The 288,358-nt window shown below is 43.2% G+C and overlaps 3 protein-coding genes across 12 annotated transcripts in view; 2 read left to right on the top strand and 1 right to left on the bottom strand.

Moving 5' to 3' along the window:
• The first annotated feature begins 42,277 nt into the window (after positions 1–42,277).
• LOC134555512 (uncharacterized) lies at positions 42,278–168,474 on the top strand. 7 transcript variants are annotated; one of them, XM_063407167.1, is made up of 4 exons: positions 42,278–42,364; positions 42,730–42,908; positions 46,539–46,691; positions 168,115–168,474. In XM_063407167.1, exons 2-4 carry the CDS (start codon positions 42,740–42,742, stop codon positions 168,282–168,284), a joined length of 492 nt encoding a protein of 163 aa, XP_063263237.1. In that variant the 5' UTR covers positions 42,278–42,364; positions 42,730–42,739; the 3' UTR covers positions 168,285–168,474. The 7 variants fall into 7 exon arrangements, 4 of the variants coding, with proteins under 4 accessions (XP_063263237.1, XP_063263211.1, XP_063263219.1 ...); XR_010081444.1 differs by lacking the exons at positions 42,278–42,364; positions 168,115–168,474 and adding an exon at positions 104,964–107,408 and having other exon boundaries at positions 42,375–42,908; XR_010081445.1 differs by lacking the exons at positions 42,278–42,364; positions 168,115–168,474 and adding an exon at positions 58,089–61,196 and having other exon boundaries at positions 42,375–42,908.
• Positions 168,475–228,960: 60,486 nt separating this feature from the next.
• Positions 228,961–250,677, top strand: CTNNB1 (catenin beta 1). Its single transcript, XM_063407231.1, has 16 exons — positions 228,961–229,179; positions 242,292–242,352; positions 242,741–242,968; positions 243,108–243,361; positions 243,451–243,689; positions 243,774–243,975; positions 244,306–244,450; positions 244,930–245,033; positions 245,119–245,457; positions 245,715–245,873; positions 246,772–246,891; positions 247,043–247,193; positions 247,283–247,404; positions 248,573–248,633; positions 249,393–249,613; positions 249,904–250,677. The coding sequence occupies exons 2-15, from the start codon at positions 242,340–242,342 to the stop codon at positions 249,599–249,601; spliced, it is 2,346 nt and encodes a 781-aa protein (XP_063263301.1). The 5' UTR covers positions 228,961–229,179; positions 242,292–242,339; the 3' UTR covers positions 249,602–249,613; positions 249,904–250,677.
• ULK4 (unc-51 like kinase 4) overlaps positions 250,038–288,358 on the bottom strand; it is a 218,633-nt gene continuing 180,312 nt past the window's right edge. For all 4 annotated transcript variants that reach the window (XM_063407199.1, XM_063407208.1, XM_063407217.1 and 1 more), the window contains 2 exons: positions 255,439–255,527; positions 250,038–252,539 (listed from right to left, as the gene is read on the bottom strand). In XM_063407199.1, the coding sequence (XP_063263269.1) occupies positions 252,455–252,539; positions 255,439–255,527 (174 nt within the window). In that variant the 3' untranslated portion in view covers positions 250,038–252,454. The remainder of the gene's footprint in view (positions 252,540–255,438; positions 255,528–288,358) is intronic.

The following is a 288,358-nucleotide window of genomic DNA, read 5'->3' on the forward strand; positions in this document are numbered from 1 at the left end:
CCCATTCCCAGTCCTTTTCCCCTCCTCTAGTAGAGAATGTATATGCATTTATTTTCTCATAGAGTTTGCCCAGTTAAAAGTGAGAGCAGTGCTGGAGGAGCAAAGTGAGAGTAGCTGAGGCTTGCTACCTGATACAGGGATCTTGGTCAGATGTGGCTTGTTATCTCATATGGGAATCTTGTACAATTTCTGTTTAGAAAATACTGGAAAATTCCCAGTTCATTAAGATGAAAACATTTCTTGGTGGTGTTAGCTGAGCAGTGAGGTGAGGTGCTACAGTTCTGGTGAACTGTTGTAGCATTGCAGCCACAGATGTTCATAATAAGGCCTTTTACACTGCAAAGATGGCTTGGATGCCAGTAGGAGAGGTGAAATTCTCTGTCACCCTAATTTCTTTAAAGAACCAGGATCTTTCTCTAAATGATAGGAATCACGGTGAATCATCAAGAATGCTGCATAGAATGAGCAAGAAAATGCACATGTGGGCAGGTGGCCCAGGAGTTCATACCTTTGGTTGTATTTCTGAAATAGAAGCAAGTTTGTTGTACTACAAAAGTTCATTTCATTAGCCTAAAGAGGAAGGGATGAGTCAAACTTTTATTCTGATAGGGTTTTTTTTCCAGCTTTTTCTAGAAATATCATTTGGAGGATCAAAGCTTTTATTTTGCAGACACTGAGGACACGAAGCCTGTACTTAGCAGTTTTAATTATACATTTTTTAAGTTTCGTCACAGGACTTAATGCCCTTTTGTACAGTGCTTCAGTATATAATCCTGTTAGGAAGGTGCAGATTTAAAATGAAGCAAGAAGCAGCAATGTCATCGTTTCAGCTGATTGTTTCCCTTATGCTGTAGTGTATTAACTAAGTAATGCTTCACTTGGCTGTGCAGAGCCAACTGTGTTCTCAAGGACATCAGGCTTGCCTGCAGATGAGTCATTACCTTTTGTGCAGCTCAAGAGGTATGATGTGCAGCCTCAGCAAGTGTTTGTCCATTGAAGTTGGTTAATAACCTATAGGCCTCTCCTGTGGCAAGATGCCATAAATCAATCCTTTGTGCATTTAGCAAACAGAAAGGCTGGTGTATCAGCCGCCTCTTCAGTATCATCCCTTTATTCCCATTCCTAGAACAAGGTACTCATCTGCAAAGACATTTTTCATGTTGTAGACCTTCCCTTCTACCCCACCTCCTTGAGAGCATTTCACAGGCAGCAGTCACAAAGATAGCCATTAAAACCAGGGGAGACACACCATAGGGTTATATGTGACTGCAACCTCCTGTAGACTTCCTCAAGATACTGAGAAGCTACAAAATCTCAGAGCCAGCCTCTGGGAAGTAACTTCCTCCTGGGGGAAATGAATGAGAACAGCCAGGAAAATTACACAAAATTGAGTTTTACTGTTATTTATTTCACTGTTAATATTTTTTTTTATTGAAGGTAAAGCAACAGCTGGTAAAGCAGTTTTTTCCCTCTTATCAGAAGTGGCTTTGGTGCTATTCCAATCCATATGGCAAAGGATTCCTTTTCCTTGACTCCGGTGGCAGTCCTCAGTGCCATGCCTGATTAGTTAAGGCCGTGGGCAAGAGGGAGCTGCCTTGTAAGAGGCAGAAGTTATTAGAGGAAGGTGTTTTCAAGCCTCTGTAGGATAACGGTGATCACGGCACACTTTTAGTTTTGATATCATGAAAGAGTTGTTCCCTTAGGGACACCACAGCAACAACGAACTTTAAAAGGGCAGATTATAAAACTATGAGGAAAATGGTTAACAGCAGGCTGAAGGGCAAAGAGAAGTACTTAAAAACCATAGAGATCTGCCTGGAGGCTATTTAAGAACATTGTATTAGAGGCACAGATGGTTTGTATACCTCTGAGCAAAAACAGCCTATGAGGAAGGATGAAACTCACAGGGTTACGTGGGAGAGAAGCACGAGTATAGAAAGGTTGAAATTCATCCCTTAAAGATGATGACTGTCTGAATGACAGACAAGGGAATGTTACCAGGAGAGTGGAGAGAGCTGTAAAGTCAGTACTTAAGGAAAGACTATAGCAGCTGCTGACTCTGGATCCCCAGGATGAAACACAAAAAAGAATGAGTCTAATAAAGTCCAGACCACTCTGCCTCTGAAGACTGGGCTGCTTCAGATGAGACTTAACGAGAAAAAGCAGCATACTGTTAATCTGAGACAGTTACCACAAGCCAAAATCCTCATAAAGCAGTCTGCATTCTTAATATGTTACCAGGCCAAATTTAAGAGTAAAGGAGTCCATTCAATCATAGTTACTCTATGCTAGGACTTTATTTTGACCTTGCGTTGGATATAGTTCCAAAAATGCTTTCAATCTTTCCTGAAGAAGGCAAGAGATTAAAAAAATGAACAGTCCTAAAAACTCTGATTTTAGTAGAAGAAAAAGCCCTACATAAACCCCTAGTAAATGAAGAAAACCCTACCTGTTCTGACACAGCTTTGGGCTGAGACAGAGAGACTATCTGATAAGGATGAGGTGAGGTTTGCCCAGCATTTTTACACCGATGTGTGATTGGACAGATGCGGAATTTTTTTTGTTGTATATCAGAGCAAGAACACACTTATTATAAATTACACAGGGAACATCTCAGATATCACAAACCTGATGATGTGTGCAAAAGGAGTCCGTGTGAAATCAATGAAAGCTATTTTCTGGTTTAAAACCAAGGAAAGGCAGGGGAAGGTTAGAACAACTTTTTTTTTTTTTTTTTTTTTTTTTTTTTTTTTTTCCAATAAAACCTTGATGCACACAGTCTTACTGGAACTAGAGCCCTGGCATCTAGGCTGTTTTATTCTGCCCTGTTAATTGAAACAAACAATTCAGCTGCCTAAGTCCCTTCTTTTCTCCTCTAACATGCCACCTATCTTGAGAGAAAATATTAAGCATCATTCTGATGAGTGCTGCAGCAGCAGCAGCTTTATAATTTAAGGGCGACATAAAATTTATGGAGCACTGAGAAGATCTTAAATCAATTTTATGATTTTCATAAATTATTTCAGGCAGATGAACTTTGTGCAAAAAGCCAGTGATGTTTGAGCTGTTTGTCCAATGGACAACAACATTGAAAATAGATTTTCAAAGACACCTGTGGGAATTACGTATCCGAGTTTGATGCCAGTTAGAAGACTTGCTCCTTTGAGCTACTTAGTGTTCCAGTGTAAATTTTTAATCATTCCAAATTGCTTAAAATACTTGGTAAAAATCAAAATTAGAGGAGAGTCAAATTTAGAGCAATCTTGAAATTTCATTTAAATGTTTCATATGCCTTTAAACAGTGGATTGATAGCCTGTAATTCTACTTCAAGTGACAAACCAGCTCTTGTAGAGTTAAGCCTTTTCTTAAGACAGTGTATTTTTGGGTTGTTGTTTAGGTCCCATTTACTGAGGAACCTTGTTCTGTCTGCTTCACACGGTATCTGCAAATTACTCCAGCTGCTAAAGAGAAGGATCTGCCTGTAGAGCAGAAAGAGAAACTGTAGCTCGCTCCTTATAGCACATTTCAAGATTATGTAATAGAACAAATATAATTCCATACACTACAGATATAAATAGAGATTGAACTTCCCTTCTGGGAAAGCAACTAAAGAGCTGATAGGATGTAATTCCCATTTCATCCCAATTTTGGGTGTTACTGGTGATTGAAAGAGCTTTCCTCTCCCTGGGCATTATGGTCATTAGGATACAGGTAAGTTGGAGACCTTTCATCTAATTGAGATCTCTCTGAGCTATAATTTTCATGCATAATTTTCTGTATTTTAAGCTGCTCCAACTCCTCTAAACTGACATAATTGTACTTCAGATTATTTCACACTTAACATACTAAACATGGTACTAATAGGAAGAACCACTGCTGAATTCCTCTACACTGGATGGGCAACTTGGGATATATTTGTATTTATATATTTATTTGGGATATATTTACTGATATTACTGCATTGCTTTCAATGAAATGGCACTGATAGATACTGAGCTCCTTGCTAAACCTGAACAAGGTAATCTGAGGCACGTGGGCTTAAATTCAAAGAAGTGTGGGACACTCCAGGATCTTGCCACTGAATTTCTATAAACAACAATATACATAAATAAAGGGAACTTCTTACTCAGTGGTCATTATTCTGCAGGAGGGGATTTGTGACTGCTGTGAATTAAACACTGAACACAGTCCACGGTGTGAGGAAAGCTAATGCAATTTCAGCTCTATAAATTAATGTGTCATGGAGAAACGGGAAATAATCTTACCCAGTTATTCTCTGCTTCAGACCTTAGCTGCAGTGATGTGTCTACTTTTGTGCACATTACTTCAAAAAAGAAAGATACAGTCCAACGGGAAATTCCAGCAGAAAGTAGTGGTATTGATCAGGAGTCTAGAAAATGTGAACTGTAAGACTGAAAGAAGTGGGTAGTACATCTAGAGAAAGGAGATGCAGGGAAAGGAATAGGAATGTGATACGAGTGTTCAGACATATAAAACTTGCTGCAAAGATGGAAGTTGTAAATTGTTCTCTGTGTCCACTGGGAATACAAAAAGAACTAATGGATTTAAATTGTAGCCAAGGAGATTTAAGGAAGACATTAGGACAGGCTTTCCATCTGTAACAGTAGTGAAATATTCAAACAGATTGCCTGGGGAGGTTGTGGGATCTTCATTGCCAGACAATTTTAAGAACAGGTTAGACAAACTTCTGTCAGGAATGATTTGGGTATAATTGATCCTGCCTTAGGGCAGAGGGCTGGACTAGATGACCTTGCGAGGTCCCTTCCAGCTCTACTTTCGATGGTTCTCTTATTAGAAAGGCTGATGTCATATTCCTAGGACCTCACTGTTCCTCTCAAAAGCAAAAACATACTATAGTGATGGCAAGAGTCAGATTTAAACTGACAGTATCTGGGAAAAGGTATCAGCTCAGGGCTGATATCCCACCTTTAATTACTAATACTTGAATATGTGTAACGCAGATGGACTTGCTAAATACTTGTGGCTTATGCTGCTATGAGTTTTTTGTGATCAGACTATGATCTCTTTAATGTCATGAGAATTTGTTTCTTGTAAATGTATTAATCTTATATATTGCAACTTCCTTTTTAGTCACTTGAGTAAGTAGCAGGCAGTGCTGTTCGGCATCTAACATGTTCCAGGTGGGTCACTCTCATTCCACATGCCATCACACATTTGGCCACTTGCTATGTTTCCACTCACTTACTCACTCACTCACTCACTCACTCACTCACTCACTCACTCACTCACTCACTCACTCACTCACTCACTCACTCTTCCAAAGCTCATTCCTCTGCTCCAATTTACCATGAAGCTGATGCTCAGCTTCATTATGTGGCTGTGTTTAAATAAACTAATGCCACTGCTAATCTGCTTGGTCTCCTCCTTTCCATCCTCAGACACTGGATATCCCTCCTGCTGCTTTCTGCTCACATGTTCTTTTATTCCTGTTGATAAATTTCATTTTCATCTCTTTTGCTGCTTTCCCTTCAAGATGTGTTTGCATTACAAACTGCAGTTCAGCAGTTTAGCAGTTGGATTTCATCCAAATATTACCAAATGCCACATCTTTTAATATCAGGCAGAGCAGCTTGAATTTTCTTCCTTGGAGTGCTGTAAAAGACACACTGACATGTTTTCTGTGCAAATGCCAAAAATAAAAAAAATGCTTAACAAAAGATGGAGGGGTGTGAAGCAAGCTGAAAAGTCTGCATTCCCAGGATTTTCTGTTTTCTCTGATTTCTGGATTTAGTTCATGACCCAGCTGCTGATCTCTGAAACTCTATGGAGTTATGCCAATTCCTAGCAGCCAAGAATTTGTTGCCGTCACTTTTGTGACTGGTAGTACCTTTGTGTTCAGCTAAATAACCATATGTGTTTTTATCCCCAAAGGCCGTGCCTGGCCATTGATGATCACAGTATTGCCAGGCCCTCAGATTCTAAAAAATTCATTGTCAAACCATGAAGTAGTATGTATACACGAGTGTGTGTTTGTGTATGATGTATATGTATGCATATAATATATATTTGAGTTTGAATCTGGCCTTTCAGCATTCATGACTTTTGAGTTTTTCTCTACAGCTACATGGAAAATAAAAACTGAAGTCAAAATGAAAACAAAACCAGAATAAAGCTGGGCTTTTTGCACACTCACATAATGCTTTAAGAAGCTCAGACGTGAAAAAATTCAGCTTATACCATGAAATCTGATAGTGCTATTCCTGGATATTTGGCCATTAAATTGTTTTATTGCATCCTTCAGAGAGAAAGATGGTATCAGTTGTTTTTCATAATGGTGAAATGCTTGTCAGGATGCTTTAAGACACCCATTACTCTATGTATCTTTGCTATTTCATTTTAAAGATGTTCATATGCACTGTAGCTATGGGTACTGCATGTGGTTTGACCTAGAGAACTTCTCCTGATTGCCCTGGGCTTTGGGTCAGAGTCCAGAGTCACTTTTGCTGTATTTGTTCATCTCTTTTGCTCAAGATTTGTCCTTCACATATTTTGGAGGTAGACGGACAAACAACACAGATACTCTGGTGCATCCAGATCACATGGCTATGTTCCTTGTCAGTGTTGTGCATCCTGTGTGTGTATTCTCCAGCTTTTGCTGTGGTTGTCTATGGGGAGGGGGATAAAGTGCACCTCCAGGTCACTGCTCCAGAACCCATGTGCCCCCAGAGTTTCAACTTGAGGTGCACTGGCTCAGCAAAGGCTTTTGCCTGAGGGCAGATTTCCCCCACATCACTTGCTTCTACTTTGTGCTTTGCATTGCTCAACGCACTCCTTTTCCCTGTGGGTACTGGCTGTGGCAAGGGATCCCTTGACCCTGGAATGCACTTTCATTCATTTTGCACACTAGATAATACTAATATTGAAAGGAAGGTAAATCTTGTTATTGAGACACAGCAACTGTGATTGTTTCCTGCTCCTATCAGATGTTTCCTGTGCAACAGTGATTCTTAATGTCTTATTTTTCCATATTGGCACTTTTTGGTGGCAATGTGTTTGAATTCCGAGTGCCCCAATGTATTTTTTCATGTACCTCTTGGGCTGTTTGCTCTTTAGTTCTTCTTACCTCCTACAGCCCCAGCACAGAGGCTAATACATCCAGCAAATCTGCCTCGCAAGGAGTGAAGGGGCCTGTTCACTACACCTCCTGAGCAGAACCAGTGTGAGTGAGCATTTGCAATATGAGACTGCTTCTCAAACTCACCAGTCTAAGGTGTTTACAACCTGTTGTACCTCTGCAAACCTCCTGTGTTGCCCTCTTTGCCCTCAGCTTTGGGCCGGCACAGACAGAGTCCAATCATGCCTGTGAATTGCACTCTATCAATTTCCCCAGCTTCTCCGCACCTCTAGGGAGTTCAGAGAGTCCATGATGACTGCTACGGTTTGAGTGAGACAGAGACTTTTATGTGTGCATGCAAGTTTTTTTAAGGCACCTTTCAGTGCTTAAGAGCCTAGGTAGGTTCTAATAAATAAATGCTTTTGTCTCAGGTGCTGACTTTAGTGCAGTCATTCAGTACTGCTTGCACAAATACATGCCCATGAATCTTGTTGAACTGTGAGGTTTAGAAAGCCATTTTCTCAGTCTTGCATCACAAGCTTGCATGGCACCTACCCTGGAGGAGCCCTAATCTGAGCCACAGACTCTGGGGTGCTACTTTAGTACAAAAATATAATAGTAATTTGTAAATGAATCAGGGAGATTTTAAAATCAATTGTCTTCAGCAAACAGTGATTATTGAAATGGTTGCAGTTATCGCTAAGGACTGAATGTATGAAGTGCTTCAAGAGAGAGAATTGGATTCTCTAAACATATAATTCTTTTATCAATAATTCTTATGAGCAGTCTTCTTTCTACCTTCTCCCTTTTGCCAAAACTCTCCCCTCTATTATCTGCTGAGCTCATTTGCCTCCCGGATAGCTGTGGATTTGTTGGTATACAAATTAATTTTGTTATTGACTAGAATGAACATTTGGAGGACAAGAATGCCATTGCTATTCATACCTAAAGGTAATCAATGCCAGTACAGAGGAATAAATATTTTCTAACCAAGTAAGCACCCTCTCCAGCCTTACTTCGTTTTTCTAAACCCCACAGGACTGTATCCTGGCTCCTGTACATGTGAACAAAGCAGTGAGGGCAATATCATTTACATTTTGTTACCAAAGGAGGATCAGGAGAGAGAGAAACTTCTCTCCTGGTCTTGGCTCTTTCCATACTCCAGCTGATCAGTCACTCTGTCATAACAGCCTCCGTCTATTCTTTGACTGCAATGGTGATAATTATTTGTCTGTCATCAATTTATTACCTCCAGCACAGAAGAAAGAAATCCCTTCTTGAAGAGCCTTGATGTCTCCTTGGGAATGGCAGAGTAGTCTGCAACTACAGCATTTAAGAGAGAGCATGTGATGGGACATTACAGTGATGTGGTGTTATTTGCTTCAGCCTGTGATCTGTTCTGTGGAACGAGCATTATTAGCATGTAAAGAGCAAAGGAAAGGGGAAAGAGTAGCAAAAACTGGCGGAGTTTGCCACTGTTCCTGGCCTATCCCACAGATCGGTTCCAGCTGCTTGTGACCAGTTGTTGGTGCCCTTTGGGTGTTTGAGATGTTTCAGGTTTTCCTTGCCCAGAGACACGCAGGAGCTTTGGGTTCGCTTGTAACCAGATTCTGCCTTCATTTAAACCTGAAATGGCTCGGGGGCCAACAGAGCATCAGAGACGGATTTTGCAAACCCTTCCCGAGGGCTCGCCAAGGCCACGCTCGCCATGAGAGGCAGGAGGGCGCGCAGCCGCCCCGGGCGACCCCGGCTTGCCGCACGGCCGGGCCGGGCCGGGCCGGGCCGCTCCTTGCCGGCGCTGCCTCCGGCCGGCAGCAGGTGGCGGCCGCGCCTCAGGCTCGGCGGCGGGGCCGGGCCGGTCCCGCGGGGCTGTGGCGGCTCCGGGAGCGCTCGGCGGCGCTGCCCGCCCGCGGTACCGCGCCCGCCGCGCTGCCCGGGCCTGGCCCGGCCCGCACTGCCCTGTCCTGCCCTGCCCTGCCCTGCCAGCACGCGGCGCGGGGCTGCGGTTGGCAGAGTTATTCTCTTTGGGTTTCTCTATTTCCCCCCGTTTTCCTTTTTTCTCCTTCCCTCCTCTCCTGCATATCTAGGGTAACACCTGCTGCTTGTGTTTGTATTTGATTTGGAATGAGTGAGGAGCAAAGTGCTGCGAGGGCCAAGTTAGAGCGATGCTCTCCTGTGTTGAGGAAGCTGTGTTCTTGGGTTCACAAAATCACTGCAGCACAGAACATTCTGAGTTGGAGGGATCATCGAGTCCAGCTCCTGGCCCTGCACAATCACACCACGTGCCCAAGAGCACTGTCCAAGTGTTTCTTGAACTCTGCCTGGTTTGGTGCTGTGACCTCTTCCCTGGGTAGCCTGTTCCAGCCCCCAACCATCCTCTGAGTGAAGAACCTTTCTCTAATATCCAACCTAAACCTCTCCTGACAGCTTCAGGCTGTTTGCTCATGTCTTGTCCCAGGTCGCCAGCAGTGGCTGCCTGTTGAGGGCTGCACTGTTGGGGCACTGGCGGCACTCCCGGCTCCCAGGGTTCTACCTTGTCGGCTCTGGCTGTGCACTGTGCCACCGTGGGTTGGTGCCATTAGGAGCTGCAGCCCAGGGTGCCAGGGCCTCAAGGCTGGCGAGCCCCAGGGTGAGGATGGGGACGGGGATGAGGCACACCAGGGCTTGCACACTGCTCTGGCCGCTGACCACCATGACTCAGGATTAGTGACCTCACTGATGGGTAAGGCAAAGTCAGGCCCTTCGTGTTGGTTAGGGATGGGTGGGAGATGAACTGCAAAGAGTATGGGGGACTGTCTGTGGAGCACCGAGTAAAAAGACCAAAAATGGAGCTTAGTGAGGCAGCCTTAAAATTCAGTGAAGAGAAGCCGTAATGGAAATGAGACTCCTTTCTGATGTAGGTACTGATTATGGGCCGTATCTTGCAATTATTATACGCACAGTTGGAAATTTAGTCAAGTGAAAAGTCTCCATTGGCTTCAGTGGGAGCCTTCGTAACAGCCTCACGGGTGTGAGGGAGCCATAGCACAATTCTGTGTGCTACTGTTGAAATTTGAGTATCATCAATAGCTGAATCTTGCAAGTTCTCTTTGATTTAGCTGGCTCTGTTTGCAGTGCCTTGACCTGTTATCTGTACACATTATTTATCACTTATCTCTCGGCACAGATGTGCCCAGAATTTTATTCAGCAGAACAAACTAGTTGAATATTTAAGCTGAAGTGCAATTGGTAATGCAAAAGCATTGGCCCTAGCAAGGTGTGATTTCTAATATGCTATAAAGTGCAGAAGAGCTCAGGTCAATTAATCAATATTTGTGGAATTGCATTGTAAAATTTCCAACTACTGGATGTTTGATACCCGGATATTTAATCATTAGACCGTGTATACTTACTGAGCCTGCATGCATAGGCTCTGTCTTAAAAAGGCAGTATGTGCTGGAGACATAAAATCCTGCTGGAGACATAAAGTCATGCTGGAGACATAAAATCATTCCGGAGGTGATAAGATTTTCTGATATCTCTGAATCTTACCTCTTATGGGAATAGGATCCATGCACACATCAGGTGATGAAACTTGCACATGACATAGAATAGCTCATTTAAATGAATCTGCCATTTGGTGGCTGCCTGACTATCACAGCTTCTCTTGAGTGCCAGTCCAGTCCTTTTGAAATGAGAACAGTAAGATAGCTGTCCTTAGCAAAACATGATGAAACTTGCCAATGAGCATTTTCACATGCTGTTTTTTCTTTGTTTTGTAATTGTATTTTTAAATAGAAGTGAGCAGCCACTGAGATTTTGAGCCAAACAATTAGGAATGTAAACATAGATGGAAAGCCAGTCCTATGTCCACAAGGTCCACCTTTCCTCCTTACAATATCCATCCCATAACCTTGAATGCTTTTTGGAGAAATCTGTAGACATAAATGAATGAAAGCAAGGGATGAACAAGCCATTTTGTTTCTCAAGCAAATAAATGTATCTGCATTATTAAACATGGATGTCTGAACTTAAGCATCAATTTTTTTTTGATATCTCAGTATCTGTTCTCTGTACTCTCATTAGTTTTTTAAGTGCTAGCTTTTTATCTTTCCATGGCAAAGACCAGTCCTTTCTCCATGACAACCTCCTCTTGCTTCAGCAGAGCACTTTCTTTAAACACCACGTCTCTTGAGCATTTTGAGGCATTGAGCACAGCTTCCCCACCCCCACGGTTGGCTGCTACAGTCCTGCTGATGGGGTTTCATCCAGACAACAGTGAGACACATACCAAAGAGCAGGAGAGAGGAGGAAGAAACATGATCTTGTCTCTAGACACCTTTATTCTGTTCCACCTTTATTTCCCTACCACTGAGAAGCATAATTTCTGCATAGGCTGTCTGTCTTCATCTATGAAGGAGACAGTAGTAAGCCAGACACTACGACAGCAGATCCATCACTGCTCCACACAGCTCACAAGGATTCGAACCTGTGGGAACAGCTATGCTTTGCCACTGAACCACTGCAGGCCAGGGATGATGCCACAGCCATCGAGGTGAGATCTCACTTAAAGCTGGAATTTTACCACTCTGCTTTCTCTGCCAAGGTGACTGCTTCTCCTTGGACGACTGCTCACCTCGCATATTCCTCTGATTTGCCCTCTTTATGCTCCCAGTGATGACAAGGTACTCCTAAGTGCATATTATTGCAAATAAATGGGCATAAATATCTATTGAGTTACAGAAAGTAATGCTACTGATAATTAAATTGGCAACCCCATCTGCTGTGCAGCTGACCAGGGTTAGCTTCGCTTTACTTCAGCAGCTGTGTCCACACTGTCTTGAGGTGAAATTTAAGTTCCTCTTTGCCTGTCTGGCAGGCAGTGATCCTGTAAATTGTAACTCTTTGAAGGCAGGCCTCTTTACATGGCTAAGCACGTCCAACATGCTCCATGGCCACCCTGTACACACAGGGAGCTGGGCCCCAAACTATCTGTGGGGGCAGCAGAGCTCCCAGTAACTAAAGCCACTCTTTCAGAGAGTTGCTCTTTCAGAGAGCTCCAGATGAAACCAGAGAGTCTGTTTACTTCATGTGAAATAGAGGTCTAAAGGCTCAGGCATCCTTTCTAATCTAGAGCAAGGGGGGCTCTGTTGGTTGTATCATGGGTATAGTGCTCTATTTCAGGAAGTCTGGGTGTGGGGCAGTTGTCCCCCTCCCAGTGGGGGACTACAAACAGGTGGCAGAGTTTTATGACTATCTGGGCCTTCTCAGGTTGCTGAATGGGTGAGGGAATCCCTTCTAGATCCTGCCCAGCTGAGAAGGGGATTCCAGGGGGTTCCAACTGCGGAAAAGGCTGACAACCCAGCTCTGCTCTAACTGCAGCATCAGAAGGGGGGAATACTAGAGATGCAAATGATGAAGGGTATTTACTACCTCCCCCCCACTACTTTCTCCAAGAAGCCATTTCTGTTCTTTGAACCCAGTTTTAGCAACTCAGGAGTACTGAAATATCAAGAGCTCTTGGTGCTTAAACCAAAAATGAAACAAAGAATGAGAGAAGGTTGATTCAGTTTCTTGCATAACAATCTCCATCCTTCAGACTCTGGGATAAATGTTGGCAGAATGAGACCCTTCAGCGAAACACCCGCTTTGAATTTCAAGCCCAAATTTCTCCCACCATATGCAAAGACTTTGTCATCACACAGATCCTTGTCATCACATCTGTTTGATCAAAGCATTCCTGGACAGAAAGTGGGGGTTGTGACTGCCAAACAGAAAAAAAAAAATAGTAGCTGTGTACCTTATCCAAGCCTGTCATTGCTCTCATGGCTGCACTCACAAAAGCTGCCGCCTTTGCCTGCAGAGCCAGTGTTTAACACCTTTGTTTACTAGAGCTCCAGATAACCAAAGCTCCAGTTCTTTTTAGGAGGTGCTACGGATAAGCAAGAGTCTCTCCTAGCTTATTCAGAGTCCCAGGGTTTCTGAAGAATGTACAGGAAGGCCTGTTTAGGAATTAACATTCTTACTACCCTTGCCTATTTTTCAAAACTTAATTTTATTTAATGGGGTTTTAAAATCTGGGTAGTCTTTCCCACATCCCTTCTCCTCCACACTATGGTAGTTCATTTCTGGACTATAAGCGTTTGCACCAACCAAACATATCAGCAGGTTTAAAAAAATGAAACAGGTACTTTACATGTAATTAATTTAGTGATTTGCTCAGTTGCTGATTCACGTACATAACCTCAATTACCATTAATAAGAGTTATGTAGGCATGTCAAGGGCAGAATAGACCCCTAATAATCTAACATGGAATGTTATTACATTACTGCTGTAATTATATCCTGCACACACATCATTTCTACTTTGCTTCATGAACTGCTCTTCAAATGTGGTGGCTACTCATCTATTATGCTGCATATGTTAATGCTAAGGTTACACTAAGTATTATCTTTTCCTCTTCATTGTTCTGCTGCCTGTCCACGAGAGATACATGGAGCTAAAGAAGTAACCTGCCAGTTGGTGTTTTTGCAAGGCTACAAGTTTGGGATTTTTTGAAGGTGATAATGGCAGCCAGAAACTATCATAAAACAACAAACCTCAGCAGAACAGTATGTCATCTCTCCTTCAACATTTTATTTTTATTTATTTTTAATTAGAATCTGAGCAAGCATTGCTGAGACACCTTTAGCCTCATGGTCAAAGAAAGTCACATGAACATGAATCATACCTCTGAAGGAGATGTTGAAACAATTCTGCTCTTCCAGAGGATTTTTAGTCTTTGTTAAATAATTTTTCTTTTGGGAGAGAGAAGGAGGAGGGATGGTCCTATCCTGGTGCACCGATGGGATGTTGCTGGAAACTAAGGAAATTGAGAAAACTGAATGTTATCTAATTGGTGTAAATAGCAATTTTCAGGCGATAAAGCTTAACACAGCTGGCTCGGTCTGCTCTGTCTCTTGTTTTGCCCAGTGAAGTTGCTGTATATGGACAACTGCTTTTGGGTTTTGGCTGTGGGACATATTCTGCCTCTGTGTTTGTGCCACTGCTCTCTTAACAGTCACATCCATTTCGGTATCTTTGTCTCGAGACTCCCTCCTGCACTTCTGCAGAAGATAAGGCCTAATACATTTCTGAGCATGTGGGCTACTACTGTTCCAACCTGCGTATTTGTAGCAGTATAGTACATCCCTGCAACTAATCACCGGCTCCCTGCGGCCGTCTTGCCGTGACAATCGTGCCCAGTGCCTTGGATATTATACGGCTGTGGAATCAGAGGTACATACAGTATGCCTGCACCTTTACAGGATCACACAGCTAAGCCAAGTAGTTCAGATTAGCTTGGCAATTAAGGGATAGTGAGAAGCAGGGAATCCTTAATGCTGACTGACAACATGGCACTAGTCGATGGGAAGGGAAAAGGAGCACTTGCAAAAACTTGAAGATTGTGAAGCAGCCAAAGCCCCTGAGTTAATGCTTTCTTTATACAATCACCATCAGGCAAGTGGCATGTTTTAGGCTCGAGGTAAATACTGATACCAACATCCAGCAATCTTTTACTGAGGAATTTGGTTTTACTACTTCTTTTTGTGTAGGACCTAATGTTAGTTAAAGTGTTTGCTAAAAGAGAGCTCTGTTTCCAAGGTAACAGCTACCTAACTTTATTACTAAAACTGCACTAATTCAAACAGGGATTTGAACAAACAAGTTCATGTTAATTTCAAGCTCCATTAGAAACACAAGGAAAAAAATCAATGTTCAAATGGAAAAAGAAAAAAAATCGATGAAGAAATTTTATTTTCAGCCTTTTAAGTGAGTTTTTGTAAAGAGTAGAGGTTAAAAAAGTGAAACTACTTGAGAGTGATACACACATCCTTGTAAGCTGTACTGTAAACAGGAGAACAAAAAGATTCAGTGATAATCTACACATAATTATTAGAGCTGTAAAAGCTTGAAAAATAGAAGCACAGAAGTGGAATGACCTGTCTGAAGCCAGGTGCAGCCAGGTCTCCCAACATGTTGTCCAGTGGCCCTGGGCTGTGACTCAAGAGCAATGGCCAGAAGCCTCAGAGGAGAGCACAGGTGTGTTTGTGTCATGGCCTACATTACTCTGAGCGGTGTGGGCGACAGCAGCTGTGCCTGTGTCACTGCTGGCGCGCAAACATTTGCTAGCAACCAACACACAAACACTCCCGAGATCCTGGTTATGTGGTTTGACTCCTGCCATGAGCCAAAGCCCCTGCTGCCCCCGTTTTCCCTGCTGTGGTGTCCCTTGCTGGCAGAGGGGCAGGTACAGTGGCACAACTGGTGGCACGCTGGCACGGTGACAGCTGGTACTGTCAGGTGGCACGTGCCATCCAGGGGTCTCAGAGGTGGGGTTTTGCTCATGGTTGAGATACCAACTTAGCACTTGGGAGATCTGCATCCATCTCCTCCCTGCTTCCAGCATTTGTGCTGCCCCCACAGCTGTCAAATGGGGGTCACAGCTCTCTGGTACCATTTTAAGGCTAAACCCAGTATTAGGAGCAGCGACTCAGAAGGCAGCAGGGTTTGGAGGGCACCAAGTGAGCCATTCTGAAATCAGGCCTTTGCATGGTAACTCGGCTCTTCATGCTTTACAGGACATTTATCTGATTCCAGAAGCTGCAGTTCCTTTCCTTTCAAATTAAGGCTGTCTTGGCAGGTCCATGAGTTTTAAAACCATTCAGAAAAGATTTTTGCAAGGAGTAGCTATGGCTTTTCCCCTTCACCGGGCCGCATCTTTTCCAATTTGCCACTGTAAATAAATATTCTCATTTCCAAAATCAGGATGGAGAAAGAAGGGGGCTATAAAGAGATAACTTTCTGAATTCTCCACAATACTGTGTTTCCCAGACAAAATATAGTTTTATTATTTAAAAGAGTGAAAATAGTTGGCTGTAGCCTTGAAGTGCCCAAAATGCACTTCGTGACAATTCCTGATAGAAGCCAGCTCTTCAAGATGAAAATAATTTCAATGTTTTTTGGAATGGGTTATCTCATTCCTTTCCCTAAAATTTTTCCTACTGAGCACTCTCTTCAAATAATGAATTTTTAAATATGTGTGTAATGGTAGGATTTGCCTACCTGGCTGGAAAACAGTGAAGGTTATGTCACATGCCTGCCCCTGGTGAATAACAAATGGTCCTACTACGGCTCTCCAAAATAAGGCCACAGAGTAAGCAGCCAGTGCTTATACACCAAGCTTATACACCAAACATCTAGTTTTCAGTCTTTACGCTCCTTGTACCTATAAAGAAAAAATCTGGAAGGATGAAAAGCAAATCTCAAGGTCATGCACTGTTTAGGCCTATCTGGTAAAGAGACAAAGCAAGTGGAACAAAAAATAAATCTACGGCACAATGCAGTAGTTTATTTTCGTAATTCTCCTAAGGAAAACTAATGATTGGAAAGTCTTTCAGAACACTGTAAAAGATGTAACCAAATAAAACCTGAGTGCAGCAGTCCTTTGAAAGGAGAGACTGATGACAACAGCATTCTCTGGCAACATTTGTGATGATTTTTGTCAGGACAGCTGGTTTCTCTCAGCATTAGTCTTTTGTAATAGCACATTATATTCTTTTTCACCTCTTCTCTCCTCCTTCCCTAGCCACCTCACTAGTATTACACTGTTTGCCCCAAATTCTAAATGGTATTTACTTTAAATCTTCTTTGATTCAGTTAGTTCACCTTGGCATCCCATCAGCTGGCAAACACAAGTAATGAAATGAAGGGAACACAGTTAAGTTGATATCTTAAATGCACACAAATCCCACATGCTGTGGCAACAACAAAATGAATAACAAACACGCTTCATGAAAATCCTCTTAAGTTCCTTTTTTTTTTCAATTCCAGCCTTGCATACAGGAGGAGGAACATCTTAAAAAATAATCCCGTAATATTCCTGAACTAACAGCATTGGCATGAGGCACAGGATGGTCTTGTGCTTTTCTGCATATCTCAGACAATCACAGCTGCTGCTAGTAAATTAATGGTTGCAAGAGGGTTGGAAGAAGAAGAAGGAGGAGAAAAAAGGGAGAAAATTGAAAGCCTCATAGGTGGCCTTGTCTCTGCCAAAATGAAATATTTTCATTGGAGCTTTTTCCATTCAACGATTGGCAGCTTTACCCAGAGGCCTTAAACAGAAAAATTCTTACTGTTTTGACTGCTAATGGGATGCAGCACTATCTGCTAATGTACATGAATCAATATCTATTTAACAATAGAATTGTTTTCTCTTTACGGTGCCTTTCTTCTTTCTTTTTCTTTAAATTCTTGCCTACCAGGTCTGCCTGCTTCCCTTTGCCCGGGAAGTTAAACCTTGGTACTTTGTGCAAGATTTATGCTGGAGACATTGGCTGGTATTTCACTGTCAGTCAGGGTGTGATTCTGCTGTGACATTTTCAGCTACATTTTATAGTAGCTGCAGTTAAACCAGCATGAAGCATATAAACAAACACTTTTTTTTTTTCCCCTGACAGAGTTCATTTGTGTCAGTGAACCAGACTAAAAGGTGCACTACCCAAAGCACTTTCAGCCGGTTTTACTTACATCTGCCCCAGAGGGCTTTGCTAGGCTGGGCATAGCTGTGCTGCCAGGAGCTCAGATGGAGAGTGGGGATGTGGGGTGTCTGTGCATGTGTGCAGGGAGAGTAGCTGAAGTGCCGAGTAAATAGTGATAGAAAAAAATAGGTCTAGTTATTCAGGTGTTTGGGTGAAAACCCCCAAAGTGCTGAATTTAGGAGAAAAATTAGCAGGGCATCCTGACATGTCCAAAACCCACTGGCTTCTGCTTTCTGTTGGATTCAGTGGAGTTGTCTGAAGAGGTTGCTGACTTCTGCCTGCTCACCTCACCTCAGCCAGAGCTTACTGCTCTCCAAGGCAGGCTATGTTGGAACAACTGACCTGGTTGTTCCTTCAGCTGCCCCATGTAATAACCAACCATATTTGATTCACAGAAATTGTTCTCAACAAATGCTTTATTTGTAAAAGTCCTGTAAAAGATCTGATTTTCAGTGTCAAAGCTTCCTGCCTGCCCTGGACTGCTTCAGTTGTATTAGAAGGGTGGACAGAGCACACAGGAAGAATTCTATTAAGGTAGAAAGTGATTTGATGGCCACAGTGAGCACTTTAATCAGCAAGGACAGTTATCCTTGGGGCTGAAGTCCTTAGCAGCAATAATCAATGGCCAATGGCTCTTTTCTTACTCCTGCCTTAATAAAGCACAACCCACAAAATCAGTGATGAAAGGGCATAGGAGGAAAGGAAAAAAACCCCAAAAGGACATGCCAGGTAGCCCCTGTGGTGGTGGGAGGGTCAAAGGGACAACAGTGGGAATGGAGGCATGCAGAGCCTCAGGAGACTAGGAAGATGCTGAGCAAGGAGGGAAGGGGAACCTGTGATCAATGGGCTCACACTGTTATGAAACCATAATCTCAGAATATAGAGTAGAATGGCACTCCTTCATTCACTCACTTAAACCTATGTTTTCCCCTTCAGTTCAGAACCATTCAGCTGCAATGCCTTTTTTACTGGAAACTTTTCCCAGTTTTATTGGAGTGTCCTTTGTCTCCCTTTTCCCTTTCTGGCACGTAGTCTTTGCACTGTTAAATATTGATGCATGCTCATTCCACAGAGTTGTCTGCCACTTGAGTTTCTTTGGCCTTGTATGTTGTTTTCTCTTCAGTGCTTGCTTTCAACCTCTCTGGACCCAGAGAGAAAGAGGAGTGGGGGCAGACTGAGGTGAATTGATCATCTACAGTAAGTCAATGTAATTCCACTGACTAAATGAACTGAATTACTGTAGCTGAGAACTGGCTTTGTCATGTCTCCTTCTTCTGTGTATTTTGTATTGCCTGTTGTGAAAAAAACCCAAAACCACAAAACAACAGAAAACCCCCACTCCACCGAAACCCTGGTTCCTTCTGGTTTTGCTCTCCTAAGAGGTGCAGCTGTATGCTAATAATCTACTTCTCTAGTGGGAAATAGAAAGGGCTATAGCATGCTTTGATAAACCAGGAAGCAGACTCTGACACTAGTGTGCAGTGAGAGAAACATATGGAGCTTTTTTCCCCACTTTCTTTCCCTCACATCAATTTCACAGTCTTTTAGTTCTGTTGACCTCAATAGAGTTCCTCCTAATTTACAGTGCCATAAACAAAGTTGGAACAATGCCCCCTAAAATGTGCAGAATTGTTTTTGGCTTGCACTGAGGAGCATGGCCTATTCCAGGGTTTTGCAAAGGCATCTTTCTGCTTGGTGAGTTTCTTGCATTATAGACCTTCTCCCATGCTTCTGCTGCTATTACTGGCATATTTTATTTGGATGGGTAAGAGAGATATAAACAGCAATGCAATCACACAGTCTGCTGCTTTGGAAGAATCGGAGAAACTCAGTTTCTGCCATGTTTTCTTTTAAACTCCTGGAAGTTGCATGGTCAAGGCTGGAGCAACAGTTGAGCCCTTGACTACGACAATACCCTGAGGATGTCTTTGGGTTTACTGTTCTGCTGATTGATTTCATGCCACAAGTGGACTGGAAGCCCTTTATTTTGCCCTGTGCCTTCCTGTGTCCTGGTGCATGTCCTGGGTGTGCCATTAATCAGACTATATGGGCTGCTCCATCTTATTGCTTAATTAAGACTTGACAGTAATTTACATGAGATTAATACCTATTTATACGGAGTTGGAGTTTCATCTGTTTGGGGGATGAGTTATTGGACTGCATTATATGAAGTAAATCAATAAAGTATTACTGTGAATGAGAATGACGTTCTCTCCCTTACACTTCAGTCCTTTCACCAAGCTCAGAGAAGGAAACTCACTCAAGGGAGACATTCATGTGTGCAGTCAGCTTTCCATCTTCCAGCTAGATGTGATGTCTATTAATATCTCTGATCACCTTCCTCTCATGACCTGAATCATAAAGTTGAGACCTGAGGGAGTGCTGCCAAGAATGAGAGGTGCTTTTCACCAATTACAGCATAGTGACCCTGTTACGATGTGACTCAGAGCCCAATCTTTCCAGGGGTGACTACAAAACCAACACCTTCAAACTGGTCCGAAGATGCTATTAAATGAGTTCTTTATATGACCAGATGAACTCATTATTCATGAGAAACAGCAGACAAGTCATCACTGGGTGATGTCCGGAACATTTAGCCTAATTGCAGGGGTTTGTTACACTAATACAACCTGTTTACCAAATGCAAATAGCTTTCCCTTAATATCATGTCTTGATTGTGTTCCAGTGCTGATGAAGATTTTTTTCCTGACCACATTTCCTGCCTGTGGTGACTTCCCTTGAATGGGCCTGAGCAGGACATTTCTCTCATAAGAGACACTCTTCCAGGAAAGCTCCAGATGCTCTTGAAAAATAGAGCTAGTCTTTCTGCCTTGTCTTGCATATTTCTTTTCTTTCTCTCCCAGGTTTGACCTCTGGGATGGATCTGACACATGCTCTCTCTGCACAAAGACATAGTTTCCCCTTGGTGGGCTGGTTACTTTCCAGTGCCAGTTTTCTTGCTCTTCCACCCAGCCCTATCCCAAATAAGAAAGTGTAGAGGCTTTGTCCTTTTTTCCCTTTCTGTAAAAAACATTTACTTCTGATGCCATTTGATTTACAACCTGTCATAGAAGAGGGTTTCCAAGAAACTGAAAGCTTATTTTCTTTCTAATAGTTGTTCCTATCTTTGTAATAATCTATTCTAACACATGACCAGAGTCGGGCCCAGAGATGGGAAATGGTCTAACATTCACTGACTTAAGTGGCTGCTGTAACAAGTGCAATGAGAAGAGAAAATGCTAATGTGGAGTGAGGGATGGACTTCAGTTCACAGGTGTTTGCTGAGATGGCAGAGTTCATCTCTAGCCTGGAGCTTCTGTTGGTTTGAAAAAACAGCTCATCTCCTTCTAAAGTTTTGGCAGAACAAGAGGGCTTTTCTCTTACTTGTAAATAATTCAGAAGAGTCTTTTGAATAGATGATAAAACAACGACAACATTCACTTCTAACCAGCTTCTCAACTGTCCCTCTTTCTCTTCATTGCTTGTTTTAGCTTCGCTGCCATTATCACTGAAAAGTCTCCTCGAATGCTTGCACCATAGGAAAGGGTTCACAGAGCTAAGAAATGAGATGCTGCCTTGCCAGCAGGCACTGCTTAAAGCAGGGGTTAATGTGCTTTTCTGGCCTCAAATGAACCTGATTTCAGGGCACTCCTGTGTTACAGCTGTCCTTTTTCTTTCCTGCTAAACATCATCTCTGCTTTGTATCTGCCACCATAACTGCAGGTTGGAGGTGCTCCCTAACCTAGTTCTGTCACAGTAATCTGGGTCAGCCTCAACACTTCCAGTACTATGTTTATTTTTGTAACTCTCATCACTTCAGCAGTTGGGTTAGAGAGCCCTTTCATGTGCAGTTATGCTGACAAAATTGAGAGGAAGTGAGCTCCAGAGGGGACTGAGCGGAACAGGACAGGGGTGCCAGTGGCCATGACAGCAGGCTGACCGTCCCCTAAAGCACACAGTAAACAAAACCTGGGGAGGAGGGACAGCCCACATCAGCTTTTTAGCATCTTGAGGCTTTTGTTGTCTCCTGATAACAAGAGCAGGTGGGAAGTACACCGATTTAGAAGTTCATTCCTAAGATCATTGTGTGCTTGCATATTAACCAGGGCTAACTTGTTAGCTAAACTCCTGTCACCTTGCCATGGCCGAAGTCACTTCTCTAGCTGAAGTGACTGATTCCAGACTCAGCATTGCAACGGGCCTTGTAGGGTGCAGGTACCAAGCTACAAAAGATTTTCTGGAGAGGGTCACTAGAGTTTCTTGGGTGTGCCTTCAAGTTGCTGAAAACATGCATGGGCATCAAAATAATGCAAGAGCTGATGAGCTCAACCTCCATGGAAACAGCACAACAGCAGATGGATTTGCTGAGGAATGTAACTGCTGGCAAATGCTAGGATTTTTTATTTAATATCAAAAAGGAGAAAGCTGCAAAATTTGGATCTGAACTTCCCTGAACTTTAGTAGAGGAGCAGGGAGGAACTCTTTGTATCAGAAGTTTTGGTCTATCTCCTTTTTTGATATTTAACTGTTGTCAAAAGGCATCAGTGAAAGAAAGAAAATAAATCATCCGGACACTTTGCTTTATTATTAGCTACGCTTGATATTTTCCTGTCTGCTCTTCTCCTAACCCTTCTCGCCTCTATTTCCATCCTTCATTTCACTGAGATTATTCTACATGCTAGAGCCTTTTCTCTATTAAAAAACCTAACTACAAAATCTTTAGACATTTGGCCCTGGAAAAGCAGTACAGTGTAAATAATATACAGGAGTAAGAGCCTCATGAGGATCTGAATCCAAGCAGATGTCAATAACTTGGAACTGAGCAAAACAGCCCTACTACCTCTGAAAGCAAACCAGCCCTGCAGTCCCAGCCCCTGTCACTTCTTCAATAATACCTGATCACTGGAGCAGGCTTGGCAATTCAAGGAAAGCTCTCCTTTGCCTCTTGTGAAACTGGCACACAGGCATATACTGCCAGCTCAGTGTCAAATTGTTATGACACCAGAGTCGCTAAACATTTTACACACAGTTGGAAGCGGCTTTTACATGACTTCCATCTCCTCAGGCTTTTCAACCTCTTTTTTCAGCTTCTTCCTTTAGCCAACAGAATGAAAATGTCAAGAGTGTTCTCAGACCCACTCTCCTGGGCACATTCACCTGAATGAAAACGAGTTTGTGGCTGTGAGTGCAATACACGTTTATTGAGCTATCTCCAGAGATACCTGTGGTCACTTTTTCAATTCAGCCCTAACTAACTCCACATCATGGTGGAAATGAAGCAGCCAGTGTAAATAAATAGATGTTTTGTGCCTGCGGTTTAGATCACTTAAACTGTCTTTTAGAGTTGGGGCAGAGAGTTAAGAAATTACTGTGGCAGAAAAATCTTAGCAGCTACTTACACTGCAGTACACAGCCATCCCCCGAGCAAGGATATCCACAGAGGACAGTGGCTGAGTGCTTGGAAGTGTTTAGATTCACACTTAGGTTTAAAGCAGTGTAGTTTTCCTTTTAAATGTTAAATTGAATTGATTGTCAGATTTATATGGATATTTGATATGCACACATGCACATATTTATACCCTCATATGCCCATGTGCTTAATCTAACCTTTGATCACCTCAGTCCTTGGCCCTGGTTGCTTGAGAAGACTTTTCTTCGAGAACAACTTTTTGGTTGTGAAATTCCCTGGGATTACGTGGCTGGAAATCTCAACTCTAATTAGAACACATTTATTTACTTGTAAATGTGAACATATAGCTGAGATTTCATACCTCAGACAATTTCCTTTAAGCTTCTGTACATTGGCCAGGAGCAAAAATTTCTTTTTCAAAAAAATTTTTCTTTTGCAAAATCCTGCTTCCACTCAAAAATCAACCATCCAGTCAATCAACTAGTTTGTTTGCTGGTTTTGCTGTATGTACAATATTAAATCCCCTGAAAAGTGACATTTGTAAGAAACAATTATCAATATATATCATTATGAGTGCTTGAAAAAAAGGCTTTCTTCTACTAGGTGGCTGAGGATTTCCAGAGGAACACAGCAAGGGTTTCCAATTGTAGCAGGTTGGAAAAAACAAGATTTTAAAGTCAAAATGGCTGACAGAACTGCTGTTTGAGGGAGTTGCTTAGACATTCTAAAATGTACCATTTGTATTTATTTTCCTTTCCAGGTCTCTGCTAAGACAAATTATCAGTATAGATCAAGACATTAAAAAAGAACACTGTAATAAAGTCTCAGATTTAGGGTTTGTGCCTGTAAATTCCTTGGCATAAACAAGAGGCAGTGATACGGCACAGTAAAAATCCAAGTGTCAGTCATGCCAGGGTGACTAATATAACTCACTTGTGGCCTCATTAATCATGAGTGGAGCAGGCATCCCAAATTCATGCCAATAACAGCTTTATGCCACCTTGACAAATAAGAAATACTCTACAGATATCCTCAGATAGACTGAGAAACCCTGGTCCTTTCTGGTGTAAACCACCTGAGCTCTGCAAAGGGCTGACAAGCAATGATCATTTTTCTTAGCTGAGCATCTGACCTACATTTGCTATTCATTATTACTGTATTATTTTTTGGGAGTTCTTCTTCTGGCTCTGAACAAAGTGTTTGTCTTGTAATCTAACTAGACTGGGGATGTCTCCAAATACTCTTTGGGAATTTTATAAAAAATATAACCTCTGCCTTAGCTATAGAAAATAAATTGAAGATTTGTTTCCCCTCAGGTGAAACTGATACCATCTTAGGACACTTTTGATCCCTAGGCAAGGGGATCACACAAGCAATCCTAAGAAACATTTACCACTTGGGTTGTTAGAGTGTGAAAGGGTGGTAACTAAAAAAGGAAATATTTGGATAATATTTGGAGCTAGATTTCTTTAAAAGCTCTTTGCTTCTCCTTCTTCCAAGCTGTGCACATGGAAGATTCTTCTTGCCTCTCCTTGTCTCTATGCCTCTACAGCAACATTCATTTGGGATGAGGGAGATGTGTTGCTGTCAGGAGGGACTTGCTTGAAAAGTCATCACTACTTTTTGGTAGGAGTAGTGTCCAGGTGGACTAGGTCCTTGCTCTGTGTGACCTCACTGCCACATGTACAGGCAGAAGGGAGGCAATACAGATGCTGGGATAAGGGCAGAACCCTCCACCTCTTTGGGGGGCTCTCTGCATGTGAGTCAGCTTAGTCTAAGAGCCAAAAAACTCTATGAGGAGAGGGAAAGAAAACCCCTTGTTCTCCTGCATCCCCTCTAAGTATATCTCTATATATTTGCTTCAAAATTCAAACTTTCATCAAAAAGCTCATTGTAGAGTGGTGCTGATCAGGAGCCCTTCTGACTGCTGTCCAAGACCTCCATGTGGCCCTTAAAGGCAAGACAGATTGCCTTTCCAGCTCATCTGTGCCCAGCCCACTCCCTGGCCCCAGAGGGTGAGCTGCAGTTTGGGTCTGCCAGCCTGGAGCCTGCAGGATGGCTGTGGGGCTGTGCCAGCCTCCTTGGCCACATGCACCACGCCTGCCTCAGCAGCAGCAGTGCAGCATCTGGAGGAAACGTGAGGTTCAGATTTCATGAAGCGTTCTCAGCCCAAAGAAAATGGCACAGCTCACTGTTCCTTTCAACACGAGCTGCCCTGCAGGGTGACAGAAGTGCAGCTGACGGGCGACATGCAGCTCCTGCATCTGCTGCTGCTGCTCGTGGTGCTTGGTGAAAACCCCAGTGGGGTTGAAGTGTGGCAGCCACACGTGTCCTCACCTCGTCTCCTCTCCATGTGGCATCACTGGCGCAGGAGGAAGAGCCAAAAGCAGCAGAGAACATATTGCCAAGCACCCTGATTCTCCTCCCTGCTGGAAAAACAGAGCTTCGTATAGGCAGAAAAGTGGTGCTGCAATATTCCTCCCAAATCCCATCATGTTTAATGTGCTCTCAAGATAATTGAGTATCCAGCTGATGATATGTAAATGCCTGTCATCGAGAAGGTCAGATATTTTCAGCTGAAGTTGATAGGCTGCTAATGTGGATGAATAGAGACTGAAAAAGAAAGACCTGGACCAAAATAGTTTTCTAGGTGTTTGTTGAGAAGGTAAAAGTCATTCCCTCTCCCTAGGGCAGGGCAACTCATGGGTGTGATTAGCAGTGGTGAGTGCATGGCAGTGTGTGAGCCTAGTCTGGGCAACATGGGAGAGCACCAGGATGCTGGCAGGCCTGCAGGTTACATCCCAGGATGCACAAGAAACCAATGACTTGTCTGGTGGAGCAGTCACCCATGTGCTGACATGACATGAGGGCGATGTCACTTGGTGTGTACTCGCCTCCATCTGAAAATAGTAGCCAAGAGGAATAAAAATAATAGGAAAAAAAAGGAAAATTGAAAATGTGAGGAGAATTCTGGTTAGTCTAGCCCAGTGATGAATTCAAAACCATAGTGAAATATTCATTATTTGTTGGCAGTAATATTTATATCATGTATTAACAGAGAGGAGAGGGAAAAAGGTATTTTTGGACACTCAAAAACAGACTAGCATGGTGTTGTCTGTGTGTTCTGTATCCCCTGGGTGCTTTTGGTCCACAGAAGCTGCAGTGTTTCCATGGAGCTGTCATGAGACCTTTGGTGCCAGGCCAATTTATATCGTGTTTTTCATACTGCTTATGTAACTTGCAGGTCTAAGGCTTCATTTATGATAAACTGACCATGTGAAAAACAGCATGTCCATGGTGGTGGTTGTTCTTTTGGCTCCAATGGTGATGATTGCTTTGCTACCAGGGAAATTAATGGGCAGCTGCTCTTGCACACCCTGAGCTGACTCAGGGCAGACCCACTTCACACCTCTGAAGTTACAGTAGGTGCTTCTTGCCCTGGAGTTCATTCATGTGCTGAAAAAAGGCCATTCCCAATCTCTTGATAATCGACTTTGGTGCACCTGTTGCAATCCCAGAGAATAACTCCATCTTGGTGGTTGGTGTGGTTCTTCCCCATGCCTCAGTTGTGGGGAGAGATGAAATATTTAGGGTCATACCATGAATTAACATCGAGACACATCCTGGTGTTGGACCAAAGTGGAGAGACACTCAGAGGTTGAGCTAGCTAAATGACTGCCCTTCTGCTGAACATCCTCGATTAAGGTCAGTGTGTGGTTACAAGCACTCCCAAGGTTGAGCGCTGACCTGGTGGTAATTGGATCTCACTAGACTAGTCAAAAGGGAGTTCTACTTCCCAGCAAGTATTGCCTGGGAGAAGGGAGGGGAGGGGAATGGAAGAAACAAACCCCCAGACCTGTAGGCAGGGAATTAGAGTAAGCGCTGATGAGTTGGCAGATGCTGCCAGATCAATGGCTGTATCATGGCAGGGAAAACAACGACAGCCCTCTCAGAGCCATCAGTCACTGTTGTTTTGGGTAAATGCCAGCAAACAGAGTGAGAGGAGAGAGAGGAAAGATGGGGGAGGGAGGCACCAGCCTGCTGGGCCACTTTTAATTACTTTGGGTCACATCAGACAGAGAACTGCCCACCATGACAGATCAGTCCTGCTCAGAGGACGCACGCAATCCAGGGTAGCAACCAGGATTTATGTTTGTGGAGCTCCTTTTATCCAGAAAAAAACCCTGCAAAACTCAAAGCACACCACAGCCAAGTGACAGGCAGAAGCATATTGTGCACATCCACACATCCCCATGCCATGCAGGGCTTCCCTGGGCTGGAGCAGCAAGGGGCATCTGTCTGACAGCACGTGCAGCAGCACTACACAACTTTCTGGGCAAGAGGGAGGGCAGGGGAGGCTTGGTGGTTCCATAGTTTCCCTGGATGGGAGCCAGAACATTAGCACATCTGAGGTAGGGCTCGTGTCTCCACATGGCTCAAGTTGTTGCCACAGCCTCCAGAAGGGGATCTTGTCATTTTCTCACTCTTTTTCTCCTTCAAAGCCTTCAGCGGGGCTTGTGGCATCACAAGTGCTCTGCAAAGTCTTGTTTATGAGTGTTTTTTGCACCAGCAGCAAGGTGTTGTCATAGGAATGGTCACTGACTTTCTGTATTTGATTGCCATCACAAATTCCTCAGAAGCTTTTAAAAAAAGAAAAGAAAGAAATATCTCCATCCTATAAATATTTTTATGGCAGAATCCATCACTGCCACATATCAGGCTCATATACGATCCTTGTTTTCTTCACACACAACAATTTAGTGCTGACTTCACTGGGATCTGCATTTGCATTCAGGTTGCATGATCAGGTTGTTAATTATGCAAACTCACCTGGTCCTCCTGAGCTCAGCACAAATTCAAATGGACATACCCTCATGAAAATAAGTCCTGCATTGCCCTGCCACAGATTTTAAAATACCAGTTTCCCCAGTGTAAACAGTATTTGGTGATTCTAGAACACTCTGATGATGTGTGGCTCCTCCTACTTTCTTCTCAGTCCCTGTTTAAGTGCTGTTTAGTTTCAGGCCTTCTGTCCCTGCACCTGTGCTTCTCCTTCAGCTTGATAGCTTGTGGTGCTGGGCTTTTGACTATGTTAATGACCTGATCCAAGTTTAAATAATAAAAAAGGCAGGTTAGTTTTACAGTGCAAACAATTTTACCCATAGATAATGCAGGGATGGAAAAAAGCAAAAGAGAGGTAAAAATGACAGACTGAAATTTGCTGCCACAGTAATAAATTGCAGTGGGAGCCGAAATTAAACTGCTTGTCAGCTACACCAGTGCAGATAGGAGCATTAGGCATTGTTTCTGTTTCAAATCAAGTGGGTGTACAGTCCAAGGGTGCCAGTTTAGCTCGTATAAAGGAGAAACCTTCATTATAAATCTGAGAGGCCAGTTTAATGAGCTGTTTTAATCTGACATAGTTGAACTGATTGTGGTGGCTTTGGCATAGGCGCTGCTGTGCTGTGTGGGGGATGAGATCTGCTGTGTGCCCCTGCCCCCAGCACAACCCTGGTGCCACTGGTGCTGATGCCATGTGTGGGTGTTACAAGCACACCTGCCTGGTGGGTTCTCACTTCCCCCATTTGGTTTGGTATTTTTCTCTGCTCTTTGCACTCTCCCCATTTTCTTCAGCTGGTGAGGTCTGGCTAACAGCTTTGGCTGGGGGATTTCAGGTGTGGGCAGCTTTTGTTTCCTGAAACATGGCAGCTGAAATTACTGCCAGCCTGGATTTTTTGTCGTGGGTTTTCCCTCCTATGATGTTCATGGTAGTGTCTTTCTTCTTGTGCTACTATGTCATTTAGGGGGACAGTCTTTCTGCTCTAAACACACTGCTTCCTTCTTTCCCCAAACACCTTTTAACTCCAACAAGGTTAAAGCCTGGCATTCATATTCTTAAGTCTGTCAGGCTGCTGCAAGCAGAGCAATAGAAAAAGAAATTGTAGTGCCATCCTAGACTTTCTGTGTGATTTCAGAATGGTTATTGTAATGGCAGAGTTGATCAAATACAGTAGAAATGTTGTTTTTAAATATTTATTGTTATTCCAACTGATGACTACTCAACAACAACTCATACTTTATTTACTTATTTGTTTGCTATTTGAACATCTACCCAAATAGAACTTTTCTTGCACAAATACTAGGGGAATGGATGTTCTTTGTACCACTGCCCTTGTTCAGCTTCAAGGAAAAGTATTTGAAAAAAGACAAGAAATGCCTATTTCTCATTGCTTTCCAAGTGCTCTTCTTCATCAATTATTGCTATTACTCCTATTGCTACAGAGTCAGAGGTCTTGGATTGGGTACAATTACTGTGTGACCTGAGTGAGAGCTGTTCTGGCTTGCTGAGTTAGGTCATCCAGCTCTATAGGTCAGCAGCAGGATCTACAAGGGAATTCCCTATGGGAGTGAGGATCTGCTGTGAAGGTCTCCCAGGTGAGAACTCTCCTGCTTTTACATCATTTGGTGACAGAAATACTTGGTACAGGAAGAAGAGCATGTACAAGCAACCACAGATTCAAAGGTTAAAATCAAGTTGATAAGTCTCAATGGGGATAACAAATCAGCGATTAATGTAATCAGTGCTGGGGGTAAAAGAGGCTTGGAGGAGGAGAGAAGTTGACATATTGAGACAGAAGGTTAGTGGATGGAAGTACATTCAGAAGGTGACAGGAGATTTTCCAGTGGGATAGAAATATTTTTCACTTGGAGATTGACGGTTCAGATACCTACTGAAATCTGCAGGGTGTTCACTGGTTGTTGTCCTACTTTCTGGAGGTAAATTTATGCCACAAAAAAAACCCCCAAAATATTCATCTTCCTTCTTTCTCACAGTCTCTGCCACATTCAGATGGAGAGGGAGGATGGACTTCTTCGTGTTTTTTCCCTCTGTCACCTCTCCTTTTCACTACGAATGTCTGTCCAGGTGAAAGCATCCTAAGATGCACATCTCTCTTCCTGCTGGACATGGGACAGGCATTGTGGTCCTTGTGCTCTGGGCTGCCAGAGTAGTAATATTTTTCCCAAGAGTGCTAAATTCTTGCCAGAACAATTTAAAACAAATAAACAAACAATTTCTTTTTGCCAAGCTTTTACTGTATTACACAGACTCAGTAGCAACTTTTTAATGACAAATATTTCCTGATGTTTCTGTTCATGCTTGGACACAGCAATTGCTTACAGAAGCCACATTATGCACACATTGGACCAAGCGTAACAGCACCTGCTGCTGCTCCTGCTGCTACTAAAGAGAGAGCAACTAATCTCTTTAATTATTGGAAAAAAAATTAAGCCTTTGATTTTTCTTATTGCAGAAACATAGGTATTTTTCCCCCCTGCAGGCTGGGAAAAAGATGCTCTTTGCCTTCCTGTGCTGCTGCATGAGTGACAGAAAACCACTGGGTGGATGGCCTCCACCAGCAGCACCCAAAGGAAGAGTAGGATTGTATGGACACCCAGCACTCCATTACCTATGTGAGGATTGGCATCATGGGTTTTGTCCCACAATGTCAGCACTGCCTGCAAGACAGAGGGGCCAATTTGCTCCCTGGAACCATGGCAGAGGTGAATTTCTTTGGGTCCCATGGGCAGCAAAGGAGACAGGCTGAGGGCAGGTTTGGGCTCTCTCTAGGAGCAAGGCGAATGCACATGGCAGCAGGATTGTCTGGGCACCTCTGGAGCCCACTTGTCTGCAGGCATGCTGCATGTTCTGGGTGTGCCAGGGAACCACGGGGCCACTGGCACACCGGCTGTCTCCAGCGGAGAGGTGGGCTGGTCATGCAGGCAGTACATCTGCTTCTTCTGCCTGGGAGGAAGAGGTGGGGAAGCCAAAGTAGAAAAATAATCATGGGGAAGCTGTTTTCTTGGTAACAATTTTGTAGGTTGTTTTTAGGAAGACTTTCCTGGCCACATGCTGCGAAGTCACACTCTGAGGGGCATCGGGTGTTGAAGGAGCTCTTGAAGGGCTAGGGAGGGTCTGTATCAATCGTTCCCCACACTCAAAGCTGGACCAGACTGGGCTGTAGTGGTGTTCTCTCAAACATTACCAACATTTCATTAGTCTCCTTGTCTCAACTCCCCTCCCAGTCCATTTTTCTCTGCTTCCAGACCCTTATCTCCTTATCAATGTTAAAGCAAGAGGAGTGGAAAAGAGCATGGAAAAGAGCAAAAAAGATCCTTTCCCTCCTTTCAGCTTCCCGCTGCCCTCCCCCCGACCCCCTTCGCACAAAGGAGCTGCAAGTATTCCTCTGCACCACAAAAAGGACCTGCCAATGGGTCTAGGACAGAAAGAGTTAAACTCAGACGAGCGCTAGCTCCAACACAGTTAATCCATATAAAGCTCATGGATTTCTCTGCAGTGATCTTTGTGGTTGTCATTTGCATTTTTTTCCTTTTGTGAAATCTTTTCTTCTTTCCTTTTACACTCGTATGCATGCAGAAATTAGCATATTGTACCGAGAGTGGGAGATGTAAGAAGCCGACCCCCTGCTGTTCAGCGGATTGTGCAATCTGCAGGCGGCATCAATTTTTCAGCAGTTTTCTCATTTCTCATTACGGTCAGGGCACCGCACAGCTCCCGATTCAACACAATCCCTAGTGGTTCTACAGACAAGCATATGGGCTGTCGAATAGCCACACTGCAACTTTCATAGCATTAATATCCTTGTTTATGCTTCCACCGTAATTAATCCTGGTATTAATATAGTTTGGGCTTAGCTTTACTAATTATGTATGGGCTAGCAGGATAATTATGTCAGCAGACTCCGGCGCTAATACTTGACAGCAGTTTGCTAACCTTAGGAGCTGCACATAAACACTTTGGCCGATCCTGCCGTGGAAACAAGGAAGGCAAAGAGATGAGGAGGAGGCTGTATATGGTGACTCGATGTCTGATACCTATAAATACTGTTTTTAAAATAAGGAAATTTCATAAGCACAATAAAGTTGTCCTCAGGTATCAAACTCTGTGGTTGTCATAGTGATGTGTGCATTATTAAGAGGGTGTTGTTCACTCTGGCATCTAAGCTTATAATGAGGACAGCTCATTATCGGCCCAAGGAGAGTTCCTTTCCCCACTGACCACATTGCAGCTTGACAGTGCTTGGGGCTGAGGGGAACTTTTTTCCCCTGTATTCTTTCCCTGCCCTCCATCCCACTCCACCCCGAATAACCTCAGCAAGCGCTTGGTACAGCATACTGCTGCGCAGGGCTAATGAATGGTTAGTGCTAGGAAAGCCATTCCCCACTTTTCCTCTGGTTTTGAGCCTGCCTGTGACTTTAATGGATAAGAAAAATCATTCTTTGGCCACTTTAGACTCTTTAGCTGTCCCTGGCCTGCACGTTCATTAACATTGCAGATTGGGGAGTTTAAAACAAGCCATTAGTTTGCTTTTATTTCTGCACCTGTTTCTGCTGCCTGACTGTTCCCAGCAAATATCCTTTGCGGGGTCAATGATGCCCCTTTGTGCCAGGCACATGGCTTAATGGAACTTCCTTTGCTTATCATTAACCACTTTGCATTTTTATGGAGCACTATTAACTGGGATGCAGACTTGCTTTTAATTCCCTTCTGAGGTTTGTACACAGCGGTCACATCCCTCCCCCGCTCCTCAAACAATCCAATTATCACAGTTTGTCACACAGACGTGGATGACCCACACACCACCTGCTCCGCTGGCGAGCCCGATCCTCCGGGATGGCAGCCCAGCATGGCAGTTCCAGTTTGCCTCAGAGGGGCCCTTTAAATGGCTTTAAATATAATATATTTGCTTTTGTTGGCAAAAATAAAACCAGAACCCAAAATCGCCTGTGAAATTACATTATTTTGAAGATGTGAAAGGGATGTGAAAATCACTTTAAAGAATTTCATTTTTCCCTCTCTCCCTTTTGTTCCCCTCTCTTTTTTTAATTATTATTATTATTTATTTTTTTATTATTTATGGAATAGATTTATGTCTAAACAGGCAACCTGTCTATTGTTCAGCCCCAATAGGCATTCCTGGAGATGTAAAGATCTGATCATCTGGAAAGTTTGTAAATGAAAGTTAGTGAGAATGCTGCTGGTGGACTCCTATAAAAGTATGTATATAAGTTTGAGGTCAGAATTAAAGATGTGATTAAATGTCATCAACTTCAATTGGATTATTATGTGCTGATGCATTTTCCTGAAATGTCTCCCAAATCTTAACCCAAAGACATTGGTAGAAATATTCCCTGTGTCTTCAGTTCATTTTCGAGCAGACCCATTAAATTCCCAGGGTCAGACTTTCCCTTCCTCAGCCCTCCCTGTGTGATTTCAGCACCTTTCTAGCAGCATCTGGCTTTTGGCCTGTGATAACCCGGAGACATCTGGTGCTTGCTCAGAAGTGGCTGTACCATTGTGGAGCACAGCACCTTGGGTCCTGCTCCAGTACCTATTCTTTTAAATTAAAGAGTCACTTGTTAAAACAGAGAACCAGTCCTAACACAAGAAGCTTTATCCCATCACATGCAGAGATGGTAACTGGGGAGGCCAGAGCTGTGTGCTCTCTTTGGCCCTGAACCCTGAAATTTTCTTTGCCCAAAAGCAGGGTTTCAGGAAGGGTAGAACCTGGTCTGAGTGGCCAGTGGGTGAGCTCACGAGCAGAGGTGCTGAATCCATGGCCTGGGTGATCTTCCTGTAGCCAGCCAAGGGTGAGCTGTGAGTTTCCCAAAGAAGAGGCAATTCCTCTGAATTCTCTGCAAAGCATTTGTGAGAGATCTCTTCTAACAGAGACTTTTGCATGTTTACAATTGCACCAGGGGTTTTCCACAGCTTCCTTCCAGTTTGATTTTATTTTTTTATTTTGGCCATTATATTTCAACTGAAAGTAATGAGGTCCCTCCAGTAAGAATTTCATGCTGCATATTCTCTTTGTCACACAAAAATCAAAGGGAATTTCACACGTGAATAAAATAGGAAGCCCTCAATAGCTAGAAGGTCCTGGATTACTCCATCAGTCTACAGGAGAAATCCTCCTGCCCTGAAGCAGTCATCTCCAAGGAAATCCTCTCTGTCTGTGTTTTTAGACTCTGGAGGGAATTTGGATACACTGTGGAACTGCATCTAAGTGTTTACCTTTCCACCAAATCCCAGATTTCCAGATCTTGAGATGCAGATCATCTGAAAGTTATGTGTTTTTTAAATGCTGGATATTCCTCTTACTTCTGTGTCATTTGAAGGCTGGGAGTCGGTAGCAGTGAGCCAAGTAAGCCAAATGTTTCAAATATGTGTGACTAGTAAATGGATTGGCATTTTGTCTTGTATTTCAAAGGGCTTTTTCTACTGGGAAATTAGTCTCTACTCATAGCATTGGGATAATCTGCTTGTAGTCCAGTTCATCAATATCTTAAGTACCCACATGCTTTATGTGTGCAACAAAGTAACTGATATTTACATGCTGGTTGTTAACCATCTCAAGTAAATTTCCTAGCAGAATATGGGTGAGTTTTAGACAGCCGTGCACACTTTATTAGCACAGAATAAAGATGCCTATCTAGTAGTTAACATTTTCCAGATACCAGAAGCTTGTTAGACCCTCAGACTACATTTCTCCCTATGCTCAGGGCCTTGCAGGCTGACACAAGATGCTGTAGGGGAAGAGAAGGGCCTGGAGGAACATGAGACTGCGGGTGCTCAGCAAAGGTCCCCTGGCAGAATGGAGAGATAACAAATTGACAGGATAAGTAGAAAGTACCTTTTGCTTGGCTCATTGATCAGCTACTTCAGCCTTCAGCCTGTAAACTTGGTCGTTTTGGATTCCCTGAAATGGTGGAATATAGTCCTCAGTTTGACTTTCCAGTACTCAGTGACAGCAGAAATGGCTTGTTGAGCTACAGTCAGCGATTGCTGTGGCAGCCCTGGGTGTATATGGTTTTAGCAAAATTCAGCGTAGACGTGGGGATGAGGGATCTACTGGTACCTAAAATACAACCTGAGACCCAGAGAGTGCCTAAACTGATTATAAGCAGAAGCTGTGAGGGTATATAAGGGAAAGATCTTTGTACACAAAATGTGCTTCTGTTCTTTTTAAACATCTGCTTGACCACTGTCAGAGAGAGGCTGATGGGCTAAGCAAACCCTTGTTTTGATGCAATATGGCCTTTCTTAATCTGTTTTAGGGTGTACTGTTGCATAGCCAGTGCTTCTGGCTCTGTGGCATTCCCTCTATTGCAGGTAGCATTACAGACACCTGGGCAGAGATCAAGGCCCTTGCTCTCCATCTCCATGAGTCAAGACAATGGAAAGTCACTTTCATCCCACATGGGGGACAGAAATATTAATGCAGAGGGCAGCCAAGAATTGCCCTGTTGCTCTGGGATCTTGAAAAGGCAATCTTCGCAAATTGGGGCAGGTGTTAGTTTGCCATCTCTGCCCTGAGTTACCATAAAGGAGATACATTGGGCCAGAAACATAAATGGAGTACAGGATTTTTTATTAGTGTGTGAACACTGAAACTGCTACTCATGGTGTACAGTTTGCAGTTTTAGGTTATTTACTGTGTGTATATTCACCAAACATAACTATCGGGCAGCAATTACACTTAGTGTTACTGTTGGAAACCAGAGTCATATCTCCTTTATGAATTCATGAAAAGGCCCTTTCAACTTTAACATGCCAAGGTAGCAAGCCAGTTACACAGATGTGTTATTTTAAGCATGAGCTTTCATCTAGGGCCAGTCCTCTAGACACACATCAGGCTGAGCAAGCAGGGGAGTCCTTTGTTCAACCACACCTAGGTGTATTTTCCAATCACTCTTAGGATTTAAAAAACTGGAATTATTTTAGTATTTCTGAGTCTTGTCTTTGTAAGGAAGCCATACTCTGATAAAGCATTGGTTCATTTAAGCAAGTTGGAGGAGGAAAATTGCAGTTTTGGAGAAGCTTCTGTTTTGCCAGTTGTTTTTATTCTTTCCATCCAACATGGTGGTGGTGGTGGATGAGGATGTGCCCAGGTGAAGTGCCAAAGGACAGCTGGGTTATTGAGTTATTGATTTCTGTCCAGAGCTGTGTGGGTGACCCTGGCTTTTCCTTCCCAAGGGCATAGCTGAAGGTAAGCAGTGCTGTTCCAAACTTGATTTGGACAATATTGAATGTGCTCTCTTTTGAGAGACACTGAACAGCTGAGCTCACACACTTGTTTTTATTCACCACTACATGCAATCTTTCTTGCACTCAAGGACTTAATCTAGTCTATGACAGCTCCCAAGTATTTTGTCTCTCATTTAACTGTTCTCATGGAAGGTAATTTGCCTTAAAGCACTTGGGCTTCCCCAAAGCATAGAAATCACTAAAAATGTCCCTACAGCAATTTCTGTTCTCAGGATCTACCCTCTTTCCTGGTGATGTCAGTAAGGGCAGCAAGGCCCAGGTACCACTTTATCCTTTGGTCCATGTAATGCTGAAGGCTTGGTGATGGTGTTCTGCTCCTGCACAAGCCCCAGGTATGCCAGTGGTGAGCTGAGAGATCTGGTCTTCATTGTAAATAAAAGAGGTCAGGACAGAAGGAGCGAGTCTCTGATGAATTGCATGCTAAAGCAGATCCACATTCTGCCAGTTGCGTGATTATACACTGGGACATGATTTTTTAATGGAGATGGAAAACAGACATTTTGACAGGACTGAATTTTGCTCAGGGCTATCTATGTGCTACTCTCACTGAAGAGTCTTGGCCGAATTTGTTCCTGGATAGAGAAGACACAACTCTGCTGAGGCGTGATAAGAGCTGAGTTTGATACTGAGGTGCAGCCGAAGACAAGTATTCCATGCTGTCTCCTGTCAGGGCAGAGAGAGGAGCCCTGGGAGATGCTAGATATGAACTTCTACTGCTGCCCTGTGCTTGTTTGTCTAGCAAGCATGCAGATTTAAATAAAAATGTTTTGGTTCTCTAACTAATCTTTAATTTCAACTCTTTTAAGCCTCTCTTGTTGAACATACTCCCTGTGAACGAACTGTTGTTGGGGCTTAACCTGTTCTGAGATTTTAGAAAATTCTTAAAGAATTTCTAACTTTAATGGGCATAGAATTGGGTTGAAATATAGATAAATGAAAAGGAAAAATATAGATAAATGAAAAGGAAGGAAGGAAGGAAGGAAGGAAGGAAGGAAGGAAGGAAGGAAGGAAGGAAGGAAGGAAGGAAGGAAGGAAGGAAGGAAGGAAGGAAGGAAGGAAGGAAGGAAGGAAGGAAGGAAGGAAGGAAGGAAGGAAGGAAGGAAGGAAGGAAGGAAGGAAGGAAGGAAGGAAGGAAGGAAGGAAGGAAGGAAGGAAGGAAGGAAGGAAGGAAGGAAGGAAGGAAGGAAGGAAGGAAGGAAGGAAGGAAGGAAGGAAGGAAGGAAGGAAGGAAGGAAGGAAGGAAGGAAGGAAGGAAGGAAGGAAGGAAGGAAGGAAGGAAGGAAGGAAGGAAGGAAGGAAGGAAGGAAGGAAGGAAGGAAGGAAGGAAGGAAGGAAGGAAGGAAGGAAGGAAGGAAGGAAGGAAGGAAGGAAGGAAGGAAGGAAGGAAGGAAGGAAGGAAGGAAGGAAGGAAGGAAGGAAGGAAGGAAGGAAGGAAGGAAGGAAGGAAGGAAGGAAGGAAGGAAGGAAGGAAGGAAGGAAGAAGTAATTGCATTTCAGCTCCTGTAATACAAGAGGAGAAAAACTTTTCAAAGTCCTTGAACGTGCATCTTTCCAGAAGGGATCATGTCAGAGCAAGGTGACAATTTTTTTCCCTTTGGTGATATGTTAGCAGGGCTTTGGAAAGCACTGGCACTGTAAGTATGGCAGCATTATCATGCTTTAGTTGTGGATGGAATTTCTTTCCCCTATTAAAACGGTACTTTATTTGAGATGCCACATTGGTACTGAACCATCTCTCTGGAAGACTCCAGGGCAAGGCTGAGACTATGTTGAAGGGGAACTGTAGTCAGATACAGGTAAGCTTGGCGGAACTGCAGAAGGGGAAATGTATCAAGCATATTGTTCCTTGGCCCATATTAGAAAGGAAGTTAGATTAGGTGATTTGATAATCAAGCCTAAACCAGCCACTGCTGAACTAACAGGACACAGCAAACGTCTAAGTTAATGCCAAGATATCAACAATGATGTGTTCATCAGAGGACTTCAAGAAATACTATAAAGAGGTTTTAGTCTGGCAAACTAGAGTTGACATACTCCGTGCACGTTTGGCAATCCCACTGAAGGTGTAACATTTACTCTTGGCTTCTGGCTGAGCCATGTTTAGCTATCTTGGTGGACTGTCAGCTTAACATTCCTACTAGGAATAAAATAGGGCCAAGTCCCTTGTGGGCTCAGGGATGGGAAAGGGAATGGTTTGGGTGTATTATTGGGCACTTCCCTGTAAAAAGACTGTATAATGGTGCTAGAGATGGATCTCACCAGCTTCTGTTGGCAGTCCTGGTATTCCATAGATAACCCCACCTTACTCACCTGTTCTAAAAGATCCTGCCAATAAGGGTACTGGAGAATAGCACCCTTCATTTATTTATCCATTGAGCTCACTGGATGCTGCCTACTTCACCTTGCCCAGTATAGCTGTGGTACCCTGTAGAGCTGTGTGGGAAGCTTGTATGATAGCTTTCGTAGGAAGCTTTCATATGATAGCTCATAGGAGCTCGTGTCAAGTCCATTTGGGTTACCTTCTGAGAGGTTCAAAAGGCCACCTCTGGGTGGTGACTAATGGTTATCTGCCAGGTGTGATAGCTGACTCTATCTCTTGCACCAAAACTGAATTTACCACCTAATCCCTTCCATCACTGAGCAGTCAACCACTGAAAATTAATTTAAGTCTTTTCTGTCTCTGCAGGGCCCAAAATGAAGGTGCAGAAGGCAAAGCTCTGTCCTGCTACTATTGTGTGTAGCAGCCTGTTTACTCCTTATTTGTGGAAGAATGTTTCTTTGGAGTCTTTTTAGGAAAAGTCAAATATGACAAAGGGGTGTAAAAAAAAAGGAGGAAATCAAGCTGCTCACAATGAGAGGGGAAATAATTCTGAGAAACACAGCAATGTAGACATTAAAGTCTTCTTTCTCCATGATAGAAACCCCCATCCATTAAAACAGTCATAAAACCCCTTAAATCAGGCTCAGGTACCTTTTAGGAAGATGATTGCCAGCTCAGGATCTGTTCAATGTGGAGAAGTACAAATGTACCAGTATTAATCATGATAAATAACTTCTCTTTTATCAAATCATCTCTGCTGGAAATAGTTTCGCTCTGTGCAGTAATGATAATTTGCGCACTTATCATTCGGTACCTTCCCAAGACAAGCAGCCAGCCATGGGATGTAATTTAACGACTTATCAGCCACAGTTTCATCCAGCCCTTTTCAGCCAGAAGGGCATTTCACACTATTTAAGTGACTTCACCATATATTGCCATCAATTTAAGATTTTACCAGACCCTAGTCATTAAAATTTTCCACTGAGCACTTCACTTTATAACCTGGGGATGTGGCTGCTGAACGTCACCAGCAGGCCCACAGAATTATCTGCGCTGTGCAGGTGATGGGATAATTAACAAAATAATGCAAATCACTTGTTGGCTATGGAAGGATGCAGTCATGATTAGCTGTCTGTGTCGTGTACAGAGGCTGGAAATGCGGGGGGGAAAGAGAAGAGGGGTATCTGTGGCATGCTCATGCCCTTCCTTGTGTGTTTTCCAATGGAGGTGTCTCTCCAGAGTGGAGCTCTCAGAGGGTGGGATCGGGCACCCTAGTCAGTGGGTTGCACATCATCTCCAGTGCAGCAGAGAGGAAAGGCATGTTGGACAGGTCCCACAGTTCACTCCCCTGCAATCCTTTGTGTTAGGTCCAAGTCTGGAAGAGCCCTGGCTTCAAAGTCAGGGTGTGCAAAGGTGCAAAGGCATTACTGAATTCCTGTTAAAGTCAGGCACGCATGAGTTGTGTTCAGGGGTGATTACTCATTTTGGTCCTAGTGAGGAACTGGCTGGTGGTAGACACAGGACAGCACTTCTCTGTACTTTCTGGGATCCCCTCTCTGCTGAAAGCACCTGCTTGGTGGTGTATCATTTCTTTTTGGATGACAGGTTCAAATGAAAAGAGCTTAGAGGGACTTACCCACCCAGAGAAGGTTTTCTTCATCCTAAATTTCTACAACAGTGACCCTAGTCTTCCATTATAGTCAGGATATACAAAACCACCAGTCTTGGATCTTCCCCTTCTTGTCCTCAATCCTAAACTGTGTTGTTCTTCCCCTTTTTCATAGAGATGGGATGAGCAGCTTAGCAACTGGCTTTTGCATTGCAATGTGAGTCCTGTTTGCTCCCACTGGGATAGGTTTTTATGAGACTGGGGCCATCCCTGCCCTTTGTAGCAGCCTTCCTCTGACAGTCCTACCAGCACTTACTGGCCCTGCTATTACTGTCTGAAAAAGAAACACAAGTACAGTGCTTTCTGGCCTCCTGACAGACAGAATCAGGCCCTGTGCTCTCCAACTGGCTGTTAAAGCTGTAGCAAATTTCCCCAAGGCCTCACTGCAGCATCCTCAAATTCCTAACTGCACCCCTTCCTCCTCCTGGGAACCACACTGCTCACTGTTCTTTGCTCTTCCTTCCCACACACATCTCTGTTTGGATGGGGAGACTGGAGAAATAGTGACAGCCTTTATAATTGTCAGCACAGTGGATGACCTAACGTGAGCCTTTTCTCCTCTTATGGCCACCTCAAAGCTCACAAGAATCTGAAGTGCCTGCCCATTTGGCAAACCTGGCTGAGCCTGACCAGCCAATCCAGAAGCTGTTTGGGGAATTGGTCTGCAAATCTTGTTTCCTCAGGAAACCATCCTTTATTTAAAACTTTTCTTCATCTGAACAGAAATCTTTCCTCTCCTTTGGCTACTTCTTGGTTTTAAAAGGTCCTTTGGACTGGAAGAAAAAGCATATAATGCCATCCTTAAAGGGTTTAACATCTGTTTAAAACCCCCAAAACTTGAAAAAGTCATCTGCTTCTACTCCTCTTGCTGCTCTCATGTGGGGATGTCAACATGAGACATCCAGCACAGGAACCAGAAGTCAAAGACCCAGAGCCTTTTACAGTCTGTGTTGGCATAAAATGAGAGAGAAGGGATAGAAAAAGGTGGAGAGGGGAGAGGGGAGATGAGGAGGAGGAGGGGAGGAGAGGAGAGGAGAGGAGAGGAGAGGAGAGGAGAGGAGAGGAGAGGAGAGGAGAGGAGAGGAGAGGAGAGGAGAGGAGAGGAGAGGAGAGGAGAGGAGAGGAGAGGAGAGGAGAGGAGAGGAGAGGAGAGGAGAGGAGAGGAGAGGAGAGGAGAGGAGAGGAGAGGAGAGGAGAGGAGAGGAGAGGAGAGGAGAGGAGAGGAGAGGAGAGGAGAGGAGAGGAGAGGAGAGGAGAGGAGAGGAGAGGAGAGGAGAGGAGAGGAGAGGAGAGGAGAGGAGAGGAGAGGAGAGGAGAGGAGAGGAGAGGAGAGGAGAGGGAGAAAATATACTCACGTTAAGAGGAATTCTAGGTGTATTTTTCCAGTCATTTTTCATGCTGAGGTGGCTTCTGAGCAGGTCGTTGTGCATGGTAACTCAGCCAGACCTGTTATAGCAAAAGCTCACTGTGCAGCACGATTTAATTACAAAAAAAAACCATTGTAGGGTTCCTGAGCCTCCCACCACCTCTGCAGTGTGGGAAGTTGTGCAAAACTGGGGGCTGAACTGTCTGCTGTCACACAGTACCCCCATCCCTGGAGTCCACGGTGTCTCTTTTAGTCATCACATAATTTTTCTCTGCTGTGCACCTCACCTCTCTTAAGGCTATGTTGCCTCATGTGTAGGCAGTGCCTGGTGTTTTTGTGGTTGGATACAAGCTGTAGGAATCAGGGAGGGGATGAGTGAGAGGGCTGGGCCCACTCCAGCTGTTTGCCCCTGGCACCACATTCATGTGCTGCTTTGGACTATCTGGCCATGTGCTGCTGTTTCCTAACAGTGGCATTTAGTGCTGGAAGATGTGTGGGCCAAAGCACAATCTCACATTGTTCTGAGAGAACCTTTTAATTTTTTTTTGCCAGCTGACAAAGTGACCTTGCCATCGAGTTGGTAAAATGCCACTCCACTGTTTGAGAACGGAGGAAAATTCTCATTACCAGCTGTAATGAATTTATTCCTGGGTTTACACCTGTGTAAACATGAGGACAAAGAGGCCGGGCTTGGCATGACAGAGGCAGGAGATTTATAGCTGAGAGAAAACTTTAAAAAGATGGTGTTGAGAATAGTATTCTACCTCTGCCTTTGCAGCCAGGATCATTATCTCTTATTGCCATAACTTTGAGGTAGGCTGCTTGTATCTGTGTAGCTGTTTACCTTCCAGATGGCCTACAGGTTCTATACAGAATCAGCATTAAAGTCTGCTAGCATAAGGTATTAGGCAGGGAACATTTGCTTGAAAAAAACCCCCAGCTTCTCAAAATGCATAAATATTCTGTTATGTCATGTTATTAAAATGCAGAGATTGGTCAGTGGATGTTTTTGAGCCACAATCCAGATCGTCAAATGCTTTTTTGCTTAAAAAGGGGGATAGGCTTTTAGAAGATGCCCCTTCTTGCCTAGTTGGTAACATCAGGGCAGGGTCTGCACCAATACCAGATGTTTGGCATCATGCAGGGAGCTGCTCAGGGCTAGAATTTCCGTTTTGCAGAAGCCAGTGGATGGTTTTGACATCTGATATCTTCTGGAAATACCTGGGTTGTTCTTCAGTGAGGGACAAAGACCTGAGGATGACAATGGAACGCCTGGGGGAAGGCTCTTGCCTCAGCCCAGCTTCCCCTCTCTGGGCTGCAACTTTGAAGGCTCTCCCCATGCTTTTTCTCCACCCAGGTAAGTGAGGATATTTTTGCCAGGCCCTCAGTCTTGGGCTGTATTTTGGATTTCTGGAGTGGATTTCTGCTGACTGCCCTGCAGTGTTGATCTTCCGTGTTTAAGACTTTGCTGGGGGGTATGTATTTTTTTTCCAGAAGTCCTGGCAAAACCATTTTATTGTATCTGTCAGCCTCTTGAGAGTGTGGTTAGGATGCATGCACCTGCTCTGTTTCTGAGTGAGCACAGCACAGGATGTGTCCTTCCACCTCTTCTGGCTTTAGTGATCACTGAACACATTTGAACCCAATGGATGAGAGGCCCTGCCCTGGCAGCCAGCAGCACTCATCCACATAGGCTGGGATAACTCAGCAGAGCATTTCACTTCCTGACAAAGCCACTGGGCTTCACCTTGTTTCTTCAAAGAGGGCTCTGATCTCTGATGCAGCACCATAAATCATCATGGCCAGGAAATACCCTTTTGAATCCCACAGTATGATTTTAAAGCTCTGGACTGTATGTGGTCTTTTGGCAAATACCAATTGTACACTTAGAAATGTACACTTACACTGAAGGGCACTTTTCCCCCCAAAAGTGGTCTGGAAAGGAGCAGATTGTCCTTGGACTGTTTGCAGAAGTTGGAGTTCAGCAGCTGTCATTAGTTTGGCTTTTCCCAGCCTCCAGGACTAATGATATCATGGAAGGCAGGAGGGTGATGTGGTTTGGAGGGGCTGGGGCAAGCGGAACAAGGTTTTGAAATTGCTGGCAGTTTAATACTTTCACATCCAAAATATTTCTCTTCTCTCATTTCTTGAATGTATTGTGCTCATTTATTATTTTCTTTGACCAGAAGCCAATAAGCAGCAAGCAACACATATATATTTTGCAGAACAAAATTAAGAAGTGGTTTCTGGTAATAAGACTTGAAGAATTATTAAGGTGCCTGTGTTCACTCTGCATGATAGAAGGAGAGGAATCAATGATGCAATTGCTACTCATAAACAATCCCAAAAAAGCACAAAACTTCCACCCTATAAAAACGAAGTGAAAATTTAAATTTGGTAAACATCTTTGAAGATCTGAAACAAATTACCACAGGAAGCTCAGAATGGAGCAAACTTTGGTTCACTGTCCAGAGATTTTTCTAAAAGACTGAAATTAATGAACTTTGTGCTCCTGAATGTGTTAAAAGATTAGGAACCCTTATCATATGCTACTTGAAGACAATGGAGCTTTTGACTTGGTCAAACAAGGGTCAGACCTAAATAAAGGATTTAGGCTTTCAACGAAGCAGATGTAATGCCCTGCAGATTGTGGGCAAAACACCTCTCTCTAATCAAGCAGATCCTGTTGTCCTGGCAAGAAGCCAAAGCTCATTTCTTCAGGGAATGCATTTTTCTTGCCTTAGGAGAGCAGTCTCCAACTGCAGCTGCCCAGGAGAATATCCAGTTGCAGAAGGCAGAAGAGTCAGTGCCTACTGCAACCATCCCACCACAGTGAATCCACATTCTGTTTCTACCCAATTCATCTGCTGCACACCCTTTTAAACCAGTGCAGGGGGCTACAAAATTTGTCCTTGCACAGACAGGGTACAGCACCACGAGAAGCTCAGAGAATCTGGGCAGGGAATATCCTGGCTGTCTGCCTTTTCCAAAAAGGAGCAAATTCCTTTGCTCTGATACTCCATGCTGGACCCTGATAGTAGTGGGTTATTAATAGCAGCAGGTCACTCTAGGAGAATGTATGAGGAGGGCAATAGGTGTAGCACACATGTTTGCTTGTTGAGGGATGGACAGTTAGTTCACTTCATCTGGGTCTGTCTTTCTGCTTTCACAAGATTTGTCCTCATGAATCTATACACTTGGAACAGGCTGTACCAGCAGTTTCAGTCACTGGGGCTTCAACCTCAAGTTGTGCAAAACTGCAGACATGAACAGTCCAAAACTGTTGTTAGTTATTTGTTAAACCAGCAGAAGAAAAAGCAAGATATGTCACCATCCTGACATCTAGCCTAGTACCTGAGTTTGTCCTGAAGGCAGCCATATATATGTGTGTCTCTGTATCAGAGAATCTAAGTTAATTTAGTTGTTGGGGTGTTTCTTATGCCAAGGATAATAAGCCAAAGGGCTCCACACCCGGCAGTGATTTCATAGAGTATGTAATGGATGTGGATCAAGTTTACAGAAACAGATTTTTATTGTGCTTATCCCTCCTCTGTAATATAATACAGGCCATAAAATCCGTAAAAGGCAAATTCTACATCACCATAGTCTCACCAAAATGAAATTCCCCTGTATAATGGTAGAGTAGCATAGACATGTATTAAAAGTGAATATATCTTTCTGACAGTTAAAAAACAAAGCCCTCCCTCACCTCTCTTTTAATAGCAGTGGCTCTGAAAAAGGCATTAGTTTTACTGCTGTCCTTAAGGCTAAAAGGAGAGCACATGTGACTCTTTGGTCTTTCAAATAAAATGAACTTTATGGCAAAATGTTCTTTCATTGTCTTGCCAGTTGAGTGGCTTCAAGAGTTTGCATAATACATGGAAAGCATAGTACAATAATTGTTCCCCATCCTCAAAAATTCACAGGTTATGAATTAATAGATTTTTTTATGCAGCTGACTGTGGCTATGAGTTTCTCCATGGCTAGGAAAGACTGAAACCAGTGCAGACTGCATGTGTACAGCTTCATTGAATCCAGATTTCCTATTTATCCTTAGCCACAGTTAGTGAAAAATACATCAACCTCAAGTCTAGCACAAAGGGTACCTCAGGGTGGCAGGGTGTAAAGCCCAGATTTATTCTGGGTACCCTTAAATAAAGGGAAATCTAATTGAGATGCCTGGTTCAGGAATATCACCAGAGCTACAATACCTACAGCCAGTATAAGTAAGACCATTCCAGAGGGCAGAGATGGGGATGCATGACCCTACAGGACCTCTTTACCATCTAGGGAGAAGTGAAATAGAGCTCTTAGGTGACCAGTCAGTAAAACAAAGTGCAGGTAATGTGTTGAGTTGACATGTACCAAGGCCTGTGTGTCTGAAAGTGTTTGGGTCATGCCAGAGAGGACTGTGGGGGCAGTGAAGTGTCAGAGTATCTGCTGTTGTATTCCTAGGACTTCTGGGATCTAGGCAGAAGAATGACCTCGCAGCTGGAGGTGGGAAGGAAAAGGGAAAACAGTGAGATAAAGACAGAGGAGCAATTAGGAATAAGAAATGTGAGTAAAGGAGGGAGAAAATTCAAGGAAAGCTAGAACAAAGAAGCTGAAAAGGACTCAACACCATGGTAAGAGGACTTTATAGTGGAGTATATGTCTGCAAACCTGCTCTGAGCAGTGTGTTTGTTCCTCTCTCAGCAGAATGCAGGGGTGCTTCAGTTCCTCACCACTGAGCATCTCTAATGAAGGCTCTTTTGTAGCCTCCCGAACACCTCCCATGGCTAATGCAGGGTACACTAATGTATTCGTAAAGGTTTGCTTAGCAATGAATAGATCTGCCCTAACTTCAAAATACTTCAGTGGCATGTAGCCTCAGGACCCCCTGTATCTTCAACACATCCCTGGTGGCAAGCCAGATTTAACTGCACACAAAGCAATGATGCTTTTCTTCTTTAGGGCACCGCCTCCACACTCTGCTTTCCTTCTCTAGGGCACTGCCTCCACACTCAGCCAGAGGAGCTGCAGCCATCCACAGCACACTGCCCTGATGTGAGCCCACAGCGAGCAGAGGTGTTCTCTTCCCAAGTGAATTTGTCCCCGTGCACCACAGCGTGGGCCAGGTGTCAGCTTCTGCACGGGAAAGGTTTGTATCTGACTGCTCTTCTTTTAAAAGAATGTCACTCTCAGAGAGAATTTCAGAGCCTGGGGGCAAAAGGAAAGGGTTGTTTTGGTTGTTTTGAATTGAGTGTTGGCTCTTTGCATGCAGGGTACTCCACTTAGGTTTCCCACTTGTGGGTTCTCTGCATGCATGCTGGAGTCTTTCAGCAGAGCTCCTGGTAGCAGTGCTACCAGGTAGTAGCACTGTAGTAGCACCTGTACTACCAGGTAGTAGTGGAGTGGGTTAGTGACAACTTTCAGAGGGTTTGAAACTTGACAGAGTATTTCTGTCTCTGAAACAATGAAGTTATGCCTGAAGGGAGGTCCTGAAGACCTGGCAGGTATTCTTGGTACAAAAATTGGACAGAGGTCTCAATTCTACATCTCATCCCGCCATATAAACACAAGTGCTCCATGGAGGATTCCTTTAGGATGGACGCTGTACATGAAGAAGTCGATTTTGCAGGGTGAGATTGACCTCTGCTGCCTCTGAGCACTGTGCATGAATGAGGTGGGAGAGGGAATGGCACTGGGGAAGCTGCAGCCTGTCTGTCCTGGTTGCTGCCCTTGGAGTATAGTTTGGAGCAACCCTATGTAATATCTTGAGCAAGGGGACATGGGAATCTCCTCTTCAGTTCCTTCATTTCTCTGGTGCTGAGATCTGAATCCCAGAGGTCTGAGTATTTGAAGAAACCATTGCCCATTCCCAGCTTCATAAATCCACAAGGTTATTGAACTTGGAAAAACTGCTGATGAGTATCTCTAAAAGGAGGTAGTGGCTCTAGAGTGAGGATTTGCTTAAGCAGAGTGGCTGAGAAAAATCTGAATTTAATCTGAATTAACAAAATATGTGAGTTGAAAGTGGATTATCAATGCCATATAAATGGATGAATTCCTTAAATTCTTCTCTTCAGAATTAAAATTATCCTAATTTGTTTCAGTATAATTATGAAAGGGAATGTTATACAACTCTTTAATGAGATATAACTTACTGACTGTAAAACTTAGCCTGGGTTAATTTTTTTGTGTCTCTCAGTAGGAGTGAGATTGGAATACAGTCTTGGATTCTTTTTTTTTGGCAGGAAGCTAGTATTGTCTTTACTGGGGATTTCAGTAACTGATTCTGGTAATGTAAAAATCATTTTTTATTATGATTGTACTATTTATACATTAGGATATTAAATCTCTGAAAGACCAATTAATTAATCCTCACCATGCCCCTGTGAGGTTGGTAAAGGCTTTGTAGCAGCTTCTCTGTTCATTGCTGTGCCATGTCTGCTTTTTAGCATGGAATACAGCAAGGCAAAGCAGTGCTACGAGATATGGCAGCGAAGATGAGAATCAAATCTTGTTGGACACGTGGGAGGAATTAAGCAAGAAAAAATGTTACTGCCCATCTTAGAATTTGGTCAAGTCACTGTGAGACAATGTCAGGATAGTTTTAGCAGTCAGGGAGTCTGCTTTATGTCTAACCAAATCCACACATGAGGGTGTCACACACACAGTGCACTGTGGTGAGGACCAGCTTAATAGCAGGGTGTAAATATTGTAAAAATAATTGCAAAGATGTAAAAATAATTTATCTCATCTCCCTCTGTTCGACAAGAGTATTTAAATTAAATTCCTTTAAAAAATAAAATAAAGAGGTAAAACCCCTCTGCTGAAAAGATGACTGCTCTCTGGAGGCTTATTCTCCATTGTCATAGCTCGCTCCGTTGGTGTTGCAGTACAAAGTTGTACTCCTCACAGTCACTTCTGTGTACAGGCAGCTTCTTCTCTTCCTCAGAAGACAGTTTATTTTCTACCCAGTGCTAAATCTCATGTTTGTCTTACTTCTCTGAATGAGAACAAGCACTGTGCTTTTGTTCTTCTCATTTTCCAGTGTGTATTTGCTGATCTTCTCTGCATGTATCTGAAAGGTCAGGAAAACAAATCAATATGGAAAAGGACCTCCTGCCCCTTTTAACCTAAACTGTAGGAGGGAGGGAAGGGAAATTGCCGCTTACGTGAAAGGGAGCTTTAAATACACTTGAAAAGAGCACTGTGGGAGTGAGAGTTTGGACAGGTGTTGACAAGACCATTCTCTGCAGTTCACAGGGTGCCTTTATGAACTCACGGTCTCCTCCTGCACAACAGTGCATTCAGACAGATCCAGTGCATTCAGACAGATCCAGATCTCTCAGACATTCAGAGAGCTGAAGCATGTCCCAAGAAAGAGGTACTCAAACAGGGAATGGCCCTCTCATTTCAGCATCACTGACCATGAAGGTCAGGCACAGGGAGCTGGACTGAGACTCACCACATAGTTTGGGGGCTACCAAATGCTGACCTCTGTCTTATACTGCCTGGGTTTTCTTCAGTACCTTCTGGTTATCGCTCTCTTATTTCCATTCCTCAAGGTGACTGGCTCCTTCTTCTGCACGTGACTCCCCATGGACATTCCAGAGCATCAGAGAGAGCCTCCACATCTGCATAGCAACTAGATTCCTGCTGCACCATCACTGGTGCAGTGAGGCCTGTAATTGAGTTCTTGTCTAATGTCTAGCTTGAATACAACAGACAAATTTGCTAATCATGGCCTCTGTCGCCAACTTGCAGCCTTAAACATTCTGCTCAGTGTGTTCCATTAGAAGGGCTCTCCTGGACCCTCCTTGGCAGTCAGTGGAGAGGAGGGGATCTCTCCCTTTACTTTCCAGTGATGAATACTTCTTGATTGCTCATATATGATCTTCATACAAATGCCTTATGATAGGTGCTAACAATTCAGGCCCTAATCTCTGAAATTATTTTAGTGTTTAGTCTAAATACCAGTCTTTGAATCTGGCCTTTATTGATCTATCAGATGCAAGACCCTGCTAAGGTACCTTCTTTTCCTTCCAGCCCCATCCCAGGTGCTTTTTTAAAGAACAGCTGTTCACTTGCTGCTTATTTGGCTTGCTTATTTTGACAAGTACTGGTGCGGAAAAGTAGGTAATTGCTCTACTCTCCTTCCAGCATCAAGGTCAGAAAACAGAGAAATGCAGAGAGCAAAGTGAACCCCCCTTTTAAGGCATGGAATTGGAGTTTCAAAGTGCAGCCATCCAGTCTGGATAAACAGCAACATTTTGCACAGGTATCAGCAGGGTTCTGCAGCCCACACTCCCTGTCTGCTTCGTTCGTGGCCTCTCTATGGTGTTACATTTGCCTTACCGAGTCAGCAGCACCAAACCAACCCTTCCTTTTTGCATTTATCTACATGTATAATCCTCTTGCAGGGGAAAACAACAGTGCCTGTGTGTCTCAAAAAGCTCAGCGTTTGTGCTGCTGAGTGCAGGATGGTCGTGCTCCTTCTGGAGCTGGTAGTGACAGAGCAGAGATACAGAAGCAGGGGACAGAAACAGTGACATAAATGTATTTTACCTCTTCCTGGCGTCATCTGTTGTGCTGCTGAAACTGCTTCATTAAAAGCTTTTTAAGAATACCTTTGCAGCAAAAGCCTTTTGCACAAAAACAGCTGTTGGAAAAAGAACACTCTTTTGCAGATGATAAAAGCAGAAGCTCACATGGTAGATGTTTTTCAGTCTTCACTTTCCTTCCTTGTTTGTGTCCTGCACCAAGCCAAGCCACTTTGGGCCCATTCTGGCTCTTCAATTGACTGCACAATTCCAAAGGCAGAGGCAGGTTGAAGACAGGTGATGCTGGTGTGTTGCACCTTCCATTTTGAAATGTCTTCTGTGGGTAAGCTGCTGACATCTGCTCTAAGTTTGCTGTGCCTCTTGAGACACTGATTTCACACTAAAATCAAACTCTAGGACTGCAGAAGAAGAAACCAAGTGAGGAAACTATTCAGGGTCTTGCGTTTGTTGGGTGAAATTTCCTACACTGAACTACCCAGTGTTGTCAGAAAAGGGAGCCTAAGATTTATTCCCTCAGAAATGAAAACTGAAACTGGTCCATTAGACTGAGCAGAGAGCAATTTACCTGCAGATGCCTTTACTCTGAATGAGAACACAGACACTTCACTAGGCAGAAGCAATAGACTTTGAGATAAAATGGGACCGTGAATTTGGCTTCCTGTGCAGCTCCAGGCAGCTCTGGTCTTCTTTCAGGTCTCTGGAATACTTCAAAAAGCTGATACTAGAGAATTATTAACACAAAGGCCTCTTACATTGCTGGGTCACAGACACCTTAATGAGCCCTCCCTATGGAGGGGGGCCAGATTTTGATCCCAGTGGTGTAAACCTGGAGTAGTGGATTTTAGTGAATTTCAGTGGAAGTCCTCTAGAATAATCCATGTATAATGAAAATGAAACATTTTTAAAGCAATACATTTTTATACTGCTTAGCTGCCCCATCCTTCAGCCTTAACATTTTCTTTTGGTTTCTCATGTTGATTTGATATTGCAGGGCAAGGAGATATCTAATTAATCACTATTCACACTCTTACAGGAGTTTCCTTCTTGCAGTCCAATGTACCTCAGAAAATGACATGGAGCAGCTCAGAATCCCTCTGAGGTGACAGTATGGTCACCCATCTGTACCTTGCCTGGAAGCATTTTGCAGACCTTTTGAGTCTTAGCTGCTCAAAACATCATAAAATTGTGTTTTGCCTGAGCTTCTGATCATCTTTATCTCTCAGTGGAGTCGGCAGTAGCAAAGCAGCAATCTCCCCTGGGACTCCTTACCTAATGCACGCTCTAAGTGATCAAGACACGCTGCCTACCTTCTCATCCACAAAAAGAGAAGTATGTGGCTAACCAAGACTTAGCGATGAAAGGCAGAGCAAAAGGCTGTAGTGAAGCGGACTGAGGACAGTAAAAACAGATAATTAACATGTGAAAGTTAATTGTTGAAGGCATTACTTGGGGACAGAGCTGTTTCATGCAGATACAAGCTTGGCTGTTTGCTGGGATGTAGCAGGGTACACCAAGCACCATGGTCTCACAGTCTTCACACCACAGCTACGCGTTTATTCTGACAATCAGATAACTCTGCTGGCAGTTACTGCCACCACTCCATGAAGTTTATCTTGTACCATGTGCTGAAGTGCCTGTGCTGTGGCACAGCCCTGAGGCCAGCACCTCAAATCTTGTGTTCAGTTCTGGGCCCCTCACTACAAGAAAGACACTGAGGTGCTGCAGTGTGTCCAGAGATGGGCAATGGAGCTGGAGAAGGGTCTGGAGCACTGGTCTGATGAGGAGTGGCTGAGGGAGCTGGGATTGTTCAGCCTGGAGAAAAGGAAGCTCAAGGGAGGCCTTGTCATGCTCTACAACTTCCTGAAAGGAGGGTGTAGTCAGGAGGGAGTTGGCCTCTTGTCCCAAGTACCAAGCAACGGGAAAAGAGAAAATAGCATCAAGTTGCACCAGGGAATGTTTAAATTGGATATTTGGAAAAATTTCTTCATTGAAAGAGTTGTAAAGCTTTGGAACAGGCTGCCCAGGGAAGTGGATGAGTCATCACCCCTGCAGGTATTTAAAAGATGCGTAGATGGGGACATGATGGACCTGACAGTGTTAGGTTAACGGCTGGACTCAATCTTAGAGGTCTTTTCTAAATAAAATGATCCTGTGATTCATCTTTCCTCTCCTGCTATTTTAACTCGGACTCTGCTGAAAATTTGGCACCATGTTCCAGAAGCTAATCAAGCCCTTGTCTACTCTACTTTGCTCATTATTTTCCTTTAGAGAAATGCAATGAAGAGCAACCCACCAGGGAAAATGTTGTAAAATTATGGTGAAATCTCATGCAATGTGAGCCTGCAGAATTGAGATTTTGATACCTGCAATGGTTTTGATTTTAAGGCTTTACCTTAAATCACGAACAGTATATTCTGTGTGTATGCATAACACAATAGGGTTTTTTCTGCACACAGATTCATACATATAATGAGACAGAGCAAGCTGTCTGTAAATTTGGATTCAGGAAACAGATGTGCCTGTATCTTGCAGTGTCTTCGGCTCTCTAAAGGAAACAAACTGCACAGATCAAGAAGATAAATTACTTTAAAAGTGGATCTCCATTACTCCTGAAGAAGGCAGGAACCTATAGTAGACATTTGCTCTGAAATTCTACATGGTGGTTTCTAATCTGCAATATAATTGCACTTGCTTATGTCATAACAGAGAATCCTGAAAATTTTACAGGTGGCCAATAGACCTCATAAGTGAACCTCAGCCTTCTCCTGTGAAATCCTTGAAATGGTGAGACCCATGCAGCACCACCATGCCTTGGGGTCAGACTCCTTCACAGAGCAGAACTGACAAAGCTCTGGGTAGCCTCTTGGAGAGTATGGAAAAGGCCTTTCATGGTTGACTGGACTTTTAAATTCCTGAAACCATCAGAGGTTTCTGAAACAAATCTAACCATTGTTGGTACACTTGTCCATGTATTTGCTTACATTGGAGAGGTAAACTAGGACCTTTTTGAGAGAGAGCATCTATAACCATATGACTCCTGTAGTGCTGGGTGATCTTGTGGGTCAGTCCTTCATCCAGCAGTAGGGATAGATAGCAGGGGAAGGGCACAGGCTAGAGCAGCAGATAGATCCATCAACTCTGATGCTAAATTTTCATTTTGGCTGAGCTAGTGCCCTTGGAAAACACTAAAATCTCAAAAAGTAATACAGAACAGCACTTAGCTTCTTTAATATGTGAGTTATGTTGGGTACCACCTTCATTCTCACTCTGCATTAATAGTAGTAGTAATAATAAGAGCAACAATAACAGTAACAACAACAATAATAACAATAGTAATAATACTCTGAAAACCTAGTTGGTGTCCTTCATTGTGAGTTAGAACAACAATAGGTGACATCTGTTTTTTGTTTTTTTCCTTTTCCTGTTCCAAGAGCTGTTTGTAAATCTTACTAGGGGAGTAGCCTGAACCCTTGAGAGGAGAAATTGTCTTTGCCTGTTCTTAAGCAACCTCTCTGACTAATCCAAGGCCTCACCTAAAGTAGCCCTTGGGGTGTCTTCTGGATGGTGGAGAGTTAGTAAAAGGTAGTGAGAAGTGGAGGAGCCTCTGAAAAACTAACATGCTTCAGACCCAACACTATGAGTGGTTTCATGTGGTCTAGGGGTTTATCCCTCTGTCAGGTGCAGAGCCTGACAGTGGAGAGAGAGGTTGTGTCACTACAAATTACACCATGGATGTCTTTGCTGTCATTACTGCCTATAATTTATGTCACAGCACAGCCTTATAGCTAATTTTTCCTCCTCCTTCTATTATATAGGCCCGTTTCTGTCTGCAGGCTAGTCAGGCAGTGAGCTTTTCAGTGATGACAGGAGGCCACAGAATTACTGAAGGCAGCAGAGTTTTTGGCTTGGGGACGCGTCTGAAGGCTAAAGGGAAAATGAGGCCGGTGCCACTCTCTGCCTCAGCTTCACTCAGGCTGGAGTCTTGGCGGTCTGAGTGTGTCCCAGGGACTCTGAAGAAAGCAGGCATGAAGAAACCTGGAAGGGATTATAAAGTAAGTCTGTGTATGGTCACTCAGCAGTATTAGGATCTGTCTCACTCCAGGTACTGAGGTCAAATGCATGGGAATGAAGTGCTAGTGTGATTGAGCTTGGGTTGGCAAAAGCTAGCCAGCACTGACAGGAACAGCCATAGAAACAACCAGCAGGGTCCTGCTGCACAAGGTGTCTGTGGCAGGGCAGCCTAGCACCTCTGCCATCAAGAGGTGATGGAGCCAGAGCGTGTCACCAGCAGAGCTGTCACCCAGCACAGCCTGATCCCTAGAGGAGAGTCCACTGCCACTGAGGAGCGCTCAGTCAGTGGCTGTGTCTGCTGGGAGCTGTGAAGGATCAGGAGCTGGGTACACGTGGAGCAATTTGAAGCATCTGGAATGCTGCTCTGGGCTCTTCAGAAGAGAAAACACCACTGCTAATGTCGGTGTTGGGGCTACACATAACCTAGCTTTGGAAGAAATCCCAGCAGTTTTGCTGGTCGATCATTTCTTCGGGACTGGGAGAAAAGCATGAATTAGACTTAGAGGTTTCATTTTCTAGCTATAGCTTTGATTTGCTCTGACTTCATGTGGACAACAAAATCTGTTAAGTGTCACATCTTGTAACCTACTTACTTGGTCAGACAAACAGTGCCATACAAACTTTGAGGATAGAAAAGCTTGATTTTTTAATGAAACTGCTTTGATGGCCTGATTATTACACACTTTACTTGATTTGGGTATCCCACTCCTTGAAACCTGAACATGTGCTTCGAAATGATGGCGGAGATTCTGTCTTTTAAAACATCTGCTCTGAACTTTACTGACAACACAAATTCCCCCATCCCAGTCTAATTCAGACTGCGGCAGTTGCTTTTCAATCACACCAGCAAATGCAGAAGCAGAATGGGATCCTGATAATTAAATCTCTGTAAGGCATTCCTTACCCTCCACGACTTAAGGGAAGAGGCTGTAAACACTGCATGCTAAACTCCTTGTTATGCTGGCTCAGAAAGTGTGGGCTGTGAAACCAATAATTTTCTTCTGTGGCACTGAGGACTAAATTTTACTCTGACACTGGAAAAACAGTGCAGCTCTAGATTTACATGAGTGAGGTTATGTTCTGTCTGAGACCTTTGTAGTTGCATAAATTGGGTAAGATGTGGGAAGAACTACTTTTGAGTGGAAGGGGATCAGCTTACCTTAATTCTGAATGTGGGCTGAGGCTAAAAGGTACAGTGATCAATTCCTAGTACTGCAGAATAAGCTAAGAAGAGGAGATGTCCTCCTCATTTCTGTACTACATAGGAAAGAAACAAATAAAGGCAGCTCCCAAGAAAATGACTTTTTGCCTAAACTTTACCAATCCCTTAATAAAAGAAAAGCATATGGTGAGTTGATAAATACAAAGCAAAAATTCTTTGGGAAAGAGGAAAGAACTGGAGTTATTGACACTGTTTTCCAGCTTCTGGATGTACTCAGGCTGAGGTTCCTGGAACACTTGTGTTATGGTATTTCAGCAGTCAAGTAATATCATCCCAATGACGTGGTGTGACAGGCCTCTTATCACACACAAGCTATGTGTGTTGTCTGCAGAACTGTGCTTATCGAGTGTCTCACAATAGATGCTGGCACAGGGGTGCCAGGTTCTCTGTCCTTAGGAGTAAAGCAATATTAATCCCACAAAAGGCCTTACACGAACCCTACAAGTTGGTCAAAACTGGTTTGCTTGGAGTAGCTGCTACTTGTTTTGACTTGCTTGGGTTTTGTTTTTAATTCCTATTCCTGTTCCAACATGACTTGCAGAAGTTGCCTAGAAACCATCTCACGTCAGCTCACTCATCCAGGACACACAGCTCCCCATATGCAGGCAAAGAGATAAGCTTAACTTCCTTATTTTTTAAAGAAATGCAATTAACCCCCCTTTTCCTCCTCCCATGGATGTGATATCTGAGAACTTGGTAACAAAAACCCAACATCACCGAGGCAGAGAAGTCTGGCACATATTACATGGGAAAGTGTGAATGGAGGAGGTTGTCTTGAGGTGCTGGCAGAGTCAGAGCCACGTTTGTCCCCACTAGAAGGTCCAGCAGCTTCTAGGGGACCCTTCACTGCTTCTGGTGACACAAAACAGCCGTGGACTTTGACACTTTTGCCTCCTGGCATGTAAAAATGCCAGTTATTTCCACTGCTCTGTGTTCTGTCCAAAATATCCTCTTGGCTCTCCCTGCATCAGTTGTGACCCACTGCTCTTGTGAAGCCAGTACATGTTAGGGAGCCAGAAGATTGATGGAGTTTCTTGTGTTATCCAGAATAAAATACTTTGCATGTGATAAATCCAGAGAAGCTGATAGCACTAAGCACAAATCTGGTGGTGAAAACATCCTGTGCAAATAGAGCCTGGAAAATAAAGGGCTTGTCTAGGCACCAGCTAGCCTGAAAGAATTTGGGTCTTGAATCAAATCCCAAAGGTTTTATTAGGCTCTCTGGGAAAATACAAAACCAAAAAAATAATTTTGGGTTGACCCGTAGCACTTTATTTGGAAAATATTTATTTTGGGGTGCCTAGCCTTTCCTTATACTTTAACTTGGGATGCTTTTCAAATGAAAAATGCCATTTCAGACAGAAATGTTGAAAGGAATTAAATACTTCTCAAGTTGAAAATTAATGTTTCAACACTGGGGGGAAAAAAGGCACATTTTGTGGGACTTGAAACAATTAAATTTTAATTGAATTTCCTAATGCTTCTTGTCTTCCCGAAACTGCACTTTCTGGTAAGATTTGCTATGAGTTGGCTGCGTTTAATGTGTATGCAGGTAGAAGCAGAGGTTTTAAGGACAAGTGTGAACATCTGCAGAACAGGAGGGCCTGTATTGCAACTTCCAAACAGAATTCACTGCCAATTTTAACCTGTACCCCCTCACTCCTTCCTCTCTCCCTTACTGCCTCTCTCCTGCTGTTCTTGCTTTTTTGATGAAGTGTTTTAACCTGTTCCCCATGCAATGAGCTTTCCCAGGAGCACCTCCTGGGGCTGATGGATGTGGCTTGTGCTCCCACACCATTCAGCTCCGGGGGCCACACCCAGATATGGTTTGTATAAAGGAGACTAGCACAGAAAATACTAAAATTGTGCTGCACTTGTGGTGTTGTGGAGAGGGGTGGGGATGGAGGCCTGAGCTCCCCAGGGTCAGAGCCTGCTATGCCTGGGGAAAACAAGGAGAGAGCCCCTCACTCACCATTCAGGCAGTGGAGGCAGGACCCTCCAAGCTGACAGAAGCTGGACAACATGTTCAAAGTAGCAAATGGTTAAAAAAGTGTGAATGGCTATTGACCAACTAATTGACTGGCCTTCAGGTTTTAAGCCATCTTCTCTGCTTGCCAGGCAGTAGTCTGGATCTATTAGCACCAGGATGGTATGCAAAGCTTTCATTTAGAGATGCTGGCTAAGATGGCATGGCTGGGGATTTCTGAAAGCCTTGGCAGCTTGAGTGGTCTGCAGTAGTAAGGGTGAGTAGAAAGGTGAGTGCTTGGATATGGTGTGGATTGTTTATCTGAGTTCTGATCCTATTTCCCCAAGAATTTTATCAGGTGTTAGGGTCAGGAGGAATGGGGACTAAGACAGCTTTGTTAGATCTTAGTGTTTATCTGTGACTCAGAAACCATGGGTAGAGTTTAATCGCTGCAGGGTAACAGTGTTCACTTGGTTCTCCAGGTGCACCCAAAATGCAAAAGGCTGGTTCTCACCAGTCCCAGAGCTCGTGGGCAGCCCTTTATGAGGACGGTAGAGAAGGTCTTTCTCGATGAATGCTTTAGGGAGCACGTTGTACTGGACTCTGAAATGTGAGAGATCATCTGTTTATACCCTCCTCTCCTCTCAGAGTGATAATGAGCTATATGAGTACCTGACTGAGGCCTCTGAGCTTTCATTTGTGGCTAATGATTGTTCCCACCTTTCACAGGGTAACGTGAGCTCTGGAGAGACACATGGGATTTACAGGCATGGTAGAGGTCAGCCAGGAAGACACTGCTGTTTGGAAGAGGGATGCTAAATCCCCTTACAGATTTAAATGCACACATTGCTCCTGGAAAGCCATTTTGTAAGTCTTGAATATTGAACTAAGGAAATATTTATAATAAAACAAATAATTTCCTGGAAATTAGGGCAAATTGTGGACCTTTATCTGAAATTATGCAGAATATCATTGTTCTGATGATCTAATAGACTGAAGACAACTTCTAACTGCAGTGCTAATGGCACTGCTACCACTGAATAACAGCTCAGCTCCTCTGAGCTCAATGAATCTAGAGTTGTTTAAGATGAAGTGTTTATTTCAGCAATTCAAGGATGAAAAGCATTCTAGGGAACACTTGAAAGAAATCTTTGTATGTTGCTGCAAAAATTATACAGATTAAACCTATTGAAAAAATCCTAACTTTGCCCCGAAAAAAAACCAAACCAAACCAAACCAAACCAAACCAAACCAAACCAAACCAAACCAAACAAAAAAACCAACAAAACAAACAAACAAACAAACAACAAAAAAAAAGGCAAAAAACAAAAAACAAAACAAAACAAACCCCCAAAAAACAAAAAAACCAAAAAAAACCCCAAAAAAACCCAAAAAAAACCCAGATCTGGAGCAATAGGTGATCAAGTCCCCTCTTGTATGGTTGTGTGGCTCCAACATAAACATGTGGTGTCCTGTTCTCCCTCTATTGCCACTGGAGAAAACTTGGGAAGCTAATTTAGACTTGGTGCAAGTGAAGCTAATAATCCTCAGGGACTCAGAGTGCTCTCGGGTTGCCACAGTGCTCTGACCACGGGCCATGGCACACTACCGTCCAGTTGCCAACACAGCATTGCTGCTGGGAGCTGGGCACAAACTCTCAGGCAGCTGTGGAAATGACTGATCTGATGGGTGGATCCTGCCAGTAATCTATAACCTTATATAGATTTATGTAAACCTTTATAAATCATTACCAGCTTATCTTAGTTACAAGCTGATGTCTTCAAATACAGTTTGGGAACATGAGGGTTTCCTTTCTAACTGTACAGGAATGTTGAACAGAGGACTGGGAGAAGGTTAAGCATCGTAGAGACCAAGACTTTACTTTTAACACAAAGCATTGTCGTAAATCTCCTGAAAATTCACTTGACACTCAACGTGCCGCAGGTTTTTGGAAATGTGAATGCATTAATCATAGGTAAGGAGATGGAGCTGCAGTGTGCAGCAGAAAGAGGGAACTGGTATCTGAAGATCAAGGCGTGGCTGGTTCTTCCTCAGTACAAACAGCAGTCCCTTATGGCTGTGTTCTCTGTGGTTTCAGTTCCCTTCCAGTTATGTCCCCCTATCTTGGTTATGCATGCTACATAAAGAGTCTCCAATAGAAATTAATCAAGTTTACAAGACAGAGTTGAACCCTGGATGAACAAGTTCTCCTTGACAACAGCCAATAAATGGAAGAGCCACAAAACTAAGATGGGAAGCTAATTGCAGTCCCTGGAATCTGCCACTCTGCTTTTTTAGAAGGAAAATGCATTATATTCCAGAAATGTAGTAAAACGAGTACTGTTTTGGTTTGATAGAGCTGTGGTATATTTGTATATCCAAACCAGACCTTTGCTACTGAATCTCTGAATGCTGGGGCTATTAGGTCATGCTGTTATCATTTCTAAATAAGCAATCAGCTAATTAAGTTCTTTGGTAAAAATTCACATGCGCCTTTTGCTGTGTCTCACAGCTTCCCCTACAGCAGTAGTTAAAAGTTGTAGTTGCTTTTTTGTCTTGTTTTGCTTGGATGGAGCACTCTGGTTGCTATCAAAGGAGCAAAGTTCAGAGCAATCACAATGCAAAACTCAAGAGCTAAAAATAAAGAACAGGTTAAATGCTCAACACAAAATTGGGCACAATAACCACTGAAGTCAAATGCAGCTCAGCTCCAGTTCTTGCCCGTGTCTGTCTGCAGGAACTCTTGTATCAGGCTTAGTGGCCATAAACTGTACAGTCAGATTTGAATTTAATAAACCTTCAGCAATATGTTTCACAAAACTCTGACTAAACATATCCTCCCATGCTGTTGCAGCAGCTGTTTCCTGTGTCTCCCAACCCTACAAAAGCAACCTGAGTAAGGTGTCTGGTTTCTTGGACTCAGCAACCTAGCCATAAATCCTTAGCTGTCATTCCTGTGCTGAAAGCTGTCAAGGGGCTGCTAGAGGAAAAAAATTATCCATAGCTTCAGCCTTGCCTTCAGTCTAGACATATTCTCCTTACCTGGCATGTTGTGGAAGTGAGAAGGTATTCTGGAGTATTCACTGATGCTCCATCTGGGAATGATGATAAATAGAAAATATTTGAGAACTGAAACTCAGCTCACAGCCCCTAAGTGCACCAGAGCAGCTCAGCACCTGCAGCCTCAGAAGCTGGGCTGGAAGATAAGTCAATTTTTTCATACACTCTGTAAGGTTGTTAGCAGCCTCCTCATTATGGGAGATAGTTTAGGTAGTGAAATAAAATGCAGGAATCCAGGCTCTAATGAACAGTGCGACAGATCCGTGGACGGGATAAACTAGGGTGGATAAATTGTAGCTACAGCATCTGGGAGCAGAGGAGGAAATAACAAATGTACGGCCGTGGACTGAAGTGAGGTCTGTACTTAGATGAAACATATTCCTTAGCAATATCAGGGCTGCTGTTGTGGACTCTAAATGGGTTCCTGTGATGAGCCCGATCTTTGATGGTATTGGATTAACATCACTGCTCATTCCAGCTTATTATGTGTCCTGCAGTACCTGTCATGTCTCTGCCATCTACTGCAAGTAATGACTCCAGCAATTATGAAGGCTTTGTACGCCTGCAGATCAGAAATACTACCTCACACAGGGCAGACTTTCCTCCTCTCAGCACTGCAGATTCTTACTCCACATAGTGATTTGGCTCTTTTTGTCTCCCTTTTCCTCTGCACCCGCTAGTTTGTGAAACAGCAGAAGCTTTACAGAAAAGAAAAGAAAAGGAAAAAAAAAAAAAAAAAAAAAAAAAAAAAAAAAAAAAAAAAAAAAAAAAAAACAACTTTCTCTCCTATACTTCCCATTTTTCTACCCAACCCTTCTCTTTCTCTCTGGAGACAGAGGAGTTTGGTATCAAACATGCAAGTTCTGCCTCGCCAAGGGTCTGATCAAAAATGCACTAAAATCAATGGAAAAATTCCTGTGGATTTGGCTGTCCTCTAGATTATTTCCAGCCCCCCTCTGGCTACGGCCCTTTGACTGTACGGGCATGCGGGGTGGCTGTGGGAGCTCAAAGGGGAGGATTTTCAGCAAAGCAGCCCACAAAAGGGAGTCTTGTCTCCTTTTGCAAAGCATGAGGCTCTTGAGGTTTCCACTTGGTCCAAATCTGCAATTCATCTGCTTTCTCATGCTCCACTCACACTGTAACACGCCACCAGCCAGGCACTGTGCTGAGTGCGAGGCAGTCGAGGAGAAGTTTTTCCTTGCTGCCCCTTTTTCCTCTCATTTTTGGTTATTGCTCCCTTGTCCCCCTCAACCCTCCTTTCCTCAAGCCTGCCCATCCCAGAGCAGGAGTGATCCACTGCCCCACCTCCAGCACATCCTCCATCTCTGCTGACACCCAGGATGGATGCTGGGTTACTGCTCCCTAACGTGACTGTGAATTCCAAATCAGAGCTTGCTTTGCCATCCTGTCCAGCTGCACCTCCCATTGTCCCTGAAGCAGTGCCACTTTTTTGGACTGCATCTTCACAAAATGATCTTGAAACCAGACAAGGAAACAGAACAACAGGGTCACATGGGAATGGTCTGCTCAGAAAGAAAGTATTGGAGGTAATGCTTTGCATTTGACACAGATGGCTTCAGCATGGGAGCTTTGGTTTGGCAAAAATATGGAAATAATAATAGCATTTTTGATCTTCAAAGGGTTCTTCATTCACTAACTAAGGAGTGTAATGTTAGTTTTTAAAAATTGGTCATACTCTGAAAATACATTTGGTAGCAAGGACAAAGGGTCAAGCTTTCTGCTACTGTAATGTCTTTGAAATGTCAGTGCCAATTTCTTGGTGTGAAAATTAAGGACCAAAGTCCGTTGTAAGGGTACAACGTCCTGTTTAGTCAATGGGAATTTCATGCCTGATAATAAGAGCAGAATCAGATTCTAATTAATTTCAGGCTTGACACATATATTCTTCCATTTTAATACACGATTACTGGCAACATCTGCCCTCACATGTGAGCAGACTTGAGCTTTGAAAAATATGAATTGGATATTGGTCCTAATATGAGACTTAATATTTCTCACGGTTTTGCTGGCCGTGTCTCCACTCATTCCAGCCAGGATTATAAGAGGAAGGGCCCCACCCCAAACACAGTGGGGAAAGGGCAGGGGCTTCCTCCAGGAGCAAGACCTGAGTCCCAACATTGCAAGATAAATATGAAGCAATGTAGTTTTAAAGTCAAAAAATTATTCAGGATTGAATAATTCAGTTCTGCAAAGCTCAAGTTCCCTGCTTGGAATCATCAGAGCAAGGTAAAGGCTGGCTCATGGCAAGCAGGCCCTAGATTGGCTGCATTTAAAAGCTGCAGACACTGATTCCCAATTCTCTTGGGTGAGAGACAGATCAGCGTTTTGTTTGTGTTTTCAAGATTAAATATCTCAAATCATAAATGTCAATAGAATTATGAAGTACCTTGAAAGCTTCCAAGTTCTTTAAAATTAAATAACAACCCTGTAATGCAGCCAAGCCGAGTATTGCTCAGATCCATTCGACCCTTACAGGAGGCAATGGAGGCTTTCAATTTCTTTGTTCAATCACTTCATTAAATTCCAATTCCTCTTAAAAGCTTGGCAGTCTTAATTCTCTCCCACTTACTTCTGATACAAGTCCCCTTTGTCTGTGCTCAGATTTCTCATGCTTTCTATGCATATCCACCTTCCTGTATACCCAAGCCTCACCGAGCCTCGAGGCAGTGCTCTGGTAAGGACAGTTAAAGGCATTTTTGCTAGAAATTTACTTGTCCTGTGTAACCACTGCATTAGACTGTGGTGTGTCTATGTGCAAGCAAGAGAAATGCTGCTCCAGTTTTTGTGGGATTTGTGATGGGAAGTGTGCTGCATCCCCCAGCGATGCCTTTGGGGGAGATGGAAGTGTATTGGCCAGCCCTCATCCTCAGCAATATGCCTCCCTAAATGTGGAAAGAACCCGAACTGAGGGTCAGGGCAGTCATGTCAGTGGAGTTACATGAAAAAGACAAAAGTTCTGACCTCAAGAACATCATTATTGCACAAGAGGCAAAGCAGGGCTGAGCCAAGAAATGGCCTGTAAAATCCCAGCACTGCTACCTGACAAATGTCCCTGCCCCCCTGGTCAGGCACCTATAGTGTGGTTTTAGCCTGTGAGAAACACCATGGCAAGGGTCTGTGTACCAGGATGTGGCTCTAGCCCATGGCAGGTACATTTTTGCCTGTGTTTCCCTCTGAGGAGAGGATTGGTATTACCATACTCATTGGTAATGGGGAAATACAATCAACAGGCTGCAGCTCAGCCTGAGCTTGCACTTTCATGCGTGGTGTTCATTAGCTTTCCTCTCCCAGGTACTCAGGGACAGGCAACAGCAGAAGAGGCTGTAGGATAGAACCACAAGAAATAAACCACAAGTCCCAAAGGATGCCATTTTTCTCTTTTTAAAAGAAGTTCTATTCACAGCTGAAGTTGCTTTATACTTTGACTTGGAGTTATAGCAGCCTGAAGAAGTAATGGGCTTTACAGCCTCTGATGTTTTCTCATTTCTGCTGGGCCATCCCACCGTCACAACTGCGGTGCCTGGGCTTATTTTCTTTTATAATCTTTTTCTAGGCTCTTGCTGAGATTTCCTGTCTTGGGGGATCTTGCTTAGGCTGGATGGGTTACTCAAATGTTCTTGGTCCAGCTCCAATTACGGCTTTAATTTATCTCTAGCTGTTAGGGCTTCTGACTGGAAAAAGCTACCCTATAGATTAGTGAATTCTTAGGGAATGAGGCCCAGGAGCTGACATGCAGCAAATGAGTTGGGATCCCTATGGGCAAGGCTCACCATTCATACTGTTGCAGAAAGAGCTTGCCCACAGCATCTGCGTGAAGGGCTCTTGCCACCAGCAGGGATGGTCCTCCCAGGAACAAAGAGACCCATTCAGCCCATTCCCTGAAGCAAGTGAGAGGGTCTAAATTGTACAGCTCTCTCCCCATGGGCTTCCACACCACCATACCCCATCTCCTTGAGGGAGAAAGGGTCAGTGTTGCACCTTGCTTTGCATACTGTTAATGAAGAAAAATCAGATGTGGAGAGAGGGAGTTTTCAGCATGCAAGGTGAGGGAAGATCTTATGTCTGCAGTGCAAGGGAGTTTTCAGACCTGGTGCTGGGTGCACACATCCTTTGCTATGCCAATCCTTGTTGATTCAGCTCTGGGTACAATTCCTAGGCAATTCCATACATGAAGGGTCTGTAGAAACTGGCCTGGGAGGATACGTACTATTCTCCTACAGAAATCACAACACAATTGTGATTCGTGATTTTGTGATTTGTGCTGAGCTTACAGGTCTCTCAGTTAAGACAGGCATTACTAATGGCTTAGGACAGCAGTTTTGCAATGGCCAGTGAACTCAGATACCTTGGTAAGGCTGGACATGAGGCTGACTTGGCAAACTGCTCCCAGGACCAGAACTTGAGGCGTGGGCTTTGTTCAGTTTGCATCTCGACGTGGTACCTGGCTTTCAGTAGTTCAGTGCAAGACGCAGATCACTCAAAGTTCGTCTGCACAAATCCCAAATGTTTTTTGAAAACTAAAGCTTCATGACTTGCACACATACTGAGATGAACCTGCGGTTCCTACAAAACCTTTCAGCTCTCCTCATATGCACTCACATCTGTGATAATGGAGTTTAAAGGTTTGCCAGTGCCAGACAAAAGTTAAATAGGACATCAAGTGTTTAATGTACTCCTGATACTCTTAAAACTCTATTCCACCATGCCACAGGAAAATATATTTTGTTTATTTTGTGTGGCCAACACACATTTCAGTAGCCTAAATTTACCAGGGACCAATAATGTATGTAAATCTACCTGAGTCACCACAGGATTTCTGAGAGGTGGTGCTTTAGTTCTCTTAGCACGTCTAGAAAAAGACCTTGTGATTCCCCTACAGGGAGATTGTGTACAAGCCATACTAACTGCTGAAAGAAGTGGTCCCAGGACTGTTCCAACTGGCTGATCTAGTGATATGAAAGTGTTGTCGTTTACACACTCTGGAGAAATTCAGGATGCAGGGAAGATGGATGGTTATTCTTCCTGTGCCCGCCTAATATATTTGATCCTGTCACTTGCCCTGTGTGAACTGCCTTCTTTAGAAGTCAGTATTAATGATGCAGATCAAATCTAGATGCTGTCACTTATCCCACTTGCTTCAACAGCCTTTGTTAAAAGAAAAAACTAGTCTTTTTGACCTTAAAAAGTGGAGGCAATGTTACTTTTGTAAAACTGTTAGGAGAGGTTGTAAGGACTAGAAAAGTACTTCTTTGGAAGCATGCATTAGCAAATGCTACTTGATCACAGGGACACTTGTATCCTTGGGAGGAGACGTAGAAAACAGACTTGTCATGAGCTTGTATTCCTAACACATTGGCATCACTTGTTCTCACAGTGAACCTTGCTCTGTGGTCTTTAAAGACCCTTTAAAAAGCACTGCTTGACTATGCAATGAATATATACATAACGGGTAGTGCTCAAAGTCTATTACCACCTTCCCCCTCTTCATCCCACAGTCTAGCCCTGCATCATTACTACCCAAACGAATCGTCTCTTCATCAGACTTTCTCAGCTGGAAGTAACATAGGGATTTGAACGAAGCATCCAGCTCCTCAGGTATGTAGGCTGCCCACCACATCTGCTTAGCCAGGTGTCAAGTATCTCTCTAGTGCCAGACCAAGAAGCTGCTCAGTGCTGCGTCCTGCTTCCAGCAGGGGCCAGATGTGGGTGCCTGAGGAAGCCTTTGAGCATGTCAAGCATGCATTTCCTGAGAGTGCTCCTGGCCTTCAACTATCTTCAGGGATTTCCTCAGTCAAACATGCTTTCTATGTATTAGTAACACCCAAGGCATTTCTCTTCCACGAACTTGCCTGCTCTCTTCTTAAATCTGTTTCAGCTGTTGACCTTGATGACTTATTTCAGCTGTTGCTCCAAATTTTTTCTCCTCTCCTCTCCTCTCCTCTCCTCTCCTCTCCTCTCCTCTCCTCTCCTCTCCTCTCCTCTCCTCTCCTCTCCTCTCCTCTCCTCTCCTCTCCTCTCCTCTCCTCTCCTCTCCTCTCCTCTCCTCTCCTCTCCTCTCCTCTCCTCTCCTCTCCTCTCCTCTCCTCTCCTCTCCTCTCCTCTCCTCTCCTCTCCAAACCTCTCCTCTCCAAACCTCTCCTCTCCTCTCCTCTCCAAACCTCTCCTCTCCGAACCTCTCCTCTCCGAACCTCTCCCCCTACATCCTTGTTATCAGTTTTTATTACTGTGTAACTTTACAATACCTGTGTAATTTTGAATTGTGCAGTGGTTGAAGGTCCAAGAACTTTTTGATAGTAGTATGTTCTCTCTCTCTCTCTCTCTCTCTCTCTCTCTTTTTTTTTTCTTTCTTTCTTTTTTTTTTTTTTTTTTTTTTTTTTTTTTTTTTTTTTTTTTAATTTATTATTAAGCAGGAGAGTTTACAGGTTTGAGTTTGGAAGTAATCAAGCAATCTGTTTAAAGTGGATAGAAAAGGTCAATGTGACAACTTCCCTTAGGGTGGGGAAATGCTGCGACAGTGAATTGTGCTTAGGAGTGGTAACCTTTTCATCTCAGCAGCAACTGGAAGAGTTTGCTGTCAGTCGGCTTGGCTTGCTAAATGTTCAAATACTCCATGAAGAGTGGAGTTGCCTGAATTTACAAATAGTTTTGGCTACCCTGAAACAGCAGGTTTTATTTATTTATTTTTTAATATTCAGCAAATAAAGTATTCATTTGCCAAAAATACCATAAGTATCTATCACAACACAACCAGTGTCTCCTGAGTGTCTTGGAGTTTGCAGCAGACCTGATAATCTTACAGTGGAGGAGGTGGTGGATAAGTACATTTGTCCAGGTGTGGTGTGCTTCCTACCAGGGCACTGCTGATCAAGGCTGGGCTGCGTCCTTCTGCTTAGAGAAGAGGGAATGTACTCTTCCTTTTCATCAGGAACTTGGAGTCCACCACTCTCCACAGAACTAATAATAGCAAATGGACACAGCGTGCAAACAATTGGGAGGCTGAAATTTGTTTGCCTGGAGTACTTGGTAGGAGAGGTTAGCTAAGAATAGAGAAGAGGTCTGTGTAAAAAAAGGGCCTTGCTTGCAAACAAATTGTCAATGTTGAAGGCTGAAATATCTAAAATTATTTACAACAAATAACTTTGTCAGTTGTATGAGCCTCTGTCTAACTCTTGCACAGAGGGGAGTCACTCCTTTCCGGAGTAAACAGAGCAGCCCAGTGCACTCTGGGGTTGCCAGGCTGGAAGAATGCAGTACGTTTTCTGTGAGTATATGCTCTGGCTCAAAAACATGCCTGTCTTATCTGTGCTGATACCTCTCCTGCGTTCATGAGCTGTGAAGACTCAAAACAGTCAAGATCTACTCCCCTGAATATCTATCGAAAGCAAAATTAAACTTTATTATTTGCAAATGGAATAATAGTTCTAAACATGGGATCCTGTTTTTAGGAAACCCTGCCAGGTCTCTGGAACAAAGGCTATGAAGTGAGCCAGACATGGGCGTGCCAGTCTTTTGTAAATAAAAACATGCATGTACATAAGTGCGTCTAACAAGTACTCAGACAGAATTAACTGTAAGATCCATATCTTGCCAAGAAATCTGTTGAGCAGATTAAGTTAGGCTTTTTTTTTTTTCTTCTTTTTAAAGTAGCAATGCCTCGGGCAAAAGTCTGTGTGGCCCAGAGAGGAAAATCTGAAAATGGTCTATGCAAAACTTGTAGTCAGGCTTATCCCTGTTCCTAAGCAGTGAAAGCCACCAAAGGCGTTTCGCAAAACCTTCTCCTGATTGTTAAATTTGTGCTCATCCAGGCAGGAAACTAACGTTGCCATGGGACTTAGGTGGCCTGTTGCTACCAGAGAGGACATTTGCAAAAAAACCTGTTGGCAGTCCTTCCCTAAAAGCAGAAAAAATACCTGTAGCTTCATATAAATCTGGGAGGCTGCAATCTACCAGAGGCTGATGCATGATGAGTGCCACCCAGTCCTGCCAGGTAACATGGTACTGGGCAATGTTACCCTCTCTTTAAGCATGCAGAGCAGGGGGGGAAGCTCATTCCTTCACTGCTAACTCAGTGAATTGATTGAAAGGACACATCTACTGGTTGGTGGAGAGAAAACTCACCTAAACCATTTGGAAAGGTTTAGGAAGATGGCAGCAGTAACTATTGCTGCATACTTGTGTCCAGCATAACTCTGCTACCTCTTCCCAAAACTCCCAGAAGCCTCACCAGAGCAAAACCATTGATATTGTTGCTTGGGTACACTGCCTCCATGACTCAGATGATGGGTGTAGTGCTGTTCTACCAGGGAGGTGTCTTATCTCTCTGCTCTGTAGTTTGCTGTCTGGCTTGCACAAGCTATGTGGCTTCCCTGCTCCCAACAGTGCTCTGCATACTGGTGGTGGCTGAAACCCTACCTTGTGTGTGTCTGTGTACATGTCTGAATCAGCCTCCTGACACATCCAAACTGGAAAGGAAGGCTCCTGTAGCTGTGGAGTCCATTGGTCAGAAGTTAGGAAGTGCTGTAAGTGGCTGTTCACATTTAGGTTCTGCTCCCATTTACCTCCATCTTGGGCTAAAGATCAGGCAGGGCTACTGTGGAAAAACACAGCATTTCATTGCATGTGTGTATGTGGAAGAAAAAGTGTTTGGAAAAGTTGGTATTTCTCAAGTCCCAAGTGTTCATAACCTTCTTGACATTCCTGCAAGTGAAGTTTTTTTGTATGCAGTTTCCCAACGGCAAACAACATCCCTCAAGCCAGGCCCAAGAATAGCTGCCATGACAAAGTCCTTGTTCCTAAGCTTCTGTCCTTCACTTTTGATTTCCTCTCCCTGGCTCTCCTCTTCCCTCAGTCCCCAGCTTCTGCAGTGCAGTATGCAGCACCGGTGTTCAAGCAACACCGGTGGGATTCCAGCGTCTCTAAAAGAGGGCACTGGTTTGCTGTGGGGTGTTTTGGCTCAGTGCTAGAAGGTTTCTGTGGCAAACTCCAGTGAGCAGGGGGAAGAGAAGTAGGGAAAGGAATGAGGGGGAGCCAAAGTTATTCATTTTTAATGCTTTATCTACAGACAAAATTGGGATAGCTGTTCGCAGGTCTAGGAAAAGACATGGCTTTAGCCTGAGGGCTCTTACCTGCTGCACTTGAAATCTGCTGCAAATAATAGTCATCTGAAGCTTTTCAGGAAACTTTCAGCATTTGTTTATCATGCAAAATGATAGGCAGGCAAAACACAGGAGTAACAGCCTGAATGATCGTGCCTCAAATTGCTTTTCATGCCTGTTTCTGAACCAATGTTTATGTGCTCCGAGCAAGTGCTGTCCTCCCCCGCTTCACTTTGGCTGGTTTATCAGCACTTGGGATCCTACCTGCTACTTGCACACCACACAAGATTTCTGATTTGGTGGTCCCACTGATATGTGTCCGTGTTTCCTGTTCCATGGAATGGCAGGGTAAGACAGCTGTCAGGACAGGAAGTTTTTTGAAAGTCAGTGCTGTCTTGGCGTGACTGAGCATCATGGTGGTAATGGAAACCTGCTGACTAGAACAGACCTTGGGTGGCCCTGCCTGTCTCCAGCTGGGTAAGGTGAGTTGGAAAGGTCAGCACTGGTGATGATCTGTGAATCACCTCAAGGAGATGGGAGGACGCATAAAATAGGGTGGTGGGCCTGTGCAGGAGGGTTGGGAAGCTGTTCTGGAGGAGCTTGGGAGCCGGACAAATTCCTTTCCGTTTAGTGGAAGACAGTATCATTAAAAAGTGTCTGCAGAATCTAAAACGGAGCCTGGGGACACAGAGAGGTGAAGTAAACAAAGCACATGGGTGGCTGTTCCAAGCCAGACCAGCATCTGGACCTTCTCCTTCCCTCATTCCATCTCATCTCGCAGCTTCCACTGCTCCTTGTCTGTAAATTGTGTCCTTTCCCACTGAGTGGTCCACAGCAGGCTCCATTAGCACCCAAATGCATCCTTTTGATTGTAGTTCTTTTAAAGGCTGTACCCAGGAAAGCCTGTGAAAATGCCTTATCACAAGGATGCAGGTAGCACATATCTGTGCAGAAAGGGGATATGGGTGAGAAGAAACTCCATGGTGAGACATCAGAAGATCAAGGCTGTCAGAAAAAATAGTAGCATTGAAATTACTGTATTAAAGAAGTCCGGTGTCCTCTCCAGTCCAGTGTTTTATTTGATGTGAAATGCTCGTGGAAACAAGTGAAAAGCCCTGGAAAAATGTAAACAGGCATTATTCTACATGTCCACTATTTACATCAGTGTAATCATGGGACATGGGGCTTTTATTGCACCTGAAACTCTCTTGGTCTTTAGCTGTGCATATGAAGATTTTGTGATATGAGCCAGGAATATTTCCCACCCTACTGTTTCTTCAGGAAAAAAAGACCCAAAGACATTCAACATTTCCCAGTATTTCATAGAATCATTGACTCATTTAGGTAGGAAAGACCTCCGAGATCATAGAGTGCATACATTTCTGAGGGGTTTTGCATAGATGGAAATGAATGCTGCTCAGGAAGCTAGATTGCCACACTGTCCTGATACTCTGTGCCATTGTTTACACGATCCCTAGGAGGAGTTAGTCCTCACAACTAAGCATTCTGTGAGGTGACAGGCACTGGATCCCTTCACCTGAATACTTGCCATTATACTGCTGACTCAGCTAAACCATGGATTCGGCTCCAAGTTTCCAACTTCCAAAAGCTGACTTTGGGATTACTGCAGTCAAGTGAGTCTGTAGCACAATCACACCCATTCCTCCAGATCCTAGGACGAAGAATGTGGGCCTGGGCAAGTGCAGTGAGCATACCTGTGTGCATATGGGACTTCAGGCATCAAATGGAAATAGCGAGCCTGGAGCTGAAAAGATGCTCAGGGTGAGTCCAGGTGTACACTGTGCACAGATGCATGCAACACACAGGATCTAGGACAGAGCAACAAACCTTTATTTCCACACTTATTCTGTCTGCCAAGTCCCCCTAGAAGCAGACCTTAACTCTTGTGTTATTGCTCCATAGCCTGTGAACCACAGTAAACCCCTCCTTGCTCTTCTCAGGACATGGTTCATGTCCATTTTGAGCCATGTGGGATTTCAGCTTATTTCCAGACATATGGTCTCATCATATTATATCCATTTTCTTCCATCCTTTCACTGACAGTCCCCACTTTTATGTCTTGAATTCCAGCTGCCTGGAAAACAATCAGCAAATGAACCTTGGAGGAAATATTAAGGGAAAAAAAAACCCAACCTGTGTCTAGCAATTGGGCTTGCTGCCTCCAGACAGGTGCAGGCTGCATGTGAACAGCAGCAATTCACTCAGCAGTGCTTTTGAAAGCAAGGAGCTGATGGCACTGGGAAGGCTGAGTGATGTGACGGGTCTGGGGCCAGGGAAGCATTGTGTGTGTATGCCAAGTAGATGGCTGAATTTTAGATGCTGCTAATTTTAGTTCAGTGGGATTTGCTTCATTGAGCTTTCCTGGTGCTCTGAATGCTGTCATTCAGGCTAATCATAATTCTTTACAAGGCTTAGAACTCCTTAGAATACCCAAAAATCTGATCTGAGGTTTTCTTTTTCCTTAAGATGCGGTTTCCCTGTGTGTTTTGACTTTATCAGGAATGTATGTTAGACCAATACCAGCAATCATGAACCTGCTGTTCCATATTCTCTCCTCATGGCATTCTTTAACCTATTTTACATGTAAAACATTTCATAATATGCAGCCAAGTGTTTAAGCATTCAATTTCTTTCCTTCACCGGCCCCTCCTGTTCCTGCAGTTGGTTGCAGATCACTGCCTGGAAGTGAGCAGAGAGAGCAGGCAGCAAGGTGAGTTTTGTTCCTGTGAGAATAACCTCTTTCAAGGAATTCTTTTTCCAAGGTGACCAGTGTGCACTGATACCATATCTCAGTGGAAAGCATGGCAATTTCTGACAGCGCAGACATCTGACCCTACCCTCAAGCAAAGCTGGGCTCTGGTCCCCAGGCAGGATTTCTGCAGAGAGAGAGGGACAGGCACAAATCCTCTTTAAATCTTGTAACTTTTCCCTGTGATAGTCTGCTGGGCTCATCTTCCCATGTGTTTGCAGCAGGGAGATGGTCTGCATGAAAATTGCTCAGGTGTAAAAATGAGAGGATAGTTAAAATGTGATTCAAAAATAGACCCAGCTAATAGAGTTTCATTTAATCACCCGGTTGCCATTCAAGATCAAGTTTGTGTAGGTTATGATGAAATGTGGTTTCCAACAGACAAGTTTTCAGTGCTTTGCATAATGAAAATTGGCACTTTGCAGCAATTTCTAAACAGGCGCAACTGCAGCTGCCCTGGGAAGGCTGAGACCATCTGTTCCTCCCAGAGGATGCTGTCCCCTTCCCACGGCCCTCCTCATGCCCAGCCCCACTGAGTGCACCTGGAAGCATCCACGGGCAGAGGGCAGGCAGTGAGGAAGTTCAATACACTGCAATGGCCAGAGGCAGATATGGTGCTGGGAACCTGGCGCCGTGTTTGCGTGATTCCCATGTATTCCTGGGATCTCTTACTTAAAAATCGTATGTTTTAAGTAGGAGTTGATGTACAACAGTGGCAGGAAATCTGTGTCCTTACCAGTCTTCTCTGCTTGCCCTGTGTCCATTCAAAGCTGACTACTTGGCCTTGTGTTTCTGGATTCAGACTATCAGGCTCCACAAGCTTTCCTCCATTCAGATTTACATCAGAGCCATACCTAGACAAGGCCATGTCCTATTCATTTTTTGTTTACTTCTAGCAATCCCTGCTCAGCATAGTGGAACCAGGGTGTCAGGAATGCTGGACCCCTCAGGATAGGACAGACTTGGACGTGTTGGAACAAATCCAGAAGAGAGCCATGGGAAGGATCAGAGGGCTGGAGCACATCTCCTGTGAGGACAGGCTGACAGAGTTGGGATTGTTCAGCCTGGACAAGAGAAGGACCTGGAGAGACCTTACAGCAGCCCTCCAGTGCATGAAGGGGTGCTTTCCTATAGGAAAGATGGGGATAAACTTTTTCACTTGGGCCAGCAGCAATAGAACAAGGGGTAATGGTTTTAATCCAAAGGAAGGTAGGTTCAGACTAGATATAAGGAAGAGTTTATTACAATGAGGGTGGTAAAACAGTGGCACAGATGGCCCAGAGAAGTGGGGGATGCCCTACCCCTGGAAGCAAGCAAGGTCAGATTGAACAGGATTTGATTCTCCTCATAGATATATCCTTAGAATTTATTAACATCCAAGTTTTAAGAAAAATTTCCTCCGGATAGGTGCACAAAGCTGGTACAATTTTCATGCAAACATGAGCTGTAGCCATCAAACATTAACAACTAAAATTTCAAGACTGGCTCATTTATTAAAAAAAAAAAAAAAAAAAAAAAAAAAAGCGCTTTGTGGTAGAGTTCTCCATTTTTTTATTAATCTCCACATGATGCAAAATTGTCCTTCTACCTGCACAAAATCATTGCTTGTGTCAGCTGGGCTCCTGCCCATGTGGGGGTAGAGAGAGAGGAAGGTGAGGAACCACCATGCAGTGCAGCAAGTAGAGGTTTTGTGCAATGCCTTTGGTAATGGTGTTTCTGGGAGCTGGTCCAGGGCTGTTTCACAGCATCAGTATAATTTTACTGTTTTTTCTCAGGTTGAATTTTTGATCCATGGGGCTTTATCTTTGGAAACAACCATCTCCCAGAGCAGTGTCCTCATCCTCATGATGAAAGGCTCTGCAGCACATCCTTTGGTTCTCTAAAACACGACACTCTTCACACCTAAAGCATTTCCTAGCTGATTGATGGCAGCTCATTTAATGCAGCGTGTAGGTGTAAAACGATGAATATATCAAGCTGTGGAACAATATCTTTTGTTTCTCCTTGGGTGTGCTTATTGTGCATCGTTTTTACCTAAAATGGAGAGTGCAAACACATTTTATCACCTGTTTGCAAAAACTCATTACTAGAGGCTAAAAAATTTACAGGCAGAAGACCCAAAATCTGATGTCTTGACACACAGCATTTTTATTGTTTGCTTTATAGCCCTGACAGAGGCACCGGGAAAGCAGAGTTCTCTCTGGCCAGGCAAAGGTGTACTGTCAAGGTGTGGACAGAAAATAAATCAGTGCGAACTGCGGGTAGGTTGGCAGCTCCAGAGCACCTGCCTGTCTGCATCCCACCACCAGTGCTACACAGGAGGCTGGTGATCATTTTTTAATGAAAGGATGGGTACAAGAAGATGGTCAGAGACAGGCTGCATGATCCAAAGACGACTGTGGCAGACAGTACATGGGAAAAGATGCCAGGGGAGATGTGAGTGTGCATGCAGGGGAGGTATGGCTTTAGTGCTGACCGTGGCTCTGTCCAAGGATGGATCGTCTGTCTTGCAAGCTAGGAAAATAGCTGCTTGTTTGCTTTTCAGCAGTTTATGGGCCAAATGTATATCTGGTATAATCAGCTTTGGCTTCTTGGGCATAAATTTGAAAGAGGATTCCAGCAATTTGTCTCTTCTGTCATACTACTTGTAAGAACAAACACAGATTTGGATCCTCATGATTGTGGAGTCTGAAGGAAATAAGTTAGTGTTGTCTGGCTAATCCAGGGCTCCTTTTAAACAGCACACATATCAAAAGTTGAATTTTATTTATGTTTGCAGGGCCTGGACTGGCCTCAGCTTGCAACCTTCTGGGTTAAGTGTCAGTATTTCTGATAAAAACTTGACTGAGTAGCTGAGAGCTTTTTAACTTGTCAGGATTTACAACAAATAAATTACAAATAGACTCATATATAACAGGGGGTGGATCCTTCAAATTGCATAATGCATGCATAGCTAACAGCTTAGTTTATACACAACACATATTGCATTGTTAGGAAATAGCAATGATCTACACAGTGACTAAAAGGTTCTGTGCATCTGAGGATATTGCATGTTCCTACCAGAGTTTAGGAAATGGAAATAAGCACACAGAAGAACAATGTGTAGTTTTTAAGCAGCCATCCCCCAGAAATTACTATCCCAACAGATTAGGCTTCAACACTGTGCTTGGGTTATATTTTGAAAGAGATCCCCGAGCCTTATAGCTGCTGCCTGTGTTAAATACACACCACTCTCATGCACAGAGGCACAGTTCCAGCTCCTGTGGCCACTCTGCTGAATGTTTGCATTTCCTTTGCTCTCTGTGACCGTAACCATAGAACTACTACAACACTTGGAAAAATATAATCTTTGGCATTTTGTACAATTTCTCCACCCATATGCATGTGCACTTTTGAAGAAAACAGAAAATCCACGTAACTCTGGTGTCTATGGCCAAGAAAAGTTATGACTGGGGAGAATAAAAAAAAGAAGTACTATTTATCGAGGGGAAAGGCATTAATTTGGAGAGTTACAGCCCCAGCTCCAGAGCTGTGCTCTGCCAAGTTGTGTTGTGCCATTCTGGCAGCACAGAAAGGCTGCTCTAGCACAAATGGTTCAGGGGGTTGTGCCCTGCATCAAGGTGCTCAAACAGCAGCCAAGTGGGGTTTTGACACTGCACAGGGCTTGTACTGGCCATTATGGAAGAGATGAGTTTTAATGGAAAGGAACACAAATAGCTACTATGAATGGCCCCAGGCTAAATGGCTCTCCCAGGTTATTTTGGCAAATACTTAGGAATGAAAAATATATTCGCCCACCAGGGCTGGCTCAGCAAATAGGCTAGATTAATGATAATGATTTCAGTGAATAATTCAGGTGGATCTACTGGACTGAGAATGAATTGCAGAGACAGAGAAAATAAGGAAAATCAGATGGATTTCTTGGGTGCTGGATGGCAGGTAAAGAAAAAGAAGGCAGCAAGAAACGCAGAAAAAGTATCGAACGGCTGGGGCACTCAGCTGGGGTGCAAGACACAGACCAATCACATTCCTGTTGCAGCTGGGCAGAGCAGTGTTCAAACTGTGATGGTCCTCTGCTGTTCTTCCTGGTGAAACAATGCAGAGGAGAACAAGAAAGACAAGTCAGTCGAGACCAGGTCCAGGCAAGGACCTTCGGAAATTTTCTAGACACAGATGCATTTCCAAGGGGAATCCCAGTTTCTTTGAGACAAGGTTTTCAAAAGTCAGGCTATTTTGTCCAAAGGCACTTGCCCAGCAGTTCAACTCCATTGCTTTTGCATTTCATTTAGTCCCTACAGCTGATACCCTTATGCCATCTGAATGGGCACGGCCTCAGCTGCACTTTACCCAAATATTTCCACTCGTATTTCCCCTTCTTTTCCCTTCCCAGCCTCTCTGTCTCTTCTGATCATGACCTGTTCCCTGACCAGCCCCAGGAGGGCCACTGAGATCAAATGGGTTTTGCCTGGGAGTGGTGATCTGCTCACGCAGAGAATGTTGAAGGATTTAGGGCTGAGCTTGTTAACACAGTCCTGGAGTGAGAATAAGGGGTCAAAGCTGCCAGTGTGCTCCTAAAACTGCTCTTTGCAACAGATTTAGCATTGGTAGTACATCCCTTTTCACTCCATCCCTCTCTCCAGGCTATAGGGCTAATTCATGCACCAGTCTGGAAAAAGTCCTGCTTTCAGCTTTATCTTTTACTGTGCCACAGTAGCTTTTATATTCATTTTGGTTAATCAGGCCCTTGTGCTGCTGCTTCTAGAGGACTAAAATGAAAAAGACATGTAGGTCATCACCCATGGTTTCTACTCTTTCTTCTGGAATCACATTTTGGGGATCCCCACGTTGTGTGGCTGTGTAGGGCCTCTTTGAAAGGTCTTTTCGCCTGGAGAGGAGTGGCTCTCTTTTGCTTACAGACACCTTCCTGGTGGGACCTGCCAGCTAATTGGCACACGTAATGAGGCTGGCAGAATGGATTTATAAATAGCCGGGTTACTGGTAAGGTTACTTTACCCACAGATCCTAGCCTTGTGGGGAGAATGGGAGCTTAACTCTTCAGTGTGGGCTACTGCAGGCTCTGAAGATGAAGTGGGCAAACCATGGTCATTCCCAGGAGAGAAACAGGAATGGGAATGGGCTGGGGCACCAAGCTGCTCTTCTCCAAGCACTGCTGCAGGTCCTGTATCTGCTGATGCTCTCCACCGGGATGCTGGTTCTGGATGGGAGAGGTTGGGGTGCTCTGACTCTTTCCCTGAAACATCAGGGACCAGAATGCTGCTCAGACCAACTTTTGAAGGAATGCTCCCCTAAAATTTCTGTACCAGGATGTTGCCCAGGATGCTTCAATTTTTCTCCAGTGGCACCCAGGAGAGGCAGTTCAGAGATCCTGGAGGGCATATGGTTTTCCTTTTCTCTTCTTGCTAGGGGTGCAGCTTTGTTGGGTTAGGGGTCCAACTCTGGGACATGTAGTCTGAGTGCTGGAAAGGGCTGAGCAGTCCTGGCAGAGGGACAGCCAGTGCACAGAGCAATGCCTGTGTGCAGCTTAGGGGAACTGTGGATGAACTCTTGCGCTAATAAAAATAAAAATAATAATAATAAAAATAAAAATAAAATAGCTAGGCCTGTATTTCACATTTCTCTCTGCCCTTCCAGCAACCCTTCCTTGAAAAGTTTATGTCTGTATTACAAGAAGCAGTTGCATTTTGAGGCAGCCAAGTCCTCTCCCTGATGTTTTCCCTAGCTGAGCTGGCCTTTGCGCAGCCCCAGCAGCCGGGTGCCTCTCGCGGACAGAGCCGTGTTTGTCTCGGAGGCGTGTTGAACTTGGCAGGTGCCGTAAGTCCAAGTCCAATTCAAACTACCATCTTCCCAAAGAAAAAGGCTCTGCAGTGTGCAACAGCAGACGCCACCAGGAAAATCTGCTAGCCCGGCTGGAAAACACAAGCAGGGTCATAAACAGCAGCTTCTCTATCTTTTCACACAAATTTGCTCCACAGTCTCATAGACACTGAGCTAGCTCTGCCTTTTGCTTCCAAGTGAAAGAGGCTAAACCGGGGCAGCTTGATTGCCATCAACACAAACAGACTAATATTTGCTAAACCAGGCAGAAATACAACCTTAAAAAACACAGACCAGGCTGGTCCCTTCCTCCTGAAAATATCTGTGGTGCGTGCAGATCTAAGAGCAAGCCCACAGCGCTCCTTAGCAGCCCTAATTCATTCCTGTGGGTTGATCACTTCCCCTGAGCCACAGCAGAGTCAATGGTGTATTTCTTTGGAGCTTGGCCTGGGTGATCTTTCCCTCTTTCTCCAGGAGAAATCACAACCTTCTTGCAGTCTGGAAAAAGGATGATGATGGGTCTCCAGAGGTGGCAGGTCCTGTCCCAGTTAGCTTGCTGGTGGAAAAAGGGAAAGCTGGCCACCCTGCACAGGAAAGAAACATTTCTCCTTGGAGGAGCAGCTTTCACGAGGAACAGCCCTGCTCAGAAATCTCCTTGGGACACACACCATGTCTGGGACAGAGAGGAAGACGACTGAGTCTGAGCACTGAAGGCTGCATGTGCCCCACTGAGGAGTGTGATTGTTTTCCATCGCTGCTCCCGCCTCCTCATTAAGTTTGCCATCAATAATACAGCGTTTCTTATGCAGCTGAGAGTGGAGAGGGCTGTCTCACGGGAGCTGACTCACTCTGACTCACATCTCCCGGGAACACGGGGTCATTTGGGTTAATCCCAGCCTGCTGCTCGCCCGGAGACCCCCCGGGACAGCGAGGGCATCCCCCCTCTGCTCCCCGCCTGCGTGTCTTAGCGTGACCCGCAAAGCCAGCTTCTCCTGGAGAAAGGAAACCTCCCTTCTGGGGACGGGGATGAAGAAACGGACCAGGGAGCCTGTCTGTGACACGTTTTCCCAGTCCTCCTCCACCAGTTCCCTCCATCAGGAGTGCTGGGAGCAGCACTGAGATGGGAGTGCTGTGGACACTCCGGGTCAGGCAGCCTGCCCTGGGGACTCAGGTCTCCCTGGGCACCCGGGGGCAGCAGCATCTGCACCAGGGAAATGCAGCTGAGCTCACTGTGCTGCTGCTTCTACGTCTTTGAACTTGCCCTTTTGGGAACAGCAGAGAGACAGGGCAGAACAAGCTCCCAGGGAATAAAGTTTAATTTCCTACACTTTATCATTTAATGGTGTGAATCCCGAGGTTGATCTCTGCTCAGACAGAGCAGAAATTTATTATTCTGAATTTCTTAGCAAAGGAAGGTTTGGGGGAAGGGAGAGCACAGGACAGCCTGCCTGGCTGCTGGTAAGGGTGCTGTAGAGCTGCTGTATGCCCAGGCTCTGGACTCCAGGTGCAGCCTGGGCTGAGGGCAGCAGTCACAGAAATTCAGTGTGGATCTTCCTGTGACTCCTGAGATAGCACTTCAGGTCTTAGGGATCTTCATGTTCATTTTTCTTTCTACTTTTGTTTCTCTCCACTTTTGTTTCTCTCCCAGAACCAGAGGGCTGATTGAGCAGAAATGTAAAAGATCAAACCTTACCTCTATTACCATCTTTCTGGCTGGTGCCATGATGCAGAGCCCATCAGGTAGGCAGAGATGGGGTTAGGGAAGCATCAGGGAGGAAAAAGGAGTGCTTTCTGAAATGCTTGTCTCCAGGCAGTCTAGACCAAAATCCAAATTTTCTAGTTAAAAAAACCCTGGCAGTCTGCCTAAACATGTTTTCTTTTACAGGAACTGCTAAGTTTTGGAACAGGACAGCAACTGTGATGGTGCAATAAAAAAATTTGAAGTAAATGAGAATGATTGAGGTTGTGGTTGTACAGTGGTGATGCTTTCCAGATCTGGTTACATTTTCCTGTTAGTGGCATGATCCTCCCTCACCCTCTCCCTCTCCCTTTTTTTTTGCCTACCCACTTCCTATTTTCTATTTGCCCTCTTTCCAATCTATTCCTTCTCCCACTGCTTTGAACCTTCATCCATACGAACTTTTCATGTAGCCCAAAGGTCGTGGTAGTTCAACCAGTGCAAATACTGCTTTTTTGAGCCTCAAAGAGGTTTTCATGCCCTGCTCTGAGGCTGTGGGTTTTTTTCCCTCAATTCACTCTGGAGACAGGAGATCACCACAATCCCAAAGCACAACTAGATCCAGCAAACGAGGTCCAGTCTAGGTTTAGCAGAGCTCAGGTGCCATCACTGGCAATGTGGTCATTGTAAGTCAGAGCTCAAGGAGGGCTGCAGCCTGTTAGCAATGTGAGCTAGCTCTTTGACAGGTTAAGGTGATTGCAGCCTGCCAGAGCCCTTTGGCTCTCAGCACACTGCCCAAAAGATTACCAGGCTGCACCTCTGGGTTGATAGGAATAGTTTTATCAGCTGCCCCCCTCATTATTTAGTGAATGTTTGGTTAATACTCTCTGTTGTCCCATCCCACTAAATTCAAGCGGCAGTGCTGAGCCTAGGGCAAGGAGGGGCAACAAACCCACATGGCAGAGCCGTAGCACAGCACAGCAGCTCTCCAGTGAGAGCAGTGAAGCCTCTGTCTCCCTCAGCTCATCAGGGTGCCTTGCATGGCACCCAGGAGAAACGTTGCTCACACCAGCCTTTGTTGCCTTGGATGTGTAGCAAGACCCTGTTATAAAGATCTCCTCTTCTAGATGGTAATGAGGGCTCTGATGCACAAAATTAAAAATCCAGTGGCAGTTGACTTCTCATTAGGGGAAAAAGCCACAAAACCAATACATCCTTTGAATTAGCCTGTTATGTTAATAATAATATGTGACTTGTCCTCTCTCTCATCCCTGTCTCAGTCTGTCTTGATGCTGTTTCCCTGCACTTTTGATTTCACAAGCCTCAGCTGAAAATCATGTGCTACTTTTTTCCCTCACGTGCAGCCCGTGCCAAAGTGCTATGGCAAAGCTTCTGCAGGGAGGGAGGCAGGATGTCCCAGAAGCCAGGCTCCTCTCACTGCAGGGATGAGGCTGGGCAGTGTGAGGAGTCCAGTTCTCCTGAAGTGATGAGCTCTTCCATGTGTGAGAGTGTTGAAAGTCAGAGTCACACTCAGCTTCGAAGATTAACACTGAATGATCTACCTACTATACACCTTCAAAACCAAGGTGATTAATCATGTTTTTTTTACTTTCTACCTCTTGAGCTTTTTGTCTCAGCACTTTTAAACCTTTCTCTGAAACTGAGAAGAAAAAGCGTAATTTTCTCAATAGAGAGCTGAGCGTGTTCTGTAAAGGTCTGTGGAGTCAGGACTTTGAGAGAAACACAAGTGTTGTCATACTTGCAGTGTAGTTGTGGCACCTTGCAACATTTGTCTCATTTCTCTCCTGGCTTTCTCAGCAGCCTCTTCCAAACTCAGGGAGACAGATGAGAGTTCAGCTTTTAAAAAGAAGCAATATTTATTTCAGCTAGAAACTGTAAAACTTAAGCATCCAAGCTACTTAGTTAAGTTTTCACAGCAGACGCTGGATTCAGTATCAACTGAATCGTTCCTTAAAAGTCATGCCTCTGCCATAGCATATAGGTGTATTTCTGCTTTCAGAGAGTAAATATTGCACCATAGTGCTGCATTCTGTGCTCCTGGGGAGGCTGGCACTCATGCAAATATGCTGTGAAGCTCTGTGCTTCCTGCTCACTCTGAGTATCAAATTATTCCCACCTTGAAAAAGCTGGATTTGCTGTTATTTACAGAGCTGATCTCATCAGCAATGTACTTCCCTGGAAACAAAGTTTCTCCCAAGAGTTAAAAATATGCATAACCCCATAAAGGGTTTTAAATATATCCTAGTACCATTCAGTGAAAGTGCTAATTGGTACTCCCACACAGTGCTGTGCAATTAATCGTGATGCTGCTGTTTAGAAAAAATAGGGGAGAGTCTCAAAGTCAGAATACAAAAGACAATAACATGCTGTCTGAAAAGATGGCACACAGCTACAGACACTATCAGATATCTTTCATCACTGTGTCTCCTGATCACAGTAAGACCCACTCTTCTCCCAGCCTACTCTGTGTGGGGGGTGCCCTGTTCTACAGGGGAGTCTGGGGGCTGTACACATGAACTGCAGCATGTGTTCCTCTTCCCTTTGGTCTTCCAGGTCTTCCTTGCTGTACCGTTTCAATACTGGATTCACTGGGCAACTGCTCAAAGGCTCCTGAAACTGAAGATGCTGCTTTGGGCAGAGGGGGGAGAGGACTGGCTGATGCAGAATCCCTGAGTCATGTCCCAAATTCCCCTCTGCAGCAAGGCTGCAGGCTAACCTTGAGCTGTGCTCCTCTCAGCACTGAAGGTACAGCAGGATGCAGCCCTGAACTTCTGCATGGGAACACCTGCATCCTCCAGTGCTCCCCAGCTCAGGGCTGATGAAAAGCCAGCTTCATAATGCATTAAGAAAGAGCATCCTTCATTAAATCAGAGGAACTCTGCTGTACAGAAGGACCTATCCTGTAGGCAATGAGGGCTTTCTCCCTCCCTAGTCCTCTAGATTTCTCTTATGTTCAGGCCTCCTTCTCCTCACTTACCTTTGTGAAGTTTGCTTGGGATACAGATATTGAGGGTCAGTGCAAGTGAGAGGTAATAGCACCTTTATTTGTCTTCTTCACGCATAACTGGTTGATGAATGAGATGAAAAACAAAGATCACAGTCATATAGAGTTATTAGAGATTATGAAGGGAGGGGACATTTGACACCAGTCATGCTATCCAGCAACCGTGTGATCTGAGGCTCCAGTGCTGCTATTTTGCAGGGCATATGGGAGGAGAAAGCCCGGGGGCACCCTGGGCCTTGCCTTGTTTGCCCCAAACCCTCCCCAGGATTAGAAACGCAAAGAACCCCCAAGAATTCCAACAGGAACATCCTTGTTGTCTAGATCAGACTGTCTGAGCAGTGCCCCGGGGCTTTCAGGAGGCTAACCACAAATTTACTCTGGAGCCTCGCCCTTCTGAGAGCAGCACGGGTAGAAACTGCTCCTCTCTTGTGCTGGACCTTGAATGCATTTTGTTTTCAGTGTATCTGTCCTCGTTGCCATGGTTGTTGCGGCTTGCAAAGGTGAAGTGGTGAGTTAGTGCCAGGAGAGGCTGGAAGCAGCCCTGTTTCTTCCTCCTGCCTCCTGCAGCTGCACCCACCCACAGCCTGTCCTCACCGAGGTCTGGCCATGGGGACATAGTTGCATTTATTTTGCACCAGAGCATCCCCCCACATGCAGCCGTGCATGGCCCCCATAGCCAGGGCTCGGGGACAGCCTGTGTCCCCCCCACCTGTCCCTGCAAGCCTGGTGAGGGTCTCAGAAGCCGGCCAAGCCCTTTGTGCAGCCAGGGCGGCTCTCGGGAAGGCAGCGTGTGCAGGGCTGGCGAGGATCAAAGGCCGCCGTGAGTCATTTCAGATGCAGCGGGTGATCATGGGCTGGGGTAAGAGGTAATTAGGCTGGCTTCACTATCTTGCTGTTATGCTCTGGAGAGTAACGGGGTGGTGTGGCTGCCCTTGAAAGAGCTTTATTTGTTCGGAGTGACTCATGGCATATGAATCACAGATTATACATGGGAAAAGCTGCCCGTGCTCCCTGCCGGGAGCTGAAAGTCCGGTGCAAGGCGCTCCTAGGATTCTGGCAGCTGACTGATAGCGATGGCATCACCTGGCCAGCGCTCCCTGCCTTTCATCTCTCCCTGGGAGAATCTGTCAAGGCCAGGCCTGCTCTCGCTGCCTGGGCTGTGCACCTGCCCCACTGCAGAAGCTGAGGGGGAAATGACTTTCGACAAAACCAGCAGAGAACCACAAGGACCAGTGCAGACCCCTGGTATCCCAGGCTGCCAAGAGGCCTCAAGGACTTTGTAGTCCTTGAAAAGAATTTAACCTGCTGGTCCAGGTCAAAACTTTGTGACTGCTCTGTTATGGCAATAAGACACAGTGAACTTTGACTGCAAAAATAACACATTTACAACATCCAAAATCTGTCCTCAGATCTGAATTTTGCAGTAGAAGTGGGCCATCATTTGTTTTAAGAAAAGATTGGATCAACTTTTATTCTGATTTTACTGATTTTTATTGCAGAGACTTGCAATCTTCAGTTGAACCATGTCTTCTTAATAAACTCAATAAGCTTTTAAAATATATAATTCCTGTTATTTCTGCTTCCAGAACAACCTGAGGTTTGGAAAGACAGAGGCAATCAACAATAAATTAGATAAAATAATTGCTTGGAACCTTTTTTTTCACTTTAAAACCTAATTTTAGATCTCAGCTGAGGCTTAAGGTTTGTTCTTAATTTGTCCAGACTGTTTTTCTTTCTTCCAGTAGAACAAACCCAGTCAAATTGTGTTTGCCCTTCAAAATTTAGGTCTGAGAAGTGCCCAGTGCAGAGTTGATCAATGTAATGAATGCAAACACTGGGAAGATTACTTATTTCCTTTGTACGTGTTCTTTTGAGCTGGAATTTGATTGCACCACTTGAAGAATATCCTCTCACTGTATAAAAACACAATTATGGAAATCTGATCCTCAGCCTCGCTTCAGTGGATGAGCGCTGCAAAGGTGTGCAGCTGTAAAGCAAGCATGTCATGTCCTCTGTGGGGATGCTGTGCTCTTTTGGGATCACTCTGTGGTGTCTGCTTAGAGATGGTGGACCCCAGTCCAGATATTTCTGTATTTTCACGAAAACAGCCTTTGCATAATCTCAGACACCCTGAGAGGCTGTTGAAGGGCTTGGCCCTGAAAAGGTGCAGCTGCAGCACAGCCAGAGGGTGGATGAACATCTCTGCTGCCCACCCCAGTGACTCCAAAGCAGAACCCCTTTTTCTGTGATGGCGCTCATCACCTCCAGCTCTGTCCTTGCCCCCTGCCTAGCCTGCAGCCGTTGTTTTCCTGTGCAGGGACACCCAGAGGGGACCTGCAGGTGTCTGCACTGGCACTGAGGCAGCATCCAGCCCAGCAATACCCAGCTGGTCCCCTGCAGATGTGTTGCTGGAAGCCATTCACATCCACTGCAGCTGTCGGGAGCGCCTGGCAATTGCAGCCTCTGCCATGATTGATATGGAAATAGGTGAATTGAAGCTATCTGTTTGCTGAACACACGCAAACACATCTCTCTCTCAAACACACTCCCACATGCAAAGCCAGAAAAGAAGGGGCCAGAAGTGCAGAGTGTCATGTCCTGAAAATCCACTGGGGAAAGCTCAATACCTGATCTGCCAAAATTATTCCATTCTCATCTCAATGTCCAAGAAAGAGACTGGTGAAACCAGGCTTTCATTTTTCCATGAGGCTTGGGAAGAAGAGAGGTGATGCCTTGGTTGCAGACTGGTAAGACACTTGGGAAAAACATGGCATGCCCTGCAAGATATGTGCTGTGTTTTGGTAAACCCTGTTATATTTTCCAACCTCGAAGCTTCTCTGGGTTTAAATAGTATCTTACTGAAGCACAGACCCCACTCCCAGCTACTCCAGAAGCTGCAGCCCATAGGGTGTGCCTTTTCCAGGCTGGAGTAGCTGTTGGTAAGCTCTCCAGGGCACCGACAGCCTTGCAGCAGGGACTGGGCACTGTGCAGACACACCATGGCTCTGATCTCTTCTGGTCAGAGCCTCTGGGCATTTTCATAACTCACTGGGGAACCCTGTTCTGTTTTCTATCTATTTCCAGAGTAATAGTTCATTTTGCTTGCCCTTCCCCCAGCAGCATGGGTGGCTTTGTTTGGAAGGAATTATACAACCAAATAAGAGCCAGTATGAAAGGCCAGATCTTGAATGGATCCATGGGCACGCAGTACCGTGATGTGAGGACAGCCATATCTCCAGGAAGCTGATCTCCTGAGCAAGGAAAACAATAGGAGGGCAGATGTAGCCGTGAGGCCACAGAGTGAGCTGTCAGAGGGACACCCAGATCCAGGGATACATGCTGTGTTTTCCAGCTGGTGGGAAGTTCATGCTGTGCTGCTGGTATCTCTGCTGATGAAGCCATGTCTCGGCCAGATGTCCCTTATTTTGCTGTGAAGATCTCTCTCTTGTGGAAGAAACTCTCCTCTCCCCTCCTGTTTCTTGCACTGCTTTCATTCCCAATTCACTAAACCACCCCTGTTGGTCATGTTGCTCCTTTGTGAATCCACACCAACAGCAAATCAGGATGGATGGAAGCTAATTCTAAGTAAGGAGGAGCATTCACATCTGCACCATCAAAGCAGAGGTGTGCAGGCACATACCCAGAGCTTGCACTGGCTGCTGCTCCTGTGGGGCCACTGCTGCCAAGGGCAGGATTGCCCTGGTCACTGTCCTGCATGGGATACAGAGCAAAGGCTGCCTCTTGGGTGGAAGGGGAGGGAAGGAGAGATCAGATGCTGCCGTGAGTTTTTTTGTTAACATCTTGCTGAAAGCTGCAGCAGATGTTAGAGTTTGAACTGCATCTTCCCACCCTTTCATTTTTGTGGCCAGTTTTGCCAGAATTTTTGTGAAGCCTCAAAAGGCAATTAAGAAAGGCAGAGCCAGATCCTGAGCTGGGTATGGCTGTTACACCAGATTGCCCTCACCGATTTTCTGGCACGCAGTTTTCAGTCATGCTAAAAGTACAGCAGACACAAAGTCTGAATATGCAGAGGGGGATGTCGTAGATCCCCAGCAAAATCAGTGTAAATCTTCCTGTTAGAACCAGGAACAGGATTTCTCTAAACTTAGTCAAAAGACAAAAGATGATAGGGAGAAGAGAAATTGTGTTAACCTATATCTTGAATTTTCAAGGCTGAAAATTTAGTCTTTCTCTAATCCTTTCTGAAGATTTTTTATTCAGTGTTTCTTTTGCCCTGCCACTAAGCTGCTGCTGCCATCTGCCAAGGGACTGTCAGTCTGTCCCACACATTAGCCAGGCCTTATGCCGTTCCTCTGTCAAGGAGAAAGGGATGGTGATGGGCAGCAGCCTGATAACAAGTGCTCCATGATCCCTTGCTATTGGTGGTCCACAGCATACTCACTGGCAGACACACACTTCATCTTTGGGATCTCCTGAAGCCTCAGTGAGCCAGGGTTAAACATCCCCTCTCCCTGCTTCTTTATTCTCCCCAGAAGGGAGAAGCAAGTCGGGTCCAGTCTGCCTTGAAATCTTAAAAGTTTCGGGTGGACTTTGGGAAAAGAGGAGGTCCACAGCAGAGTTGGGCCTCACAGAGATACAGGATATTTATTGTGATCCAATTTTCTTCCCTTGCCAACTGCAGACTTTTGCACTGATACAAAATGAAAACAATAAAAAAAGCCTGGTAAAATTTACACCACTTATTATACCATTATCGTCATGCTAAGAGATTCTAAAGTACATAAAGGATCTAGAAAATTGGGTTTTATTTTTTATCAACTTAGGTTTTTTTAATAGAGTTTATTTGATGCTAGCTAGGCACTGCCTGACATACCACATTATTTTTAATAAGTCAAAAATCTTCTCCAGAATTGTTGTGGCTGAAGAATTAATAAGATAACGTTTCCATTTTAGGAAATTCCCTGAAAACAAAATATAAAAAAGCATGAAAGCCACTAGTCTGATTTTCAAGGATCCTTATTGCCCAGGGCTCCCATCAGTCTCTGAGGCTGGAGACAGCACAGCTTCTCCCAGATGTCAAATCTACAGTGCTGAAAGGTTTTACTGGTGTGGGTAGAATGAGAGACTGGCTGATAAAATGAGGCAGAGTTTACCCCAGAATTTCCCGTTTCTGTATTAGTTCTGCCCTGGTGAGATGGCTCTCAGGCTGCCTGGCTCCCTGGTGGTGGAATGCCCATGGGGTGTATAAATGAGCCTCTCCAGTTGTTTTGCCTAGACCTGGTGCTGGAAAAGCCAATTATTTTCTTCTCTGAAGAGGCAGCAGTGGAGACCTGAACCTTCAGTGAATAGGAGGGGAATTTATTAAAAACAAAGGAAGACTGCAGGTGTAAAATGTTTGTCATACTAACACCTGAACAAACACATCGCTGCGCCCTTGCTTATCTCCTTCCCACTCACTGCCTTTACTGAGTCTTGTGTCCTGCTAACTGCAGAGATATTAATCAGGTGGCTAGATCAGAGCACTGCCTCTGGATTGTCTTATCTAGACCATATAAATGTGTCATTATACAGATCAGGGCCAGGTCAGAGTGTTTTTTTATACCTTTGTGATGACCGAGCTGCTCACTGTTTCCTGTTTATGTGAATTCGCTGCTCCTCAGAGGGAAAGCCAGCCTTCGCAGGGACTGCAGCAAAGTCCTCTGTTGGCCCATCTCTACAAAAATATATACAAATACATGGTATTTTTCTCACATTTCACCTTTGTTTCATCATTTGCTTTCCTTTCCCCACAAATGTCCATTTTCTTTTCCAAAAAACAGTTTGATGAAGCAAGGTCTGCTTTTGACCCCATACATTTTGCAGCCCGTAGTTCCATTGGTATTTTGCAAACATCTCTCAGTGATTTCTGCTGTCCTGCACTTGTTAGACCTTGATTTGCTCCTGGCTGTCCCTTTCTTTCCCCACTCCCCAGCTGTGCTATGGAGAGGTTCATGTACCAGAATGAAGCTGCCCCAGCTGCACAGGGAATGGTTTGCCCAAGGTGGCATCAGGACAGGGTGGAGGAGGAAATAAATGGAAGGCAGCTGGTGCAGGCAGCACCACACTACCCTCACCATGGGACTGCGTGGTGTGAAGGCCTCCTTTCTGCTTGTCTTCCCTTCTCTGCCACTGCAGGCAGAAGCCTGGTGGCTGTCACCTCAGTTTGTTCCTTCTCTCTGATCCTGGGCTTACTCTCTAGGGCAAGGTTGGACTAGATGGTCTTGGAGGCCTTTTCCAACAATAATGATTCTATGATTCTATCCACTGGATTTTGTCTATCTAGCCCACAGCCCTGGAAGTTGTGTCGGTTTCTCCCTTCATGAACAAAGCATAAAACTGATTTTGCACACTGAAATCCCCAAATCTCTTCCTTTTCCTGTCCCCTTTTTACATTTTTGATGACAGTAGATGAAAACAGTATGCATACAAGCGCTTTGAGAGTGTCACTGTCTGCCTCATGTGCTAAAGGCACATCCAAAACGGGTATTTGACACACAAGATGCTTCTGTGCTAAAATGAGTTTTCTGTGCTAAAATGAGTTGCAGGCACCACAGCAGCAGCATACTACTATGCTCTAGCTGGGCTTCCTAGTCCCCAGCCATCAGAGAACCTCTGGAGAAGCTGACCTGATTTTCAATCACCTTTTTCTGTTCCTTGTTCCGTTTCTGGTTCATTAAAATTAGAGGTGGATTAAAGGTATATCCTGGGAACTGAGAGTCCTCATGCTTTGGAAATCTCTGAGTCACAGCTGAATGCAGGAGATGAGTAAAGGGGTCATGGCTGAGTAAAGGGAATGAGGTCACAAATCAATGAAGCAATTTTCTTATTTTTTATAAACAGCCAAGAAAAACACAGCAAAATCCTCACAGTTTAATGCATGGATTAGCACTCGTGTACAACATACATGCTTATGATATTCATAATCAAAATAAATATGTTTACCAGTTCTGTAAATCCCCATAAATTCTTCTTCCTCTTCTGCATGTAACATAATTCTCCAAAGACTTGAAAATGTGCATGGTGAGTCTCTAATGCACATTTTATTTGCTGATTTCCCGTGGCTCCGTACAGACATTTTAACTTCAACGGAACATCTCAGCAGGAACTTTCTTATCAGGATTTCTGAGACTCACAACTGTATTCAGAACATCCAGTAAAAAGATTCCTCTGTCTCTGGAGACATCGCCGCTTAAAACCATATTTGCTTTCCTGGCAGTTTCCTCTGAGAGCCTTTGAATGCGGGGAACAGTGCCATGAGTGTTAAGCTTTTCTCTCCCCATTGCTACAACTCCAGCAGGCGTCGAGTCTCATGCGCTTGTACTCGCCACGCTGCCGGGGAATCTGGTGTGTTGCGAAAATGACTGAGATTATCATGACAAAAGGTTCCCTCCACCTTTTGTACCAGGAACCTCTTTTGCCCTAGGAAATGTCTGTGTTTCTGAAAAAGGCTTAGCAGTAATCTTGCTGCAAATTGTTCTCTTAAAGGAGCCTCTCCTGTTCGCGGCACCCTGCGCTGTCAGAGGGAGTGCGCGGAAACAGATGCATGGTTCCTGGTGAATTTTGTGGTGCTGGTTTCTACCACAACAGTGGTTTTCTTTAAGGGCTTTTCTGGGATAAAAGGGAATGAAAATATCCGACATAAGCTGCTACCTATAAGGGTAGATCTGTCCTTTGTGCAGATGCGATGTGGTCTCCTCGCTCCTTTCTGCCACTTCATTCTCCATTCGTGGAAGTCTGATGGCCCCTCACTGTTGTGAGTGACATTGCAGACAGTCCACGGAGGCTACAGGTGTACACAGGACCTTGCATTGTAGGTATTTCATATAGCTCCCAAAGGAGTGGAGAGCCAAAACGTGCTTGGGACCTGCTAATGGCTCCATAAACTTTGAGAACATAACTTTGAGTGGCTGTTAAGTGACAGGGAGGTCCCCAGAGTGATTTTGGTCATGTATTCGTTCCAAGCCAATGTGTGCATCAGCTATTTTTGGCTTGTTTGCATAATAAACCTCTCTCACAGGTTTTTACCTTCTGATTTTCCCACCCCGTGGCATTTATGAAGATTGAGATTGTCACTGTCCCTGAGAAGCCTGTGAAGGGGCGATGCTGTCACTGCTTCAATAATGGTTGTGCACTGAAGGCAGGTTTTAATGCCTTCAGAGAGAAGTTCTTTTCGTAAGCAGGACACCATGTAGCCTCCATGATACCAAGGCAGGCAAGTCTTAGTTTTCTCTGCAGTGGAGGCAGGAGGGTAGAGGGAAATCCTACATCAGTTTCAGGTCAGAGTCAAGCACCAACACCCAGCCCTTGCAGGTATCTCTGAAGCAGAACTTGGGTTTCTGAACCCAAAGCATCCATCTCTCAGGTAGGAAATCATTCCTTTCAGATACTTGTCATCTTGAGCTTTCAGCTCTGCTATTTGCATTAAATGATCTCATCTGCCGTCAAAACAGCCAAGTCCTCACAATTTGTACTTCATCACAAACTAGTAAATATGAAATGTATTGAAATGCAGAAGGCATTCTGTTACCTCCTTGCAGAAGCTGATCAATATCTTCTCTCTCAGCTAAACTGCTGCTTCAGTTAGCAGCAGACAAGCTGTTGGATTTAGGCTTCCTGGGCTGACTTTATTTTTAGCTGGGAGTGGCATTTTTCCTCTGGAAGCTTTCCCTGCCTCACATCACGCAGTGAAAGCTGCTTGCTGGCATGACAGTTTCCCCTCCTTGCTACGACATTCCCTCTGCTGACGTTGTAGCCTTCAAAACATCAGTTTGCTTATTAGATTACCATGCTGCCTGCAGTGAGGGAGAAAAAAGCCCTGGTGCACAGCTTGGGCTGAGCATCATGCTGGGCACCTGCCTGCCAAGGGGCTGACAGGCACTGAGGACATGGCAGGATGAGGTGGGCACTGGGGACAGGCAGGACAGCAGCTGCAAGGGGTTGGCAGGGCAGCCTGGCAATGCTCTTGACCCTACCAGCACCCAGAACCCTGCTCTGTGCTGGGTCAGAAATCTTCCAGTTCAGGTCTGCTGGAGGGAGGTGATGGTGTGCTATGCATGGGTGCAGACAAATTATTTTTTGTTGAAATTCACAGGGGAAAAAAGTTTTGCCACTCATCTAAGGATTTTGAGGGGCAACACAGGCAGCTCTGATGAGAACTCAGGCTGGTCCTGACAAAAGCAATATGAGGATGGGCTGTGAGAGACCCCCCACAGCAGCTACGGCGTGTCTGGGATTTTGGCCAAAGTCCTCAGTGGGAGGAGCAGACCCCACAGCCTGAGCTGATGGAGACAGGAGAGAATAATGGTACTGACTCCTGTGGTTTGCTCTCCATGTTGAGACCACGTGCACTCCCCAGCAGGGCACATGCTGGTTTCTGTCACTCCTCTGATAGAGTTTCCACTAGCTCCACCTCTTACAATGAGTCATAGTTCAAAAAGCACACTTCTGTGAAAGAAAAAACCAAAAAACTATCAGGGAAAACAAGAAGTTATCACAGCTACAAAGAAATATTTAACTCCATTTCAACATCAAATGAATCTTTAGAGAGCACTGAATATCTGTGGGAGGTGGGTAAAGTCACTTCCATCTCTTAAATCTAGTGACAGTTTATGGTGAAATGATTTGTGCACTGATCTATCTGTTCCAAAGTATCTGTCCTTCAATCTCAAATCTCCTCTCTGCCCATAGGAGCTGTGTCTCCAAACATTCCCTGCACGGCTGCTGGTGTGTCCATTGTCCACTGCTGTGATACAATTATGCACAGTAAATATTGGCACTAAGGAGTAGTGTTATAGTAGTGAATATCTGGGCAGAATTAATGCAGTTCATGCCTCCTCTGTAGTCCAGGCATGCTTCCTAAGAGAGCAATGATACCCTGAGCAGGCAGGTAATAGCAGGCTTTGTGCTGAAAAGATGCACAGATGATCCTTTGTCCCCACCTCTAAACCCCACCAAATCAGATGCACAAAACTGATTGCTGCTGCCTTCTGGAGGAGCATGCTGCAAGAGCGAGAGTCTTGGCAAGCAGAGCATAAATCATCTGTGATATTCGAGCCTGTTTGAACTTTGCACTTTCTTTTCCTCACTAGATAACATTAGTGAAATCCTAGTGTTAAAGACGCGCAAGGTCATAATGCAAAACTGAAAGGAAATAATTCTGCACATCCCTGACAGTCTCTTCTTCCCAAAGGATCTCCAGCTTGGGTCTGTGAACACAAGAGCCTGTGTGCCTGTGTGTTTTACAATCTCTGCATTGTTGTGGCCAGATATGCCTCTAGGTCCATATAGTTTTCTGCTCCCACCATAGTGCATGCATGCAAACTGGGGGTTTTCTTTATTATTTGCTTATGTGAAACAAGCCCCCTTGAGCCTGAGCTTTCTTTCCAGCTCAGCTCTTCCAAAAGGAGTCTTTGCTTCTGTTATTTCTCCTTAATACTCATATCCTTTAGTATTTAGAGCAGTAAGAACTGCCTTCTCTGTCACATGGGATGAACTGAGATAATGGTTCTTCATCTCTGTGTAGGGGGCCAGTACCCACCCCCGGTGGTCAAATGGCAGCCACCACACGTGTGACACATGTGTTTCTAACACGTGACATGTTTAGCCACGACTGTATTGTAGCATCTGTGAAAAAAAATGCTGCAGGTCAACAAACTCTGTGGCTTGGACATTTGACTCAGGAAGGACCATTAGAGTGGCAAATATATTTCCTTTCGTGGTTTTCACCAGCTCACAGTTAATTTGTCTTTGTCCCAGTGTCCCTGATACTCTTGTCACTTCCCATGTCACTGATATTCCCAGAGTATTCTGAGAAACACATGATATTGTGCAAGCACATGCTCCTGCATACATAGAGACAGCCATGCTGATTAGCCAGACTGTGGGCAGCACAAAATATCCAGCCTGCTGCTGTTTGCTGTATTGCTTCAGAGGGGAGAAAAAAAGCCCTGCTAAACATCATTCTGCCCCGACTCCCCCCAAAAATAAATTAAATTATATTAATTAATTTAACAGTACACTCCATTAGGAGTAAATTTAGGTTCTTAGAGGGCTCCATGATGAAGTATAAATGCCTCATGAATATTGGATATATAAACCTGGGAGCAGAAGAAAATTCAGAGAGAACAGTGACTGGCAATACAATGAGTCCACCGGACCCCACGCAGGGACGTTTCCTTTCGCTGCTCAGCTTGCATTCAGATACAGCCTGCTCTCCAAAGACACCATCTGTGCAGGTTTTCAGCACCTGGGCTGTACCTCTGCAGCACAGCCCTGGCTGGATTCCTTGGGCTTTTCAGGGCTTTTTGAACAGGGGAAGAAGTTGTGGGCAGGCTGAGTACAAGCCAGACCCCAGCTGACCTTGACGCTGTGTCCCACAAGCTATAAATACTGCTTTCTTCTTAGTATGCTGTGGGAAGGGTCGTCCTGTAAGAAACTGCAATTCCTTGGTCTTCTCAGCTCTCCAGCCCTTCTGATCTCCAGAAGTAACTGCTGGGAAATCTGTAATACCATGCTCTGAGCCAAGCCTGGCAAGTGGACTGTGAGGCTTCAGGCTCTTTCATCCCCGCACAGAGCTGAGTAACTCACCCATCTCAGTGCTGCTGTTTAATGGAACCTTTTCCAAAGAAAAGTAGGAGCTTCTGGAGAGGCAGAGGTGGATGAAGGTCTCAAACTGGGGATGGCTCCAGTGAGCAGTGAGAGGGGGACAAACTCATGGAGGGAGCAGAGGGGGATAGATCTTACAAGAACAATCCTTGCTCCCTTCTGGTTCTTCCTGGGTTGTGGGGAGCAGAGAATTTCTTTGTCTTCTCCAGGGGTTGTCTACTGGAGGTGAGTTTACCTGGTGTTTCTTTGGAAGGACTCAGGTGGTGGCAATGGAGGAAATACCCAGATATTAGCTACTGCTTTCAAAAGCTCTTTCCTTCTAACACTTGGAGAAAGACTTCACACAAGTAATATTTCTTTCTTGGGCTCAATCCAAACTTGTGCACTTCAGCTTCCTCTGCCCTTGGATCTCTGAGTTCCTTAGAGTGCTCTGTGCTGAATGAAGTATCTGGGACCACTTAATTCTGTTTCTCTCTACACACCTGGATCCTTCAGGAGGAAGAATTAGTGGGAATCTCCTTCCTTATGGATAAATGATGATGCATCTTCACTGAGTTGTTCCTGCCCTTAGACAGGGCACAGACACATGTGCCCTGTCTAAGAGACACACAGCATGCTCAAGGGTACCCATGCTAAGTTTGGGACATCTGGCCCACACCTGTGATCAACTCCCATACACATGGTGATGGTTTATGTGTGTGTTCACAGAGCCTGGGTGTCACTACTGTCAGCAGGGCTTTCCCAGTGGTGTGGGGGGTCTGTCCTGCCCAAGCTGTGGGCAGTCCTGTTTTCTGCCACAGGTGAGCTCTTCCTGGGCATTTCCACTGCACTTGGCCATGTCCTCCCCTGTATAAAGCCCTTGTGGCAAGGCCTCTGAGGAGGAATCTCTATTCCTTGCAAGATTAACCCCTTATGAATATGTAACAGGTTACATTACCTTCTTGAATCTGATATGCCTAGCATAAGTAAGCTTCTGTTGTATTAAATGGGAAAGTTTCAGCAGAAAATAGCATTGCTGATGTCTCACATCCTTCTCTAATTAACAAAGATAATTTTCTGCAATGTATGTGCACCTAATTACCATTCTGCATGATCATTAAGATGTACATGCAGTTAGCAGGAGCCTTGCTGCTCACTCATTTGGAGAAACCTTATACCCCAGAGAGGGAAGCAGGGGAGAGAAAAGTGCCTGAAGTCCACTATTGTGCTCTGAACATGCTCCCATCCTCAAATGAGGTGCAGGATGCTGCTTTGCCCTACCAAGGGGGATACAGCCATGAGTGGTCTTGGGGCTCATCTAATAAACCAAGGTACACATTACCAAGTCAGTGATGACTGTGAGCATTCTCAGTGTTTTTTGCTGAGGTGTTCAGGTACCTCTCACTCTCTTTTCTCTGGGGCTTAGCATGATGTCCATCCTCTCCAACATTTCTCGTGAAGCTGGAAACTTCTATCATCAGGCACACAACGACTCAGGCACAGTCTGTTCCTTCCTCTGCTGAGCTGACTGCTATCTGACTGTCTTGCAATCTCCCCTCTTATTAATTCAGCTCTGGCAGGCAACTGAGTGCTTCTTGCTCTGGCTGAGGTGCTAAGTCTGGGAAAGGGAATGCATCATGTTAATCCTTGCCATATCTGACCCGTGTCTGGTTTCAGTAAGGTGACGGGGTGCACGAGAAGGTGACTGCTATGCTCAGAAATGTGGGAAGCATTTGCAGGGAGGAGTGAAACCACGCCAAGATAATAACCGGGAATGGCTTCATTTCCAGAAGCTTGTAGAGGGTCACAGCACAAATCTATAAGGTTAGGTTTTTCCAGGTATGCTGCGTTGGAGCGTGACAGCACCTTGTAAACTCTGAGTGACGTAACACCACAGCCTCAGTGGGAGGAGAGATTTTAAGGTGCCAGCCAGCACCACGTCTGAGTGGGACTCTGAGACCACACACGGCACCTCAATCCCTGGCCTGCAGAGCAGCTGGCAGCTCACTCGTGCCTCATTCATCATTTTTTTACTAGATCTCTGCCATGAGTTGGGCAGGATGAGCTGTGTGGGTTAAAGATGAGGAACACATTTATTCAGATTCCCATGAAGCAAAATTTTTCACTTTTGCAGAAGACTTATTATGGCAAGCATCTTTTTTGCTGGAGGGGGAGAGTGAGCTAAGTCAAGGAAGGAGATGTTTGTGCCATACTCATTAGTTCAGAAACTCTGGAGGACTGAGAGTAACTCCAATAACACATGGGAAAAGAAGATTCGCTGACAAGTAAAGATCAGATGCCATTAGTTATTTTCCAAAGCAAAAGAGACAAATGAACATTCAAGCTTGTTCCAAACCATGGTGACATCCAAAAGAGTATTTTCTCTAGAGTCAGTGGGTACTGGAGCAGGTTGCCTGTAGAGTCCAAGAATGTGCTGATCTCAGTTCCCCTTTGTTAGCTTATTTATTTACTTTTGCTCAGGAGATGCAGAGGACTTTCTGCTGGTAACGAGTGCACAGTTGACACATCTCACACTGTGCTTGAGAGCCACAGTGAGTGACTTGTGAGGGTTTGCAGCCACCTCCGCCGCCATGAACGCCGCTGCAAATCCCTCAGGGAGCTGCTGGAAGAGGCGCTCGTTTCACCGCTGTCTCTCCCTCCTCTTCAGCAGCACACAGACTGAAAATCCCACCCTCAGTGATTCAGATCAACAGACGGCTCTGTGATTTCTCAGACTGAGAACTCCTAACATTTCCTGCTGACAACTATTTTGGGAATATTAAGCCTGAATGTTTTGGTGGAAAGAGAATTCAAAGGGCCACAAGAGCAGGGGAATGAGTGAATGAACCCAAGCAACTCAACAACACAAAAAATTTTGTAACGCTTTTTTTTAAACACAGAGGGAGCTTTGATAGCTCACATGGCAACAAAGACTTTTGTCATGCAGGCTTCTTGGAGTTAATATGAAAGCATCTCCATTGTGCCAGCATTCCATTGCAGGAAGCAAAGCTTGTAGTGGAGCGTGAGATAAAAATATTTGTAAGGCTCATCACTTTCTGACATCTCCATTCCAACACTTCCTCCCCAAAGCAGTGTGTGCAGACAGCTCCGCCGTCACTGCCACTTCTGATCTTCAGCCTCACCCAGCAAACACGCTTGGAGCACATGTGCTGATGCAGACCCTGTCAGGAGGTGGAGGAACTTACAGTGACAGCCCGAAACCAATGGGGATAGCTTGTCTGTTCAAGGTGAGATCCAGCGAGCAGTCATTATTCCTCACGCTGAAGCACAAAGGAGCTGAATCTCTATGCAATTATATTATTCTACAGCAGTGGAAAAAAAATTGGTGTCCTGTGGTGGTCACAATTACACAGGTGCTGGGCCATGCTGGAGACCACTACATGGTTTTATTTTGATTTTAAACAAGCAGCTGGGCGTTCAAGTCATTCAATAAAACAAAATCCCTGACTTTCAGCGGAGGTAGTACAGGCACTGGATTAGGATCTGTGTGGCTAATTTCAAAAGCGTAGTTCTTTTGGAAGAAAAGTACTAGGCTTTTTATTTCTCTCTTTTTGCTACCTTCTGCCTCAAGATCTCAAGGCAGAGGAACATTTGTACAAATTACAAGCCAAGAACATACAATATTTATCCACGATAAGTGCTTTAACTTCAAGAGTGCTTTGGAGCAAAATGGTGCATATAAATTTGCATTTTAGAAGAAGATTTAGCCTTTCTAGGCCTGTGCAGTGAAGACCCTGCCCTGCAAAATATTTCCCTGTAGCCAAAAAAGCCTTTAGTATCACTCTGGTGCCCAATCGTTGTGAGCTTGGGTAGATGACACTGTTCACATGGGAATGTTTGAGGTGCAGTGTGCAGTACAGTTACAGGGAATATAAAGGAAGGTGTCAGGACACATGGGGCTTGTGACTGCCTAGGAGTGCAGAGTATATATCACAACCATTTGGAAAGCCACAGGTTTCCCAAGCTCACTTTCAGCCTCCAGGCACGTATTTACACATACCATATGGTAGGACACATCCATCCTCACAACAGATAGTGTGGCTTGTGTAGGTAAGCCAGAGGCTGACTTTCAGGAGGACAGACCACAGTTTGTTGAGATGCCTGGAGACTCTGGAATTTGGAAAAAAGAGAGAAAGTTTCATGAGACTATTCTGCACTTGAAGTTTCTGTGTGTAGCACTTTCTTGCTACTCATCAGAGTGGACTGAGTAGGAAAACAGAAAAAAAATTTAATAATCTGAATCTGAAAGTGGATTTTGATTTGATTGAGTTCAGCAGTCCTTTGACTGCTTGACTTCTATATTTATTTGTATATTCAAGCTCTATAAGAATGGGGGTTTGCAGAGAGAATTTTAAACAGACATGTTAATGTACTGACCATTGGTGAATTCTGAATAGTTTGTTAGTTATATTCTTGTAAAGTTTACACTGTTCTGTTTTGTTACCCAACTCCCCTTACTAGGGAATAGAAAGGGAAATAGATGGATATAGCAAATATTGCATATCATAATTAATAATGGACTGCTCTACAGGGAAGGCATTATTTGCTGATGTTACTATTGAACCTAAATAATGAATAAGTTAGAGAATGTTACAATCTGTTTATAGACACTTGACAGACAAAGGTGAAATTCATCTAAAAAAAAAAAGAGTTGCAAATGGCTTGCTGAACTTTAGTTCTTACTCCCGTCTCTGAGGAACCTTGACTGCACACAGGCCAATAACCTTCAGTTCCAGCACGGCAGGCTATAAACTCCTCTACCTGACTCATAGAATCAGAAGCATTTTAATTAAAATATTTGTGAATATTCATGCCCTCCTTCAGCTCCTAAGTGACCGCAAAGCAGAAGGGGGCTTTAGTTGTCAAGGCAAGTTGGTCATTCTACTTTCACCTCTCTTGCCGCTGAATCTCATGCGCAGATTAATTTTGCATTGTGTCAGAGTAACAGCAAGGGGCTTAGTCCATTAAAGGTCCTACGTTTTGGATGGTGAAGCTCATTTGTGCCTCCTGACTCTCAGTAGAGCGTGGGCAGGGTGAAAATAACGCACAAATGTCATGTCTAATGTAGAGCAGTGGCCACTGCCACCTGGAAAAGGGAGACTTAGATCAGTGAGCACTCAGCCTGCGTAGAAGGCTGCAGTCTCATGTCAGTGCTGATGGGCTTGTGTTAACAGGCTGCTGTTAGCATAACCTCTTTTGGGAAAAGTCTTTTGGATACAGGACATCTCTGCTGTGTCAGAGACCTACAGAAAAAGAAAAGAAAAGCCTTCTGCTCAGACACTTTAAGTTTTAAAACACTGGTGTAGGTCCTTAATTTCCTGTCATTTTTCCTCATTATGTTTGTGACATCTAATTATCACATGGATATGAATTCTGAAGCGGCCCATGCCCTCTCCCTGACTATTCCTATTTCAATAAAATAAAGATTATAATGTCTGCTGATCTCACAGGGGTGCTGTGAGGGACAATTTTATGGCCTTTTGTCTTAGAAGAGAAGCTATAAAAGTTCATAATGTCTAATTAGTAATGCAGATCAATTTGGAGTGTCCATAAAGGCTTCTCAGGACATTTTGTATGAAGGGTTTTGAACCAGTGAGGGCCCCCATACTCTGCAGTGCTGCAGGTCTATGGGGTTTATCCTATCTCAAGCATCCTGGGATGCGAGTCAAGGATTATTTTGTCTTCACAGACATGCATGGAGAAATGGAGGAAAGAGTCTGTTGGAAGAAACAAATCAGGCCACTCATTCTTCCCACTCAGTTACCCTAAACCTGCTTGTCTCTCTGTTCTTATCAAGGCTTGGATTTCATTTTATTTTATTTTATTTTATTTTATTTTATTTTATTTTATTTTATTTTATTTTATTATTTTATTTTATTTTATTTTATTTTATTTTATTTTATTTTATTTTATTTTATTTTATTTTATTTTATTTTATTTTATTTTATTTTATTTTATTTTATTTTATTTCTTTAATTTTTAAAATCTTCTTCTCTGTGAGTAATCTCTAAGGGAGGCACTGGGTTATTGTCCTTTTGGCTTTCCCATTTGAGACTGAGCTAAGATTAGCCAGGGCATAACTCCTGCCTCGGTTGCAGTGTCTTTTCTTTGATGCAAATATTTCAGCTTTAAAGTCATCATCTCACCCCAGCAGCTGCCAACCACACCCCCACACTCACAGGGTGTTGTGTCCTGAGATTCACATGGGCAGAACAAATAGACATTTGCTCAAGTTTCTCACACACAGGTTTGGCAAGACCCACCCCACCTTTCCATACCCTCTTCTGTCTGGTTTGCCTTCCGTCTCTGCCTGACCCTTCTCCTACAGGAGCCTGTTGTGATTTCCTCAAGTGAATCCCTTTGGGAGAGTCATTGGAGGACAGTGCCATAACTGAAACAGCACACCAGAGCTGAGTGAACATTATAACAAGCTTTTCTGCAAGATGGGGTCTAAAAGAAACACAAAAACAAAATCTGAGGGAGAGTTGCTGTTATTATGTTATAGAGACGGTGGTTTCCCTTGCTATGTTTTGTCATTATCTTGTTTTTGCTTTCCACCTCTGCTCTGTATGAGATTACAAGACTTCAAAAGCATTTAGCTATTATCCAGAATATAAAATCTCAGCATGACCTGCTGGTTAAATCATAATCCACTATGATACAATATGTGCCATCTCTTCTCTAGCTTAAATCTAACCAGAAAAGAGGAGCCTGTAGCATTTCCTCATCCATCCTGTGAGCACCACCCTGGTGGGAACAACCAGAACTGCTGCTGTGAGCATCCTACTGCCCATCTCTGAACAGGATGTGTGTGAGAGGTGGGATCTAGAACAAACAGCTGAAGTTCTGGTGGGAAGGAGAAAGCAGCCCTGTCTCCTGCTGTTTGCAGCCTTTTTCTTGCCCCTTTTCTTGCTCTCAGTAACACCATGGAATGCTGCTGTCCAGCGGCCCGTTGCAACCACTGGGAATGCAGTTGTGTGTTGCTTGTGAGAATCATCAGGGAGGGGGGAGCAAGCCTTTGTTCTCACCAAATGTAACACTGTGTGGCCTGGATCTAGCTCCTGGCCCTGCTCAACCAAGATAACACCCACCTTCTTTGAGGAGCTTTTTTCTTTCCCCAAAAGCCAGTTCCAAAAAGGAAAAATGTTCCATCTTTAGTTCTAGCAGGTGTGAAAGCCTGTTTATAAATCAACAACCCACACAGCATTATGAGGGATCAAACCTTATTCTTTCAAGGTCACTGAAATTAGCTTATCACGGTGCTGGATCTGTCTTATGGTGTGCAGTCACAGCCCATTTTTAAATACTTGGATACTGTCTCTCAGAGCAAGTTTATGGCTGGCTGTGTGGATGAAATGCTCTGCAGGAGCTTTCAGAGGGCATCCCATTGGCAGCATCTGCTACATATTCCCAGATATAGGCCAACCACACGAGCAACCCAACCCATCACAAACAGAAGGCTGAAATCAGGCCTGGATAAGGTTTGCACAAAAGCTTCTGCCCCTCTCCTGGGGTTTGCCAAAGCACAGGGACAGCAAGGGTCTCACCCTTTGCAGGTGCAGCTTTAGAGGTGGAGATGGGGGCAGCCCTGAGGATGCAAGTGCAGCTGCTGAGGGGAGGCAGGTGAGGAAGAGCCTTTCTGCAATCAGCAAAGGGGTTTTTGCTTTAGAAAGGTTTACTACTTTGGAGGGTAAAGGTACTGAGAGCTAGCAAGGAGCACGGAGGGGGAGTCAGTCAGCTATGAGTGAAATACAGGCTCTTGGGTCCATAGTATACGTGGTTCAGCACCACTAGTCACACAACAGGTTTGTTTTCTTCCCCGTCACACTTCCACAGCATATTGCATCCAAATACCACTAAAGAAATGACATGACACAATATCAGAACATTTTTTTCCCTCCTCGTAGCAAGAATATATAATCATCTCTCTGGAAAGCACATCTCAGACTATTTCCAAGAACAATAGATGCTTGTAAGGCATCCAGTGAAGTCAGAATAGCTGGAGGCTGTAAGTCACATAATAACTTTTTGTGCTTGCATAGTGTTTCATTTTCAGACTGATCTGAGTAGGAGACAGGAAATAAACAGTTTTTTTTTTTTTTTAAGGCTACTTCTCAAGTCAGTGATTTTTTGTGGAAAAGCAGGACTTGCCATCTTAATTATCACACTGGCAAAACCAGGATCATGCCACAGAAACAGGGCTCCTCTGTGGATGCTCTTGCTCTTCAGAGCAGACTGTGGGAGCAGAAGGAGATCACTGGGAGTTTGGAAGAGAGTTTACATGGGACCATACGTGGTGTAAGATGGAAACAGGTCTCTGAAGTGGTGTGCGTGGCACCCAGCTCATGCTGGGAGTGGAACCTCCAGCAGGTGTGATCTGTAAAGGTGCTCTGGTCTCTATACTTAAATGATGCATGATCATTTCTGGCACTAGGGAAAAAGAAAAAAAATATATCATCATAATATCATCATAGAAACTCATGGGAGTTTCTGATTATTCTTTAGCATGACTTGATTCATTGAAAGGGAAGCCCTAATATTTGAGATCCATTTTGCTACCTATCTATGACAGAAAACCCAGGTTTCACTTAGCCTGGCTTGGGAAATGAGATGGTGTTTCCAGACACCCTTCAGGCTGGGATTATGTCCCTGGTGTACTGTGTTCTTTTCAATGATGTGGACAAAATCACAACAGGCTCTAAATCAGTGCTATTATATATTGCTGCTAATTAAGGTTGCATAGACTTGGATTTGAGGAGGATTTTGAAGAGACTGAGAGCTTATTTGTGTTTGCTTTTCTGCTGAAAACCATTTTAAAAATTTCATTAAGCTATGGAAAACCAGATCATAATGTACAAAATCATATTTGCTGGAGAGGGTTTTCAGCACTCCCTAGGAAGAAGTCATTTATGATAATCTGAATTAGCAGGATTTGGCAGGAGGAGTAAGAAATGGAGGAATTAGTAAAATTCCAGGCCCTGTTTTCTGACTGTGTCACTGTCACCCATACTCTGGGCAGCTGCCTTGTTCTACCAGGCAGAGAGAAGTGGGTGCAACAAGACACTGCTTTGAACAGAGGCCAGGTAGCCAGAGTTATGGCACTTAAATCAAAATTGGGGTTGTGCTTTTTTCTTTTATATGATTTTCAGCAGAAGCTGGGTATCTATGTATTTGCTTTGGCACAGGAACATGGTGCTGTATTCTACATGGCTGATGTTTAATAAAATTTAGTTGAAATATATAGTATCTTCTAGTCTCAGAAAATACTTCAATCAGAAAGTCATTTATTTCAGTGTCAGGACAGGAAAAACAATTCAGCAGATATTTTCAGGAAATACAAAAACATAAAAAGCAGATGCATTTAACGGACTTGGTAGTAGTGTTTTCAGCCCAGAGACTTTCCTTTTGCAGTTTCTGTGATTTGACAGAGTCTTTGACAATTGGAGTCTTTATTGGTAACGAAATCCACTTTTACCTCCTTCTTCCCTCTCCCCTCCAATACATCCTTACATACAACTTTTCATGCATACTTGCCATCCAAGAGTGGGGACACACATTAGGGATAGGGGAATATTGAGCTCCAGGGCCTTCTCTGTCTGATTTGTAGTTTTGAAAGGAAACTTTGCTATTAAGCTTTAGGATATTTTTGGATACTGACTGTCTTTCTGTTGGAATTCTTTCACTTAAGTTAAAAGTACTTGAATGTGCAGAGCAAAACATGCTTGAATATTTGGACCAAAACCTGACACTCAGCTACCCTTTGCTGGAATAACACCCCATCCTTCTCACCTTGTCTGAGTCAATGAATATTTACTCATTTACTCATTTCAGTCTCACTCCACTTTTTGATGTTTGAAATTTCCCTTTTCTCTGTCCCTCCACCACAATCAATTTATAGCCCACTGCCAAAAGCTAGGCACCTCTGCCCACTCTGTCGAGTGTTTCAGATCATTGTGTATCCACTCCAAAGAGTAACCCCCCATTTCCCATCTACCTCTCTGGAGCCTGGCCGTGTGCCAAGGATCTTCCTCAAGTGCTAACCCACGCCTGAATCCCTTCCCCAGGCTTTTCTCCACGTGGCTTTTAACAAAGTTCTGAGTCAAAAATCAAGCAGCCAAGGATGGCTGTTCTCTGGATCACTTCTCCGTGGTGGTAATGACCTGTTACCCTGTGCATCATCTCACAGAACTTACAGCACATGGCAGAAAGAGTGGATGGGTCTTTTCATGCATCTCCAGCTTGTTTTCCTTGCTGTCAGGGTGGTTCAATATGCTCCATCCCTACTGCAGAGAGGGCCTGAGCCACAGACACTTGGAGGTGAAAAGGAGCAGCCTTCTGACCCTGTGCATCCTCCTCAGTATGGGGAATAACCCTGGAGCCCAGATAGGAAACTGGCCGTACACTGACCTTTTCTTTTTCGTTGCTGGAAAAGAGGGGAAAAGAGATTTTGGCAGTTCAGATGATCTGTTTTGTTTTGCTCTGGTCATCTAACTGAAAATATCAATTATCTCCACAGCCATAGGCACTCTGCCAAACTCCTGCTTTTCATGACTTGCACTCCAGTGGAACTTTATGGATTAATTATCACAGAAGATTCGGCCTCGGCTTTTTGGTTTCTACAAACAACGTTTTGCTCTTCTTTATGGCTACTCACACCTCTTCATAACTCAGTGCTAACAGTACTGCTCCATGTACACCTGCACATCTGCTACCTGAGGTTCAAAGCTCTTGACCCAGCCACTCCTCTTCTGTTGGAGCTGTGCCATTCTTGGGCTTTTTGCTCGTATTTTGTGTAGTCCAAGGTGTAATTCAGCTGTTGCCACCATTCCCCAAACACCTACACTGCTTTTATTTCTTGCAGCTGACAGAAGCCCAAATACTTCATGCTACTAACCAACTCTGTGTTTCACTTACTAGGTTTTAGGACTACCTTGTGTCTTGGTTTGAAAGACAGATATCTGCTAGGAAGGGGCAGGACCTCCCTACAGATGGAGAATTCAAATCCCCTCCTTCCAAATTATTCCAATTAAAAAAATTAAAGGAGCTTTCAGACAGAGCTATGGGGGTAGGAATAACAGTTCTTTACTAGTATATATGACAAAACGACGAACAAACAACAACTACAGCATCAATAATAAACAGAACCAAGAACCTTGAGGGCTTTCTTTTACAAAAGCCCAGAGCAGTTTGATCTCGGCGCCCCTGCAGGGCTCCGAGAGGCCGAACTGGAAGGAAGGAAAAGTCCCGGGCTGGTGGATGAGATGAGGAGCTCTGCGCTGGCAGCTGGAACAGCAGGGGTGTCCCGGCAGGGCTGGGCAGTGCAGGGCTACAGAGCAGCAGGAGAGCCTCAAAGGCCCGAAGAAGCAGCGGCGGTGGGGGGAGGCTGGAGAAAGCGAGCTCAGGATTCCCGGGTACACAGCAGATGACGATAGATTTCCCAGGATGAGGCAGAGGCAGAGGGCAGCCTGACCGTCCTCCTCGGCGCTGAGAGCAAGAGTGCCTCCCCCTCCCCCAGATCTGTCTTTTTTGCCTTTCCCAAAGCTCATCATCTCTCCCCTCTGAGGGACACTCCCAGGGACTCAAAAACAATAGGTGTAGCTTCGTGCTGCCATATCCCTCAAGTACTCCTTTTGTTCTGACTAAGCAGTCATCAAGGCTTCTTGGAAACTTACGGAAAAAAATTCTGTGAGAGGAAAAAAAAGAAAAAAAAAAAACAAATCTAACCCCCAACACCTTGCCACTAAGGCTGCCTTTCCAGGAAAAGGCACAGCTGGAGAGTACTTGGCTCTACCTCCCTGTCTGCAAAACTGGAGTGGAGTAGCTGGGATTAAGCATGGCACACCTTGTGGTAAATTCCAACGTGTTGGCAAACCCTCCTGTCCAGTTTGCTGCCAGTAGGAAAAGCATGACCAGCTACCAAGGGAGCAGAACACAACATGGATGTGGGACACCGTCCTCAAAGGCTCAAACAACAGATGGATCTTTCAAGGCTTAAAAGATGACCTCTTTCCTTAGGAGATGAAGGTATGTATTTTTAACAAAGTCCCTTAAAGTGCTATAATGGGAAGACCAAAGCCATCAGGGAGGTCCCAGAATTTGGTGGCTCCCTAGAGCATATACTATGGGAATTTTGTGCTTACAGCTGGATGAATCCACAGTTCTTTCCTTCCAGAGTAGGGATGGCCTGACATTTTCAAACCTGGACTTGGTGTTTTGGTCAGTTTATGGCATTTTTGATCTCTATACCTTTGGACTCCATATGAACCAGCCAGGATTTGGGAACAGCATTCCTCAAACAAAACCAAGGATCTGGAGCACGACATCTTGATGAAAAAAGTTATGTGTTCCCTGATTAGCACATGCTTATTCATGGAACTCGTTTCTTCTGTGGTTTAGAAGTCGAGTTGAAGTTTGACTGCAGATTCGGTAGCATGGTCGGTGACACATCATCCGTGCTGCAAAAGTCAATAAAAGTACCATTTCTGCCACAAAATATCACCATGAAGAAATGTACATTTTCCAGCGCTTCTGTTCTTACTACACTTTAATGCATAATGCAGGTTTTTTTATTCATTAGATAATAGATACTTCAGGTAATGAAAATTCATTCTGTGTAGCAGAAATACCAAGAAGAAGTGGATTCTTATAGCTGTTCAAGGGCTCAAAAGTGGATACTTGTATGCTTTCATGTTTGATTCTTGTTCCACATCACTTCAGAAGCATAATTTTTGTTGACAGAAAATTGGCCAGGCTTAATAAAACAAGGTATTTCTATATCAGCTTCTGAGTTCTTTCTAATGTGTTGTCATTTTAGGAGCTAATTGACTTCATAGGCAAGTTACATTGGGACCAAATTTTCAAAGGCTTATGGCTCTGTGGAAAGATAATCCTTAGGAAAAATTTTAAAATAATACTAGCAAGGATTAATCTATTTTATTTCCCATGTCTGCAGGATGCAGAGCACCACTGAATGCTATTTTAGGGAAGGAAAGCACATAGTTAAACTCCCAACTCTTGTGATTCTCCCAGCAGCCACACATGGGTGGTGCTGGGGCCATTTTGTCATTTTGTCTGGAGAAGTGGAGAATCTCAAAGCACCTTCTGGCTGGTGCAACAGGAACCTGGAGACCTGACCCACTAGATGTAATTCCAGATCCCTTTAGAGGTTTACTGCCTCCATCTCCCATCAGCAGCTGCACAATTTCTGAACCTGCTGCCTCCAGAGGAACCAAGAGCTGAAGTTGCTCAAATCAAGGGAAATAGATGCACTCGTTCACTTGGATGTTACTGTCTCCCATTTTGTTTTGCAAAGAGAAGCAAATCACCCAAGAAGACTTCAGAGTCAGCTTGTCAGAAGGTATTATGCAAATTACCAAATCACGTGGGCTCATGTTTAGAGCAGGCAAGTGAAAAGAGAGAAGTGTTTAGCTGTAACATAGTCTGAAATAACTATCTGACTTTGAGGCACGAGATTGTCAAGTGACTTGCTCACTCAGATGACATGTAAGGTCAGAGGAAACCAATCATGTACCAGAACTGAATTTTCCAGTATAAGCAATTGTATGGTCTATACACATACGTATGTCTAAAGAAATTAGGACATACATACACACACACACATATGCTGCTCAATTGCACCTCTTCTAATGTCATCCTGATTGAAATTACCACATATTTCACAAAGTCAGGGATTATTTCCATTTTAAAAACTCTCATTCAATACTTCCTGTCTCATGACATTCAAACCTGTGGGCCTCAAGAGCAATCCAGCAAAGCTTTAGAATAAGAATTGGCTAAATGTACTACTGTTCCTACTTTCAGCAGGAGACCCCTTAGTCCCCCTGTTTTACAGATTTGTGCAACTCATGTTTTGGATTACATTTCTTGCTAAATGCCAGAGGCAGCACAAGGATGGTTATTGAAAGGGCAGTCACCGCTCCCTGGCAAGCCCTTCCTTCTTCAGACAAGAAGACCACCGCAAACTCTCGAGGTCTGCAGGTAAAAAACAGAACTGAGAAGTGCCCAGGCTCCAATTTGAGATCCTCCATGGCTCTTCCCTAACTTACTCAGCAGCTCTGGAAACATGTTTGGCCAGAATGGGAAGTCATTTCTGCTCAACCCCTGCTCAGCGCTGGCTACCCAGACAGGCACATTCCTCTGTTCATCATAAACAGAGGTCCCATCTCCCACAAACTGCAGTGCCTGTGTGAAATGTGAATGAACAGGACTGAAGAAGAGATGCAGCCTGAGGTGCAGAGAGATCAGGCTGAGGCACAGGAAGAAAAGTCACCGTGGTAGTTGCCACTATGGTGCAGCAGTTTGGGGTCCTGCTGAACTACTGATCAAAAACACCCCATAAGCAGGGGCAACATCTTCTTGCAGCATAACCCTGCTCTGTGAGCATGAGAAAGCTGTCTCTTTCAGGAGACCACCTGAGCAGCAGCTCAGGCTAGGCAGGGGATTCTGAGCATGGTGGCCCCTCATCCACAGGGCTCTCCTCTCCTGGACAGTCACAATTTCTGGCTATTGTGGCCACAGAGCTGGGAACCCTGCTTGTGGTCCTGCTTGCTTGGTCACATCTGGAAGGTGTTGCCTTCTAATGCCTGATACAGAAATAGGATCAAATTCAAGAGGGAAGGTAGGTGGGCATGTTTCCTTGAAGCCAGAGTTCCACAGGTTCACAGAAGAGTAATACTAATAATATCACTAATAAAAGTGTGCTGGAATTACTGAATTTTGCATATCAGATTTTCCCGAAGATTTCCATACATATGTTACAGTGAATTACAGCTTATTTATCTGTTCTGTAAGTACTCGAGTTCATGGGCAGGCCTTGACTTCCTGTGAATGATATAAAGCTATCCACACCCCCAGTGCAATCTCTGAAACAGTTTGTCAGTGTCTTCAAATGAAAATATGGCAAATACTCCCAAAACTCCCATCAGGGGCGGTATTCTCCTTCCTGTGCTGCAGTCAGATAGCAAAGACTCCTCAAATGGGTGGAGGAAAATCTCCTTACACAAGCATTGCACATACTGGTTTTGGTCTGCCACTTCCTCACACCATCACGTCCCCACCTCCCATCCCCCACTGCTCTCTGTAACCTGGAGTTAGGAAAGCAGTTCATCTGATTACTCCAGGAAAGGTCACACCATTTGGTTTGTCATTTTACTGAAAGAATAAGCAGCCTGTTTCTCTCCAGTGCCAGAGATGATGATCTAGTGGGCTGTGCACAGGACCAGGAGTTATAAATTCCTAAATCTTAATCCCAGCACTGACAATTACTTCTCTGGCAACCTTGAGCAAATTGTTTAACCTTTCTACTTCTGCCTCTCTGCACTGCAAAATTGTGAATTCTGCCTCACCAGGTTTTTTTGAGAGTTAATTTTTTAATGGGTGTGTTTAATTGTCTGTCTGCAGGTGTTGGTTGTGCTCTGTATGTTTGTCTGTGTCTAAAACAGCTGATAGCTTCTTCATGTGGATGTTCAGAGCCTGATGGAGAAACCTCAGACAGAAGTTTCACCTCACAAAGAAGTCTTCCAGGAGGCTTGGGACAGGAAAAAGGAATGATTACAGGAAGCTACAGGAGACCATTGACCTGTCAGATTGCCTTTCCTGTAGAAAACTTTCCTGGTTATTTCAGAGTGGGAGGAGAGGGTCATGGGCATCACTGTCTGTTGATGCTTCAGACCATAAGGATCTCTGCCTAACAGCCTGCTGCAGAAAGTGGGGCTGTGGCTTGGAAAAGGAATGATGCTGTAGACGAGCAACATGGTGCATATGCTGCAGATCTGCTGTCAAAGGTAACTCAAAATATTTAACTTTTAAGAAGTACGGAATCAGGCCCTTCATGACAGCTGCACTCTGAAAAGAGGATGAGTGAGGCGGCGGTATATGCTCTGACAATTTCACTTCTCTCCACACTCACCTATAATGTTACTTCATGTGCCATTAATTAGACTTAATAGTCTATACTTTATCTCCCCTGTCATAACAAATCAAGTGTGAAAGATTCCAACCAAAAGAAAAGCACTGAAGTGATCTCAACATTAACAAGCTCGGTTTTCCTGACAAGCTGAATTCAGCAAAGACCTCCAGCATCTGCTTAAAGTTCAGCATGTGCTTAGGTGTTCTGTGGCCTGAGATAGCACCAAGTGAAGGGCATACCTCCAAGACTGGGTTGCTCAACCTTCCAAATTGATGTTAGTAGTTCTGCCCTGGGCAAGTTATTGTCTCCGTTCCAGTGGCATTGTTTGCCTAAACAAATAGACGATGTGTGCCTTTCATTTGTCACTGATCTTCAGCTTAAGGGCAAGTCACTCATCTGAAACCCAAATTTTCCAGCTCAGTGGCTACGTTTTTGCTTCCAATCTGGCTGCTTATATATGAATTTTTAGTTAGGCAGGAGATCAGCTCTGAAAACTCTGGCTCCAGGCAGCAACTACATTTCAAATAAGCTAGCCTGAGCATACATCACAGAAATGTACTACACTCAGAGCTGGGATAGGGAGAGCTCTCAGAGATGCTACCCAACTATTTTTGGTTCCAGCTTGGGTCATTATACGCTTGCTTTCACATTCTCAAACTTGAAGGACATGAGCCATGAAAGTTGAAAACCTAAAAGACAGAAGTGTCACCTCCATTTAAGCCAACAGTTCCCCAGATCTTACTGGAAGTTCTTAACACCTTGATGGGTCAAAACCGTATGCTATAAAAATATTGTCTGGAGCTTTAAAATATTTTGGCTTCCAATCCTGGCCCAAATACGGATGAACAAATGAATTCAAAACAGGAAGGAAAAGATCCCAAACCAAAGTACTCACATTTTCACTGGATCTTGTGGGGTTTGACTTGAATTTTGTTGGAGGGAGATTGTTCAGCTGTGTTTCTGTTTTTATTGCAAGTGTCTTCGTGCACTCCAAAATGAGCACTAATACAAGAAGTAGCACAGCAGAAAACAATCTAAGTTTATGCCTTCAGAACAAAGCCCAGAAATATGTGCTGCCATAAAGATTCCTGCTGTGCTGAGTATCTTTATTGGCAAACTCCTGCAGGAACAAAGAGCAGGCGAAGGCATGACTTGAACCAAGTTGCTTCTCACTGCTGCAATGAGAAATCAGTCCCTGCTGCTGCCAATTAGAGGGCTAATTGAGGAGTGGATCCTGAACCCTTGGAGAATTGCTATCTCAAGGAAATTTCCTGCTGCTGTCAATGGTGCTGTGATACAGAGCCAGGCAAAGGCTGAGCTAACGGTTGCTGGAATAAGCATTGGGAGGGAAGAAAAATATGTTTCAATATTTATGCAAAGCTTAAAGAGTAGATGAGATTTGGAAGAAAATAAGAATGCAGGCTTGCTTTCTTGAGATTCAGGTGCTCCTGTCCCAAAGACCAGCAGCAGGTTATGTCTAAAACTGCTGGATATTTGTCATTAAAAATCTCCTGAAATGTGGCATGCTGAACTTATCCCATGGCCAGAGCATTTCAGGCTCTTTCCTGCTGAGGCCTAAGATAATGTTATTTATTTATAAATTCTTTCAGAGTGTCTATTTTGTATTAACCACTGACCTTTGTCACCTTCCCTTTCTATCTATGGTCTCACCCCAAGAGCCAGCTGAGCTGATTAGTTGCTAAGACCTAAAACAAATTCAGGGTTCTCATGTGAAATCAAAAGATTAAATCTAGATTAAATCTGATTGCCCACTGGTGCAACCTCACAGAAATTGTTTAAGCTTAAACTAGGGATGAATTTTTCTCAGAGTCATTAATTGCTTTGTGTGCTTGCATTTCTTTGCCTGAAAGATATTTAATACTCATTTATTTGTTGCAAAAATGTTTTACATCACAGCCAGTATCTGGCATAGAAGGAAAGATAAGCAAACTATCCCAAATTTCCAGGAAGCTATAATCCTAAGGGAATTTTCTCCTATCTGAATTGGAACTACCTCGGTAACAGAATGTTACTGAGGGATACTTTATTAGGAAGGAGTGGAACAGATCTTCCATTGTGGTCAGCCATGCAAGTTCTTTCTGTTCTTGGTAGAAATAGGGCTGAATCTCAACATAGGAATATATCTGGATCACCACCCAACCCTGTACCATCATTTTGCCTTTCAGAAGGGTTCATTTTTTCCCCAGATGCTTTTCCAAGTTCCTTTGCCAGACTCTGCACTTTTAAGCTATGACTGGCAACAGATTCACAGCGAACCAGTATGAAGAAAGAGGATTTTCTCCTAGGATTCCTGACCTGAGCAGAAATAGGCAGTACTGGAAATAGAGCAAAACCCATCTTCTTGAAAACTTTCCAGCCCATTTTTGCAGACTGTAGACATTTGGGCAGTACAGATGAACTCTGGATAACCACCCAAATTTTTGGGTTTACTCATCGCTAAAAATATCACAGACTGGAGGGCACTGTCCTGAACTGAGTCTCCAGGCATTTTGAAATTCACCCAACCCTGGCTGAAGTGATCATTATAATCTGGCAAGGAAAGCAATCTGGATTCCAAACTGTAGCTATTTTTAAAATCATCTTGCCAAAGCCCTGTTGGAGACCAAAAAGAAAACCATTTTAGCCTGAAAAGGATGATCAGTAATTTCTTACTCTTGATGCAGCATTTGTTTGTAAGAAGCATATAACTGTAGGTAAATTGCATACATCTTATCAACTGTTAAGATTTGTAATCTTGCTGTATAGTCCAAAATAATAGTAATAATGTTTTAAACAGCCTCCAAACTTGGTAACAAATTTTAGTTACCACCTACTCATGGCCTCCCACACACTCCAGGAAACCAGCTAGATTTCCCAGCTGCTCTGCAGCAAGCTCTTTAGGCACCAGTACAATTACACTCTAAACAAGGCTGGAGGTTTCCCTGACAGATGACTTTGCTATCTTTTCTCACAATACAATAGGCCAGGGATGTCAATCATATGGTGGACACAAATACCAGGGTGGTCAGGTGAAACAGTGGTAAGGAAGTCTGGTTGCATTTAATGCATTTGGGGATAACCTTCCCAAAGAAGCTTGTTATTCATGAAAGGAGACAAAATGAAATGTTCAAGGCCAGGTTGGATGGGGCTTTGAGAAACCTGATCCGGTGGAAGATGTCCCAGTGCATGGGGAGTGGGGTTGAAACTAAATAATCTTTAAGGTCCTTCCCAACCCAAACAAATCTATGATTCTGCGAAAAGCAACATTAAAGAGCAGCTTGCAAAGGTGGTTGTGGGTAGGTTTTTGTCAGCAGCACCCATCCTAGGAAAACCATTTGTGTAGAGTGGGAGGGAGCAAGGGTGATAGGGGATCATGATCAATGCAAAGAGGAGCCTAAACAGAAATAAGTGAGCAGGGTGAGAAATTCAGAGAAAGGGCAGTGTGAGCCATAGTACAGTGACTGAAAGTAGAAGATGACAGCAGTATCACTTGTTTTTAAGTGTGTCAAAGGAGGGATTCGGAGGTAGGGGCAGATTGCTGGCAAATCTTGTACTGTTTTTACCTTCTGTCTTCATGAGACAACAATGGATTAGTTTAATAGGAATTTATGACCCAGTGAGTGATATTTGAAAGACTCAACGATGCATTTAATATCCAAACATTCTTCCTGATTAGTGCTCATTTGATCTCTTGAGGATAGTGCTCCATCTGACTGAGGTTTTTAAAAAATGCCTTTGTCTCCCTATAGTTCATGCCAGAGTCCATGCCAGGGAAGCTACAGACCTCACAAATATCTGGGGAATTAATTTTCCTGAGAATGTATGAATTATATACTTTATACTTCTTTGGTTGCTCTCTCTCTCTCATAACATCTTTTTAGAAGGATGCAGAGTTGGAAAGAGAAATCCTGCTGATTCTTCATTAAAGTTGTTTTCTTTCTTTGTCAGATTTATGAAGACTCTTAGAACATTAATGCAAATTCTTAGCCATTTGCAAAGGTGAACAAAATTGATCTCAAGTAATCTGCATGAGCTCAGGAATTTAAATAAAACTGAAAAGGAATGAACTTGTGCCACTTGGCAGAGGCTGTGTTTCTCCTCTTTTCTGAGTCACATTTTCAAAAATATGTTAGCTTGGATTCTCAGCTCTCCATATGAGAGGCAGAGAAGAATCAGTGGTATAGAGAATGGGAAAAGAAGCACTATTTTTGACATTGAAAATTCACTTCTAGAGAGACTACTGCTTGTCTAATACTTCCAGTCCTGAATAATCAGGAATGTGCAGTATCCTGGGAGAAATGGATTGCTGTCTGTCTCTGGTCACATTTCTTCTTTGGTATCCCTTATGCTTTTTGGGATTCCCACCAAGGAGAGGAAACCAGTCTTCCCCTTAATTTGGCAAAGCTTTCTCTTTTTCACTCCAAACCCCTCAAACCCATTTAAATCAGTTTCAGGGAAAGGGGCAGGAGTATACCCTAGTTATCCATCCCACTGCTGGCCTGAACCTCCAGGCAAACACAAAACGTTTGCTGCAGTCCAGGCTGTGGATCATTTTTAACCTTCTGCTCTAGGAACTCTGAAAGCAGGATTTGTATCCAGAGGCCACCAGCTGATGAATGGTGGCTGTTTCCCTCTCGTTTACTCTGTGACTCCCACAGTTAAGTTAATCACCATTTGACAGACATGGGCAAACAAGCCTTGGCCCATCTCAACAGCCCCATGTTCTCCTTTAGCACAGGTTACTGTGACTCAGCGGGCCAGGGAAAACACTGAAGTACTTCTTTAGATTTTCCTGCAAATCACCCCATCACAGAGAGGGATTTGACCACCCACAGCACAGTAGGAACTGGATCCCTTTGCAGAAGCCCCTTGTCTGCACGCTGGCTTTGCTGCCTTTAGCTGAACTCCTCAAAGAAGAGCTTTATAGGCAAGTGCATCAATAGCAACCAGATCAGCCTTAATTTAATAACCATTCCTCCACAGTTAGGAGAAAATGCTACCCCTCTGAATCCCCATGCCTGCTCCTGCCATCTCAGGGACCCTCTCCACCTCCCCTGCGAACCTGCTGGCTGCAGCAGTGCAGGAGCTTTCATCCATTTTTTTAGCACAGACCAGCCTCCACCACCCACCTTTGCTTTATTTCCTTAGAAGAGTCACAAAACTTTTGATGACCTTCCCTTTTGCTCCTGAAGAAAGGTTAACAGCCCTTGGGGCTTTTTGTTTTTCCTTCCCCTTCAAAAGTCAGCTTAGTTTTAATGAAAAAAATAAACAATACCATTGAAATGTCCCCATGGATCCAAGCCTGATTTAACTCAGCAGAAGGGCACTTCCCCTCCTTTCTTTTGTCCATTAGGCCTGCCACTGAAACCTGTACTTGAATTTCAATGCTTTTTTTTTATGTGGGCATGATATATCTCCAACTTTATCCTGCTAAGTTTGTTTCTCAAGCTCATTCTTTATTGCATCACAATAAAAGCATTATGCAACTCAAAGCTCCCTACAAAAAACATTTCTCAGAGCAGTTAACATGAGAAGTCATTCATGAATGTTGCAGAAAATACTTGTACTTTCTGTGTATATGCAGTTTGTATACTGTTATTCTAATGGTCTGTAAATAAAAAGCTGTGTATTTCTCCACAGCTCACTCTAGAGCTGTACACAGTAATGCCCATTCACAGAACCAGCCCTGTCTAATGTGTGACAGATTGACACATACCCAGATTCATTCTTATTTGAAATACCAAAATAAAAGTGCCTGCTGTACTTTCTGCAGAATATTCTACCTTGAAATGGGTCCAGGTAGTTTCACTGTAGATGCAGATGAATTTTCTGCCATTCGTATCACTGCTTAAATGTATTATTCATTCATGATGATTGATTTGGTGTTCTGTCCACGTTGCTAAAATGCTACTTTCTGTTCATCTGTCTGTTAATCTGTTTTGGCATCTTACAGAGGCAGACCTATAGAAAACACTTTTTGTTTCTGTTGAAGTAGTGACAAAAAAAAATCATAAAAAAGGAACTGTTTGATCTTTGAATTCATATGCATTAAAAAAAAAAAAATCTATACCACTGAGATGACTGAATAGCCAAAAGGACAGATTTTTATATTCTGCCAGTGGTGTGCTAGAAGCTCGGTGCATTTGTTTCTGCCTGATTAGTCAGATGCTGGGGCTGGGGAGCCAGGAGGAGGCATCACAGCAGAGGAGGAAGATGCTCTCCGTAAGATCATGACCTCCATTCCAGTGTCATTTCACACCTCAGGCAGTGATCTTGTTACATCTCATAAGCTAAGCAAGGTCAGCCCTGGTCAGGCTGAGCGCTTGAATAGGAAACTTCTAAGGAAAAACTTAGGCACTGTGGAAAGCGGGGCTGGTGGCTGGGTAGGTGACATGATTCTCTTGGAGTTGGCACAAAAGATGTGCTCTTCTAAGAAGCCTCTGTGCATCCGCTGTGGCTCGGCTCCGGCAGCTAAAGGCACTGCCTCTCAGGTGAGCCAGACCCAGCGGCTGCAGCAGCTGAAGTTATTAACAGCATTTCTTCCCCTTCCCCCCGAGCAGAGGTGCTAACCCCCCTGGCTGCCCAAGCCACACTGGGTGATTACAGGTGTCCCCAGAGCTGCCTGCCGCAGTTCCCGTACCAGAGGTCACACTTCACCTGCATTGCTGGCAGGCTCTATCCCCAAGTGACCTGCAGCTCAGGAGGAGGCAAATTGAACATATGTGCTGGGAAAGAAAACTCTGCTGTTTTGGAAGGGTGCTTACACATGAAAGGGAAATAATGAAAAGCCAAGAAATGCTCAAGTGAAAATCAACTTGGTGCCACCAGCTCTGCTGATCCCTTCCCTTGTGTTCCCAGTTGTAGTCTGTCTTCTCTTCTGAGCCGTCTTGGCTCGTCTTAAACACAAGCCCCTGTGATCCCTGCTGTCTGCTGCAAGAAAGGGTGTTACACCCCTCATGTCCTGGCAGGAAGCTCCTTCTGCTCTTATAGGGTGAATGTATCCTGTTCCCATAGTTTTTGACAGCAACATCAGGATTCTGGAAAGAGAGGAGGACAACTGTGGTGTGCTTTGCTCATTGAATGAGATGCAGGACACACTGCTGGGAAAACCAAATGAGAAAAAACTCTCCCCAGACCCACAACTCTAATGCCAACTACAGTTGGAAGTGTGCATCTATATGGTACCATGTTTAGAGAGATGACTAATTTGGGCATTTAATGAAAACATAAAAACTCTCTGAGCCTTATTAGAGTGGCCCACATTTTAATGCTGCATCTCATGCCTGAAAGTGCTCTGCTTAATGCTTCGATTGTGAATTTTCCAAAGTGGAAGGTGTTTCCTAACCCCACTTTCCATCTCTCAGTTACAAAACAAGTGATGAGATGAACACACAGTCAAAGTCCTAAAAATAAAGGAATTCAGGCTAGCAAAACTAGAACCAGACAAAATATTCTGATTGGTCTTCAGGTTTAAGGCTTGTTACCTCTGTTCAGCACAAAGAAGTCCTGCAGAAGACAGAGGCTCACTGCTGTCTCTCCCCTGAACCTGCTCACACCCGAGCAGTCGTGCACAGCCCTGGGTGCCTCTGGCTGCAGGCACGGCACAGATGGCAACATTATGGCTATTATGGACCTAAAGTCTGAAACCTTTGACTTCGTGAGCATTTCAGACTTAGCACAGGCTCCCTGGCTGGTGTCTGGAGTGATTCTTCACAGCCCCGCCACTGGCACAACAAACAAACAGTCAAAAACAACCCAAAATTCCACTTGAGGGTCTTTAAAAATAATCTTTATATTTGATGTCTGCCTTCCAGGTCATCTATAACATGTGCTGCCCCAAAATGACATTAGGTGAACAATAGTCATTTTCTGTGACAGATACTCTCTCAAATCCCCTACATTTGTGTTTGTTGCTGTTGTGATTCTTCACCTGCTGCCCTTTATCTAGCAAAGAAAGCTGAGTTCAAAGACTGCTCTAGAGGTCTGTTACGGTTTTAATGACGAGGTGAAGTTGGAAGGTCTTGTGTATGATGAACTTAATAGGGCATTCTTCTCATTTATGCTGACATCCTTTACATGGAGTTGTGAAAAGGAAAAGGCAAGGACAACTGATCACAAGCAATTGATTTATTAAGAAATAACTGCCCCTTAGCAGTAAGTGAAGGTCCAATAAGGGAAACAAATATTTAATAAGCCCATATAATCCCACTGGACTCACAATGGCCTTATGTCCCCATTGTCTTCTCCCACTTGCTTTACTTTGCTATATGAAGCCATTCAGATAAAAAACTATGAAAAGAAATAACAGAACTGAGCTAATAACTAAGATTTTTATTTTTCCTGGCTATGCTGAGAAATCACAAGAAAAATTAATTTCCAGCTATCCTGCAATGAAATCTTTCCAACATTTTTTGGCAATCAATTTAACTATAGCATTTTCTTCAATCTCAGATTAATTTTTTTCTCTGACTTAAGCATCTACAAGATTTTTAATTACAAAATAAATTGAAAGAAGTATCAGAAGTGGCAGAAGCTAGTGGAACAGAAGTGGCACTAATTTTTCTCAGTACCAGAATGAAAGCTTTAGATTGTTTTTACCGAATTTTGTTTTGCAGCAGCACAAATCCAGTGAAATATTCAAACTTTTTTTTTTCCACCAAATAACTTGTTTTCTCTGAGGAAAACTTATTGCTGTGAAGGGATTTGCCACTCAGTACTTACATCCCCAGTGTTCATGCTGTAGCTATTTATTCCAGGCACCCCATACTCCTGTAGCAAACCCAGACTGATATGCATGAGACTCATATAGACACACAACAAGGAATTTTATTATGGAAAATTTTGGATAGGTATGACTCTTTCTTTTGGGGTTTTGGGGTAAATCTGTATAGATAAAACTGCTGCCTGAAGGATTAAAACCACCCAATTTTTCTTTTGATGAAATTTCTGTGGTTTTGAGATTAAAGTATCACACAACTTCCATCACAGATATGTTCTGCAACAATTCCAAAGACCTAAACATTTGTGAGACAGGGGTATAAATTCATCTGTGCCTGCTTTCACAGAGACCAGGACAGACTATTTTAAGATTGTGGTAGAAGACAGACAATGCATTGGGGTTGGTCAGGAAACAGAGTCAAACCTAGAGCTCCCATTAGCACTGCCAGACGAAAAAAAAGTAGCTGAGTAGCTAGAAGTTACAGAGGAAACAGTGTAATATAGTAATTTTGTTCCAGGAAGTGATGTCCAGCTATTGTGAACAGGAAGTGGTGAAACCCAACTGGGAGTGCAACAGAGGGAAGTCTGTAAGGATTTGTACAACCCCCTCAGTGCCTTCAGGATGAACTTGGTTGTTGTCCTCCCCTCTATTTCCACCCTTTCCTATTTATTCCCACAACACCGTGTCATATGTGGACCTGAGACACTGAGAAGCCAAATAGCTTTGTGAAAGTCATGCTGAAAACCTGGAATACAGCTGTCCCCTGGGCTTTCCCATCATAGGCTGGCATGCAACCAGAAGACCCGTTCTTTTCAGCAAGATTTTGGGTTGCCACACGGAATAAATAAGGTTATTTTGGACTGCCTGCTTATTTGTCCTTTTACTAAGCAGTAGGGAAGAAAAAACAAAAAACAAAAAACAAGGGTAGTTTGCCTTTTTCTTTTCAGAGGTGCTTCCTGCAATAAACACCACCAGGTCTTTGTCTTCACTTACATATGCCTACTTGTAGTAGGTAGGCTGCCCCACTATTTTGGCAAAGTAAATGTCAAGTTGAGGAAAGGCAGACAGACAGGCAAGTAAATTGAAGGGTTAGTGCCTGAACAGCTGTTTGATAGCATTAATGCATCGTGACTGCAATAGAGTAACCTTTGAAGAGGGTCATCAGGAGCTCAGCCATGTAGGAAAACACACAGCTGGACTAGGTATACCATACCAGTTAAGCTGGAAATGTCTGAAACAGCAGCTACCAAATGAGAAGAGGGAGGCAATGGGAGAATGGGGTTAATTCCAGCAGCTCTCCTGGAGTAAGAGCTGAGCCAATCCAGGGCTAAGCAGCCACCCATGCAAGGAGAACAGCCATGACATAATTGTTAATTTGTGTCACAAAATCTACAAATTTGCAAAAATATGTCAGTCTCCTCATGGTCACCAGACCTCAACAGAAAGAGATGTTTGTGAGCCTGAGGAAGATGCAGAGCCCTGTGACAAAGTGATGCAGAGCCACAAAGAGGGTATTCTCTTTCTGCATGGACACGTTTTTAGATGCGCTAATGTGCGAGGAAACCTGGCAGCCAGGCAGGCCCTGACACTCGCCGTAACTTTGTTCACAGTGGGACACACGCTCGCGCTGACCAGCGGCCGATGGATCCACCTCTCGGTGTGCCTGAAACAGAGCTTTTCATGTTCAAAGGGGACAGAGGGTTTGAAGGCTTGGGAGCTGGCGCAGGGTAGGAAGGTGCCTGCCTCTGATCTTCATATGCCTCAGTTCTTCCAGGAAAACCCAAGGCAATGGCTGTTTTAAAAGGCTATTTAATTTTAAAACCTCCCCCATACCCATTACTAAGCCGGCGTGATTTTCAACACAGAAAAGGTCTTTGCCATGTGAAGAGAGAATAAGGAAACGTGAGGTGGGCCCTTGGGGGTACTAAAAATACCATGGGGGGGACAGCTAAGGAAGTCACTTCACAGGAGATAGGGATTGAGTGGCTTCCACTCTATGAGGCTTTGCCGAGCCCAACTAATTAATGTTTGTAAAGCACTTTGAAGATGAAAAGCGCCAATTTATCACTAAGTTTAATTATTTGGATCAAGTTACTTTAGACTTTCTCTAGCTACCTTCAAACACCACCAAACTCTTCCCTCTAAATCGTGAGCAAGCTCAAGGCAGAGTTTCGAAAGTCAAAGCCACAGCAGTACCTTGCAATGACAGCTCTTGTGGAGGGAGGGTGGGCTCAATATATTCACCTTGACTTTGACTTTACTGGACCTGGGGTTCTCAGAGGCACTTAAAGAAGGGTTCCTGTTGAGTTCCTAATGAATGTCAGCTGCCTTTAAATTTACAGTGAATAATTAGGGCTTTTTAAGGCTGTCAATTAGAAGGAAACTAATTTTTTGACAGAAGTTTACACTGCACAATCAAGTTTCTAATACATGTGATTAGCACCAGTGATAGAACATGAACTCTTGATAATAGTGTGCAAGCTAGTTGGCAGTCCTGTTAGGTAATAGATATTAAACACACGAATACAAACACAGATGTAGATGCACCAGCTGGAGGAAATGCAAGAAAAATAATCACTTAAACAGCATATTCCACTCTTTGGAAGAGAAAGGCTTTAAGCAGACAGGAATAAAATCTTTGGGTAGCTCATCAGGTGAGATAAATGAACATGATGCCTTAGACTGCAAACTTTATTTTGAAATGGACCAATATTGTTCATACTCATATGGCTAATATTCTCTTTTCTTTTCCAGATGAAGTAGCTAAAAGATTCCTCATCATGTTACTACACCTGTCTTTGCAAGTGAGGCATTTTTCTTCTTCAAATAGCATCCCCAGGGGACATTTAATTCTGAATGATTTTCTCATTAAAAATATGGTTCTACTCATGAGAAACAGAATGTCCTGGTAAAATAGGGCATGTCAGGGCCAGAGATTTATGGGTTCAACACCGGGATGGAAATCTTGATTACTGAATAGAAATATCTACAGAATTAATGATGATTGTGGGATCTCCACTCATCTCAGTAGGATGCTGCTCTTCATTTTCTGATGATTAAACAGGAAATTGTTCCTCATCACTTGTAAACACTAATCACAAACACAACATTAGCTTTAAGGATGAAAAAACATCATCAGACATAGAAAACTCAGGGGTTTGCCCAAACTGAACTTGGAATTAGTTCAGGAAACACTGTTTGCTGCATCCCCTCTGCACCTCCTGATTTTGCTGTAGATAGAAAGCTGAAACATGGAGGGTTTCCCTAAATCTACCACTTTCTCAGGCATCTCCTGGGAGACTTGCCAAGATTTCCAAACCAGCATTTAGCTCAGCAAGGTTTGCACACACATAGTACAGAAGCTCTGGAAACTTTCGGCCCCTTCTCCTGCCATTTTCAAGAGACAGCACCCAGGAGTGTTTGCCATGAAAGGTGTTTTTAGGGTAAAAGCTGCTTGCACCCACAGCACTCATCTGGGAGCAGCTGCTCACTGGCAATTGACAGTCAGATCTGACTTTCTGCTTTTAGGAGGAGATTCAAAGGGGCTGACAGGGAAGCCTCCCTGAAACAGAGGGAAATTTGTGCACAGGAGGCAATATTTGTTCTTTTCCTTCTTTAAGGAAGATCCTCTTCTGCAACACCATGGAGAAGGTCCCAGTTAGGGAACTGAGACTGGATCTTTCTTTTAACACATACAGATTGTGGCTGGGGTCCGGTCCAGCAGTGATGTGCTTCTGCCATGGGCAGTGGATCCACACGTGTGCATTTTTTCCCTCCTTTTTATCTGCAGTGCAGGTTTCCATTACACATTCTGCACTTGTTCCATACACACACAATTCCTGTAGAAATCAATGGAAGTCCTATGTGCAGAAAAGCCACAGAAAGTGCAACAGAGATTTGCACCATGGATTAAGAGATTTTCAGTGCTGATCAAAGAAGAATTTTGTCCAAGGTTTGTAAAGTGCTTTTGAATCCTTCTTGATGAAAGGCGCTATAAAAATGTAAAGCTGCTGTTGTTGTTAATGTTCCCTTGGCACACAACAGGAGGAAAGATGCTGAAATTAAAGTCACATATATTAATATTGATTAAGAAATGAGGAAATTCTTCTAGAATTTCATCTGCCTTTCATTATGTACACTTGATTTTCCATTTTCAAACAGGGCATAGTTATGTCCTGGAAAATCACAGCCTTGAACTCCACCAAACCAGAACTACAGATTGTATATTATTATATATAATTTTGGAAATCTGTCTGGAATACACCATAAAGCAGGAATAAAAGAAAAACTGTAAGGACATTTGTATTTGTCAGTGTCTCCCCAGACAGAGCCCTGAGGATATGATATTCTTAGAATAAAGCTTTCATTTCACAGTGCATCAGTGGGAAAATTAACAAGCTCTCCTCGTGCTGTTCCATAATTCATTTTCTTTGTTTTAGATATTGAGCTGAGCTGGTACAGTAACTTAAATAGATAGGGGAGATTTTAAGCACAGATTTGGATTCTGGCTGGTTTGGGTTGTTTAGTTTTGTTTTGCTTTTTTCCTCCTTTATCCTGCAAATTCCTGGTATCTAAATAAGAAGTTGCCTCAATTTATTTTAGCACTTGCCTTTTAAATGGAAAGTGCCAAATGTTGTTATAATAATTTAAAATACATCAGAGCAGGCTCCCTTCAGTTAGTGTGAGGGCTGTAAGCTGCATCTCCTGCTGCACCAGAAGCAGCGTTCAATCCTCAGAGAGAGTCTGCTTGTCTCCACCAGTGAGAGACCAAGATACCACAAAGCTCAGAGAGATGTTCTTTGGGGTGAGATCAACCACCAATTTTGCTCCGCCTGAACCTCGATTAACAACAGGCAATTACCTTGAAAGACAGCAAATTTTGCTGTTGTTTCCTGGAAATGCATATTTACGTTTTTGCAGAAAATCACACAAATGCTTTTGAAGCAAAAGTGATATTCTTGACTCTGTTCTCTACCAAGAAAATCCTTGTCCTTAGAAGTCCTGTGACACCAGAAACCAAAAGAGGAGGCCAAAGCAAATCTAACTTTTCTCAGTGAGAAAACTGCTTGAACAGCGAAAACATCAAAGAACTTGAGAAAAATGTTATTCCTTCCTCCAGCTCTGCTCATTCAGGTATTGAGGAAAAAGAAACACTCCAGCAGATAACTCCAGTTTGAATGTTTAAATATGTGTTAATAATATCAGGAAGGGTGGGGAAGGTGCTGTGGTCCCCAAAGCTCCAATATTGCTTCAGTAACATCACTCCTTGCAAGCTCCCGTGCCTGCACAGGAGCAGAGATCAGCACGTGGCTTCTCTCAAACATCCCCGGCCAAGTGCTTGCCCACTTGCCAATGAAAACTCTTCTTGTCATTTTAGGAAAAGATGACCTACATCCTTGCCCCTCAGCAAAAAAAAGTAAATTCTGGGGGAAAGAGTATGTGCCTAGTACATGGTAGCCTACTGGGGACTCATACAGGTTTTGCTTTCTTCTGCTCTTGTTCCTTGGCTATGCCTGTACAGCCTTTCAGAAAACTCGGTTCTCTAAAAGAACTGTTCTGTCCTGCTCAGCCACAAACATAAACTGAGCTACAAGGACATAGTCTGAGGTGCTACCTGTCATAAATAGAGTCTGAAACAGAATCATCACTTCAAGGGTCTGGTAGCTGAAGGGAGTCATTGACCTCAGTGCCTTACCACCCTTATGCAAAATTCTGTTAGTAGTTAGTGAAAACTGTGGCCAAATGCACAGAAAATATCCGTGTTATGAACAAAGTGTTGAATTCCCGTTGAGACAGCTGACAAAATTAAATACATTCTTAGGGCATCTGTAGCAGGAAAGCCATCCCTGTTCCCCACAGATAACCTCAATCTGCTGCATCCCCTTTTCCATCTGCTTGCTGTTGGTTGTACATCCCAGTGTCAGGCGGCTGGGTTTATAAGATGGCAATCTGAAACTGGATGAAGCCCATGGCACTCTGATGTGAGAAAATTCATTCAGCTGGTAGTTTTCAATAAGAAGTGATGCTATCTGGTCCAGAGAGATCTCTTTCCCTATGCCCATCCATACAGTGGCCGGCACACTGTGGCATTATTGCAACACAAATAATAGTGGAGGCAGCGCACGGTGAAAATGTATCTTCCCCAGAATAAGCTTCCTCCTTATCACAGCTAGTAATACAACTGTATTATTCTGGCTTTTGGAAGTGATAAGCCTGTTCTTGCAAAAGAGCAACTGCCCTCAGTTCTCAATGGCTTCTGGCATCAGCTGGCATTGTTCAGTTCTCTGTAAGAGTGAAGCTCTGTGGGAGTTCTACCAAGGGAGGATGAGGATGCTCTGAACATGGTAACCCCCCTGGGTATCTGGCTGCAATGGTGCTCATCCAAAGCGTCATTACCACAAATGTGACCCCAGTTTGTGGTGGGATTTGCTGTGTGCTGGAAGATCTGGTTTTTCCCCATCCTGCCTACAGCTAATAAGGAGCCCTGCCTGAGTCTATAGGGCACACTTCTTACCCTACAGCCATGCAGAGGACAGACAATACCCTCTACTGTCTGATACCTGTGCTTATATAACTGTGCACACTTTGAGTGTTTGCATAAATGTTTCAGAACTCCATTAAATTATTAAAAACAAACAGGCTCCAAAAGTTAGAGAAAGATGAAGAAAAAATACTGTACTGCAATTTTCAAGTTCAATGAATCTGCTTCGTGCCACAATCACAGCTAGACAATCATAACCTCAGTATTCCCTCTGATGCTTGTGAAACTTATTTTTAATTTCACTAGGTTGCAGCTCACTCTTATTTGAAAGGATATTTGAAAGAGTATCTGGGAATTACTAGATTCCCTGGTTTTGCTACCTCTGTCATATCACCTCTTAATTTTCTCTTGTGTAAAATACAGTCTGAACCTCCTGAATCCTTCTTTATAGAGACCTTTCCTTTTCTCTGAACATTATCATCACCTTCTAGACATCTCTCTGACAGTCTACTTCTTTTACAGTGCAGGAATGAGTGTAGCCAGACGTTAACAATAATACTGAAGCCAGCATGTCCCTACATTTACAAATAACATTATAGGGTCTCTGATTACAAAATATTTATTGCAACCTCTACTACAAAGCCATGTCTCTGCTTGTACTGGCAAAGCTTCATGCTCTACCAGCAGCCTTATTTAAACAGGGGCTTTTGGGACTGCCAGTTATTTTTGAGCAGAAGAGATGACAGCACCACAAACCAACCGTGAGCTGATTGCTGGAATCTCTTCTGTTAGTGAGTGGATCTTGTTTGGTGCTCCTTCTCACTCAGAGCTTTGTGCTCGCCTCACCAGATGGATGTTGGCAGATGGCAACACTGTTTTGCTGTTTAATTATTTAAAATGCTGCATACAAATCTACCTTTGGCATTTAACAATAGAACAGGGTGTTTTCTGGCCATACCCTATCTTCGATAGGCTGTTTCATATTTCTGTCTGTATAAGACTGTGGAGATGATTCTGGTTTGGGTGCTTACACACCTACTCTGTTCTGTGGTGGGTCTCCCATGCAGGGGGTTGCACACTTGCTGTTGTGGACTGGGGCCACCTGAGAGACAGTACCTGGCCATAAACCAAAAGGACAGTCCATCATCTTCACTTACACAGTCACAGAATCCTGCAGCTTGGAAAAGACCTCTGAGATCATAGAGTCTGACCTTTGACCAAACACCATCTTGTTAACCAGACCATGGCACTGAGTGACATTTCCAGTCTTTCCTTAAACACCTCCAGGAACAGTGACTCCACCACCTCCCTGGACAGCCCATTCCAAAGTCTAGTCATCCTTTCTCTGAAGAAATTCTTCCTGATGTCCAGCCTGAATCTCCCCTAGCACAGCTTGAGGCTTCGTCCTCCTGTTGCTGGTTGCCTGGGAGAAGGTGCCAACTCCCCCTTGGCTACAGCGTCCTTTCAGGGACCTGTAGAGAGCCATAAGGTCACCTCTGAGTATCCTTTTCTCCAGGCTAAACACCCCCTCAGCTGTTCCTCATCCAATTCTCTGGACCCTTCACCACCTTTATAGCCCTCCCCTGGACTTGCTTTAGCACCTCCGTGTCTTTCTTGAAGTGGGGGGCCCAGAAGCCGGTGAAGTACTAGCGGTGTGGCTTCACCAGTGCTGAGTACAAAGAGAAAATGTGTTTTTGCGTTCATCTGAAAGGTCCCTTTGACTTCAGTCACCAAGGGACAGAAGTCTGTCTTTTCAAGAAAAGCAGAAGACAATTTTTACTAGTAGAGGTTATTAAAAATGGCTGGTGTTTGAAGCTGTTGGAAGAGTTAGAAATTATGCCAACTTGTCACTGGCCTGGAACTGTGGATTGTCCATCCTGGTTCTTAGGACCACCTTCAGTAGAACTGGAGGCATGAGTCTGGACTGTAATCTCTAACAGGAGAGAAGGAGTTTGTCATCAACACTGGAAATTATATACTTTGATTTTCTCAAAGCTCTGAATCAAGTTACTATTTTTACAAATTTTTGAGTTTCCCACATGTCCATCTAGTCACCAGTCACTAGCATTAAGTTTTTGCCAGTTAAAAAATTGCTATAAGCCTCTTGTTTGCTTGGCTTGAGGTCTTGTGAGACTGCAGAATGTCAACAAGAGCCGTGACACTTCAGGTCCCAAATTGTTCTCCCATTTACAGCAGTCCACAGGGCCACCACCCACTCTGAATCACTCCTTGATTTCATGTAGCCCCTAAACTGCCAGGTGTGTCCCATTGCTTGTGCTGTTGGCCTCGTGATGAGCCACTCCCAGATTCAGGTCTTGTCACACTGCTCTGTGAAGAGGCACCTCTGCATGGAAGGGCTCCAGTCGGGGTGAGGGACCTGTTGTAGTCGGGGTGTTTTGGTTCAGGGAAGGAAGAATGACAGGGAAAATGGGAGGGGAGGAGCATTTCGAAACACTGCATCCTGCTAATTGGCCAAAGGTCCAGTGAGGAGTAAGAAGGGAGGAGATTATTATGTGCTACTGTGAGGCATTGGTGTTGGGGAAAGAACCCCTTGGAACAGCTTTAGTGGCAAAACCCCACAGGTTGAGCAGCAGAACTCCAGTTATCCTGCAGATTATTTTCAAAGGAAAAGCAACAACAACAAACACATTAATAAAACTTAGTGAGATAATAGCTACCCCAAGCTGCACTGATTGGAAACAATTGGCAGAGCCTGGAATATAAGGAATCACTTCCTGCAGCAATTTCCTTTTATTAAAAAAGCATTTAGAGCATTTACAAGCTTTTCATTTCACAAGGAGCTATTTTTAACTCTGTGTTCTTCTTAAAGACACAGTTCAGTCTGGCTGAATGCATGGCTAGGCCAGGTGGAATTTGCTCAGAACAGATGTTTGCCATCCCAGCATCACTGCAGAGGCTGTCACCCAGAAGATGTTACTGAAATCTTCTTAAAGCAAGAAAATTTAGGCAAACCACCCTGCTTTCTTACCTAGGTACAGAATCACAGAATTACAGAGTAAGTAAAGCTGGAAGGGACTACAGTGGGTCGTCTGGTCCAAACTCTGCTCAAACAGGGTCATCCTACAGCAATTCAGGTGGAATTCCTGTGGTATCTACGTGTATGAAAGTGCAGTCCTTCAAAAAGACAGCTGCTTAAGTGTTGCATCCTCATTTTCAACACAACTGGAAATATTTAAATCTCCAAGAGCCATAGAACTTCAAAGCATCACTGAAATAAAAATCATAACCACTTCAATTGAAGGCCTGGTATTCATTCCCTGTTGGGGCCATCAACAGAGATTGTGAGTTTGCTTATTCTCATTTGTTAATTTAATAGTACCTTGGTCCAACACAGGGATTTTAAAAAAGGTTTGTTTCTGAAACATTTGAAATGAATTTTCATTCCTGTTTTGTTTTCTCATGTGAGAAAAATAGAAAAAATGTAATTTGGGTCAAGATTTGGGTCAACTAAAAATAAAACATTTTCATTGTAGAAACAGCAGGCTACATATATTTTGATTTAAGTAGCCTTCCAGCCTAAGCATGAGTTTGAAACAAAAATAAGTTTAACATCCCCTTTAACTAACGCAGAGACAAGACTATTTGTTCCCCTTTGGTCCCCCCTTTTGTTTTGATGAGGGAACTGAAACACTCTTTACATGTGACACAGTTGCGTAAATGTTTCTGCCCAAGCTTTGATTTTTTGTTACAATGAGAAACATTTGCCCAGCTCTGGCTTCAAGACTTTGAAGAACGGAGGTCCGTTCTCTCTCTTTCCTGCATGGATCATCTATTGCGGGTTATCTCTCTAAAAAAGCAAGCCTTTGGGTATCAACAGCAGGCAGGGTGGGATGAGTTGTGCATTCCTCTGCAAAGGGTCTCCTTTCTACACCTCCAGCTGTCCCCAGAAGCCTCCCCGTGCCAGCTGGGCAGAGAAAGGGCTGCCAGGACAAGGTGGAATGCTCAGGGGGGACAGAGGAGTGTCCTGTGGAGCCCCTGTATAACCCAGTGCTCCATGGCCCTGCTGGCAGCACCACACCCTCTGTCTCGTCTGTGGTGGGGCTAAGGGGGGTTCCACCAACACTGCCCCGCTGAGGAACGAGAGCCACCAGCCTGCAGGAGAGCCCCTGCCACAACTGGGACTCTTCTACACCTGCACCCGTGTCTTGATCCGTGGAGGTCCTGAACTTTCTCTCTTGTTCTCTCCCAAGAGAGAAGAGAGGCTAAAGCACAGCTTAGGCAGGAGAGGCTCGGCAACATGCACCAGGTCATTTCCCAGCTATGCTGTGAACTATCATAGGAACCAGCCCTGCTGTGAGGATGGAAAGAGGAATCAGAGACCACGAGGCACACAAACACAGCACCTGGATAGTGCTGGAACAGCATTACCAAGTCACTCTTTCAGGGTGTGTGCTACTCCAAAGAAACACGCTTTTTTTTTAGTCAAAGATGACCTGTCCTTTGTGTAAAGTTTTGTTGCAATTTTAAAATAATTAATTTTGTATCTAGAAAAAAGTTGATCTGATATCTATTAGGATGGACAGGTTTTAGCTACCCTATTTTAGCTCAAACTGCCTCTCCTACCTCTCAAATCAGTGTCATTTAGAGAGGGAGATTATCCAAGTGGTGAAGAAGGGAATGAGAAGTCTAGTAACGTGTTAATTTTATTGGCAACAGCACAACACTGTTCCCATCTTTGCAGTCATAACTGGTCAGCTTTCCAGTGTGTGTGCCCAATTATAACTTGCAAGAAGCCAGGTATCTCATAAAGAATTCAGTTAATTTTCAATATTTTTTTAAGTCCTGTAAATGAACAATGCACTTTTTACAGGTCTTTCATCAAGGAGTTAATAACCAGATGAAGGTTCTCTTTTCATCAGTTTCTAAGTGATGCTCCATTCGATTGAAGAAGATCAAAAATTATGATCAGAAAATAAAAAGGAAGTTTTAAAGGCAGCCTTTGTACAACACTTTGACTGTCTCATTCCTGTTATTTCAGAAGTATCACTGGGTTTCTTTCAGGCTTAAAAAAATATATAAAATTCTTGTGAAGTGCCAGTACTTGCCTTCTTCTTACTTTAATTTTAGAAACACTTGCGTTAATGGTGGGCAACCTACCTCTGCCAGATAGTAGCCCAGCGTTAGTGAAAGCAACACCAAGGATAGCAAAGCTGTTAAGATTCTGCCATTGTCCACTCCACCACCTGTGGTCCTAATCTTACATCCTACCCCATGCCAGCCTGCAGGTGCTGACCCATCTCACTGGCACTCCACCAGCTCCTCTGTCTCTGGGCACTGGGGTGCAGGTACCTGCTGGGGCTCTGCTGGCCAAGGGAGGTGGGGAGGGAGAACAGCCCTCATGCAGAAGTTCCTTTATCTTTAGTGCATGAGAAGAATATTGTCCTTCTGTCTTTAGTTTTACCTGAAAAGTCCCTCTTTTCTTCAATGGTCTCTTGAAAGACCCCTGTATAAATTTTCTATCTCTGGCTCATTTTGCCTTTTTCCATTTGCCAAGCTCTGATTTACTGCTTTTAATTAGAAATAGGCAAATTTCCTGTGAAGATGTGAGATGCTGCTTCCCTGAACCCAGCTCAAACCTGTACCTGCTTTGCTGAGCTCTTCACAGCACAGCTTCACCCTTTTGTCCCCTCTGCTCCTGCCCCCTCTCTGTCAGGGGAGCCAGGCACCTCATGCAGGCACTCCCCTCTCCCATCCTCCCATCTAACCATGGTTCACTCCCTTTCTGCATCCCACTCTCACTGCAGCATCCATAGCCAAAACCAGTATAATCCTCCTATTACCACGAAAAGAAGCTCCCTCTGAAATTTCCTGCAATAGCTAAATGTTGGCCTCTCGTCCCCTGGCAGGGATTTGCTTCCTAGTGGGTCATTAATCTGTGGCAGTTAATAAAGAGTGTTTGATGCAAGCTGGCATAACTAATTGAGACGCTGGATGCTGTCATCCAAACATCCAAATTAAAATTTCTGTACAGCCAGAGATGTAGCCCTGCCTCTCCCTTGCAGAGAGGGAAAATGTGGCAGAACAGGACCAAAGACATGTTGCCATCTTGAGCTATTCTGTCCTGTGGTTTGAATTGTTCCCCTGAAGTGAGTGCTTTGAGGGAGGTTTCAATCCAGGAGTAATTTGGGTTTCCAGAACTCAGTATTTCATAGCTTGTAATCATCCTACATAGTGAAGCCTGCAGAGAATAAAAAAATGATGCATTTAATTTTAGACCAAGTTCTCCAAAGCACTGGTCTTTAAGAGAAGCACTGTACTTTTGGGCAAACACAGAGCACTCAAAAAAGGGACATTTTATTGCAGGTGCTTTGCACACCACCTTTGTCAGGATCAAATATGATGGAAAAGGGGATAGCTAAACAGGGACTGACACTACCACACATTTTACAAGGTGCTTGATCCCACTGCTCTGTTATCTTAATATCTGATTCTTAAAACTGGCTATCTTCTCAGCAGAATGTATAAATAGATCAGCAGAACAGTCAGCTAATGACTCACTGATGTAAATTAAACTGAATTTGTTATGAATGTGATTCATTGAAACTTTCCTAACAAATCAATTTGTTCCAATCACACTGTAATTCAATAATAATATTTAGCATTTGTATGGTGCTTTCAACAGCTCATGAACTTTCCAAGCATTAATTGTCTGTGTTTCACAATGATATTGTGAGCTGCTAAGTTGGGCTGTCTCTCCTTTATAGGTGAGAACACTGACATCCAAAGAGCTTAAAGAAACATTTTAGCCTCTTGAAAGTGCTGAAATTGAAATTAGTGTTTTAGCTTTTTTGGTATCTGTCCTCAGACATGGTGCACAGTGGCGGGTCAAAGTCCTGAGCATCCATGGCAGTTTTGGTCTGTCATGGTAGAGCTGGCATTTAAAAGCCACACCCTTCTGTTGCATAGCTTGACATCCCCTGTTTGGAAGCTTGGCTCACCACTGTGAGCAAAAGGATCATCCAATATGGTCCTTCTTTCTGCCTTTCCCCGGTTTAAAGGCTGAGCTCTGGAAACCCTGTGTCACTGTGTCTGCGCTCAGGGACAGTCACCCTTGCTGCACCCCATGGACAGATCCTGCTCTGGCCCTGACCTGCCCTCTTTGCCCCCTCTTCCATCATCAGTTCACATATTCCTTTGCAGCTCACATCTGTCCAGCTGCTGTGAACTTCAGCTTGAGCTGCTCATCAAATGAGTCTTACAGAAAAATGAAGCATTGCATGCTGCATACAAGCAGGACAGAATAAGGGCTGAGCTTTTGGGTAGTCTATGCCTACAAAATGGGCATGGATGTCATACAGGGTTTTTTAAAAATACAGAAGCAGAAAAGCTACCTGATTGTTACTCATTTCTGGTTCAAAAAATCTGAAAATATCACAAGGGCTTCCCTAGGACCTCTGAAATTTTGCTATATGCAAGGTGACATAAGGTACACTACTTCTGGATGTGAAGGTAAAATTAAGACAAGCTTTGTCCCACTCCCATCTCCTGAGTTCACTTACGAGATGATGTATGAGAGGTGGCTACTGGAGTGCTGGTTGTGGATCCCTGTATCTGTCAGCACCATATGGAACACGTGAAGCTGGTTATACACACAACTGTAGGAATCTGTCATCTGGGTTTCTATCCACTACTGTGCACCACTGTAAGCATAGAAGACCTGCAGTGCTCCAAAATCATATCACAACTGAACCCAATCTCATCTCTTCTTTGAAATCAGGACATGTTCTTTCACAGAGCACACTATTAAATTATGGAACTCACAGTGCTGCAGAGGCCAAAAGAACAAAATCATCTCCACAATCCACTAAAAAAATCATGGAAGAAATGGTCACCAAGGGCCACAATGATGTGGAGAGGTTCTGTAGCTCAGGGACTCACTAAATGACAGACTTCCAGAAGCTGGATCTTGCTAGTGGGAAAAGGTCTTTTTGTATATGCCCATTTACTAATTACATTCTTCAGGTGCTTGCTAGAGATTGCTATCACAGACAGAACGTTGAGGCAGACACATCTGAGGTCTGGCCCTCAAGAGCTATTCTTGTGTTATGTTTTCCTTATGGATTTGGGTGGAATCTCGGCTAAAATGGGGCTATGACTCTAAGAAACTGATGGTCACGATGTCTGTGGAATAGGGAAAGAAAAGTTGTTAGTGTGCAAATATTAGTAATTTATGAATCATCATTCACTGTGTCACATGAGAGGAAAGAAAAATTGGGGTTTATTGCCCAGTTTGATTTTTTTTTAAGAAATCCCTCGTCCCACCTCTCTAGTTTTTTGCCAACATATATGATCATCTTCAGTCAATAAAGGCTGGTGTTTCCATACACAAGTAAGACTCTACCTGGAAGCACCTAAGGACACAAACTCACGCAGAAATCTTGATTACTGTGTTTACCCCCTTACCCTGTATCTACCATTTTGAACTGCAGATGTACAGCATTGCTGGCTGCCCTTGGTTCCTTGTCTTCTTTCTTGCATCCTCTGTGCTGAACACAGTATCACTCAGAGTAGAAAAACATGTTTGGCTCCCTGCTTATGGCAAAACACTGAACTAATGTCTGGTACTCCCCACTGAGACCTTTTCACTATAAACTTCATAGTCAAATAAGTCACCTTGATGCCAATATTTGTCCCTGTTCCCTGATGCAATGCATAAATCATATTGCTGTTCCTTATCAGCTCATGGCGCTTGCTTAATGGGTAGCTCTGCCACTTCAGCAGGGAATTAGCTAGAACAACATTACAGTGATAAAGTAAGGAGAGCAAGCATCCATCAGTGGGTCAATTAGTAATGTTAAAAAGGAGGCTCTGAAATAACTCAAACAGTAAAACATTGGTTCTTGTGCACATGTTCAAAACTGTTGGTCTGTGAGTATGAAATGAGGGCAAGAACAAATAATCAGGGATATGTTCTTTTATAGATACATGCCAAAACCTCCCTTTAACAGCAGTATCTCTCATGGCCTTAGCAGCTTTTATCTCTAAACTCTTTAGATGATATCTGCAGTCACTCTCAGTGAAGCTGGATTTGAAGCCAACTCTCAGTTCTTATCAACCATGGACAAAGCTTGGCGAGCCGACACCAAATAGGCAAACATTTGAGTTCAAACCCCACCTGTAAGTCACTCCTCCCACGCTCACCAAAGAGAAGTCAGACTCCATTTGCACCCCTTGAAGCGGCAAGAGGCTTCCCAGGCAGTGGGGCTTGGCAGGGCAGGGCAGGGCAGCCAGGGACAGCTCTTTGCAGAGCTCATGAGAGCCTGTCAGGCCCTGGAGTGCTGCAAACTGGCTGGAGTTCAAAGCCCGCGAAACAACGCCAGCTCCTATTTCACACAAATCCAGCTAGAGAGCTGTAAATCTGCCTAAAATAGTGGTTTTATAGTCACTGACGAGAATTTCTCTTATATGGAACCTTCATCATTTCATTAGAATGATTCAGAGTGACAATTTTATTCCAAGGGTACAGGTGACAGCATGCCCTGCCAGTCAGTGATGCTGGCGGGCAAGGGAAGGGTCAGCCAAGAACAGCAACGTCCCCTGGAAATGCCCTGCCCACCCCCTGCCTCGCTGCAAAAGCTAGGGACATCACTGGCATCGGTGAGGAGCTCAGCCTCTGTGTGTCAGCAGCTGTGGGGAGGAGGAGATGGGTGGCATAGTTTTGGTTGCAAAAACCTTTTGGGGAAAAAGAGGTGACCTACTTAACTTTAAAACAAAGAAAATCAGCTGTCACATTGTCACCACAGAGGTACAGATAAGCAGGGGGCTTCCTAAACTTTCTCCAGCACCAAAACCATTGGCACTGCCCCCTTGCTGAATATTTTTTTTCCACAACACTGTTCATTAATGTGTTAATTCAGAACTCTCTACACTCCCAGACTCTTCAAGTATATAAATTAGCTGAAATTTAATTGTTAACCTAGTAGACTATACAAATAAAATCAGGGCTTTAATTTCCAAGCTACCCCATGGTTATTATTCATTGCCCAAAAGCATCATCAACACAGCATCAAGACTGACACAGCCATGCCGTGTACACTCCCAAAATGTCAAATTCCCTTACATTTAAATGGCTGAAAACCAGGAAAGAAAGAGTTATGGCAAAATCAATGCATACTCTGGAAACAAGCTAGATCCACAACTGCTGTAAACCAGCGTGGCTGCAGTGACCATAACACCACAGTGTATGCCAGCTGAGGACCTGGTGTCTGTTTTTCCATTTCTGGGCATCTGTATAGGACGAAAAATACCTGAAACACTATAGTTGCTAAATGTCTAGTAACTTTAAAATCAAATTAATCAAGCTGTTGGTTATGTCATAGTAGCAATTACACTGGATGGTTGGGGATCAGATCTCTGTCAGCAATAGTGAAAATGAGCAAAGAAAACCATTGAGTGCTCCTATAAATATCTCCAGAAAAAAGAATACAGTCTACTTGTTAAAACATCAACCTTTGAAATACTTACGAATTGTCAATATTGCTTCTAAAGATGCAAGAGATGCCAGAGATGGAGGCAAGCATCGTAAGTCTACTAGAAAAAAAATCAAATTGGAAACTAACCTGAGAAAACCTGGGAAGTGTCTCTGCAAATACAATGTGCAATATGTATCACGTCTTGCTGCAGAAGAAAAATTAAATAGGCAATTATTACTAAGGGGTTCAAGCAAAAATATATTTAACCAGACATTCTGGACACACAGGCAATAGTTTTAGTCCCGTCTACCCAGTGAATTACTTGAGCAGGACTGTGAAGATGCAGGTTAAACTCACGGACCTCCCCATGGCAGCAGGGCTATCATGGCCACTAACCTTGCAGGTACAGCAGCATGCTACCAGCACCAATCACCAGTCCATGAGGAGATGCAAACTAGTCCTCTCAGAAGCTCAGGGAGTTTGTCAAAAACCTGCTAATTCCTGCATGTTCAAAAATGCCTTAGCATTATCTGATATTTTTAATTCATTTTCTTAATAAAACTGCAGGTGGTTTGCTGCAGCACAGCACTTGAGGAATGTTTCCTAACAAAGCCATGAGGAAATGATAGGGAAACCATACTTTCTTCCTTGTTTTGAAAACATGCATTCATTTTATTGCAAAACTTCCTGCTACGGTTTCAGAGCTGTTCTTTGAGTGGCAGTTTTTGGCCCTATCGGCATTTTCCTCTCCCTGTTTCCCTTTTGTCTCTGCTGAGACAAGCACTTTAGAGTCCAGGGCTGGGTTTGAGCAGAGACTGTGAGGATGGACAAGAGGCTGGGGACAGCCCTGGGAACCCTGAGGAGCCGGGTTCATGCGTCTTTGCAAGGGCTCTTTTCACTCCTAGCTTGCTCTGGGACAAGCTAGGCAACTCCTAGTTACCAAAGATATAATGAAGAAATTGTCCTTTCTCATTCTACAGCCTCTCTTATTTCTCTTTTTCTCCTTTCATGTAAATAGCTGTTTTCTCTAGTTTCCTTTTGGTGTGTCTTTAATGTTAATTTTAAATGCCAGCTTTTTTTTTTTTTCCCCTACAACTCCTCACTTTATAGCCTTCCCAAGTCAGTAGCAGTCTAAATTTAATGAATTCCTGAAGGTCAGATGGGCATTTGGAGACCCATAGTTTGTGATGTAAAGCGAGGACTGGGGAATAGCTTCCATGCTACCCCTGCCACTGCAGTTGGCAGCAATCAGCAAACATCTAATCAATGGGAACAGTAGCACATTCATGGGCAAAAGATATTATCTTGGCATATAAATAATGAAAGCCTCTAAAGTACTCCCAGATGTTGGAAACAAGATTCCTTCTGGGCATGTGAAGAATTTGCTTAGAGGAAAACAGTGCAGCCACACAGAAATAGAGGGCTGTTTCAGTCTGATGAAGTTCTGTTTATGAGAAAGTACTGCTAAAAAAAGAGAAGAGAAATAGCTATATGGCTTGAATCAGCCAAAGCTAACCTCTCATCTGCCAGATACCTGTAAAGCAGACAATTGGTTTTATCTGGGGTAGATCTGCTAGATTGTCTTTCAAACAAAAGACGCCCTGCTTTCTTACTATTGCCAAATATTCGGTTTACAATTGGATTTTCAATAAGTCCTGGAATCCAGGCTTCCCTGAGAAAAATGAGCTTTTTGATCTCTTATAATGACAACTTATTCCGTGAGATAAGGCTACAAGAAAAGGAGAAAGAACAATTAACAATTAATTATTTCTCGTGAGAAAATGCTTTAACTCACAGTTGAAGCAAGTAAAATTTTTAACTCTGATGACTAATGTCTTGACTTTTTAAAGAAAACCAAAATTCACGGAAGAGTTGCAGAGTTGTGGCAAGTTTTCCTAGCCTTTTGGCTATCAAGATACAGTTCATTTACACAGCTCTTTTTTTCCTTGCTAGGGACACTAGCCTTGCTGATCCAGTCCAGCTACTCACTGGAGTATATTACTCATGGCAGAATGGACCAACAGCCTCTGAATGGTCTGACCACAAGCAATCCTTGCAAACACAATCCTTCTGTTGCCAGTCGAGTAGTTTTAGCAGATCTTATTTAATGTGAAAATGTAGAAATTGCTGTCAGTGCTAACTCAGCTTACGGTATCAGTGAGAAAAAATGAACTATTGTTTAACCTCGTTGTACAACATAAAAATAAAAACCAGCCAGGGATGTCTCTCCTTACCAGGTCAATTATCATTTTACCAAGACCTCCTCAGTGAGTGTCATGTGCCAGGACAGGCACAATCCTCAAGCAGTGTGATTTAGCTTTAAAAGCCTCTTCATGTTTATCTCTCAACAAAACCACCATAATCTTCATAAATACAGTGGCAGGGTTTTGTTAAAGCACAACCTTTGTTCCTATAAACCAAAACATTGCTACACAGCACTGAATATCTAAAGTGGTTGATTTTTTGTCAGTCCCTTTCCATGCTGTAGGACAATGGAACAACGGGAGCTGCCTCCTTTTCTCCCAAAGCCATAGAGGAAGGGTTCGTCTGCCAGATGGAAGAGCAGAACTTGCAACGGAAAACAAGTTCACAGAGCAATGAGGGTGGGAAAGGACAGGACTCAAACTGGCAAAGTGCAGTGCCTAACATGATGAGGACAAGATCCCTGATGGATACCAGATCTCTAGGCACTGTTACCACAAGGAACATGATCCTAATGCCACATTTGAGAGAACTGACTGGAGCCCTTGCAGTTTTTGGAGGTCACTGTGGCTCTTGCACGTCCAGTAGTCATGGCATTACAAGGCACACCCTCAAACAGAGACTGTGATCAGACCCTGCAGAGATGTATGCGGGTACTTAATCTCTTCTGGAAACTTCAATGGCTCCAGCACGGCAAACTTGGAATTTTGAAGGACTTTTCTGGGCTGGGGTTTGATTTGGTATGGCAATTACATTTTGTCACCTCCTAGTGTCAACTCTCATACATTTCCTAGTAACTAAGGGATCACTAGTGACTACCAAATCTTTGCTTTCTCCCAAGCAGCAGACACCCAAAGTAAGAGAAAAATTACAGTTCTGTCAAATATAAATAAATCCCAAAAATTCAAGCCATTGTGAACAGATGGTTCTAGCACAGGGTGAATTTCTGTGGTAACCTCTGGAACTGCCTTCCTGTAGGGCTCTTGGCAAGTTACTTAAACCTCTCTGTCCTTGTTTTTTTGACTTCCATAGTCACACTACTTGTCTCATAAAAGAGGCATGTGCTCTAAACAGTATTTGGAAAGTGCCAGGAGGCTCTCTGAAGGAACGTAATTGTGAATTAATGGGTGTATTGTCAGCACCTTCTTCAAAATTCTCTGGATCTAAGTCAAGCTTTATATACCCCATCACAGGAGCCTCAATGCATGCCGCCCCATGGAAGAAATGACTGTCATCATTACACTGCCAATTATCTGACATGCAGAAGAATAAATACTAGGTAATGGCATAATGCTTGGGAATGTGTCACAAGCATATTTCCTTTGCTGGAATAATCTGTAGGTGGCAAGAGGGCCTCAAAAATAGTTCAAAGACACTCAGGCACAAGACTTGGGGTTGTGGTTTGTATTTTTCCCTGTCTGAACTCTCATGACCTGGAGTGCAGAGGACAACCTCTGACAGCAACATGTGGAGTGCCTGGCCCTGAGGTTATTCACAGCAGACGTGAGGGGATTAGATACTGCCTCTGTTTGTGCTTCAGCCTCCATCAGCACATCTGGGACTCCTCTCTGCCTTTGGGGTGCACAGCCAAGCCCTATCCTTGCCATATATCAGACTGAGTTTGGGGCTTGCCTGTACCATCCTTGTTGCAGTAGAGAAGAAAGGCAGGAGATGTGCTTCCTTTCCAAGGGACTTTCATCCTGGCAACAGGACTCCCTGGCCAGCCTGGCAAGCTGATGAAATGTTCTCCAATTCCTTGTCTAATGCTGAAACAACAGCACTTCACGACCACACAGAAAAACAACAATAACAACAGCAAAAAACTAATTTTAAAACTCAGCAGATTGATTTAGCTGTATCAGCCAGTAACTTATTCATTAGAGAAACTGCTATTAGGCATACTGCAAATGAACTCTGCCTTAGGTAGGAGAATGTCATTGTATAGCTGTACTAGAAGTCCTTTTCCCACACCTGTGAATACACAGACATTTTGTGCAGCTGGGGACATGTTATGGATCTGAACTGAAAGGGCACCAGAACTGTGGTTCTGAATGTAGTTTTGACATAAAAATTGGTCATTTTGAAGGAATTTTTCTCTGAAGAGCCTGTTCAGTCTATCTCTGCCCCCCCACCCAGCACATTGTGCTTGTAAGGAGAAGATACGGGTGAAGGCATTTCAGAAAAAAAGCCCTGACTTTTGTGTACTTCCATTTCTTTTATATTGCTGGATAATTTGATGTGACACATGGAAAAAAATATAGTGTTTTATCAGCCCTGTGTTCAAGCAGGTGGTGCTGTATTTTGTATAAAGGACAGTGCTTAATTTAAGATTTCTACCATAGCAGCAATTCTAAATGACAGCATTTGTATTAAAAGGGCTGCTCTTCCCAGCAGCACTGTTATAAAAATACTGAAACAGTAGTGATATTATTATAGATCTGCTCCAGCAACAAAAGTTCTACTGTAAGAAAATCTCTGATTTAGAAAAATTCTTGCCGCCTTTTGTCAGTGATAAATGTTCCCTTGGTTTCCATACCGGCGCAATTTAATCCTCGTGATTTGAAGAGCTCGCAGGAAAGCAGCTGTGTACAGTGAAAGCCCAACATGTTGTAAAAGCTTCAGTGAGAGCAAAGGTGACAGAATGGGTCCAGGAGCAGTGCTCAGGGTGACAGTGCAGGGAAACCAGCTGGGAGGCAGGATGTGCTTTCCAAAAAGCCTTTGTGCGCTGTCTGTGAGCACATTTTGTGTGTGTGTGTGTGTGTGTGTGTGTGTGCAGCGGCAGGAGGGATGTCCTCCCACTTCTCCCCAAGCCCCAGGTAGAGGATGCAGTGCCCCTCTGCAGGACAGGTCCCTTTTCCCTGGGGGAAGAGTTTAATTCACTGCTTGCATGAATCAGAGGAGCACAAACTTGCTATTAGTCTGCCCCTGAAGCCAGCAGCTTTCCCATCAGTGGTGATTCAGCAGTAAGGACTGGTGTGGCTTCATCCCTTCTCCCCCCATCCACTCCACCCTGCCGGTGGCAGGGTCAAGGACAGGCCTGATACTCACGTCTCTCCAGTAAGATGGCTTGAGAGGTCCTCTGCCCACAGGCTGCATGGGAATGCATTTCAGAAAACCATCCAAGAGGAGAAATGACTGATCCCTGTCCCATTCCATCTATGGCAACATACTCAGTGCAAGCAGAATGACAGCAAAGTCATTCCTCCTCTGTGGCATGTTGCAGTAGGACTTGGAGTGGTTCAAACCAAAGTGACTCTGTGAGTCCAAGCACGTTTCTGGTGGGCTGGATGAGGGGCTGGGAGAGGCATTTTGTGCCAAAGTTCATTCATCCTTTCTCCTTGTAGTGCATCTAAGTGATTTTTTAATTACACTAATGTTTTTCTCTCATGACATTGTCTCACAGGTCACCTTGCTCTCCAATTACTGCTCATGTAAGGAAGTGCTTCTTGACATTGCCCTCAATTTTTTTTCACTTTATTTCTATTTGTACTTAGCTGCAATGGAATGAAAGTATGATCTACAGCTGAAATTAACTTAGCATTCTTTTAAGAAAACCCATTTTTCTCTCTCCCTTAATTTTTGATTTTTTTTTTCGTTTGGATCCCTATATAACAAATTCTTTTTAGCCTCACAAGCTTCATGTCTTAGTTTTCAAATTACCATTCCCAATTATTTCCTGAATCTCTCTGGTGCCATGGTATTTTTCTTATACTATGGTGACCAGGAATTGATGAGTAAATTGTTTCATCTTCCTCTGACGATATTTTGAGCACCAGTCTGTACAGGAAACAGTCTTTCTTTTGAATTAAATGCTACTGATGGCCTACCTGAGATCTTCTGTGGCTGAGAGCTAAGTTTAGACACACACTGCAGGGTGGTGAGGAGAAAATTTAAACAAAGTCTGCATGAGCAGACTCAGAAGAGGGTGCAGGACACCACGGGTCACTGCACTCTTCTCATCACACTCAGTGTTCACCTGGTGCTTGAGAGGGACTTCATGGGGGTAAGAATCAAAATGAATTATGCAGAGTTTATCCCTGTGGGTATTTCACACCTTCCCTAGCTCAGGAATTTTATGTTCTGTATTCTCTGGTCACCCTCGAGTTCACATGGGAAGGCAGCTCTGAAGGATGTGAGGGTCAAGGCAGGCTGCAGAAGTGGTTGCCATACACAGGTATGATTTTGACCCTTCCTTTCCACACCTCAGGGACAAGGTGATAGGAAGGAAAGACCAGGACTCTCCATCTCTTCTCAAGTCACTTGGGGTTGTTCCCAGAAGGGTAGTCGAATTGTCAATTCATCAAATGATATCCCAAGGAGTCCTCATATCCTCTTGCTGACTCCTGAGTTGCAGAGCAGGTTAGACTTGCTCCAGCATGAAGAAAAATTGACCAACAGTAATTAAAAGTGAGTGTCAGCTCATACAGAAGCTTCACATTATTAGTTTAAATGAAGATACTTTCCATGGACAGGCTTGCATACCGTAGTACAAACTACTGCATGCAATTAGCTTGCAGAAAACCCCGTGACATGCCAAAGGAAATATCAGGAAAGGCAGGAAAACACCAGCGTCCGTGCCCTTTCTCAATAGGAAGAGGCGCGTCCCATGAGCCAGGCTGCCTTTCTGCTGACACAGGAATTGCCTGCAGAAGCTGGGAAGGCTCTGAGCCCAGGTCAGCCTAGATGTACACAATGGATATGTGCAATCCTGGCTCACTGCTCAGAACCTCACTTCTTGCTGAAAACCTGAAATCACAGCCTTCTTGCTATAAATGGCCCAGCTCCTTCCCAGCTGAATAGCCAAGTTCACTTGTAGTCAGTCTAGTGTCTTCAAGGCCAGGTTAGCTGTGTCCATGTAATTTCTGATGCATGTTTGTCTGAACTGCTTGTAAGCATCTTTCACACTGCAGCCCGTGCCCAGACAATGCACTCCCACACCTACAGCAGTCCTGCTTTAACAAACTGCTTTCTAATACCTCGATTAAACTGTCCTTGCTGCAATTTAAAACCATTTCTTCTTGTTCTACCTGCCATGGCAGTGGAGCACAATGGTTTTTTTCCCATTTTTCAGCACAAGTCATGTTTTCAAGACCATTGATTATTAAGACTGTCCTTTCTCCATTTTTTCACATCTTTCTTGAAGTGCCATGCTCAAACCTCAACATGACGTTTCATTAGTACTGAGGAGAAATGAACTTTGCACTTACTTCATCTAATCTGATTTACTGCCCATGTTTTGATTTGGGGAAATATCTCATTTGTGATTTTTTTAAACCTTGGACTGGATAACACTGATAGCACTGTTGAAAAGAGTACAAGAGTCTGGGAAGAAGAGGCAAGACCTGGGAAGAACAAAACCATGCCCCATCCACCCATTACCATGCATCTTCTGCAAAGATTAACTTCCACCTCCAACTTATGGAGCACAAAGGTCACTTCTTCCTGCAGAGACAACCCAGTCATGCCGAGACAATAAAAAGCAAGCCATAGTTTGAGAGAATTTACCTAAAACAAATTGATGCAGTGAGGCCTAAACAAATAGTATTTGACCCACACCACTGCCTGTGCTGTACCAGGGGTGTAGCTATTGTGTGTGTAGTCTCCCCACATGATACGTATGTACACAGAAATGGTAGCAAAGGGGGGTGTATGAATACATGGACCTCCCATTCAGCCAAAGGCTGCCTCCAAGGTCATCCCTAGGTGGAGGGTGCTGCTAGAGAGATCCTCAAAGAGAATGCAAATGTCAATTCCAGTTCTGTGCTAGGCTCTTACATGCATGTTCTCATCCCAACTTATTGTACCCTTTCTGATTACAGAAGATATTTCTCCTCCTCTTCACAGACTATTGACTGCCAGTTTACGTGTGTCTGAACAGGGATGTATCTGACTCAGTGTGTTTCCAGAAAATGTCCCTGTTTTAATATCAAATTATTGTTCAGTCTCACTGTGCATACAACGACAGGGGTGTGAACCTCCTTAGGTGGAACATATTACAGGTGACACATACCAGATACCTAGACATTCTTATATTGTGAAGCTGACACCCAGGATTTTCTCTTAAGTGAAACTGCATACAAATGCAAATACATCCATGATGTTTTAAAAAACAAAACAAAACAAAACCAAAAACCCACAACCAACCAAAAAAATCCAAACCAAACCAGAAAAAAACCCCAAAACTCCGAAAGCCAACAAGACAATACAGTAAAGACAATAGTATTCAGGTCTTTATATCCTTTTTCTCTGTTTTACATGCCAGTACAACCGGGGGACATAGTCTACAGCAATTACTAAGGGCATTAGAACAGCTGCTTTATAGCAGTGGATGGTTTATGAGTACTTGTGCAGAGCACTGCAGATAAAATGAGTATGCTACTAGACTCCCAGATTATCCCCATACCTGGTTACAGCAAGGTGACCCATGCAGGTTACCATGATCAATATAGAAGTCTTATGGCAAAGTTATGTTTGTACAATAGCTCCCACATAAAACAAATTCTTCCCATGTTGCCTATGTAATTCAGCTGCCTTTAATTCTAAATTGCCACTTACATGAACAAAATGGAACATCATTTCTGTGGGTAGTGGATGTCTTTCTGCTTTTCATCACAAATACAACAACAGGCCACCATTTTTGCTGAGTGAGCTGTTTCCTTGCATAGCCAAGTCTCCATGTTTTCATTGGCAGGGCTACACTGCAGATTTTAGGAGCCACAAAGAGCAAATCATGCTTTAGACTCTGTAACATAAGCGTTAAATAGTTCTGTACTGAAACACATTGTGGGTGCATTTAGATGTGTTTGCCATGCCCCAAAGAAGTAAACACAGATCTTGGCTGTTCACCTAAGCCCATGAGCAAGCCTGCACAGATTGGGGTTATTCATGAGGGGCAGCCCTGGAGCACTGGCCAAGCCAGGAGCAATTCAGGGTCTCACACAAATTTGGCAGGGCAGTAGATGGGTCAGCCCTGCTCCACACCCTCTCAACAACAGGATCAGCAATGGCTTGTGGCCTCATTTCCCACCCAGATGAAGGGCTCTTCTGGACTGCACTGGTGCAAACCCTCATGCTGGTGCAGAACACTAGACCACAGCTCCTGGAGTTGCACTGATGACACGGAAAGTTTGCAGTGATGTGTAGTGGTGGCACCTGCAAAATTAAATGTATGACACACTGTGGATGCCCTTGCTATCACTTCAGTCAACCTTCTGCACTTACTGGCAGGCACCTCACATGGTTTGATGATTTTGTTTCTTAGCCTATTTCAGAAGCAGCTCAGATGGGAATTATAAAAATTTCCTGAAATGTGCGTGTTCAGAGACAGTATTTCATGAACTTTAAATTACTGCCTCTGAAATCAGGGTTGCTTGTAATCTCAAAATGCAAATTCATGTTTTGAGGATTCTCAGGTTCCTGTGTTACTGAAAGAGGCCTGTTTTCCAGAGGTTTGAACTTCCACCTGAAAGGAGCCCTGCTGCTCCTTGGCAATCCAAAATTTTCAGGCATCTTAAACTTTTTAACTATTTTAGCTGCAATATTGATTTTTCTGGGGAGGCATCTACAAGGATTTTCCCTCAACACCCCTCCCCCATCAAGGCACTGCCTTCTTTTTGTTGGATGCTTCGTTTTAGAATGAACCATTCAACAAATGTTTTAGGTGTGTTGTCATAGTTATTCTTATCTCCTTCCTCAGCAGAGGGAAACTACATATAAACATTTCCAGTCTCACTCCCCTTTGCTTAGATTAACAAAGTGATCAGTACGTCACTGCTCTTGGTGATAAGCTTTGTTGCAGTCCAGGGCAGAGTAAAACACTCCTTCCATGAGAGCTCTATCAGACCGAACCTGGTGGTGTATTACACACTTTCTTTGTCTGACTGTAATGCTGTTTCGACATGAGTCAGTTTCTGGCACTGAGTCACCTACAAGTGGTGGAGACTCCTACCCAAAAATCACATATATTTTGCTTAACACTGAAGCTGTGCCAGTGGCTCTTGGGATTTTGTCCCCAGCCTCACATGGCCTCGGTTGGTTTCAGATTTTTTTGAAAGGCACAGGTATCCCAATTTCTTTTCTTTGGAGTTTGTGACATTTCACCAGTCCAAGTAGGCTGTCACATTCCATTGCTTCTAAGGAGGTGGAAAAGACCTTTTGCTGGAGGGCCTGCCTGCTGTGCTACAGCAAGATGTGTACAAACAATACTGCCCATGGCAGAGAAGTTGGGCATACCCCTCCATCCCATGGGCACCACGCCTCTTCCTTCCCTATCATCATTAGAGAGGTCTGCTTCACTCTCCTCTTCCACGTCTCTCTTTCCTTTAATTTAGTGCCACAAATTTAGACTTTGGACTGTGAGATAAACGGTGCATTAAGTAGTGTTGGTTATCATTGTCCACAGAAGAATGTTCTGCCCAAGAAAAGTTAAGATTGAAACAGAAATAGGAACAGAAATCTCTCACCCAAGATTATCATACAAGGACCCTTCTTCTGTCACTGATATTCAGCTCTTCACCCTGTTATCCACCATCACCAGCCTAGAGCAACCTTGACCTATGTTCAGAGTGTCATTGAATGTTTCCCCTTTCATGTCATTCCCATATTTACATACTTATCTCTTTGCACATTCCATGGCCATCACCTCATTGAGCTGGGCAGCAGTTTGGCCCTTGGGAATACCCAGCAGTTGCTGGGCAGCCATAAGGGAAGTGGGACACATGTGAATCTCATCGAAGCTGTCGGCTATACTCCTGCTCAGCCTGTAGAGTCATTCATTATCCTTTTCCTCGTGTTTCTAAACAAGGCATTTGAAGAGTGTCAGATATTCCTCACGACTGTTCAATTTCCTGAGCATGGGTGCCCAGGAGTGTTTCCACAGGACCCATCTCCTCAGGTGGGGAGATCTCCTCATACATTCCGTATCCCAGCCTCATTCTCACAAGACCTCTCTGAACAACAAACCTTTCCTTGACCCTGCCCTGAGACTTTCAGTGCGAACTATGGGTGCTGAGCCCAGGCCTGGTCAGCCTTATCCCACAGAGCAGGGACAAAGCCCATGGCTTCCACCATGTCCAAGCGAGAGCCACAGCCTGCAGAAGCCCAGGGATCAGCATCAACATGGTGAAGATGGTGTGCAAAGATTATCTCACGTCTTACGGGCACTGCCATCTGGCACAGATGCACATGTGGGAGATTAAACATGTAAAAGCTAGCAGCAGCAGCAGCAACAACCATTTCCGTAATAGTTCTCTCTCTTTTTTTTTTTAAGGAAAATGCATTGGCCGTCTAATTTGGATTCATAAAGGAAACCTATTAATGAAAGGCTTCAAAGAACTGTCTCAGAACTTTTAATCAGTAGTTGCGTTTTAGCATGGAAAAAAAAAAGCCGAGGGGGCTGGGTGGGGGGCTGTTTTGTTGTTGCTGGTTTTGTAGTTTTTTGTTTAAAGCATCAGACTATTTGAAAGCAGGCTGGGTGAGGGAGCCCAGCGGGGAGCCTCTTCTCGCCCACCTGGAGAAGAGGCCCCCTGAATGCTTGTTTTCATTAGCATGGGCCTCTCTGGCTCTTCAAAACCCTTTCCACCCGTTGCCAAGGCAACCCAGAGCCGTATTGCAGCACATGGGTGTTGTGCATCAACTGGTGTGTTGCACTTAACTGAAATAAATAACCAAATAAACATGGAAATGGCCAAGGGCCAAATAAGGGCACTGTCTTTTATCATGGACATCTAACATTTATAGGGATTTCAAACACTCTGCTAGGCGTATCGGCAGCAAGGTGGTTGATCAAAAAAGGAAAATGCATGTGCACGCACAGACAGTTCGTTTCATCGTTTCAATTTAATGGGTCTTCTTTCTTGAATAAGGTGAAAGGAATCAGGTCTAGAGCGTGCAATCCCACTTGTGAGCCCTCAGTTACATTTTTGTGCCATTTGATGGCTCTCAGCTGGGCCTGGCCTTTCCGCAGACCTTGGCTCCTACTTCAGCATCAGCATCACCATCAGCAGTTGTTTTCCCATCAAGCCTAGACACACGCAGGATACAGGAGGAGCTTCGGAGCACTGCAAAGACAACCTCCACAGCAGGGGCTGTTAGTGTGGCGTTCAGGATCCAGCTGCTCCTGGACCCCCACCTGAGTCATTTATACCATCATCTTACCACAGCTGTGGGTATGTGAGTAAAAACCATGGGCTTTGGTCTCCAACCAACTTTGTGGAGGAGGAGGGTGCCTGGGGAGATCCCACAGACTGCATTTGTGACTGAGGATCAGCCCCCAAACTTGTGCTAGTGAGGGGATGTGGGGGGAATGGGCTCCACCACTACCTGCATGAGGTCCCTGGCACTGAGGGGTAACAGCTGCCACACCCCTTCAGCATATCCCAGATCAGCCAAGCAAAAACAGTGTCCCTGGGAATATCTGTAGCTGGTCCTGCTAAGTACGGCTGCAAAAACTGTTTTCATTTAGACTCAGGAAGGGAGGTGCTGGCTGCAACTTCTCTCAGGGGAACAGGGAAGGGAGTGGGGTGGAAAGCTCTGCAAGAAACAGCATCTATTGCCCAGTACCACGCTGTACCTTGCCATACTGTGCTGTGCTAGCAGTCGTCAGAGCAGGAGCTGGCAGCAGGAACTTTGCAGAGGCAAGGCAGTGAGCTATGTGCAGATCCTACATGCTGGAAGGTGCAGGTGTGAGTCAGGGCAAGTCCCTCTAATAGTCAGGAGATATGAGGGCTGCCATTCCTCAGAGGGGGACAGGGTGGACTTCAGTAGTCTCCCATTGGAAGGAGAACAATGCAGCTTGTGCTTCCATCACGGTATCTGAGAGGTGAACGACTGCAACCCTTGTGGGTGCTAATTGAATGATTTCTGAACATGATCCTGGTGACTGAATGTAGACCCAGAGCCAGATGCTTTGCATGTCCTGAATTAGTGCTCAGTCAAGCCCTGTCTTTAGCAAACACCTTCAGCCTCACAGTTTTGAAACAAAACTGAGAACATGGTGTGATGCCACATCAGCTATTTTCCTTCTTCTTGCTGCACCTTGTTAGCCCTGCTTGCAGCTTGCCCAGGGTGAGCCCTCTTTGCCAGCACACAGCCCCTTCAACAGGACCCAAATACCTGTGGTTGCTCTTTTTCCTGAGCACCCTCTGTCCTTTTGCTCCCTTGGGAGCCTTGTGGTGCCAAATGTAGCGTGCAAGCTGTTTGTCCCACCTGGGATCTGCATTTTAAGCACATGCACAAGCCATACTATCAAACTGAGGAAATTTTGACTCTGCATGTGAGTCTGATGTTTGCCCAGCAGCCACGGTGTCGCAGGGTGTCACCCCTCAGCACTTCCCATGCATCCTGTGGTGAACGGCAGCATACATCAAAAGGCTTCCTCCAGCCCCTCACCCTCAGCAGAGCCCATGGTTTTCCCTGCTGCTCTTGCAGCTCCTTTTCTGACAGGACTTGCGGTGCTAGCAGCTCCCCTGGCATGCAACAGCATGGCAGCTCTGTTGTTTCAAGCTCCCGAGTATTATTACAACACAGACCTTCCAGGTGCAAGGATTCAGAAGTATTATGGTACTGAATGTGTGGACATGGATGGACTTGCATGTCTGTGCTTGCACATGTATGTATGGACAGGTGTGCATGCACCTTATATGTTGCACTTAATATTTTTCTGCTCAGTAGATACAGATATATTTCTATTTGTTTTACATGCCTGTGCTCAGTACACAAAATACCTTTAAAATATATACGTACTTATCAGACATACAAAACATGCCAATTATTTGTTAAGGGCTAAGTCTTCAGATTATTTGATTCTAGTTTATATTTTCATTTATTTTACTTTTTAAATGAGCTGTGACCTGTTTATTTAGGACTTTTAAATATGTAGCTATATATAACTATGATTGCTGGAACAAATGTAAACATCATTTAAAATGCATCTTCTTGTGCAAGCTGTGTAACTGTCACAGTCATAAATACACAAATGGAAATGACGATCAATCATGGGTGTATTGCAAAAAAATATTTACTTATACAGCTTATAAAAAAATATTTACTTATACACTCTCTTGGTGTTCAGTTGCATCTGGATCTGATCCTGGCAAATTGCATCTCATGTAAGCCAAAGACTGAAAAATGCTTTTCCAATGAGGACTCTGACATTTTTACAAGGCTCTCATCACATGTGAAACCTAAGCTCTCAGAAAGAGAAGGAGCAGAAGGCAAGTGCTGTGGAAGGAGCAACAGCATGCACCCTATTTGGTGTCCATGTTGGGTTTGGTTTTGGTACTGGTGTTTTACCCACATCACCTGAATTAGTTCAAAACTGTGTTAGGAAAAATAGGGAAAACCTCCCTCTGACATGTATGATAAGACCTATTTGGGATTGGTACCACAGCCACACATTTGGGGTACACTTCTGGTGTAGTGCCCGTTACTGAGTGGAAAAGTTGTGTTGTAGACTCTCATATATCCTGATTTTGAGGATTTGGCACTGATTTGATGAGGGTTTCCCAGTTCATGCCTGAGGACAAGGTAGGGATGTAGACCTGATCCCACAGAGGAAGTGGAGTTTGGGTCACAGGAACTTGCAGTGCCACAGGCAGAGCAGAGAATTAAACCTCACAGGTGTTGTTAAAAACAAAAAACTAAAACTTCTGAGCTACCTCAAGAAGCAGGATTGCCCAGAGCTTCAAATGGTAAAAGCTGTTGCAAAACCCATTAAAGACACCAGAGTTTCACTGATCTGCACCAGCTGGGGACATGGTGCAGTGGAAGATAATAGACTTATATATTATGGGGTATACCTCATCCTCTTCCCCAGCTAACATCTATCAGGTTCAGTAAGCCTGTGGTGATACATATTAGAGGATGTCCAGCATGATCTATGGAGTAGTTTAAATTGCATCAGACTTAAGGTGGCCTCTCACATTGCTCTCATTGGGGGAACTCGATAATTCTGAGCTGCTGTGGCTCTGAAAAATTGTGCCCATAAATCTCTTTCTCATATGGCTTATCACATATCCAAGGATGATCATGGCACAGCTGCATTGAATATGCACCCTACAAAGTCTGTGTGGTTCAAAGAAGCAGACTTTGTGTTTTACACACGGCAGAAAGGCTTTTCAGCTCACCTTTAAGGAACAAGCTCCATCTCACCAATCTGTTTTTCTGGTAATACATCTGTTAGGAAGGAAAAGGCATATGGGTCTGCTCTGAGGAAAAGCAGCCTCCTCTTGGTGAGCTCAGGTCCTGGAGCCTGAGAGCACCAATTCTTTCCCACATGAGATGAAACCCAGTTCAGCAGAGAGGGAGAGCAGAAGTCCTATGCACTACTTCACTCCCATTTAAACTCGAGTGCAGGAACAGGCAGGGGGGAGAGGAGGAAACCATATGTCAGCTGTCTCTGAAAGTATCAAATTAAGCTGATAAGTAATCTTTGCTCCATGAGGAGTGTGTTGTTGGTCTAATTAAGCCTCATTTTGAGATTAGGCACATGAGTGAAGAATTGCAGGGCTTGGCAGTTTATTTGCTCATCGCTCCCTGGTTGTGTTTTCCAGGCATTTTATAGGGGGTAGGATGAGTATTCTCCATTTCACATGACCGAGGTAGTATTTCCATGGAATGGAAGATTACTCTCAAAATGCAATTGATCTCAATTAGAAGGGGAAAAAAAAATCTGTTAAAAACCCAAACCCACCAAAACAAATCCAAACCACAGCCACCGTGGCTCTGAGGAGGGTCCAAGGGGCAAAAAATAGCTTTCTGTGATTTCAACAAGCCGTAGTTGCAGTCCTGCTTTCCTCACCCTCTGGACATCACCCTGTGATGAAATCAATGACAAGTTTAAGGATTAAGACACTCTGAACAGCAATGTACTTAAATACTCACTCAAACATCCAAACAATCCCTTTTAATTCAATGACAGCACTCACGGAGTTAAAAATAAGCATGTCATTAAGAGCCTTCATCAGATCAAGGTCTAATTATTTGCTCTATATGAGTAGTTCCAGAGGAACTCCTGTCTTTGCTGTTAGGGTTGCTAGACTTAAGAAAAATAGCCTACAATTCCTATTTATGTAGCGGCAAAATGAAGTTCTGTTAAAATCTTTTTGTGCAATAAAGCCTGTGTCAAACAGATGAAAATAAAATGGCAAAGACAAATTTCCTAAAAGAAAATAAATCTTCTATATACAAAGAAATTTTGACAGAGACCTTATGGATGATTTCAAGTGATATTTTTAGACAAGTCTTGTCTTTTGGGGACTTTAATTTGCAATGTATTTTTGAAAATCTGTTTCTACTTCTGGATGAATTTGATATGGTGTGTCAATAAGAGGGAAGCAAAAATGAATACAAAATGAAATGCAGAGTCTCCACATTAATTTCTGAATATTGCTTCTGTCATTTCAGGGCAATTTGTCCCCATGCATAAAGTTCTCCAAAGCCTTCTGCTGCACATTATGTCCCTAATTATTTGAAGCCAGTTTTAAGGATTGCAATACTTTTGTACACCACATTGCATCTGGTCACCTCTGGCCCAAACTGACAATCACAGTAGGGAAAAACCTCATCTGAACAAGTGTGTTAAAATGCTTCTTTGAGTGTTTAGATCAAGATTCCCGAATTTGGTTCTGACTGAATGTTTTCCAATACCTTTTGTGGCCTGCAAAATCTGGGGTGAAAACCTCAAGAGAAGGTTCAGAAGAACCTTCAGAGGAGCCTCAGAGGAAGGTTGAAGCTCCTCCAAGAACCCCAGTACTGCTGGCTCGTGTTTGACTTGGAAATGCTGTAAGGACAGGGTCTTACCTAATGAACAGTGCTTTCAGCAATGGCCCCAAGCATGTGCCTGAAAGAGAAGGGTGGAGCAGGAGTGAAATATCTTTAAAAGTTACTGGAATCCCTCGTTTAAGTAACTGAGATGAACCTTTGATTTATGTTTGTTTGGTTCTTTCACGGCTGGAGGTTTTCAACCAAAGCCGGTTTGTCCCATCCTCTCATGTCAGGGCCAGGATTCCTCTCACAGCACTTGGTTTGCAGGAGCTGGGGTGAAGCACAGGCTCTCCTGAGGGTGATTCACATCACAGGTGGGCTGAGGTGCCCTCGGGATGTGCCTGCCTTGTCTATAATGGGAACCAAGGGCTGACAGCACTCCAAACTTAGCTACCTCAGCTACATGCCTACAGCACAATAGGACAAATCTGGGCTTATACATATATTTTCCTCCCTTCAGGTAAAATTTCACTTTGCATTGACCTTCTGCACTGTTCCTCTCTCAAAAGCGGTCTCCAGGGCAGCATCAGGGCTCACAGAGCAAATAGACACTGCATTGACCCTGCAGACTTTTGCCATTCATGCCCCTCCCTTGGGGATTTCAGAGGTGTCTTCCAGGGTCTGCATCCTTTCCTTGAGGCGCTGGCACTATTAATATTCCTGATCATAAGCTCCAGAGAAACACAAACAAAGGTCCCACACTCTGAGAATAGCTGCAGTGCTAAATACAGGGGATTTTTACAAATCTGTTTGCCACTTCCAATAGTCAGGGCAGGCATATATTATTGTAAGATGTCTAAGCATTTTGTCATTGCTCACTGGCTGTATCAAAACCTAGTCTAAGCAGTTATCACTGTATTTCTGATTAATATTATAACAACCACTGGCTAATCACAGAGTCAGCAGTGAAGGCTGCTGTAATCGTTATCTCTCTGGCTAAGTAACTTCCCCGTTATTTGTTGTATACTGCAGATTTTGGCACGTGGGGGGTTCTTTTTTCTTCTAATGTTAAATGTGAGATTTTATCCTCAAAGGAGTGATTATCTCAGAGCAAAATTGGCAAGGTTAAACACTATCTATAAAAAAACATTCAGCAGTGTGCCATGAAATGAATTACACAATATATCACTCATCTACCTGGCTTTTGAAAAAGTGTGAATATTGTGTTTGCTCAGTCTGGGTGAGTATTTTATACTAGGCTTCTTTTTCATGAAGGTAAAAATGACCTTGGTCATTAGAAAGCGAAGATATATTGAACCGGATAGAATCAACACAGTTCCATTTCATTTAGTCCCCTCTAAAATTGAAAGAAGAGAAATACAGATTGGATTTATTTTACTATATATTGCCTCATTTGAACTTTAGTCAAGCACTAGCCACTAAGGAAAGCCCTTTTCCCACCTCCCTTCCATAATCTCTTACAGATGGCATGTTAAGGAAATTGCCTTGACTTTATTGATTCCTTGCTATAAGGTTCAGCTAACAGCTGGTGTGTTACTGGGGAAATATATGCTGTACTACGGTTACAGGAAGGTAGCTCTTTGACCTGGCAGCTCTGTGTACCTGCACCCCAAACCAAACCAAAACCAAAACCAGAAAATCAAAAAACAGAAAATACCCCAACCCCCCCCTCAAAAAAAACCCCAAAAACACACCAAAAAACCCCCAAACAAACAAACAAACAAAACCGACTAAAACCCAAAAAACCCTTGACATTTTAAAAGTCCAAATTGGTATATTTTTTTCCCTCTCAGACATTAAAAGATCTTACCTTTAGAGCCCAATTTTAAAAAGCAGTATCATACCAATCTGAATATTTTATAGAATGAAGGAAAACAGTATCCTGCCAAGATGGAAGGGCACAGGTAGAAAACTAGCTGCTATATTCTGCCAGGTCACCATAATTTTCCATTTGTTTCTTTCCAGAAAAAATTATTTTGTGGATATCATAAAAAGGCCAGTGTGTGATGTTACATGCTCCTGGCCTCTCACAGCTCAATAATTCATCAGCTGGAGCTTCAGAGATCTCCAAATTTAAATTTCCTGTTCAAGTGGAGGGATCAATGTGCACTCTTTCTTCTCTTTATTTTGATTTTAAGATTAATTCGTGTCTTAAAAATTCTGGGGAGTAGTTTCATCTGGCATGAACCACTGTAGTTCTAGTGGAGCCCAGAGTCCATCCATTTCTACCAGCTTAGCAGCTGGCCCTCTGAATGTGAAAATCTACATTATCACCTGTTTTATAGGTGATAATTGCTGCCTAAGTACTGCAAGAGCAGGATATTAGCACTAGTTCTGAGAAACTTCACAGCCGGTCAAATTCATCCCTCCACCGAGGAGCTGGTGGCACATCTTCCAACGCATTTCATCTCCCAAGGTTTTCCTCCACCCCATTACTCCCCTCTGTTCTTTGTCTCCTCACCATAATGCTCCTTTTCCTGCTTCCTGAGTGGCTTCTGGTTGCATTGCAGAAAAGAAAACCTGGCTGGGAAGCTACTGACGGAACAGAATGAAAACATGAAGCACCTAACCAGCAATTCCCACACGACTTTTGAAAAACAGTGTTAATTTTGTGTTCCTTTGGCCCAGATATTTCAGAGATGGTAGTTTCTATTTGTTTGTTTGCTTTTTAGAGTTGTGCAGAAGTGTAGAATTGCCTACAATGTAACATAACCTTAAAATATTTCTTGTTCTCACGATCCTATATTGTCCCCCATAATATTTGCTGGTATCATCCTGGAATCACTCCATCGGGGGACATATCTGTTCCTATTTAAAAAATGCATTGTTATATTTAACCATGGAGGGTTCAAAGGTTGAAATCTCCAAATTTAATGATGTTTCTGCCTGTCTGTTACACATTACTTTTTAAATTAAGTTCATCTTCCTGTGGGTGCTTGTTTCAGCTCATAGTTTTTTGATATTTTGGCTAAGTCTTTGGAAGAGTGCTTAACAGGGGTTGATGCAATGCATGGAGTTTGTAGTGAGTAGGACTGGGAAGGAACAAACAATGAGGCCACATTCCTATGTGTCATTAGCTTGGTGTTTGTCATATGCTACTTTGGGGTCCAGCCCAGTCCCTGAGAGGATTTCAGGGGGACGGATTGCAGTTCAATGTTGCATAGCTATACTTATTTTTGACATGTCACCACAAAATAAATACAATATATTAGTGGTATAAAGTCTCCGAAAGGCTTGATAAGAAATTCTTCCATTCATCAGCCAAATTGTGTCTCTAGTTCGAAGCGTGGCTGACCTAGCCTACAGTCAGGGCCAAATTCAAAGGCAGTATATACAGCAGCATAATTCAGATGTCTTGGCCTCATTCCTCACCTCTGCTGCAGAGCTCAGCACTGCAGAGCTCACTAGCACCAGCAGGGAGAGGCTTCCCATTTTGGATATAAAGGCATTTTCACCCCTATTAATTCCCTATACCATGTATTAAGTCTAGGCTGAGGAAAAGTTTTGCAGCCATTTGATCAGGTGCTCCCTTGCTGCTCCAAGGCAAATCTTAGGTAGTTCCCAAGAACAATCTGTGCTGTGTGACCTTCAGCCATACCCGAAGTTTGAGAACTTTTGTTGGCTCTGCTGATTTCACTAGCAAAATCCAAGATGATCAAGAAAACCTTCAAGGTCAGCATGTGTCTCCTTTCATTCAACGACTTCCTTTTCTTCTACCTGGCTTCCGTCTTTGTCCTCCCCAACTGCTCTAGGGCTTGAGTGCCTCACACTGGTACGGGTTTCTCTTCATCCCTTCCCACAGAGCAAAATGATATTGCTTTAATTCTGCTGGTTGAGTAACTGATCTACAGTGAGATTAAACAACTCCCTGCAAGCCCTATATTAAGTCAGTAGCAGAGCAGGTCCCAGACTCAGTTCCCGTGCTGTCCCTTCCTCCCAGCCTGCTCTGTAGACCAGCTGCATACAGCCCTACCAGGCTGCTCCACCACGGCTTCATCTCACTGAAATCTCTGCATATGAGGGCATACCCCAATTAGTTTCTTTCTTCCACTAGCACCAAGCACTGCAGTGGAAGCAGTGGAAGTCTCTCCATACCTTTATAAAGGGAAGGATTCTTTTGAAACATGTTTTAAAGCTGCCTCAGACAATGTGATGCAGCCTGGAGATAGGAGAAGGATTCACAGTTTGGTCACCCCATGGATCCAGACACTGAGGCCACTGCAGCACCCTTATGTCACCCTATTGCAAGACCTCTGTGGTCCCTCTCCCAGCAGAGCAAATGCCAAATGGTAGGAGGCTGGCTGGTTAAGGTTATATTACATTGTAGGCAACTCTATACTTCTCTCGACTTAAAAAACCTCATTTTGCCATCCACTTTAATTTTATCACTGCCTATTTGTGATGTTTAAATGACATATGACATTGCACCAAAATTCTGCCAGCGTGGCTTTGTTCCCCTCCTCCCACAAACCCTGGCAGACTTTGAAGAACAAGGAACCCAACGCCGAGAGCTGGGCCTGCTGCAGGCTGTGATATTCATGTGGCATTAGATCATGTTAACGTTAGGTATAATCCAGTACAAATCCTCTTAGTGTCACTGGCACTGTAAGGGCTGTTATAATTGCTCATAGCTTAAAACAATTTTGCAGCTTTTCTTCACCTCCGCTAGCCGGTTCCAATTAGAGGAAGGGAACTTTCCGAACCTGCAGAGTTTCTATTTAGGACACAGCCCTGTCCTGACAACACGCTGTCAGCCCTGCCGAGCAGACAGGAAAATGTCCACTGTGTTACAGAGACGTGACAAAAACAGAGGGAGAAGAGGAACATGTGTGCTCCAGTTTCTTTCAAAGTCTCTCGGAAGCACCTCCTCAGGAGTTTTTATTTTGCCTGACATGGCGCTCGCAGAGCCGCGGGGCCTCCTCCTGCACCTTCTGTTTTTCAAATAACGTTCCTATTTCAGAAAGTTGGAGGAAAGAGAGAGGAGAGAAAGGAGAGCAAACCAAGTGGCAGCAAGGCTGTCAAAGTGCCTTCGACTGGTGGGGAGGCAGGGTTTTGAACAGCATGAACAAGCCCCGTTGCCCAGTGGCAAGAGGAGCATGGTATGGAGGAGACGGTGCCCAGCCTCAGTGGGGAGATGTGGGGCCACCCCAAGGGGAGCCAGGCACCAGGGCTGTGGCCACAAAGGTGGTTGTGTGTGGGATGCACACACTGGTCAGCAAACCCACTGCCACAAGGACAAAGGCTTGGCCCCTCTGTCCTGTTGGCAACAATATCCTCCATCCCGCCTGTCCTGTCCCTAGTGCTCACGGCTGCATGTGTCCCATATCCATGGGTGAACAGCAGCAAGTGAACACCTGCTCCAGCCTTGCCAGAAATTGGCTGCTGAGCACTGTAAGCAAAACAATGTTTCCTGCCAGGCTGTTTAGCCTCCAGGGTCTCTGATGCCATCAGTGTTTTTCCCAGGAGTGAGCAGATACAAGCACTGGCTTTATACGAAGCATCAGACAGCTTGAGAGAGCACCTGCCACATCCGGGTCTGCCTCCAGGATAACAAGGGGAACCTGCTGTTGCCACATCCTTGTTTTCCAAGGGGCTCATCATAGCAGCCTCCCAAACTCTTATAAGAGTTGACAGAAAGAATGACCATAAACATGACCTTGTCACCGGCCAAATACACTCTTTCAGGGAGTTCACTCTGAGGCCAGCTTTGGAGTAGAAAGCTTGAAGTACATGGGAGCTGAAGCTTTGTTCCAGGCTGAAGGGGTGGTGTTTGAAATTGATGTGTCTCCTGAGAGCCTGGAAAACAACAATGTGCCAAGATATCAGCTGGGTAAGTTATGCACGAGAGTGGGAACCAATATAGCAAAATCAAAACAGCGAAACTCTTTGTCCTTCAATGGTTTCACCCTCTTCTTGCTGCAAGCATCTACTCTCTTTCTTTCTCTCTCTCTGCTTTGACTGAAATAGCTGAAATAGCTCTGCACCAATTTGGTTTGTTAACCCACAGAAAGGAGGATTCTGCCAAGGTGAGCTGATTGAGTCTGGTGAAAGGTCCAGTGATGGGGGTGACAGGAACTCATGCACTTGGCAGCAGGGATAGACAGAGTGAGAAAGTGGAGTGGGAGACAGTAGAGCAAAACTCCCCATCCAGCAGAAACAAGGGCTTAAAGTGGCTCAGCAAGAACACATGCACAAGACAAGAAATGCACAAGTGAGCAGGTACGAAGTAAATAAATAAAGACTCAGGAGTGTGAGATCCAAGAATAAACCAAAGATTTTTGCTTTCTTTTCTTCCTTCCTCCCTCCCTATCCACCCAACTGTAGTAACAGAAACACATAAGAGGAAATGAATTTCAGGAACCAGGTCTGGAGAGGAAGACGCACTCCTTGCTGCCTCCTGTTATGTTTGGCTCGAGTTGGACGGACACACCTGGCCTTCCAAGCAGGCACTATTTATACATCTCCTTCCCCACAGTGGTGTGTTCCTCACCCCACTTCTCCCCCCACCTTGTTTGCTGGCAGCCTGCCAGGGCAGGGTGGAGAAGAGACCCCAGGGCTGTGTGGAGGAGGCAGCGGCTGGCCTCAGGGAGGCCACTCTGCGCTAACGCATGAAGCAGCCAATCCATCATGTCCCAGCACTGGCTGAGCCTTTCCTTCTGCAGTGTTCCTGGTGCTCAGGTGTGGCTGCTGTAGCTAAGCTGCACCTTCTTTCCTTCTCTCTGCTGCCCTGGGAGCCTCAGAAGGGGACCTGATTTGTAGGTGCTTCCTGCTTGCAGCAGCTATCCCAAAGCTCTTCTTCCCTTATTTCCCCAGTGCTAGAGGTTGACCCCAGCGCATGGTACCTTTCACCCTCAGGTGTCTTATAGCAAAAGTAAACCTCTCTAGAGGAGAGATTGGGATTTGGATACCCCAGACTGGGGGTATTATTCTGGTTTCAATGCTGTGCAGCGAAAATGGAGCAGGTAACACCATGAGGAAAAAAAAAAAAAAAAAAAAAGAGGGAGTTAGACCTGGAAATGCATAAGTAAAATCTAGCTTACCTATACCACTAAATTTATTTTTCTGAAGGTAACAGAAGCTAGGTTTAGAGGTTTTTCATGACCAGCAACTGCAGTGGAGACATTTATCAAGAAACTGAGCCAGTTCCCCACACTGAGTTTGTGTCCCATGCCCAGCTTCTCTAAGACTTCAGAACAAAATTGACTAAAGCTGTTTCAGCCTCTGCATTGCAGCTGGTCCAGCATCAGGACCTTGCTGGTGGATCTGCAAATCCTGCTTGATACAGCAACCAGGAAAATGACCATGGGGGAAATTAGAGTGTAAACTTGCCGAGCCAGCAGCTAGTCAGCATTATGTGCCCATTCCTACCCTATAGTACCTGCAAGGTGACCTCTCATCAGTGGAGGAGAGCAGCTCAGCTTAATAAACCAAACTGGAGGTTTCAATCACCTTGCCTTCCTTAGCAGTGGTAACTAGCACTAAAATGAGAGTATAAAGAGTAAGCCAGTAAATTAAAATGACCCAGCTCTATGATGTTGAGAAAATCTGCAGTGGAGCTCTGACTTGCTGACATGCAGAGCGTCCTCCGCTCCCAGTATCCTCTCTGGGTGTCTGAAAGCATGTCATGGTAGACAACAAATTACTGGCTTCTTTCTGCACATCTCTGGAGATTTTCCAAGAATTCCTGCAGGACTCTGTTGACTTTGCAACAGAAAAGTTCACTGTTCAGGAAACCAGTGATTCGTTCTGGAAAGAGTTTGCTTCCATAAGATTTGTTAGTGAGGGGGAGGGAAGGCTGAAGATGGCCGTGTAGGGAGATAGTTACTTGTGTTTGAAACATGTCTGTTTACATGAGCAGGCAGAGTGCCAAGCAAGGATGTCCTCATATTCTCCTGCAATCGAATCTTTTTCTTGTGAAATGCATCCTTCCCTCCCGGCTCCCAGCACATCCTCAGCCATTGGGTATGAGACATCATCAGCCCAGAGGATGCTCCCTCCCCTGGTTTCTCACAATCTCAGCTCCATCCTCAGCCCCTTTCAACGTATTTTACACAAGGGAAAGTCACACATTAAAAACAATTTTTTTAAGGAGCTCTATCATTTATACCAAAACAGACATGCTGATAAATGAGGAATGATCCTTTCCCTGTGATGTCACAGCAGCACGTATTCAAATTCATTTGACAGAAACAAATGTGCTTAAACTTTTGCAAATGGGGAAAAGCTGCCTCTGAAATTATTTCCATTTTCAAGGTCAGTAAGCAAAGAGTCAGTCCATGTTCCTTGGAGACAGCCTCCAATCAGAGAAACGGTTCCCCTGTCAGCCAGCTGTTATCTGCATAGTCCTTCTCTGCCATTTGATGTGCCACGGGCTTCTTGTCACTTGACTGTGAGATATTTTCATCATCCCTCTGGCTGACACCCTTCATGTTCCCTCTTCCCAGGTGCAGAAATCCCAGCATCTAATAGCAGGAGGGGATTAGGATGCATCTAAACCAGCTCAGGCTCTTTCTTGCACTGTTACCACTGTGCTATTTTCCCAGAACATATTACCTATATATCTTACAACCTCTTTAGCACTTTTTGCTGCAAATAAATACTTTGATTGTAATAGCCATTTGAATTTGACCCAGAGGGGAGCAATTAGGTTCTTAATGAGCTATGCAGGGCATATTCTCTATTGGCTAAATCTTGAGGTGCTTACCCAGGCAAATCACCATAGAGGCTGAGGCTGTGTAAAACACTTCCAGATGTGGCCCCTTCAAATTAAGTAGAAGAATAAGCATCATTCATTTCAGCTCCAAGAAAGGAAAACCATCCTAGCCCACTGGCTGATTAGCAGCCTTCGATCTCTCTTTCCTGATGCCTCCTGCCCTAATTGTGAAGGGAAAGTTGAGGAAGCACAGACAGAGATTCTAGCATGATGTCCCCCCAGCTGCCAGTGTCCCCCTCAGCTTAACTCCACGCAGGCTTGAAGGTGAAGTGAAGTAGTTTCAAGAGAGGAAACTCCTCCCCTTTCCATGCCTTGGCAAATCCCAGAGTGAGCAGAGTGCCCACACCAGCCTGTGTGGCAGAACACCTATCTGACTGGGAATAAAAATCTTCATGGACACCCTGGCCCTGCTGTGGAGAGGTGTGTGTACGTGTGTGTGTGTGTAGGTTAGCATGTGGATGCCATGGGAATGAGACTGTAACTTCCTGGGTTGCCAAGCACTGGAACAGGCTGTCCAGGGAAGCAGGTGAGTCAACATCCCTGGAGAACCTGAGTCTGTTTTCTTCACGTAAAGGGAAGGCTGGATTACAGGGTGGCTCTTATGCTTTCCAGGGTATGATTACACCACACATTTTCAGTGTATTAGAGGCAACTCTCTGAAACTCTCTCATGTTTGTTTGGCCCTGGGTCCCCTGCCAGTTTCCATGTTGTGAGAATCACCCCCAAACTTCCCTTCCCAACACCGTGAAATGACTCACCAAAGGCATCTATCCTCCTTCAGATCAGGGAAAATTTATGATATTGCAGGGGACTATCTCCCTTGTGAATCTGTCTCAAGAACCAATGGGAAAGGCACCTTCTTATATTTACAGGACTGGAAACATATGTAAATATGGAAACAGACTGAAATATCTCAGTTCTCTTACAGAACTGTTTTAATATTGATGGATAATATGGAGAAAATATTTCTCTTAAGTTAGATCACACAGTATTTCTATTAACATCATAACATATTTCTATATTATCCATGGCTGAATAACTACAGCTGAATAGCTTGCACATAGAACAGAAGTAACCTCTCTGTATATCACAATTCTACATGTGATATAAACATGACAGATGTACCATAATGCAGTTTAAATCCGTTTAACACCATGTATGGCCTGTGCCTGATTGTCATATATAGCAAAGTGTGATCTTCACAGCTAACACAAGAAGTGTCACTAGAAAGAACAGTGTGAATAAAGAGGACAAATGTAATGTGGCCATGGGACATTCAATACAATTGCCATGCTGGGTGCTCCTGTGACAATCACTGCTAATCGAGCCTCAGCATTCCATGAAGCCAATGAGGATGCTTAAAGCAACCTTAACATTGGGACTGTCTCAGAAATGCACAGGAAACTAGAAGAGATATTAATGTATTGTAATGCAACTAGAGACACAAGCATTACTGTAGTAGCAGTGAACTTAATAATCCTAATAATGTCCCAAAGAGAAAAAGGAGAGAGAAAGCTCTCTCCTGGTCTGTTTCTTTTGGTGGACAGAAAGCAATAGCTGGTCTGAAAAGTGATGATGAGACTGGTTTCTCTTACTTTTCCTTGCATGCTGCAATTTCCAAAGAGTGGCTGCTAAGTCAGCCTGTGCTTTGCAATTTGTTGTATGAAAACAGCAACTGTTTCTTCATGCACTTACTTTCTTCCCCTGTTATTTGACCAGTTCAACCAAATCCTGCATTACTGAAAATTCAGATGAGTTCTGGTCAAATAATAAAAACAAATAAATGACTATAGAAATACTATTATGAGTAAAGGAGCTAAATTTATCTTTCTTATACTTCCAGGAAGTCACAGTTATTACTGGCTTTGAATACTCAGAAACCTGTTGGCATTGATGGGAATGCTCCCAAACCCTGATCACCTTGTTGATTTTTGCAGGATTGCCAGTGGTGTTTGGTGAACAAACACACTGTGAAAAGGCTCAGTCAGCCATCCAGTACCAGAACCAGGACTCTGAGACTCGTATGCTCACTCGTAGGCTAAGAGGGCCATGCTTTAGCTCAGCTGTTGAAGGCTTGGTGCAACTGCTCTGCTGACAGCTTGATGCATACCCTTATGTGTAATAAGACAAGTAATAATCTTGTCTTTGTTTTGGTGCCACTTCAGTTGATTGATGTAATATCAATGTAATCAATGACAACTCAAACAAGTGGAGGAATTAATCCAGAGTCTCCCATGAGTGAAATCATGACTGGCTCACAAATGCTTTGTGTGTCAAAATGGAAAAATCCACTCTCAGTCTTAACTAAAAAAACCAGCATTGCTAGAATTCAAAATGAGTTCCTTCTCTTCAGATCCCAGCAATGTCCCCTTCTCCCCCCTCAGAAAGACATATCGTTCTCCATCGTTCTTGATTTTAAAGAGTTTGACTCATGAGCTATTGTGACTTCAGGATAAAGATGGAAGATATTTAGCTATTCTTGTTTTTCTCTAGAAAATTTTTCTGTGGGTCATTGCAGCTTTAATTCAGAATTGTATTGACTGATTTCCTTCTGCATCCTAAGGAGTTGCTAAGCAACATGGATTCTCTCTTGCCATGCATTTGTCAAGACAGAGAAAAGTGGGAAGAAATAGGAAAAGATTCACCTCCTCTAATATATCTATGAAGCCAGAGAGTATCACTTATTTCAGTATCACCCAGACTTATACTATTGATATATTATTCAATTCTTCAGCGATGTAGCAGGTTCTAGAATTTCACTTCAAAACCAATGAAGGTCTGATTTTTGTTCTCATTGAAAAGACACTGTTGAATGATGGCTTTCACCCATGAGAGCATCCTTAGCCTATGGCTCATAAATCTGCTCATAAATTAGAAATAGGCAATGGTCTATCATGCCAAATTCTTAGGTTGTTCTTCTCATGGGGAGCAAAGAGCTGGGAAATGAAGGATTGGCTGTACTCAGCCCAAAGTTCTCTGAGGTCTCCAGAAAAAGCAAGTAATTCCAGGCAGTCAGCACAGCCTGAATGCTACAATTTGGCCCTCACAGACTCTGCATTTATGGTCTGTGAGCCAGGGTAATAACATGATCAGTCAGAGAGGATACAGCAGTGCTGTTATGATCACCATGCACTGGTGATCAATATATTCAGCCTAGGCACACCATGGTTCCATGGCCATGCTGCTTGAAAGGCCAGTCAGAAGCCTTCATGTGGTCACCAAACATATTGAAAAAAAACCCCCATATATTCTATTTTGACATCCCTGAGACAGTGGTCATCCAATTTTATGGATTTTCTTATTTTCCTTGCTCTTTGGCAAAATGATCCTTTGGTGAGTGGCTCTTCACCACACTGCATGTTTTGTGTCTACCTCACCTCAGAAAAGAGAGCTGATATTTACCACCTAGCTCTCTTGCTCTTTCAGAGTTGTACTGCAAACAGATCTGTACAAGCAATGAAGATACACTTTTGCTGTGGTTAATGAAAGATTCAGACACAACTTGGAAAACAGAAAAGTGAAGCCAAATTTTGCAATACACCTCACTAAGGAAAACTAGGAAAAATATCTATTGACCTTAATGTCTTGATGCTATGTATAGTTAATGGAGCCATTCCTTATCCACTGAGAACAGAATTTGTGCCTGTTTGCTGCGCTTAAAAGCCAGATTTTTTTTCCTCAGAAACATCTATTTGTAACTTCAGTTGACAACACATATCTGAGGGCTCTCAAAGTGGGCAGCAGATAAGTGTTGTTGATTGGCTTTACCCCTGTTGTTTGTTATATAGTAAGCTCTGCTTCTCCTAAATAGCCTTTTGAGCGGCCAGACCAGCAACTTTGTTTGCTTATTCTGAAATTAACATCACAGTAATGTTTGGAGTATTGTAACAAAAAGTTGTAAAACCTGCTTGCCTTTTAGAATCTTTGTCAAAAGGTGGATGTGGCTCACTCTCTTTCGTGGGAGACTTTAGCTGCAAGATTGGGAGCATGGCTACAGAAATGCATTTATATTGTTAAATTGGTTTATTTTGAAGGTATTTATAGCTCTTAATGTCCGTCTCCTGTTGCTATTCTCACATTTATTGTCAGACACAGGGGTAAAAAACATTTAGTTTATACTCTGGGTTTTAATTATATACTGGGAGATTATGATGTATATAGATTTATAATCACAAATGTGTACATCGAGTCCCTAACTACAGAAATTAACCTAGAGCAAGTCAGGAAAAGGAAAAATTACATACAACCCCATGTGCAGATTCAAAAGGACTTGAAGTGCATCCACTAGCCTGTTCCATGTCATGATGGATGAGACAGAAACCCATGTTTCTTTGGTCAATTCAGTGAGGATTTCCAAATTCTCTGGAATTCTTCAAAGTGCAAAAAACTACCAAATTTTTGTCAATCTCAGCTGAAGGGCTGTAGACATATTGAGTGGGTTTGTCGTACAAAAGCAATCACTGCACACTGGGAAATTCCTGTCAATAAATAAATAACAAAACTTTTCAGGTCTGAAAATCTGAATACAATTTCTACAATCTCAGTTCCTATTCTTATCTTATTGAAAAATCAATGTGATATGCAACTCCAAACCCTGCTGAATATACAATTCAATTTACAGGTCTGGTGCAAATTTCTGTGCTTATGAGCCACTCTATTCTCAGTAGGTTTGAATACTCATATGAACAAGCCCTGTAAAAGTGATTTCGGGATCAGGCTCTATTTATTAAAAATTATGAACTCTCATATTTTCCTTATTTTTTTGACTGTACTGTCTTGGGCTGTAGTGTGCTGGTAATGTGTCTGAGTCACAGTCTCTGTGTATGTATGTGTATTTATATATGGCTCACTGTATTTATAGCTGTGAATCTTGAATCTGCTACAGTAACACAGTGAACAAAGCAAACTGGAAAAGCACTTTTCTTAAGCAATAAGAAGACATGCTATCAGTGCCTTTCTGCACAATTACTGCCTGCCCCAGGCACTGCTCTAAGGCACAGAGTCAAAGGTTGCCTTTCTCAACCACTCAATAAATACTTTAAATCTCATTCTTATTGCTACTTTGACACGAAAAAGGGAGGGGAGGGGGTAGAATTAATAGGTATGTATTCATTAGAAGTTGTCACTGAAATTCTTTACATGCTCAGATCATCCTACATTTGAGAACCTCAGAGATCTTTACAAATTCTATTGAATCATGTCTCACCACACCCATGAGACTTCTAAGCCTGCTCTTGAAACCTGTCCTTCCAGGAATGTGCCTGGACTTTGGCTCAGTCACTCACTTTTAAAAGCATCGCATTTTTACAGACAAAAAATTAGCAGGAAAGTTAATTGACTTTGCCAGATTCGCAAAGCAAGTGGTAGCAGCTGGGAAGAGTTGTCTGACTTCTGGTCTGGACTTCATGGCTGGATTGATATTTGCCACCTCACCTAGGAAAATGGAGTAGGAAAATAATCTGGTTCAAAAATCATACTAAAAGTCCCTTTTCCCCAAGTTAATTCTTTGAGACCCTCTATCTGCTGATGTATTTGAAGAGAACCAATTTTCTGTACTGCAGTTTAAGCACATTACTGGAGATATCTGTCATCACTCCCTATTTCCCAAGACACAAGTCACTCTCATGAGGAGCTATTGCCAGCCAGTAAGAACAATGCTCTCTTCAGCCATCCTACGTCAAATGTGAAAGCTGAAGTAATTTTAACAATACTTAAAAACAAACAAAAGCAGCCAAACTTGGTAGACACAGGATGGAAGATTTCAGCTTCAAATGATGAGAAAGATGGATGAAACCATCCATCCTTACCTTTGACAACAAAACAGGGGAAGAGAAACTGCTTTGCAACATTAGTGGTGGTGTCTGGTAGCACTTGCACACTAGGAACAGCACACCACCATGAAAATATACTCCTTAAAACATTTAACAAGCCCTAGTCTTTAACCACCATGCTTACTGTCTTTTTCCCTCTTTCATAAATCCCAGAATATACAATAATGTAATGATGGTATCTCATTCCCTATGGATGCAGACCTAAACCTCAATCTCATATTTTCCCCCAAGCAGAACAGCTCTGCATAAAGTTTCCTGGAGCACGACTATCTCCCAGGCAAGTGCTTTGAGTACACCATGGTTTTACATCAGAGTGAGAAAAAGTGGCTAGTATTTAATATTTGTTTCTTTTTCTGCTTCCCAGTGACCGAGGTGCCCTCTGATAGTCCCCTGAAAACTCAGAGAACTTTCTATCCTGAAAACAAATAGATTGGTAAAAAAAAAGTCTATTTTATTTTGGTGCTTCAGAATGTTAAGCCAAATTTCTCAGTATAAAACCTGCTATGGAGCTACTGCCATAATAGACTCAGAATTAACATACCTCCCAGTTCAGTTCACTATAATTCTCCCTTTTAAACCCTTCAGAATCACAGATGTGTGTGTAGCTGATGAATGTGTACTTTTTGTTTTTTGCAGGGGGGCTTGCATCATTTTTAGGATGCAATGCCCTTCACTGTCACAAAGTAAGGAGCTTCCCTGCATGGAATATATCCTCTAAGCTGAGTTGCAGCCAATTCCCAGAGGTAAGGGCCCCAAAGCAGTCCCTTGCCTGGACAGCAGAGCCTCCAGCAGCAGCTGGCACATAGTGGTGTGACTCCATGGCCTTCTGTGCCACTGGCACAGGGGCAGGATCTGCCTTGGAGTCGCCAACTCGCTGCGACGCTCCCCACTGCCTCTGCACCAGGCTGTCACTGCACCAGCTTCTCTGAGCAGTGCCACTATGGAAACGTCATCATGAAGATCCTTCCCGAGGTACACCAGCTGCCTTACACCCCTATTTTGGTAATATGAATCTCGTGATGTACATAATAAACTGTTTTAAATGCACCAAGTCATGCATACATGTGTGTATGTTTCTGTGCATGTGTGTCTCTGAAGGTACAACATCTGCACCCACGAGGGTGTTTTGGGGTGCAGTCTGAGTTCAGATTCATTAGCCATGTGTCTCTATTGTCTTTTATGTGTGCTGCAGTTGCAGCTGTGTTCAAGGGTTGCTTTGGTTGCTCCAGTATGTCTGATGTTTGACCACTATGTGCAGCTGGATCCAAAGTCCTTTGAAGTCAGTGGGAATATTTTCATGGAAGCTGCTGGTCTTCAGGTTTTCTTTATGTGGCTCTGCAATCAGAACTGACATGGACAAGGGGAGGGCCACACTACTGCCACCAGGGTGGATGGCACCTCATACCATGGCCAACAGCACAAGGAGGCTGAAGAAATGATTGTCATGGAAATTTCCCAAGAGTCAGAGTGGGTTTTTTCCAAAGTTTTGGTCTCAAGGATTTACTGTAACAACAACCAGGAAGAAAAAAAAAAAAAAAAAAAAGACAAAATAGTTCCTGCATTTGTGAAGAAGGACAAAGGGACAAAGCTGAGGAAAGAAATGCTGGCTTCTCTTCATCTCTCTCTGTGGTGGACATAATCTTTGATTTTGCCCTGTGACCTTCCCATGAACTTCCTTTGAAATCATAATTCACCTGATATCTACAGCGACTGCTGCCTTCCACCTCCGGCCTCTCAGGAGGGGAGAGATGTCAAATTTTTCCTCTCTCTTGGTCTATAGAGATGCATCAATCTTTTTGGGGACTGTAGGTGCTCCTCACCCAACATTTTTGTGCAGCTGGAGCACCTGATGAAAAGGGTGAGAGAAGACATCTGGTGTACAGTCCCCCTGCAAGCTGAGCCACCTCCCCAGAGCTCCTCCTCTGCAGGGAGCACCAGGACATTACTGACAAAATTCAGTGCAGGTGGTCCTTGGTTCTGTCAACACACAATCTAGAGTTCCTCTGTCAGCACTGGAGAACAGAGTCTGCAAACTGAAAAAGCATATCAATATCACAGGTATTTTTTGTTTAAATTACTGCCTTTTTGTCTGGCCAGAGAGCTGCTAATGCCCACTGGCAGTGGAAGAGATGGAGAAGAAAATATTTCCCCTCTGACTATGGGAATTTTCCTTTGTTATTATCCAAAATCGTTGCAATAAATTGGAAGGTGGAGGAAGGTGGATTCTCATCTCATGCAAAACTGCCTCATCCTTTGGCTTCACTGAGGTGACAGGAGCTCACATCTGCTGAGGATGCTGATGGAGCTTGGCTGCTCCTGTGGCCAGAGCGGCTCCCCTGGCACGGCGGGTGGAAGAGCCTCAGTTAATGGCTCTGGTGGGTGAGCTGCCATGCCTGCCATCTGGGCACAAGCTACAGATGGGACTGTCCGTGCCCTTCCCCTCTGACATCAGGAAACCAGAGGAGGATTATGTGCAGCAGAACTTTGCCCTACAAATGTTTGTCTCTTGGCTTATTACACTGATGAGTTACACTTGTGATTTGGTGCAAACCTACACTGTTTGCTTTCAGACTGCCTTTAAATGCTTCAGGCTTCTAATTAACAGCAGTAGCAACAAAATATTGTCAGTATTGGTGGCATTCAGCTGCCATTCTGATGCCAGCTGCTGTGTGCATATCTCAGTGAGCATACGGTAATCTGGGCACCTCAGCTTTCCTGAGAAGGGGTCGGTATGTCACGATAGACGATATGTGACAACGTTGTGATAGCAGCCAATAGCAGCCACACTGCCTACTGCCAGTGTCAGTACTATGGGCAGAAATGATGAGGATAAGCTGTGTCCTCAGGAGAAGTCTGGGCATAAGGAATGTAACCTGGGTAAGTCTTTAGTTAGGTGCATAAGACAAAGTCATAGTAGAAGAGTGAAATATTTCAGAAAATAAGAAAATTAACCTGATAGGTGACTTCCCTCAGCTGCTTCCTTGGCAGCTTTAAGAGCTGGATAATTTCCATCTGCCCCTGTCAGCCCTCACAGGATGCAACAGGGTCTTACAATAAAAACAAGTGCAGATTGATCAACATAGTCCTCTGTATTTTCACTCTTTATAGCCTCGTTATCTTTTAACTCTGCTATGTTTCTGATTTAATAATGGATCCAGAGAATTACTTTTATAACTCACACCACCTCCTTGCCCTGGCTTTCAGTTTGCTCCAAATGCTCTGCTATGCATTCTGAAGAAAAGGGTGCCTGTGCAGCAGTGAGGGTCCCAAGAGTGCACATTCCCCCTGGAACTGCTCCTGTGGCCAGCCCTCACTTATGCTGGGAGTCTCACCAGCCTCAGTGTGCTCACTCCCAGGACTAATTGTAGCTCAATCCATAAGGATTTAGCCTTGTCACCAAATTTACTCCAATTCTGGAGGGCAAATGACTGAGACAATTGTTTTGTTTTGTGGGTGGTTTCAATAATGCCTCGTACTGGCTGCAGAGACTGGCTTTTAGGAGCTGGCCCTACCTGGTTTGTAATGGTTGGGTGGAAGAGACAGCATGAGCCAACTCACTCCCGGAGTGCATTTAGTGCATCACACCACATTATCTCCCATTTTCAGCCATTTGTTGTTGAAACCTTTTCTCAGGTAGTTCATTAAATATTAATGTGAAAGGTCCCAGAAATCTCTCTTATTCTCCTTTACTGAAAGAAAGAAATAAAATAAAAGTATTAAAGTGCTTCTCTTCAACCAGTGCTTTCTTTTGTAAGAGAAATATTTTATCTAGCTACTGAGACAATAATTTCTGCTTTCAAAAACAGGAAGAAAAGTATAAACAATGTGCAGCCAGAACAAATAATAGAGGGAGGTTGCCAATTGCATTCCCAAATGCACATACACAGCTTCTGTGAACAAAACTGCTATAGCTCCTGATTCCTGACATTCAGGACTGCCACACCGTTTATTTTAGGCTGAAGATTTATGAAAGGTTAGTGATGATAAAGACCTACTGCTAGTTCCAAGCAGTCTCAGGATCTCCTGCAATTTGGAAACTGTCCCCAGTGTTATTGCAGAGCAGAAGCCAGAGTGGTAGATGCAATACATGGGGAAACAAAACTCTCCTTTCTATCCTTGCAGATTTTTGTCACACTTCCCACTGTTAGGAGCTGAACTTCTGCACAGTGCAGAGTCTGCAGTGAAAAGAGACAGAATGATTTCCCTGAAATCACTTCAGGACTCTGGTGCCCAGGCTTCAGCAGATCCTGATTCAGGGCTGTGGGATGTCTCAGCCCTTGGCTGTCCCCAGCCCTCTGCAGGGAGGTACCAGCCCCACATCAGCACCTGCACATCAGCCCCTGTGCCTGCATCACAGCCACCCAGGTTCAGCCCTAGCTTGTAGGAACAAACTCCTGAGGAGGATGAGTTTGTGGAGCTGAGAGTGAGAGCAACAGTGGGACTGGTGTTAACTGTGTCAGGGCAGTTATCCTGGCAGAAGGGCAGGCACAGGCGGCAGGGTTGCAGACATTACTGTCCAAACAGTCTCATACTGCATGTCAGCCCAGACCCTCATGCACTCTTCCTTCTGCTGAATTTGGCTGTAGCACAAGCTTTCTATTCAGAGAGGGCTGCTTGCATTTTCTAGAGCATGGCTTACTTGTAGATTTATGGAAAGGGCCAAATGCAGGAAGACAGGCTGGTGTGAGGAAGTCAGTGATGTATAAACCAGGTGCTTTCTGCCCAGTCTCAGCAGTGATGCAGGTTGTAGCCTGTAAGAACCTCTCTGTTCTCATCAAACTTCTTTAAGTGATGTGCCCTCTTTTCCTTGTGCCCCACACTTGAGGTTTGCATCATATCTGTAGTAACATTGGCTTGAATCCTACTAACCTGCAATGGGGCTTGGCACCATAAGGGCATCCCAGTAGTGCTGGCATGGGTTAGACCCAGCCACAAAAGAAAACCACATCTCCACACAAAACAGGCAAGTGCAAAACAGTGTGATAATTTGGGTTAAGAGCATGTTTTCATCTCTCCGGTGGATAATTTTCTTCTTTGTTTCTGTTTACCTGTCCCAGGTATGCCTAGACTGTCCCAGCACACCCTGGTCCCACTGGGAGGGAGCAGTGCCTGCTGCCACCACACAACCTGCAGCCTGTCACCCAGGGTGTGTCTGCCCTGCCACTGAGTGGGGACATTGGCACTGGTTTAGGGACATGTCTTATGGAATTTCCTGTCAGGCAGTGCTCACAGTGGCATTGCCATTAGCTCCTGGGAAGGAGATGGAGGGGTGACCATCAGAGGCACACAGGCTATTCTGTGGCATCAGCTCACAGCCTGTGAGCACGCAGCTCAGGGGAAAAATTAGGGCGATTAACTTGAGATGAAGAGGTTTTGGTTTGGTTTAAATGACAGAAAAAGAAAGAAGAGGATATTTGGAAGTAACTAAGAATTAAAAAATAGAAGTGAGGAGAAAGCCCTCATCAGATTATTGTTTAAAGCTGAAGTGATCCTGGAGGCATGAAAACTATGAAAAGGTGAGCTAGCGCTCCTCCCATGCTCACTGGAAAATTGATCCTTGTTCTCAGATATCAATTATGTATCCATAAGAAATATTGACTCAAGCCCTACCACAGGACTTACATAAGTGCTCCAAACCTGTCTGTTTGCAGACATTATGATCTGCGTGTTTGACTCTCTGTACCAGTCTCATTATAAATGATGAGCCAATAAATACTCTCAGAAAAGTTTTCACGATGTTTCAGTTGACATTTGGGAGCTTCAAAGAATCGCATAGGGCTGCCTTCAATCTATATGCACTGTTCTTCATTGATTAGGTGAGCTCATTGATTTTGAGCAAGATCAAAGGTAGAAGACAACTACAGGAGAGGTTAAATATGGAGAAGACCCACTAAACCCATTTGGAAGGTTACTTGCTATAGTAGAAGTTGCTTTTCCTGTACTGCAGCCAAAAAATATCACTTGCATTTTTACAGGATTCCAGAAATGGTCTGAACATGTAATGACAGGGTTTCTTCCTCCAGCCCTGGCTGCTCCCACTGTTAAAAATTTTCTTTTGCAGTTGTTCTTCTACTGGCCACAGATTACTTCATCCCTGCAGGAAACGGGGATGTTCATAGGGAAATAAAGGCAGTCCTATTGGACTAAACCAGAAGGGCCTTATGAGAGTTTTCCAATGGCCAGCACCACATGACTTGAAGAAGCACATAGAAAGCACATAAAAAAATAAGAGCCTTTCCTGATTGCATCTGGCAGTCTGTAGACACCTCCTGACCTGGTGCTCATGTCAGGAACTTTGAATATGAAAGCCTTTGATGGACCTTTTACCCGTGATTCTGTCTAGTTTTTGAAATAATTCGTAGTTAATTGTTCAGCCCAAATAGGTGAGATGTACTTTGCAATTACATTGCACTCCAGGTTCCTTTCCAGTCTGTGGCCACTCAGTATCCAATATTTTTTGAGCACCATTGCTGAGTGGGTTTTTTAGCTAACATCTGCATTTGGGGCTATTTTCTTCAGCTCTATTAACAAGCATTTTTTGAAATGAACATTCTTAATTGGATCAATTTGAAAGGATATTAATCTTCTGTCCATTTATTCAATCTCCCATTCTCCCCACTGGGGTTCACAACCCCTCTGAATCTGAGTGCTGTCAATGAATACAAATAATATAGAGTACGCATATGATCTCAGATCATTAGTGAGAATGTTAAATAAGATCAGGTCTAATACTGATCTCTGGAGCACCTAACTTTCCAGCTATTCCCCATCTAACCATGCTGATGACTAACGATGCCTTCTACAGCTAGGCAAATGAGGTTTTGGCTTACTGCCAATCCCAAAAAATCAGGAGAAAGCCAGGGAGGAGTTGGTTTCAGTCATGCTGAAAAGGAAAAAAAAATCAACACTTTCTGGTGAGTCAAAATAACACCTATATTCAGTTTGGATCATATGGGGTTTTTTCTTACTTGATTGACACTGCGGTTTCATTTTTGTTTAAAACATTATCAAAACTTACTTAGAAGCACTTAAGGGGAAGATTCTAAAAAAAAAAAAAAATAGTTTTGAATGAGAAAATATAAAAGCTGCTTCCCAAGTAGTCAGATGTCAGATTTTTTAAATGTGGTTACTTTTGCAAGACCAGTTTCGGACATCTCAGTCAGTAAGTACAACCTGTAACTTTGTAACTGAGAAATCTAAATTTTTCATCCTGTCTAATCATGGCCTGCTAGAAAAGGAAAATTCAAGTTTAGAAATGTCATCCATTTCTGATCATCTTACATCGGATTTTCATTTGTTCTTTTTTAGTATTTGTGGCATGCAAATGGGACAGCTAACCACAGCGATTTTTCTGAGTTGTGAAGCATTATTGCTTGCTGTTATAATTAATAGCATTTACTGTAGAAATGTCTGAGAGCACTTATCCGTGGACCCAGGACCCTGTGGCTCTGGGCTCAGAAGGAGCACAGGAGAGTGGGCAGATGCTTCCACCAAGAGAATGAAGTTGAACACATGCTACAGCAGGCTGCAACACAAAAAAAAGTTGAGCACTGGGATAACAGCAGTTTGGTACTTTTCACTGCCTCTTGGTTTGTTTCCATTGGATATAGTTAGCAAGAAAAAATAGTTTTAAAAAAATTAAAGAATAAAGGATAGTTAGAATGTGTCAAGGCAATGGCTGCTGAGAGATGCAGGTATAAACTGAAGATGAGCTCAAAAACCTTGAGATACTCTCAGTCTGCTCATTTTTACCTTCATGTGTAGTGATATACAAATATGCTACATTACTACTGGTTTTGTATGGATATGTACTACATGTTTTGTATTAATCATACAATTAAATTTTTTTTAAAAATGAAGCTGATGACATTTACTCACTTTCTGCCCAATCTGTGAATTGATTTTGACTGTATCTTTAGTCTAATGTCCTCTCCTGGCCTGGCTTTATTTTAGCTCTGAGCTTTTGGCCCTTTGGTCCCTGTTCTTAGTGGGAGCCCGAGGATCAGAGCTAAATGAGCTTTCCTCAGCGTGGGAGTTGGCTGTGGGATGGAGAAATCAGCAGTGGCTGTACAGCAGCACTGTGCTCCTCGTTATGCAGCACTGCCAAGCTGCTCCAGGCTGCTCTCTCCCCTCTGGCCCTGAGCCCCTTCAAGATGAGATGTGGCCTGAGCTGCTACCTCCTCTCACCCTCCTCGTCCTGCTGAAGTGCCCCTTCTGCCAGCAGTGCAGGACAGCCCTCCTGCACAGGTAAGGAGCTCCCAGACCTGCAGTCTCAGAGCAAACAAAATCTAGGACACCTGTGCCTTTGTGTAAACTCATCCCTCCCTCAGCGGATGTGAGCAAACCCACTCTTCCCAATTACTCATCCCTTCCCATTATCCCTGCCCTCTCTGTAAAGTTTCCTCCTTGTTTTTCTCTGATGCCCCAGTTAGGAGGTAATGGGGTATAAAGCTTCAGGCGGAAGAAAGGAGCGAGGATGCTGGAGCGCCGTCCCAAATGGCAGAGCAGAGCCTGCTGATTATGCCCAGCCCGAGAGGCCTCGGTGCGTGCGTGTGCAGGGAGGGGAGCAGGGAGATGCTTATTAGACCGAAAGGGAGCTCTGTGCGTGTGTGAGGAGCGCTCTGCGGCCCCGAGGACGTCGGGAAGATTTGCTAACTTTGCTTTATAGTATTCATGCAGATAAGGAAGACTCTCAGTCTCCAATCATAAATCGGTATTATACAGTATACTCCCAAAGGCCATAATTACTTCCAGAAGCAGAAATTTGAATGACCCAGATAATTAGTTCAGTGCAGCTGGTCCAAAAATTATTTACATAAAAGCCAGTTTTACTTGAGGGGGAAGAAAAACAACCTTGCTACCAAAAGCAAATGACCCAGTTAGCTTCATGCACTGAGTCTGAGGAGAAAGAGCATGAGTGGCAACACAGTGGCCTGTGCCATCACTTCTTCCCTCTTGTTTTCAGAGGATAAACACTGCCACAACGAGCCTCTCTATAGACAAACGTGCATGAAGGCAGTGAAGAAACAGAAAAACTGCATGAATTTGACCTAATGTTTTCTTTGAGAGTCGGTCTCCAGAGGAAAACATTTCACTTGCAAGATGCAGGCACCTAGGGAACAATAGACAAGGAGCAGCACAGCTCTGCTCCAGGCACTGGAGCAGCTGGCATCAGTCCTTCCATGCAGGGTGCTGATGCAACTGGACACTAATCACTGTGGTTATCTGGATTAATTTTTAACCAAAACCAGTTCCTCTCTCCAGCTCAGCAGCAGCAGGAGTGTCTGGGAAGGGAATGCCCAGCACGAATGTGGTTGACGTCTCCAGGGGGCCAGTACTGATATTTGAGAGGTTTCCCTCTAAACTGCTAGGTTAAAAAGCAAATAGAGGGTATGGTTTTAGAAGGGGTTTCATTTTAAAAGCATTTGAGTGATTCAACCCTGTGCTGGTGACTGTGAGCACTTTTAGCATGCGCTAATGGGCACACAAACCACTGCTGGGTTAACCACTGCTGTTTATTTACAGCTGTGTTCCCTGAGCAGAATTCTGAGTCCCAACTCTCCCGTTTTCAGGACCAGATCCACTATCCCTGCCTGCACTTTTACCCTGCAGGCAATGAGGGTGGTGGCTAAGCCCTTCACAGCTGTCCTGTTGCCACACCGTGGGAGTCACCCCCACAAGAACTTTAGAGGGAGCTGGTTCTGCTCCTCATTGACTGGGACATCCTCTCCCCTGCCCACCAGTGAATAAACATGTGCTGCTGCAAGCATAGCAGGACACAGAGGTGCCGGTAAGTGTGAAGAAGAAGGAAACCTGGGCTGTAAATCCCTATTTATTGTGTCCTTGCATCTTTGCTATCTTTTCAATCAGGCCATGGCCACCACAGAATCCGACTGTTGCTCCGCAACAAAAATATGCCAGGAGAGGTATCTGTTGTCCTCAGTGTGACACAGGCAATCAACTGGCATCACCACTTCTCAGCACTCTCTCAAGGCCTAAGTGGTTTTGTGCTGGTAGTTCTCAGGAGGTTTGCTGACCCTCAGAACAGAGCTCTTATCCCCCAAAAGGAACTAGAAAACAAAATCTGTGTGAAGCAGAATGGGATGACAATGATCTTTTGTCTTCAAGAGAGAGCACAAACCTGGTTACTTAAAAAAACCCTGAATTGTTCTCCTAAAATGTAGAACGTACCAATAATAACAGTAAATTGCTGTGCACCTCACCAGCACCCCATTGTTGTTTGGTATTGCCATGGATAGCACTTGTTACTTAACAGCATAGTAAATAATCAGATAACATCCTTGTAACACCACTGGATCCAACTCACCTTCCACTTACACAGCTTTTATGCTAGTATGTGCCCATTGCCTTAATGGGGTTAATCTTGATTTACAGTGTAAATTGAAAGGTGAATTAGAGACCACAGAAGGCAAGCTGGAGAGGATATGTTTTGCTGCAGGCTGCATCCTCATTGCAGCAACACTCACCTGGGGTGGCAGGATATGTCTACCAAGCTTAAGAGCTTCACGACTGACAGTGTAGAGGCAACAGAAGTTCAGGTCCTGCCGTTCTTTGTTTACAATGAATACACACATCTTGTACAGCACAATGTGCCAGCAGGTTCCCTTCCCCCTGCCTCTCCCTGCCCTCTCTCCATTTGCCTCAGGGACAGCGAGAGCATTCCTCTTATACAGCCCCAACCCGTGGGGGTCTTTCACTCTGCCCTTGCTTAAAGGCAGTGCACACAAAGTTCTGGAGAAACACACTGCAGCACAGAATCCTATGAGGTGGACATGAGCTGACCTTTTGAGGTGGGCATTCAGAAAAGGGTTCACTTGAAGGTTGGTGTAAACTATGGTGCATTCCTTTTTACCTGTATTGCAACAGAAACCAGCCTCATACATCAAACTGAAGCTTGCTCTGGTTCATGGCTCTCATGTTCCTGACCCCAAAAGGCTGGGCTCAGGCCACCAATATGGGCACCTTGCACCTCATATAAAGACTTGGGATCAGCAGACGGCAGATTCTGGAGGAAAAATATTAGTGAGCAGAAGATAGGTTAACATCTGTCAGTATCAGGGAATGGATGAGGAAGGGGCCTTCAGGAGCATTTGGGTGAGCAAGCAGTGCCATTCCTCCCAAGCCATCCCAGAGTTCCACTTGTTGTTTGGGGGTCTATTTGTAGAGATCTGTTGGGGTGTGTGTATTTGCATCTGTCTCTCTCTTTCAACACGACAACCAACCAGCTCTTTAGATGTTATCAGGCAACAGCAACTGAGCTCAGCAGAAGCACAGCAGTCCCCAGCAGCAGCAGAGCTGGTCCTCCAGGACACCTCTCCTGGAGAAATAGCACAGCTTGGTCTTTTGGATACAGCACTGTTGGTAAATACACCCTTGTTTACGTTTCTGCTACATGAGGGGCACGTTTCCTCTCCTGGCTCCTCCCTGCCCTGTGCAGCAGGGATGATCGCAGCAGGAGAGGGCACACAGGACAGAAAGCAGGATGTGCTCCCGTACCACGGTCCCAGCCCTCCCACCACACCCTCGCACCACACTTTGCACCCTTGCCACGGCTGCTGACAGAAAACACTTCTCTCAGCGGGCTAAGCTGGCTCCCAGTCAGGGCAGCAATTCCACTGCTGTAAGGAGTATGCCCAAAGTGAATCGGTCAATCCGAATTGCAAGGTAAGCAGCTCCTGGAAGCCACGGCAGGTTTGGCGGCTGCTGTGTGCCAGGACCCCCACTGTGGGCTGGTGAATGCAAGGGGTAGCCAGACGGATGTGAGGAACAGATGTGGACCCTGCCTTCACTCCGATTGCAGAGATAGAGAGCAGTGGGTGCTTTGGGGCAGCTGCTTCCCTGATAAACTCCTCCTGTCATGCAGCAGAAACAAATTTGCCCCTCTGGGCCAGCTGGTCCCCAGCGTGGGAAGTTCAGGAACCTCCCTGAGGTACAAAGAGACATTTCAAGCTGCAACCAAATATACATAAACATTTTAAAAGATCTCTTTAAGATTCCAGCTCTTCCTCTCAGTTGCTTGCCACCATCCGATTTCTAAATGAGCAGGATTTCTCCCGTGTTCAGCTTCATACATATATATACACACACATAAGCATGCCCACCTCGTACACAAAGTACTCCCCACCTTCAAGTCAGTCTCAGCTGAGTTCAGAATTAGATCCTGACTCCACTTCATAAACTCACCCTCTTTGTTAGTTTATATAAAGCCATTTCAACCCTGAAGGAGCTGGCATCTCACATTGCTGCCTTCTGAATGTGCAGAGCAGTGGAGTAAGGAACAAAATAGTGGGGGTGAGAGGGGATGTTCTGATTCTGCTCAGTGACATGAAACATCACGGAGTTAAATACCAACAAAATATTCAGTGTTAATGTTTAATATTACTGGGAACTTGTCACCTCCACTTACCATCTTGGAGCTGCCATTCTCTCGCAGACTCCCACGTCTGAGCTCTGGGTCTAACATGCTTTCACATTACGTACTAGAAGGGGGAAAAAAAAGAAAAGCCAATAAGTAGGGAGAGTCAGTTACTCTGTTTCAGCTACAAAACCGGGTAGGAATTTTTTTCCTTTTTCTGCTTGCAAGAATAAAATTACTCCCATGTCAGAGCTCCTGAACTGCTCCTTTTCAGGGTTACCTCTTTTATTCACCCCTTCTATAATGTCTCTGAGATGCTCTCGGACACATGCAGATTTGCTTTGCTGTGCTGGGTAACCAGTCTCATCCCCACTCTCATCCACTATTACCAGCCAGAACCTGCACAGCTGTTCTGCAGACTCAGGAGCACAGAAACTGGGTGATCTGGGGACAGAAGAGCTCCTAAAATAACATGAATTAAGACTTTGCCTGCCACACTTTAAAAATGACTTGAGGCTGATTTGCCTCGTGAGGGTCCTCTTGAAAAATGCATGGTTGCTGTTTCACAGAGCTCGTTTCCAACCCAGGGAGTATTTTTTTGGTGCAGTTTGGTGCCATCCCAAATGTCTCTCTTTCTCCACTCTCAGGCACCACAAAAACAAGAAGTCAAACCTCTTCATGATCGGTGGAAACATTCTGCATCACACTGCAAACAGAATCAGGCCATCGTGCCTGTCTGTCTGGTTTCTGTAAAATGACTTATTACCCCTCTAGGCTGAGTGGTTAATGAAAATTCAAACTCTTCTAGCTTTATTCCAGCTAGGAGGAAACATGGGTGATACAATCAGTTATCTCTGCTGCAGTTGTGTTTATTTGAAAGGCTGTACAAAACCTTGCTTCTTTAAGCAGAGGAGGAGCCAAAATAACAGCAAAAAAAATTTTCTCAACCTCTTTTTGTCACAACCTCCACCCAAAACTGACGCCAATATTCTGCCAAAACCATCAGTCTCTGTTCAAACTTTCTTCTGCTTTTTTTTTTTTTTTGAGCTCTGTTATTCCCTCTACACCTTTAGTTTCTCTTTCCCTGCAGCAACAAGCATGTTCACCACACCCCTGAAACAACACTCGGCCGAGGCACTGCTGTGCAGAGCAGACAAATCCCTAAAAAACATCCGGGCTGCCTTTTGCAGGGAGCTGGAGAGGGGGAGGTGAGACAGGCTTAATGCCTCTTACAGCTGTGTTAAATGAAAGATGCCTCTAGACTGTCTTTCTCACAAAGTCTTCACCCAGCTGTAACAACACCCTCCACATTTGTGTAATTCGTGCAGCCAAAACTTTTGGTTAAAAAGTAAACAAGCAAACAAGCAAACAAAACCAGGTAAACTCAGATTTCTGTGGCATTTTGCGACCAGGTCCATTAGGTTTATAGCACTCACTCAGGGATGTGCTGTCATCCCTCTGAGCCTGCAAACAAGCCGTGGCTGGGGGAGGATTGTAAACTACCTCTGCTTTCCCCATGCCTTTCGGCATCACTTTTGTTTTGAGCATGATCCAAGTGCCACTCCGCTACTGATCATTTGGATACAAACCTGCAAAACATCCAGAGGGGTCAGACCAAATCACCCAGAAAGCTGCCTCTGGCAGCCAGTGAGAGCAGATGCTTCAGGAAATGTGCAAGAAAAGGGCAAATTCAGATTCATCCTTCCTCTGCCATAGGCTTCCAGCTTCTGACAAGCTGAACTGAAGGATGTCTTTGTATTGCTGTATTTAACATTCCTCAAGAGTCTTTTCTGATCTCAATCTGTCCAATTGCTTTTTGATTGCATTTTGATTTTGGCCGTCATGGCATCCTCTAGCAATCAGCTTCATGGTTTAATTATGTGTGTTTGTTAGGAATTTGCTGCCTGGTCACCCAAAAACAAACCCACCTTGAGCTATTGCACACCAAATAAAATACTGGGAAATAGTAAATACTCATTCTTTGTTCATCTTCTCTCTGACATAAATAGTTGCATTTCTGTTTATCATGTTTAATCAATCTTACCGTCTCAAATTTATGCAATAAACTTCCAAACCCGTTTCTACTTTTGCCATCTAAATATCCTGTGGCAATGAGTTCCCAGGGTAAGGCTCTGCTAGTGATTTCTTTCAATTTGTTTTAAAATCACTCCTTGATTAATTCACTGGGTATCCCATTTGCACTGCCAAGAATAGTAAATTATCCTTCTGTTTATACCTTCTCCAGGCATTTGTGCCTTTACAGCAGCATGCTGCTGTAGTCCACCTTGGCCCCAAACATCTCTCTCTAGACTGAAGTGGCCTGGTCTCTTTAACAATAGATTGCTGCTAAACTTAACCATTGCTGCTGGAAGAAGTGGTGAGTATAAAGGCAGCTTCTGTGGCTGTTCTCAGGGTTTCATTTTCCTGCCTAGTTGACCTTAGACATAATGTCTTTCTGGAGAGTATTTAGGTTACAGGAATGTAAGATAGAGGGAAAAAATGGAAAAGTCTATGTAAAGAAAATATTTTCTAGACATTTTTGGGAAGGGGAGTAAGTGAATTTTATTTGCAACTTTGAGAATCAAGATGTGAGAAATGTATTCTTAAATTACATTCAAAAGCAGCACATACAAGGTTTTGTCAGGCACTCATCTGACATAATCACCAATCATTTTTTTGTTAATGAACTTGGATCAGAGATGGAGCTATACTATACTTAAGGGAGCTGCTGATTGCTCTTCTGTTTACATATCTTTAAAGCAAGGGAAAAGAAAAACTGGAAAGTATCAATATTGCTGACTTGCAAATGCAAAGGAAGGTCAAGATGGAGAAGTTTGCACAGAAAGGTGCAGAGAGTATACAGTGTAGATGCAGAAGTTATTCATGTTTCCAGGAAGACAGACTACATATCAGATATTATCAAATATTACACTGTGACTCAAAATATTTTTATATTTACCTGAACTAATTTGGAAGAAAAATCACATAGTACTTTGAGTTTTGAAATAAAAGTACTTCCATGGAAGTATTTACAGAAAACTACTTCTGAATGGGTAAGCAGCACCAAGAGCATTTTGAATGGAATTCCAAAATTATTTCGTTCTTTATTCCTAGAAAGAGTATTTCACTGCAATTGCTTTTCAATTTTTGCCAAAATTCTAGGTGTATACGCATTAGGTTCTGAGATAAAATGTGGAGAAATCTTATTCTGACAAATTTTAGGAGTCATCTAGGTTAATACATCCTAATTTATGCTAACACACTGGGGAAACTGATGGTGTTTATGGCTGTTTCTGAATCAGTTGCGGCAAAAACTTTAAGGCTGTATATAGGAGCTTGAACGGGCAAGGAAATTTCTGCCTTGCTTAGCCCTATAACTCAGTTACAACTGATCTATGATTGACTCAAGATTGCCTTGAATTCCTTGGTTTGTAGTTGCCAATTTCAGAGTTTTGATGAATATCCGAGGGTTCATGTTTTCTTCATGAGCTGCTCGGCGTCATATTCTATTGAGTATTTGATTGTTCAATATTTAGGGCCTGAATTCCTGTGTGACACTTGGTATGGCTTCCTGGTTGTGTGATGCAATTTTTAGCCAAAGAAACAGAGGCTTGAAGAAACCACCTAAGCTCCCTCAACAAAGAGAGAGAGATCTCCAGCAGCCACTATATCCCAATTTAAACCACATACCTGTGGGAGGTGGCTTAAAGTGCTGCGAGGCTTTGCTTCTCTCAGCTCACTGCAGCTGGACATTATTGCTCAGATAGAACGACCCCATCATTTCACACATGGGATGTGAAGGAGATTTCTCAGCAGATAGTCCCAAGGGGTATGGGGTTAGGCAGATTTATTTAAAACAGTGCAAAGGCTGAATGCTTCCCATTTACTTAAGCTAGTTAACCTTAGGATGGCTGGGACATGACTTACAGTCATGGCTCTCCTACTTCAGTTCAAGGGCAGAGAGGTGTAGCTGATGGTCTCAAAACAAAGGATATTCATTTGTTTTGTTTTGTTTTGTCTGGCATTTGTATGGTCCACATTGGTTACTAACATCTGGGCTGCCACAGAAAAACTTGGGCCGTGAGCCTGATGGTTGGGAGGGCTGGGCTAAATGAAAATACACTAATCTTCAACCTGAGCAGCAGAATTTGTCCTCAGATATGTCAGCACTGATGTGACAGCAGTGGTGGGAATAGAAGCACAGATCAGGCCTTGAAACTGTTATTTATGCTGTGCATATGTTCTTATTTCAAACTGGGAGGCACTTGCTTCATCTTGGCTCTGGCCCCTACATTTTCTTTCTCCCTTGAGAAATAGTGAATATTGCCTATAAGAGGAAAACATTTTGAGTTTTTGAGACCTGCATGTATTTGATATCCCATCTTCTGAAAAAAACCCAACAAAACAAAACACAAAACAAAACAGGTCTGAGCAACTTTAATTGGAAGTCTGAAGAGAAAGCTAGAAGAGATGAAAAGAAGGCCTTACTGACCACTAATGCTGTGCAGGAGGCGAGCTCCGGCATGCTCATGCTGGTGGGCAGTGACAACCCCTATCTGTCAATGCTAATATGCCACGAGGAGAGAAAAGTGTCCCTTTACAAATCCTACTATGTCAGTAATGCATTTGAAACATACTCATCACCAGAGGACACAAGTATGAGGAGTATTTTGTTTTGCAGCCACAAATAAGATAAAACATAGCAAAAGGTTGCCAGCAAAGCACGCTCTGTGGTGAACCATTGCTGCTCCATGGAAGATCTGGGGAAAATGCGGAAACTCTTAAAATAGTAACTAAAGGGGGAAAACCTCTGCCAGAAGGAATTACCATTCATTTGGGAATTACTGGCAGCATTCTGGAGGGGAACACCTGGAGGAGGATGAGGAAGGGGTTAGTGAGGCCACTGAATGAGCAAAAGGGGCAGTGTAATGAGGGGAAGATGGGCTGGAGATCCATGAGTTTGGCTCTCCTGTGGGTCACAGGATGTCCTTGGGGAGGCCAGAGGCACCTTTGCACACACCAGGAAATGGGCTGTTGCACTTTGGGAATGGGATGGGGCAAGCACATGCCGTGGCAGCCCTCTTCCTCCTTCTCCTCTAGGGTGTGCTACAGTTGCTGTTGCACACAGGGTTCAAAGATTATGGATTCACTTTTAGGGTGCTTTCCTTCACAAGTTAGGCTCAAGTAACCCATGTGCCTATCCATGAGCTTTACCTGGTAACTCTTGAAGCTTTTTGTTTTCAGGCACATTGACAGAGAGGTGAGTTTTCAGAAATATCTCATCCCTGTGGGTTTTGTGAAAATAAAGGACTAAGTAGAGAAGAGAGCCCCTCTTCGCTTATCCTCTGCAGGACTGCCTACAAGAGCTTGGCTGTTATTAGGCATCAGAAACCCACACGGATGAGTCCCTTCCTGGGCTTCATTGCTTCTGCTCCACAGGAACTCACTCACGTATTAAGTGAATTTTCTCGTCCTTCCCTTTATAAAGGTAGTGCTCCACTGTAACTGGGATAATGACATGTTTCGCCTGAAATGCAACGCTTATCAGAGCCTAGTTTGAAATAAAGATTATAAAAATGGAATTTCTAGCAATTGTAATATCATCCATGGATTGGAAGAGAAAGAGACAAACAGATGTATGGGCAGGCAGACAGATAGATTTCTTAATTGAACTCTCTGCTTGGCTGTATTTCCTTTAGGCAAGAACCACAGGTGACTAACAATAAAGAACCATAAGGAAGAAGATGTTGGTTTTTTAACAAGTTTAACTTATCACAGACTGGCTTTTACACTTGCATCAGCCTATACTGAAAATCCCTAAATAATTCAAAGCATTCAAACAGTCGCACATTAGCAAGGTAGTATTCTCCCCACAGGTGCTTAAAAGTAGAAAACAGGGTGGCAATATTTTCCTCTTTTAAAATACTAATAATATTTCATTCCTCTGCTCCAGAGCACTTAATATCCTGTATAAATCAATACCTACCTTACTATCTATCAATAAGTGAATAATTACATTTTTGCCTATTCCCAGGTGCTCCGAAACCATTTATTCTAGTCATTTAATCACAAAGCTCTTATTGCAGGGGAAATTCATGCAGACGTGAATACATAAAACCAAAAATAGAGAGCTAAGCTGAGAACTTCCCCATAATAGCAGTCTCTTCCAAAGCAAGCTGCTGCTCACTTTCCCAGGAGATGTAGTAGGTATCTCTTCACTTTTCAAAACAATAACTGGCACTGTAAAGCTCAGTCAGGCAAAACAAAACTTCAGTCACTTTGCTTTTCCACAGTCAACATTTGAATGCAACAGGGAGTCCTTGCTGGTCTGATCAGGAACTCTCTCTTTCCCTGTCAAAGGACCTGGGGTCCCAAAATGTCCTCACACTGGAGCCTCCATTTGAAAGGGAATTGTATAACAAGACCCATCTGTCTCTATAGAAAAACTCGTTCATTTCATATCAGTGCTCTTCTTTTGTGCTTTTTTGAATGACTGTACATCTGGGAAAACTGAAAATACTCATCTTCACCTCATGGAAGATTTGGTTTACCCACAACAACAGCATCACTCGTCCCAGTTTGTTCACAATCCTTTTGATGCCATGTGCCTGCTGTTAGGAGACCGGAGATATGCACATTAGAGGCAGGGGGTGAGGGGGGGAAGTGTACACATATAGACAACACACAAGATTCAGAGGAAGAATCGAGATTTGATGTGAGAGGGGTGGCTTCTCATTCACTGGTGTTAACACAGTTCTCCTCCAATACCTTGGTGAAAGCCTTGGAGATGACTAAATTAGGCTATGTCCAAGGCAAAACACCTAACAAGAATTGACTATGTAAACATCCCTCCCACCTCAATTAAATACGTGCTTTCTGTCTGTAAGAAGCATCAGACAACTCGCCAGAGTTCAGAAAGCACCATATGTTCTTCCCAGCTCCCCATCCTATGCAAACCTGTTCTTCCTTCCAGACAGGCTGGGTATGTTTACCGTGTCTCTACCTTTGTTTTTGCTCACCTTCCATCCCTACAGGGAGCCCTGGAGCATGTATTTATTTGCACTTTGAACCTGTGCTTGCTTGCACGGCTGTGCTTTAGCCCAAGCTGGGACCTGATTGCTTTAGGGGAGCCAGGGACGAGCTTGCCTGAGCGTCAGAAAGCTTCAGTGCCTTTGCCCACAACTCCCCCACTCACCCCAGTGCACCAGGTTCTCCTGCAGCTGATATCAAGGGAGGAAAAGAACCCTCCAGCAGTTCAGAGCAAAGGGTGTGCAGCACAGACGCCCATGGGCACGTGCAAGGCAGTGTGATCAGGTTAATGCGGACTGAACGTAGCTGTCAACAGCAAAAGCCTTGCTGCATATCCTAATGTGCACCATGAATGTTTCTGAATGTATAGATGGTTAGTGTGCCGAATTTAGCTTTGGGAGGTGTCTTGCATCCTATAAATGCTAGATTACAAAAAACATTGACAGAGGTATGTACATATTTGTGTAAATACAGATGTCTGGGTCTTTGTGAAAAATAACAGCCTAGGATGGCTGGATGGATAGCTGACTAACTAGCTAGCTGTACACATCCTGGAACTGTGAAGAAAAGAAGAAACAAAAGCCTTTAAGCTACACTCATCTTTTAACACCAGCTTGACTTGTAGACCCCTACATATGCTGGGAGGACTGCGGCCATCTCAGGTTCCATCCGATTTCCTTTTCACAGGGCGTGTGGCCCTAGATCCTGCTCTGCAGGTCTCAGCTCTCCCAGCAGAACAGGGGGATGTGGTGGGTCAGTTGGATAGCTTGGTCCTCCGTTATTTGGCTTTAACCGGAGCAGCAACAGCAAAGCTTTGGTGGATATGCTTTGAATGGTAGCCAAGTAAAGAGGAAGTAATGATAATGCAAGAGCCAGGAAAGCCTTGGCAATGTCTTTTTCTAGTCTCTGTGGTATCCACACTAACACATATTTTTCAAGGGTGAACCTGAACACATCCTGTTCCTGTCACTCAGTATCCAGTCTGTGCCCTCCACAGCTCACAGGCAGGTCAGCAGCAGCCCTTGCATGCCAACAAAAACTGTTCAGACATGATCTCACCCTGAAGACAGAACTGGACAAGATTCACCAACTGGATAAGCTATTCACCAGTGCTAAGTTCAAATAAGTGGATATTTGTGGCACCTCTCAATCCCAACATGGAGCATGCCCTGATAATATTGAGTCATGGCAGGATACTTGTGACTCAGCAGAGAATTAGCATCCAATTTGCAAGGAGGGGATACTCCTGATATGAGGAAACTCCTGAACAGCTCAGATCAGCTCTCTTCCCTGCCATCAGGGTCCACATGGATGGAAACAGAACAAAGAAAATTTTGGGCATAGCTGAAGCTTCACTACTGCTCCTTGGGAACTTGTGGCAGCTCCCATCTGTGCCGAGTCTAGGCCACTAGACCAGGAGAGCCACCATGGCTTTGCGAGGCCATGGTGCTGCTCCAGCTGCAGAGGGCAGTTTGGCAGGGCAGACACACCTGGCGTGTTGTCAGGAGCTGGGAGCTGATCCCAGTCCACTGTTGAGACAGCAGATCAAGACTAACCCTACTCAGAAATCACCACGCTGCACAGATCTGTCTGCTTGTGGGATTTGTGCTAGCTTGATGAAAGGGTTGGCTCCTATCCTCAGCTGAACTCTCATGGTTCAAAGTTGTGCTGGTTTTTTTCTGTATTCTTTGGGGTGAAAAATGTCTTGCAGCTGGTGCTCACAATTCTTTCCCCAATGTTTCAACATTCCCCAGATGAATGTCACCCGAAGCAGTGCTCCAAGAGACTGCAGTCATGATTGCAAATAGCCAACATCCAAACTAAAAATAAAATGCCACAGCATGGGACTGAGACACAAGCAATACATCCTCTGGCAAAAATCACCAATTGCTGGAAAGAAAAGGATTCTCCCCTCCAGTCCTATCTTCTGTATGCTTAAAGAAGCTTCCACCTATAACCATCCTCTTCTGATGTCATCAAGAAATCAAGGTGGCTTGCAGAAAGCACTAAGTGAGCCGACCTTTCCTCTTGCCAAGTGTCCATGTTTAAAATCCATGAAATTTTTGACTGGTCAGTAAATACAATGGAGGCAAAGACAAGATTTTTCAGTGAAACATATATTTGCCCCTTGGAGGAATCTGGGCAGCTATCACAAAGTACTTATTTTTGGTCCAAGAGCTAACACACCATCCTTTTTTTGTTTCCCCCCTCAATGCTTTCAACAGCCACATTTTGTGGCGCTTCATTAGACTGGAAAGATCCCACTGCACAAAGGAAGGAAACCTAAGGAAAATATTTTCTGGGAGAGAGCCACAGTTCCTGCCTTGCTTCCTCCCAGCGGCCGCAGCCCAGAAGGGAGGAAGAGGTGCCGATGACGGTGTCTGCCGGAGTGCCGGTGTGTGGTGAGGACGGGGGCAGGAAGCAGAGCCCGGGGCTGCCTTTCCCTGTGGATGTGCTCCGTGCCGTGGGTGTTTGGGGGGCACAGCAGAGCAGTGCTGCAGGGGAGGGACCCTCTGGCTGCACACCTCGGTACCAGGGAGCTTCAGCTCCAGGTCTTCAGGTTGCTCTGCCTTATGCCACATGTGCCACATTGCCAGCCTGGCAGAAGGGAACTATGACAAACTTGCAAGGCTTCTCAATTAGCTCTCCAATATGGCTCAGGAATTGAGACCTCAGGGTTTTGGCTAGTGTATCAAATTTTGCATATCGTGCCTGAGATGGGCTGTAATATTTATTTCTCTTCTTTCTGATTAGTATTTAACACACAAGTAGAATCTGTTCATTTGTCAGGCTGACCTTGCTCAGAATGGAGTCTAGAGACCAATCCTTCACATGCTGCCAGTAGCACATATACTTTGGCTAAGTAAAAGGGTTTTGTGGCAGCTGATCTGCCAGTTCACTGCAGTGTTAGGGCTGATCTTAGCCCTGAATTTTGCAAACATTTTAACCTCTCAAGAAAGACACTCTAAAAAAATAACTTGACACTCTTACCCTTGTGAAAACAAATAAAAGTCCACATCTTTGAACAGCAGTGGTGAGATGTTTTGTTTGCACTCATTTACCCCATGCCTGGAAGACATGAATTCTCAATCACTATTGCTACACAGTCTTAAATGTAAAATAAAGTGCATCATGTGAATAATAATAATAACTGTTTCAAACCAGACACTAAACCCCCAGTCAAGAAAGGATAGAATACTGCCTTTGAAACAACAACAAAAAAATGGCTGAAGTGGGATGGAGAAAGATTCTAGCTCTTGTTTTCCATTTTCAGAAGTCTCCCGAGCTCTCCATCCCAGTCTGGGCAGTCCTGAGCAGATCATTATCCTGATGTCTTGCTCCTTGGGGGAACCACAAATCCTGGCACATTCTCATTCTATTGAAAGGATCCCTGGTTAAAGCTGTAACACCTGGGCTAGCGTGATAACTTGTGGCCCACTGTTTTTTAAGAGGTTGCACAGCTAGAAATATGTTGTTTCAGGGGAGAACTTTACTGCCAAGAGCAAGCAGCTGATAAAATATTATTTGACTCAAGACTAGAAAGAATAGAGTCTAGACATTCCCTTATTAAAAAATCAGATTTTACTTAGCATTTCCTCTCTGAACTGTGAAGTGATAAGTATGAGAAATAAGTGTCTAATATCTCAAGTCAAGACTCAGTCCCACCTTCAGCCTTCTGCTCCCTCAGAGGTTTACACAGGCCCATGCATTTGAAGACATGCCTCCTGGGGAAAAAAACCTTAAGATAATATTTACAAAGTCTGTAACTGCTTTACAAGGGGCTCCCTTCTCACTTGTGATAAGACAACAGGATTTCAGGCACAAGAGGGAGAAGAAAAAAGTTTCAGATCTGAGTTAGTAAAGGAGCAGAAAAACTTCTATTTAGCTGATGTAGTGAAAACACCTCTTCTCCTTGGTCACTGAAGCACAGTAACCACAAAGAGCTTTCCTGCATATACTGCTGGTGAGAAGCACTGAGATCACAAGTTTGCAGGTTGGTGGGGCCCATGTAAGCCACAGGAAACTCAGCTTTTGGTTTGAAAAAATCATGGTCATTTTTTTGAAGGTGTGGGAATTTCCATTTCCATTGCTGGCCAGATCAACACTGTTGCAAGGAGGTAGAAGGGAAAGGTTGAGTCTTTCTCCACCTGTTCCCACTGGAGGCAGCATCTGAAAAACCCTTCCCTCCCGAGAACAGCCCACACAGGATTTGAGAATATTCCATTTCCAAAGAAATCCTACGAGAAAGAAATGAAAATCAATAAAAAGCAAAAGAAACAACATCCAAGATGCACGTCTGACAGGTATTGCATGCTCAGACCTAACAGAGCGTTCAGACTTTTATCTCTTATTTGTGCTCATAGGCTGATACAAGCAGAAAGAAATAGAAGCCTCTCTGAGCCAAAAACACACAGAACAAACTCACAAGAAGCAAAATGGTTTTTATTTTCTCTAGGCCTGCTTACTTAGTGACACTGTAGGCACACATATGGTTAGTTCAACCCCCATGAGCACACCAGCTGTGCCATGGCCCTGCCCCTACCCTCATGAAACACATCAGCATCACACTGGTGTTCATTGACCCAGCACACCTCTGCTAAAATTTCAGGGAAAAACTCTTGGATGGACCATCCCATGAGGCAGGGAAGAATCTTGCACAACATGAGTTCCGGCAGACTGTTCAGCATGGGCTATTCTGATGGGAATCAAAGGATAACACATTCTGAAAATCTGATTTGGGTGCATGGTTTTCACAACCAAGAGGACACTGCTCCACGAAAATAGCTTACTATGTATAAATACTCCAAAAGTAAGTGTCTGATCAAGATATGACTGCTGGTAATATTTTAGGCAATTGGCTATGTCCAAATTCACACTTACCAGACTACATGATTATCAAATATTAAAGCAACCAGTGTTTCTAGTCATATTTTATCCTAGGACATGGTTATCAGCTCATATCTATGCCTTATTTACAGTAGAATTTGAAATCATATTTGCAAACATATGCTAAACTCCTTGGCTAAAATCCAGGCGTCAGCATACATTAGAGCACTTTCATCCTGTCTGGAATATTCTGCAGCACTTCAACTGCACGGTGGTGCCACTGGCCTGGAGAGCTGAACACCAAAGCAGCACAGGTGAGATGTGTTCCACACACACGCAGCAGGACTCCCCAGAGATCACTCCAGCACCACTTCCAGGCTTCTTTCTCCCAGAAAGGTACAATGGAGGGGACAGGCTGTGCTTGTGCCTGCTTTCAGGAGGCCAGGTGAAGTGCAGAAATTCTAGTGGTAAGAGGAGGTGCTGCCCAGAGTAGCAGGAAATTCCACTTTTCCGAGTCTCTCCTAATTAGCACCATTTCTGGAGGCAGAGAACTTAATCCCAGGGTACAGGAGTGAACTGATTATTGAAGGAAGACATTATCTAATCCTGGCTGGCCACTCTTTCCCCTGCTCTGGAATATAATTATTACAAGCTGGCATAATCACCCTCTGTATTTCTCACTCAGAAACGAACCAGCTGGGGCTCAGAGCAGCACTGCTGCCCTGTTGTTTGATGGGGCATCCGTGCACAAATGTCAGTGGTTTCATATAAATACAAATACAGGTGCCACAGGGGAGCACTGCTCTGCTTAGGAAATGCATCCCTACGAGTGCTCCAAGTGCCTGCTGGTGATGTGTCTGCGGCCAGCAGCTCAGCCAAGCTGAATGCATCGTAATGCTTGTCAGATAGCATGGTTATCACGTCTCAGAGATCACGTCTGCCTCCCTAGGCCAGGGATTACCAGCCCATCGAGCCCATCATTCCCACACTTTTTAGGGGACTATTCCCTTTTCTCGAAGCTCTCTCCCTGTCTCTCACAGATGCCACGAAGTCTGCGTCCGCAGGGGAGGCAGCGGGAGGCGTTTCCCGTGGCTGTACCCCAGGGCTTGGGAGCACCCCTGCCTGCCCTGGGGGCTGCCCGCCCCTCGTAACTCCGAAGCGTTCCGTAACACAGCCCCGGTCACTCCTGCAGGGCTGCTCCGAGCAAGGCAGCCCAGCCCGGCCTCCCCAGACCCCACCACGAGCATCTCCTGGCGCGGCGCTTCCAGCGGCCCCCGCTGGAGAAAGGAAAGCGCGGCGTGAGCCCCTCTGCCAGGCGGGGAAAGGTAACCAAAAGGAGGCTGTGTGTGCATCTTATCTGGGATGCCGGAATGCCGCCTTTACGAGCGGAGCCCAGCATTATCAGAAAAGAGGCTATTTTCGGCTTCTTAGCTCACCCTCCGGAGCCGTGGGTGACCGGTGCTGCAGGAGCTCGTTTAGGAGTCAGGAGACAGAGCCACGGAAGAGCAGCCCGGGGTTCCTGGGAGCGCGGGGTCAGCCCGCACCCGCCTCTCTGCGTGCTTCCAGCGGCACAGCACAACGGGCGCCCTGGAAAAAGGCAGGGGCCATTAGACTGCGATAATTTAAAGCGGTTTTTTTGCCTAACCGGCTCAGCTACTATTTTTCTTTTCCTCCCTGCACCAGAGAAGAGAGGGAATGCAATGGGGATAGAAGATATTATTTTAATACCAGGATTATTTTAACAAATTAAATTCTGCTCAAAAAGTTAAATATTTTACCTTGTTTCTATGCATAGTGCACTAATAAACACACAGTTATAGAATAATTTTTTTTTTTTTTGACAACAGGAAACATCTGATAAAAGAAAATCTCTTTTGTTTTGGGTTTATAGACCGTTTCCCATGTGTTATGTTTGCTTTGGCTGTCTCTCTGGCATCCGCTGGTAGAGATGAGAACGAGAGGAAAGCAAGGGTGTTGCTCAAAACACAGGACCCCCAAACATTTTAGCTCCTTTTGTCCCCATCACAAGTGCAGCAAAGATCTTTCTAGACACTTTTCCTTCTCTAAAATAAAGCATTTTAAAAGTAACTGTGTGAGACAGCTGTCCCAGCAGAGCTCCAGATGCTCTCTGGAAATGTACCACAAACTTCCCAGGAACACACAGGCTAGGAAGTCCACAGTATAGAGACAGAGAGGCAGAAACCAGAGAACAGCCTAAATAAACCAGTATGCAATTGCTCCCGTGTGATACTATGCAATCCTTCTGTGCTTGGCTGGTGACTTTATTTCCTAAAGGAAGCACTCCTCCCTGATGGTCACACTTGTGTCACTGCCTGTCTAACCTCCTTTTCCCTACCTGAAGAGTGAGCTTCCAAGTATTTCGGGTTGTGCACATCCCTGCTCTGCTGCATGGCTGGAAGGGCCTCGCAGATGCCCCTTCACAGCACCTCGTGTAAGAAACCACTGGCCGTGTGCTCAGGTTGTACCTCTGCCCTCTGCTCCAGCATGGGGCAAACAAGGCAGCCCAGGGCCTGAGGAGCCCAGAGTCTATTGCCTCAGGGAGTGCTCATGAAGGCAAGGAAGAAGGATTTCTTATGTTTTCTTAATTAAGAGAAAGAGGCTTTGAGAGTACTCCCTCTTTCCTCCTTACCTGAGGAACAGCGGGACTGTGAAGACTTGCAGTGTTGCTTTTGCTCTTTCTTTTCCTCTAGAGAACCTTCCAGAGGTCTCAGAGATGGGAAAAATCAGGGTATTGAATCTTCTCTCCCCAATAATCCTTAGAGCCTGAAAGAAGGGCTCATGTACCCTAAGCTTTTTCTGTGCTTCCTGGCTCTCAAGAAGGTCCTGCAAAAGCTTTGACCTTCCTGTGAAGGCAGGAACCACCAAAAGGTGCTGTCAAAACACTTTTGTTCTCCAGTCCTTAGGGATTTTGAATATTGTGATGCAGTGATAAAGTAACTGCACCATGTATTTAAAATTGTCTGAGATTTCCACTGTAGACCTTAAACACGGTGCTAAATAGGGCAAGCAAAAATAGCTGTTACTTTGACAAGTGCTTATTTAAAGCTTGTTTTGTCAGCATTGCTGCCCTGGTTATGACAGGGAAGTTGTCTAGAAATTGCATAATTACCAATATTAAAGGAAAAGCAAAACAGCACCACACAATTCAATAATAGGGCAGGTCACGTTTGCCATGGCTGTTGCAGTGTCTGTTAAGGCTGCAGCAGCTCCGTCTCAATCCATGGCCTCAGGAAAATGCTGTGCTGCTGCTGCTGCTCCTTGTCTGCTCTCAGCCCAGGAGATTGCTCTGCTCTGGGCACTCAGGTGGCCACAATGAGAGTCAATAAAGACCCTATTTTCTTGCTCATCCTCGTGCTGCTGAGAGAAAGCAACATTACTGCCTTTGTTGCTCATTCTTCAAGTGTCCAGCACCTGTCACTGGAATCTCAGTGGACTCCAATATAACAGGACTGGGGACTGGAGATCACAGGGAGAAACACCTGAAAGCATTTGGTGCTCCTTTTTGCACATAAGAAAATTTGCAACAAGTTCAGCACCTGAGCTTCTGCAGAACAAAGGAAATATTCTGTGTTCTTTCCCTCCATCCCCTTCCTCTTGCTTTGTCTTTCCTCACAGTGGAAAAGAGGTAAGAGAAGATGATCAGCTCAGAGATGCTTTTTCAGAGGCTTGATTTCAGACTTTGTGTTGCTTACAGAGCACTCATAGTCCTTCTGACCTGCAGGGGCATTCTCAGAGGGCTTTTCCTTCTATTTTCTATGAGCTCAGCAGGTCAATCGAAGGACCTATCTGTGTGTTCAGTGTACCAGTGCAACAGTGGAAGGAAACTTTGCAGCAAGCTCCACATCACCTTTTCCCCACCTCCTTCCCTCCCAAGGTTTATTGCATGCACCAGAGCAGGTTTCTCCCCACCAAAGCGTGTTACACGTGTCGCACTTATCTGAATGCAAGCTTGGTATCGACGTGCCCTGCACTTTGGTCCTGCTCGTTTGCTTTCAGGAAAAAACACAGGAAAACTGAGCACCAAGGTCTGCCCTGCTGGTGAGGATCCTCTCTCCCAGCGCTGCGTGCCTGGGAAGAGCAAAAGTAGGCACCCTGGAAGTGACAGCCTTCCCATTAACATCCCCCAGTGAAAAACCTGCTTTAAGTGACTTAGCACCACATCCAGATGCAGAGGCAAGAGCAAATGTGCCATCCCACAGTCAACCTCCTAAGACACCATGTAATCCTCTCCCTTCTTGTAACCTGCCGCCTCATGGGCTGCACGTTTTTGTTTCCCAGCTGCAGGAGTGCTTGGGGTGAGGACCCTACAGCCAAGGACTTTCTTTACAATACAGTCTTCATTAATTTTAACAGCACAGACACCCTCTGCACTACATGAGCATGGGGACTTAGGGAAAAAAATTAACATCATCATTTAATTAAAAATGGATCGTAATAATAAAATCTTCTCAAAGGGATTGGTGTGGGATTATGAAGAAAACCTTAATTGTGAAATTCTTCCTATTTGACTTTGAGTGTCTGATTTTTTAACAGCAACACAATCATTTTAACAATTTTGGCATGTCATTTCCTGTTTAAACAAATTTAGGAAAGACTGCAGTGTTATCTTCAGCTTCACTGACACCTATATGTGCCATCAGTAGTTGGAATCTCTTCTATTCAGGACTCTTCTCACTTGACCTAAAGGATTAACTGGCTGCAATGACAGGTCACATTCTAACCTGCTCATTGCAGGCCAAATATCAGGGGAGTTTGACTAAAATACTTTCCTCTGTGGTAAGCATGTGCAAACTAGCAAGTGCTAGAAGTCAGATTTTAGTAAATTTAAGTAAATTTTCTTTCACTGACAATATAATGGTACCAGACTTTCATCTTCAAATGAAGGCTACTGTCAATATTTTCTAAAGATAAAGGTGCCAGATTTTCTTTTCCCATGGGTGAAAATCTCTTTCTTTCATTATGTTTGGGAGAGCTGAAATGTTTCAGCTGAAACTACCAATATAAGAAAAACTCAAAAAAAACCACTGAAACAAACAAACCAACCCCAACAACAACAAAACAAATAAAAAACCAGAACCAAACCAACCAAACAAAACAGCCAACAAACCATGCTTCAGAAGACATGCTGAACAGTGAAAGCTTAACAAAAGTTGCACAAAACTGAAAACAGGACCTTCTCATCCAAAACACTGTATGCCTTTAACAATCCGTAGTGATCCCTGGTTGCTGTTGGTGTACCTTGGCAGGCAGAGGATCATCATCCTCACTTCTTTCAGCAAAGCCTTTCAGACCTACTGGTGAAAATGAACGAACTGTCATCATCACCAGTCCCACTGACAGTGATTATTCATACCATCTGGAAGAAAAGCAGGGCTTTTTTCACACACAGGATTTCCTAGCAATGAACCTGTGTACCACATCCCATACGTAAGAGCAGAGCTTCCCCTTTCTCCTGGGCCAACAACCACGCTGCAGACCAGGCTCTGCCCCACGGGCAGCCCTTGCTGGGCAGCTGTAAAGGTGCTGTAAAAGGTGTTTCAGTCATGCCAGGCATGTAGGCAGGGCTCAGCCCTCCTACTCCCAGGTGCTCTGAGCACCCTTTCTGTGCTGGGTGCAGGCAGGAGGGGACCAGGTCCCTCTGCTTTTGCTGGCACGCTACAGATGGATACCAGTGAAGATGTGAAACGCTGCCACTTGCACTTCTCTAGCAAAGAAGTATAAAAGCAGGTGCAAATAATACTGTATTTTTTGGCACAAAGTACCTGGAGAGCAAGCAGTCATTTGTCTGTAAATTATTAACAAACATGTTTCCAGCCAAGGCGAATCGAGTATTTTTATTTTTGTGGCTACAGAGATCCCTAGTTTTCTTTACGGTTCTTTTAAATTCAACGAAACAGAGGAAAACTGCCCAAGTTCAAAGTTCTCAACATTATTGTCAGTTTATTTCCACGAGGCTGAATGCTGAATATTATGAAACAGCTCAGGAATGCTGGACATAAAGGGAGATTTCCTTTCTTCCCCCTTCAGCTGAAATATCTTTTGGCAATAAATCCCTGCCGGAAATGTGCTTTCCCCGATTCCCTGGCTTAATTAGCTCAAACAATGTAAGATATGTAACAGTGACCACCATGGGAAACCTGATAACAAAGAACAGTGATACAATACAAGCCTCTCAAACAGATGCAGCCAGTACCCTGCTAAGACAAAAGTGGATTCAGTGTGGTATCACGCCTTTTCTTCCTTCTCTGCTGCAGAAGACACCAGCACTACGGTGAGACAAGCTAATCTTTGCCATGTTTTTCCCCAGTAATGATCTAAAATTGCCAGTTCCTCCGTAGCATGCAGGTCACACATTAGTATTTTCATCAAGAAAGAGACAGCAACTAATGCTGCAGCTCCTTGGCACTCAGGATGCATTTGCTACTATTGCCATAGGGAAAACTATGAAAAAACTGACCCCAAAACTGGCTGCTCATGTGGAAACGAGCAGAGCTCCTAGTTGGGGTGACTGTGTGCCCTTATATGCCCCTCTCTGAGAGAGCTGAGGCTGCAGCTTCCTCTGGATTTCTTTGCTGGGTTGTATCCTCAGCAGTCCTGCCTGCCTGTCCTTGCTGAGCACTCAGTCCTGCCCCTGCATCATCCTTCAGCAATGGTTCGTGCAATGGACAGTAAGCAAGCAGGATGTGTTGACTCAGGCTGTGAATATCCTTATTCCTTTTGCTTTTCCTCACTGCTTTATTGCTAATGGAGTGAGTTCTCCAGGACCAACTCCTGCCTAGGGCTGGGGTGCTGCAATAGTTACAAAGCTGAAGGAAAAATGGAAGACGAGGAGCGTGAGCAGTGGGTGAGCAAAGATGATGGCACTGCAAATAGAAATACAGCCTCTCCTGCAGACAGGCAAAACTGGCACCCCACCTAGGTCAGAACAAAACTGATGTACAGTTGGGATCTGGATTGGTGCCCACAGTGTGGATGTTCCCAGCATGTGGTAAAGCTGTAATCCCCTGGTATTGTTGAAGATGCCAGAGGAGAAAAATTGCAGTAGGGTTTTGCCTATTTTTCCATTTATAGTTTGTAATTTTTGAGTTCAGACATATTTATAGATTTCTTTTCACTTATACTTGCGTTAGAAGCTTGAGTCTTATCACTTCTGCTCCCCAAAATGCTCAGTGAACACCAGAGAACTGGCAGTATTATAATGTCACAGAGACACATGTAGGTAAGCTCAGCAAACGTAGGGATTTCTTAATCAGAGTGTTTATATTTGCTGCTTTTTTGGTTTTGTCATTAGCTGTGTAACTCAAATGCCCTCCAGGAGAACGGTGAAATTACTTTGGCCAGGTCCACCCAGCAGAGCTGCACTGACTCAGCAGTGTCCATCAGGGACGTGAAACTGGTTGGAGAGCCAGCCTCCGTCCATGCCTGATGCTCCAGGGCAGGCATGCCAGCAGGGCTGGCCTTTACTGGCCCAGCTTGTTTCACTCGTGCACAGGTCCAGAGCTGCACTGCTGCTGAATGTGTGTGGCCCACCAAGGCAGCCCTTCCCATACACACCGAGCTCCTCTGAGCAGCTGAGAAACTCTAGATCCAGAATGACTCCTTCAGGAGGGCTTCTAGACAAAACAGATAAACTCCAAGCAGCGCAGGGCCTAACGGCTTGCACATTCCTGGTATAATATCAAATGGAATTAAGAAATCCCAACAGCCACCTCTTGATCTTCTTTGTTTGTTGTGAAGAACCAAAGGTCACAGGCTCACTTTTCTTCTGTGGGTTGCCTTTGAAGTGCGGGTGTCATCAGTGCTCTGCAGGGCCCCACGTAGAAGGTCCCATTTGATCCGAGTCCGTAGGTGGCTGGTTCTTTTTGGCCTCTCTGGTTATCACCTTTGTTTCACAAGGCCAGCTGCAATCTGACTGATCTGTTAAACAAATTAGATTCGTCCCTCTGGCTGTGCTAAAACTCAAGTGTATCCCTCAGCTGGGTAAAGCACAGACACTCCAGCTTTATTTATATTAATGTAATTATAGATAGACCTATATTGTAATGGCAAACTTGCACTGTAGGCAGAATAAGCAAATGCCTCTTTGGTGATCAGTGCATCATGGAGTTTTTTTAATTATAGCCTGCATGCTCACTCCAGACCATACCTAGAAAATGTGGCACTCTTAATTGTCAGAGACGGTAAATGTTGCTCATTTTCCAATATATCAAAGCAAGAGAGTCTACAGAGTATGAAATTATTTTATACACCAGGCATGAAAATATTTCACGCAGCTATTATTAAATCTCAGTCCCATGAAAGTCATTGGCAAAACTGCCAGTAACCAGGAGAGACAGCACTTTGGTCTAGGAGGCTATGTTTGCATACGTAGTGAACAAATGAGAGAAGCCTAAGGCAAGGAAAAGAAAAATATCAGGAGTGTGCAGGAGATCACAAAATCTACCATGTCAACAGCGAGTGCTGGGCAGCCACATGCAGCCTGCATCTTGTTCTCTAAATGAATCCCATACATGACTGCAGCATCGTTTATGAAAATATCCCACTTCATGGAGCCTTATTAAGCACTGTTTACTAGGCACAGCTGTGCTTAATTTCTGCCTATATGGCCCTTGGTTTCCGCAGGGATTTTCCGCAGGAAGATGTTCCCATTATCACCACAACTCTGGAAACAAAACTTACATGAGAAAGCAAAGATGCAGAGCTCCTTCTTCATCAACTTTTCCAGTCAGGCAGCTGACTACACAGGCAGTAGAATAACACCAAAACCGTGTTTTTATGCAGAAGAGCTGGTGTGAACATTTTCTTTGGTTTGCCTCCAGAGGGGATGACAGTCTTCCTGGGATTTGGGCCTGATTGTTCACTGTTTTCTCAAAAAGAGCTCCCCCAGGGCTCTGGCAGAATTTGGCTTGTAACTTGTGAGGCTCTGCCCCTGGAGATCTGCCAAGCCTCTGCATTTGGGTGACACACACTCCCATTTAATGTGAATCTACTGCCCCTGTCCCAAACACTCAGTTTCAGGGAGGGGGTACTACTCCTTCTTGGAAAATTTCTGCTTCATAGGCACACAGCTGTTGCCTCTGAGCAGTCACAGGGCTGTGGATGTATCGGCTCCACTGGGCAGATGCCTGGATGCCTCTGGCTCAGCAGAACCTCTGCATCCTATTGCTGGCATCCGGGGTGGCTCTGAACCTTGGGGTCAGGGAGCTCAGCTGGGCTGAGCTGTCTGGAGCTGGTGAAGCCACCCACCCTCCAAACCACTGCACAGCATCTGCCAGTGTCACCAGGCTTCCCCTGTGCTTAGCATGATGACTCAATTAAACCAAGGTTTTCAGTCTGTGGCCTGGTGCTTCATTGGCTCAGGTTCACTTAAACAGACGTCTCCATAGGGTCAGCTCAGGAAGGGAATAAAACACGAGCCAGAAAAAAAAAAAAAGTGATTGCTTAGGGCACTTTTACCAACCTAATAGAAATGTGCACAGGGTAACTTCAGCCCTGCCTGATTCAGCTGGTTGCATAAAGTGGAGAAATGTCAAGGAAGATTTTGGATACCTGTAGATATTATGGTAAAAAAAAGGGCAAGAAATAGGTTTCTAATCTAATAAACACATATCAGTATTTAGCCACTAAATTACTTGAAGTGATTTTGCATCTAGAGGAATATCAATTGTTTTCTTCTTGAAGTTTGCAGCTGGTTAAAGGAAGACAAACACATTGAATCATTTTAACTGGCATGTGTTACTGGGGAAAATAGAATATCTCAGTACTTCAGTACTTACGTACTTAAATTTACAGAGGATAGTCAAGATGAAGATCTGTTGCAGGTTTACAAGTAATCTTTCTGGAGATACACACATCTTCACCTGGTATGCCTCCTATTTTTATTTATCATGTGGCCAGAAAAAAACCACTTTGCTTGCTGGAAAAGTGCAGGCAGCACTAAACTTGCACAGAAACTTCTCCTCTGGTGGCACTACCATGGCACTGGTGCTGAAGGAGGCAGTGGCTGGTATAGTTAGGAAAGAAGGCCTCTCTAAAACAAGTTGCTTATGTGAATTTTTTCTTTATCTCTCATTGTTCCAAAAGGGATTCCTAAGGTTTCATGAGAGCTATGCCAGTGGATATAAAATAGCTTGTCTTCTTCTCCATGAGCAGAAAGCCTCATCCTGTCCCTGTTAAGTTTATGGTCTATCCCTATGTATTCACTGGGCCTAAACTCAGGAGATGGTCACACAGGACTGACACAACATCAAGCAATAGGCTCCACTGATATGCCAAAGGGTAAGTCCAAAGTCTCTGGGCTGAACATCCCAACCTTTCCAAACATCAGGCTACAAATTCTGTGGCTCATGGCTGTGCTATATATACATATATGCATGTATAGGAATTTTCTGTTACTGGCAGATTCCAGACAAAGTCTTCCACTCTGGAGGGCAATCGATTGTCACAGGAATTATTGTCAAGGCATTCAATTTGTTTGTACCTGTCTCGGGGTAACCCCAGGACTCCATTCATACTGCTGCCACCCTCTTTCCAAAATTAAGCCTTTTCTCATGAACGCAGCAGAAGGACAAAATCAATCTGCCTCCCATCACACTGTGTGAATAAAGCTGAGGCTGTAGAATGATGACAGACCATGTATTTGCAGCAACATTTAAGCATTTTCTTAGCTCCCTTGGACTGTCTTGAAATCTGAGCATGTGTTTAACACCCTTTGCACTATTGCATTTTTCAAGGTCAAGGTATTGACAGGGAAAGTGGCCAGAGAGCTGTACTCGTCTAACAGGTCTTATACACAACTCTAAAAATTTTGGTAGATCAAAAAGCCTTTCACTAATTTGTTTTAACAGATGAACTAAATCTTGGTATTCCTTTTTGCCAGCTGACATTTTGAGTAACTCATGACCCCAGGATAGAAAACTGAGAATGCAGTTGATGAGATTCAGTGCCCTTGGCATGTTAAGTGGCCTCATGCAAGAAAGATGTTACACCCCAAAGATCTTTCAGTATGGACTGTTCAAGCTGCTCTTCCCCAGATCATGTCTGAAACCAACTCAAGATTCACTGCCTCATGGCGTTCTATAGACTCTGGCAGAGAGTAACCTTAAATAAAATAGGGTTCTTATTCTTTGAGTAAATGTTGTTATTACCTCCCAGCTGTTTGTTACCACCCATCTGCCAGGCTACCATCTCCTGTCAACAAAGCTGACAGGAGAGAGCTGGTGTCTGAGCCTCAGCTCAGGTAATGGTAATTTAGCCACTGCACAGTCTGGCACCTTAGCATGAAGGCACCTCCCTGCTTGGTGGCTTAAACTGAATAGACAATGAGGCACAGCCTGGTGTGGCTGAGGGGTGGGTACAGGCTACCCACTACTACTCCTGTCCCAGAGGGGTAATTGATGACAAAGCCCCCTTCTTATGCAGGGGAACAAATACATGTAAAAAGCTAATGGAAGAGTTCAGTGCTGCACTCCCAGCTGCTACCACTCAGATAAATAAATGCAAATGGGATTGAGGGCCCTACTGCAGCACCCAGAAAATAACCTCCCATTCCTCCCAGCTGGGTACCCAGCCCACACCAGTGGAACAAGCACCCGTGGGCTGCCAGTAGAGCTCTGCTACCAGCCACAGCACCAGCTGCTGAAGCACGGCCAAACTTACACCAGCAGTGGAGACTGCACCCAGAGGCTGCTATCCCAAGGTCCCACCCACTGCTGCTGTTTTACTCCAAATCCCTCCATTCCAGATGTGCCAGTTCCCATCAGGCATTTCTCCCACACTAACCCATCCACGATGTCCACAGTAGCACTCACTTTAATGTTTCCAAGCCCAAGGCTTGCCCTTCAAGGAGACTTCTCCCAATTGCTTTAGAGAATACAAACTCAGACAAAGTTCTGCAGAGTTTTGGATGCTGCCATACTTTGTGGAGCCATTACTAGAGAGTGGCATAGAGGATTCTTATTATGGAACCCACATTTGGATTTTAAATGTTCTTTCCATTTTCACAGCTTGAGTTTGGAGTTTTATTATTAAAGGTTTACTCTTGTAATATATTTTTTAATTATTCTTGTTCATTATTACTTAGCTGTATTGGTTACTAGGTTCATCACTGCTTGGAAACTTTTGTGTTAGATCTGGTCTGAATAAATATCAAAAGGTTTGGATACTTTTCCAAATGTTTTGAATATGCAAAATTTTCTATATTCCTGGAAAAGGATGGAAGTTAGCATGTAAAAGAGGAAGAGTCAGACAAACCAGGGCAAATTAAAGGACAGACTCTAGTACCTCCCATCTCTGGGAGAATTTCCTTAAAAATGAGACACAGCATCCTAGTGATTCTGTTCCTGCACAGCTTGTGTTAATTGAAACTGTTTGTGCTGTATCATTACCCTTTGTTATCAGGCTTTCTGTAATGGTCAGAGTTAGACATTTCAAGCCATGTGAGCTAATTAAGTCAGGAACCGCAATTTTTGGAGCAGTATCGTTATCTCAGACTCTGGCTGTGCTTACAGAAAAACAAAACTAAATTCACTTTTGAAACTGAGTCTGGTTTAACTCTTCACCCAGACATCTGTGCAAGGCCTCCTCAACAGAAAGACCTGAGAAAGGAGAAGAACTTTTGATGGGAATCTTAGAATAAAATACCTGTTGATGGTCAACGCTTTTCAGCACATCTCAAACAACTCTCCCCTTACCATACCACTTGGGCCTGGAATGGATTTGAGTTTCAATTTAAATGGATTTGGTTTTGCCAAGGTCACACCAGTCCTCCCAAACAGAACATTGTCACAGTAGAGCAGACCCCAGCAGAGCACTTGGCTGAGGATACAGGGATAACCCATGAAATGCTGAAGACTCTTCAGACAAAGAAAACTAAGTCTGAGAAAATCTTACATGTTTTGTCTTAAACTTTTGTACAGATGGGGGTGTGAGATGAGCTGGATCAAAACAGAAAGTAGATTTATCTGGAACAGTGAAATCTCTTACAACCAAATCTCTCTGTCTGTCTGGGGACTACCAATTTTAGCAATAGCTGAAGAAGAAAGAGATGGGTCTTCATGTCACAGAGTCACTCTCTGGAGATCCCCTGTGACAGCTGATGAAGTTACACAGAACTGTTTTGAGAAAATTTATGCCCAATTCTGTCCATTCACTATGGCTATAGAAGAACATTTGGACTTGAATCAACTTTTTGAAGAGCTGCTTCTGGAAGCATTCAGATATTGTATCAGTTTTGCTTTCTGTAGAAGGAAAAGACCCACGAAGACTTGCAGTTTAAAATCTTTTCACACAAACCCACACATTGTGGCAAAAAAGTTTGCACCAAAAATTTACCAAGGTCTAGCATGATCTAAGTGTAACTGTGCGATTTCCTTGTAAATTCTGGATTTATTTTTGTTATTTTTGCATAGGAATGTCAAGCAATTAACAGTACCGTCCTCTAAAGTATAAATGTTTATTTCACAAAATGCTCAAGCAGAACTGACATCAATTAACCATTTCAAATATCCCATAGCTTTTTTAGCTTTTTTTCCCTGCCACACACACATACTTGATTCTTAATGCGGGGAAATGCTCCCTACCGAGCGATGTGCACGCAGAGATTATAAACAATCACGGTGTGGTTTGCCTGCTGATACACAGTTAATTCTGTCGCCTCTTTCAAGTGAATTTACACCCTTCCATCTTCATGTAATGTCTTTGCATAGGGACTAGGGACACGTATCAGTTTGATTACATTAGAAAATGCAATCCAATCTGATTAATTAATCCGAAGTAGAGGAAATTTTGATGCCAGTAACTCCTCCGCCTTCTAAAACAGGGTTGAAACGTGGATTATTTGTGTTTCACTAGTTCCAGGCAAAGCAACAAACTGTTCAACTTCACAAGGACAACTTTAATGAATTTTCCCTCTAGGTACAACTGAGTGGAGAGTTTTTCCATGTGTAACAGACACTTTCTTTTTCTGCAGCACTTTTGTAACTGACAACATCTTTGTACATTATTTTAACTTTTTCAAGAACAGGAAAAAATCGCTTCATCCATTAGAGAATGTATAGTTCAATTGGATTAATTTTTCAGTTTACACAGTGGCAAATTTAGTTTAAAATCATTTACATATAACACAGCCAAATATAGCATTCTGAGTTGAGAATGAATTGTAACTACTAAATTACAGCTTTCTTCCAGTCAATCTTACACTCATCTTACAGAGTACTCCCATACTTGTTTTCCTTGAGACTTAATTATTGTACACCCTAAACATGCCATCTTCTAATTCTCATTTGGCTATGAATAAAAGTTCAAAGTATTTACTTTCTGGATTACTAAGGAGAAGATTTTCAATTTCTCAGCTGTATATTTGCGAAAATATTTGATCTGAAATAACATATTATACATTAAGCTGTAATGAATAAAATTGCCATTATTCCCGCTGATGATGAGAAAGGTGGAATTTAAATTCAGACATGCTGGTAATTTAAAATTCCTTCCTCCCCCTTGAAAATCAGTGGAAATGAAATCCGTAACTTATAATCTACATTTAGAATTGTACTTAATAGCTGATGACATATGATATGACCTATGGGAAGAAAATAACAGAAGGACTCTCAGCTTAAAGAAATTTGAGTGTAGACATCTAGGGAAAATAATCCAAAACTCAGTTATTCCTCAGAAGGGAAAATGAGGAAAGTGATGCTGAAAGAAGCCTGAGGGTGATAGTAGAGAGTGTATTAAATGTGACTGAGCAAAAAAACAGAAAGGGAAATTTTTGGCTGCAAATTCAAAGACATCACCTCCTAGAAAAGGGAAGAAAAGATTCCACTCCATATGGCTTTGGTGTGACCACACTAGGAATACTAAATTCACTCCTGGGTACCTTATTAGCATCTAAAAGGGCAGGTTCAGTGGAGAGCAACAATAGTGTCTAAGGGATTGTCTGGGCTGACTTTATGGAAAGATTAAAATAGTTTAGGGGTGGATTGGGGCACCTTTTATTCCCATGGAGTAGCACTTTAATTTTTATTCCATCCTTTTCCCCTACATTTTAACAGGCCTACTTACAAAGCAAAATATTATGGGCAAGTGTGTAAAAGTCTGGCCCTAAAGGTGTAAGTATTGGCTAAGCAACAAACGGGGGGAGCTCCAATAGACATCTGTGTATGTCAGAAGGGTTAGCAACACCAGTGGGCATAACTTGCAACAGGATGATATTTGTAATGACAAAAATGAAAAAAAAATAATGAAAATTTATTGACAGGTCTTTTAGGGTATTGATTACTCTCACAAATTAAATGGTGCATCTCTCGATACATTTAAAACTATGCTTGCAGAGCGCAAGTGATTGCACTCAAGAGAGCAATCCTGCTCTGGACAGGAGATGGACTGGATGGCTTAGTGGGTCTGTTTCTTTCTACTTGCACCGACTCAGAAACCTTTACAAGAGATAGGGTTTTACAAGACACTTAGTAATAAATATGCCCCACTGTCTAATGTAGTATTTGGCCAAAGCCCAGATAATTCCTGAAGTACACCTCAGGGCCTCATAATGAGTCCAGTGCTAAATATCTTACAGTCTCACTTCTGCCTGGCTGGAGCAGTGAAACATTGCATAGTGTAAACAACAAATCAGTCAGAATTCCTAAGCTGCAGTCTCCAATTGTAGTGTTGGGGAGACTATTTCGATCTGATAAAAATGATGTTTAAATCAGTTTTGTGCAGGGTTTAAGTCTGCTAAAGCCTGCCTGGAACTGCTGCCTTCAGAGAGTTTCCCTGCCACACCCTCTTCATGTAGTATCTTCCTCCTTATCCAGGCCCGGGACTTCCATCAGGAGGTGGATCATCACCATTTCAGTCAGGAAAAAAGTTCAGATCCTCTGGCAGACAGACCTGCCACCCTCTGACACTGCAGACACTCGGCAGTGACTGCAGGTGTTGGTCAAAGAGGGCTCCTGCCAGCCCCGGTGCACCCACTGCAGCATGCTCATCACCTCCCCAGAAAGCCCTCTCTCCTGCAGCACTCGGAGAGCTTTGTTAGCACCTTCTGCTTTTTGGCAGAATGGTTTGTTTTACCTTCATAGATCATTAAATCTCTATCGATTTCAAGCAACTGGTTCTCCACACTGTGCAGACTTCGTTGTAAATTACTGACGGGGGAAGTGAATTGCTTTGGCTCCCCATCTGGTGTATTTAGCAGCAATTTTCCCTCACACTTCTCCCATTCCTCTTGTCCAGCCCCTACCCAACAGCAGAGCTGACCTAAGCACAAGGCAGAGGTGAGTTTCCACTCTGGTCCATTGGCTGGGGAAGGGGCTACAGCTGCCATGTTGCAGGTGGCAACAGATCTCTTGTTATCTTGGATATTAGACTCTCACAGAGGCTCTTGCTCAGTGCCATGGTCTGATCTTGAAAAAGAAAGAGCTTTTCCCTGGAGCTCCCCGGACAGCTGATCATCCTTTCAGAGAGGCCCACTGGGATTTTTCATCACTATTTAGAAACCAAAATTATGCAGAGTGGACCTTAGCTTAATATTATATTAGGTATGTGCATTGTCATCCTCCTGTGACAAACATTACATCATCTTTTTAGCTAGTAATATTTTTAATGTATATATTTTGCTAGGCAACAGACTGATGAAGTTTTCAGCCTTTTAAAATCACACAATATATTTACCAGTTTTGCTGTCTGAGCGCTACAAAGGCAGTCTGCTCCATGAACATGAAATGGTTCACATTCACTTCAAGTTATGTTCTGTATGTCCATTACACACACACACATACACACACATATATACAGGTATATACAGAAAATTACATATGAAGGCCTGCTACAGAGAGGGACTGTATATGTATAAAATCATTATAAGCACTTGTCTCTCACACAGTCCTCCGTGTGTGTGAGTGCCAGAAACATGCCAGAAACATGACATTCCAGACTGGAATGATGCAAGGAAGAAATATATTGCATTTATGGAAATAATTCATTTTCCTTGTCTGGGAACCTCTTGAATATAAATAATATTTTCATTTATAAATTTCAAAGTGCTGTCCTAAGAATGGGTAAGAATCATTATCTTCATTTGACAGCTGGAGAAACAAAGAGCAGACTGTTTTAAGCAGCAGTCTAAGGTCACATGGAGTAAATGAAGTCAAACCTCATCTCCCGAGCCTGACTTTCCCTTGAGAGAGCACACCAGAGAGCACACCACTCACAACTTTATCAGCTGAAACTCTTCAGCAGGTATGCTAATAGCATTGGCAACCCTGAGCCTTCACAGATCATGACTGAGTTTTCAAATGATCAGGAAATTTGCTTTAAATGCATAAGATTAAAACCTCCAAACAAATAAACTTGTGTTTCTTATATTTGTCTTCTGTTATCTGAGCCTTTGGAGTATGCTGAGGAAATAGTTTCCAGGTATTTCTAGTACCAGAAGATCCAGGCTTCTTTCTTCAAAAAAAAGAGGTGGGGAGGGTGGGAGGGGGAAGAGCAGAAGTAAGCAAACAGCTCTTGATACTGTAGATAAAATCTGGAGAGTTGTCAAAACAATGCAGAGATCATACCCATTTCTGGCACACACTGAAGGCTGCTCTCTTTATTAAGTGATCTCCCCACCCTACTCTAACCTAGAAGGAGACTTTGCTTTCAGATCCCAGTAGTGACTCCAGAGAAGGATAAACGTCCATCACCACCTCAGTCTGCATCCTCCAGACCTTTTTGAAAGTGCAACAGCTTGGGGTAGAGCTGAGACTATGCCACAGGAGCTGTGGGTCTTTGCAATTTGTTTTAACCTAGGAGCTGATGTGGCCAGAGCACAGCAACTCAGAGCAGGGCACACCCCAGCTTTCTTTTGCAATCAGAAGCATTCTTCTCCCAGTACAAGACAATTCATCCTATTCAGATTGGTAATGTGGGACCAAAGCTGCCACACAGAATGTTGGTCCAGCCTAAGCTCGTTCCTGCTGCTGAAATTTGCTGGTGGGTTAACTCCATGCTGTGAAGCTTTATGTCAGACACTGTTTATCTGCACCCTCCTTAATTCATGCCAGATGAAATTCACAACTCTGAAGCCGTGATGTTCAGTTTAAGGGGTTTTTTTCCCTCTTAAGACCTGTCTTTTTCAAATGTCTCCAAATTAAACAATCGCTAGGGGCACTGATAGTTGTTTTCCTTTTAAGTCAGAGGCACTATTTGCTTTTTCAGTTCCTCAGTTGTTTTATCTCTTATTATGTTGAATCATTTTGAAAGCTATATCTTCCATTTAAAAGTCATATCCCATTATCTAGGAGGGAATTTGAAAAGGTCGGTGTTAAAAGAAAACACAAGCTAAAACAACCCCAACACTCAAGCGTTCAACACTAACTAACCCATACGATATTGAAGGTTAATTAGACTTTAAGAAAATGTGCAGGCAATACATGTGGCATGCTACTGATAAAATGACATTGCTTATAATGAATTAAATTATTGTAGAACCTCAGTCAGGCACTAATCATCGGCAAACCATTGGAAAATTTTTAATGTTTCTTCAGGCCGAGATCTCTTTCAGCTAATAAACAAAACAATACAATGTGTTCTTGTGCGTGGTCTTCAACAGTTTCAGTTCAGTTTTACTCAGTCTTAACGCACTTGCATGTATGTTGCACAAAATAACAGCTGTAGTATATGACAGCCCTGGAGATACTGGGTGGTCTCTGAAGAGTGTGAATCAGCATCATGTTGTGGGGATTTTTATGGGGAGCACAAGATATCCCAACTGTTTTTTCATGTCTGCCAGCACTTAGGTATTGAAACAGACCCAGAAAGTACTGGGTGGAAGCACATATGGACATTTGAAAAACTGAAATCAAGTTAAACATGTTATTCAGCTTTCATTCCTCTCTCAAAGTCTTAAAATTGCATGCTGGTGGACACTTGTTGGAGCATGAAAAATAAAATATATTTTGTGTCTGGATCTCATTTTTAGCAGAAAAGGTCTAAGTGTGTGCCCTATATATAATATGGACATATAATGTGCTCTGCTAATAAATAAATCAATCTGATCTGAAAACCCAGTTCTTGTTTTTCAGATAACTTCTTGACAGACTCTGGTAAATGCAATTGCTCAGATTTCTTCATGCTGTAACCCTTGAAAATGTTACAAATGCTTTTACTACAGTAAGTCTGAAGACACAACATCACACAGAATCCATATTGCTAACACATGAACGGCCTTTACCATCTGCAGAGCCTTCAATCAACTCCATTATGTTCCTCTCAAAGACAGACATGAAATGCATTTGACATTATCACTATTTCATTAGCTAAAATTTCACTAGGATCTCTCAGGCAACCCTCACCTTTAGAAGAAAATGCAAATCTCATCTATTTGACTTTGCTGTTTCTGAGAATTCAGAAATCCAGACAAATGAAAATCTTATATTTGAAAGGAGTGAGAGGAGAGGACTCAGGGAAATAAAGACTAATTAGTTCTATAAACTTTGGTTTGATGGCACTTGGATACTCTAAGACATATGCTTCTTGAGAACCTGCTGGGCAGCAAAAGTCACAGATACTCACAGATGTGTAATCACAACATGAACACAGTTCTGCAAAATGCTTAATCGAAAGGAGCAGGCAACATGGAATCATCGCCACCTTAATTGAAGCTCTTGAAGATAAGGCATTAAAATGTCTTAAACCAGATAATGTTGCCTCCCATTTCAGTTGATCGTTAAACTTATTCCATCTGTTTGGGGTTGCAGCCCTGACTGACTCCCTCTGAATAGAAATTGCTGCATGAAAGCATCACGGAGGCAGTTCTGTCTGTACCATGATTAAAACACACACAGAGATACCTGTTCGGACTGTTACACAAAATAAAAACACATTTTCTTTCTTTTGCATACCTTCAAAACACATCCCTCTTTTAACCCAAACCCTTAAAAGGGTGTCCTTGTCACTTCAAAACTGAAGAAAACTCTGGAAGCTGGAGCACACCTTTTAACAGTTTCCAGGCAGTCTGTTTCAGCCCAGAGCAAAGAAGGGTCTGGGAAGCTGTCTTCCATCTTCTCAACTATTCTTATCTCTAGTTCTGTTTCTGAGGTCAGTAAAAAACATGCAGAAGTGATTATGCAGGAACTAGCTCTGAGGGATTACACTATTTGTCAAAGTAGTAACAGTGAATTCAATATGCCTAAATCTCTTCTCCTTGTGCAGTAGAGCTGTGCCCTGGAATACCAGTGGGATACTGATAGGAGTAATTTCCTAGGCAGTTTACCTTTGGGGGAAATAATAAGAAACCCATTTTTCAAGAACCCACAAGTTGCAAGAGACAATCCCATGGGCCCTTTCTGCCAACAAAAACAGCTGATTTACTTTGCATTTTTATCAGTGATCCAGAAAAAACAATAGAATCTTTGCTGAGAAATTTGGCAGATGACACAAAGGCTGGGGGTGAAGAAAGAAGAGAGGTCACTGATGAGGGTGGAGCTATTAGTAAGCAAACTGCAGATTTTCTAATCCAACCCAATGCAAAGATGCAAAGCAGCTGTGACTGCAGTAGGTCATTATAGAATATGACTCTGTCCTGGAAAGCAAAGACGGCCTGATCACACCGAGTACCCAGTCCCTGAGGAGCTGTAATGGACAAAAGACCAAGGCTTTAGCACATGGGTGAGAGAGCTTTGGGATACAGAGGTTGTCTCCTGGGATGCCCAAGGGCACTTAAGGTCTGCTAGAATATGGGTTCCCAGTGAGGAGCACCGGCCTTCCATGCTGTGGTGTCCCAGAGGCTGCCATGTGGATATGTGAGTCTGGTCAACAAGCCCAACAGCTTTAGCCCACCACATCACCTTGTAAGGACTTCAGGCACAGTCCACATGCAGCCAGCTCATCCCATCCTGGTGTCTGTGGGCTAGAAGGGTGTCAATAAGCTGTAAAGCAGAGCAACTGCAGAAAATTTGCCTTCTGTAGTGAAAGGCCGACATTTCATCTCCCGGAAAATAAAGGGTTGGATTTGATCAGCCTGTAAGAACAGAACTTCCTACTGGGCTGTGTGGTACAGAAGATGGAGGTGTAACAGCACCCAGAAGCTGCAAGTGGAAACTGGGCCAGTTCAGACTAGACTTTAGAAGTGCTGATGTTTGATTACTAGCAGAATCTCACAAAGGTTTTGCTGGGTTCCCTGGCCCTAGCAAATTTTTAATTTGATATTAGATACCTTTCAGAATAGCATCAGATGTGCTAAGCACAGCAATATCTTTGGCTTCCTAATCCACAATTTGATGAAGCCTTCTCTGATTTTTCCTTTCTCTTCCTCCATTCCAGAAAACTTGTTTTAGAGGGGGCACCCCTGCAGGAGCACCAGAGATGTTTCTGTTGACTTTCTTTCCAAGTGGATGTTTCACAAGACAGTCATAGGCTATGCTAGCTGAGGTGACACAGGAATTCAGCTCCCATGAGATACTACATTACTGGGCATGATAAGGATTTTAGGCAGGCCTGAATGAAGAAATCAAGACAGCTTTCTTCCTTCATACAAACCAGGATTAAATCTGGCACTTCCCACTTGAACAAAGATATGTATTTTGCAAATATTTTTTGGATGACAGCAAAAGTGCAAACATGCAACTATCTGAGGGCCCCTCTAGAATGGGAAATGCCATTTGGGGCTGGAGATCCAACAGAGGCTCACTTAATAAAATCAGCTGGGGATGTCAGCATAAATAGGAATTTAGTTGTCCATATATGAGTATATGAGGCTATAAATAGGCTTTTGGAAAGCTTGGAAGCTTACACAGTTATTGCTTGTTATTTTAAAATGTTAGTGTGGGTTTCAAGATCATGAAAGAAATGCAATTGCTGGTGAAGGCCTGTCTAGCCACACAAAGGAGGAGCAAGAAATTCAGGTCCTTCCATCCCACTCAGCCTTGCCATGGAGGAAAGACCAGCTCCTGGTGAGTTTTGGGTTTTATGAACAATTTAGCCCTCAGGGCCCTCTGATGGTCTGAACCAACTTGGATGCCTCCTTTGTGATACAGATATATGTTACCAGCAACTCATTTATTTTTCCTTATTTTCCTTCTTATTCTTAAAAGAAAAAAAGTGCTGCAGCACTCAGAGGTTGTCTGAGATTGTCTAATGCTCCCAGGGACATTTACAGGACCTTCCACCACACCTGTAGTTACTGTATCTCAATGGAAGGACTCAAGGGAGATACTTGGGCAAAATACATCCCCTCAAATGTGCCTTGATGCATTGGATGGTTAGATCATCACTTTAGGGCTGGTGGTTTCTAAAGAATTTTACTTGTGACTCCTAGGAGGTTCACTCACCATTTGAGTGCCTCCTCCCAGCAGCACACAATTGGAGCCCAAATGGTTTCAGCCCAGCTCTTTGCAGATTTTGTGTCTGTGAAATGTTTGCACATTAATTCCAGCTAGGAGGAAAAAAAATCAGCTGTTCAGGAAAATATGCTTTATTTTATCTTTCATGTTAACTTTTATCATTAGAAAAGGGCGTAAGTTGGTTTCTGGCCTGGATGAGTCAGATGGACCTGATGACCATTAGCATTAGCATTAAAACACTGAAGTAAAAACCTAACCAAAACGAACAACTTCTTGTAAACACCTGTTTTTAAAAAAACTACACACCAGTGGTTAGAAACTGACAGAAATTATTAGCAGTAAGCTCTTTTACATAGAAATAGGTTTATTACCATCTTTTCCAACCTAAACAATTCTATGATTCTATGCACTTAGGGTTGCTGGCATGAGCCTGGCATGGTATCAGCCAAGACCACCTCTCCACCTAATCCTAGAAGAAATACCAGCATGCCAGGGTGTATTGTCTTCTCAATCTCGGCATAACATATTCCCATTGACCTCTGCAGGAGTTTTGTGCATGTGCACAGGTGAAAAATATGGTTCAAAAAAATGAAAATCAGTCGATTTTGCCTTTTCAGCTGGCAGATGTGAGCAAGGGTGGGGTTGCCTTTAAAAGGCTGAGGTAGAAGAGCTGTGTTTTCCTGCATCACTGGAAGCTAACAGAGGCTACCCAACAAGGAAAGAATAAATTAATCACAAGTCACAGCCATATGAAGTTCTTAAGTAAAATCAGATTTGTTAGAGGGTGTAGAGGTTTCTTCTGGGTTTTGTTTGTTTGTCTTTTAAAATTAAGAGAAACTTGCCCTCTGCATGCTGCACTGCCTGCTCCTGGGTCTGCCCACACTCCGATTTCAAAGCACATTTGTGGCTTGTTGAGCCCTAGTGTTGTTTGGTTGCTTTTTTTGGTGGAGGACTTTTCCGTATGATTACACTCTAAAAGTGTGCCATAGATTACATGGTCCTTAACCAGGTTACAAGGAGAGAACACAGGTCTGCATTTAGGAAAACATCTTTAATCCCAATAGGAGCAGCTTCAAACATTCAGCCTCCAAACTTTTGCATTATTGATTTGGTTAAATGTAGGGACAATTCCTGCAAATGTCAGGGATGCTCATAGGGGGACAAAATTGCTCATAATTAAATTTAAAAGTGAAGCAAAAGAACCTGAAACAGAACCTGAAAGTTTGCAAGATTTGGCTTCAGGTATGGAAAGCACAATGTTGAAAACTTGATGTAACAAAAATCCAGTAATTTTTGCATTTTTTCTAAATGATCAAATCATGTCAGATTTTGTCAACTATTTAGTTAAAAGGGGGTGAAAAATAGTGGTTATAAAGGAGGCGAATTAAATATCCTGTGAGGCTTTATAAGTAACACAAAAATCACTATTGAAACAATGATCCCCTCACAGTTGAAAATATTGACCTTTGCTGAAAAAATTCACAAGTCCTGAAGACAGTGTTTGCTGCTTAGTCCAACTTCAAGTCAATTGAAGGAAGCAAAATACAAAGAGAAAGGTCATATTGACTTAGTATAACAATCTTAATGAATCTTGGCCCTCTGTTTTGCACTTCCAGTGGAAATATGAACTCAGTGGCTCGTTCCCTTCCCCTCTGTGCTGATTCCAAAAACACAGATAGAAGGAATAAGCTTTTGCTCAGCTTGATCCCTCAACGGCACCATGTCTCTGTTTAAACAGAGCCTAAAAAAGCCTCCTTATTTTTAGAAAAACATTTACTAAAAGGAGCTGTTATTGACAAGAAAAGCCACTCATATTTGAATATTAAATATTTCCAGCACTGTAAGTATGAGGGGAAAAGTAAGTAATTCGAGAGTCACAAACAGTAAGGAAGAGACCATGAAGGATTTCTGTACAGGGAATATTTCTCTGCCTCCCAATGGCATTTGTTCTGTGCTAAACCAAAGTATTTTTGGGCCTTCTGTTGCTTATAGGTGTACCAGTCATGGACCAGCATTCAGCTGAGTAAGGCACTGTACATGTGCAGAACAGAAAGACAAATCTAAGCCAAGAGCTCAGACAAGGTTGCAGACAGACAGCTGGGGAAATACAAGGAAACAGTGACATTATAATATTTGAGTCCTTATTTCAGGTAAACAGTGACAGGCACAATGACAAAATTTTTTTGCTTTTTTTTTTTTTTTTTTTTTAAGCTGCTGCTTCCTCTGTCAGCCCCAAGCCTGCCATCCCCCAAACCTAAATGAGATAAATCAGTCTGTTAATAATGACTGAGCTGCACTGGCAGCCAAGGTCGGAAGTCTAGTGAAAGACAAATGGTTAAAGTTTACTAAGCAGTTACAAACCACCAAAAACAGGTTTTAAAATGGGAAGTGTCAGGCAAGCCCTTAATAACAGGTAATACTACCAGCCCCACCCGTAATTATGGTACTGGTCTCCCCACCCTCTGAATGTCACTCGTCTCCATCAATTGCAGGCTTTTTGGAGCACAGACAGTGCCTTGGCAATGTCTGCACACTGCCTTGCAAAAATGGGGAGATGTTTTTTATCTCAGCTTCTCAGAAGCTGCTGCAATAAATACATTAAATAATAACAGCACAAAAAATAGCAATAATAACAAAACAGGAGTATCAGCTCTGTGCACATCCAGCTATGCCGATGCTATCATATCCCCTGTACCGTTTCAGGCAACCTTGAAAGACTGTGTGTGGATGTATTGAAAGGAATACATTTACAGAACATCACATAGCCCCCATTAGGAGATTTTTTATGATCACATTACTATGTGCTTTGTCTTCAAACAGAGACTTCACTGGCTTTTCCACCCATAAGCAAGAAAAAATACTTGCCACACTCATTATCAGTCTCTTGGTTCAGATTTTCTCTCTGATGCACAGCTGCTTCATTTTGTCTCTCAGTTTCAACAAGATGTATTATTGTCACCTTTTCTGTAACAATTTCCTTATTCTTCTGAAACTAGGCAACAGTCAAGGATAGGACTATGGGCCTGAAACAGGTACGTACTAAGAAATGTTTTAGATGTGAAGAGATGGTTAAATATTTTTGTTTAATTGTTATTTTACACATTTACTACCATTTGGATTAGACAGTTTTTAAAAATTATATCATATAATTACATTATCTTACTCATGAGCCTTGTAATCTGTTTGGTCTGTTTAGAGGGACATAATGAGTGTGCAAATCACATGGAAACTTATATATTTGCCGATTTGATACAGAGTGCTTTTTAAACAGCTGACTCAATGTTCAAAAAAGAATAAAAAAAAAGATGGGATGAATTTTCAAATAAATAGGGGTTTGTGAGGCAAATACGGGAAGATTTTGAGAGACTTAGTGCCTCAGTGAGCAAGCTCCTGTGTATTTGTAATAATATAACTCCAAATCACATTAAATCAAGTGTGGTGCTTTGATTTGTGAAAATATGCAAGAATATCCTTTTAACTATCAGATCAGCTCCATACCAAGCCCTTGCACTACCAAAAGGTCAGAATCCAAAAGGGTTAAGTATTGACTGACAAGAGGATGAAAGGGAAAGCAACAGAATGTAGGTGTATAAAGGTCTTGAGGGACATTTCTAAAAGTCAGTACCAGTTTTTACACTTCTTGCACAGGACCAGATATGAATTTCAAATAATAAATAGATTCAGATCATCTGTACTTTTCAAAAACGTGAAACTCATATTTATCTGTGCCCATGCCAAAAACTTCTCTTCTTTTTTCTTTCTCAAGCCTCCATTATTTTGAAAATTCATGCCAAAGCCCCATTATTTTTACTCTTTTTCACCTGTTTTGACCTGTTTAGAACATCATACCCACTCCTGTCCTTGACCATAAAATTTGTACAGTCACTTACTGAATTTTGCAACCCAAGAGCTTACAAAACAACACATGGGTGAAATTTGCTAGTCACATGGTGTGCCAATTTGTTCGAAACAAATGGGTTCGAAAGCAAAAAATCGTCGGGTGCTGGCTATTTTCAGCACCAGCAAAAAATCCTTTGGATCCTAAATGCAACTAGCACGTTAGTGAGTTACATAAATGGGGAATGTGCTCCTGCCCCTCATTCCAGCTACAGCAGAGCCTTAAAAGGGACAATTGCCCTGTTAAAGGACCTTCCTTGGTGACAGTGGCAGGATGAGAGACTCAGAAGCTGAGGGGTTGACTACAAAAGGCCCTTGGTGATTTGTGCTCCGCTTTCCTTTTCCTAGGGGCAGGATGTTTCTGTAGGAGAGAATTTGCTGGCAACCTGATCCTCCCTGGAGTTACGGAGATCTTCAAAGGAGATGTACCGGCAGGCGATGTCCCCCCTCCCCCTGCTGGGTTTTTCCCGTTCACACTGCATCTCTCCCACAACAGACCTCCTGACCAGCTCCTTCTTCTTTCCACAGCACAAGCTCAGCCATATTCGAGTGTCTTAGTAGCAAGCACCACATCAGGAAGCCTCACCATGTTGTTTATGTGGCAGAATGGCTCCACTGTGCAGTGGTATTAACCACTTCAAAAAAAAAAAATTGAGAAATTGTGTGGCTTCTAAATGGGAGCAAGACCTTGATGGTTGAGAAAGGCAATGGCAAACAGCAAGACTGGGAAGATGATGAAGTTTGTGAGGAGAAAATAGCTACTAACCCAGCCTTTAGACCTAGGGCTTCACAGAAACCATAGAACCTTTGTCTCTGTCCCACAGGATTTCACATGCACCAGGGATAAATAAATCTGTTGGGAAAGTTGGCAGAGCCCTTCCCCCACTCCTTCTCTAGAGGTTTTGGTGTCCAGAGCTAAAAGCTTCACCCAAAGATACTTTCCAAGTCACCCGTCTACACTAGAGGAGATCTGATGCAAAGAAACAGAGCCTGACTTGTCCAGCCCTGCAGAAGGGCGAAAGAAGAGCTCAGAAATTGTAAAGCCATGTCCAAGCTCAAAATCCTCCATACAGCACCCGTGGCCTGAGATGTGGCCCAGCCCTCTCTGGACTGGCTCAGGATGGGCTGCAGGGACCCCATGGCACACAGAGCAGCACCTCCACAAGCTGTCTCCCCTCCAACCCCATGGTTGTTGCCTGACAAATTATAGCCAGTGATGCTGCTGTAAATTGCAATATCTCTGGGAATGGCTTCATTCAAATCACACTTCTCTGGCAGTGCACGGCGAGAAAGGTGGGTGGAAGAAAAAAGGCAGAGCCAGCTCAGTAGCAAATATTGACACAAAACAATAACAAAAGATTATTGTACAAACCCAAAAAGTGAATATGTGAATCTAGAGATGAGTATAGTCCAGCAAAGGGCTTCAGACTCATGCATTCATGTTCACATTTCTAGTGTTAGAGAATACAATTGCATAAATGGAACCTGCATAAGCACAGGTTGTAGAAACTTAGAGAAAGTAAATTTAAAAAATTCATTTATAATTATGCAGGAGGGCAGATATTACCAGATATAATAAAGCTCTAATGCAATTGCTCAGTTTGGGGCTTGTTTGTTTGTTAGTTTTTAATAAGGATTCTCCTGCTGACATCCCTTAACTCTCGACAAATGCTCTCTTGATTGGGTGCTCAGCATCAGCAAGGATTAGGCTCACACTCAACATCCATAATATACAGAGTTGACAGTCACACTACCTGCATTGTGCAGGTTGCCCTACACTTAACTACCTGCCATTTCTCCTTTTCATTTTTGTTCTTTGCTGAGGGAGGAGTGGTTTATGATGGAAAATAAACAGCTTATTGTACATTCTTTCCCCCTCCATTTAATTCATCACGTTGCATGTGCTTTCTTAATGAAGCCAGCCGTGATTTCCACTGTGTAGTGTTTTGTTGTGCAAAGTCTCCAACACTTGCATTTCTGCTGGGTAGGCCTAGGTCAGCCATAGTTTCTGAGTTTTCCTGCTGAATGCCAAGCAAGGCATTTTACTTGACAGACAGCAAATCTCCAAAAACACCTGCCAGCGAGAGTGAGGTAGGGTAAGGAGTATTCCACTAGCTGCCTAAATAAACTGAAAACCTGTCCCTCAGTCCTGGTTCAGATCTCCAGTTTTGATTTGTATTTTCCCGCCCTGTGTCATGCAGTCCTGATAACCTCAGCCAAGCAGTGCTTGGGTACTGCCAGCAGCACAAAGCAGTTAGGTGGATGCACAAGTTTTGAAATACTGATCCAATTCCCCCACTGAAATCACTTACCAGCAAAATACGGACATCCTTTAAGAACATGAATAGCACCCTTACTCTTAAAAGCAAAATACCAAGAATCTGAGGGAAAGAGCCTAAAGCACCACTCATTTGTGGCACCAACTTTACCTAGGAGAAAGGAGACACTGACTGGGCTGTGGAAATACCTGCAAGGAAGTTTGCAAGAGCGCATTTTCACCCTGTGCTTCATATGCAGAAATGCTCTACTATTTACTCACTGGGAGACACATTAGCATGAACTATTATGGAGATGAATGCCTCAATTTTAGGAATTCATATCCCAGTTGTTACTCTGAGAAAATTGTTATGGACATAGATGGAAGCTGAGCCCAACTAATAACTTAAAAATCAGATCTCTGGAGTAGACACGAAGAAGCTCCAAGAAGCAGCCTCAAAACCAGAGCCATTTTCACTAGCATGGTGTATACGTCTTTGCTTAACTGATTATACGTTTTCTTCATTGGGCAAAAGGGATTTGAGACATGCATATTCTAGCCTAGCGATGAGCTGTGTAACGTCACACTTGCTCATGAGTAATCCCATTGACCTCCCCAGGCCGCCTCATGCGAGCAGGCGCTCCTCATCACCGCTGCGGGGTTTCAGTGCATCTCTGCATCCGCACCTCCCTGCCGGGCAGCGCTGCCCTGCCTGGGCACGGGCGCTTCGGCAGCTCCCCAGCCACAGTGCCCTCAGGGCCGCGCCGGGGCGCAGGGCACAGGCGGCCCGGGAGAGGCTTCGTGCTGGGTAGTTCGCTTCGGATACGGACGATACTTTTTTTCAGCATCGTAGCAAGAACGTTTCAAGGTTACTCTGTGAGAATAATCAATCTTTTAAAACACACAAGTTCTCTAATTACATTTGCAAAGAAAACAGAAAAAAAAAAGCGGTGGCGGGTGTGCTGCGGCTATGAAAAAAGCTAGTAAAGTCAGCACAGCTGAGCCCCTAATTTTGTCTTTTCACCCAGTTTCAGACAATTAGATCTGTGAACAGTAAAAAAAAAAAAAAAAAAAAAAAAAAAAAAAAAAAAAAAAAAAAAGCACGTGGATTTTTTTTTTTTTTTTTTTTTTTTTTTTTTTTTTTTTTTTTTTTTTTTTTTTTTTTTACAACATAGAGCCCAAATGAAAAGAGACCACTTGGCTTCATCTAACTTTGCATCTTCGTAGTCCGAAGAATGCTGCAAGACGCTACTGGTACATGCCTCTAAGGTATCTAGTAACTGGTTTTCATAAACACTACATTTACCAGAAGAAAAAAAAAAACAAACAGTAAAAATCCCTGCTTAGTTCACTGCTCATTATACAAGCCAAATTGCAAAGAGATTGTTTTTTTCCTCTGCAATGAAGTAAATGTAAGAGCCAACACACACAAATATGCATCTGTTACTAATGAGATGTTTACAGCCCCTGCCTTGCCAATTGCACGTATGTAATACCTCACTGCGTCCTTACCTATGGAGCTCTGGTCAAGAGACAATAGGTGCAAATTAATGTCTAAACAGACATTATCTCTTCAAGCCTGGACATGACTTGAAGCCTAGTTAAATATTTTTAAATGCCACAGCTTTCTACTAAGGTTTTAAAACCCTTTCTTCCACTCTTTTCTGATGGTAAAAATGTTCGGGGTACAGGACAAGATATTTATAATAACAGGACATTTTGCTCTGCACTTTGTTTTAGCATGTGGGGGGAATAATAATTGTATTCAGACTTGAAATGGCTTGGGTTACGCAGTTCAGAGCACAAGCACCTGCAGCAAATTAATTTGTTGTAGCACATTTATTATCTCATAGCTTCTATTTAGGCTGCAGCTGTTGCTATTATGTTAATAATGTTTTTTATCACCACTGTATACAACAGGTTATGGTAATAGAGAAATTTTGGGGTGTGGGGTGTTGGTTTGGGTTTTTTTAAATTTTATTTCTCAGAAAGAAAAAAGATGGGGAGAATATAACATATAAGCATTGACCGGGCATTTAGCCTTCTGTTTATTAACTGATTTGAAAGAGAATGGGCAAGAGAAATTAGAAAAGAGTAACAATAGACAAAGATGGCGCGTGCAGAATTTGTGAAAGCAAAAAAGAAGAAGAGATGGAAAAAAAGAAAGAAAGAAAGAAAGACCGAACACCGCAGTGCTGGGGTGGTGAGTGTTCGGGTGGGGGCGGGGAAAATGCTGCAGTTTTCGTGAAATAATAAGGTGGAAAAAAAGGCATACAAAGAGTAGGTTTTTCATTGTCTGTAAAATATAAACACAGATGAATTCTGTCTTTGGTTTGTTCATGCTTTTCACTCTGCACAGCAGGGATGTTCTTAAGAAGTTGCCCTCTGCGAAATTTCACTAAATGGAAACCGTGGACCCTGCATGATGCGATTATAATCACACCAGCCATTCTTTTTACATAATTTTTTGTTTAAAATCCAGTAATGCTTCTTGTTTTTAAAACATATATCTATATCTATACACGCATCTAAAACAATGCTGGTTTACGTCCCCCCAGCAAAGTGCAAGCTGAAGCTATAACTGGCTGTATCCCATCCGCAAATCTCCATGGACTCAAAAACAATATGAAAATTTTTAGCTGACAAGAACATGTCTGCTGCCTGCAGTCACTGCAATAGCTCACCATGTTGCCTACTAACCAAAAGATCAAAAATTATCGATTTCATGGCGCTGCGTGCTTGGGATAGAAAAGCTACTTTAAAATTTGCATTATTTAAGAAATGAATTAAGAGAAAAGACTCATGTTTTAGAGCACTTTGGAACGTAAAAATGGCTTTATGTTTTAATCTTATCAATGATTTACTATAATTCTATTATTTTTAGCAGCTGGGGTCTGGAAATGATTTTTTTTTTGCCGATGAATTTAGGAATTTGCCGCAGTATACATCTGCAGTCCCAGAATCCTCTGGTAAGATAATCCCTCCTGCGATGGGGAAACGCCTTTAACCTTTTCGTGAATGAAAAATATGCAACCATTTTGAAATAAAAAAGGGGGAAAGAATGATGATTTCTAAGAGCTGGAATGAAATTTACTGTGAATTGAAAGAGCAAGGAAAGGAAAACATACTGTAATCGCGCTGTGGCGTTGGAGTTTCTAGCTGTTGTCTCCATCGCTCCTACCCTTTCTCCAACGGTGTCCGTAAATACGCCTGGAGTATGGTGTCACCCATATCTCACACGGCTGAGAAACCGAGAACCGAGGTGCTCAGAAAAGCAGCGCTTCCTCGCCAAAACTGCACAATGGCCACAACTGCCACCACCTCCATGCTGCAGGCTTTAAGGAAGGTTTGACTGCCGGTCACTGAAATTCATTTGACCAGTGGATTCGTTAGATGACCAGGCTGCATTAGGGGAGCCAAGCCTCTAGAAAGCATGAGGTGTTTACAGCTGCTCGGGGCTTTACAGCTAGAAAGGGAGAGGGAATTTTTCTGTGGCATAAGGAAATTCTGAAGCCCTAATCCATGCACAGCCTTGTTCAAATGAAACTACAACTCTGATAGTCTCATATTTTCAGACTGCACGGTAATTAAGAAAGAGTGGTCTGAACAGAAAAATCATGTCTTAATGATTTACTATCTTTATGTTTTAAGATTATATATCAGAGCCAATTACTCGGAATAAGGAAATCTGGCCTAAAGCTATTGAAAAAAAAAGGCAAAATTATAGATCAGCTACCTTCTTAAAGACAGCTTCCTATATTAGTCTAGCTATATATTTAGAGCATTGACAATTAAAGGGTTACAACTCTCGGAAACCAGGGGTTTCATGTGGACAGAGTTTGATTAGGGAAGGAGGAGGTCGGTGTCACACCTCTGCAGCTGGTATTGTTTTTCCTGTGTTTTTGGACATCTTTTCTGCCACGGTGCCTCAACACAACCATCGCAGTTGTTTTAAATGAGGAGTGTGAGACCCATAACCATTAAGAGACAGGCACACAGAAATTGTAAAGGAAAACTTAGGTGCTGCCATAGATGCGATGATGACAATGTTTTGATCAGTGTTGTGGATTTTTGCTCACATGATCATGCATTAAATTTTGAATATAAGACCATCTTGATATTTGTTTGGCTAGTAGTAATTAAAATATACATATTGGGAGATGCGATGCTTCATGTTTAGTCTGTTCCATTGCTTAAATATGCCAGTAATCAGATATTCTGATGAGTAATGTCTCAGCCACTAAATCAGCTGGAGACTTTAATCTTAGTTTCTGAAATATACCTGATAAATAAAATGTTGTAGAAATTCTTGTGTACTGAATTAAAGAAGGAAGCAGTAAGGCATATTGCATTTCTCCAAAATTAACACGAAGGGAAAGAAAAACTTTTTTTAAAGAAATCAAATTGATGGCCAGTGACAATTCTATTTCTGACACTTGCAGCAACATTTTTAGACTACTCCAATTTATGTCATTTGAACTCGTTAACAAGATTTTTGATCATTATCTTCTGTACTAATTTATTATTATTTTGTAGGATTTTTCTTTCCTTGAAAATCATCCGGATACACATACACTTTTTTTTTTCCTTTTGTTTTTTTCTTTTTTTTTTTTTTTTTTTTGCATAATTTTGGAGAAAAGTAAAATCTCACCATTATTTTCATTTTGAATAATTTTATTTTTCTTTGTCCATAAAGAACAATTTTTTTCCACTGAAACCGAGACTGAATGGCATACCTATTTACTTTAGCAGAGTAAAGACCTTAATGTGTATTAATAAAATGTAGGTCTCAAGTATGAGGCAGAACTTACATTGATTAGTCCTGTGTCTCAAAGAGTGCTTAAATACCACAAGCATCCCCCTCTTTTCCCCTTCGCTCCTGCACGGAAGTGAGACTAGGTGACTTTTTAGTACACAATAACCTCACTTTGCTGGAAGAAGACTCCTTTTCTTTTTTTTTTTCTGGTTAAGAGGATCAGAATTATGTATCTTTTTGCTGACAAGTGAATATATATTTAGTCAGTGTCTGAAAAAAAATTTCTGTAGTTGATTCTTGAATATGTTCCTAGAGCATGCACAGTTAGAAGCCAATTATGCATACATTTTTAAGATCCATATGGGAAATCAAAGATTCAGGCCGAGAGCCCTAGATATTTCTGTAATTGGTAATTTTGCTTTGTCCTCATATTAATACTATGGCTACTCATTTGTTACTGTGTTCCTTACAAACATAGTTAAACACCAGGATTTCAGAAGGAAAGGTGACCATAAGTTTACATTTAACTGTTTCTTATTTTTAGTTAATGGGCTTCCTACTTTTTAACCGTACTAAAAGTTGACTTTCCAAAAGCAGTGCTAAGAATTGAAAAAAAAAGAGTTAACAAAAAGATTTAAATCATTATCTTTTAAAATTCAACCATGAAGCTCTCCTTTGCACTGAGGATTTCTTACTGCAAGGATACACAATGGACATGTTAGGAGAAAAAAAATATGTCTGCAGCATATTCTTCTAGTAAACTGCCACCAAAACAAACTTATTAAAGTATAAAAGAGTGCAGAGGAAACTTTTGAAGCTGCATAGACACACTCAGTGCTTCTTGGGGAGGAAAGGAAAAAAAAGTAGAACAGGAGGAATAACTGGACTGATCATGAATTTACTGATGAAGCCCCGCACTGCAATATCCCATATAACATTTACTCTTCTTTAATAGTGGAGCTTGACACACTGTATTTTAGAAAAATTAGGAACATAAAATGTATTTTAGAAGCATTTTTATAATTGAAAGAACACCGACAAGTTAATCATAATTGCAATTCAGCATTAAGATACTTGTTTTCCTGGAGTAGGGGTTTGGGGATTTTTTTAAGGTACAGTTTTAGAAAATGTTTAGCTACCTAATAGCTAAAAATTGCAAAGCTGATATGAACCAGATTTCTATAAGCAATGTGTCTAGATGCAAAAGTATCCTAACCACTTTGCAGTAAAACAAATAGAGATTAAAATTACAACAACCCATGCAGAAGTAAAGCATCCAAAAATCAACAAGAGTTAATCATTAGGTACTAAAGGCCTTACGAAATTATATATATATAAGTTGTATGTTTTAAACCTGTTTTTAAAAGGTCTAGTTCCAGTTGTCCTCGTCAGGTCAAAAAGAAAAGCGGTCCACAGTTCAGGGGCCAGAAGCAAAGACATGGACTGTACCCCTCCTGCTCCTGCAAAATCCAGGCTCCAAAAGCCCCATCCCTGCAGACCTCAGGGGGTGGGATGGCACACAAAGAGGCTCTGAAAGGTATCTGGAACCATGCAATGCATCAAGGGCGTTTGACTGATTCTACTGTTGTTATCAAGTACCCAATGGAATTGCTTATAGTGAATTTGGCAATAATGCCCTATAGAAACAGCACTTTGAACTTATATAGTACCTTTGATCCAGGGATCTAAAAGGAGGGGTTTGTCAGTATTACTATTCCCATTTTACAGAGGGTGAAACCAAGGCAGAGCAGATTTTCTCAAGGTTGTAGAAGAAGGTAGCTGAGAAAGGAAGGTGGACAAAGAAATTAACTCTCCCCTCCACACCCCTTTCTCTTTTTTTACTGTTCAAGACAATCTTCAGGAATACTTTCTTTGGCTCTTGTCTTAAATTGAAATCAAATTTCTGGTGTCAAGAACAAGGTCCTTCTGCTCATAGCTACACCAAATAACTCCCCAGGAAGGCGATGAACACTCACACTCCACTGGCCTGATCTGGCAGAATTTTTTTGCCAGCTTATGCCAACAGCTGCTGTCATTCTTACACTTCTTTTGACCAATATTGTCAAAATGGGCAACTGTCTTAAGAGAAAACTGCCTGACAAGGAAAGTTGCATTTCTCGATTCTCCAGCTTCAGGGTTGTCCAGGTGGCATTTCTCTTCCTTACTGGTGGGCACCACAGGTTGCCCACAGCAGAGGGAGGCTGGTGGGTGGATGATTGCTATTCCCTGCTGTGGCAGGGGTAGTGGGGAGGAAAATAGGAATTTTTTTTTAATCACCATTGCCTTTCCAATGTCATATGAGTAGTGACAGCTAAACCAGCCTTGGAATCTCTCTCCTGCACTTTCCCCACTGGATTGTGGCCCCCTGTCACCCACTGCCAGTTCCACCTTGTCTCTTGTAGGCAGCAAGCTTTACATTATTCTCCCAACAAACCCCCAGTCCAGGAGAAATCCCCCGTTTTAAGAAGCTCCAAATTCAAAAGAAAGCAGCTTATGAGAAAATCAAGCAGCACCTCTGAAAGAAGTTCCTTTAGTCTAACACTACATGTGACTGATTAAATCAACGGGGAAAAACCAAACCTTTAAGTGCAACTTCCTAAGTAGAAACTTAGAGCCTGTGTAAAACAGGAACATCAGCGGAAAAAAAAAAACAACCCAGGCATAAAGGTAGCCCGTCTGTGAACTGCGTGTGTCCCCGCTGCAAGAGCTGCAGAAACCGGAGGCTGGTGGGGGACAGGGGGCTGCAAGAAGGAAAACAAGAATTCAATCTCCCACATCAGCTCGTGCCAAAGCAAATTTATACTGCGGGGGGAACAGAAAAACATCCAGCTTTCGCTGGCAACGGATGTTTTCTATAGCCACGTTGGTGTATACGGTCCTTGTTTCATGTGGAGGGAGGTGTGAATGTATTTTTCCCTCCCGGTATGTTAAACACAGACTTTGCCAGTGCAAGACGGTGCACGCAAAAAGTCTGCAAAACATTCAGCGGTGCAAGCCCGAGCACGCCGAGAAGAGGCCGCCACGGACGTGCCTTCACACGCTGCGAAAAAACCTTGTGCAATTCGTATTTTCCTGCTTTTTACGACTCGCTAAAGAAGCGAGGGGCGGGCGGGGAGGAGGAGGTGTTGGGGGGGAGCCGTGGAGGGAAGTTCGCTTCTCCCATTTAAAAAAAAAAAAAAAAAAAAAAAAAAAAAAAAAATTGCATAACGAGATACTTTCTTTGGCAACTGTTTCCTGACAAATATTTACAAGGGCAGAGCGGGAGCGCGTTTCCGCCGACGTGAGCGGGGCCCGCCGCCGCCTTCTCGGGCTGCCCCGGGCCCCGGGATGCGCCCCGGGCCGGCCCCGTCGCCCCGCCAGGGCCCATCTCCCAGAGCAGCCCGAGCGCCTCCCGGGCTTGGCGACGCGGGCGTTTGGGAAGACGGAGTTTCGCTATAGTTGGTGCCGTGCATTAAAATAAATAAATAAATGAATGAATGTAAAAAAAAACCCAGGCAACGAAACTCCAAATTAAACGGGGAGGGGGAAGGGAGTAGGAGAGAGTCACAATCGCCTTTTGCCCTCCCCCCGCCACTTCCCTTCCCAAAGCGGGACCCCTGGCTGATCCCCTCAGTCGCATCCCCTCCCTCGCCGCCTCGACACCCCTCAGGGCAGCAGCAACTTCGTTCCCAAGCCGGGAACTCGGATCCTTCTTTCCCACCTCCGGCATAAGGCGTCTCCGCCGCGCTCCCCCTGGCCCGGCCAGCCCAGCCCAGCCCTCCCCTGCCCAACCCGGTCCGGCCTTCCCCCATCTCGCGCCGCTTCCCCGCTCCCTGTCTCCCTCCGCCCTGGGAGCCGGGCACTATTTCTCCTCCTCCCTCTGCCTGCCCTGAGCGCCGGGCGCCTATGGAATGCCGCGCGCGGGGCCCGGCCGCGGCGGCAGGATACACAGCCGGGCCCGGCGCTGCTATAAGAACCTCCTTGTGCGCGACGCCATTTTAAGCCTCTCGCTCGGTTCGGCGCTGGGAGCAGCGGCGGCGGCGGCGCTCGGGGGACACAAACACCGCCGCCCCGTACGGTCGCCACCAGGGAGCCACCGGCGGGGGTACCGCCGTGAGCGAGGACGAGGAGGCGGCGGAGGCAGGGGACAAGGAAGGAAAGACGGACCGGACCGAGGTCGCCCGGGCAGCAGCAGCCGCCGCCGGAGCCCGGGGGGACCCTGCGCTCGCCTTCCAACGTTAGTGCCGCTTTCTCCGGCGGGAACTTGGGACAAACCCGGGCCGGGCCCCCCCGCGGTCGTGAGGGGGTCCAGGGTGTGCCCGGCGGGAAGGACGGGGCTGGGGGAGGGGGGGAGCGGGGGTGGGAGAGAGGTGGGGGGGCAGGAAAGGAAGAGAGAGGGGGCTCTTGTTTTTGGGAGCTTCGGACAGCTGCGTGGCTGCAGGAGCGGCAGCTGCGGCTCCCGAGGTGTCTCTTGGGAAGCTCGTCCTGGGGCGAGGGGGTGGCTGCTCTGGTCTGCGGGAGAAGGCGAGTCCCTGCGCCCGGCTCTGCTCTTGTTTGCAGCAGAGCTCGGAGCACTTTAATGACCCTATTTTATTATTATTTTATAGGTTTTCCCCCGCCTTTTTAGGGGAGTACTAAATCGCCGGTGGGTTGCAGATCCCCTCTGGCGATAGAAGGGGAAAGAGAGCAGGGTACGGGTTTATTTGTACCGAATATAATTAATCACGGTCACTGCAGTCAGCGGGAGATAACTAATCTGTTGCCTTGTGGGGTTTCGGTCTTAGTGGCATTGCATATTTGGCGGAGAGGTTACGCTGCTGCTTTTGGGTGTCAACGAAATGAAGCTTTCCCGGAGCTGGGAGCAATCAAATTAAGTTTTTTAACAGCCGCCTTAGCAGGGTGTTGCGGGGAATGGCTGGGGCTGCGGGCGGTGTGGGGGCTCGCCCGCTGCTTCCCGCGGCCGGCTGGGGCGACCACGGCGGCTCCAGCTTCCCGAAGTAACGCGTTCCTGTGGGGATCAACTTGCGGGCACTCCCAGAACTATCCTGGGCACGCACTTCTCTGGGAACGGGGCCTCCAGATGTGTTGTTTTGTTGTTTGTTTTTACTGAGCTTAGTTCATCTCCATGCGCATGATTAGCTGCTCCTAGAGCAGCAAGTTTTCTTAAATTTAGCAAAACCTTGAGTTCTTCTCTAGTTAAAACTCCATGTAGGACGTTTGGCAGTTTCTTTTTGTATCTCTTCCCAAAAACGTTCTCTGAAGATTAGCCTTTCTGGAAAGAAAGGACAGACTATGTGAAGCTACCACGGGCAACTTACTTGTGACTTTAGGAATAGCAGTGTTGATCTTTGTAATCAGCTACTTCTTGATCTCTTTCTCATGGAGCAGCCATTGTTCTGACACTCTGTATATTCCAGACATCTGTGGTCCTCCCATCCCCCAAAGTATGCAAGTGGTGAATGGAAAGAGGCTGGGCTGGTATGCTGAGGTCGACAGACGGAAATCAAGGAAGGGTTTTAGTAAAACAGGATCTTTATGTGCCGAGACTACAGTAAAGGCGAAGACTGAGAAAACTAGCTGAAAGAGTGTCGGGGTTTTCTTGATCCTAAGTTCAGACACACCAGACAGCAACTTCACAGTTAGGATTTTGCTTCTGAATGACAAAAATATACTACTGCAAGGCTCCAAAAAAAAAAAAAAAAAAAGCTTAAGCGACAAAACTTACTGGTGTGCGTTGACCCAAGTTATAATGTGAATTTCAGTACCTAACAGCCCAGGAGCCTAATGTTGATCTTGCACTTTTGATAAAAAGGTGCTGACAGCTGCAGGTATGTGACTGCTGTGTCGTTTGTCTGATGGCTGGTACTGTTGCAAATGAGGCTGCTTAGGTGTTCAGGCAAGAGTTTGAGGCTCTCTAAATTCAGCTGGTCAGTACAAAACATACTGAGTGTCTCACTGTTCTGGAGTTCTAAAGAAATGTTGTATTTGCTCATTTGTTAGTTCAGATATTTTCTGTTTAGGAGTAAACTGATATCCGGGGAGATGTTCACTTTGGTCTGTATGGCTGATCATTTCACAAGGTCTAGGGGAGAAATAAGTAAAAACACTATGATGGAAAGGACAGTGCCATGCGTGATAGCTTCTAGGAGCAAGGATTTAATACAAAGTAAACCTTGACTGGAAAAATCAGTTCTTCAGATGCTGTGTTACAGCCTTATCAGCCCAAGCTTCCTTTTTCTTGCCCAAGCTATAAATAGACTGGGCTCTTTGCATGGTGTATGTCTACTCTGGACACCAGCATTTTGCTCTGACTGTGGTGTGTCAGTAACTGGCTTACTAAGCCTTGGCTGTGAAACCTCGTTGCCCTTCAGACATAAGGATTTTTTTCTGAGACGTGTCTATCTATCATAACTCTACATCTGAATTAGCATCCTGAAATACTGTGTTCTGGAGAGTTAAAGTTGAGGTTTTGGGGATGTTAAGACAAGAGGTCAGTACTAGTGGTGTTCTGATTTTGCAGTGTTTTCAGGGGTAGGAAGGGAAGTGGAAAGAATGGAGCAGGAAATACAGCTGTTGGGGGCTTCTGTCTCGGAAACTGGGGTCTGAATGTGTGGCGTGAAACTCCTGGATAAGGATGTTTCTGTAGAGTATTGTCTAGTGGGCAGACTAGTGTGCAAATACAGCAGTAATCAAAATCACCTACGTTAATTCACAGTTAAACTGGTAATGCAGGGGTTGTGGTGATCATGCAGTTGCCTGCAGCAAAACTTGTTCTGTGGCTGTGGTAGCCTGCATACCGTGGCAGGAAAATCAGGACTGCCCTTACTTATCTTGAACATCATACTTCACAAAGCCTGATAAAACCTGTGAGAAACTGCAGGCAGCTCCTGGGTCCTCAGAACGTGCACTTGCAAGCTCTGAGCCCAGTGCCTTGGTGGCTGACTGTGTGGAAACACAGAAATGGCAAACTCCTTGGCAGTAAGTATTGTGTGTGACTCTTCTTGTGTCTAGATAAAATTACTTTCCTGGCAGGGCAATATTTCTGATTTTCTAGTTAAGCACCTATTTTGAATTGGTTTGCCAACATAAGGCAGCCTGACAGCGGTTGACTTTTAATATCCATTTCTGGCACTTGATTCCAAGGTAAAACTTGCTGTAGTCTATGATCAGGCCTTAGCCCAGGAGGGTAATGTGTTAAACTGTGCTGGCACTGTGTAGCCTGTGCAGCCTGAGCCAGAAAAGTTGTTTCAGTTTTGGGGGTTTTGTGCTTTTCTTTTTTCACTGACAGGTAACTTCAAGTTCATGGGAGAGAACTAATGGGGGTCTAATTCTGGCATTTCTGTCTGTGTGGAACACCAAGTAGATGAGGTGAGCAGGTGAAACATACCTGTAGCTCAGCCTGACCTCATGAGTCTGTTAACTCTGATGTTAAAGCAGATTCATCCTGTGCTTTCCTTCCTGGGAAAGTATGGGTGCAAATGTTACTTTACAGCAGAACTTTTTGCTCAGGTTCCAAGTTGATTTTAGGAAACAATGTACATTGGCTGGATTGGTATTGCAGCGTGAAGTGCTTGCTCTGTTACTTAATACTAAATTAACTCTGGAGCCTTGCTTGAGGACTGTTGTAGAAGGGTGAAAGAGTTAATGTCGTATTCTATGCTGCTGCATTTAAAAAACAGTATGAGGGAGCTGGATTTTGCTGGAGTTGGCAAATGCACTGTGTGCACTGTACGTGTATTTGCTAGAACCAGCATTTCTGGGCTGACTTACTGCACTAAATAGACTTGTATAAATTGGAGAAGTTTGCCAACTCTGCAGCAACTGTAGCAAGTAGTTCTGTATTGTCCTGGCAACAATTCAGGTGCCCTCCAGTGGCCAGGAATCTTAACATCCTAAAGGTGCTGCTAAGTGCAGCTGCCTTGTTAGTTTGTCTTAATTAAGAGTGAGTTGAAGAAACATCTTTTAGTGTCAGACTTCATTAGCATGTTTGTTGTTTAAACAGTCCTTTTTGGAGAGTTGGTGTACCTTATTGTAAATAGGCAGACAAGCAAAGACAGCCACTTTCAGATTCATAAGTGTTTTGTCAGTGTAATTATGACTAATCACTCTGGTTTCTTAAACCGTGGGGATTAATGTTTAATCCATCCAAGTTTAGGGCTGACTCGGGGGTTGCAGTCTAAGAAGAAACTGGATTATGGGTAAATACTTCGTCATTGGGAAGAGAGATGGTTTGCTGAGTTGTTCCTGTATTGGTGTGGAAATGAGTGTTTCAAGTTATGCACAAACAGGCTGGAAAGGTATTTCTGTAACAGTGTCTGTTGTTACTGATGCACACAATTGTGTTAAATGACTGCAGAACCATTCTTTTTGATACACAAAACCGTGTGGGCAGGGAAACATGAGGCCTGGCAGTGGTTTTTGTTCCTGTGAATGTTAGATGAAATGTGGTTTAGTATTTGTCTGAATTATCATAGATTGCCTCTAAATGGTCACAATAGCGACTTTTTTTTGCATGTGACTAGGTAAGACTAAAGAATGAATTTGGATCCTGTCTACTGCCACCTCTCTCCTACAGTCGTTTTACTCAGTGATAAGTACAGGCACATGGACCAAAAGCTGTAAACCTCTGCATATTTATTACAAGAGTCCTGCTGGCAGACTAAACCTTGGCTAGAAACGCTGGCTCATCCCTATCTAGGATGGGAGTACACATAATGTAGGTATCTGTGTCCTGCAGATAAAAGGCAGGAGTTCTCTAAGCTGTGATAATAAAACTGCTCTCAGTGTTTTGACCAGCCATGAGGATACTCAAAGTTAGTGAATGCTGCACAAAGCCCTGGTGGGAAATGTGTGCCAGTGACCCAAAGATCTCAAATCCATTGCTGAACAGAAGTGACTTGGTAACTGTTTTGAGGTTACTTGTTTGTGGTGCTGGTGCTTAGTTGGTCAAAATAATTAAGACATGAGAGTAATTGGGTTGATAATTTTGTTATGACTTAATGCGAGTTCATAAACTTGAAAGTGTTGTACCAGTCCTCTAATACTGAGCTACAAACTGCTTTCAGAGGATTGATATGTGCGTTATGTGAGAAAGTTACACTCAAGTTGGAGTGTAACACCAGAGCTGTATTTGAAGCAGTTTTCACATTGTAACATTTAAGATTACCATCAGCTCCCATCTTGGACAGTCAGGAGGATACTTAGATGCTTGAGGTCTATTTTTCCAAGTAATGAAGAAGTGAAAGTTTTTGCTAGTGGTATACTTGCTGATAAAAGCTCTCTTAAATCCCTACTTTCAAACATGACCTGATGATTTGTCAACCTGAACACAGCTGCTGCTTATAGCTCTTAGAAACAACCAGAAGTTTCTAGAAAGAACAAATAAATACCTAGGACACAGTGTTTTGTTTGCAGATCCTGTTAGAAGCTGCTGGTATAGTTGCCCATGATTTTGAATGTAAAGGATTGGGTTGACAGACCTCTTGTAACTCATGAATGTTCTTTAGGTAAAGGGCAAAATAACTGTGCTGTGAATCCTAACACTTAAATTTCTGAAGTTACAAGATTCACTGCTGTGAAATTTCACCTCCTGCAGTATGATTTTAAGTGTAAGAGTGTGTGACTGTAAAAAGGTGCTTTCTTTACATTGCATAGGATGCCCAGCCATGTGCCTCTGGCCAGCATCAAGCAAAATTATGTAGGGGGCTGCTGATAAGAAATCATGGTGGTAGGTAACTGCCACCAAGTCCATTTATACATATGTGTTTCCCATCAGTCTGTAATTTTACCAAAGTTTCTCTAGAATGTCTGTCCTAAAGAGTGAAGTGCTGTGCATCTCCTTTCTTCCAAAAAGAGAACTTTTATGTGATATTGGCAGCTTCGTGTCTGGGGAGGCTTCCTAGCAGGTTGTACTATTTCAGCGTTTGTTTTCTAGAAAGATACTGCAGATCGGCGCCAGGATGAACTTTTATTTCTGTTTAAGTAACTTTCCTAATATGCTTGTTCTGAATTCTCTTCCAGGTTCTCATCATTTTGTACATTAGTTATCTGAGGTAGTTGTTGGCTGACAGTGGTTCTCAGACTACTACTAGCTCTTGCTTTATTGGAAATTCTAATGGCTGGTTTTTAAAAGAGTACTTAAACCTTAGTACCTGTGCAGACCCTGATGATTTGCACAAGCTGCCAGTGCCTTCATGCTGTTAGTTGCTCAGAGAGCAACAGGGACTGGGCTGAAGCTGGAAGGGACCCAATTGCCAGTGAAATCTCCAACCTCCACTTCTGATAGCTTTTGTTACCTGAACTGTCAGTCCCTGCAAAGCTGATCTTCAGGGACTGATTAACACCACCCGCATTCTGGGTGGCTTTCTGTACTTTAGGTGAGCAAAATGAAATGTGGCTCTTGCTACACTTGTGTTGCAGTCTTGGGTGCACTTTAAACTCAGGAGTTGTTAACCATTGCAAGCTGGGTAGGAGGTATGATTCTTTACTAGCCTGCTTTCTCTTTTAGGAGGAGGGGAAAGGTGAAACAGGTGAGTGTCCTGTTGTATGAGGACACTCTGTAGTGCTCCTGAGGTGAAGTGTGGCAGACTGGAACTTTACAGCTGTTGAAAAGTTCTTGTGACCCCTTTCTCTCCTCTGTCACATTTGCTTAAGACTGTATTGACTCCAAAACAAGCCTTGAGTATTTTGGAACTTATAAAACCTAAGTCTTGTCTTCACTAGACATTTTTTGAGGAATATGTTCTCTTCTTAAATACAGCTAACCCAGTGTTTAAGTCTAGTCAAGGCTACCAGGCTGCCTGCATTTCCCTTCCATCAAGCATTCTAATCAACTTGAAAAAGTCTAGCAAGAAAGAAATACTTGCATGTTGTTTGCATTAGCCAATGGGCATGTGAATAGAAACTCTGTTCAGTACTCTTGGTCTTAGATTGCTGACATAACTGAAAATAGAGAAGCGACATGTTACTTTGTGTGTGGCATGAAGTGAACTCTTATTAAAAAAAAAGCCCTTACAAAAGCTAGTGGGTGGAGGTTTTCTGCCTTTGTTACAGAAAGGAATTTCTAGATAATTTCTGAGGCTGGGAAGCCAGAACAATTGATGTAATAGCGATCTGGGATGCCTGAAGGAAAAAGGAAATAATGAATTGGAAATGAAGCACTGAAGAAGAGTGGCTGAAATAGAGGTGACTTGCAGTGAGCGTTGCTGGTTCTGCACCCCTCTCCCATTTTAAATCTCTGGATTATCTGAGCTAGTTTGTTGCCTCTTCCAGCATGTTTTAAGCATGTTGAAGGCTTGGAAAACTAGAACCTTTTAACCATTGAGGTCAGTAAAGCAGATATTCAGATTTCTTAATTTCCTGAAGTTTGTTAGGAAAAACAAACCTTAGCCTTTCAGTCTTAATAATAAGAGCATTTAAATACCATTTTAACACTGGCATATTCTGGGTTCAGAGTCAAATTTATTATGATCTGATTAGCTAAATCTAAGGTAGAATGTATTGCTATTTGCAAGGCATCTTCTAACTTTCTGCAGGCATCACTAGAATTTGTTGTCTGAAGTATTCCTGCTTGGATAAATTTGACCTGGATGGATTACAGAGGATCCCGAGTTTATCACTGGAGAGAAGAGAAATACTTCACTAAGCAAGAAAAGCTTAGTGAAGAAGTAGTGGTTGGAGGGGATGATGCTAACTAACAAATGTTGCTTGGAGAAACAATCAGAGCAATTTTGCCACAAGGTAAAGCTCATTTATGAGTTTTTTCAGTTGCAGTCCAGGATCAGTAAGATGGATTTCAGTGTGGGCACCTGCTGTGGCATTCAGGTCAAGATTCCTGGTAGCTCTTAGTTTTCAGTGGGACTTCTTAAATAGTTTAAGTTGCTACATCTTGGTGCAACACTTAAATACAGTAATTCTGCTTCATCTCTTGCCATGGCTTCTGAAGTAGTGGTAAAGGTTATAGATGAATGTTTCTACCATGTAAATCAAAAAAAAAAAAAAAGTAGGAAAGTTTTAAAGCTGTGAAAGCCTGTAGTTTTTTCCCCTTTTAGAGGAAAAAGATTGTATGGTTTGACTTGTTTCCTTTTGATATGACATACTGTCTAAGTTTCTTCCACCAGGTTAAGGTGTCTTGTCATAAGTCACCTGAAGACATTTTTACATAGTATTAAAAATCACCCTGTTAAAAGCAGAAGGAAGTGTGTCATTAATATAAAATACATTGTTTTATACTCCAGTTCCTAGCACTGATAAAAAGGTAAACCTTAATTTTTCTGTCTCTAAAAATACCCAAGTGGTGCATTGCTTTGTTTAATGTGGTAATTTACCATTACTATTATTCAAGAGCCACTTTGCAGTGCGTTTTGTAGTGGCTTTTGTCCATTCAAGTCCTTAAAGCAGTGGTGTGCAGAAGTCAATATTTGTGGGTGACTAATTTCCCAGTAGTCAAGGCCTTCTAATACTTACATATAACTAACTTCAAAATAATCGACACTCCCTGTATGTGGTGGTTTCTTTTAGAGGGGACAAGGTAACTGAGGACTGCAAATGCTGCTGTTCGAGACAGAATATGGGAATGCTCTTCAGTATTTGCTTACTGCATGTGAAAATGTATTTCAGGAAAACTGTTTGTAATCCTCTCTGGTATCTTTGTACAAGAAAAATAAATCTTTTAAAAATGTAAATGTCAGAGTGAAATTCACGCACATTCTGTACCTATTTTCAAATAAAGTCTCTTCTGCTCATTTTTCACAAAAAGTTGTTAACCCCAGTTGTCATTCCTGCCACAAGCTTCTAACATACCTTAAAATGCACACCACCAAAACTGTCCTTCCAGGACTTCTTACCAATCTCACAGAAGCATCTGGTGCGTGAAGGACCTCCAAAATTACCTACAAAGGTACTTTTACCTAAGCTCAATAAAGCCACATAAAAATTCTGTTTTCTTTAGGGATGACCTGCAGGTGGATATGGGAAGAGAGAACGTTATCCACCTTTGGATAAGGACTAATTAGAAATTTACAACAGTTTGAATCATGTCTTCATAAAACTAAGATCAGTGGAAGTAGGCCAGTTTGTATCTGGGGCTTAGGTTAGACCAAAAATTGCTTAGAGATGGCTCAGCCACTCCTGCCTAAAGTGCCTCTGTACTGTGCAAGGTTTTTCCTGATGTTTCCACTGTCAGTATTGTCTTACTTGGATGATTCCTCCTCCCCCACATTTTGTTTTCTAGAAAACAGGCTAACAACTTCCAGGGGAAGATCAAAAAGGATTGTTTTGTTGTGATTTGTTTTTTAATTCCTTAATTGGATGTATTCTTCAAATGCCCAACTTGAAAACTAAGGTTAATTAGGAAGCTTCTGCTACATTAAGAACTGAAGTGTAAGGACTTGGGTCACAGGAATGAGTGCCTCTGGTGTTACTCACTGTGGAACTGCTGTTACCTGTATATTTTGGCTATGGGGTTTTGTAAAGCAGATACACAGGTAACATCATTGGCAAGCAGCTAAGACCAGTTAGAAAATCAGACACAAAGGTTGCTTTCAGTAACACCTTGGGAATGGTTGCAATGACTTCAGAGCACTTGGAAAAGAACCTTTTCAGTACTTGTAATTCTCTTTCCTGGTGTCTGGATGATACTCATTTTTAACTGCTGTGGCTGTCAGAAGATGATCTGTGTGTTCTGTGTGAGCAGCTGTGTCACTCAGAACTGGGGGATAGTTGAAAGAGGCGGTTGCTTGGTCTGTCCCAGGTGAGACAAAGAACAGGATGACGTGGTCAGGAGGGAAGTTTGTGTGCAGCAGTTCGGGTGTGTGGATGCATCAGTCTGGAGTTCTCGTGCAAGTTTTAGTAACGTACTTCTCTCAAACAAAGGATTTAGGCAGATTTGCAGACTTTGACTTGCTTTATAAAAGTGGGGGTGGGAAGGGAACTACTTATCTGATCACTCAGGTGTAATGTGAATTGATCTTAAGAAGAGAATTGTTCAAATTTCAGAACTGCTGTAAGCTTGTTGACTTTCTTGGCATATGCCTAACTATTCTCCAGGATCAGAAATTAATATCTAATAAAAACACATGATCAGAAATAATACCTAATACTTCTTTCATTCCTTTTAAAAATCAAGAAAATTGAGTTGTCTTCTGTAGTAATTTGAAATTATTAGCTCGTGCCTTCTAAGTTTACAGATGCCTTGTAATACAGCCTAGTGTAAGATCTTGAATTGCTCTTCACAGGAGTTGTTTAATTCGTAGTTTAAAAAACCCCAGCCTTCATTTAAACCCAAAGCTGATCATGCTTGCTAAGCAAGTGGATAGTCTCATGGGCAGCAGGAGGAGCTTTTTAGGAAGAGTCAAGTCCCAAAGCTCCTAGCAGTACATTCATGTGAACTGTATAACATAGTATTTATCACAATTCCCATTTCTGAGTGCCTGCTAGCCTTCAAAAATTGCAAAGCTTGCAGAAGCTTGCAGCTATACTGAAGTTTGTTTGTAAAGTATTCTGAGGCCTTCTGTCTCTTCCTGATGGTTGAGATATGTTTGGCTGTCCTTGTACTGATCCAGTTTGTCAAGACAATTAGCAGCACAAATGTTTGTACCTAGCCTGGTGGTGTTGCCCCCTTTGTAAGTGTGTTGGTTAACCTTGAGAGTCACAGACAGGAAAACAAAGGCAGGAGCTTGCCTGGACTCAGTCTACCCCTTTGTAAAATTAGAAAAGAATGTAAAAATGAGAGAATTTCTGTTTAAGTGTGGAAAACCTAAAACCAAACCCTGGCTACTTTTGTTTGGCAGTTCGTTTGAACTTTTAGGATTAAACCCAATTCCCCATCTAAACAATGAAAAAAAGCTACCAGGGATTGCTGGGGGGCTACAGGTGCATGAAATGCAGATCCAGATGTTGGAACTCGTAGATGCAGCTAGCAGGCTGATCAAGGGTCAGCATTCCAAAGACTGAATGTCTGACTGGTAAGGCATTTCTGAACAGTTAGTATTCTTCATTGCTATTTTGTAGATGTTTGTCAGTGTTGTTTTGGAACAGTGCTGCTGTTCAGTGCTGCTCTGATCTGTTGGATTTTACCTAATGGTAGAGCTGTTCTTCTCATCTTTTCAGGCTGCTGAAATTGAAACAGCAGTTTCAGAGTGCAAGTGCCATAAGCCAGTTGCCTTCACTGGTGCAGAATTCAACAGTGAAGAAAATGATAAATATTCTTCCCAAGCCCCTTACTGCATATGGAAATCTCAGGTGGTAGTAAATGTCTCAAAGCATAGTCACTGCTCTTAACATAGTGGTAGTATAAACCAGCCAACTTCAAAACCAGTTTGGTCATCCTTTTTTTAGCATAGTCCTGATGGGAGGAGATGGGAAAGTTTATGGTAGAAATAAATCTTTTTTGTGCTAAGCATCTTGAAAATTTGATATAGCAGCTAGAACATGCCAAATTTTTTATTGGAAGTGTCACATCTGACTTAAGAGTAAGGACTACAGGGAGCAAAGATACACATTTTATTGTTACTGCTATTCCCTTCTTTCTGTTTGGAAGGTGTTAATGGAACTCATTAACAAGTGTGCAAAGAGCTATCAAGCTTTTGTATAGGCACTTCCTCACCTTAGCTACTCATTAGAATTTTTTAATCAATGATGAACTGACAGGATGACTGAAGTTCTTCTTTCCCCTTGCCACTACTTCTCTCAAACTCCTAACAGCATGTTGAAAGAATCCATAGGGAAGGGACTGGAAAAAGTGTCTGTATTTTCAGCACATCCTCCATGCCCATTGTCAGAAGCAGACTCTGAGTTGGCCAGTCTCTTCCAGGCTGTGGAGAAGGACCAGTTTAGAGTTTCCGCTGCACAGCAGGATGTCTATTTTATGTTATGTAATGTCTTATATCAGCATAATGCTGTTTATCTGCTGCAGATGCAGATCTACTGTCCATTTTAAAAGAGCCAGCAAAGGGTTGCTGCCAAAAGTTGTGGGAGTGCAGAGTCAGGACAAACAGCACTGGGCATTTGTACAGCCAAGGAACAAGATTGCTCAGGGGCTGCTGGAGTATCTTGCAGCTGGCTCAGAACCAGTGAAATACAAATTTGTCCCACCTATCCCGTGAGACTTCTGGAACTGTAGGCCTGCCCTCTGTTTAATTGTGATTTTCAGAAAGGTGTTCCTGAAGGAAACTCTTAAACTGGGAAATCTGTCTTTACACGAATCCAGCATCAGGCGGACTTTGTTCTCCTGCCACAGCACTGCAGACCTGTCCTTTCAGGGATCAGTGTATTGCCTTTACCTCGTTGTGCAGGATTGGCACAGCTCTAACACCTAACAGCACAGTGAAAGCTGATTGCTGCAGGAGATGGTTTTACTCCCTGCACAAGCTACCACTACAAATGTTTCTGCTTGGCTGGCTCCCAGAATAGGCTGTCACCAGCTCTGTGTCCGTGCTGGAAACAGTGTGGGACTAGGGGAAAGGGAAGCAAGTGAAATAAAAGTGACCTGTTGTGGAGCTGTAGCCTTGAATCTCTCTTCCTGGGTTAGTGAAGAGACAGGTACAGATTTATGGTACAAATACTTCCAAACTGCTTGGTGATATTGAATGGGGGGGCATACTGAAAATTTAGATAAGGCATTTGATCATATTTCAGCCTCCCTGCCCCCAGCTGTCTTGGCTTTCTGTGCAAAAAATAAAAGCAAGTTTGGTGACTCAATGTGTGTGCAACTGAAGGACAGCTTTTTTCTTTATTTTTAATAAGGCTGGTTCAATTTTTACTTTTAACTTAAAGGAAGAGGGTTTTTTTAGGAAGAATCTTTATTCTTATGGCACAGGAAGGGAAAAAAGGAGGAGGTGCAGTTATAACTCTTCAGGTAGTCTTTGTGCAGCTTGCCTTACATGGTCATTTCAGCTTTCCCCAGGAGAATTCATGCTGTAGCCCTGTATCAGACAGTTTTTCTAGTATCTTCTAAGCAGTTTATCTTTGAGGGAAATGAGGAAGTCTGACATATAGCTATTGTCTTTGTGGCATTTTCAGACTCTGGAATTTAATGTCTGGACTTCATCTTATGCAAAGATAGAGAGGTAAAAAATAGCTCTGTCATGGTCAGTCTTCAATTCTTTTTCTCTTGCAGCTCTAGGAGAATATCTTACACATAACCTGACAGAGGAAGTCTGGGTGATACACGGTGTTCTTTTGCATATCTGTCCATGGGGCTTTGCTAATTAGCATTTCGGTATACTCAATGTAGTAATGAAATGACAAGATGTGCCCAGTTTTAGTTTGCAGTTCCAGTGTTCTAATGTGAAATCCTGTCTTACTAGCTCTGATTAGTGTTTAATAAGTTCTAACCTTGCTCTTTTTTAGGATCTCTGAAAGGGTGCAAGAAATAGTTTTGGGAGCATAACAAGGAACATGGCAACTCAAGGTACATAATGCATTACAGTTTCTGTTACTAGAATATAGAAGACTCCTTATCCCTCTCTTTTTAACTTTTCAAAGTCACTTGGATTGAATAACATCCACTCTATTACAGTAATTATTACTTTACACTGGAAATCAAACCTTCAGACAAGTTTGTTGTGAGGTCAGGACAGCCACAATAGCAATGATTGTTCTGCCTGATCCTCAGGTTTACATCTGCATTGGTTCAACATAAAGCCTCAGTTTAAAGTTGCTGCTCACTTGCAGTGCTGGGTTGAGGAAGTTGTTTATAACAGCTTATTTTAATTTCAAATCTCTGTTATCTCTTGTAGCATTAATACATGCTGGAGTAATTGAACTAAACTTTATTGTTCACCAATGATTTCTTACAGCTGACTTGATGGAGCTGGATATGGCAATGGAGCCAGACAGAAAAGCAGCAGTCAGTCATTGGCAGCAGCAATCATATCTGGACTCTGGTATCCATTCTGGTGCCACAACAACTGCTCCCTCCTTGAGTGGCAAGGGAAATCCTGAAGAAGAAGATGTGGACACAACACAAGTGCTGTACGAGTGGGAGCAGGGATTCTCTCAGTCCTTCACCCAGGAGCAAGTTGCGGGTAAGGCCTCCTCCATTACACCGGTTTGCTTGGACACGCAGTTTAACAATACAGAAACCTAACTGCTCAATTACTGCCAATCTGGATGATGAGCTTTTTATTCCTAGTTTGAGGTTATTATGACTTGCTTTGTTTTCAGATATTGATGGCCAGTATGCAATGACTAGAGCTCAGAGGGTGCGTGCAGCCATGTTCCCTGAAACCCTGGATGAAGGAATGCAAATCCCATCCACACAGTTTGATGCAGCTCATCCAACTAATGTGCAACGCTTGGCTGAGCCATCCCAGATGTTAAAACATGCTGTTGTTAATTTGATAAACTACCAAGATGATGCTGAACTTGCAACTCGTGCAATCCCAGAACTGACCAAACTGTTGAATGATGAGGACCAGGTAAATATTTTCTTTGCCTGGGTAAAGCTTGCTTTTGGGGCACCTTCAATGACCTTAAGCTAAAAGCTTTATTCAAACATCTGTGTTAGGTGGTGGTGAACAAGGCTGCAGTTATGGTTCATCAGCTGTCCAAAAAGGAGGCGTCTCGCCACGCCATTATGCGATCTCCTCAGATGGTTTCTGCCATTGTGCGTACCATGCAGAACACAAACGACGTGGAGACAGCCCGGTGTACCGCAGGGACACTACACAACCTCTCACATCACCGGGAGGGCTTGTTGGCAATCTTCAAATCAGGAGGCATCCCTGCTCTGGTTAAAATGCTGGGGTATGTGCACTGCTGAGGCAGTACTTGTGTTTTGCAGCTGGGTCTGCTAGGAGCAGGTGCTCATGAAGATTTTCCCTTCTGTAGGTCCCCAGTGGACTCTGTGCTGTTCTACGCCATTACAACTCTTCACAATCTCCTGTTACATCAGGAAGGAGCCAAGATGGCTGTCCGTCTCGCTGGTGGGCTGCAGAAAATGGTGGCCTTGCTCAACAAGACAAACGTCAAATTCTTGGCCATCACAACAGACTGCCTTCAGATTTTAGCATATGGCAATCAAGAAAGTAAGGTAGGTCCCTCTGGTGCTGAAGTAGTTAAAATGAGCAAGCTTGTGATGAATGGCCTGACAGTTTTTGTGCACTGACCTCCTGACTATGAATCTTCAGCCACTGGCTTTTGCCAGTCACTCCTAACCTTGCAAGAGGGGAGGGATACAGGAATTCTCTTGCACAAATGCTGCTGTGCTTATAGTGAGACTGTAAAACTTAAGAGTCCACATAAGCAGATGGGAATGTTTTTTTTGGGAACTGTAACCATGACGGTTGTAAGCCAACAACATTTACTACCTGCTGACATGTGTAGGAAGTGACAGACAAATATTATTTTTGCTGTCTTTCAGCTGATTATTCTGGCAAGTGGTGGGCCCCAGGCATTAGTAAACATAATGAGGACCTATACTTATGAGAAATTATTGTGGACCACAAGTAGGGTGCTGAAGGTGTTGTCAGTGTGCTCCAGCAACAAACCTGCTATTGTTGAGGCTGGTAAGTACATTGTACTCACACTAACTTGAAAATCTACATAGTGCTTTGGGATCAGTTCATTCCACCAAGAACAGAAACTGCCAGAATCAAAAAATGAACAGTGATTGTTAAGTCCATAACCAGGTTTGGAGCCCTTTAGTATACAGAAGTATAAAAGGGTGGCTGTTTTTAGTAACTCCACTGTGTTGTTAACTGGGTGATGTTAGTGCCTGAGTGTTGTCAGGATGCATCCCTGAGAATAATCACATGTTTAAAAGGCCCAGTGTCACACAGGGAATTTCAGGGGGTTGTTATTTTCCTATGTGAAAAAGGGCTAGGGCCCAGCCATATTGTGATATTAACGACAAGAAGGATCCAAAACCTTGTGAGATTTTTGCATTCAGATGTCAAGGAAGAGAAGGACCTGACTGCTCACAAGGTGAGCATCAGAGTATGGTGTCAAATCTGAGTAACAATGTCAAATCTGTATCATCTTCCAGGTGGGATGCAAGCTTTGGGGCTCCACCTCACAGATCCAAGCCAGCGTCTTGTCCAGAACTGTCTCTGGACTCTGAGAAATCTGTCAGATGCTGCAACAAAGCAGGTAAAGGGCTTGTCTAAGGGATCAAGAGCAAAAGTCAATGTAGGGGAAAAGAAGACTTAACTTTTTCTTCCCTCTTTTTCTGCAGGAGGGCATGGAAGGCCTTCTAGGAACTCTAGTTCAGCTTTTAGGATCAGATGATATCAATGTTGTGACTTGTGCCGCTGGCATCCTTTCTAACCTTACCTGCAACAATTACAAGAACAAGATGATGGTGTGCCAGGTTGGTGGCATCGAGGCTCTCGTGCGCACAGTTCTCCGAGCTGGGGACAGGGAAGACATCACGGAGCCTGCGATTTGTGCGCTCCGTCACCTCACCAGCAGACACCAAGAGGCAGAGATGGCTCAAAACGCTGTTCGTCTCCATTATGGACTCCCAGTGGTGGTAAAGCTGTTGCACCCACCCTCACACTGGCCTTTGATCAAGGTAAATAATGGTGAAAAGCCACCAGAGCTGAAACTGAAAACTGTGGCTTTTTAAAATGTAACTTTAAAAGGGGAAAATACTTTCTTTCCAAAGCTTTGGGGATACAATTTGTCTGATGGAGAAGTTGCTTCAGTTGAGCAACTTAGTGTTTTCTCTTAGAGATTTAAACATTTGAGACCAACTGATTAAAAAAGAAGTCACTAACAGCAAGCACACCCCTCCTGCTGTTTCATACCCCACCTGTTCCTTACCTGCAGGCTACTGTCGGCTTGATCCGCAACCTGGCTCTGTGTCCTGCAAACCACGCCCCGCTGCGTGAACAAGGTGCTATTCCCAGGCTAGTGCAGTTGCTGGTTAGAGCACACCAGGATACCCAGCGACGCACCTCCATGGGCGGGACACAACAGCAGTTCGTGGTGAGTGCCCTCCCCTGACACTGCACCTCTCAAAGTTCTCTCCAGCTCCTTGTTTGTCAGTGCACCTCAGCCCTGCAGTGCTTGGGCTAAAGGACTGTTGTCTTATTTGCTCTAGTTCACGTTATTCACTATGTCTTGGAAGACCTGAGATTTTTCTTAAATCATAATGCCAAAACCTTGGGTTTTATTTTAATAACCTCTTAAGCATTTAGTTCTGAATGTTAGAGCTCACATAAATTGTGCTACTGCCTACTCTGGCAAGGCAAGTAATTGTCTACCAAAAAACCAGCAGTCCCTCCTCCTCAGAAGAATGGGTTTAAGAATGCTATCACAGCTTATTGCATATTTGCAAGGGTGCTTAGAGCTGTAAACGTACTGAGAAGGTTGTGCAGGCTCTGTGCTTGTGACCTCTTTGGGTTCCAGGTCCGTGTGACAAGATCAGTCTCAATTTGATTATTTTTATCTGGTAAACACATTAACAAAGGGGGGCATTGCTTAGCACAGCAAATGGAAGCAGCATCTACTGGTACAGGAGTGTACGTAATTCAGGCAGAGGCAGGAAGGGACCTCTTTGTTACTGGTAACTGCTGTTTCCACCTTAGTAACTGCCAGGCTAATCCAGGTTATAAAAAAGAGATGGTGTTGCCAGAGGGGAAGTTCATAATAAGAGCCACTGAGGCATCCCACTGGGATGCTTCATGTACTGAATTTGGGTGGGTAAACTGGGTTGACTCACAGCAGCGATGTTAAGCTTGAAGGCCAGCACTTAGGGGAAGGGGTCCAAATGCAGGGGACAAGTTTGGTTTATTAGTTGAAACTGCTGATTGGCTTTTTGACAGTCACTTGAGAGAGCATACAAGATCTCAAATTCAAAAATGCCTTTTCTCTCCCTAACTAGGAGGGTGTGCGTATGGAAGAAATTGTTGAGGGCTGCACTGGAGCCCTGCACATTCTTGCACGTGATGTTCACAATCGAATCGTAATCAGGGGTCTAAATACCATTCCACTATTTGTGCAGGTAAGTAAGAGCTCAAGACAGCACTGTAGTACATATTAGGAAAAGAAGTAAAATAGCTCTTGTACTTCCTGTGTAGAACTGCTAAGTCAGAGTGTGCTGAAGAGCTCGTTTCAAGTGGAAGAGCTAAAGAACCCTCGTGTTTTGGTTGCAGTTGTTGTACTCTCCCATCGAGAATATCCAGAGAGTAGCTGCTGGTGTACTTTGTGAACTGGCTCAAGACAAGGAGGCAGCTGAAGCAATCGAAGCTGAAGGTGCAACTGCTCCTTTAACAGAACTGCTTCATTCTAGGAATGAGGGTGTTGGTAAGTGAACTTAAGGCTGGTTTTACACTTGTGTTAGAAGAGCTGATAGAAGTCTTGACCTCTACTAAAATCACTCTTCCTTTCGGCAGCAACCTACGCAGCTGCAGTGCTGTTCAGAATGTCTGAGGACAAACCACAGGACTATAAGAAGCGACTTTCAGTTGAGTTGACAAGCTCCCTGTTCCGGACCGAGCCAATGGCTTGGAACGAGGTGAGTTCTGTGATCTGTGTTACAATTCCCTGGGGAGAGCTCACTTCTGTGTTCTCCTCCTTCCATCAGTGATACTGGCCCAGCTATACACTGCTGTGTGGTGGCTGTACTTTCTTTACTCTGTCTCTCGGTGTTCAGGTGCAGTGAATCTGTGGTAAGCAGCCTTCAAGCTGCTTTTTCCCTGGCAGACAGGAAGAGTCTGTTCTCTGCTGCTGCTGCTGAAGTGTGTAATGCTCATTATGCTTGCTAGTGTGCAAAGCTGTATACAAGAACTTTGTACTTTTCTGTATTGCTTGTCAAAACCTAATGAACTCTGGATGCAAAAATAGAAACATGAGTGATATGAGGGAAGCATAAATATAAAACATATCCTGTGAGGCTTCCATTAAGCCAGCAATGCAGGATTAGTAATCTTGGCCTGAGAATGCAACTTGTCCTGAGAGCCGAGATTTCAGACTTCAATACGTTTCCAGGCTCATTATCAGACGTGGCTTTTTTTAGTTTTTAATGGACTACACAGTAAATTGAAACTGAAGTCCATCTGTGTGCATGGGATGCAGGGAATGCTTCATTCATTCTTTGTCTTCCCACAAATTCTTAAGATTCAGGAGCCTAGCTTGTCTTGTCTGAATCTACTACATACGGGGCAGTAGCCTTTAATTTGTACTATTTCAGGGCTTACTCCTCAGTTTTCCTAAAATCTGTATCTACAAGAATGCATGGGGAAAAAAGCTAAAATGGAATATCTCTTTGAGACTGGAGTTAGGGAATTGCTCTGCAGTCAGGCAATTACTTGTGTAATTGAACAAATGGGAGAGGTTCCTTCAGAACTTTTAAAAGCTCCGTTGCAGGCTTTGGAATATCTGACTTGCAGGACCTGGACAGCAGTACCTGAGGAGTGTTCCTAGACCTACCACACCTTTTTCACTCCCAGACAGACCCCTCCTTCCAGTGATCTGTGGATTCCTAAACGTGGCGATTACAAGCGGGACGCAGATAGTTAGCGAAAAAGGCATTTCATGTTGACAGCAGTGCTGCAGTGCTCACTGCAGAGGAGTTGTTCAAAGGGGTTTGGGGCAAGCTTCACAACTTTTTAAACTCAGAATTGCTGGTGCTGGGCGAAAGACTTGATGTTAAAAGTGTTTTGTAATTCTTTGTGTACACATAGACAGCGGATCTCGGACTGGATATCGGTGCCCAGGGAGAGCCTCTTGGATACCGCCCAGACGGTAGGTGTCTTCCGTTCCCCTTGACTAAGCTTTCAATTGGATGAAGTCAAGTCATAGGTTTTAAAGGAGAACTGCAAATGAGTGAAGAGTGAATTTACTCTTCAGCAAGGTATTGCAAACTGACAGGCAGATGGGGAAGTGCCAGTTCAAATAACCAGTTTCTGCAACACCCCTGGCAGCGCTGAAATGGGCGCCGTATGAACATGGTCATGAAACCAGTGTCTCTTGTGTGAGTCCTGTGGGAACACCTCCTGCTGAGCCGTTGTTTCCAGAAATCTTTTCCATTCCTTACAAATGGACTTGACAATTCCAATAGTGCAGTTTTTCTTTAAAACAACAAAGCTGGTATTGAATGCGTTAGTCTGCGTCTATAGATTTGAACGCAAGCTGCCTATCCCTAAGGATTCTGAGCTATTTTTGACTAGTCTTTCAGAAGCAAGTCCACAGTCTTGGAGCCTGGTTTTGCTGCAGTATTGTTGAATTTTAGCACTGTTGAATTGTGCAGACTAATGGCTTGGCTGGAATCCGCTCGTGCTTCTGACTGCGGTGTGCTTTGTCTGCAGAATCCTACTGGAAGGCTTTTCCGAACAATGGAATAGTCGTTAAGAGCAGGCACCAGATTGTGTTGAACTTGGCTGAACTAGAAAACAATTAGATGGCTACACGATCTCCTCACACACTGATACTTGCAGCTTCTGATGCATCTAACATCTGTTAACATTATGCTTTTTTTCCCTCTGCCACCTTTAACTTTCTTAGATCCTAGCTACCGTTCTTTCCACTCTGGCGGATACGGTCAGGATGCCTTGGGTATGGACCCTATGATGGAACATGAAATGGGTGGCCACCACCCTGGTGCTGACTACCCAGTTGATGGTCTGCCAGATCTTGGCCATGCCCAGGACCTTATGGATGGGCTGCCTCCAGGTGACAGTAATCAGTTGGCCTGGTTCGATACTGACCTGTAAATCATCCTTTAGGTAAGAAGCTCCAACCTTGAATTTAAAAACGAACAAAAAAAGAAAAACAGCTGACTGGACCGAGGACTTGGTTGGCAGGGAGGGATTGGCTCAATTGGGTCCCAGTGTGCCAGAATAATGAATAAATGCTCTGGAAACACGCAATGAGCACACTCTGAACTGACTTCTGCTGTGAAGTGTGGAAGTAATTAACTGTAATGTCTTGTGCACCGGCTTCATGCAGTCTTTACGTGTTACAACAGCCCTTTGCAACTCGGGAGCCCTGACACCTGTGTTTTTTCTCTTTGCAGCTGTATCATCTGAGTGAACTTGCATTGATTGGCCTGTAGAGTTGCTGAGAGGGCTCGAGGGGTGGGCTAGTATCTCAGAAAGTGCCTGACACACTAACCAAGCTGAGTTTCCTATGGGAACAATTGAAGTAAACTTTTTGTTCTGGTCCTTTTTGGTCGAGGAGTAATAATACAAATGGATTTTGGGAGTGATTCAAGAAACGAAGAATGCACAAGAATGAATTGCAAGATGGAATTTATCAAACCCTAGCCTTGCTTGTTAAAAATTTATTATTTTTTTTAAATCTCTGTAATGGTACTGACCTTGCTTGCTTTGGAAGTAGCCTTTCTTTTTGCAGTAATTGTCGTTAGGTTTTTTTTAAGTCTCTCGTAGTATTAAGTTATAGTGAACATGCTACAGCAGTTTCTAATTTTTAAGGATTGAGTAAAGGTGTAGAACACTAATTCATAATCGCTCTAACTGTATTCTGAATAAAGTGTAACATTGTGTAGCCTTTTTGTATAAAAAACTAGACAAATAGAAATGGTCCAATTAGTTTCCTTTTTAATATGCTTAAAATAAGCAGGTGGATCTATTTCATGTTTTTGATCAAAAACTTTATCTGGGATATGTCTGGGTAGGGGCCAGTAAGAACTGTTTATTTGGAACCTTGTATTGGACAGTTTACCAGTTGCCTTTTATCCCAAAGTTATTGTAGCCTGCTGTGATACAGATGCTTCATGAGAAAAACGCAGTTATAAAATGGTTCAAAATTAAAGTAAACTTTTAATTCATTCTGTGTCAAATTATTTCAGATCACAAAGTATATTTGTGTGTTAAGAAATAGTCCTGGACTTGCACAACCGCTTCAGTGGAGGGAGCCAAGAATAATTTACCTCTTTGATCCCACTCTGGCACAGTTACTCGTCATAGCCTGGGGGTTTCCTGCTGCAGTCCTCTGAGGCACCAGTCTGCCCCTGCTTTGCTGTGCCAGGTTCCTCAGCATATGGGGCAGGCCTAGCCAGATGTGAGGCAGCTCCACTGTGCCAGGCCTGCCAGCCCCACGTCTCTGTGGGCTTCACAAAAGGCAGACAGCCTCGCCTCAGTTCACCTCAGAGGTGCCACAGCACCAAGGGTCAATGAAAGATCCTTTGCCCACAAGCTCTCAGCTGGTTCAAAGCCCTTTTCAGGTGTCCTCAGTGTTTAGCTGCACTGCACAACGAGACTTTTGTGACTGCAAGGGGACACAGGTTCTGAGGCTGCCGGCTCAGCCACAGGCTGCACCTGTGGGCCGTGCAGCTGTCACCAGCTCTGTGGGAGCAGCACTCCCAGGCACTGCCACTGCAGGCTGCAGTTTGCTAGCAGGAGATCAGAGCGGGCCCTGGCTGCGGAGGCGCCTCACTCAAGATACTGAGAGCTGAAGGGAGCCACAGCAGCCTGCTTCGCCTTCCAGTGCAGAGGGAGAGGGCTTGCACAAGGAATTCAGCTGTGCTCCTCTCAGCCACGCTTGGCTACTCGACTTACTGTAAAACGCTACACCAAATAATAGCCAGCACTAAACTCTTCCCTGTCTCTAGTAACTCCAGCTGCTCAGCTATGAACAGCAGTATTTGAAGTAATGTAAGAAAACAATTCCTGTAAGACACACAAGGTGAAATCCATTTACCTGGGGCTGTTGGCTTGCATCCACGTACTCTGGGTAACAGGGCTTTGAGAGCAGGGGTGTAGCAGCAGCTCTCACAGGCACCTGTGCTTGCTTGGTGGGTGCACTGACAGACAGACAGACAGACATCAGCCACAGCCCATGTGGAGAAGAATTTAACTCCTCACACACTCTGGGATGTGCAGGCTCTAGAGGACATTTTCTAGGGTACCAACTTTTACTGGGGGTTTGTCAAACCGCCAGGGTCATCATCACACCTGTTCTCCAAGCACTGCAGCCAGGAGCATTGGCAGCAGAGCACGACACTCCAGCCGTGTAGCTCAGGCTGTGCAGTGCTAGGCAGAGAGGCACACAAAGGGCTGCTGAGCAGAAACCTGGGTAACATCTATCATCCTTAAATGCCACACACACAGCCTCTGTGTGATCACCACGGCTGCTTCTGGTTGCTTGAGGTGAACAATATTGTCTGTCTTGATAAAAAGGTATTTTCTAGTGCCAGCCACAAGCATGAGGTGACCCCTTAAGATGAACAGCCTTGGCAGTCACCTGGTCCAAAAGATAAATGAGCATTTCTAGCAGCTTGAAATAGTGAAACACTTTATATTGTGAAGTAACTCTACTATTTATTTGACTTACACTTTCAAACTATCAAATACTCGAGCTGCATCATGTAATGCCAGCAAGGCAAAGTAGTAGCCAAGAATTCATCCTTACAGGGGTTTAAAAACCAAACCACCACCCCCTCCCCACCCCTGAACCAGCTTCCCTCCCTTCCTGAGCCAGCCCAAATTCTGCATAGCCCAGATTGCTAAAGGAATTACATCAGCTCCTCTAAGGTGTTCCTGCAGGACCGGGGTGCTGAGCAGGGTACACAACCTGCACGTTTCAGAAGGCTGGTCAGAAGCGGTTCACTTGGGAGTCTTGATATTTTCATGTCCCACCGTTCTCAGAATTTCAAATGCCAAGGAAGCAACAGCAATGTCAGCGTGAGAGCTAGGAATTAAAAACAGTAACATTTATTAGACATCCTCAGGAGAAAAAAAATGTTTTGTTCAAATTCCACATTTGCCTTTATCTATGCTGGAAAATTCCAAGTAGTAACATGTAACCAGTGATTCTGCCTTGTAGCAAATCTTGAGTAGAAATGAATTTCAGTTCAAGCCCCCACTAACTGCTGCCTCACTCAACCTCCTCTGTAAAAACAAAAAAGTAGAATTTATTGCACACCCTGTGACTCCTGACATGCACACTTCCAGCTGGACAGAAGGATGCATTTTCACACACACCCACAGAGCCCTCTGCCTGCAGCACTGCTCTGCCCAGGCAGGCACTTCCACTCCAGGTGTTGCCCACCTCCTGCAAGGAGGAGTGACTGCCCTTCAACCACAGCGCTGCACTGGGGCTCTTTGCTTCCTGACCTAAGGTTTTATTACATACATCTTGCCTATTTTTTTCTTCTGGAAACTTGGGAGTTTTTTTCTAGCATTGGAACGGAGGCTCTAATTTACTCCTAGTCCACAGAATGAAGACTTTTTAATTTTTTAATGAACTCCCATTCCTCATCTATAGCTTAGAAAGGACATCAGCAGATCAATCTGCAACTTCCTTGATTGCTGCTAATGACAATATCTGCTGGTACTCTGGCAGATACATTTTGGGAATACAGAGCTAACCAGAAAATCCAAATTATCAGTTCCCACTACATAAGCCAATGTCTTCATAAGCAGCAGTTTAAATCTGAAAATTCAGTTATCTAAAACAAATTCATCTTAGCAACCACCTTCACTGAAAAAATGTCCATGATCCCACATTTAAAGCATGGATTTGATTCCAGGTAGTTAGTAAGCAAAATGTATGTTTCACGTCATTCTAAAAACTGCCTGTTCCAAGTAGCTCAGGAAGCCACCACCGAGAGTTTGGCAATCCATGACTGCTCCGTGGCGGCAGGGGAGCACTGAAAGCAGCTTTTAATCCAACCAGTGCCCTTCTCTTGGCTGGAATCCCCCTTCTGACACAAAGAGGGAGAGGTTGGAAACCTGTCTGTAAGAAATGAGAAAGCAAGAACATTCCTCAAGCAACTCAAACCATGGTAATATGAGGGTTGAAGGGCCAGGGCGTTGACACTATCCTAAGGATGTCTTGGATCCAGGACCTCGGCTGTAGCTGCCTTTAAAACACTTCCAGTTCTGCAGGGGATACAGAGAGGCTCCTTAACCAGGTTCAAAGCACAAGTGAGGAGACCAAGTTTAGCAGGTCACAAGGAATATTTTGGGAAAAATGCCTCATAAGGAAATCTGAGGAGAAGACAGAATATCTACACCTTCCATAAACAAATGTCCATTCAGCTAAGTCTGATAAAGCTTCCTAACTCTAGGCTTTCTCTGCCTGCCTGTTGTCAATTTATGCATGTCTGAGTCTTTTACAGCCCAAGAACCAGACTGAATCCCTCTCACTCTCCTCTGGAGGCAAATGGATAGGGACATGTGTTCCCTAAAGAAGGAGAGGAGGGGAAATGAAATCCATGAGCTCTCAGGGGCTCCCTTGTTGCTGTTAGAGTGCAGAAGCTCAGCACAGCAGAGGAACCTGGCTCACCTTAATGTATCAGCAGAGTCCTCAATGGCAGCTGGAATTTGATCTACTGAGCATTTTGTGTTAAATTAGAGTGAGTGCTCTTTATTTGGGCTCAGTAGCATGTGTTATTCTGCATACAGAAATGTACAGACTGCAACAGACTACCGAGGAAGCCAGAAAAGCAGAACTCATAGACAACAACTGGGCTGTCTGGTGCATCTAGTGTACCTCTACATCTGGTGTAGCTGAAATGCTAAAAACAGAGTGAAAGTTGTTTCTAACAGAGGAAAACCCTGTTCTCTCCCACTCTCATTTTCAGTGGTGGGGCCTGTGTCTCCCTTGGGAAGAGCTAACATTTTATTTTAGTGAGGTCATTTAATGTGTCATACAAAACCCTGTGAGTCAGCAGCTGAGTGTGCAAGAGGGATGCTGACTCCTCTCAACAGGTTTGGTTAGTCCCTGGTGTTCATCTCCTTGAACTCACCACATCCCAACCCTTCCTCTCTGCATCTGCCCACACCCCTCCTTCCTTCCAACACATAATATTCTGCTATAACGTTGAGGACCCAGTTTTCCCAAAAGCCTGCATTTGGGAGGACAAAGAGCACTGTAAAGATTATCTTAGTGTTTCAAAAACTGACCTAAGAACTACAATTTCTCTATGAATTTTAGTTCAACCAGGAGTGAAACGAAGCCCAACAGCCCACAGCAGAAGCATAAAATTTGTTTTGAGAGGCAGAGAACAGCCATTCATTCATTCATATGTCCAAGGGGGATTAGATAAGGGAAAGTCTATTGGAGATGAGCTAAGCTTTGGCCAGTTTGTTGGGACTAGCACCTCTATTCTTGCAGAGGAGGCCATGGCATTCCCCTTAGTCTCGTGCCTCCTGCAGAAGCCACAGGTATTCTTAAACAAAAGCAGTTCTGTTCTTCAGGCGAACATTTGAAAGGAATCAGTTTGCAAGTGCATCAACCACAGCTACCTTAACACGAGGCACAGATGTTGCATTGTGCACGCAGCCCACTCTGCCAAGAACCCCTGACAGAGGGAGCAAGGTTTGGAATAAAATAATAAATTAAAAAAAATAAAGTTATCCACAGAATCAACACACACACAGAGCTGGACTGTGCAGCAGCTGGAGATCAAAGCTGTCGCAGGCTCTGACAGAAAGGACTTTGGAGGAAAGCAGTGCAGGGAGGGGGGCCAGGGACAGAAACCTGAGAAGCTCTTACTGCACAGAATTACAGAAGACCATTGCAGACAAAAGAGGAGGTGAGCGCTGTCAGCCCTGGAAATTCCTGAAAGCCTGAGGGAACTCACCTGCTGGTTTGGGTTAGGCTCTCTAGAGCCTGGATAAGAGAATCACCATCATTCTTCAGGCTCTCCAAGTGCTTCTTGTTTGAAGTTATCTGGAACAAAAAGAACCTTTACCAAAGGCTCAGCAAAAGATTCTTCTGTCATTTTTGTGGGATTAGAGAGAAGGAAACAAGTCACAGCATTTATTACAATTAAATGAAATGTGACAGTGAAGAGACCATGAGAAAGTCCCTTTTACTGAATTTTAGGCAGAGACCATTTAAAATGTCTTGGCTTATTTAACAATATTCACCCACATTCTGAGTCCCTGTATGTGTGCAAATTCACATATCACAGTCTGCCAGTCCTGATTTCACCCTTAGTATCAGTGCAAATACAAGCCACATTTAGTCAGAATCCCAGGGATATCTTGGGGAGACAGTTATTTTCATTTCTCATTTCAGGGAAAAAGTAACCAAGCTTCTACTAGCCTTCAGATCAGGATGTGTAGGGTTTCTCTGAGAGAAACCAGGTTAAAATCACTGCAAAGTTGGTTAACTGCATATGGACATTTTTCTTGGCCCTCATCAGACATTAGGAGTGTTACCTGCACAGGACTGTCACCTACAGAGCAGAGCGCTGAGTGACCAAAGCTATTTGCCCTGTAGTGTCAAATGAATCATGATTATAGCTGATTTTGCTGCTGTTGTGGTTCATTACATGAATCTGCAATGACTAGTTTATTGTTTCTCCAGCCTTAAGTAGTACAACTACACAACTCCAGACATCCACACATTTCCTGATGGTTAAGCAGGTGAACAGGAAGGTCACGGGGAACACGACATGAAGACTCATGCTTGAACAGACACTGAATACTTGGCAGCTTGCTGAAAAGCTCTTGTAGCTCAAAAAAATTACTAAAAAACCTGGTTTGCGTGTCAGTTCCTGCTTGCAAAGGTAAATAAATCTTGGCTGAAGAGAAAGGAAAAGGGGAGGACTGGACCAGCTGATTATTTTGATACTGGAGGAGTTAATGCTTGAAACGATGACTTCTAATCCCAAAATCTGGCAAGGACTTGTAAGTTTTAGCGTGCTGTGGCTGGCCCTGTTTACCATTGATCAAACATCTGGGCAACACGCCTTCACATCTCCCTCTTAAATCACAACAGAAGCTGTATTTACAGCTGCCATCCCACCATAATTTATCAGCGGTGATTCTGCAACAACAGTGCCACTACATCTATAATTGTAACATCCTGTAGTTTAGCTCTTACAGGGAACAGGGACCTGTCTGAAGTAAACCAAAACATATCCTGTGTGCTGGAAAAAACCCAGTGATGCCATTACCTAAGCACAAATCATTGGTAAATCCTGATTATGGAAGGTTAAACCTTTTTACTCTGTTGAGGTTTATATCTGATTCTCTCAGTTTATATTTCAGAAATCCAGTCTTCTTTATTTGTTACCTGCTAGACACAGAAAATGTTTTGTAATCTGGGTTCTGAATGTGAGAACACCACCACCATGTGTAATAGGAGCAATACAGGGAGAAAAGTACTTTCACCACAAGACATTGCTTTCTGTTCCTCAAGAGTGGTCATGCCTCCACCAGCCTGCAACTCCTGCAGCTCACCAGCCACTGCCACATTCCTTGCACTTTCCACATTCATGCCCCTTGTTCATCCTGCATACTTTATAAAAGCCAAGAGATCACAGGGAAGGAAGGTCACTAGGACTGAATCTTGCTCCATAAAACTACCAGGTCAAATAAAGGTCACAGATATCTCTCATTCTACTACATCCTAACTTTTGGGTGCTGACATTTGTATAACCCTCACAGTCTCTTCAAAAAATAGCCAATGGCATCATACAGAGAACATTCAAAATATGCTCAACTATAAAATCTGGTACAAAGGGAAAAGTTTAATTCCAAAATGATCTATTTCAAACAATAACTTAGTCCAACTGAGTCACGGGGTCTGACTCTAAGCCTGCCCATGCTGCAGCATGCCTTGTGCCACTATTAAGAACACATTTCTGTGCATACAATGCATTTGAATAGAAAGGATTAAAATGGCTTTATATCCACAGAAATTGTAGAAGACTGAAAGAGAAAGACCCACGAGATCATCTCACCATGTCCCTGCTAGACTCCACTGTGCAGAGCAGCTTTCAGCCACAAGCAATGTGCTCCCATGGTATCCATCCACAGGGGCTGCTCCCTGGGCTAACAAAATGCTTCAGTAAGAGCCTTTCAGCAGAAGTGGTAGCATGAGGAGGGAAAGGATCAGCATGAGCTGCTTCCACTCCATTTAAATTAAGTATAACCCAAATTTAGAACACATTTTCTTGAGAGTGCCAAATACCAGCTTCATCCAAGCCAAGGGGTCTTGGTGAAGAACCAACCTGTCCTGTCAGCAGTGCCACCTATGCCCACAGAGATCTCACCCAGACCAAACAGGGTTGCACAGATTTACGTGGGCAGCTGGGGCTTCCCACCAGCTCTTCATCACCAGTGTCCAGAAAAATGCCTCCTATCCACCACTAGGCACCCACTCCAAGAGCCTGGGAGGGGACCAGCTCCGTGCTAGCAGGAAAACTGCAGGTTGAATACAGGGTGAGCTGCCAGCAGCTCAGCCACAGCTGCCTATGGTTTTTGTCAGCACTCCCATGCCCTGACTACTGGCTCTTATTTGCACTTTATCTCAGCCTGAGTAGATCTGATTGCTCCCTGAGAAATTTGAGGGTCTCTTGCAATGACAAGCTTCACAGGTGCTTGTGAGAAATATTATCCGAATCACTGTTCACTTTCAAGATGAAACTTTACTCATGTTTCTTATTTAGAATATGTTCCAGTTTCATCTTCCTGTTGTTCTGTAGATTATAATAAATTATGACAGGACATAAAACCACCATTCGCCAACATTTGAGAAATTAATGTATTTTTCACTTTGTTTTCTTTTCCTCCTATCCACCATTGCTGCCTTTTATCCACACCAGTTCTAGTTCTCATTCATTTGGAATTTTAAACACTAGTTTAATGATCTCTTGTAATAATTGCTGTTTGTTAGGGCTGGCTGCAACACAGATTCAATGACATAATCAATAGTTATTCCTTTAATTAAAAATGTAATTAAATCTCAGTTTAGTTGTACACTCACTGCAATTGAACAAGAATTTCAAAATTACTTTTCTTTATTAAGCCCACAGCCATCCAGCAGCTCTCTTCTTCTCAATCCTGTTAAACAAGGGTGAGCCATAAAGGAATACCATGGCTGATATGTAATGACCAGTATTTCCAAAAAATTCAAGAAAACTATTCAGATATTATGGTGCTGCTAAAGATGAGTGCAGGAAAAATTATAATATAAAACATTTCCAATATTGGAATATCTACTTCACTAATTAACGGAGGAGTTCCTCATTCTTAGGAATTTTTGAAATTCAAATTTTAAGAATGCACAGACACTTAAGGGGAAATTACTTTCGTCAAGATTGGTTTCATAATGCTGAACTGCTTTCTCTGATTAATTGTAAGTTACATTTTGTAATTTACAATGGAGAGAAATGACCTAGGCAATAAACTACTCTCTCACCCTTTTCAAGAGAAAGAAATTCTTTGCTGAGTTTTCAAGTAAACCATAAACTTGATATCTGTGAAGTAAACTGGAAAATAAGGCAAAAATAGGAGCTTTTTATTTGAAACTTCTTCTTGGTTGAAGAAAGGTGTTGGAAGCATATTCAGCTTCAAGTATTATCTTCTCAAATAAACAACTGCTGGGGATGTTCACCATTTGCATGCTCAACAGATGCTTTTCCACAAGCTACTACCTTGCCTGTATACACAGATACGAGCAAGACACCTTAAAAAGTACCTCTTTCTCACAAACTATTTCTTTCTCTTTCCCAAACACACATATTTTAACCTCATAAAGCAATGCTTCCTTACATTTTCATCAAAATTTAATATAATTAAGCTAATTACAGGCTCTCAGTTCTTGCTCAGCTTTACTGGCACAGGCTGAGAGCAGTCACATGGGTAAGACAGAAGCTGCTGTGGGTTGATTTATCAGAACTACCAGATACTCATAGGTGCAATGTCAGCATCACCTGAATATTGACGCATGTTGTGAATAAAGTATCACTTTTCCCATGTTGGAAGCTTTTCTGTGAATGGAACTTGTACCTTCAGCTAATACTGCAGTAAAAACAATCAGCAATACATTTTTTTCTATGGACTAACTGGAACCCTAGGTAAGACACGAAATATAGTACTAAAAATTAAGTCTCCAGACTAAAAAACATTAAAGAGAACACTCCTATTGCCCTCTAGACACTCTTTCAAATAATGTCTTCATAATAAATGCTGTTCCTGCAATTTTAAATATGCATCTCAGACTTCTCATTCCTACTTCCATCTTTGACTGTCTGAAGGCACTGTCAGTAGGACACAGAGCCTTTCATTCCCAACCAAAGCTACTGTTTCAAATGTCATCCAGGCTGGTGGTGACTGAAAGTTGATGGCTATTCACAGCTGCTTAGCGTGACCTTATTCCCATTTTTTAAGGAACAAATGTCAAGAAATATAGTGGTGTTAAAAACATTGCTATAGCTGATGTGACAGCCCAGCAAACAAGTCAATGGGATAGTAACTTCACAAATGAGGCACAATGCCTGGGCTGGAGGGGAAAAATTTCTAGTGTTGTGACCCATCTTATGCCTATCCCAGGGCATTTAATGGTACTCTTCCTCCCAGGCTGTCAATGCCAAACTATTCACAAGCACTGCAGTAATCAAATAAATCATGTCACTTGGTTTGTCAGTCACAACTCACAATGACATGGCCAGAAATATGCAGCCATTCCTTCTCAGCAGAGAAGCACAATAACAAGCAAATATTGCAACCAGGGGCTCACACAGGTGAACTAAAACTAACTGATTCATTGGCTGTGGACTTACTAAATACAAGCATTTATTTAATTATATATTGCTCTCCAAACATATACACTAAGCTGGCAGTGCCCAGAGGAATTAAAATGAATGCACTCATCATTTCCCATGACAGATCAGGTGAATCTCTTGCTTCTCTAGGCTTGCACACTCTCACAAAATAATGTGACCCTACCTCTGTGTACTGAAGTGCCAGACTCAATAAAGCATTTGGAGCCTGTAAAGTAGAGGTTGTGATGATGACATTTAATTATCAGCCCCTAAAGAGGAATCCCAAGCAGGGACCCAGCTACCTGTACAGTTCATGGGGAGTGCTGCTGCCAAAGGGCATGGAAACCTCCTGCTGGGAATGAAGTTACCCAAATTCACTCTCCTCTCTGGAGCTCAGGTTATTAACACAGCCAGTGAAAGCTCACGGTCCAGATGGCACAGACCACGGTGCCTTTTCTCAGTGCCCCCTCAGCAGGCTATGAGCTCCTGGGCATTCCTGTAGTCCCCTCCCCTTCCCTAGGCAAGTGAGGATCACCTTTTGTTGCTGCATCAGGGTTTCTAACGGATGGGGAGAGGCAGGGAGGTTTGGATGGTTCCCACACAGAGAGTGAACATGAGAACTTGGCAGGGAGGCAATCAGCAGCATGGCTCTCCAGGTAGGAGAAGTTAAACACAAACTCCCATTTACCAGGGAAGCACTCTAGCTATTAGGGCAATTTTACATATGTGGCAGCAATTTTCTAAAATACAAAAGCAAAACAACTAAAACTAGAACAAAAATCCCAGATATATACAGTGGTCTTTTGTGAGGTGTTTAATCTGGCATTAGTTACATGTGTTCTCAGCAGGTCTGCAGAATAGGACCCTCTAAAGCACTAAGGTGCAGCCAATTTACAGGTTGTTTAATGAAAATTAATGCTAACTCTTGCCAGCCTGTGCTGCTGTAGCAGAGGAACATCCAAGGGCAGTGTGCTTACAGGGACATTGTATACTCACTAGGATGGCCACAAGCTATTTTTGCTCTCCATAGTGTAGGACAGCTCATTCTAAAAGGTTAAAAACCTTCACGGCATTGCTTCCCTGCTGCTCTTCTCCCTACACATAGTTCAGCTGGAGAGAAACACAGAATGTGTGTGTGGGAAGAACAAATCAAGTTGGACAAGTTATATTTATGTTACTAATTGCCAAGTCATTTGAACAGGCCTGAGCAATGCTGCTGGACCATAAAAACAAGAAATGAGACTTACAAAAGCATGGGTGTTCCAGGTGTGCTTTGGCAAGCACATTGGAGTCAGGGATTGCAGACACACAATTACAAAGACTTTGTGGCCTTCAGATCCTGCAAATACATGTGAAAACAAGCAGGTATCTGTGACCAAAAAAAACCCAACCCCACAGTACATTACACAGCTTAGCTCTGATTTCAGAGTTCAAGAACCTTTTTTTATCTCTTTATGGATAAAATTCTTGTTTCACTTAAGTCAACAAACACCTTTTGATTCTGATAAGGCCAAGATTTCATTCGAGGTGTTTTGTTTTCTTATTTGTATATGTGTGTGGAGGTTTATTCTAAGTTCAAAGCCATTCCTACGGGTAACTTGGAACCGTCCCAGTTTCCCGGCAGCCTGAGCGCCACACTGGCTCGAGGACTATTCACAGACAGACAAGGAATGTCTCCCGCATGATAGATAATCGTTAATTGATTTTGGATGTTTCTTGACACCTTTTCACTCTGAGGCTATTCTCTGCCCTTCGGCATATACATTTTGCACACAGAGGCACACTCTGTGATTGTTGTAAAATTGTAAAATTCCCGATTCTAAGGGGCATTGTCTGAACATAAGAGAAGATTTGTAAAACTGCAGGGTAATTATTGAACAGAAGGTACTCTCTGTCTCGTTTGATTTTTAAAGTTTGGTTTTATTGCAAGTAGCGTTCTCAGCTCGCTTTCAGAAATGTCTCTATAATCCAGAAAATATCCATTATTGCGGTTTCCACCCTCTTTAATGAGCGAGTTTAAAATATTTGACTTAACAGGACTGGATAGGGCAACCTCTTTACATCCATTATGCAACCAGCTGACCACAACAGCTTTATTAGCAAAAGTAAACTGCAGTTCTGTTTGGCAAAACATGGCTCAATGGTGCTACAGGAGACTTCCACATAGGGCTGCAGTGTTGACAAGTTATGCATGCTCAGAGGCCAACCCAACATCTATATGACACTGGAAATAAGCACTTGCCATCCTGTTGCTGGTGATCTCATCTGCAAACACAGGTTCATCTGTCACCTACATGCCAACGACTCCCTGAGGTACTACTTCAGACCAGTTTCACTCTGTCCAAACAATGATCACAGCCAGCCTCAAACATCAGCTTTAGCCAAATGGGGCCACATCCTAAGTTTACACAAAACTTGCAAGCCCCTGATCCCTCTTCCCACAGCTTCCTGTCCTCATCTTGCTTGGAACTGGTGAGACCACCACCTCCCAGGTACACCTCACCCTGGTAGTCTCTTATATCTCCCTCCTCATAAAAGAAACAGGGAAATCCACTGAAAGGATTTTTTTTATTACCAAAGTTCAGATCCTACATTTATGTTCCTTTATGAGCTGTTATAGAGGCTCCTGGTTGTTGTGGAGCAAAGCAAACTAAAAGTAGTTATGAACAAACACTAGAACAACACACAGATTCACTGCACATCTAGATTTCCCCTCAAGTTCATCATTCTCTGAATTTCTTACATTCAAATATCCTTCATAGTCTTTCTCTAATCAGATTTTCTCCTAAAAGAGCTTCTGACAAGTAACTCCCAATACTTCTTGAATGTTGATTTCCATAACTCTTTTTTCAGTGACACTGTCTTTCATAATTCTGTCTGCCTCATAATTCAGTCTGTGAATAAGATCCTTGCATTTTAACATCTGTCAACCCTTATGTCTCCCTGTAAAACCACAAAATAGTCTAACTGCAAAGGTTTTTTTGGAGTTATATCAAACTTTCACTGATGTGCTCCAAGGGTTAGGGATGATCTTCTTTACTTTCATGTACATGCTCTTTTCATGTTCATCCAGTACAGCTAAATCAAGCTCTTTCACTCACATATTCGTGTGCATGCAAACCTTTTTGCTTTAGTGAATTGCCTTATCTCAAACCATGACTGGTTTTCCATTTTAGTTTCTCTCCTCTGTCCAGCTGGAGAGTGATAAAGCAGCATGGTGGGCACCTGGCATCCAACCCAGGTCAGCCCACTACACATGCTTCGACAATTCAAATAATTTCAAGCATTTACACACGTATAAGACTAAAAATCATTACCACAGATAACTCATCTTGTTATTAGGAGAGTCAGTGACACTCAGAACATATTGGAAAGTGCTGACCTTTAAATGGCATTTATCATACAGGAGAAGTGTGCAAGCAACCAAGCAATTACCAATTTAATAAATGCTGTTATGTCTAAGGACACAAATCCTTGAACAGCCATGCAGCAATGCTCAGGTGAACTAGGCAAACCCCTAGGAACAGCCAAGAAATCTCAGTTAACTGAGGAATTCAAAGTTTAATGCATACAGCTTCCAAAAAATGATACCTACCACCTGACATAGTTCCTTGTCCTGCTTTAAAATGCATCAAGATAAAAGACTACTATGCCTTGAGGAAGGCAGAGTGATGTGAACAGAGCTGTCCGAGTTGTCTGTGCAGTTCAAGTCTGATCTAGTATGCAAAATCCGTAACTGTCCCTGAGCAGAACCTGTGCATAGCACTGATCAATTTCCATGGAGGATGAAGCTAAATTAGATGGCTCATGCTCATGTTTGTCATAATCCGGACTTGAACACATAACTCTAAAATTACACCTCTCTACAACTCCGCTTGATGAGTTAGATTTGATATTCCAAGAAAAGTAGGAATATGATGAGTTAAATTAAGAATTAACACAGATCATGAAAGACTCATTTGTAAGGAATAAAAAGAGTAGCAAAGTCTTGTTAGAAAAATCGTTCCGAACTACAATTTTGAGCTAAATATTAAAGCACCAAACATTAGTTCCTTTGTAGCTCCTACAGACTGATTTCCAGGGACACATAAAACTCAGACACCTTGAGGTTTTCCTTAAGCACCAAACATGGATAGTCTTGCATATACAGGAGAAAAACAAAACCAGCCCTCCTCCTGCCAAAATCCAGAAAAATGCTCTGAAGAGTTTTGTTATTGGGGGAAAAAAGGATCAGTGTATTCATACTTCATGTAAAATGCAACTAGGAATGTAAATGACTGAACAGGGATATAAGTCTATAAAACACCAATTTCTGAGGAAAATTATGCTTTATATAATGGTTCAATTTCCATAAAATTGTAAAAACTGTCATAAAAACAAATAGACTTCTGAAATCGATGCTTGCTTATTGTCATGTGACAGATGGCTCTGGCTGCCTGGCAGAGAGCAAACAGCCACCTCATTGGTTCTCACTGACCTCGGAGAGAACCATTTTAGTCTGTTTTTCATTTAACAAGTCCAGTTGCCTTCATGTACCTTTACAGCAGCAAATCAGTCATCCATGTGTAATTACACAGAGGAGGTCAAAAGGAAGTAATAGTGATGAGCCCAACAGATGACACAGCTTGGCAATCTCAACAGTATTGCACTATGTAAAATTACAGTGCGCTGAAACACCAAATGAGTCCAGCAATACTTTTGTGCCCACAGAAACAATGAATTAGGACTCCATAACGAAAACAACAGTGATAGTCATTGGAAATTACACTGGCCTTGAATTAGGAATTGAATAAGCAGGTTGCAGGTTTCAGAACTGCCAGTTTCACTACACGACCCAAAACCAAACAGCTGCCTGTGTGAAAGAGCCTATTTCTCATTGCTGACCATGGCAGTATTGCTTTTTAGACAGCCCCTGTACCTATTCATAACCACACTGGGCTCCCAATACCCAAATACCAGCACGGTGATAATCGCTGGGGAGGATCTCAGAAAGCAAACATATTCCAAACAGATCAGTAGTTTCCCCCAGGAACTTGAGTCTGCAATATGCCAGCCACTGGAATAAAGACTTCCCATTCTTGATGCTCTCCAAAATTAAGAACAGATCCCAACTTTTGATTTTCCCATCCCCATCAGTGTCATTAAAGAGCAGCTGTTGCAGATTGACTGAAAAATGTCAGTTGTGAAAACCATCAACCAAAATACCAGTCCAAATGTGCACTTAAAACAGACACACATATACTTACAGACTTACACTACTTATTCCAAATAAACATAATAATACTTAACACAGAATGAGTGGTTCAGTAGGCAAGTTGTGAGTAAGCATTCACAGCTACTTCAGAGGTCATCCTCCCTCACTGCACCTCACAGTGCAGATAACCACAAGTCGTCAGTACACTCGGGTTTTGGGTTCTGTCAACACTTGCCTGTCCATTAAGTTGTGTTTGGACTCTACACACTTCATTGTTTATGAGCCCTGCTGTTTTAGTGACATCAAGGAAGAGCTGATTTGATGAGCTCACATCAATTTTCTTCTCTGTCTCAACTCACATTGGCTATCAGTTTCACCAAGGACTGGCAGGAAAAGGTTCCTGAAGGAGCTTTCTTAAGCTTTTCTCAATTTGTTGAGTTTTAGCTCCTGTGTGTAAGAGAAATTCTTGAAGATATCTCCAACATAATACCATCCTGTTGTCCTTTATAATTATATTTCAAAATACAGATGAATATAAACACTGTGGAGTTTCTTTGCTGTGAGTGCAAAAATAAATGGTCTTAAAGACAAGGTTAAATGATTTCGAGCAGAAACTTACAAAGAGAAGTCACCCTTTTCTTTCAACACAGTGTTGTGCAGTCACCTTCATCTTTTCTTATCAACTGCCATTTCCACATATGCATGAAGTGCTCTTATGTTAGGATCATAATCTTTAACCTAGCAGTCTTCTATGAACAATAGAAGAAAAAGATACAAAGGGTGAGTCCAACATGATGTCTCTAACTAGTGGCATGAATGGCAACATAATGCTTTACTGTTAATTACGGAAGTCAGGGAAGACCAACACTCATTTTATTTAAGGATAAAACTCAAGTTGCTGGTAACTCATCCCTGGCAGTATAAGAAGAAGGGTGATGCATGACAATTCTGCATAATACTTGACAGAAGATGGAATGAGGGGAATAAGACTGGCTGTCTGTGCAGGCCATGGCAAGGACAAATTTGTCCCAATGCAAATGGCCAGCTGTGATTGCCAAAGTGGGATGAGGCAAGGACAAATATACCACAGTGTCCAGAAATGAGTGTAGAAGCTATAAAATATCTGTTTATATTGTTTATCTTCTCCACACAGAGAGCTCTGTCTGGCACTGTTACCACAGATACTCCAGCTTATCTCCTTCACTGTGTAGTTAAAAGAAATTTTAGCTAAATTAAAATAATGCAATTAAGTAAAGAGTCAAACAATCACAAGCACTTCAGCTAAAGCAGTTCAAGAGATTACCAACTACTTAGCTAGAATGTGAAACCTCTGTATAAATGCACTCACTACGTGGCAGTGTTAAGTGGGCTGGCTTGAACCACCTCTGTTGGTGATTTACAGTGATCTATTTTAGTCCGAGCTGTAAAAGATGGGGGAAGCCCATACAGGTGGCTGTGTTATCTCAGCAAAGGTAGCATTAATTTCCAACTGGGCAAGCCACAGCTTCTGCAACTCCTTTGCCTTGATGGCACCATGATGGTTAATTTTTTAATGCATCCTTATTTTTATAAAACATATTTTAATTGTGATTAATTATGTCATCAGTTATGTTGTCCAAAGGGGTTTTGCTGGGTTTAGTTGCTACAGTAAAAAAAAAAACAAAACACCAACAAAATTGAAAACTCCCTGTTCCAACTGTCTGCTCCATTTTTTTTCCCAGTGGTTCCTGTCACCAAAGCAGGAAGGGGAGAATAATCTCACTTGCTCTGGTTCCCAATTTAGCTGGAACAGCCAATGAAGGTGTGACTGCACAAATGCTGACCTGAGACAGGTTTCCAGGTCTGTGGAATAGGGACAGCAAAGAGGCAGGACAGGGCAGCAGAGGCAGGGGTGGACCATGCAGGGCAAACTCCACTGCTGCCACCATCTCAGAGCCTTAAACCTGAGCTCACAAATTTTGTCATTAAAAGGTGTAGGTAAAGGGGTAGAACGATGAGAGGAAAACTTTCAGCAAAGTACATAGCAAAGGCAATGTCAGTCCTGAAAACACAAAATCTGCTGAATTTCCAAAGAAAATCCTTATCCTATAGAAAGTAATTTAATTTTGATTCGAGGACATTCTCTGGAAGACAAACTGACTGATTCTCTTTGTAACTGTCTAATACAGCAGGGACTGACCTTTGCATTCTCATTTTGATGCTTATCTTGAACAAACAGCCTAGAAGTCAATGTCTACTGAGAAAAAATTAGGGAAGTGACTTTTCTCTAAAAGTGCAGAGCAAGTCCTAGGGAAAAAAATTAATAAATACGAGGCCAGCAGCTGTGGCTGAATGTTAACCAGCTTTGTGATGCTGTGTTTATTTTGCCATTAAATGCTTGCTGAGACAAGTTAAACTTCAATCTTGAATTACATGATTAAGTCTTTCAGGGAGAAAGCTTTTGTTATCTCAAAATATGTTGTATTTCAGTATGAGCAGAGGAACAAGCATTTTCTTATTTTATACATTTTTGCTTTTATCTTGTGGGTGAATGTAGTGCTGAAGGAATGGATAGCACTAACCAAAGGCAACCCTATAGAATGCAAGGGTTCTGACAAACTTTGCCCATGCAGACTGGGCAGTGAGTTTCACACCTGGCTTACAGCACCGTCACTTCTGCAGTCATGGCTTCAGCTGAAGAGACAGCCCTATCGAACTGTGTAAAAACCACCTACCCGCAACCCAACTTTCAGCTATCATCTAATAAGGCTGTAAACTGGGTATTTTTCCCTCTCATTTTCACTTTGACTATGGTAAAAAATCATAAAGCACTATTATCACATGAAGGCATTCATAATAAATATGCACAGGTTACAAATAAAGCATTTTTAACTTCATAAAGCAATTTGTTTTCTTTTAGAGGTTTCAAGTGAAAATTCCTCACACATTTCTGCTGATGTGCACCTAATTACACCAGTGTTTTGCATTTGCCCTGGCACAATTATTATTAACAAGGTGTGCCTTAAAATTAGATGTTGCAGCCCTTACACTTAACCTGATTAGGTTAATAATTTAAATATTAACAGTTACAGAAATGCAGGCAGAGAGATTCTTGTTAAACAAGGAGTAATTACATACTCTTACACTGTATTCTTTTAAAAAACATGACTTCAGATGCAGATTGAGCACCTGGATGTCTGCCACAAGATCCTGCCTTTTGCCCCTATAACCACCAGTCTTACAACTTTGTCCTCCAGGACAAGGGAACTGACTCATGCTACAAACTTAATCACATCACAACACAAAGCTGATGTGATGATCTCATTACTGTTCCTGGAAAAGGAATAAACTCAATTCCTGTTGACACCAGCAAATCCAGCTTTCAGGGAAGACCCACAAAGGCCCTGACCAGTAACAGAGAGAACAAGTAACATCAGTGGCAGTCTATTAAGGAAACTACTATCGTAAGTGAGATAGTGTCAATGAGACTTTTAAAGAAAGTCTCAGTGCTTTGTCAGAGGATTTTTTGAATTTTAAAGGAGATTTTGAAGGATAGTTGATCCAACCAAGTCTGTGCTCCTTTTTTTTGGTAAGTTTAAGGTACCTGGAAATTGCCTTTATGCCAAGATAAAAATAATTTTGTACATTAAAGAATAGATTAATTGCTTTATTTCAAGGACTCAAGCAAATCGAAATTGGCTAAGAGGTTCATTTTGAAGCTCTTTACCCCTTTTTTAATACTATATTTGGATTACTCCCTAGCATCATATAAGACATGTAGAAACAAAATCTAAACTGACTAAATATGACTTAAAAAGAATACCTGTCTGATCAAAGCACCTAGCTCACCTGTGTTGCTTTTTTTGGTTTAGGGTGTTCTGGAGGGGTTTTTTTGGTAAAACTAACTAGCAGGAAGTCTTATCTTCTGAGAGTTCACTTAAAACTGATTGCTTCTGAAGATTTGAAGAATGATTGGGATTATCATTCTAAAACAGCACCCAGGGGAACTGGGTGGATCAAGGGATTGCTAATGAGATAGTGAGTCTTTCACATCTAAACTGCTGATTTAAATTCAACCCAACACAAAGTTCCCTCAACTGGTGGACATCTGATGATCTGTAAAAAATGAGGTGATGTTCTCACTCTATTCTTAGAAATTACATGTTGAACTGCCAGGAAAATCATCACTCTTTGCAGTGAAACCAAGTGAATTGACAATGAAACACTTTAAATTAATTTTTATCCCTCAATATAGTAATATAAAATAGGCTGTGGCTTTCTGGACCAGGTTTACCTTCTCCAACCGGCTCAAAATAAGTTTCAGCCTCTAAGACTACTACAGTAAAATCAAATAGAACATTTAGTAAGGTAAAAATTATTATTTAAGTTCCAGAGTAGCTATATTGGGCTTTAATGAGTTATAATTTACAGAAAGGGCAGTGGCAGATGTTAATGAGTGACTCAGATGGCTTTCTAGTATGCTTTTCTGCAGGAGCAGTCATTATCACATGTCAGTTGCTCAGAATATAGCACTCTCTAGTCCTCCCTCTCATTTAATAAAAGCCAATTAATCATTTCCAATCATTTACGTACTCAGTGAATTTAGAATTAGTTTCACTCATAAATTACAGTAAATCTATCATTTTAATTAACTAACTAGTCATAGCTGTTCTACAGACACTTTGTTTGTGTGAACACACTTTAGCCTATGAACTATTTGCATCTCTCATTACTGTGATTCTTGGTTTACTAATGGGATTTGTGACAGATCAGCTGTATGACATATTACTTTTTCTCTGTGCTGGCTGCTGGATCAGATTGAGAATCCACCTCCTAGGCCTCAAGTTTTTTGCTCTTGGTACATGACAGGACTATCAGTCTCAAATGGCTACCGTGCAAACCAAGCCCACAGCCCACACAGGCAGATGGACTGATCTTACCTGTGTATGAATCACTGGGTTGGGCACATGACCAGAACCTGTTCCACTCATACTTCCCTCTCATTCTTCCCTCTTTCCTTCCTTGCCAAAATTGCCTTTTTCCCCGTACAATCCAAGCCCCTTCTCCCTGCAAGAACTTCCCTCATCACCCACATGCACAAGGGGAAGTTGCTGACTATCCATTGATGTTTCCCTCCATAGTACCATCAAAAAGCTCCAGTAGGTTCTACGGTGCTGCTTACAGCAGGTATACTTACAGCTGGCCAAAGCTACCAAACACAACAAACATTCCTCAGCAGGGATAAAGGGGGACATCTTGAGAGAAGATACCACTTCCTCTCCTGCTAATCCTCTCCTATTTTCTTCCCCTTGTGCACTGCCTTATGTATCCTGATCATTCCACACCCAGTTTTCCCAGCCATCCTTCCACAGACACCCATGAGCAGGCACTGGAAATTTGTCCTAGGGAACGAAATCAGCTAACTTAATTCATGACAGGGGCAGGCCCCTTCACATCATTAGAGGAGGTCACTGCTGCGCTCATCACCTATGTGTAGAGACAGTGATATAAGAAGGTAACAACCACCACCATCAGCATACTTAACTCCTTGAGAAGGCCCTGGATATGGTCCTCTGAATACAGTTGGTGAGAAGGAACAGACCACCTTAGAAGATGCCAGAAAAAAAAATCCATTCTAAAGATAAAAGTACTTGGCTACCATCTTTCCATAAAATCAAGGTCTTGGGTCTGATTTCTGTCATATGAGGAAGGAAAGATTCCCTTTCCTTCCTCAATTAGGAATTCACCTAATTAGGTGAATTAGGTCTTCACCTATATGCTGAAACAACACCAGCACTTGGTGTTATCTTCCCTGCCTAAACCTTCTCTTACACCTCCAACTGTTCCCAGTCACCATTTGTGGTCAATACAAGACTTGGCAAGAGCCAGAATGATCAGGATCCAGAAAGAAAAGGTGTTCATAGAGAGCCCTTTCTTCTTGCATTTCCTGTGGATCTGTTAGAGGGATGTAATTCTCTGCCAGGAAGCTGCTAACAAGCTTCCTGGTACTCTTTTACTTTTTCAAGAAGCAGATGCACACACATGCTCCAATCTCCTCCCAAAAAGTTGGATGTGTGATCAATGTGCCTCAGCCCAGTGGTCTTTCTGGACCCAGACTTTACACTCTCCTATCACTCAAGGATGGATAAGGCAAGTGCCTTCAGGCTCCTGGACAATAACTTTAGGCACTGGATGACAACATGCCAGAGCCCTCCACCAACTGGCCCTTTTCCTGCAGCTACAGCACAAGGACTGGCACACCTCTACATCCCAGCACCTGCACTATGAAGAAAAGATATTTCCTTCCTATCAAGTCCAGACTTCCAAAAAGCCTCTACAAACCCTATCTCACCTGACTGGCTATTGTAATAATGACTGAAGGCTGATCTTAGCCAAATTTAGGAGCTTGTGCCCATTACACCACATAGCAGACCACAAAAGGGCCTGACCAGCCACAGGGGAGCTCCTTACTCATTTCTGGCTTCATGGACATTTTTCCTGAATCAATCTACAGCAAGCCTCAAGGCCTGTATAAGAGTTAGGAGGATTTTCTCTATATACATTATTCAGTATTTATCATTGCCAAATTGTCACCCATTCAAGCAATATTTTGATTGTCTGCAACTCTTCATCATCAGCCTTAGTTTTGAATAATTCTGTATCATAAAAAAATCTTTGTCATATCATTCCACATCTCCTTTTCCAGGTAATTTATGACTGCTTTGCAGAGCAAAGATCCTGCTGGGCTTATAAAAATAATCTACATTTATGGTACAATACTAGCCATTTATAATTTTCTACCATTTAAGCTGCTACTAATTTATAAGAAGAATTTCTCCACCTCATGGCTTCTCACAGCTGCTTTGGAAGTTCTGCTGAGAAGCCTTAGAAATGCCTTTTCAAACTCCCACTTCACTATGTCAGATGGGTTACAATTCTTCACACACTATTGACTCACTTGGAGGAACTGGATAAATATGATTTCCTTCCACAGACATTATATTGACTCTTACATAATCCGCTGTATTTATCTTTCTTTTTACCCATCCCTTCCCTATTATCAGGCCTAAGAGTTCAGCCTTACAGAAGTGAGAGTTAATTGCCAGAATAATCCTTGGAGCCCTTTAAAAAATGTTAGTTTAGATAATGGTTGACCTGATAGGCTGCATATCAGAACTACAGGCTCAACAATTTCTTGGACAATTACCACTGGGACTGGCTGACCTGTTACTACTCAATTAGTCAAATTGTTCTAAAATGTCTTTTTGTAATACCTTAAATTTTTTTAGACAATTCTATGTACTGAAAAACCAGATTGAGCTGATCAAACTGTGACAGGCAAAAATCAGAAGTCTGATAAGTGATCTTTGTGGTGTAAGTCCAAGACTCTCCCTCTTCTTCAGAAGAATACTTCATGTGTCAGTCTAGAAATTGAACTCTTATGCAAATTTACAGTAATTTCTCAAAATCTTTGTAAATAGTGATGAATTACTACCTCCCTTGCAGATGATATATGTTCATTTAGTGAACATTTAAGCTATTAAGGAGAACTACCCCTAAACAAGAAGAGTAGCATCTTTGTCTCTTATGAGACAAGATTTTGAGAAGTACACACCTCAGAATATAACCTGGATGACTGACTTTGCTAAATAACACATACTAATCAACTTGGTAGAACAACAAAACAAATAATCTAAACTACCACCATGCATTTCCAACAAGCTTTTTTTTATCATCTCAATATTTACAGACATAAACATTCTAAGACAGGAGATTGCAGACAACAGGAAGTCTTCTGATGGACACCTCATATGAAGGAAGGCTATTTCATCAGCTTGAAATTAATTCTTATAATTTCCCTTGAAAGGTTTGCTGGATAAAGCTCGTGGAGACGAGACACCTTCTAATTGTGTCCATCCTTTATCACATTTCCATCCAAAAATTTCATACACCAGAGAGACTCTCCTCAAAACTGACACTCAGAGTGATGTTTCTTGTATGGTGCCATTTCCGGATTTGCTCAGGGAAGTAGAAATCAGGCAAGTTTTTCAAGAGCATGTTCCCATGTATTTGTAGCATATATATGACAAGGACACAAATATACCAGAACAGCATATCTAGCTTTTGACTCTGAGAACAAATTATAGGTATTTGCACTTGTTTAATATGAGTACCACTAGGAAGCACAAAGCACTTTTTGAAAGGATAATAAGGCAGTGGAAAGGACAAAGATACACAAAACTATGAGAAGAAAATAATTTTTTCATGGGTATATACTGTGGGAGTCCTCTGAATGGATGCTCAGAGCCAGGCAAAGCAGAATCTTTCTTCATCTTCTAAATGAAATAAAAACTTCTAATAAAGACAACAGGTTAAAGAGTATTACTGGCATAGGACATGCCAGTGTAGTAGAAGTAGGGTATGATAGCTTTTCAACGAGAATCAGAAACCACAGGTCTAGAGTTGAGAGAATAATAAAATATAGGAAGTTAAAATGTTGCAAACACATCTGAGAACATAACCAAAATAGTCTTGAGTACAATGTGCTTACCAGATTAGCGGAGGAAAATTTGCATAATTAAAAGGTATTGACAATTAATGTAATGCAAGTGAAGGAGCAAGAACCTCATGCATTGTAATTAGAGAACTATTTGTCAGTCTCATTTTGACTCAGAAATTTCAGACACATCAGTCACATTTATATGAGTAAAAGTTATTGGAATGACCATATTTAAAACACATTAGGGCCACTAACTTGTAGTTTATCAGTTAACCAAAGACTTGTTAAGTACATCATCAACCAACATTGGGGGACAAATGAGGATAAGTTCTCTAGACAGTCTTAAAGGCTGTGGTAAAGAAAACACTAAATTAGGGGAAATGTCAAAGAGTGGTTAGGGTATGGAAATAGACAGCTGATGGGTACATAACAAAAAGTGCAAATATCAGATTGCTAACAAGGAAGACTCCCGGGTGAAACTGCCATAAGAACAAGCTGGAAACTGGCAACTGGGGAGGGCACAGAGAGATAAGCAAATGGAGGTTATGGCCTTTGTCTTCCTAGATCACAGGAGAGGATTTAATTAATAGTTAGGGTTATCCACAGAGCAGCTTCTCCCATGGAGAGCAGGGGGATTTGAAAATAGGACAGTGGCATTTTAGTAGGGCACAACAGCTGAGAAAGGATTCTCCAGTGAATAGGGAGCACTGGTTCACAGCTTCTCTTCTCCCTCCTTATTCTGAATGAACTCAGATCTTGGAAACTGAGCCGGTGCCTGTGTTCAAGCTTGTTTACACGGCTGACTGACAGGAGATAATATTTCTTTACATCTCTCTTTACAGAAGCCTGCAGCAACAGATGGATTTTGCAGCATAATCTAAAGGTCAACAACTTCTGACCAGCAAAGTAATGGAGAACAGGCCAGGCTGCAGCAAGTTCAGCATAGGGGAAACCTAATTAAAAATTATGTTCATATTTAACCAGTGTTTCAGAATTGCAAAATCACAGAGGGATTACCTAAGGCACCTAGTATGTGCTCAAATCAATAAATGTTTTTCCTTTCTAGGAAAGCTATGCATAAATGTAAATCACATGCCAAATTCACTGGTGGATTTTATAGTGATAGATATAGATATTACCATTTTATAGTATCTGAAAAGGCTGAAAATTATTTTCATGAGTTAGAGATTTGGAAGAAAATCCCCAAACCAAATCCAAACCCCCCTCAAAAACCCCCAAACAAATAAAACACTTTTAACATCAACATTCAGAAGGCCTTACAATTAACTCACATGCCATAAACTTGAAACATTCTACTTCTCTTCAAATGAGAAAACTGGTTCAACCCTGCCAAACTGCTCAGCTGCCCTCACTTTCGCAAAATTTTTTTCAACTGCCCAAGGTTGCCCAAGCTGTTGCCTCAGCTCCTGAATATCTGTCAAACTCGAGCACTAAACAAACACAAGCTATGCTTAACAGTAATGCATACAACCACAGCATCCCATCTGGAATAACTGAAAGATCAGATACCATTTTTATAGCCTTTCAATAGGAAATCAGTTTTTAAGACTAATTAAAACATTAAGCAAGTTTTCAGCTACAGACTTTTAAATTGAGAACAGAAAATACACATGTAAGAAATGAAGCACGCATTTTAAAGAGCTAAAACACAGACTTTGCTCCAGTTGTTGCTTTGATTCCATGAGACCATGAAGAAGACCAACCAGTGGGAATTCAAACATTAGATCACAATAAATCAACAGACATGAAAACATTAGCTCAGGCATTAAATTTACATTTTCCAGACCATTGGCTCTTGTGACCCAGAATATATTGGGAAATGTGAAGTTCTACTGTCAGTTCTGTAGCTCTGTTTCACTTTAGCCCAAAGCAAGAATCATGAAGTGCAGGCTCTTGCTTCACTCCCTTGCCCTGTACTGGAACACACTTATTTTTAGGTATGGTGTACTTACAATCTCACTACACTGAGGAGTGGGGAAGATAAGGTGCAGGCTCAGGCTCAGACTGGGATAATGCCTGCAGTGTTTAAATGGAAGTAGCAGCTGTTGGGGGACCATACAACCAGCTGCTTACTGCAAGAAGCTTTAGCGTACTCAGGGAGAACAGAATTTCCAAATACTTGTTTCTAATATGGAAGAAATCTTTAATGAGCATGTAAGAAGCTGCCACTTTTTTTAAGACTTTCAAGCTTTTAAAAACGTTTCAAATAGGGAAAGATTTCAAGGGATGGCAAACCCACTGTGGCAAAACAGAAGCCAAATTCTTGCCACAGGCAGTAAGCTCTCAGAAAAGCAGAGTTAAACAAAAGCCACCAGAATTTTTAAAACTAAAACCAGATAATAATAACAACATAATACCTCTTTGTAATCTTCCAGAAAACTGAAAATTTTATGAAGAATAGCTTATGAAAGTTTCAACCTGAGGACAACACCTATTATGAAAAATCACAGATGAAACACCCTAAAGTTACAGGTGACTTATACAACAGAAAAAGTCAGAAAACTCCAATAATAAGCAACCACACATGCCATATTAATCCCTATATCCCAAGACAAAAGCAAAAATTATTATTTCACTGTCTTTTGGCTAACAGGCTTTGAAGCATGCTCTGTCTCACTAGCATCACCACAATGTTCCTCCTAAGCATTGTCCTGCCATAAAGACTTCCCAGCACAGCTGTTTGTCTTCCCCTCTCCCTACTCTTTCAGAAATCAAACTAGAATAAGACTGATGACAGAAGTTGAAATATGTCTGTTGCTACCACAGTTTCAATAGCGGTACACAAAGGCTGTAAAGCACCTCCTGCCTGCTACCATTCAGATTACTCAGCTGCACTGAGCAGACCCAAAGGACACACCCAGAAGTGTTCCCCTTTTTCTACTCCAGTTGAACAGTGGTTCTCCTGGACTTCTAACTTTACTTTCCTTGTAGGAAATTCAGATAAATGAAAATTAACATACTTTGCAAGACTATGATGGGAATATTGCCCAGGTACACTGTTTCATACTCTCAAGCAACATTGAATCAGTTATGGAATACTTGTAGTAATACAACAGAACACAAAAAAATACAGATTCTACATTTTCTCAGAATAAATCCCCAACTATATGTGATCAAACATATCTAATGCAAACATATTATACAGATACAGTCTCAAACCCACTCACACCTCCTCATTTCAACTTTCCGTGATGAGCTGATTTGATTTGCTGATCTAATGCTGCAGAGAGTTAGGAGTTTCTGCGTTGCAGTTTCACCTTAGCTGGGACTAAGGAGCAGAAGAGCCTGTCACTGATGCACACCACGACAGGCTATCCCTCACCTATCTGTCCAAGCAAAAGTGAGACATATGAGGTTTGGTCTTCACAAGTTTCTCTAATGAAATTATTTTCCTTTGGATCAAGTTACTCATATTGTTAACAGCTGGCTCATCAAAGTAACTCCAAACAAAAAGTAGTTATTACAGTTATTGGGATATAACTCTTAAGGCTGTGGAATAAGGTGGAATTAATACAGAAACATTCTGTAGGAGATTTACATACTTTTAGAAATAAAATTAAATCCACAGGGATCTCATCAAGTCAATACAAATGGTTTTTTTTCTCTGAAATCATATCCATTAATACTGCTATCACATACAGGAGAACTGATTAAGACATGTAATAACTTCGGTTGACGATTCACACCTACACTGGGTAGGAAAAATATACCCATGTCAGTGGCTTGTTCTGTACTATGTAAATTATCCTAATGACAGCAAGTGATTTTATTAGTCATTCATTCATCCTCCTAACACCAAGTTTCCAGTTTACCAAGATAAATGAAGGAGCTGAACTACAATTCTTAGGGGGAAATTTAATAATCTCTTTTAAATAAATTTTGATTTTGAACCATAGTGCCATACCACACAGATAATGGCATTCTGCACCATATTTAAATGAGTTCCACTTAACATAGGCTGTAATTTATTTTCCAGTTCTAAAGCTGCAGAAGTAGATGCTAACTACTTCTCTTTTATATCTGCTTACAATAATTTTGCCATGACTGAAGATAAATAATTAAGATAACTCTCCACCTTTTGTCACTGGAATACAGTTTTTGTGACTTTACCACAATGGATTGCTTCTAACATTGCTATCAAATTGCTTAGGGAACTTATTCATTCATCGGATGTTAAGTTTTTATTTTTGGTCCTGTTAAGGACTCTTAACTAAGGATAACAGATCATAAAAGAGAACATTCTGAAAGATAAAATTTTCTTTAACTGTGTTTTCCAGGAAGACTTCTAAGACACCAAACACCTTTACTTATTACAACCTCCTGTTGTAAATAGTGACATTTTCTAAAGCATCACATTCACAGTGAGAAAACAGCTTACCTATTATCATACTTAAGGTAACTGGGAAAGCAAAAAAAAAAAAAAATTGTGCAACCAAACCAGCTAAATACTGCATTAGTAGAAGCAGAAACTGGGCAGGTGCTTAGGGTCATGGCTTACTGGTGGAACTGGTGGTTTTGGGCTAATGGACTTGATTATCTCAATGTTTTTTTCCAATCAAATGATGCCACAATTCAGATATAACAGTCACTTATTTATTTTAGCTCTGAACAGGGGTCAAAGGTCAGGCTTACAAGAATTAAGAACTAGGCCAAAGCATGCAAGGCCAAGTGTAAGTCTGTCAAGTTCTGTAGAACTCAGACAGGGCCCAAGGTATGGAGGGAAAAAACCAAACTGAACCAACCAGCTATTGAGAGAGGAAGCAAAACGTTGGGCTAACTGTATCAAAACAGCACAGTATTTAGACTAAGAACATATTTGAATTGTCAACTGTATAGGTAAACTAAGGGCAATTAAACATTGTGCTTTGTGTGAGGGTGAAAATTCCTTTGTTTTTGTGCAGAGGCATATTGTTAAGACACAAGACACAATATCTGATTGCACCCAGGTACTTTTACTGAAAAAGTATATTCCTGACTGTCCTGGACATCAGCTTTGACATTAGCAGCATAATTCTTAGTTTTCTCTAGTCAAAGGAGGGACAAATTCTATATAATAATATGTTTTAAGGTTTCATCAGCAATTTGTTTTAATAAATAAGCAAATAAAGTTTTGGAACAACTTTTAGAGTTATTTTGGGGGAATGGAAGGTTACTATTTAGGTTATTTAATTTCTAAGACAATATTAATAGTGGAATTAATATAACCCAGAATCCTTGATACACTGCAAACTGGATGGCTAACAGATAGCAATCATTTTAGCATGAGGCCAACAGTGAATGTGCAATAGGAGTTCTTTGAGCCAAAAAAATTTCCCTAGTTTTAGAGTTGAAGGAAAGCAGGTGTTTGTATAAGATCATCAACATTAGTTTTAAGAACTACAATCCTTAAACTGTAAAAGGACTGAAAACCCAACAAACCCAGTACTCTTAAAAATAGCCAGTAACAGGTTTGTTCTTGCTCAGAGAAGGAATCATTGCAGAGATGGAAACTGAATGCTGGCTATAAGCATACTGAAAAATACAGTGCAGAAACATCTGAGATAAAAGTGCAGACTCCCAAGAAGCTGAGAGCACTAACCCCAGCAGAATTGTGTCATTTTCTGTGACATCTGTGCATCTGTGTCACTCACAGCTTATACCTCTCCTTCAATGAACTTAAAATGGTTGACCATTAAGACCTGATCTAGCTCCTAGCAAAATCACCTGCACATGATGCAAGTAACTACTAATTCAATTTAAAATTAATTGATCATTCTGAAATTTCAGGGTCCAAATATGAAGGCAAAAATGTTTCTTTCCTAAGATAGAAGAAAAATTATACCTAAGATAAACCTACCTAAGAAAAATGGATATTAGATAGCATATACAAAAAACCCTTTTCCCCTTAAATGTAGGTTGCAGGTTCAACCAGGACAACTTCACCAAGATTAATGGCAGCATCTGAGCGAGTAATGGCTCAGTAAACATGGACCAGCTGTTTCCACAGTTGAATCAACCACAACCCCTGGCTACCTGTGAGGAAGACACACAAAAAGGGAAGTTTCAAAGGAAGAAGTAGCCCTCCAGTTTTGGTTACTTCTTTGAGATGTTTTTTGCTCACTTCCAGTTACATAGTGTGTTGATTCTTCATAATTCAGATTCTAATTTACTTTTAAATTTTTCCCTTCAATGTATTTAATAAGCACAGTAACACTACAAAATGTGGATTAGTCAGCTAATACACCCACACCCTGGGTGTGTTATAGCCTCAGCAACACTGCTGCTCCAGTACATCCAAGATGTATGCACACCGGCTGACTAAAACACGCCTTGTTGTGTGTTATTGCTTACGTAAGACAGGACTTAGCATATGTAACTGTATATTAATGACACACCTTGATACATTGTTAAACTGGAAACTATGGTTGTGCTCCGTCAGAGGCTTAGGTGTGTGCTGTATTACGCGGAGCAAAATTAATTAAGAAACGCTGCGTTCCTGCTGGCAGTAGCTGCAGTGATATGCTGGGAACGAGAGACCGCACTCCTCAGTGACCTACATGGAGCCAGCGCCGGGCCAGCCGCCTCAGCACCGAATGCCTCCCGGACAGAATCTCTATCCTGAGATGTGCTACAATGGTATGACTCATTTAGAATAAGAATAATAAAATCCCCACTCCCCGCCGCAGACTGTAGAATAGCCCGAGCCGGAGCTGCAGCTGAAGGGCCTCTCTCTCCTCCGCCCCCCAGCCAGGCTCCCCAGTGCCAGCGCTGGCATTTGTGCAATCAGATGGTGAGAAATCAGGGATGCGATCTGGCCAACCCCTCCCATGCTTTTTTCCCTAGGTTAGTTTTACAGTTTACCACTCACGCTCACACTGGCACCAGAGAGGCGGCAGAAACACATGGCTGGGACCTCCCTTTTTGACGCCAGCCCACACACAGGCTGGCTTAAAGCTATCGTGAAACTGTATCATTAACAATGCTGGCAACAGCTTTCCCATAGACACAGTTATCCTACAAAAAGTTGCCTTGCCCCAGTATTTTCATTTGAGTACGGACTTCGGGCGGCTCTCTGCCGTGGAGCTGAGGCGGAGGCTCCCCCAGTGAGCTCTGCTGGCAAACCTCCTTCCAGCCTGCAGTGCAGCAGTACTGCCTCCAACACACACACGCCGAGTGACAGCAGCGGTGATACAGCCGCTGGTATTTCAATACTGATTTTTATTCATTGCCCTATTTCAATATCTTATACTTTCTCTTTTCAGGATATAAACCAAGCTCCTTTTTTAAGATTCCTCCTCCCCTCCCCACCCCCCCCCGCCTTTTTCATGCCAAGAAAGTTTTGCCTCCAGCTGCTACAGTTCCATCAACTCTCCTACCAACCCATTTGAAAGAAGAATAAGGTGTTAATTAGGGTGTTAATGGCTACAGAAACCCCCCCTTCCCCCCCCCCCCCCCTTCCATTTCAAGGAAGAAACACAGGGAAACTCAGCATTCCTTGCAAAAGTGTTAGACTGAATAACTGAATAGAAAATTTAACAAACAAAAATTCCTTTACTCGGCATACAGTGTAGATAGTCTGTGGCTCCCAACACCTCCAAACCTCAGTTCTATTTATTCTCCTTCACCTTTGATTTGGGACCATCTAATTGTGGGGGGAAAATGCATGTTTTCTTAGTATCTTTGAATGACAGAAATTTTTTTAATCTTCAAAATGAATTCCATACCAGAGTGCATCTTCAAAATGAGAAAACGGTTGTGTTACTGTGTGGTTTCACAAGCCAGCTGAGCCAACCTTGCATTCTTCTGCTGCTGAAAGAGGTTTCCCTCCTCTCCTCTTCCCCGCTGAGTCTACCCAGTGGCAGTCCACAGCCATGCTGGCTCTGGCACTTGTCTGATACCTCCCCGTTCAGTTCGCTGAACTGACATGAAGCTGTTCACACTTTTGCTGGGTTCATTTCCTGCCAGTTGACTGAGCTGAGCCAGCCAAAAAAGGGGGCAGCACTAAACACAGGGAAATCAGTAGGAAACGTGTACCTGGGGTATTCTTCTTGACAGCAGCAAGCTGCAGAAACAGCTCGGGCATCCTGTGAAACCTAACCCTCAGGGCATAGCTTTACTAAATCGCTTGACACAAATTATGACTTTGCTATTACAAAAAGAGATGGGTTCTAGTAGTCACCCAATTTCACATTAAATTAAATCAGCTTGCTAAAGTGGCAGAAAGCTACCTAGGGTGGCAGCTGTTCTTTGCCAGGTCAGCAAGTGGAACAGGCACATCTTCTGGTCCATGAGCACAGAGGCTGATGCAAGGCAAAGACAGAATTGTGTGGCAGGGGCAGGAAGGAAGAGAAGAGCCAGAGAGACGAGTCAGCCCACTCCCTTTCAGCTGCTCTGATAGCTGAAATCTTGTGAAATCACACCCTGGTTTATGAAAACTCCTTGCATTAAAAAACCTCTCATTTCTCCACTCTTGTTAACAGATAATTGAAGCAACTGTTCCCTCAAAGTCTTTATATAAACTTGTTGACTTGTGTAGAAGCTAAAAACTGTGTTTCTTTTTTAATCAAAATTTTAATTTCATGTAATATTCAGTCTAACAGTCACTGCAAAAATAGATGCAGTGATTTGAGATACTGCTGTACACCAGACTGTGTGTTACCATTCTCCCAGCCTGATGATTTAATCATGACTGCTCTTCATTCACTGCAGTACAAAATCAGCACAGCAAGTCCAAATTAGCCTCAAAAGCAAGCTATATTAAGCAGAGGAAGAAATTCTGGTTGTAATATGAAAATAATTTTTAGAGATGTCAGAGGGATAGGAAACCTTTACTTCCAACCCTGCAGATAGGTCGCCTCAAAGTCATGGCAGCACACCAATATTCTGCTAGGTATACAGCATCATTTGTCTTTTTAAACCAGCATCTTTCTAAATGCTGATTTGTTTTTAACTTCCACTAGCTGCTGTCTCAAAACATTTGTCTCTCTTGGGTGGGACTTCTGGGATTTGGCTGTTTGCTTGTTTTTCAATGGAGAAGGTTATTTGGATGCTTATGCTTTATGTTACAGCTAGACCGAGATAAGAGTGCATTTGTCAGGTGGCTTATGTCACTCAGAAATTTGAGGCAGCTGCTACCTTTGCCAACAAAACCAGGTTTTTTTTCTGAGCATATGCCACATCAGTACTTGGGAGGTTTGCACTACCACTCTGCCAACCCAGTTACAGGGCCACATTTGTAAGTGTGGCATGACAAGATCTCAGAGTAGTGATTTTTATACCCTGCTCTGACATGAATTATGATTGTGGGACAGAGGGACATTTTTCCATTACTTCTATTCAAACATCCTGATATCTTCGGCTCTTGGTTACTCATAACTATTTTCTGATCTGTTCTGATAAAAGTCTATTAGAAAATACATTATGCAGAAACTTCAGATCCAATTTGCAGAAATATCTGCAATGATAAACACTGGAGTTCATGAAATTTGATCTATTACAAATACAAACTTGTGACCTGGTTCTGTCATATGACTTCTCCTAAGAAAAATTGCTGAAATTCTGAGTATTTACATCTGAACCCCACTCCAAACTTAATTTAAACTTCAGCTTTAATAAATCTGGATCATTACTTCACCGTTACTTTTAACTACTAATAACAAGTAACATTATGGATTGCTACACCTGACAAATTGTTAAATATTTCAGTTATTTTCCAAGTGAAACGAAACCTATATGTGTTTCCTTAGTCCCCATTTCCTTTCAGAGAAATAAATACATTTCCCTGTACTAGTCTTACTTTCATCAAATAACCTGATAGCTCATCCTTTCTTATCTTCTCAGGACACAAAATAAATCAGTACGGTCTCTTAGTCTACTCTTTCCTAAGGAAGACAGTTCTCATAGATCCCATTCTTCTGAGTAACTAAAATCCTTGAGCCTGAATGGTTCTGGTTTTATAACACTTCTCTGTAATAAGAAAACCAGGATGCAGGCACTACCTCCCCTAATTCACATTCTGACACTTGCATTGGTGCAGGAAAGCCTGCAGTACTGTATTTGGACTAGATTGCTCACAAACATGCAAGTATCTCCCTTTTGAAGTTACAGTATTGTTATCTTGCTTAAAAAAACACTGCTCACTGAAGCACTAAGTTAAGAAAAAATACTGAAGGGAAAGGAAAGAAAAGAAATTATTCCTCCAAAGGAAGTAATTACACAGCTAAGCATTATCTATGGAGAGAGAGAAAATTCTAAGTACCAACAGGGCTTGTCAGAGTTACTTCCATGTGCCGGACTTCTTACAAACACTAACCTACAATTTCCTGACATCTTTAATTACATGTTTCTGAGAAGAGTATAGTTTGCCTACAGTGTGTCATACATACAAAATCTTTGCTGACTGAACGAAAGGACGTACTTAATGCTATTATGACAGGTTGGGGAAAAAAATCCTTACAAAATAAGTCCTCTAAAAAAGATCCCTGAAGTTAACTTTCTGGTCTAAAGAAATTACTTGGCACAATCTCAGATTCAAACTTAGTTCTCCATCTCCATTATTACCTCCACCAGAAAAGGCCTAAATAATCAGTTAAAAAAAAGGGCAAGAGCAGGGGAAAACCTTTTGGAGGCCTGCAAAAGATCTGACTGCAATCCTAGAGGATGGAAAATTACCAAACCAAATATTTTGACCAGAATTTAAAAATACCAGAATTAAGTATTAATGCTTTGGCAGCTTCCAGAAAGAACTACAACTAAAGGGAGTTTAAAACCAAATATTAGAGAAGGAAAATAGTTTTCAAGTTATTATGCAAACCAGACATTTTCTATGCAAATTCAGGCACTGAACTTGTATAATCTGAATTGTAAAACATAGGTTGATGTCTTGATTGTAAATGGTGTTTGTTTTTTCTTTCTGAATGTCATGTTAAATTACTGTGTGCATATGCAGGGTGCGTGGGTGGAAGGGACTGACACAAGGAGGAATAAATTCTTCTAAAAAAAAGGTTTTGTTTTTCTAAGAGCATGGGTGAGAAGAAGAATATTTCACTTTAAATAAAAATGGAACTAACCACTGTTTGTAAACACATCACTGTGCAAATGAAGAAACATTGCTTCTTAAGTACTGACAATATTTGATTCAGCCCATGCATATCCCAGCCAACTGGTCTCCCTGGCCTCAGTCCCAACCTTCTCACCTCTCTAAGTGCTTATAGTCTCTCCATGGGGATAGCAGGGGGCCTCACAAGTCAGTGTGGTCAATCTTCAGATTGGTCTTCTGAACACATCTCTACTAATGTAATCCATTATTAGAGTGCAATTTAGATATATTGACCAAAATGTTTGGGTTCTGTAATTCCCATTTGCCTTCTCAAGCACGGTAGTGCAATGGCTGTTAAAAGCCTTTTATATTTAAAACACTGTTGCAGACCTACTGCATATTTCCAATTTACAAATCTATGATAAAGACAAACGGGAAGTAGATGGAAAATCACAACACACTTCTAAACATGGCCAACTCCACTGGCACCTATATATTTGCAGCCAGATTTTTCTCTCATTATTATGGAGTAGCAGTTGATCTGTGGATCTGGAAATGTGTAGATCTGAAAAACACTGAACTTGTAGGCCTCATCAGGCAAGGCAGTAAGTAAGCTCAAAGTCTACTAACTTCAGTAGGATGAAGAAGTTCCCCACTGCTGGAATTTTTTGACTAATATAGCAGAACATTTTAGCTTGTACAAGCTGTGGCAGCTCTGCTGTGTTACTAACTGTTTATACAAGTTCAGTCTTTCTTAATCAGTGAACATGAAAAATACTTAAATAAATAAGAAAGCTTATTTCATGCAGCATCTGTGCCTTGGAAGATTATTAAGTGGTTAATAGTACAAAAAAGCCAAAGAGCTGTGCTACCAAAAAAAGAGAGATGAACAAGTTTCTAATTTTTGTGCAACAACCTCTCAAAATACAAATTAATCTCTAGTTTGCATCTCAATTGTCGGACTAAGATGAGGGTACCTCAGCATGAAATCTGTTTGTAAGAGATACAATACTATTGTTCTGTAGTGCACATAATTTGATGAATGCCTTCTCTGGAATAGTTTTTAAATCTTCATCCCATCAGAATATGCATTAAAATCTCTTCCCTGTAACACTCATACCTTTCTGCAAAAAGATATCAAAATGGTATAAACATAAGAAAACATGGCGAACTCTGTTAATATTTGCTGATCTTCTCAGGTTTATTTTTCAATTTTGCTTGAGATAATGGCACTTTGGATCAATATGTGTGCTTGATCTCAATTATTAGTAATTCCCTATTGACAGCACACAAAAATTTAGTTTTGCTAAGTTTCATTTTCTTGCATACCAATTCTTCCGATAATTGAATGGAGAACACTTACTGTCCAACAGCATCTGTGAAGATTAGTACTCTACATCCACAAGTTTAACACCAGTTTTACATGCCTTACCCCTCCATCCCCCTTAATTCTGAATTGATCTAAATTTCTTTTTAATGTCTGTGGTCATTATTTTCTGTGGTCACGTTATAGGACTAAGAATCAGGAATTTTATTTCTGATTCTATCAACAATCATCTTGGCTAACACAACCAAAAACAAAATAGTAAATATTCTGACACTATCAAAACAATTGACAGAAGCCTCAGTATGAAATATTAAATTATTTTGTTGCTTGAAATTTGTGGTGTCTTTTGAAAAACAACAGCTCCAAAAGGACAACAACAACAACAAAAAAAAGGATAAAGAAAAACAAAGGGATAAAGAAAAAAAGCTTGGAAGTGAGATAAACAGAAACCAAATTAGTTTCACTTTTCTGAGTGGAAAATTGAGCAGGTTAAGGTAATCAAGAACAAAAATAACCTTCCAGATTAGTATGTTTTCACTAGACAAGACCAAATGCTTCCAGTAAAGAAGAATGGGTCCTTAGATGGGTTAGAAGTCAATGATGGTTTGGGACTTACCCAATCTGAAATCTTACAAATAAAAATCCAAAATCTTGAATAAATCTCCAACTGTCACTCGAAAGCAAAACAGGGTGAATCAGCAGGCAATCACTATTTTCTCTCCTCTCCATACACTAATCAAGCTGCCTCATTCTGCACCAGTGACAACACAACACTATGGCATTGGGAACCTAAGCATCTGGATTGGAATATTTTGTTAGGATTGTGGTCAGATCTGGAATTTTACTAGTAGTCTCTGTATCAAAAATAGGAAGCCTAAGGAAAAGCTGCCCAACTGAAGGCGAGTTTTCTTGTGTGTGCATGTCGAATGAGCAATAGTATGCTCATATACACAATTCAACCCCTCTGTTCCCAAGAATGTACTGTTTTCACAGCCTGTGTTTGCGTGCAGACACTAAAACTGGCTCACATATTCCTATTACAGTTGTCTTGACCAAGTCCAGAAAAGTTCCTTTTTCTTCCCTCAAGGGTGACACAATGTAGTATTTGCCACAAAGTGCATTTTCTGCCCGGAGTGCACACAGTAGTGTTCTGGCCAGCTTAATTCCTCTAGAATTTAATGCAGCAAATACCCAAGTTGCAGCAGTCTGAAAAAAAAGATCTGCAGCGACTCCAGCCCAGCTGTGACCCACAGACAGCCTGAAGGCATCACTTCACCAAGAAACATCATGTGGAAGTTGATGGTCCTAGAGGAGAGCTGAGCCCCACGCCTTGCACTATGAGCAGTGGATCGCCCTCTATTGTTCAGATTAGTCAGCTCTCAAGCAGGAGCTGGAAGAGGCTTAAGGCTACAATAAATACTTCATTACCTTATGTTAAAAAACCAAGAAGAAACCTTCTTTACTGATGTACAAAAGGATGAAATAGCTAAATGAACAGACAGGTAGTTTCAAATGGCTACCTCAGTTAAAAACAGATATTTTACAAAGATGGTTCTCTGATATTTTTTCAGATGAATGGTTTTCATGGGAAAACCACTGTTTGGTTTCCATGGGGGAAATTGTTTTTCATCCTATCAGAAACCAAATAACTCCTCCAGTTTCCACTTGCAGTAATATCCACATATACACAATAATACATTTTGCACAGAATCCTCTAGTTGAAGGCCAAAAATGGTCATACAGAAACAAGTAGCCTTCATTTCACTTATGACAGAAATAGGAGTTTGAAAGTTATTGAAGATCCATCCAATTATTAACACAGATCCATATAATTCTTAGCACAGATTAATTAAATATGCTGCCTCCTTGATATAAGAATCAAAGTAATACTAATGGAACAAAACTGAGCTTTGAACATCTCAAAGGCATTTGCACCGCACTGTTTTCTATAAGGTGCCTTAGTAT

This window comes from Prinia subflava, chromosome 1 (assembly GCF_021018805.1).
Source record: "Prinia subflava isolate CZ2003 ecotype Zambia chromosome 1, Cam_Psub_1.2, whole genome shotgun sequence".
NCBI lineage: Eukaryota > Metazoa > Chordata > Aves > Passeriformes > Cisticolidae > Prinia > Prinia subflava.

Excerpts from the sequence above, each read along its gene's own strand:
- LOC134555512 (XM_063407141.1), top strand. The coding sequence starts at position 42,524 with ATGTTATTAAAATGCAGAGATTGGTCAGTGGATGTTTTTGAGCCACAA. Across the intron at positions 42,909-46,538 it reads CATGCTTTTTCTCCACCCAG|GGCACTGCCTCCACACTCAG; the intron begins GTAAGTGAGGAT and ends TTCCTTCTCTAG. Across the intron at positions 46,692-168,114 it reads TCAGCTTCTGCACGGGAAAG|GGGGGCTTGCATCATTTTTA; the intron begins GTTTGTATCTGA and ends TGTTTTTTGCAG.
- CTNNB1 (XM_063407231.1), top strand. Across the intron at positions 243,976-244,305 it reads ATGGCAATCAAGAAAGTAAG|CTGATTATTCTGGCAAGTGG; the intron begins GTAGGTCCCTCT and ends GCTGTCTTTCAG. Across the intron at positions 246,892-247,042 it reads CCATTCCACTATTTGTGCAG|TTGTTGTACTCTCCCATCGA; the intron begins GTAAGTAAGAGC and ends TTTTGGTTGCAG.